Here is a 243,793-nt window from a genome sequence, read left to right on the forward strand (position 1 = left end):
ACACATTTGGCCAGCAAAGAGAAATGGCCCATATAGCCAGCAAAGAGACATGGCCCATCTATCAATCAAAAAGACACGGCCCATATAGCCAACAAAGAGACATGGCCCATATAGCCAACAAAGAGACATGGCCCATATATCCAGCAAGGAAACATGGCCCATAAATGCAGCAAGGAGACAGGGCCATATATCCAGCAAGGAGACATGGCCCATATATCCAACAAAGAGACATGGCACATATATCCAACAAAGAGACATGGCCCATATAGCTAACAAAGAGACATGGCCCATGTATCCAGCTAAGAGACAATCCCAGCAAAGAGACATTTCAATCCAGCTAAAGCTGTATACACACAATACAACTTTTGTTGTTTGATTTCCTTTATATTTACCTTCAACTATGTAGTATAATGGCCTTCCTGATTGCATACTAATTGAAAGTGTTTGAGTTTGACCTCATATTATATGGTTTTGGTAAATCTAAAGGAAAAAACCTGAAGAAAATTGTATGGTGTGTATCCAGCTTAAGAGACAGCCCTAGCTAAGAAACACAGTTAGTCACAGTATACATTCTATTCAGTCTCATCATGACATTGTATAAAAGACTTTCCCCTGATCGACTCTGCATCCCCAGGGCTATACAATCTGATTAGAGTGCAATGTATAGACTCCCGTTCCTTCAATCTTTCCATCGTTTAGGGTGCTGACAGACTAGACTAGTATTCGGAGCCTGTTCCCCTCCCCCAGCGTTGTGCCCGGAATGGAAATGAGTGTCTACCCCCATGTACCCAGGGACTCTAGGATACTGCCCATACACCTACTGATCAAGGACACCAGTCATCAGCCGATCAAATCTCAACAATGCAACACTTCATAGCAGGATCTATCAGAAACCATCCAATAAGAAATCAGTCATTACCATCAGCTGTCTCACACACACAGATGTTTATTCACTTCATCATAAGCGATCGATCACATTTTAACACAGCCGAAGCAGTTCCAAGCATTGAAAAAAATCAAGAGCTCACAAAATTGATTGGGTGGAGGACTGGGTCAAACCACAATTTCTGTGTACCAGATACGTTTCTCCATGCATGTTTTTATTGGATTCTAGTGCATTTTCCCTTTTTTGCAACATGTTTTACTTTTTGTGACTGGACTGGATCGCACTGCACTGGGGTGAACTAGATGTGACGGAAGTCACTTTGGTTGGGGGGCTTGTGGAACCCAGATTGCTTTAGGGAGGTTGGGAAGCTCCTTGTCCAGCTTCCCCAGCCCCTCTTATGTGTAAGTCACCCTGTGTCTATTAGGGGCACAGGGTGAGCAAGAACCCCAGTCTGGTCTACACTAATCAGACTCGCTGTACAACAACACCGGACTCAGCATTTGGTGTTACCACGGTTATCCTGGGTTCTATATGTGTGGTTCGTGTTGAAAGAGTGAGGGGCTCTTTCACTTGGGACAATAATATTTCTGAACAATATCCCTCAGGAAATATATGAAGATGAACAGTTTGACTTTTCAGATTGCTAGAATATTGCAGGAGATCCTTGCTAGTGTGGTTGGGTTTGTTATTGTTAAGTACCTGCATTCTATTGTTCTTCTATTGCTGTTCTGTCTGCCTTAAGATAAACTTATTATGGGATGTATATGTGTATGTGTATGTGGATTGGCTGCTAAGGGGGAGGGCGGGTTGTCCCACAGTGTATATCTGTTTGTGCCTGTGTTTCAATATAGAGTTAGTTGTCTTTCAGACACATACAAGCTAAGTTCAGGCTAGTTTGTATGTAGGGCGGCTGGAATCTATATCTATGTTCAGACTGCAAGGAAGCCGTATACAGACGGAAGACCACAAGTACGGTGTGGGTCGGCGTGCCCGGTATACTAGGGAATACACTGTGCCTGAGTTTTTGTTGCAGAATAAAGCCACACTGAATTGCATCTGGTGTAAACCAGCCCTAAATGGTCATATCCACACATGCATTGCCAGTTTGCCACCTTTTAAAACAATTATTGAATTGGCCTGTAATAGGCCATTTTCACAAGTCTGTTTACATCTGATCAGGCCTGCTAAAAAAAAATGGAAGAAGACTGCACCCTCTTCATTTTGGGCTCCCACTGACCAGATCGGAGGAAGCCTGGTGTAAAAGGACAGGCTGACCAGATCAGAGGCAGCCTGGTGTAAATGGACAGCGGATTATGTTTACTGTAGGCCATCCACAGGGATCTGTCCATGTCTACTTTGAAGAAACTGAGTGGACATGGACCTGCCACCCCCTGCTCTTCTCCACTCAGCAGGGGATCTGTGATCAGATTCCCTGCTGATCGGAATGGATCCCCATGTGAAAGGGCCTTTACAGTTGGTTGTCTGGCACACATAGACAATTGTTCAATCAATCAGAAGTAATCAATAAAATTTGGCTATGTCTTGCCAGCAATAAAATCCATCAGATGCTCACTAAGGCTTTGCTAACACCTTTGCGTGTGGCTGCAGGTGCAGGAATCACAGCAATACCCGCAACCACCTGCAGTGAAAACATGCAGCTCTGTGAAATGTGCGGGGCATTCATTCTGAATGGTACCCCCACGCACTTAAAATGTCAGAGCATGTGCAGAAACCGCAGGGAAACCGCATGGTCGAAAAGACCATGCAACTTCCATGCGGCCACATTTTTGAAAAGGTGCATGCACCTTTTTTTTTCCAGAAACGCAGGTACAGCAGCCCATTCGTTTAAATGGGCTGCCGCGCCCACGCAAAAATGGCCCCCACTAAACACATAAGTGTGAACCTTAGGTTAAGGGCCAGTTCATGCCAGGATCACATGGGAACACGCGCTTTCCCGGAGGGAGCATTTCGACAGTCTGTTCATTTGAATGGGCTGCGAAAAGTAACAGACCATGGAAAAAGGTAGTGTTTGCACTACTTTGAAAAACACACTGCACCAAACCGCAAACTACTATGGTACCATGTGATTTTGTGCCTGTAAACACACTACATTTGCAATCTGAATTTGGGGTGCCATTAACAATTCATTGGCACCCACATGCAGATTGCAAGGGTAGTGTGTTCACTACTGCTGCTTGTAAAAAACACATACACAATGCACCTTAGCCTCCCTGGTTGATTGAGGGCCTGGTATGAACCGGCCATCAATCAACCAGGTATAATAGGGAGTCCCGCAGACCCTCACACATAAACAATCAATTTACAATCCCCCATACAGCCCAGCGATTGCACTCCATGGCAACATGCAGTCTCCCCCCAGGAAGGAGAGGACAGGGTGTCCAGGATTAACTTACAGGCAGTCCAGATCGGGTGATCGCTCCCTGTCTGGCTCTAATAACGTGGTGGCAGGTGTCCCTGTCTGTCCTGCAGTGGTGGTGGGTGATGATTAAGTTCCAGTGATGGTGGTGTGTTGACTGTGGCTCCACCTTCTTCCCTCACCTGCCCTCCCTGTGCCTGTCTGTAGCCAGCCCGTGCGTTAATCACAGCTGAGCGATGTTGTCCCTCGCCTGGCTGGGAGGAGTGAGGGTTCTCGGCTGGGTGAGTGAGATGGTCAATCTCCAGAGCCCAGAGGAGACTCTTCTATTAGACAAATTAGGCGGCCGCGAGGCCCCTGGTGGCCTAATTTGGTTAATTAAAGAGCCGCCTCTGTCTGCAGCCACAGGACATCACTTATCTCTCCCACTGCTCTGGTGTGATTTTGTTCCACTCTTCTTCCAGTCTCTTCCACAGTTCTGTGACTGTAGTGGGTTTCTTCTCCATAACTTTGTCACCAAGGATTTTCTAGAAGTTTTCTATTGGGTTTAAATCAGGACTTTGGGCTGGACATTTCAATATTTCAATGTTTTCAGCTTTAAGGAACTGCTTTACCTGTTTTGCTATGTGACAAGTGGCATTGTCATGCATGAAAATTGCTGGCTGATTGGGTGATGAATGCAGGGAAGGAACCGCATGTTCTGGAAGAAGGTTCTGATAAACATTTGCATTCACTCAGCCATGTAGCTTTATAAGAGGCCCAACTCCTGCTGCAGAAAACATCCCCCAAGCCATGACGCTTTTCATCGGATCCAAATAAATTAATCTTGCTTTCATCACTTTGGATCAGTTCTCCTCTGTCCACACAACATGCTCCTCAGCAAAGGTTAGTCTAGCCTTTTGATTCTTTCTGCTAATGAGAGGTTTGGTCACTGCAGAGTGGGCTTTCAGTCCAAATTCTCCTAAAAGGTGAGACACTGTATGACAGATCCTTGCTCTGTTCAGCGCTTAACTGGCGAGCATCTGCAGCTGCAGTTGAATTGACTGCCTGTTGAGATTCTCTACATTATCCTGCCCTGATTAGATTAAAGATTAAATATTCTAGAAATCACAGATTTGGAACTAAAGTAATCCCTTTGGCCTTCATCTGGACAACCTGCTGCCAGAGGGTTTCAGTCATTTTAAAATGGCTCACTATCTTGCAAAGTCAGTGAAAACTGGAAATTTAGGCTGCCAGTTAAAAAGGGCTTGTCAGATAATTAAAGAAATTAGCACAAGATGCCAGATTAACATCAATTTCTCAGAGGTGTCTGAAAGTGTTCTCTAATTTTGATCATTTGATCATTTTGATGTGATGTGCTTTTTCAAATCTAATTGAAGTTTTTTTTTTTTTTTGTTGTACTTCAAAATATAAAATAAAATGTGTGTAACTCATGAAATATGCTTAACAAAACTACTCTTTTACTTCTGTTTTAGATAATTTCAAATAGGACTAAGCAGTGACCTTGAAACTTAGGAAATTGTAGGTTGTTCTCAAATTTTGACCTCCAGTGTACATTGTATCAAAAAGCATCATGTTGTACATTACATACTATTATTTATTAAAAACTAGTAAAAGCAACCTAATATCTGTATGCAATGTGACTGGTTCATTTTTTTGACAGCTCCGGTCTCTGACGTGAAGTTAATAAGCAATATAACAGGACTGGTTTGGCCAGGATTAGATTCAGTGTCCCTGACCTGTTCAGCTCGTGGTACAGATGTCACTTACACCTGGAGCCTACAGGGAGCACCACTGCCCCAGGACTCCCGATATCACCTCCATGAGAACAACACAGTCCTCACAATCAACCCAGTCACTGCTAATGACACTGAAACCTTCACCTGTACAGCTTCCAACTGGATAAACAACAAGATCAGCAATGGAGTAATCTTCAATCTGGCCTGTGAGTATTGAATATCTACTTCCATAGAACTTATTATAACTATAATACATGTGTGTTTAAGGTGTGTCAATGGTGAGCTAAATGTAGGAGAAATTAGCACTGTGGTACCAACATCCCTGACTTGTATAAAAATAACTCTGAAAATGCAGAGTCCTCGTCTAGACGAGAAAAAGAGGGAGGGCTTGGTCAAACCAATTTGAATGGGATTTTACCGGTACCAATAAGAATATGAGCATGAAAAGTTAAAATATTTGAACTTTATTCATATAAGTAAAAAACTCATCTTGCTAAAGAGCTTAATGAGTGTTGTAACATACAGAAAACCAAAAATAACGTAATCAAAAAAGAAAAAACACACATAAATGTACATAGATAGTAGAATGAATCATGTAGATAGACATGCATAAGTATACAGGACCATATAGCAACAATAGGCAAATAGCTGCTCAAAGTGAATATGCCAATGTTCATCCACTGTGGCATTATTCAGCGCCCAACATGTTTCGCCAAAGGCTTCTTCAGGGGCATATAATGAGGTACAACAATGGTCGTGGTGCTTAATGGAAACTTATTGAATGAATATCTTCATCTGGGATACATTCTGATTATCGTCATACAATTGGAGGAAGAGATCGTGGGGGGGACAGCTACAGACCACCTGCCAGGCAGGCAGCAACTCTGCGAAAAATCACATAATCCAAGGGCTAAGATAGCAATGTAGCGGATCAGTGTCAGGCTATTAGCTGGATATAACTCCAAGGAGAAACGAAAAATGCAGTGTGTGCTGTCCGTCTCGAGTACCCCACGAACTGATTTTCTGAGTTCTGAGGATTGATCAAATTTCCATGAATATGCAGATCACAGCCTCATTACCTCCACCTATTAGCTTCTAGATCCGGGGGCGAGGTACCAGAGGCCTTACCTATAGAGCCCTCCAGCCTGACCTAAAGTAATGCTGACAATTTACCCAGACTCACACAGGCTACTGTGAGACAGAATACATTTTCCTCACAACTAAATTGTACTCTAGAGGGTGCTACACTTATTTCTTTCATATGCAAGAATCAAACTGGGGGAATGGATTGCATTGTCATTTGTTAAACTAACTTTTGAGGATAACACCACTTTCATGGGAAAAAAATATTGCAAGTAAAACAAATAATATGGCATATACAATTGCGACACACGCCATATTTTAATGTAATGTTACTAACAATTACTGTACTTTTCCTTTTTAATCTGCAGTGCTGTAATTTTCTGTAAAATGAAATGCAATATGGCCACCGGGAGGTATTCTGTACACAGATGGTGTAAGGAATGCCTCCCAAATACTTAATTTCCTGCTTGTGTAATTAGCTCACTCATTTCCCCAGAAGTCTACTCTACACTAAGATACGAAAGAGATTTTAGGCATCCTCTGCAGGAAACATTTCAGTTTTGGTGATATACTTTCAAAAGGTAACTCCAATCTAAAGGGATTCAGACCCTGACACTTTCCTCACTAGAACCCTGCAAGTGCAGCAGCTGTTCTGTAATAAAAAAGTCACTCCTATTCACATTCACTTTGCACATGCACACAGGCAAATAGCTATTTCTCCTAAAAAATAAAAAAAAACTAGAGTAGGAATCTGCAACAGAGTTTGTTCAAATCCTCGCAATGAACATTAGTCACCCACAGGGGAATGTTTTTTTTTTTTTTTCTCAACAAATGTGAAGTTACTCTTAAGAGCCGGTTCACATAGGCGCGACCCGATTTGCCGGGGCGACCTGTGAAGTCGTGGTGCGCAGCTCGCACCGCAACCTCGTAGCGGCATGCACGGACTTCATATCATTGAAGTCAATGCAGGTCACTCCAGGTCGCCCCAAAGTAGCACAGGACCCTTTTTCCAAGTCGGACCGACTTGTGTCTCTCCTATTAGAACGGGTCCTGTGCTAATCTATGGCAGGCGACCCACGGCGACTTGTCAGGCGACCAGTGTGAACCGGCTCTTAAGGATAAATGAAACACAACTTTGGATAGGTGGTTTGGTGCCATAAACTGAGCCACAAGACTAGACAGCCCTAAGGCTGGGTTCACACTTATGCGAACTGAATGCAGGTTTCCCCGCATCCAATTCTCATGACAGGATAGTGTGCCCAGCCCTCACAGCCAGTTCACACAATTCTGTGGCAGCTGCAGAGAGGATAGCACAAGGGTCCTGTGCGACTTTGGCTCTGTTTCAGGTCTGAATTCAGGCAAAAATTTGTGCCTGGTACATCCCTGAAATGGAGAACAGGGACATACCAGACCCCCTGCTGTGAGCCACATCCAAATTCAGTGTGAACCCACCCTAATACCTCACCAATAATTACTTTTTGCCATCATTCTGATTTGCTTTCTGGGCCACTGGGTCCTGCGCCTGTTCACCTTACTTGCCCAAATTTTATTTGCCATGTCTGCTCCTTCCTCTTTTCTTTTTTGTGAACCTTGGTGTGTAGCCTTGTGAATGCTCTTGTTGGTGCTATGTGTAACACCTTACAGGTTTTAGGTTTTGACAGTTTTTTTCCTTTTTTATGTAAAACTGGAAAACCTACTCTCAATAAATACAATATAAAACTAAAAAATCGAATTAAAAAAAAGTTTAACTAAAGATAAAACCTTACTTTTTTTTTTTTTAACTGAGTTTAGATGTTTGTTGTATTAGATTGCCTGTCAGGTTATTGCTGTCCCTGCCCCATTAGAGAAATTCACCCTCTCTGTCATTTTTAACTATATCACCAAAAGTGAAAGAAAATCCCACATTTTGGGTTGAATTTATGTACCTGGTGAAGACTGGAACATTGTGGAGGCTTCTTTTGCACATCCTGCCCAACACTCCTGAAGGTAGAGACAGAGAGTGTAATGGCAAGGTGTGGCCCAAGTGCCGTAGTAGCTGGATAGTGATATAGAATCCGTAGGTGGGTGCCGGTAGTTGCAGTCCTCAGAACAGGATGCTAGAGCAGCTTGGCACCAACGTAGGAGATGGAAGCCGGACCAGGAAACATGCAGCAGTCAGCAACAAGCGGGCAGCAAGGATCCGAATCAGCAGGCAAAGCAAGTCCAGAAGGCAGGACAAGATTAGTAACAGCTGGGTAAAGCAGTACAGAGACAGCAGGCTGGACAAGCCCAGTTAACAGGCCTCTATTAGAATAGTCAGGTAAACCGAGCTAAAGCAAGAGTAGATGCGAAGTCCAAAGGCAAGCCGGGTTATACACGGGTAAGGAGGTACAGTGGATCAGGTCTCAGAAAGAAGCCGACGATTATTCAACTGCTTATAGTGATAGCCCATTTTAAATAGGCCACTGGGCGCCAAGTGCTAATTGGTATGTGCACGTGTGCGAATATGCGCACAACGAACTGTCACAGTAGATCTAACATTGCCCTTTCTCAGAAAAATGAGCACGTGTGCAAGTCCGCACAGGCTTTCTGGTTCTAGCAATTCAGTTTATCTTTCAGTCGAGGAGTAAAAAATAAATCTTCCAATGGGGGGAAGATCCTGACTTTGGAGGGATTTCCTCTCATTTCCTGTTTTAGCTACGTCACAGGTGAGTGGAAACCTCTCCAATGGGACACAGAAGGCAAAAAAAAAAAGATGGGGGGGGGGGGGATATAACCCTCAATTACTCTATCCAAATAAAGAAAAAAAAAACTGTTTTGCTTTTAGTTCCACTTTTAATTGTGTTTAAAAATTATTTGAACATGTCAAGTGCTGGCCTTTCTAAAATGCTACTGCCCTGGCTATCATCCTTATAATCTTGGTTACCCTTTCCCGGAACAAAACATGCAAATAAAGAACTTCTTGTTCAAGGAGTTTTATTGAAAATTTAGAGTAACAAAACAGGAAGTATATCTGAAAACATTAACAAGGTAGATCCATGCAGAGAAACCAGCATAATAACTAGTACATTTAGTAGTCAGTATACCTTTACCATTTGGCATTATATATAGTAATGAAAATCATATAGCAGAGATGAATAATGCTAATCTGTCAGATTACAAACAAATTAGGCTTAGTGAGGTCACCACGATCTCGTAAGAAAAGGTGAGCAATAAAGACAGACTGAAACACTGTAGGACCTGTGGGGAATCTATTTTACAACCAGAGTTGGGTTAGAAGGCTTGATAACGAGAACTGTGCTTGTTATAAATATTGGTCTAATAAAGACTACTGAATAGGTGTGGTGCTCTAGACTAGTGGTTCTCCACTTAAGTCCTCAAGTACCCCCAACAGGCCATGTTTTCAGGTTTTCCTTTACTTTTAATCAATATCAATGACATGGTATTAATAAGAGCTATTTTATCTAAGGGAAGGTCCCAAAACATAGCCCATTGGGGGTACTTGAGGACTGAGGTTAAAAACCACTGCTCTAGGCTATTAGAGGTGTAAGAGGCATGGGCATGGCATGATATGACTGAAAGAGTGAAAGAAGGGAAAGATGGAAGGAGAGAAAAGAGAAAGGATCCCCAGAGGTGACCTGACTTCCAACTTCCAAGTCCACCATATATGCATGCCTTGTCCTGTTCTAAATAGTTGGGGATTCATTTGGCTATTCTGAATGGAACTAGGTACCAGTGTGTCAGTACGTTGTAGTTGGTTTCCACAGCGAGCACGTCGGAGACGAAGATGCTTTAGTCGCTGACCAGATCTCAGATCTGTATCCAGAAGGGGCTGTGGCCGAAATTCACAATCCAGATGCAGTTAGCCGGCTGCATGAGAGCCATTTTCCGGATGTCCTCCCTGGTACCCCTACCCAAATAGTATCCCAAAGAAGATGCCATGTCTGTAGATAATGCAGATAGAGGCGTGACACCCGCTATTTTTGTCCCTCCTGCCCTGGCCAACCTTGTCTCTGCTTCAGGGACTGTTTCCGTCACTACCACACACTAGTGGAGTATAAGTATAGGGTATGGCACGGCACAGTCTAGGACACACTTTTACACAGGGTCTCTAAAGATGTTAGATGGCGATCGCATTTTGAGAGACCTTAACCTGGAATGTTTTACAGTTACAAAAAAAGTTACAAAAAAAATGTAAAAATTAAAATAAATAAAAAATAAAAAAGCCAAAAATGGTTGTTGTTAATTTTCTGTTCTTACTCTACTTTTCTACTCCTTCTTTTACTGTACTTTAAAATACACTGTTATACTGTAATGTTTCATTGTTACTGTTTTTCATTGTTAACCATATTTTGCTTTTCAGATACCCCCATTCTACTGTACTGTATGCTATTATAATTTAATGTTTTATTGTTACTGTGTTTTATTAACCATTGTTTGTTTTGCAGGTACGCCCATCAGCTGCTGCCCTGATTTGTTTATTCTAACAGCAACAGCGTTTCCTCTCAGCATATACGTAAACCAATGATGGCAGCACTGTAGGAGGTGATTTCACCACCACAGTTAAAAAAAAGAGCATATATGATGAAGCATAGGGGATGGGGTGGACACAGAGGGAGGATCTCCCCTATTCTTCTCCATATATTTATTAACACTTTTCTTGGCAAAGATTTATTTATCCACATCGATCGATGCAAATCTGCTATGTTCTTTTTTGCCAGGATAGCAACCCCCTCCCCCCATGACCCCTTTTTGGAAAGTAGACACCCCACGGTTTTGCCAAGAGGCATGGTGAGTATTTTGCAGCTCTCATTTGTTTTGGAAAATGAAGAAAGTAAAGGAAAGTGTATTTTTTTTTTTTTTCAATTTTCAGAACTTTGTGACAAAAAGCGAGATCTGCAAAATACTCAACATGCCTCTAGGCATATAGCTTAGGTGTCTACTTTTTGAAAAGAGGTCATTTTGGGGGGGGGGGGGTTGTGCTGCCTTGGCATTTAATGGCCTCTGAAACTGAAACAAGTGTGTGTAAAAAAAAAGAATAATAATCTATAGTAATAAAATGCAACTGTCCCTGCGTCCACACTCTAGATTCCCTGTGTCCGTGATATTGCGCTACTGCGCATGTGCACCACGGACAGCCAATGGGATTGGGAATGGGGGCGGGTACTGACCTTTTTAGGCTGAGGGAGCTCCTCGGTGTCGGAGGCCGGGTATTGGGGGTCACCCCCGATGATGCTGCGGTGTGAGGGCCGTTGTACTGCCGGTGCTCACGGTGCTGCGGTGTGAGGGCCGATCGTTTCAGTAGCCACCGTCTGATCCGTATGTGCTGGGGAGGCGGAGTTCCGATCCGCTGCCTTAGATTTAAAAATGGCGCCACCCGGCGCCACACGTCATTGAGTATACGCCGCCCCTCGGGAAAACTCGGATACGTTTGGGTATTCCCGGAAATTACCGAGCAGCGGCGTATACTCAATGACGTGTGGCGCCATTTTTAAATCTAAGGCAGCGGATCGGAACTCCGCCTCCCCAGCACATACGGATCAGACGGTGGCTACTGAAACGATCGGCAGTACAACGGCCCTCACACCGCAGCATCATCGGGGGTGACCCCCAATACCCGGCCTCCGACACCGAGGAGCTCCCCCGCATTCCCCTGTACCATGCCCGCAGACCCCGCATTCCCCTGTACCATGCCCGCAGACCCCGCATTCCCCTGTACCATGCCTGCAGACCCCGCATTCCCCTGTACCATGCCTGCAGACCCCGCATTCCCCTGTACCGTGCCCGCAGCCCCACATTCTCCTGTACCGTGCCCGCAGCCCCGCATTCTCCTGTACCGTGCCCGCAGCCCCGCATTCTCCTGTACCGTGCCCGCAGCCCTGCATTCTCCTGTACCATGCCCGCAGCCCCCCGCATTCCCCTGTACCATGCCCGCAGCCCCCGCATTCCCCTGTACCATGCCCGCAGACCCCGCATTCTCCTGTACCATGCCTGCAGCCCCGCATTCCCCTGTACCATGCGCGCAGCCCCGCATTCCCCTGTACCATGCGCGCAGCCCCGCATTCTCCTGTACCATGCGCGCAGCCCCACATTCTCCTGTACCATGCGCGCAGCCCCGCATTCTCCTGTACCATGCGCGCAGCCCCGCATTCTCCTGTACCATGCGCGCAGCCCCGCATTCTCCTGTACCATGTGCGCAGCCCCGCATTCTCCTGTACCATGCGCGCAGCCCCGCATTCCCCTGTACCATGCGCGCAGCCCCCGCTCAGTCAGCCATATGTTCTAGCGCCCGTTAATTTAACGGGCTTAATGTCTAGTAATAATAATAATAATAATAATAAAAAAACCTAGATCACGGTTTGAAATAGGTCAGTGCTAGGGTTAGTGTCAAGGTCAGTGTCAAAGGTCAAGGGCAGTAGTTTTTGGGACAGGATTCTATTTTATTTTTTGAAAGTTAGTATCAGTGTCAGTGTGCTTTAAGACGGATAAAAAAAAAAAAAAAGAAAAATGCACACTATTGTTTCTAGGCTGTACTACAGGCACAAACAACAACTAATATATACATATTTGGCTGCAACATCAGGAGCAGGAGAATTTATTTTGATTTTTTCTTTGGTGGAAGGTGTTGGTAGTAGCATGAAATATACAGCTAAATTTAAAAAAAATGATTTTTTTTCTACTTTGGGCCAGTTTTCCTTTATTAACCACTTACCGCATATCGACGTAGGGCTACGTCAGTAAACTTTGCGGGCTTATACCGGGATGATGCCTCTAGCTAGAGACATCATCCCGGTACCGTGGTTTGAAGCCGACGGTCGGCTTTCTGTCGGTAATGACCGATGCGGCTCGGGAGCCGCTCGAACGTTACCCGGGGGGGCGGGAGGGGACGTCCCCCCCCCTCCCGCCGCCTTCCGTGGCTTTGCTCGGGGCTACCGTCCCACCGGGAGCCCCGAGCACCCAGCCGGCATGTCCGCCGGCTGGATGGAGTCCCGATGAATGCCGGAAACGGCATCGATCGGGTCTCCGATGACGTAACCCGGAGGCGGCGTCCATGACGTCACTTCCGGGTTACTGTGCTGCAAAAGGCGGCAGTTTTAAAAAACGGCTGTATGCAAAAATGCCGTTTTCGGCGTTTTGCATACAGGGAAGTGTAGTGGAGGGGTCTAGGGTCTTTTAGACCCTCGATCCCTCCATAAAGTGTACCTGTCACACATATTGCTGTCACAAGGGATGTTTACATTGCTTGTGACAGCAATAAAAGTGATCAGATTTTTATTTTTTTTTTAAAACCTGTAATAAAGTTGAAAAAAAAAAAAAAATAAATAGGAAAAAAAAAAAAAATTTAGCAGCCCCCGTCACCGTTAGCTCGCGCACAAAAAAAAACGTATATGCAAGTCGAGCCGCGAATGAAATCGCTGTTCAAACCCCACATGTGAGGTATCGCCGCGATCGCCAGAGCGTGGGCAATAATTTATAAAAAAGAGCTACACTCTACCTCTAAACTGGTAACCGTTAAATACATTTAAATTGTCGCAGATTGAGATCTCTATTGACCGTAGTTTGTCGCCATCCCACGGGGGGGGGGGGCGCAATTTTAAACCGTAACATGTTGGGTATCTATTTACTCGGCGTGACATCATATTTCCCAATATACAAAAAAAATGGGCTAACTTTACTGTTTAGTATTTTTTAAATGCAGTGAAATGTGATTTTTCAAATTTTTTCCAAAAAAATGGCGTTTTAAAGACCGCTGCGCAAATACCGCGTGACAAAAATTTTTGCAATGACTGACATTTTATTCTCCAGAGTCTTTGCTAAAAAAATATATACAATGTTTGGGGGTTCTAAGTAGTTTTCTAGGAAAAAATACTGGTTTTAACTTGTAAACAAAAAGTGTCCGAAATAGGGCTGGGGCTTAAGTGGTTAATAAAAAATAAAAATCAGGAGATATCTATTTCCATTTACCACAAAATAAAAAAAACAATTTGTCCTGAAAAAAATAATTCACCTGGAACCACAAAGTAGTTGTGGTGATATGTTCTGCTAACACATGTCAAAGTTGCAAAATTTCACTCAGGCATTAAGATTTGTTTTACCCTTAAGTGCAAAGGGGTTATTCACCACATTCTGAGGAAGTGGCCAGTATAGTGTCACGAAAAACACATTGACTGTGTTTTATACAATTCTGTGAGCAATAATCAATGAATGAATCAATGAAGAATCAATTTCTCAGCTTCTCTTTACAAATTTGGGCATCTCTGCTGACACCACTTTCCCATTTCTTGAGATTGCAGAGCATAGGATCATCCAGATCACCCCACCGAGCATCAAGGGTGACCCTATTCTGCACAGGGACAGTCATATTCCTTGCAGGCTTTCACTCAAAAGGAAAAGAAATTAGCTCCACACCATCGTCAGTCCAACAGCACTCTTGGCTCATAATACATTACCAATCATGTGAGATGCAAGAACATGGATAAATCTCAGAGGGAGCACTTAAATGAGAAAACCAAACTCTGTCCAGTGCAACACCAATATGGAAAAACTATTCAAATATAGAGTGCACTAGGGACAGTCTAGTGATAATAATGGTTCACATCCCACTCGAAATTAAGCCTGGAGGGAATGCCTGTCTGGAGCTGAAAGATCCAGAATACTTTCCTTCAGCATAAGAGTTGGAAGATGTCATCACCTCTTTTAGGAGCCCATATTTTCTTAATGACCTATACCTTAATTGCAGAAGTGTCTCCAGCATGACAACTCCCAAAATGTTTGGCTATGTTGTTGCTTTGTTTTTCTGTATACTCTAATATAATATATTATATGTGCTCATAAAAATGATCCCTTAATTGCCTTGTAGTCCTGCCCACATATTGCATGTGGCACAGGCTACAGGTGATCAGGCTTTCACTCCAGGTTGTCTAATCCCTCAGTAGAGAGCACAACAAGCTCACAGATTTTCATCCAATTATCTGTCAAACTACTACACCATAAGGAACTCTCCCACGGCCTCTGTCCTTATCCTGATCTTTGGAGGCACCCCAGGTATGGATGTATCAGATGTTCAAAAGGTGAAAATATCCTTTAAGTTTACTTGTATCATACAGTATATATAATACTACTTTAGAGTTTTTCCACCTTAGGAGAAATAACTGACCATTCAATGTTCTGACTTGCAGCTATAGTCTCGGCGGTGACACTGACCGGTAACACATCAGCACCCTATCTCTGGGTTGGAGAGGATTCTGTGTCTTTAATTTGTTCAGCTGATGGATCAGAGGTCACCTTCCTCTGGAAACTGAATGGAGAGCCATTACCCCCAGCTTCTCAGTATCATTTTTCACAAGGAGATTCTCCTCCACACTCCAATCTCCTTATCAGTCCTGTCTCTAAAACTGATGCTGGACCTTTTACCTGTGAAGCATCTAATCGGCTCGGCAGTAAGAACAGCAGTGCCCTGATCCTCAGTGTGGCCTGTGAGTAATTATCTTTCATATGTATTTATTTTATTAGCAAAAGCAGTGCTGGCCACAGCTAAGACACCTAAAGGGGACATTTTTGTAAATATTTTTTTTTATCTTTTCATGTGACAACACTGAAGAAATTACACTTTGCTACAATGTAAAGTAGTGAGTAGTGTTGAGCGAACACGGACTGTATTATTCGTGTTCGTACCGAATAATTGGATTTTTTGTACCCGAACACGGACACGGACACTTTACTGTATGTTCGGGTAAAAATCCGTGTTCGGTCGTTTTATTTCCGGGTTTTGCATGCTTTGGCGCTCTTTTCATGGCGGGCTTTCAACAGCCAATCAACAATCGTTTAACTGGTGTGCCTTAAGCCATCCCAGCCATGCCTGCAAATGTCTCAGTAGCTGTGATTGGCCGTCTGAAGCATGTGACCAAGTCTTTATAAGTTCGAGGCAGCCGCAGCGGCGTCATTATGCTGCTTAGATTCAGGGACAGAGCACACATCAACGTGCTGGCTGCTGATTAGGGAAAGATAGGCAGGAAAAAACCATTTGTGTCCGGATAGAATTGAGGGACAGGTCGGAGTGTTTAGGCAGGGCGAGTTGTAGGCATTTTAGGGATAGAGTCTGCTGAATTATATAGGGTCAGTGTCTTCTACAAACTACAATCGATATTGCTGTGTGGGGGGTGGGGTGAATCTGCACTCAATCCTGATCTACGATCTCTTCTCAATCCTGTTAGGGACAGAGTCTGCTGAATTTTAGGGAAACTGTGTTCTACAAACTACAATCGATATTGCTGTGTGGGGGGTGGGGTGAATCTGCACTCAATCCTGATCTACGATCTCTTCTCAATCCTGTTAGGGACAGAGTCTGCTGAATTTTAGGGAAACTGTGTTCTACAAACTACAATCGATATTGCTGTGTGGGGGGTGGGGTGAATCTGCACTCAATCCTGATCTACGATCTCTTCTCAATCCTGTTAGGGACAGAGTCTGCTGAATTTTAGGGAAACTGTGTTCTACAAACTACAATCGATATTGCTGTGTGGTGTGGGATTGGAGATAGGCAGGTGTCAGTGATCCACATCCATTTTTCTGTGTGTGAGCTGCAGTGAACACAATCTTTTTGGGCTGCAGTGAACACAATCTTTTTGGGCTGCAGTGAACACAATCTTTTTGGGCTGCAGTGAACACAATCTTTTTGGGGTGCAGTGAACACAATCCTTTTTGGTGTGCAGTGAACACAATCTTTGTGGGGTGCAGTGAACAAAATCCTTTGTGGGGTGCAGTGAACACAATCTTTTTGGGGTGCAGTGAACACAATCTTTTTGGGGTGCAGTGAACAAAATCCTTTTTGGGGTGCAGTGAACAACATCCTTTTTGGGGTGCAGTGAACACAATCTTTTTGGGGTGCAGTGAACAAAATCCTTTGTGGGGTGCAGTGAACACAATCTTTTTGGGGTGCAGTGAACACAATCTTTTTGGGGTGGAGTGAACAACATCCTTTTTGGGGTGCAGTGAACAAAATCCTTTTTGGGGTGCAGTGAACAAAATCATTTTTGGGGTGCAGTGAACACAATCTTTTTGGGGTGCAGTGAACACAATCTTTGTGGGGTGCAGTGAACACAATCTTTTTGGGGTGGAGTGAACAACATCCTTTTTGGGGTGCAGTGAACAACATCCTTTTTGGGGTGCAGTGAACAACATCCTTTTGGGGTGCAGTGAACACAATCTTTGTGGGGTACAGTGAACAGAATCTTTGTGGGGTGCAGTGAACACAATCTTTGGGGGGTACAGTGAACACAATCTTTGTGAGGTGCAGTGAACACAATCTTTGTGGGGTGCAGTGAACACAATCATTGTGGGGTGCAGTGAACTCAATCTTTGTGGGGTACAGTGAACACAATCTCATACTGAAGGTTTGAGGGTGCTGCCTGTTCCATACTCCCCCTACTCCTCATCTAGCCTTTTAGGGGTACAAACAATAGTAATTGGGGCCTAGTGTGGTTGTGTACGTGTGATATACATACACTTTTTTGGGATCATATTTTCTATTCCGCTATTTAATCAAAAACCTTTGGGGATCAGTTAAATTGGGGGATAGTCTGTGTTGGTACGTGTGAGAGAGATCCACCTTTCCAAGTTGTTGGGGTTCATCTCATACTTCTGAAGGTTTGAGGGTGCTGCCTGTTCCATACTCCCCCCTACTCCTAGCCTTTTAGGGGTACAAACAATAGTAATTGGGGCCTAGTGTGGTTGTGTACGTGTGATATACATACACTTTTTTGGGATCATATTTTCTATTCCGCTATTTAATCAAAAACCTCTGGGGATCAGTTAAATTGGGGGATAGTCTGTGTTGGTACGTGTGAGAGAGATCCACCTTTCCAAGTTGTTGGGGTTCATCTCATACTTCTGAAGGTTTGAGGGTGCTGCCTGTTCCATACTCCCCCTACTCCTAGCCTTTTAGGGGTACAAACAATAGTAATTGGGGCCTAGTGTGGTTGTGTACGTGTGATATACATACACTTTTTTGGGATCATATTTTCTATTCCGCTATTTAATCAAAAACCTCTGGGGATCAGTTAAATTGGGGGATAGTCTGTGTTGGTACGTGTGAGAGAGATCCACCTTTCCAAGTTGTTGGGGTTCATCTCATACTTCTGAAGGTTTGAGGGTGCTGCCTGTTCCATACTCCCCCTACTCCTAGCCTTTTAGGGGTACAAACAATAGTAATTGGGGCCTAGTGTGGTTGTGTACGTGTGATATACATACACTTTTTTGGGATCATATTTTCTATTCCGCTATTTAATCAAAAACCTCTGGGGATCAGTTAAATTGGGGGATAGTCTGTGTTGGTACGTGTGAGAGAGATCCACCTTTCCAAGTTGTTGGGGTTCATCTCATACTTCTGAAGGTTTGAGGGTGCTGCCTGTTCCATACTCCCCCTACTCCTAGCCTTTTAGGGGTACAAACAATAGTAATTGGGGCCTAGTGTGGTTGTGTACGTGTGATATACATACACTTTTTTGGGATCATATTTTCTATTCCGCTATTTAATCAAAAACCTCTGGGGATCAGTTAAATTGGGGGATAGTCTGTGTTGGTACGTGTGAGAGAGATCCACCTTTCCAAGTTGTTGGGGTTCATCTCATACTTCTGAAGGTTTGAGGGTGCTGCCTGTTCCATACTCCCCCTACTCCTAGCCTTTTAGGGGTACAAACAATAGTAATTGGGGCCTAGTGTGGTTGTGTACGTGTGATATACATACACTTTTTTGGGATCATATTTTCTATTCCGCTATTTAATCAAAAACCTCTGGGGATCAGTTAAATTGGGGGATAGTCTGTGTTGGTACGTGTGAGAGAGATCCACCTTTCCAAGTTGTTGGGGTTCATCTCATACTTCTGAAGGTTTGAGGGTGCTGCCTGTTCCATACTCCCCCCTACTCCTAGCCTTTTAGGGGTACAAACAATAGTAATTGGGGCCTAGTGTGGTTGTGTACGTGTGATATACATACACTTTTTTGGGATCATATTTTCTATTCCGCTATTTAATCAAAAACCTCTGGGGATCAGTTAAATTGGGGGATAGTCTGTGTTGGTACGTGTGAGAGAGATCCACCTTTCCAAGTTGTTGGGGTTCATCTCATACTTCTGAAGGTTTGAGGGTGCTGCCTGTTCCATACTCCCCCCTACTCCTAGCCTTTTAGGGGTACAAACAATAGTAATTGGGGCCTAGTGTGGTTGTGTACGTGTGATATACATACACTTTTTTGGGATCATATTTTCTATTCCGCTATTTAATCAAAAACCTCTGGGGATCAGTTAAATTGGGGGATAGTCTGTGTTGGTACGTGTGAGAGAGATCCACCTTTCCAAGTTGTTGGGGTTCATCTCATACTTCTGAAGGTTTGAGGGTGCTGCCTGTTCCATACTCCCCCTACTCCTAGCCTTTTAGGGGTACAAACAATAGTAATTGGGGCCTAGTGTGGTTGTGTACGTGTGATATACATACACTTTTTTGGGATCATATTTTCTATTCCGCTATTTAATCAAAAACCTCTGGGGATCAGTTAAATTGGGGGATAGTCTGTGTTGGTACGTGTGAGAGAGATCCACCTTTCCAAGTTGTTGGGGTTCATCTCATACTTCTGAAGGTTTGAGGGTGCTGCCTGTTCCATACTCCCCCTACTCCTAGCCTTTTAGGGGTACAAACAATAGTAATTGGGGCCTAGTGTGGTTGTGTACGTGTGATATACATACACTTTTTTGGGATCATATTTTCTATTCCGCTATTTAATCAAAAACCTCTGGGGATCAGTTAAATTGGGGGATAGTCTGTGTTGGTACGTGTGAGAGAGATCCACCTTTCCAAGTTGTTGGGGTTCATCTCATACTTCTGAAGGTTTGAGGGTGCTGCCTGTTCCATACTCCCCCCTACTCCTAGCCTTTTAGGGGTACAAACAATAGTAATTGTGGCCTAGTGTGGTTGTGTACGTGTGATATACATACACTTTTTTGGGATCATATTTTCTATTCCGCTATTTAATCAAAAACCTCTGGGGATCAGTTAAATTGGGGGATAGTCTGTGTTGGTACGTGTGAGAGAGATCCACCTTTCCAAGTTGTTGGGGTTCATCTCATACTTCTGAAGGTTTGAGGGTGCTGCCTGTTCCATACTCCCCCTACTCCTAGCCTTTTAGGGGTACAAACAATAGTAATTGGGGCCTAGTGTGGTTGTGTACGTGTGATATACATACACTTTTTTGGGATCATATTTTCTATTCCGCTATTTAATCAAAAACCTTTGGGGATCAGTTAAATTGGGGGATAGTCTGTGTTGGTACGTGTGAGAGAGATCCACCTTTCCAAGTTGTTGGGGTTCATCTCATACTTCTGAAGGTTTGAGGGTGCTGCCTGTTCCATACTCCCCCTACTCCTAGCCTTTTAGGGGTACAAACAATAGTAATTGGGGCCTAGTGTGGTTGTGTACGTGTGATATACATACACTTTTTTGGGATCATATTTTCTATTCCGCTATTTAATCAAATACCTCTGGGGATCAGTTAAATTGGGGGATAGTCTGTGTTGGTACGTGTGAGAGAGATCCACCTTTCCAAGTTGTTGGGGTTCATCTCATACTTCTGAAGGTTTGAGGGTGCTGCCTGTTCCATACTCCCCCCTACTCCTAGCCTTTTAGGGGTACAAACAATAGTAATTGGGGCCTAGTGTGGTTGTGTACGTGTGATATACATACACTTTTTTGGGATCATATTTTCTATTCCGCTATTTAATCAAAAACCTTTGGGGATCAGTTAAATTGGGGGATAGTCTGTGTTGGTACGTGTGAGAGAGATCCACCTTTCCAAGTTGTTGGGGTTCATCTCATACTTCTGAAGGTTTGAGGGTGCTGCCTGTTCCATACTCCCCCTACTCCTCATCTAGCCTTTTAGGGGTACAAACAATAGTAATTGGGGCCTAGTGTGGTTGTGTACGTGCGAGATACATACACTTTTTTTGATCATATTTCCTATTCCGCTATTCAATAAAAACCTTTGAGGATCAATTGAATTGCGGGATAGTCTGTGTCGGTACGTGTGAGAGAGATCCACCTTTCCAAGTTGTTGGGGTTCATCTCATACTTCTGAAGGTTTGAGGGTGCTGCCTGTTCCATACCCCCCCTACTCCTCATCTAGCCTTTTAGGGGTACAAACAATAGTAATTGGGGCCTAGTGTGGTTGTGTACGTGCGAGATACATACACATTTTTTGATCATATTTCCTATTCCGCTATTCAATAAAAACCTTTGAGGATCAATTGAATTGCGGGATAGTCTGTGTCGGTACGTGTGAGAGAGATCCACCTTTCCAAGTTGTTGGGGTTCATCTCATACTTCTGAAGGTTTGAGGGTGCTGCCTGTTCCATACTCCCCCTACTCCTCATCTAGCCTTTTAGGGGTACAAACAATAGTAATTGGGGCCTAGTGTGGTTGTGTACGTGCGAGATACATACACTTTTTTTGATCATATTTCCTATTCCGCTATTCAATAAAAACCTTTGAGGATCAATTGAATTGCGGGATAGTCTGTGTCGGTACGTGTGAGAGAGATCCACCTTTCCAAGTTGTTGGGGTTCATCTCATACTTCTGAAGGTTTGAGGGTGCTGCCTGTTCCATACCCCCCCTACTCCTCATCTAGCCTTTTAGGGGTACAAACAATAGTAATTGGGGCCTAGTGTGGTTGTGTACGTGCGAGATACATACACTTTTTTTGATCATATTTCCTATTCCGCTATTCAATAAAAACCTTTGGGGATCAATTAAATTGCGGGATAGTCTGTGTCGGTACGTGTGAGATCCACCTTTCCAAGTTTTTGGGGTTCATCTCATACTTCTGAAGCTTTGAAGGTGCTGCCTGTTCCATACTCCTCCTCCTCCTCATCCATCCTTTTAGGTGTACAAACAATAGTAATTGGGGCCTAGTGTGCTTCTGTACGTGTGAGATACATACACATTTTTTGATCATATTTCCTATTCCGCTATTCAATAAAAACCTTTGGGGATCAATTAAATTGCGGGATAGTCTGTGTCGGTACGTGTGAGATCCACCTTTCCAAGTTTTTGGGGTTCATCTCATACTTCTGAAGCTTTGAGGGTGCTGCCTGTTCCATACTCCTCCTCCTCCTCATCCATCCTTTTAGGTGTACAAACAATAGTAATTGGGGCCTAGTGTGCTTCTGTACGTGTGAGATACATACACATTTTTTGATCATATTTCCTATTCCGCTATTCAATAAAAACCTTTGGGGATCAATTAAATTGCGGGATAGTCTGTGTCGGTACGTGTGAGATCCACCTTTCCAAGTTTTTGGGGTTCATCTCATACTTCTGAAGCTTTGAGGGTGCTGCCTGTTCCATACTCCTCCTCCTCCTCATCCATCCTTTTAGGTGTACAAACAATAGTAATTGGGGCCTAGTGTGCTTCTGTACGTGTGAGATACATACACATTTTTTGATCATATTTCCTATTCCGCTATTCAATAAAAACCTTTGGGGATCAATTAAATTGCGGAATAGTCTGTGTCGGTACGTGTGAGAGAGATCCACCTTTCCAAGTTTTTGGGGTTCATCTCATACTTCTGAAGGTTTGAGGGTGCTGCCTGTTCCATACCCCCCCTACTCCTCATCTAGCCTTTTAGGGGTACAAACAATAGTAATTGGGGCCTAGTGTGGTTGTGTACGTGCGAGATACATACACTTTTTTTGATCATATTTCCTATTCCGCTATTCAATAAAAACCTTTGAGGATCAATTGAATTGCGGGATAGTCTGTGTCGGTACGTGTGAGAGAGATCCACCTTTCCAAGTTGTTGGGGTTCATCTCATACTTCTGAAGGTTTGAGGGTGCTGCCTGTTCCATACCCCCCCTACTCCTCATCTAGCCTTTTAGGGGTACAAACAATAGTAATTGGGGCCTAGTGTGGTTGTGTACGTGCGAGATACATACACTTTTTTTGATCATATTTCCTATTCCGCTATTCAATAAAAACCTTTGAGGATCAATTGAATTGCGGGATAGTCTGTGTCGGTACGTGTGAGAGAGATCCACCTTTCCAAGTTGTTGGGGTTCATCTCATACTTCTGAAGGTTTGAGGGTGCTGCCTGTTCCATACTCCCCCTACTCCTCATCTAGCCTTTTAGGGGTACAAACAATAGTAATTGGGGCCTAGTGTGGTTGTGTACGTGTGATATACATACACTTTTTTTGGATCATATTTTCTATTCCGCTATTCAATAAAAACCTTTCTAGGGCAAGATCTTAAATTACAGAAATATGAGGAGACCGTCAAATAAGGGCCGTGGCCTGGGTCGTGGTGCTGCTGGTAGAGCTCCTGTTGCAAGGAGAGGACATGGTCGTTCTGTGCCAGCTACACGCACAAGTGAAACACCTTCCTCAAGTGTGAGTAGGCGACAGAACCTGCATCAGTATTTGGTAGGGCATCAAACGCCCCTAGAAGTGATGAGGCCAGAACAAGTTGAGGCGATAGTAGATTGGTTTGCTGCTGACAGTGCCTCCAGTTCCTTCACATTGTCTCCCACCCAGTCTACTGCAGAAAGGTCAGAGTTGGCACCTGCAGCCAATGTCCAACCGTCTTTCACCTCACCCCCTTGCAAATCAGGCCAGCAGTCTGAGCCCCAAGCCATACAGCAGTCTCTTATTCTTTTTGAGGACTCTGTCAGCAGGGTTTCCCAGGGCCATCCACCTAGCCCTGCCCCAGAAGTGGAAGAGATTGAGTGCAGCGATGCCCAACCACTTATTCCTCAAGATGAGTACATGCAAGGATCATCGCAGCACGTCTCCGATGATGACGAAACGCAGGTGCCAACTGCTGCGGCGTTCAGCATTGTGGAGACCGACAAGGAGGGCAGGGGTGAAGACTGGGTGGAAGATGATGTGGAGGACGATGAGGTCCTCGACCCCACATGGAATGAACGTCATGCAGGTGAACTGAGTAGTTTGGAGGAAGAGGCGGTGGTCGCACAGAGCCACCAGCACAGCAGAAGAGGGAGCAGGGTGCAGAAGCGGAGCGGCCGTGCCCTAGACACTACGCCCGCTACTGCCCAACGCAGCAAGGGAACGAGCGCACCAAAGTCAGCTCAAAGGAGTTCTCTAGCGTGGAAGTTCTTTAGAAAATGTGCTGATGACAGGACACGAGTGGTTTGCACCCTGTGCAATCAGAGCTTGAAGCGAGGCATGAACCTTCTCAACCTGAGCACAACCTGCATGATCAGGCATCTAAGTGCAAAGCACGAGCTGCAGTGGAGTACACACCTTCAAAACCAAGAAACGTCTCTGGCTCATCCTGCTTCCTCTTCTGCTGCAGTCTCGGCCGCTCCAGCCACATCTGTAGTGATACCGGCACCTGCCACCCCGCAAACAGACGATCTGTCAGCAACACCACCACCTGGGTCACCAACAACCATCTCCACAATGTCCCGTGGAAGCGTTCAGCTTTCCATCTCCCAAACACTTGAGAGGAAGAGGAAGTACCCCCCTACCCACCCGCGATCCCTGGCCCTGAATGCCAGCATTTCAAAATTATTGGCCTTTGAAATGCTGTCATTCCGTCTGGTGGAGACGCACAGTTTTAAAAACCTTATGTCGGTGGCTGTCCCACAGTACGTCGTGCCCAGCCGCCACTACTTTTCCAGGCAAGCCATCCCTTCCCTGCACAACCAAGTGGGGGAAAAAATCAGGTGTGCACTGCGCAACGGCATCTGTGCCAAGGTCCACCTAACTACGGATACGTGGACCAGTAAGCACGGTCAGGGGCGTTATATCTCCCTAACGGCACACTGGGTAAATGCAGTGGCGGATGGGCCTGAGGAGGATAGCAATTTGGCGCATGTCCTTCCACCACCGAGGATTGCAGGGCGCTTCAGTTTGCCTCCTGTTCCTAACTCCTCCTACTCCGCTTCCTCATCCTCTACCGCCTCCTCATCCGGACAGCGTAACACCTTCACCACCAACTTCAGCACGGCCAGGGGTAAACGACAGCAGGCAGTTTTACAACTTGCCTGTTTGGGGGACAAACCACACACCGCGCAGGAGTTGTGGAGGAGCATGGAACAGCAGACAAATGAGTGGTTGCTGCCAGCGAGCCTCAAGCCCGGCCTGGTGGTGTGCGATAACGGGCGAAATCTCATAGCAGCTCTGGGCCTAGCCGGTTTGACGCACATCCCTTGCCTGGCGCATGTGCTGAATTTGGTGGTGCAGAGGTTCCTTAAAAACTACCCCGATATGTCAGAGCTGCTGCAGAAAGTGCGGGCCGTTTGTGCGCACTTTCGGCGTTCTCACCCTGCTGCTGCTCGCCTGGCAGCGCTGCAGCGTAACTTCGGCCTTCCCGCTCACCGCCTCATATGTGACGTGCCCACAAGGTGGAACTCCACCTTGCACATGCTGGAAAGACTGTGCGAGCAGCAGCAGGCCATAGTGGAGTTTCAGCTGCAGCACGCACGCGTGAGTCGCTCTGCGGAACAGCACCACTTCACCACCAATAACTGGGCCTCCATGCGAGACCTGTGTGCCTTGTTGCGCTGTTTTGAGTACTCCACCAACATGGCCAGTGGCAATGACGCCGTTCTCAGCTTAACTATCCCACTTCTATGCCTCCTTGAAAAAACAATTCGGGCGATGATGGAAGAGGATGTGGCACAGGATGAGGAGGAGGAGGAGGATGAAGAGGTAACATTTCCAAGGCTTTCAGGGCAGTCATTCGCAAGGGGCTCCGAGGGTGGGTTCCTGCACACGCAAACGCCAGGGACGCAATTGTCCAGCAGGGGCACAGTTCTGGAGGATGAGGAGGATGAGGAGGAGGAGGAGCTGGAGGAGGAGATGGAACCATGTTCACAGCAGGGTGGCACCCAGGCCAGCTCATGGCCATCACTGGTGCGTGGCTGGGGGGATACAGAGGACACGGACCATACACCTCCCACAGAGGACAGCCTTTCGTTGCCTCTGGGCAGCCTGGCACACATGAGCGATTACATGCTGCAGTGTCTCCACAACGACCGCCGAGTTGCCCACATTCTAACTTGTGCTGATTACTGGGTGGCCACGCTGCTGGATCCCCGTTACAAGGACAACGTACCGTCCTTAATTCACTCACTGGAGCGCGATCGCAAGATGCGCGAGTACAAGCGCACGCTGGTAGACGCCATGCTGCTGGCATTCCCATCTGACAGCGGGGCCACAGTGGAAGCACAAGGCAGAGGAGGAGGAGGAGGAGGTCGCCAACGCAACCAGGGCACCGCCAGCACCTCAGAAGGCAGGGTTAGCATGGCCGAAATGTGGAAAAGCTTTGTCAGCACGCCACAACAAACAGCAGCACCAGCAGCTCAGATGGAACGTCTTAGCAGGAGGCAGCATTTTACCAACATGGTGGAGCAGTATGTGTGCACACGCCTACATGTAGTGAATGACGGGTCTGCCCCCTTCAACTTCTGGGTCTCCAAATTGGGCACATGGCCTGAGCTTGCCCTTTACGCCTTGGAGGTGCTGGCGTGCCCTGCAGCCAGTGTATTATCTGAACGGGTATTTAGCACGGCTGGGGGCGTTATAACAGACAAGCGCAGCCGCCTGTCCAGAGACAATGTGGACAAGCTCACGTTCATTAAAATGAACCAGGCATGGATCCCACGGGACTTTTCCGTACCTTATGCAGAATAGCAATGGATACCGACCTTACCCACCCATTGTTCCATTTTTGCTCTTTCTCACTCTTTTGGGGTGTACCCTCATTTAAAATTTGTGAAAAGAAGCAGTGTTGGCTACCTCGTCCTCCTCCTCAGGGCCAGATTAATGTAGGGTCTATTGGAGCTGCAGCTCCAGGCCCCTACCTTTTTATATAGGCCCCGGGTTGGCCATATTCACTGTTACCGCTCTTCTGTCACTTGTAAACACAGAAGTCTGGCTTCTATGCTCGCTTCCCCAGGCAGCACCCTCAGAACCTCCCCACACAGCGTGAAGGCCGGACAAGGAGGGACAGTTGGCGATGCATGGATGTGTTTATGGGCTTCAGAGACAGCATCCCATGTTGAATTAGGCATGCATGGCTGCACCCTTCCTCCTCTGGGTGCATGGCAAGGCACAGCCCTAAGGCCCTTCAAAATCCTCAGCACCAAGCCCATGATGCTGTTAATCCGGCCCTGGTCCTCCTCCACCGCCGCTTCCACCTACACCGCCCATAGGTGTGCGCAGCCTATTGCATTAAGGTGTGCACCCCAAAGTTGAAATACACATGCATGTGTTTGCCAGCAGGGAGAGTAATGTATCGGGGCCATGTACCTGTAGGCAAGGAGAAATAGAGCAGAGCAGGTCCCAGGGAGATCTTTCCCATCTCCTCACTGGCAATGCTATGTGCCCTAGGTGATTAGGGTGTGCCCAGGCACACCCAGCACACCCTGTGCGCACGCCTATGTCACCGCCACATCCACCACCACCTCAACCTCCCTCCTACTCCATATGGGCCTCGTCCTTCAGAGATGAAGAAGAACATTGTTTTATTTTTCTGTTTTTTTTTGTTGTTTTAAGTTATTTCCCTATCCACATTTGTTTGCAGAGCACTTGCCATGCTCTTAATTACGTTTTGCTGCCATTTGCAGCACTCTAGCCCTTTCCTTTGGTGTTTTAGAGCCATTTTAGTGCCTTAAAGTTCGGGTCCCCATTGACTTCAATGGGGTTCGGTGTCCGGGAAAAGTTCGGTAAAAGTCCGGGACATGGACCCGGACTTTTTTTTAAAGTTCGGCCGAACCCGTCGAACACGGACATCTAGGTGTCCGCTCAACCCTAGTAGTGAGTGTACAGCTTGTATAACAGTGTAAATTTGCTGTCCCCTCAAAATAACTCAACACACAGCCATTAATGTCTACATCGCTGGCAACAAAAGCGAGTACACCTCTAACTGAAAATGTCCAAATTGGGCTCAAAGTGTCAATATTTTGTGTGACCACTATTATTTTCCAGCACTGCCTTAACCCTCTTGGTCATGGACTTCACCAGAGCTTCACAGGTTGCCACTGGAGTCCTCTTCCACTCCTCCATGACGACATCACAAAGCTGGTGGATGTTAGAGACCTTGCGCTCCTCCACCTTCTGTTTGAGGATGCCTCACAGAAGCTCAATAGGGTTTAGGTCTGGAGACATACTAGGCCAGTCCATCACCTTTACCCTCAGCTTCTTTAGCAAGGCAGTGGTTATCTTGGAGGTGTGTTTGGGGTCATTATCATGTTGGAATGCTGCCCTGTGGCCCAGTCTCCAAAGGGAGGGGATCATGATCTGCTTCAGTATGTCACAGTACATGTTGGCATTCATGGTTCTCTGAATGAACTGTAGCTCCCCAGTTACCTAGTTACATAGTTTGTAAGGTTGAAAAAATACATCAGTCCATCCAGTTCAACCTATAATGTGTGTGTGTTTGCTGTTAACCGTACATTGTATACCCCTGTATGTTGTGGTCTTTAAGGTGCCCATCGAAAAGTTTTTTGAAACTATCGATGCTCCATGCTGATACGACTGTTTGTGGAAGCGAATTCCACATCCTTACTGCTCTGACAGTGAAGAACCCCTTACAACCTGTGGCCTTTTGAAGATTTGTAATGTTATAATGTTACATATTTGTTGCATGTTCTTGTTTAAATCCAATAAAAACCTTTAAATTAAAAAAAAAAACTTTTGTGAGATACTGTGTGTATATATATATATATATATATATATATATATATATATATATACACTGCTCAAAAAAACTAAAGGAACACTTTGAAAACACATCAAAGCTCGATTGGTAAAAAAATGTCCTGCATGATATCTATACTTATATGGTAATGTGTTAGGAACAAAAGGATGCAACATCGTTTGTTGGAAATGAAAATTATCAACCTACAGAGAGCTGATTCCAAAGACACCCTGAAAATCAAAGTGAAAAAAATGATGCAGCAGGATAGTCCATTTTGCTGAAATGTCATTACAGCACCCCAAAATGGTAGTAGTTTGTATGGCCCCTATGTGCTTGTATGTATGCCTGACAATGTCGGAGCATGCTCCTAATGAGGCAATAGATGGTGTCCTGAGGTATTTTCTCCCAGATCTGGACCAGGGCATCACTGAGCTCCTGAACAGACTGAGGTGCAACCTGGTGGTGTCGGATGGACCGGAACATAATGTCCCAGAGGTGTTCTATTCGATTTTAGGTCAGGCAAGGGTGAGGGTCATTTAATGGTATTAATTCCTTCATCCTCCAGGAACTGGCTGCATACTCTGGCCACATGAGGCCGGGCAATGTCATGCACCAGGAGGAACCCAGGACCCATGGAACCAGCGTAGGGTCTGACAATGGGTCCAAGGATCTCATCCTGATACCTAATGACAGTCAGGGTGCCATTGTCTAGCCTGTAGAGGTCTGTGCGTCCCTCCATGGATATACCTCCTCAGACCATCACTGACCCACCACCAAACCGTTAATGCTGAATGATGTTACAGACAGCATAACGTTTTCCAGGGCTTCTCCAGACCCTTTCATGTCTGTCACATGTGCTCAGGCTGAACCTGCTCTCAAGAAAAGCACAGGGCACCAGTGGTGGACCTGCCAATTCTGGTGTTTAATGGCAAATGCCAATCGAGCTCCACAGTCACGGACAGTGAGCACAGGGCCCACTAGAGGATGTCTGGCCCTCAGGCTACCATCATGAAGTCTGTTACTGATTGTTTGGTCAGAGACATTCTCACCGGTGGCCTGCTGGAGGTCATTTTGTAGGGCTCTGGCAGATCTCATCCTGTTTCTCTTTGCACAAAGGAGCAGATACCTGTCTTGCTGATGCATTAAGGACCCTATATAGCCCTCTCCAGCTCTCCTAGAGTAACTGCCTGTCTTCTGGAATCTCCTTCATGCTCTTGAGACTGTGCTGGGAGACACAGCAAACCTTCTAGCAATGACACGTATTGATGTGCCATCCTGGAGGAGTTGGACTGCCTGTGCAATCTCTATAGGGTCCAGGTTTTGCCTCATGCTACCAGTAGTGACACTGGCCCTAGCCAAATGCAAAACTAGTAAAAAACAGTCAGAAAAGATGTGTAGGGAAATACATGTTAGTGGTCTCCACCTGTAAAACGATTCCTGTTTTGGAGGTCCTCTCATTGTTTTCCATCTAGTGCACCTGTTGTTTTTTGTCATTAACACCAAAGCAGCTGCAACTGATTAACAACCCCCTCTGCTACTTAACTGAACAGATCAATAGCCCAGGTGTTTAATTGACTTGATGCTAAACTCTGATTAAAAAAGTGTTTCTTTAATTTTTTTAGAGCAGTGTGTGTGTATATATATATATATATATATATATATATTAGAGTTTAAAAAATATAAACATAATCCAGAATAATGTCCTCCACCGTCTCAATTTGCTATATGTCAAACATAGGTTGTGCTTCTTCTCAAATTAGCCAGAGTGAATCCTGCACAAAAGTTTATACCTGCCAAATTATAAGCAGCAACAACGCTAAGACACACCACCCAAAATTGCGATGAGATCCACCACCAAGAAGAGTGAATGCGCACTCACCAGAACTCTAACTGTTATAAGCAGCATAACACAAATGAAACTGCACTAAAAATGGTTCCTTGCGCCTACTTTTTTCCACTGGGGACAGGGGTCTTCAGAACTTATAGTGTAGTATTTTATTACACGCTTATGTCATCTCACATATCTCAGAGGGTTTACAAGGTAATCTCAATTAAAATATAATAACTGCAGAAACTGCACCCAATTAAATGACTTTTTTCAACAGGCTAACACCCTTAAAATGAAATTTATAGAGAAAGGGTACAACGTTTCCCAATTAGACACTACCATTAGAGACGTAGCGGCTGTCGACAGATCCTCGTTGCTACGTCCAAGTCTAAAGGGTAATAACAACCAAAGTTTTAAAAATTCTTTTATTACTTCATATTCTACCCAGCATTTTTTAATTAAAAATATTATTAAAAAACACTGGCCGGTCCTTAAAAATGACCGGGTTCTGGGCCCTGTTTTATCTGAACATCCCAAAGTTATTTTCAGGGGAGTCCCATCTTTGAGACATAAAATAGCTCAAAACGTTGTTGAAAGGCCTATTCAGCCCACTTTCTTTGGAGATTTTAGAGGTTTCTACCCCTGTCACAGATGCCAGATCTGCTCCCTCAATTCATTCAAAGGGAGAAAAATTGAAAAATTTGTATCCTCCACGACTGGACGAGAATACAAGATAGATTCTTTCATCACTTGCTCGTCCACCAACGTCGTTTATATGTTGCAATGTAAATGTGGTCAACAATACATTGGACGCACAACGAGGAAATTACAGATCAGGCTAGGAGAGCATGTGGGCAACATTAGGAAAGGCTTCCCTGGTCATAGTGTCTCCAAACACTATGACCAATGCCACCACAAGAACCCAAAAAACACACTCTTTATAGGGATAGATAGGTTTAAAGCTCACTGGCGAGGATCCAACGTAAGGCGAGAAATTTCCAGGATGGAAACTCGCTGGATCTATTGCCTAAAATCCTATATTCCCTATGGGTTAAATGTGGAATGGGATGTAAATTGTTTTATTAATAATAGCTGATTTCAACCTTTTTAATCCTTTTAATCTTTTCTCATAAGTTGATGTATATCTTGATTTATACAGGCTGGTTCTAAATTGTGAGGCTATGTGTGATACACATTCCATTTATTAATATTTAGCATTTTTCACATATTTTTCATTTTATACATATTTATCACTATTTTTATTCACTCACTAAAAAAAAAAAAAAAATACAGGGAGAGTAAGTAAGGGTTAATTATTTCACAAAATAATATGTGTTCATTCACATGTTAATTTATATTATTCGATTAAATATCACTTATTTTAACCCACTCCCATTTTCACTGTTTTCACCAACAGTGTTTTTTCACATAATTAATTTTTATCCTTTTTGATTTTTATCTCCTTCAGTGGTGTCACACTTATTTGGCCACTAGATGGCGTTTTATATCAATGGAATGAAGTATCACAATGGCCAATTATTAAATATGTAAAAGAAATTTTTCATTACATAGAAGGAATTGGACATCAACTCCTTTGCCTGTTTCAACGATTATCCAGCATTCCACCTCATCCTTAATTTTTAATTCCGTTATAGACCTTGGTATATATGTATTTTGGTTTTAACCATATTATGTTGTTGGAGGTTGCACTCTGTACACAGGGGCACCTGAATACCGACGGTGTTGTTTGACAAACTCTGCTGACACCATTTTTGAACAGTGAGGATCTTCACTTCCTGTTTCAAGGGTTTGACATACTCTGCTGACACCATTCTTGAACAGTGAGGATCATCACTTCCTGTTACAAGGGTTTGACACACTCTGCTGACACCATTCTTGAACAGTGAGGATCGTCACTTCCTGTTTCAAGGGTTTGACATACTCTGCTGACACCACTCTTGAACAGTGAGGATCATCACTTCCTGTTTCAAGGGTTTGACATACTCTGCTGACACCATTCTTGAACAGTGAGGATCATCACTTCCTGTTACAAGGGTTTGACACACTCTGCTGACACCATTCTTGAACAGTGAGGATCGTCACTTCCTGTTTCAAGGGTTTGACATACTCTGCTGACACCACTCTTGAACAGTGAGGATCATCACTTCCTGTTTCAAGGGTTTGACATACTCTGCTGACACCACTCTTGAACAGTGAGGATCATCACTTCCTGTTACAGGGGATGTGTCTGGAGTGACGACCGCACCTCCGCCTCCGCCCTCTTACCCTGTCAGCTATGGGCGTGAGCGTGTCACTTCCGCCCGGATGATGATGAGTCATCGGAGGATACTGATCATCACTTCCTGTTCATCATGTGATGTGCATCACGTGACGACCGTCTCCCTGCCCCTTTGCCTTTTGAACGAATGGGCATTAAGGAAGACGGATCATCACTTCCTATTAGCGTTTTGTACCACCTATCTCCAGACGGTTTCCTTTGGTCTTTTAACCTATTGGAATCGAGTTATTGACATATTACTCCCGCCCCCCTGGGATTGAACACCCATTGGCAGAGGTGTCCATCATGTGACATAGGTGTGGGGGTACATAGGCGTGTGTGTTGCGTCTGGGGTCACGCCCAGAAGAAGTCTTTCTTATGACGAAACGTTGGCGATCCCAGACATAAACGTCCACACGCCCCCCAACGAAGCCGGCTGTTTATCCATACGCTGATCTGGAGACTTGCGGGACGCCGCGGTTAGATCCATGACCGGCACATACTACATGCCTGTTTTTGTCTTTTAAATTGTAAGTAGTTTTTTTAATAAATTTACATATTGGTTTACGGGATTACGCTATGGGCCTCTGTTTCTTTCTACATATGGCTTTACGTTCAATGGAGTATATGAGAAGTTCCAAGTGTGCCACATATTAATGTGATCGGTTTAACAACACACCGGAAACGGCTTTCGGCTTTTGGAGTCTTTCGATGCACCTGAGCTTGATATCGGTTGACCTACTGGTTTACTACTAGCTGGGAGAGGCTGTCTCATTAAACTGAGCAGCCACGGAATTTCGGTAAGCTGCTTGTTATACCTGAGCACAAGGGTGTCCCCTTCCTACACTTTTCCCTGGTGTCACTGGAAGAAAGTTATTTTGCACGTGGATTCACATCTCTGCACTTAATATTGGGACTATTCATTTGGACATTATCCCCTCTCCTTTTTTGTTTTCTTTATATGAGCTTTTCAGCTATATAATTGTATACTGATTTCAGCGCTGCACTTTTTAGTTTTTATTGTATTTTTTGAATCACTGTTAGTTGATTTTGTGCCAGCTGCTCACTATTGTTCTTAATCATTTGGTTTTCTGTCACATCTAGCGCGGAAATTTCTCTTCTATTTATATTACATTGGTTTTTACTAACACCATTTCTGCAGCATATCACTTATAACTTTGTGTCTATCATGGCAACCAATATAGACATTTTTGATTATAGAAGTAACTATATTCTAGATGTAGGGGACGTTTTTGATGGCAGCGGAGTCGTTTCAGATGACATCGCTGGCCGTTTTCTACGCCTTAAAAATTTGATGACATCTGAAACCCATACAAATTGGGATATTGCATTTTTAGAAAAATACGTAGTTGATAAAATGGTCCCCCGCAGCCTCAGGTGGGAAGTCAACCCCCAAAGCGATGAACCAGATATAGAAGGCTGGTTTCAATACTTTAATGAGGCAGGTGTCAGGTTTATCCAATTCCTTATCAGTAGGAAAAAAAGTAAACTGGTTAAGATCAATGAGGAAATTGAGACTCTCAAGACGTCCCTTGCTGATCTTAAAGATGATGAGGAATACAAAAAGAGATCTGACACACTCAAGAAACATTTGGAAAAAGAAATAATTGAACAAAAAAATAAAAAGAAATGGAAATACAATAGGGATTTACAGGACTATAAGAATGATACTGTTTTTAAATGGCAAATGGTAAGGAATTCTGAAGGTTCTGCGACCTCTAACCCTCGTGATGAGGAAATGGAGATCCAGACACAGTCCTACACACCTCTTCCTCCCCCCCCCCTTCCCCCTAGACCACAACAGGTGGGAAGGAGGGGAAAAGGACGAAAACCCCCCCCCAAACAAACAGGGACCCCAGACCTTGAGAAATAACAACTCAAATAATTCCCTATTGCCTTATAGAAATCCACCCTACAATAGGGGAAATAATAATGGCAATCAACAAGGGTCTAACCCTAATTTTATAACACCAAGACGGTCTGAGGTTCCCCTTTATAATAGGTTCACCCCCCTAGAAAATGGGGGATGGGATTCCCCCCTGGACACTGGAGACCGAGTAATCACCCGTCATCCGGGTGATATCTCTAATAATGGATGGTCAGCCACCAGGAGACCCCAAAATGAATACTATCCACCCAGGAATACCCCCCGTTCAAATTATCCTTCCTACGAGTATTCACGTGAAGATAATTATCAACAAGGGGATTTTCACAGGGGAGGAGGAAACAAACGCTATATAGAACACAGAGAGGGACCAGAGGGGGGAGGCGGACAAGGAAGGAAAAGAAGAAGAGTGTAAAAGATCCTGGCATCTTCAATTTGTTAAAGGCTCAGTTTTCTGACGATGAAAAAGCCGTTCTTGATCGTGGATTAAAATTTGCACCACCTAAGGCGCTGAATAAATTCAGCGCCTTTATAGACGTGCAAAAGTACGTCAGGAAACTGAACGTTCAGAGATATATTATCTCTAATCCCACTCGCACTTTGGCTAATACCGATCATAGGTATGTACACACATCCCTGGCTAACGCTTCCTTGTTCAACCCCCCTGGAAAAATTGCCCCCTCAGTCCAGGTTTTCAAAGATCTGGTCTTGAAAGACATAGAAAACATCAGAATCAAAAAACCTCCTACTAAGGATAAATTCCATACAGGGCTTCAAAAACTCTGTGATAATAAGGACATAGTGATCCGCCCCGCTGACAAGGTGGGCGGCATAGTAGTTCTGGATAAAACTGACTACGTTTCTGAAATGAATAGTATCTTAAACGATAGAGAGACATATAAAGTTTTAGCCTCCAATCCTACTCCTAAGTATAAAAAGGAGCTACAATCCTTAGTTGATAAGGCACATGAAGAGGGGATTTTAAGCAAAAAAGAAAAATTGTTTTTAATACCTTCCGCACCTCGTTTGCCTATTATTTATTTTTTACCTAAAGTCCACAAGAATCCCGTTAAACCTCCGGGACACCCCATAATCAGCGGGATAGATTCCCTTTGCTCCCGGATAGGCAAATATGCTGATGAATTTTTACAACCCCTTGTTAAATAAATTCCGTCGTACCTCAAAGACACGACCCATGTCCTAAATATCCTCCAAGATATTTCCTGGAAAGAAGGGTATATTATGGCTACAGCGGACGTAGCGTCCCTGTACACCATAATTGACCATGAGCAGGCATTAGAGGCTGTACAGTATTATCTAGATCTGTGGAGCTCTTTATCCAGCGAACAGAAGAGGTTTATAGTAGACATTATCAAATTTGCAATGTCTCATAACCTCTTCTGGTTTAAAAACACTCATTACCTGCAGAACAGGGGGGTCGCGATGGGGGCAAAATTTGCACCCAGCTTGGCCAACTTATTTATGGCCAAGTGGGAGGAGAATGTCGTCTTTGCGAATCGACCGCCGCAGTTGATCCTGTGGCGGCGTTACATTGACGACATCCTCCTCCTATGGGATGGCAATGCCCCCTCACTTGACTCCTTTATCTCGAACTTAAACATCAACAATAGAGGTATTAAACTAGATCACACTAGTAGCTCTACACAAATCACGTTTCTTGATCTGAATCTGGTGGTACAGGAGGATAAAATCATTACCACCACTCATTTTAAGAAAACGGACCGGAACAGCTTCATTCCACATGATAGTTGTCATCACCAATCATGGCTCAATGCTGTCCCAAAGGGACAGTTCCTGCGATTACGCAGAAACTGCACCCAATTAAATGACTTTTTTCAACAGGCTAACACCCTTAAAATGAAATTTATAGAGAAAGGGTACAACGTTTCCCAATTAGACACTACCATTAGAGACGTAGCGGCTGTCGACAGATCCTCGTTGCTACGTCCAAGTCTAAAGGGTAATAACAACCAAAGTTTTAAAAATTCTTTTATTACTTCATATTCTACCCAGCATTTTTTAATTAAAAATATTATTAAAAAACACTGGCCGGTCCTTAAAAATGACCGGGTTCTGGGCCCTGTTTTATCTGAACATCCCAAAGTTATTTTCAGGGGAGTCCCATCTTTGAGACATAAAATAGCTCAAAACGTTGTTGAAAGGCCTATTCAGCCCACTTTCTTTGGAGATTTTAGAGGTTTCTACCCCTGTCACAGATGCCAGATCTGCTCCCTCAATTCATTCAAAGGGAGAAAAATCGAAAAATTTGTATCCTTCACGACTGGACGAGAATACAAGATAGATTCTTTCATCACTTGCTCGTCCACCAACGTCGTTTATATGTTGCAATGTAAATGTGGTCAACAATACATTGGACGCACAACGAGGAAATTACAGATCAGGCTAGGAGAGCATGTGGGCAACATTAGGAAAGGCTTCCCTGGTCATAGTGTCTCCAAACACTATGACCAATGCCACCACAAGAACCCAAAAAACACACTCTTTATAGGGATAGATAGGTTTAAAGCTCACTGGCGAGGATCCAACGTAAGGCGAGAAATTTCCAGGATGGAAACTCGCTGGATCTATTGCCTAAAATCCTATATTCCCTATGGGTTAAATGTGGAATGGGATGTAAATTGTTTTATTAATAATAGCTGATTTCAACCTTTTTAATCTTTTTAATCTTTTCTCATAAGTTGATGTATATCTTGATTTATACAGGCTGGTTCTAAATTGTGAGGCTATGTGTGATACACATTCCATTTATTAATATTTTGCATTTTTCACATATTTTTCATTTTATACATATTTATCACTATTTTTATTCACTCACTAAAAAAAAAAAAAAAATACAGGGAGAGTAAGTAAGGGTTAATTATTTCACAAAATAATATGTGTTCATTCACATGTTAATTTATATTATTCGATTAAATATCACTTATTTTAACCCACTCCCATTTTCACTGTTTTCACCAACAGTGTTTTTTCACATAATTAATTTTTATCCTTTTTGATTTTTATCTCCTTCAGTGGTGTCACACTTATTTGGCCACTAGATGGCGTTTTATATCAATGGAATGAAGTATCACAATGGCCAATTATTAAATATGTAAAAGAAATTTTTCATTACATAGAAGGAATTGGACATCAACTCCTTTGCCTGTTTCAACGATTATCCAGCATTCCACCTCATCCTTAATTTTTAATTCCGTTATAGACCTTGGTATATATGTATTTTGGTTTTAACCATATTATGTTGTTGGAGGTTGCACTCTGTACACAGGGGCACCTGAATACCGACGGTGTTGTTTGACAAACTCTGCTGACACCATTTTTGAACAGTGAGGATCTTCACTTCCTGTTTCAAGGGTTTGACATACTCTGCTGACACCATTCTTGAACAGTGAGGATCATCACTTCCTGTTACAAGGGTTTGACACACTCTGCTGACACCATTCTTGAACAGTGAGGATCGTCACTTCCTGTTTCAAGGGTTTGACATACTCTGCTGACACCACTCTTGAACAGTGAGGATCGTCACTTCCTGTTTCAAGGGTTTGACATACTCTGCTGACACCACTCTTGAACAGTGAGGATCATCACTTCCTGTTACAGGGGATGTGTCTGGAGTGACGACCGCACCTCCGCCTCCGCCCTCTTACCCTGTCAGCTATGGGCGTGAGCGTGTCACTTCCGCCCGGATGATGATGAGTCATCGGAGGATACTGATCATCACTTCCTGTTCATCATGTGATGTGCATCACGTGACGACCGTCTCCCTGCCCCTTTGCCTTTTGAACGAATGGGCATTAAGGAAGACGGATCATCACTTCCTATTAGCGTTTTGTACCACCTATCTCCAGACGGTTTCCTTTGGTCTTTTAACCTATTGGAATCGAGTTATTGACATATTACTCCCGCCCCCCTGGGATTGAACACCCATTGGCAGAGGTGACCGTCATGTGACATAGGTGTGGGGGTACATAGGCGTGTGTGTTGCTTCTGGGGTCACGCCCAGAAGAAGTCTTTCTTATGACGAAACGTTGGCGATCCCAGACATAAACGTCCACACGCCCCCCAACGAAGCCGGCTGTTTATCCATACGCTGATCTGGAGACTTGCGGGACACCGCGGTTAGATCCATGACCGGCACATACTACATGCCTGTTTTTGTCTTTTTAAATTGTAAGTAGTTTTTTTAATAAATTTACCTATTGGTTTACGGGATTACGCTATGGGCCTCTGTTTCTTTCTACATATGGCTTTACGTTCAATGGAGTATATGAGAAGTTCCAAGTGTGCCACATATTAATGTGATCGGTTTAACAACACACCGGAAACGGCTTTCGGCTTTTGGAGTCTTTCGATGCACCTGAGCTTGATATCGGTTGACCTACTGGTTTACTACTAGCTGGGAGAGGCTGTCTCATTAAACTGAGCAGCCACGGAATTTTGGTAAGCTGCTTGTTATACCTGAGCACAAGGGTGTCCCCTTCCTACACTTTTCCCTGGTGTCACTGGAAGAAAGTTATTTTGCACGTGGATTCACATCTCTGCACTTAATATTGGGACTATTCATTTGGACATTATCCCCTCTCCTTTTTTGTTTTCTTTATATGAGCTTTTCAGCTATATAATTGTATACTGATTTCAGCGCTGCACTTTTTAGTTTTTATTGTATTTTTTGAATCACTGTTAGTTGATTTTGTGCCAGCTGCTCACTATTGTTCTTAATCATTTGGTTTTCTGTCACATCTAGCGCGGAAATTTCTCTTCTATTTATATTACATTAATCTCAATTAAAAACCTGCAATAGTTATAAAAACATCTGCAGTAAAATGCAAATCAATAGCCACTTACATCAGTGGCTGGCACAGTACTGGGTTATCATGGTGGTATGATGTCACACATCCAAGTGCTGCCCAAATTTTTTGTAAAATATAAAAGATGTTACACCGAGTAAATAGATACCTAACATGTCACACTTTAAATTGCATATACCCATTGAATGGTGTCAAACTACGTTAACCCCTAAAAATCCCATAGGTGATATTTGAAAAGCCTTTACAAGTTACCAGTTTAGAGTTACACAGAAGGTCTGGAGCTAAAATGATTGCTCTTGCTCTGACTCCCACAGTTTCATAGACAGAGATAACGTAATTTTTAATACAGTAGGGGAAGGCAATTTTTATTGGGGTGTCGCTTTTGGAGACTTAGGCTGTGTTCACACTGGTGTGATCATCACAGACATTGCATGTGATTTGCATTGCATTGCTGTGCAGATCACATGCGATCTCTGTGCGATGCAAATTCAGCCATACAGTTTGTATGGCTGCATTCGGACTATAATGGTGCAAGACCCTTTTTTTGGTCCATACTGGAATCAGATCCAATTGCTGTCTGATTTTACAGTTCACATTTTGATCTGCGAACTGATCTGGAGGTGTCATTAACTTTAATTTGACACCCTCAGCGGTTCGCAGAGAGTAGTGTGAACTGTCTGCGAGGGAGATGCGATGCGGGAATCACGCTGGTTCCCGCATCGTACAAGTGTAATCCCAGCCTTAGCCTATTTTTTTATTTTTTTTGTCTTCTAAAACGAACTGACTTTATATCATTTCACATTTCACAGGGAATCCAGAAGCACCCATGAGTTGCACTGCAGTACCCATCGGTCAGAATGTTGAGATTGGCTGTTCCTGGCCAGGAGGACGCCCAGCAGCCAATGTGTTTATGACCTTTAATAAAATATTTGATATTGGACAGAACAATGTAACCCAGGTGGTATCCAAAAGTGGAAATTTCCAAGGATCAACTCTAGCCTGTTTGGGAAACCAACCGAGAAAATCATCTCAATGTACAGTGACATTTGGTGAGATTCAGAGCATGTATAACATAGAACTATCTCCTGCTGTGTTGCTTCAGGTCATGGGTGTATCGGTCTGATCCTGGACTCCAGAGAAAACTGCTTTGTTAAATTGTATCTACGGTCAAAATGTTGCATCACATATTCATTTCTACATTGTATTTAAATTATTTCCAGCCTTCTCCTATTAAACAGGAGCTCCAGGCTCATTCCCAAGAAATTAAAAGTCCGCAGCTACAAATAGTGTAGCTTCTGACTTTTAATATAAGGACACTTACCTGTCCAGGGATCCCACAATGTCCTCACCCGAGCTGATTCTTCAATCCCGCAGTGTTCTGTGACCTGTGATGTGTTCCAGAACACTGCAGGGGAAGGGGGGGGGGGAACTTTCAGCTCAGATCACCATAGCGGGCAGTGGGAGCAGGCACCTGTCAAAACTTATATGAACTTCTTTGTCCTCTGCCCCATTCTAAAACCAGACAGCCATAATCTTCTGGGGGGTTCAAGAGTACCAACTCTGCCCGTTCTTTCTGCCCCTCCTTTTCTATTCATGGAAGTGGTAGTATAGGTTCCAAAAAATAAAAAGTGTTCTATGAATGAAGGAGATGAATCCTTCATGTATCCACCCGTCCTCTATTCATAGATTGCATAGGGTTTAAAGAAGGGTTTAAGAAGGGCATACATTTCACCAGAGATATCGGCTAGTGTGTATTCAAAATCAATAACACAATCTGCTTGATATGAAAGTGACAATTTTATTGTTTACTGCTGAAACACATTGCTTTGTTATATATATATATATATATATATATATATATATATATATATATATATATATATATATATATATAAAGTCCTCTTACACCACCCATAGCGCAACAAAAAAATACGTTTACAAGTACTTATGCCCAATACCTTGGGTTATTGAGAAATCAACACTTTGATTTGGTGACTGTTGTGACCTGGACAGTAATGCCCCATACACACGTGCAGATTATCTGCAGACTTTTGTCTGCAGACTTACCTTTTCTATGTAGTGCAAGGGCCTGCCGGATTGCATACAAATTGAAAGTGTTTAGGTTTGACCTCATATTATATGGTTTTGGTAAGTCTGCAGACAAAAGTCTGCAGATAATCTGCACATGTGTATGGGGCATAAGAGATAGGCAATCCCCAAATTTGTAGTTATCATTGAAAAAGGAGTTGAGTGAAAACCTTCAAATGGGGACACCTGTTTCAGTTACAACCAAGGGCACATTCATAAATGTGGCTTGTTGCTCTTCTGCAAAGATGGTGATTTGCTTTTCAGCGGAATTTAAAAGGCGGTGAGGAGGTGATATGTTGCCTCCTCACCACCTGCTTTAACTCTCAAAATGGCAACCCACCACACTGCAACACATACATTGCACGTAGCTTTAGGGTGGTTATGGCATAGCCCCATTTACTTGAACAGGTCAGGTTTGGCGGCAGTTCCACCACCATTTTTGCCATGGCAGGGCTACAGCTGCATGCCCTTGTTTAGGTGGGCAGTTGGGGGGGTAAACTGTGGATTAATCTCCTGATTTTGCCACCCCTCGGTAGCCTGTTTGAACAAGCCCTAAGTGGGTATTTCCCCTCAGTTTGGAGACATCTTACTTCCTTTTATTTTATGTCTCCATGACTGGAAGTAACGGGAAATCTTCCCAACAGCAGCAATTAACTAAGCAGGGGTTCTGTTTTTTTTTTCCAATGCAGGGGTTCTTTATACAGGGTTAGAAAAAAAATGTCTGGCCAGTATTGGTTCAGCTACAGACTTGTTCTCCAACACAGTCCAACCATTTGGCATATTCGCAGCTACTGACAATGCTATTTCACATATGGAGGATCATATATGAGGATCCCTGCCAATCTCCAGAGGACTCCAATAAACTAAAATAAAAAATAAAAATATTGCACATTTTAGTTCATAATTCCAAGTTGTGCGTCTCACTTAGACCTTGCAGTGCTTTTTCCGTAGGTATGGAACAAACACAGACACATTTAAGGCCCGTACACACGTACCGATCGTCGGCATACAAACGTCGGCGGACGAAAGATCTGCCGATTGTACGCTTGTTAGTATGGTGCCTCCGACAGCTGTCTGCGCACATTCTGCGGACAAGAGTCTTTCTTGCAAACATTAAAATTTTTGTACGCCGACACCATAACGGACGATTGTTCGCCAGTCAGTACACAATTCGGCCGACAGACAGCAGATTTGCAAGACTGGGCATGCTCAGAAAATAAAAAACACAGGGAAAGTTAACCATTACATGACATCACTTCTGCAGTCGGCTGTAATCGGCGGACAAAATTCTTGGGCAGTCTTTGCACTTTTCAACAGACACCGACATCCCGGGGAGAAAAGACGAACGTTTGTATGACGACGATCGTTACGTGTGTACGGGGCTTGAGTCATGCTATCTGACATCTTCAGGGAAGAAGGGTAGAAGTCAACGCACTGTTTTGGTGAAATGTGTTAGTGGTTGGCTTGGACACAAGCACTACATGGTGCTTGGCTTTTGTTAGAGGGGCCAAATGTTGAAAATATGATATAAGGATAGCTGGAAGACATGTGCTTCCTAAATATTGGCCCAGAGCTAAGAAAACATGAAACGTTTGAGTAGTTTTCAAACACTCTGTGGAATTTGAATCTTTAACAAAAAAATTAAACTGTTAATCTGGCTTTGGCAATCTTAACACTTATACTATATATATTCTTTTATTATTCTTTGTCTCATTTCTATATTATTTTTTTTTTGTCTTGCTTGGTCCTGCTTATACAAGCATTTTAAATACAAAGTGCCAGCGCTTAGGATATAATAAGTTGCTTAAAAAAATCTATTATAATGGCTGCTGCTGATAATAAAAGGGGGTGCCTTTAGGAATAATAGAAAAATTGGTATATCAGCGCTGCTCAATGTGCTACATATAAAAACAGATGTTGTAATCATGTAAAAAACTATGTGCTTAAAAAACTAATACATCTGTGTAAAATGAATCCCATGCATACAAATTAGTGCAATACAGTAACTAAATGCAATAATAATAAAGTGTCAATAATATCATAAATATCATAAATTAAACTAATATTCTTTAACAAAAGTTAAGAAGAATACGGAGAAGAGCGGAACGCTGGAGGGGAGAAGGGGAAGGCGGGTGGAAGTATCGAGTTTGGATATTGATCCTGGATGGTGCTGGTTGGAGTTTGCTCCGATATATGATCCGATGCTCGATGGTGTCTGCTGTTCTTATTCAGTGAGGAGTAATCCTTAAGGCACATATGACATTATTGTCTGGTGAGTAGGGGACCGAGAGGGGAGCACCTACTCACAAATTTGAGAGCACCGGCACGTTGGATGTTTTGTCTTCACGAAGCAAGCACTGAGCACTTTTGTGTGGATATAAATAATTTTTTGCACAGAGACTAGCACTTAGCACTTTGAAATACCATATGAACTTTTGTTAAAGAATATTAGTTTAATTTATGATATTTATGATATTATCACTGAAGAATTGACACTTTATTATTATTGCATTTAGTTACTGTATTGCACTAATTTGTATGTATGGGATTCATTTTACACAGATGTATTAGTTTTTTGAGCACATCGTTTCTTACATGATTACAACATCTGTTTTATATGTAGCAGATTGAGCAGCACTGATATACCAATTTTTCTATTACACAAGCATTGATTGCTTATTAGTTGCAGAAATATGAGCAACGTTCACGTGCGGTAGACCTCTAGAAATATTATTTTCGTTCGAACTTACAGTATTACAGGTTACAGATGCACTTCCTATTCACTGATATGCCAATCTACATTGTATTGATTATCTGTCCACGATGAGCTATGTGAATTTTTGTGCTCATTAACATGTTCTTGTTACAAAGCTTATAAATGTACAATTGTTATTATCTTTTCATTACTCGAAAAACTTAATGTAAAAAAAAAAATAAAAAAATGGCCCGGAACTGTCATATGTAGGCATAGAGAGAGTCTTCAACCTGTGTGAACTTTGAGAATTCAGTAGTGAACTTACCTACTGCTTTTTTTTTAAACCTTCTAAAAGCTAAAGATAGTGATAGATTGCATGCCTTGTCCGGGCCACACCTGACCTTCAATTACTATCTACAACCAGCTTTGGACAAAGAATGATAACAATGCTCTTGCATCTTAATGGGATGTCTTGTTTTCTTTTATGCTTCTTTCATCAGTTCTTCCAGAGGCCGCAATTAATAACAATGATACCATCACTAATTTAAAAGTTGGAGAGACCCTAAACCTGACAGTGATCCTGATACCTGGATTGCCAGTAGAGTTCAACTGGTACCGCCTTAATCCAAACCCCATCCCTATTCAAACTAACAGGAACGTCTTAGTGAATTCCACCACTTCTAGCTCCAGTCTCCTGATCCCAAATATGACTGAGGAAGATGTTGGAAAATATGAATGCAGAGTCCAAAATTTGATCGGGAGTCAGAGCTTCCTCTTCGATGTCACTATGGCTAAAAATGGTAAGTTGGATTAAATCTCACCTTCAGGCAGATTTGAAAACCCAATTTATTGCAGCTATGTATTCCTTATACAAAAAACTTGAAACTGTTTTTGCTATCAACTTCCTTCCTCCTTTAACCATTTGCCGACCTCCTAACGTACATTTACTGCGGCAGGTTGGCTCTATTGTGAGAAATCAAGTACCTGTAAGTCATTTCGTACAATAGCCACTAGGGGGAGTGATTGCATGCTGATCAGACAGAGGGGAAGCCAATCAGTGGATCCAACGGACGCGATGTCCACCGCCCACCCACAATCGTTCCCGAGAAAGGGCAGAAAGGCGGTCTGCCTATGTAAACAAGGCGGATCACCATTCTGACAATGGAGAAGATAGAGATCTTGTGTTCCTGCTAGGCAGGAACACCAATTTCTGTCCTCCCCCAGTCAGAGCATTCCCCCACCCAGTTAGCAAGCACCCCCTAGGGACACATTTACCATTTGATTGCCCCTGATGTTAACCCCTTCCCTGCCCGTGTCATTAGTACAGTAACAGTGCATATTTTTAGCACTGATCACTGTAATAATGTCACTGGTCCCCAAAAAAGTATCAAAAGTTTCATGAATTAATGGATTTCTACTTGGCACAATATATCAAATTAACTAGGACTTAATTATATTCATACCGAGTGAATGTTGCATGTATGGTTCAGGGTAATGCATGTGCAACTGCTGTTCTCCCCCCCCCCCCCCCCCCCCGATTACACAACGTTTCTGTTTTTGATTGTTTGGGTTGTAATTGCAGCTTTTGGTGGTCTGTTTCTAATTTTTATTATTGTTACAATAAAGCTACTTTTTATATTCTCCATGTGTCCACACTCAACCTTCTTTCTGGTGACTCTGTATTATACAGATCTCACCTTCCCCCCCCCCCCTTTTTTTTTAAATCATTTTTTGGTTGGTGACTGCTCAGCTTCTGGCTGCGATAGGAGAGAGAGTAGCAAAAGTCACTAGACCTTCCCTGTTAATTCACGGTGCTCTATTATTGGTGATTCCTTTCCCTTTCTTTTTTCTGTTATATGACATCTAGTCAGAAATGTAAAGCCAGCGCCTGGCTGTCATTCTGCTTTTGGCCGGGCGGGAAGGTGCTAACAGCGCTGTGTTTTGTCTTTTTTGTAAGTACAATTTTATTCTTTATGACATTTTATAACCTGGTTTGCACTATGTGGAGCGTGGATCTCTTTTCTGCTTTTTTTTTTTTTTGGAAGTTTGGCATCCAAGATTTATCCAGCAGCTTTAGGGGACCCCTTAATTTCCATTAGGAGGTTCATCAGACATCTGTGGGCTTGTATGTGATCTGCTATCAAGTGATGTGTCTTATCAAGTGCCAAATAGTTCCCTAACACGATTCATATGACCTTTCTATTAGGTTAAGAGGTCATGGATTTCTGGTAATCCTCCGTGTATCTATTTCCAGTGATGGTTTACCCTAATGGTGGTGGATACACTTATTCATGATGTTTCACAGTGGAGAAGCAAGTTCATCATAAGGACTTTCAAACACAGAAGGACATTTCTGTTTTTTTTCTTCATAAGTTTTATTCTGCTTTTTTTTTAAATTATATTTATACACTTTAATTTGTTTTAGCGCAGCACAGTTTGGTTTAATTGTCTTTTGCTAAGGTTGATACCACTTGGTGTGCTTACAGCATTTTTTCACTGGTTTTCTTTTCATGGATTTGACTACTTGCATAGTTCACTAATTTAATTTTTTTTAACAACATGCTCCAAGCTTATGTTTGTGTTCTTTATTCCACAGGACTTAGTGGAGGAGCGATAGCTGGAATTGTGATTGGAGTATTAGTTGGGGCGACCCTTATTGCAATCATGGCTGGATTGTTCTTACTTAGAAGAAAAGGTATGTTGTATTGGTCTCTTGTCTTGAAGTCAAAAGCTAGGCACACATATTGCAATCCGATTTTACAAAGTCTGTAAAGACCTCCTTAAGATTTACCAACACATATAGGTCTGTAGGTAGGCCTTAGCACTATGTAGTTGCTGGTAGGTGTAAAGGGGATTGTATAATCAGATCGTAACCTGTGTGACCAATTTAGAGCTGGGATTTTTTTATTCCCTAAGCCTATACCCCCTTTACATATATCACATTTTCTCATCCACCCTGATACTATTGCGTAGATCCATATTGTTTGTATGTAAAGCACTCCAATAGCATTCAGCAACCACGAAGAATGCTCCATTTTTTTACATTTGGAATTTTGTAAATTGGTAAACTAATATTATGAAATAAATAGCCAGGGTACAGTAGGTTAATGTGTTTCTACCTGTTGTGTAAGGATTTCAGCTCAGGTATTACTGCCAGAGTTATTGGTGGACCTTGGTGTCCTGTAGTTGAGGTCAAGTATCTGTGTACATTTAGGCATCAGGATCACATATCTACTGGAAAAGCTACTTTTAAGAAGTAACATACTGTATGCAGATTGGTATGGGTTGCCAGGCCCGTGGTCATTTATTTATATTTGACTGCTGATTTCCAAGGTGGGATACAGTATTTAAAATGAAAGTGTGGCCAAAAACTTTATTGGGGTAAAATTTCTTTGCAAAGTGAACAGCCTATTTGCCTTCCGTAAATCAACTTCATCAGGGCTGGCCCAAGACACTGTGCTGCCTGGGTCCAAGAATGAAATGCTGTGCCCCCCCCCCCCAAAAAAAACAAAAACAAAAAAAAAGCACTCCCACCAAAAAGCCCCCCCCCATCCATTATTTTATATCATGGTAATTAAAATTAAAATTAAATTTATCAGGAAGTCAGATTTCCATGCAACAGCACCTTGTCTATATGCAAAATTATACGACATACCACCATGTTACCGTTCCCCCATCCTGTCACCCTAGGGCATCCATGGGTGCAGTGTCAGCACAGTGGGCCCCCCACCCCTCAGGGCCTGTGTGCAGTGAATATGTTGCACCCATGGATGATATGCCACTGGGATAGGGCTCTATAGGGGTGGGTTAGGACAGTATAGGGACAGGCTAGGGTCCATCTGTGCCACCTCATCAGTGCCCATCAGTGCCCACCAGTACAGCATATCAGTGTACATCAGTACCCATCAGTGTAGCCTATCAGTGCCCACCAATGCCCACCAGTGCAGCCCATCAGTGTCCATCAGTGTCCCCTCATCAATGCCCACCAGTGCAGCCTATTAGTACCTATCAGTGCCATCTCATCAGTGCCCATCAGTGCAGCTTATCAGTGCCCATAAGTGCTGCCTCATCAGTGCATACCAGTGCAGCCTCATCAGTGTCCATCAGTACCCACCAGTGCAGTCTATCTCCAAGCCGCCAGAGACAGACTCAGGGTCCAGATCTCTTGAACTGCAAGGCAGTGCAGTAGGCTGAATCCCCAGTCGGGGTCTGGATCCTGACTGACTCCCCTGCTCTCGAGCAGCCAGACTAAGTTGAATCCCCCACCAGGGTCCGGATGCCAGCTCCCCCCTGCCATTAGCAGCAGTGCAGACTCATACTGAGCAGGCTGTGGTGTGTAAGTTCGGCTTCTGTGAATGCAGCTCAGCTCATGTCAGTCAGTGACGGTACAGCCCGATCCAACCAGCTAGTAATCAGCACTGCCTGCAGATATCTGTTCCTCTTAATTTGGCTCCAAGGACTGGCAGGACCCCTCTCAAGTTGGCGCATGGGGCACATGGCCCTCCTAGTTTTGGCCCTTATTTTCCACCCCTCCCAAAGTTCCGCCTGGGTCCAGTAGGGCCAGCCCTGAATCTCATTGACTGTATTTTGGCATTTGAATGCCAAGATTTCAGACTGACTCTACAACCAAATCATATGGAGACACATCCTATAGTTTACTTATGATTAAATGAATGTTTATGTAGCATCGTCTAGTGTGTGCTACTAGTGTGAGAGTGGTAAAAAAAAACATATTCTGGCCAGGAATAACCTGATTCATTGAATTGGGTAAGAGTTACTAGAGGCCAGGACTGGGTGACTCATCCTGGTAGCTCTCTGGTGCCTTCCCCTGGTGTCTGGATGGTTGGAGAACCTTCTACAACTAGAGGGCAGGGGTTAGGAGGAGCTGCCATGAATATTTATAGAGTCTCAGCCAATCCCCAGAGGTGAGTTGGCAGGGGGCTGAGACAACTCCAAAAATACATATGGGCCATTCCAGCAGGGGAGTCGGGTGGATGATGGAGATGGAAGATAGGAGTGCTGAGAAGAAAGGCTGTTTGTGGCCCTTGAGGCAACTTCTTCCAGGAAGGGGTGGTAACTTGGGCCGGGTGCTCAGTAAAGCTGGTCTGCAAGGATTCTGACAAAGAAGGAGGTGAGAGGATTCGCCATAGTGGGAGGGTGAAACGCGTCAACGCATTTCCGGTGCAGCAGAGCCAGCTGACGTCACTTCCTAGAGCCGTGGAACGCACGCGCGAGCATTCCTGGAAGTTACCGCTGTGATACGGCGTCCAGCTTTGTTTTCCCTTAATGCATTCCATCAATTACTTTTTGTAAGTAGGATTCATCATTTTTAATAAAACCTCTTAACCTACTGGCTTCACTATGTGGTCTATTCCTTCCGTTTGAGTTTAACAGCTTAAAGGGGCCATTATAATAGAATTGTACCCTGGAGGAATCAGACTTCCAGTGAAGGAATTGTGGTCCCTGCAGACTCGAGCAACCAGGAACAAGTGGTTATAAGAGGATAGAGATAGCCTGGAGGTGGTCCCTTGGCTTTGTTTCACTTTTAAAGCTTTTTTGACCCCAGTGAGTGTCCATCAATTCTGGTGAGTGCGGTTCTTGGAGGGGTTCTTCTGAGACACCTTGCACTGGATTTTGGAGCACTTCAGCAACTTGTTGCATTATTACCAGCATCTTATCACTTATAATTGACTGTTTGCTTGCACATTAATTGGACTCTTTTTTACCTAAAAAAAAAAATATATTTTTGATTTCACATTTTATCAGCACTGGAGCACTTTCATACACTGATGAATTGTTTACCACATATTTAATGGTATTTATTGACACTGCGCACTTTATTTATGGTTTGATTGTATATTATACATTAGTTTATTAGTTTTTTATGAGATATTAATATTTTTGCAAGCGCTGTTTTTCTCGACTATATTATATATCCAAAGCTTTTACTTGGTGAACAGCTGCTGCAATATTTAATTTCACATTTAATATTTTCACTTAGAGTGGGTTTAATTACACTTTTCATTTCAATACACTACTCAAAAAAATTAACACTTTTAGTATAGCATCAAGTCAGTTAAACTCCCGGGATATTGATCTGGTCAGTTAAGTAGCAGAGGGGGTTGTTAATCAGTTTCAGCTGCTTTGGTGTTAATGAAAAACAAAGGGAGGAAAAGAAGCATCTCAAATGCATAAAAAATGCATAAAAAATGCACCAGAATGCGTCCAGAACGGATCTGGTGGATGTTTTTTGTGGTGTGAACTAGCCCTATGGCAAATTCTCAGCTACAAGCAACATATTCATTTTGATTGAAACAGGATGGAGATCCAAGCTTAAAAGTACAGCAATTAATAAAGATCAGTACCCATGAATTGATACCAGAAAGTAAAACTTCAGCTGTTATTTGGATACTCAGAATCAGATGGAAGTGGGAATCACAACATTTCAGAGTAAAAACCCAATTTCTCAAGTCAGATCCACCTGATCCTACCTTAAGTGCACACTTTTCTCCAATCTTATATTGGCCAAATGTTAAACCTTTGGTAATCTTTATAAAAGACAGTCAGGCAAATTGTATATGTTTGAAATGTAAAATATGATTTCTTTTCACAGAACCTCCCGTGAGAAGTACAGGTGTAATACCTCCGGACATCTATGAAAAGACCATGCCTGCGATGGCAGTAAGTTCTCCCAGAATACACTTGAGATTACAGAGTAATAGTAGAATACTTGACTATGGTAAACCAGATGTAAACCCCCACCAAATTACTATACCATCGTTTCGACCACCACCCCTTTTACCAACTGTTCTAGAAGAACTAGACGACACCATTTGGAGTGAAAATTGGCCGTAGCTGCCATTTATTAACATAACCAATAAAACAATTTCCTTTAAACAGAAACATAATAATATCAATGATAAACAATAATCCAGGTTGCCAATCTCTGAAGGCACTGAAGAACCAATATTAGTTTTGTATCCCTGTAACCACATATAGGGCCCAAGCTGCAACACCCTCAGGGATGATCTTAACTCTCCACATTCTACGCAGATACAGTACCTCCATGTCCCAAATGCCCAGTTAATCCTCCCTTGATTGGAAATTTACAGAAAACCCCATACCATAGATCAGGGATCTCCAAAATATGGCCCTCCAGCTGTTACAGGACTACATGTCCCATGAGGCATTGTAAAGCTCTAACATTCACAGACATGACTTGGCATGGTGGGAATTGTAGTTCCTGAACAACTGGAGGGCCATAGTTTGGAGACCCATGCTATAGATGGTTCTCCTCTATGCAATATCACTGTTACTGTAGAAGGCCTCCAAAGATCCCAACCACCAGGCCACTACAGCAGCCACAGAACCTAATCCGAGCATTTGGGCAGAAGGGTGGGATGTTTCCTCTTCATCCAATGAGTTCCAACTGCCTGGAATAATCCTGATCCCACCTATACCGCACGGAAGTCCCTCCTAACTTTTTAAGCCCACCAATCCTGGCATGTAACTTCCTGTCACTTAATAATCTGTTAACCCTCTATCTGCCTGTTTCCACTGTTTACCTAGTCATGCCAGCCCTTCACTTTTATTTTTTTGTTGCTTCAGGCCTATCTTGATTTCTCTTCCACCTCACTCTACGTTTTTTTTTTAAATGGACCATAATGTGAGGGTGTTACCTCCACATGTCGCCCTCTCATCCCTTCCACAGGCAGTAGTTGCTTCTCCTGTTCCTGTTACACACCCTACAACTGCCACTGAAAGTCAGTCCTAGGCTCTAGTCAAGTTTTCAGTTTAAACTACTAAAGATGTAGCTTTAGCATACTGTATACTCTAGTTTATTTAATGTGATCCTGCCACTGCCAGCAATACGCCTATCAAAATGGAGATCTGGGATTTAAATCTCAACCATTTCACTGCCCTCCAGCCATCGCAAATAATTTTTTTTTTTTTTTTTAATAACCTAAGCAACGTATGCTAAGAAAATAACATTACATCTTTTATGTCCTCTCACAGATGAAAAATGTAGCAACACCATAATCACAATATGAGGTAGGTAAATGTACCTTATTTAGTTGCGAAAACTGTTGGCGCTATATAAATCCTGTATAATAATAATAATAATAATAATAATACACAGATAGTATGTACTTATAAGTAGTACATATAGTATGAAAAACTCAATAAAAAATATACCAAACATGAACAGGGCTTATAGTGTATGAATAATAAAATAACATACAGTATCTCACAAAAGTGAGTACACCCCTCACGTTTTTGTAAATATTTTATTCTATCTTTTCATGTGATAGCACTGAAGAAATGACACTTTGCTACAATGTAAAGTAGTGAGTGTACAGCTTGTATAACAGTGTACATTTGCTGTCCCCTCAAAATTACTCCACACACAGCCATTGATGTCTAAACTGCTGGCAACAAAAGTGAGTACACCCCTAAGTGAAAAATGTCTAAATTGGGCACAAAGTGTCAATATTTTGTGTGGCCATCATTATTTTCCAGCACTGCTTTAACCCTCTTGGGCATTGAGTTCACCAGAGCTTCACAGGCTGCCATTGGAGTCCTCTTCCACTTCTCCATGATGATATCATGGAGCTGGTGGATGTTATAGAGACCTTGCCCTACAGATTCTCAATAGGGTTTCGGTCTGGAGACATGCTTGGCCAGTCCATCACCTTTACCCAAGGTAGTGGTCATCTTGGGGGTGTGTTTGGGGTTGTTATTATTTTGGAATACTGCCCTGCTGCCCAGTCTCCAGAGGGAGGGGATCATGCTCTGCTTCAGTATGTCACAGTACATGTTGAAATTCATGGTTCCCTCAATGAACTGTAGCTCCCTAGTCCTGGCAGCACTAATTCGGCCCCAGACCATGACACTTCCACTACAGTGCTTGACTGTAGGCAAGACAAACTTATCTTTTTTTTTTTTTCCAAAGACAAACTTATCTTTGTACTCCTCACCTGGTTGCCACCATACACACTTGACACCATCTGAACCAAATACGTTTATCTTGGTCTCATCAGACCACAGGACATGGTTCCAGTAATCCAGTTCCTTAGTCTGCTTGTCTTCAGCCAACTGTTTGTGCATCATCTTTAGAAGAGGCTTTCTTCTGGGACGACAGCCATGCAGACCAATTTGATGCAGTGTGCGGCGTATCGTCTGAGCACTGACAGGCTGACCCTGCATTTCCTCAACCTCTGCAGCAATGATGGCAGTACTCATACGTCTATTTCCAAAAGACAACCTCTGGACTTAAGGCTAAGCATGTGCACTCAACTTCTTTGGTCGACCATGGCGAGGACTGTTCTGAGTGGAACCTGTCCTGTTAAACCGCTGTATGGTCTTGGCCACCGTGCTGCAGCTCAGTTTCAGGGTCTTGGCAATCTTCTTATAGCCTAGGCCATCTTTATGTAGAGCAACAATTATTTTTCTCAGATCCTCAAAGAGTTCTTTGCCATGAGGTGCCATGTTGAACTCCCAGTGACCAGTATGAGAGAGTGAGAGCGATAATGCCAAATTTTACACACCTGCTCCCCATTCACACCTGAGACCTTGTAACACTAACAAGTCACATGACAACAGGGAGGGAAAATGGCTAATTGGGCTTAATTTGGACATTTTCACTTAAGGGTGTACTCACTGTTGTTGCCAGCGGTTTAGACATGAATGGCTGAGTTTAGTTATTTTGAGAGGACAGCAAATTTACACTGTTATACAAGCTGTACACTCAATACTTTACATTTTAGCAAAGTGCCATTTCTTCAGTGTTGTCACTTGAAAACATATAATAAAATATTTACAAAAATGTGAGGGGTGTACTCACTTTTGGGAGACACTATATATAATAATAAAATAAAAAGTTCTTACAAATCAGTTTAACTTGAAACTGGGATTGGGTGTCTCAGCCACATTAAAGCAGGCAGAACCGGTTATAACTGCATGCGTGGTGACTTTGAACATGTTTGAACTTGCATGACAAGCCATTCAGTTGATTGTGAGTCAACCTTTAGTTTTGTTGTGTCTTCTGTAGTGTGCCGAAAAAATGCTAAGTTTGGTTGGAAAACTCTGTCATCACCAAGAATAAAAAAAGCTTGTCAAAGCAAGTCAAAATTCAAAGCCATGCTTATTGCGTTTTTCGATATCAAGGGTGTCATTTTGAAAGAATGGGTTCCAGAAGGCACAACAGTTAACCAGCAATATTATAAGGAAGTTTTGATAAAGCTGAGAAAGAGTCCGAAAAAAACTGTGGGAAAATGGTTTCATTCTTCACCAGGACAATGCGCCGGCTCACACAGCACTTTCTGTGAAGCAGTTTTTGACCGACAAGCACATTACTACACTTGAACAACCTTCATATTCACCCGATTTAGCGCCATGCGACTTTTATCTTTTCCTAAAAGTTAAATCAGTGCTTAAAGGGACACGTTTTGAGTCAGTTGATTCTGTAAAGAAGAAAACAGTGGATGTGTTGAAACAGCTGACAGAAATTGATTTTCTCCATGCCTTCCACCAGTGGAAAACAAGACTGCAATGTATTGGTGGAAATGGGGAATATATTGAAGGGGACAAGCTTAAAATTTGTAATACATATAAATAAAGATGAGTTATTAAATAAAACTCGTTATTTAATAGACACACCTTGTTCATATACAGTAACTAACAAAAGACAAAATCTGTCTTGATAACAGCCATCTGTTATCCCCTGCACAGGAGGTAGTAGCTGACTGGTAGTAGCAGCTCTCATTACCAATCAAACTCTGCTCATTCTGCTCTCCTCCTGTCTGCGTGTTCCCTGTCAGCACATGTGCAGAGTTGATGACTTGTGTGCTGCTATTTCTTCTTAGCCCAATCAGCAGACTGCAGGCTGGGAGGGGGGTGACAACAATGTATTCCTGAACAGTTTAGAGGATGTGGTGTCACCCTCATGGCTGGGCTGTCTAAAAGACAAATATGAATTACAAAAAATGGTTGGACCAAACTATGAATCCTTAAGCCTAGTACACACGCAACGATTATCGGCCGACCGGTCGTCCGTCTTTTGTCCAGAGTGGTGTCTGTTGGTTGGAATGTGCCTAGACTGCACACGAATTTTCTCGCCCAACAAAATTCTACTTCAGAAGTGATGTCATGTGTTGGTTTGCTTTCTTTGTGTTCTTTCTTCTCTGAGCATGCCCAGTCTTGCTCATAAGATTTTTCCCTGTCAAAATCTGTACTGACTGCATGAAAATCGGCCGTGTTTTGACGGCGGACAAAAATTTATAGCCTGCACACCAGATTTTTTTCGCCGAAAAGTCGGTTGTCGGAAGCATCATACTAACAAGCCGAAAATCGGCAGATCGGTCGTCGGACGAAAATTCCGTGCCGATTTTCGACGTGTGTGTACGAGGTTTAAGGCAGGTAGTGTCTATGTATTTGTTTTTCAACTGTATATTAAGCTTTTTGCCAAAGTTTAGATGTATAGAATTGGGTTTTAACGGAAGTTTAAAGGGACACCAAACATTAGCCCAGCTTTAAATCATTAACCCTTTGTTAGGACTGGTAGTGTTCAAATCTATTTCACATCTAATAATGGGATCTGCTCCCCAGACCCCTCATAAACTAAGAATGAAGTAGGTTTTTTTAGTGCTGGGGTTCTCAGAAAAGAATATGTGAAAGGGTAAACTGCAATTTTTTAGTTTACTAATGTTACCAATATAACGCAGGTGTTATCCCAATTGGGCTGCAAAAATGGAAATATATTTTAGGAATTAGGTTAGGTGGTGGAGATCAGAAGAGGGGAAAGTTACATGGTAAACTCATCCTAAGAGTCAAGTTAAGGTTTTGGGTCAAGGATTGTGGGGGGACATTTTTAAACTTTGTTTTTGGCAGCAGCATCTCAGAGTACTACCTGTCACTGAGCCCTCTATGCCAAAAACAATATATCCAGTGTTCCCAGGGATTGAGTCCTAACTTATGGTAAAAACCTCCCCCAAAACATGCTATTATGTTAACCTTTCACCTGAACTAGCCTTGTTGTATGTATATATGTAGGACTTCAGGGACCTTATTCTGTAGATTTCTACAGGGCATGGACTAATAATGAATTATGCTACATACTCTGTAAACCATGTGTGATACTTAATTGCAATAGTAACAGGTAATTGTAAGAAATGCATATGTATATATGTGCTAATATGTAGCAATTCATTATCCTCTAAACTAATCATGTTTTTTTATTTATTTATTTATTTTTTTATCACAATTGGCATTCCAGAATAAATCTGTATACAGTACAGTGATGCCTGGCCAAAGGAACTAAACATGGTAATAATGCGTGTTTAAATTGTTTTGTTACTGGAATGCTGGGGATTCCTACAAAAAAAAGTTACCTGCTGTATTGCATGAAGAAAAATACTCAGAACAAATCCTGTGGACTTTTCGTCTTTAATCTTACCGTCAACTACACGGCACAGAAACAATCGCGGAGCTCTTCTCACACTAACCTGCTATAAGGCACTTTAAGAGTGGTCCATGGTCTGATACTGACCCAAAGGGAATGATGGTTTAAAGAAGAACCCCATCCGAAATAAATACTTTTCTATTGCACAATCTAGTTGCAGGTTGTTTTTGTTTTAGTTTTCAATGTGAAAGTTCCAATTCAGGATCCATGCTAATATATAAAAGGAACTTTCTAGTCATTTTATAAGAGCAGATACCTCTTGCTTGCTATTATCTTGGCTATCGGCTAGAGAAGCCTCTTCTGTGTTTAGGCGGTTGCCTACCCAAAATAATTAATACTGAAGTGTTGGTTGGTGTCAGTGTTTCTCACTGTGACATGTCTTCCACTATATGTGAAGAGAAAGTGGCCGCACACCAAAATGATGACTTGAAAGTCGCAAAGATTTATTTGTACAAATCTGGATACAAGGTGCAACAGAATGGAAATTGTACCATTTACCATTTTCATTCTGTTGTATCTTTCTCTTCATGTTCTTGTTAACCGGTGGTGATCCGAGGTCCAGCACCCACGGCTGATTGTGGCTCTAGATCCATCTGATCAGTGTACATCTTCTTTTCGGTATTTCCAATATATGTGACTCGCTCCACCTTGTGAGGTGATATATACAGGGGGGGGGGGGGGGGGGATTGACCTCATGGTTAAGTCCAGGCATGTAGGCGCAGTAGTGAGGACTGTCTACATTATGTGACCTGTTTTAGTGGCAGCATCAATTTTTAATGAGATCTGGTCACAGGTTCCCACAATAATGGACTTGGAATATTATTAAAGGAGAGAGATTTCTCCTAATATCAGATATATGCAGCACCATGAGGGAATAGCACAGCCATAATGTAATATGATGCACCTTATGAAAAAAGACAATTCTCTAACCAAAACTGTCATGAAACCTTCTGTATATCTCAAGATGTATTTTACAACTTAATTAAGTAAATACCATTATAGTCAATGAAGAGTTGCCTGGTCTCAGTTATTTGGAAAGTGGAAATGAGTGTGCAACTAATAATTGTAATCATAAGTTACGTATCTAAAGAACTGGAGAATAGAGAGTAACAGCCATGATTAACCCTCCAGGTTATACAGTATACAGAATGCATAAAGTTAACCCATTTACTAATACAAGCTGCCAAATATCTAAATTTATAGAAATCCCAAGATTTAAGTTTGACCCTGAAAATGTCCCCCATGAACACGGTACTCTTACATATTTGGTGGCACTGCCCCAAAGCTAAACACTTCTGGATTTGGGTATACAATATGGAGCAGATTGTTTTGCACAATGACCTAACAAAAAAACATTGGAAAGCCTTCCTGCATAGACCAATACCTCACTTATCTAAGAAAGAACAAAAGTGTTCATTGCAGCCGGGCAAATATTAGTAAAAGAATGGAAAAGACCAAATACTTCTGTGAATTTAAACAGCGACTTTTGGGAACTATGGTACATGAAAAAAAAACATATGTAAATATTCACTGATACATGCTAATCTGGTTGAAAAAAGAAAAAAGTCCATCCAGTGCAACCAAAAGAGAGAAAAATAAAACACATACACGCACCTCCAAATTTCTCAAAGTTTGAACACCCCGACTTGGACTACAACAGCCATATGGATATTGACCGCTCACTCCTTTCAGTCTAATTTACGAGTGAGAGTGCTGGAAAATATGTGCCTCCAGCCAGTACCCATGATTCAACGCATTCTATTCCTTTTTCCTCTTCCCCACCCAAACCTTTTAACCCATTCTGCATCACTTTCCCTTATACTTTTCGACATTTCAAACTCTAATCTCATCTGACGATGAAGATCCACTCATCTTTCCCTCTAAAGTAACCCAAACTCAGATTTCTCAACAGCCTCACGAAATCCCTTTTTCTGTCTTCTCCACACCATTTATAGTGAAACCCTGCACTATAGAGATAATGAAGGAACTTATATTAACCATAGAATTTGAGCATACCCAGTCAAAAATATTCAACAGATTATGTTGACATTTCAAAAAACATCAATTCATTTTTTTTCCATTATACAACTTACCTGCTTTGTGCAATTGTTTTGAGCAGTATTCATCCTCCTCTTCTCTCGTCCCCTGCTGGTGCTCTCAGCTCCTCCTACCTCTCCGTGTGCCCCCATAGGAAGCCACTACCTGTGGTGGCACACAAGTGGGCTTGATCCTGAGCTGAACTGTGTGCGTCAATTGACACATGCTGGATAGGTGCATGGTGTGGTTGGCAGTAAACAGAGTCCTGATTTGAAAAGAACAATATATTGAAATAGCAGGTTACCACTACAAACAGATCTGGCGGGGAGGCTCACCCATCCGGTGCCACTTACAACTGTGAAAAGACTCAAGGCTGCCGATAGCTTCTGCCGGGGGAGTGAAGTGCGGCCTGGCCGGCCCAACCCAAACAGGGAAGCTTCCTGAAAAAGTAGACCTAGTTCCTGATCTCTCCCTGCTCCACCAGAACCTCTCCCTATTGCTGGCACTATCCCTGTCCCAACCAAACCCAGAGGTCAGAGTCTCATATAGACTTTGTTTGACCAAAGATGGCCGCACTGGTAACATGGGACATGTGCATCCAACTGGATCACTGCCTGGGAGACCAAGGAAATCATAGAGAAACACAGCTTCTCTTAAAATCCTCTCCCTCCTGCATTGCAGCTCTGCAGTCAAATGCTCCCTGCAGTGGAGAATATTAACTGCACCAACCTACACACTGACAGTGCGGTTCGGCCTCGTCCAGCTTCCACTCCCTCCTCACTGCATTTGACTGACAGCAGCAGGAGCCAATGCCCCCCTCCCCCATTACATTTTTTTTTTCTTCTCCCCTGCTTACCTGATGCTGAGAGGGCCAGATTTGAGATCCTGACCCACACAGAGGATCCGGCATTGTTCTGCAGAGATCCTCTTCTCTGCAGCCACCACCAGGTCCCCTACCACCATGTTCCTTTATGATATCATAGAAGGCTTCACCGGGTCTTCTGGGTTCTGGAGCAGTCTACCGATGACACGCCACTAGGCACGACCCCTCCTCAAGTTAGTTAGTGAATGGGGTAATGTGTGGATTAAAAAAACAAATACATGTGCAGTGGAGGGTGGATGGAATGCAGAGGAGCCAAGTCAAATAAATTAGTACATTTCCTTTTAAGCTACAATTTCAACAAACATTTTATTTGAAAATTCTGTATGGAGCATGGAATGGTTACAGATAGGAAGTTTTATTTATAAGTTAAAATCCTCCTGTGTCCTTATTTGAGAGGTTTTCCTTTGTGAAAGGAAAGTTCTCCAACAGGCATCTAAAACGTATAATGTATGTTCCCCTAGGAGCAACATAATTGCTCCTAGGCAGCAAAGATCATCCACCTCAGTAACTGTGAGGTCAGCCTCACCTGAAGACCTTTCTTGGCACACCCCAGGACATTGCCACATATAAATATTTTGCACGCAAGCCAAAACTGAAGTTTGTTATTCACTGCTGTAAGCAGGTAAACAGATATAAAGTTGCTGCACACTTTTCTTTTGGTCACGCAGTCATCACTGAAGTCAGTGGATCAATATGACAGCCAAGCAACTGGCGTCCTCAGAAGCAAGTCAGCAATGGCAGGTTTGATCAGTGTTTCTAATTTGCTGCATGTGGCAACCCTACTGACTAATCCGCGTCCCGCCGAGAAGGATTTAAAAAATATATATGTAAGGACGAAGTGGTACTGCAGACATAGCTTGATTGACTGTGCCTCGTCCCTAATGATATTGTATTTGTAAATGCGAAAGGAAACTGGACTTTCATGGCACTACAAAGTTAGATATCATTAAAGTTGTAATTATTTTATTAGAATTTGCAAAATTGGTACCATCACACAATTTCTAAGTGAACAATAACGTGCATTACTGGTATCAGCATCAGCCCTCATAAATGGGTTAGGGCCCCCAAGGCCACGTCAATAAGAAATATGAAAAACATGTCCCTGTTTCCCAAAATACCCAATGACAGCTGTTTAGAGGGGTGATGATGTCCAGTTCAAAGTCCTGCTTGACATGTTTCACGACAGACGCGGTTCTTCAGGAGCATAAGGATTAAAATCGATTTTCTCTAAACAAGGTAAGAACAATATAGTCAAAAACATAGAAATATATAAACAACAAGAAGAAAGCATTACATAGGTCTACCAAACAAATGGCTAAACTTACAACATATATGATACATTAATAGAGCATGTGAGGAGGAGGCAGTTAGATGGGAGGAACAGGCTGGGTCCCCCTGAAGATAAATATGGGGACGTACCTAAAAGGTGACAACACAGGTCGGTGTATGGAGGGTTTGGTAGAAATTGAAACTACTGTAGAGTGTACAAAATTGTAGGGCTCACAAGGAATCTAGTATATCTTAAGGTGTATCAGCCACTTTTCTGCAAGGTCTGGATATAGTATCCTAGGACAATAATGAAAAATAAAGAGTAAACCTTATAAAAAGGAATACATTCAGCTTGTAAACATTTGCAATATAAGTGGTAAGCATATTTAGGCAGAACATGGACAATTCATATCCTTACCTTGTAGTTAGCAGAATAGCTTGTATTGTAACACAGAGTGTGTTTATGTAAGTATTAATCCTATGGGTAGTATCCAGGAAGCCTTGGTCTGTGTCTGAAAAGAGGGTATCCCTCCAGGTAAGCCGCTATATTGTGCTGTAATAGCCCAGAAAAGGACCTTTGCTTTGTAGACATCTAGAAAATATATGTGCAAAGGTATTAGGTTTCGAGAAATAAAGAGTCGCCAGAGTATAAAGCATATAGATAGCTGTTTCAAATGTAAGGGTGCTTACCCAACAAACTGTCCATATAGTACAGTAATGGTGAACCCTGGCACCCCAGATGTTCTGGAACTAAATTTCCCATGATTATCAACTACACTGCAGAGTACATGAGTATCATGGGAAATGTAGTTCCAAAACATCTGGGGTGCCAAGGTTCTCCATCCCTGATATAGTATATGTCTCCTCCTCCCTAGCAAGGCCTGTTGTACACCAGTAGAGCAGCCTTACAGGTCTCCTGAGTTCCAGCTGGCTGTTCGTCTATTTAAGCGCATCCCAACTGCGAGGTTCACTAGAGATCTGTGCTGTCCACTGACGCTCCCCATCCAGCCTGATGGAGCTTGAGAGGTCCTGCAAAAAAGAATGGGAGAAACTGTCCAGAAAATAGGTGTGCCAAGCTTGTGGCATCATACTCAAAAAAAAAATAATGAGGCTATAAATGGTGCCAAAGGAGCTTCAACAAAGTATTACGCAAAGGCTGTGAATACTTATGTACATGGGATTTTTTCATTTTTTTTTTTATAAATTTGTAAACATTTTGATATAATCTTCTTTCACTTTGTCATTAGGGGGTATTGTTTGTAGAATTTTGGGGAAAATAATGAATTTAATCATTTTTGTAATAAGACTGTAACATAACAAAATGTGTAAAAAGTGAAGCGCTGTAAATACTTTCCAGATGCACTGTAAAATCATATTTGCTGCGATTCTACTTTAAATAAATTTTTCTAAAAAATAAAAAATAAATTACATTTATCCATATACAGTAATATGCATGTTGTACAATGACATTTATCTTTTCTGATATCTGATTGACTTTATTATGTGAAACAGATTTATATGTATAGTTTGATTAATGTAAAAATGTTTTTTTGCGTTTTATTAATACTTCTTCTATACATTTTCCTAAATGTTTTATTTTTTTGTGCATGTGTGAATGTTGTCAGGAGTCTGTGGTAGTGAGCCCTTGTAGATGGCTTAGGTTTCCCCAGGGTGCTGAGTCTAAGCCCCAGCCTGATTCTTCACCAGAGCCCCTGATGGTGGGGATGGACTTGCAGCAAGCTAGAACCAGGTTGTGGCCCCCAGGTATGCCTAGCAGATGTACAGAAAGCAGATGAAAGAAAATCCAGGAGACAAGCCGAGGTCAGGGCAGGTAGCGAACAAGCACAGGCAGTAAACGAAGCCGGGGTCGGTACACAGGTAGTCAGACACAGAATACACAAGTGGTACGCAAGCGGGAGCTCAGAGAACCGTGAAGCTGCTCAGGCAATGTGGGTTACACTGAGCATGTCTTATATAGACAAGCCAAGTAGGAAGCGGGCCAGGAAGTGATGGAAGGGAAGGAAATAAAAACCCACAGAATAGCAGAGGATGCCCATTGGTGCGCACAGCCAAACCACACATGTGAAATGAAACAGGGTAGAAAAAAAGGAGGTAAGAGTACACAAGCAGGAAACTGCAGGCTAATGTGTGACAAATGTACTATGTACCATTTTTTTTTTTTTTAAATAGTCATTGCCAAATTTTACACACATTATACCATTGTTAGCACCTGGGGTAATTATGTTAAAAGAAAACATTTTCACAAAAAAAAAAAAAAAACCTAAATAAAACAAGCAATAAATTAATATAACAGATAGTTAGTTATACAATTAAATTGTTAAAAATATGTGATAGATGATAGATCAAAGAGCCTGAGGGCAGTTTGTAGGGTCAGATCTCTTCTTACGCTATGAAAGGGTGGTAGGGGGGTCAGCCTAAAGGACATTACAGTCCAAGTTTGACTAAAAATGAAAAAAAAAAATGAAATCAGCACAGGGGACATAACTTATAACAGTTAGTATGATGTGTTCCTTGTGTTGATTCTTCTCCTTTCCGTAGAAATGATCCTCTGTCCTACCCCCTGCCCCTGTATTCTTCTGGTGTGTCAGGGTTACTACAACTAAAGTGAAAGCAAAAAACATACCACAGCTCAACCGCTTGTGTCTGAAGTAAAAGTGCTGAAGATTGGTGCACAGGCCATGACACACATGTAATAGCACAACACACCAATAAACATCAGAACACTTCCTAGTGAAAAGCACTAATAGATAGTCCACAGTAGCGCAATGTGATGAACAAATCTGTGTTTTGTTAAATCAAATTCATGTGACAAAAAATAATCAAACACAAAAATATAATGAGGTGTATAAAAATAAGCCCATAGACACAGTGTTACACATCCATGTGAAGTCCTGTTTAAAATAAACAATGCACCGCAAATCCACCACAAGTGTGCTGCACGTGGGCCCTTCTTCCCTTAAAGTCAACACTCACCAAAATGATATCCCTCGCATTCTCCTGAGAGGCACCAGCGTATTATTTTGTTGCTCACTGCCTGGTAGGACGCTAGCTCCCTCTGCTTCCACCTCCAGGACTCACTCCATGGTGTATGATGGAAAGAGATAAATAAGGGACCTCCAATTGTACATTACCTCCAAAAATCACTCACTTTATTAAAATTACATTCTACTCACAATAAAAAGACTTGCGTCACACATTTAAACTGCATAGGCTGTTGGCGGTAAAGTGCAGCATTCTCACCACCTCCTGCACTGGTAAATCCACTGCTCCTTTGAACTCCCCGCTCATACAGCCTAACGTCACACACTTCTCGGTCACCGCATAGCATCACTCTGATGCGTTTCGTCACTTCTGACTTCATCACAGGGGGTGGCTACACGGTGCGGTCGACCATCTTATTTATCCTCCTCCTTCTTAGCATTAATCCCTTATGTATTTTGAATCCAATCCACATCAGCAGTCCCGAGTAAACAGCCATCCAATTGGACATTTAACCCATTATAATCCAGACCGCATACCATCCGCCCATACTGTTAACCCCCTAAAGTGCATACCGCAGGATGCCACAAATGCCACAAATTCAAACAACATTGGGTTGATATATTGAATTTGGTGGGTACATAACCAACAATACTTGGTACCCAGTGAAATCTCCCAAACACTACATAGTCACAGAGATCAATTTAGTGGTGTCTTTACTAACAAATTCCAAGGACTGCTGCCACCTTTCAGCTGTGAAACACTCAATATATTTTCTTGAACTTTCAAATACCCACTGATGTTTACTTGCTGGCCGTTGAGGTTCTTTTTTTGTTTTGGGACCATCTGTAAAGAGAGTGTAAGTACACTCAGAATATTTGATAGGACTTATAAACTATACTAGTCAATTATTTTTACGTTCTCATAGTATATTGTCATTAATAGGTTTGACCAGTTAGAAACTCAGCTCCATCTATCCCCCTCTGCGGGAGACCCAACGCGGCGAGGCTGCCACACCTTACATGTGATTAGTGATTTCCAGGTGTAGGCTCATACATCCTCACTTCACAGCCTATGCTCCATGCTACAGGTATGGACACCATTTGTGTATCTGCATTTTGTTGACTAGATAGATAGATAAGATAAATGAATTCATTAGATGATATAGATTAATTAATTAAATAAGATAGATAAGATATATTAATTAACCACCTCAATACTGGGCACTTAAACTCCCTTCCTTCCCAGACCAATTTTCAGCTTTTAGCGCTGTTGCATTTTGAATGACAATTGCGCGGTCATGCAACATTGTACCTAAACCAAATTTATGTCATTTTTTCCCCACAAATAGAGCTTTCTTTTGGTGGTATTTGATCACCGCCAGGTTTTTTTTTTTTGGTGCACAAATAAAAAAAGAAGGAAAAGTATGAAAAAAAAAAAAGTTTTTTTGTTTAGGTTATAAAATTTTGTAAATAGATACGTTTTTTCCTGCACTGATGAGCACTGATGACGCCGCACTGACAGGCACTGATGAGGAGACACTGATGGGGTGGCACTGATGGGGTGGCACTGATGGGGTGGCACTGATATGCAGCACTGATGGGCACTGATAGGTAGCACTGATATGCAGCACTGATGGGCACTGATATGTGGCACTGATAGATAGCACTGATATGCAGCACTGGTGGGCACTGATAGGCAGCACTGATGGGCACTGATAGGCAGCACTGATGGGCACTGATCGGCGGCACTGATGGGCACTGATGGGCACTGATAGGCGGCACTGATGGGCACTGATGGGTGGCACTGATGGGCGGCACTGATCGGCACTGATGGGGGGCACTGATGGGCACTGATAGGCAGCACTGGTGGGCAATAATGGGCACTGGTGGGCGGCACTGATAGATGGCAATAACGGGCACTGGTGGGCAGCACTGATAGATGGCATTGGTGGGCAGCACTGATAGGGGGGCACCACTGGCAGGCTCTCTGAGCCCTGTTTGCCATCCCTGGTGGCCATGGTGGGCATCCCTGGTGGTCATGGGTGGGCATCCCTGGTGGCTCTAGTGGCATCCCCTCCCCCCAGGGCTGCACTGGTAATCAATCATCTGATTACCAGCACAGACCCCCCCTGTGATCAGTGAGTAATTAGAAATACTCACTGATCACCCCGGCTGCAGAAACGATCCTCTGATCTTCTCCTCACTGACAGGATCTGTCAGGAGGAGAAGAGATCGAAGCCGTTACAACGGCTGTATTGACATTACATGACGGCTGTGATTGGTCACAGCCGTCATGTGATCAGGAGGGCCAATCACAGGGCCCTCCTGCCGAGTCTCGTTGCTCTGTGTCCTAGGGACACAGGCACATCGAGATCGCGCCGCTGCGCGTGCCCGCGGCGGCGCGATCTCTCTCCTTCTGAAGGACGTTCCGGAACGTCCATTCAGAAGGAGGAAGCTCCCACCCGGCCGTATATGTACTATGGCCCGGGTGGGAGGTAGTTAATTAGATAAGATAGATAAGATATCTAAGATAGATAAGATAGATTAATAAATTAGATAAGATCGACAAGTTAGATTAATTAATTAGATAAGATAAACAAGATAGATAAGATAGATTATTAATTAGATGTGATAGATAAGATAGATTAATTAATTAGATGCGATAGATAAGATAGATTAATTAATTAGATAATATAGATAAGATATCTAGGATAGATAATATAGATTAATTAATTAGATAAGATAGACAAGTTAGATTAATTAATTAGATAAGATAGATAAGATAGATTAATTAATTAGATAAGATAGATAAGATGTATTCGATAGATAGATAGATAGATAGATAGATAGATAGATAGATAGATAGATAGATAGATAGATAGATAGATAGATAGATAGATAGATAGATAGATAGATAGATAGATAGATAGATAGATAGATAGATAGATAGATAGATAGATAGATAGATAGATAGATAGATAGATAGATAGATAGATAGATAGATAGATAGATAGATAGATAGATAGATAGATAGATAGATAGATAGATAGATAGATAGATAGATAGATAGATAGATAGATAGATAGATAGATAGATAGATAGATAGATAGATAGATAGATAGATAGATAGATAGATAGATAGATAGATAGATAGATAGATAGATAGATAGATAGATAGATAGATAGATAGATAGATAGATAGATAGATAGATAGATAGATAGATAGATAGATAGATAGATAGATAGATAGATAGATAGATAGATAGATAGATAGATAGATAGATAGATAGATAGATAGATAGATAGATAGATAGATAGATAGATAGATAGATAGATAGATAGATAGATAGATAGATAGATAGATAGATAGATAGATAGATAGATAGATAGATAGATAGATATAGATAGATAGATAGATAGATAGATAGATTGATTCTTATATTGATTAATATTCCATTTGTTCATCAATTAGACTGACATCTACGCTTTCTCTGAAGAAGCCATTTTCGGCGAAACCGGTCAGCTAATTAAAGCGTAACAGAACATCAGAGTGTAACAATCATTACATTACATTACATAGCACAGTGTACAATGTTTTAATGAATCTGTTTTTAAATTTTTGTCAAAAAATAAATTATATATATTTAAATGAACAAGTATACAGTGTGTACCTGGTACATTCATTCAAGCACCTTAAAAGTCCCACAATTCAGGTTTGTTTGTCATTCTAATTTATTATCATGAGGCAACAGTTCAAACTGTGCTCTAGAAATTTTGGAAGATAATAATAGTATTGCGGTGTTCTGAAATGTTAAAGTAAAAATCCAACCAGTTTCGGATAGTCTACAAGGGTTAGAACATCTATAATGGTTGTGTTGCATTTTTTGGCATGTGGTGTTTAGAGGTTTACAACATTATTTTAAGTAAAATATAGAGTGATGGTCAAACTCTCAGTTATTTGTGTTTCACATAAGTTATGTCACTATGTGTATCTAAGGTAGTAAAGTTTAAAGGCAAACTCAAATTTCACAAAAAAAAAAAAAAATTAATTATATATTAAAATCTCCAATTTTTCGTTAGAGCTGTACACCTAGGATTTTTTATTTTGTATAGAGGCCATCTTGGCCCAGTGCAAGTATGCATATTATATGTGATCGGAGTCTGAGAATGCCTTGCAATTTTTCTCAGTAAATGCAAAAGTTCTCTGATTGGATGAGGGTTGGAAAAGAGGAGCAGTGATGTCCCATCCAATCAGACCTCATCCAATCAGAGACGGAAAAAAAATAAAATAAATACATTTTATATAATCACCTATTTATTGTTGATTGTATTGGCACGTTATGCACTTTACATTTGATGATTGATTGTCACTATAAATATTGAATGCACTTTATATATTTATCTGTTGTCACTACATTAATATTGAGTACACTTTATTTATGCAATAATTTATTAATTTTATACTCAGTGTTTATATTTTGCACATATATATGTTTTTGGAGCACTTTATATTGCGTGGCATTATTTAAATTTATTCCAATCGGAGACTGCTTTGAAGTAATTGAGAAAAAAAATTCAAGTTGTTCTCTGAGCCAAGCAAGTGACTTTTCCCTGTAAAAGATAAAGTGACTGCAATGCAAAATGTTTAGTAGGTTGTAATATCTAGTTTCACCACTAGATGAAGAGAATTACACATCATGATAAGGAAGAACATATATTGTGCAGCTTTATGGCACACAACTGATAAATGACGAGGACAAATAATTACCTAGTTCAGGGTGTCAGGAATTGCAAAGCACTGAGACCGTCACATGATGGGATGGATTACACTCGGTTTTTGCTCTCCTGCTTTTTCTTACTGAAGATCATAGGTGAGATTTACCAAATATGTTACTATATGATATGTTTGGGGATTTTTTGGGAGACTTGGCAGGTTGACAATGACTGGTGGAATGGAGCTGCTGAAACTTAGAATAATGCACTAAAACCACAGTAGAAAGAGTAACACTATCTTTGTGCATTTTATTTTAAACTTTATTAAATAACTTTGTATTTACATCAACTATTATGTTATGGTTGTGAAATAACTTCCAAAAGTAGTTACACAGATGTACTCTATATAAAAGTTCTCAAACCTGTACATAGGAATTATATTTGTTATGTAACTTAAGAATGCAGCCTTCTGGTCTAAGTCAGTTTAGATGTAAGTGATTGTATTTTCTTCCATCAGAGCAGATACATTTGGTAAATATGGCTCCACATTATAGCATATCCATTTCATTTAGTTTGATTAATGTCTAAACATTTCTTTTCTTGAAATCTGAAATTAAATTTTGTAAAACTTGTGAATAACCTTTCAGTTAATTTTATTCATGGCTGAAAATTGACCTTTTCTTCAGGATCATGTAATTTTCCCAATAATGACCTACACAATGTTATATTTTTAATACAGACTGAACCTGGCAGGTTGAGCCGGCTCCTGGCTTCTTGTATGCCATAGACACTGCCAACAGAGAACTCTCCAATTATTCTACAATCGTTCTTGTCAACCTGGGCATATCGGTTGTTCCTTAACCCTCTTACATTCTGTAATATATAAATGTAGCAGGATTCCCAGCCGTTTTGCAGGATATCGGTCCCCCTGGGCCACCGGGTGCAACAAAAGTACCTTTGTGCATGTTTCTCCAAGTGTGAGCACTGAGACAATGACCAGTCCAGTATCTTTGGGTTTTTGTAATTATTTTGTAACTTGGATAGGAGAAGGGATGATTGGGATACTCCTTCAGCTCAACTATGTACAACTTAGCGGAGACACTTGAAAAATACTGATTGGCCATGACTTGACGCTGGCAGGATGCCGGTCAACGCCGGTTAACGCTGGTTAACGCTGACCTGATGCCTGTTAATGCTGACTTGACTTGAGCCTGCTTTTCTACATGAAGAAGTCCTCTTTAAGCTCCCTTAAGTGCTCCTTGCTGAGGTAGTTACTTGTATACACTGCTGCCCTGCTGAACACTTCAGGGCCCGCATCGGCGCCCTCTCTCTTACTTGCTTATCCTCAGGGCTTAGACACTGGCACCCCCTTTCTAAGCCTTCTCTACTGGTTAGCTGGGTCCTGGATCCCTCTGACCTTCTGGAGTGGTCCCCTCTCCTAGGCAGACCCCTGGGCGGTTTCAAGTACTCACACTGGTTTTCCCCAAAACCTCTTCCCAGCAGCTCCACTCGGTCCACAACACTCTGGATCCCTCTCTACAGCCCAGCTCAACCTTCATCCTCTTCGCCGACTGCCCAGGACAACTTCACTACCGCTGACAGGAGAAGAGACAGCCATCACCCTCCTCCTGGGACTCTGCTTCCCACCAAAGACGCTCTATCATGTGCTCCCCTCAGACTTATACCCCACCTCAGGGTGCTTTGCGGCAAACTCTGCCCTCTGTGGTAGATACAAGCCCTGGTGTGCTATTTGCTAGGTTTACTCCACTGTCCAATAAGAGCCCTCATTGGACACAGTGGGGAGACTCCCCGGACTCAACAGAGACACCTGGAAACACATGACAGCCTAGCTGAATGATCAGGCCCCCCTGATAAGCAAGCAGACAGGGCCACTATATCATTATAATAATATTGACTCTAGCAGGTTTCAGACCCACTAACTACAGTGCAAAGATTCCACTAATTAGTTATTTTTTTATTATTTAGTTATTATTAGATATGTCCTGCAACTAATAGAGTCCCTAAGACACATAAAAAATGTCAATTGGTTTAACTTTTCAGTATCTATCAAAGTTTAATTCACCTTTGGGTGGACTGACCCTTAAATAAAGGTAGGGGAAGGGGTGTCTTGCAAAAAGCCTTCATTCCATCATGCCAGTTTGTGATGGGCTGAAAAAGTGCAACATGATGAAACGCAATACCCCACTTTACACCACAAAGCTGGCACTATAACTGAATAAAATGTAATTTGTGACATTTCAATAAACGTCTAACAAATAGGAAAAAAGTGAACAGCGCTGTGCTCCAGCATTGCCACATTGCCCCTGTTTCCTCCCAGTACACCTGCATTCAGGTTGGTTTGCTGGTGTGAATGACACCTTAGGATGTTCTAGAATGTATGTACACAACAAAAGCACACATCACTGTCGCTGTTCTAAATTTTTTTTATAAAACATATTTGGCTTTTATATTAATATTTTTAAATGCAAACATGCCATCCTGCTACACAGTGTACAGAGAAAGTGTCTTTGTACACTGTGTAGCAGGACCAGGGCTAGCCTACTAGCTGGAAATTTCCCTGTAGGCCGCCTGCCCTGGGGCCACTTTGGTCTGTTGCTGCATCCTGGGTGGGTGCACAGTGGGTGCACCACGAGTTGATGCAGAGGGGAGGGGCGCCAAAGTCCTGCCCTCCCTCCTCCTCTCCTTGTGTACGTCACACACAATGGCTTGAGTCTGAAATATTCAGCGGCCACTGTAACAAAGTCCTGCCTCCTAAACCGGCTCTCGTGATAAACGGAACACTGACCCAATGCTGTGCATTGAATTAATGTGACATGTATCATAGGGGCTTGTCTAGGAGGTGGAACTTTGTTACAGTGGCCTTTCCGGGCAATTCAAATCCAAGCTCTCTGACACCTCAGGAAATTGCAGATGTGTGTAATCCAGGCACTGGTAAGCTGCATTTGGTGGGCACTGATAAGACTGTATATGGTGGGCACTGAAAAGCAGCATTTGGTAGACACTGGTAGGCTGCATTTGGTGGGCACTGATAAGGCTGAATTTGGTGGGCACTGGTAGGCTGCATTTGGTGGGCACTGATAAGGCTTCATTTGGTGGGCACTGATATGCTGCATTTGGTGGGCACTGATAAGGCTGCATTTGGTGGGCACTGATAAGGCTGCATTTGGTAGGCACTGGTAGGCTGCATTTGGTGGGCACTGGTAGACTGAATTTGGTGGGCACTGATAAGGCTACATTTGGTGGGCACTGGTAGGCTGCTTTTGGTGGACACTGGTAGGCTGCATTTGATGGGCACTGGAGAGGCTGCATTGATCTCTTGTATCATGTCTGCAGTCTCTGACCATCTCTTGTATCATGTCTGCAGTCTCTGACCATCTCTTCTATCATATCCTCAGTCTCTAACCATCTCTTGTATTTATGTCCGCAGTCTCTCACCATCTCTTGTATCATGCCCTCAGTCTCTAAACGTCCCCTGTTTTATGTCTTCAGTCTCTGACCATCTCTTGTATCATGTCTGCAGTCTCTGACCATCTCTTGTAGGTATGTCCGCAGTCTCTGACCATCTCTTGTATTTATGTCTGCAGTCTCCGACCATCTCTTATATCATGTCTGCAGTCTCTGACTATCCCGTGTATCATGTCTGCAGTCTCTGACCATCTCGTGTATAATGTACTCAGTCTCTAAACATCTCCTGTATCATGTCTGCAGTCTCTGACCATCTCTTGTATCATGTCTGCAGTCTCTGACCATCTCTTCTATCATATCCTCAGTCTCTAACCATCTCTTGTATTTATGTCCGCAGTCTCTGACCATCTCTTGTATCATGTCCTCAGTCTCTAAACGTCTCCTGTTTTATGTCTTCAGTCTCTGACCATCTCTTGTATCATGTCTGCAGTCTCTGACCATCTCTTGTAGTTATGTCCGCAGTCTCTGACCATCTCTTGTATTTATGTCTGCAGTCTCTGACCATCTCTTATATCATGTCTGCAGTCTCTGACTATCCCTTGTATCATGTCTGCAGTCTCTGACCATCTCTTGTATTTATGTCAGGAGTCTCTGACCATCTCTTGTATCATGTCTGCAGTCTCTGACCATCTCGTGTATCATGTACTCAGTCTCTAAACATCTCCTGTATCATGTCTGCAGTCTCTGACCATCTCTTGTATCATGTCTGCAGTTTATGCCATCTCTTGTATCATGTCCTCAGTCTCTAAACATATCCTGTATCATGTCTTCAGTCTCTGACCATCTCTTGTATTTATGTCCGCAGTCTCTGACCATCTCCTGTATGATGTTTGCAGTCTCTGATCATCTCCTGTATTATGTCTGCAGTCTCTAACCATCTCTTTTATCATGCCTGCAGTCTCTGACCATCTCTTGTGTCATGTCTGCGTCTACGACCATCTCCTGTATCATGTTCTCAGTCTCTAACCATCTTTTGTACCATGTCCGCAGCCTCTGACTATCTCTTGTCTTTTATAATGCCTGCAATCTCTGAGGGGGAGTCTGGAGAGGAGTCAAGAGTTGGAGTGCTGCCGGCATGGGGGTCATAGGAGAAGTCAGACGTATGTGGACTATGGAGAGGAGACTATAGGATAAAACCAGAGCCACCAAGCTGGAACCGACAAACTGAGCCCTGGATGGTGTAGCTGAGAGGAGGCCAGGGACAGCGCCACCAGGCCAATCTGAGGGGGGGTCAGTGATGTAAGGGGGGGATGAATACAATAATGTAAGAGGGCATTGAAATAAAGGCCCCCCTTATATCAGTAACCCCCCACACACACACACACACACACAAACACACATTCCCAGAGTCCCTGGGGTCCCCCTTGATGATTACTCCACTTTTACCACTTTTAAAGGGAATTTTCTCTTGTATATAGCCATATGTGCTTTCATATCTGTCTTATCTTTATATAATACATTCTTAAAATATGCTTTAAAATGCATGGTTTTCCCTTTTATGAACACAAATAATAATGACGTTATGCTGTTGTGATGGTATAAAAATGCTATGGGGCTGGTATGAAGCACTTTTGAGAAGATATACTGTTCATCACTTTTGGTGTCATCAGTTTGCACATCTTGATTGGACTTTTTCTTTTATTGCTTTATTTTTAGACCTTAAAGGGTAACACCACTTTTGTGGGGGGAAAAATCAGCAAATAAAGAAAAAACAATGTAGTGTATACAATTGCGACACAAATCATATTGTAATTGAATGTTATTAAAAATGACCTTTCCTTTTCAATCTGCAGCTGTTGCAATTTTCTGAAAATGCAATAAATATGGCTGTCTGGAGCTGTTCTGTACACAGAATGTGTACTGACCACACCCCAGAAACATAATGTTCTGCTTGTGTGATTGGCTCACCAATTTTCCCAGAAGTCTGCCTAAGATATTCAGATTTCTGGCATCCCCTGCAACAAAAATGTAATTTTTGGTGAGATACTCCAAATAGGCACACGTCTAAAGGGATGCAGGCCCAGCAACTTTCCTCATTAGAGCCCTACAGCTGCCACAGCTGATAGATAATTATGAAACCACTCCCATTTGACCCACTCAGCACAGAAGAACAAACAATGATTTCTTCAGGATTACCAAAAGGTAGGAATCTGCAACAAAGTTTGTTAAAATCCTTGCAATGTACAGAGACCACCCAGAGGGGAATGTTTTTTTTTTTTCAACAAAAGTGGAGTTAAGCTTTAATAGTACACATATGTTATTTGTTTTAAGGCACTGCGCTTTACACTTTTTTGTATATAAATAAACAGGTATGAATCATTTCTGTTAATGTTTCCTATTAAGAATGATAATAATTTAGTACAACTTTTATAGAAGTCAGTTTATACATTATTTCAGCTCTTCCTTCAATCCCAGCTATTTTTTTTACAGGTACTGGATTTGCCTACCAGCTTGAGGATGGAATCCTTGGAGGATCTGTTTCTTTTTATGAATCTCTGATGAATTATGAAATGCAATGGACTTTTAAAAATGCTATAATCGCACAACGCTTTCTTGGTGGCACTCCTGTGTGTGTTGGTCAGTATGTTGGAAGATGTGCCCTGTATGAGAATGGAACTCTGAGACTGAACAGTCTGATGTTTGCAGATGAGGGGAGGTATACCATGACTGCCCTATATCCAGATGGTACACTTCTAAAAGAATCTACCTATGAGCTCAGAGTCTATAGTAAGTAATAACTGGACATCTTGATTTAAAGCTGCTTGTCACTTGGCTCTCAGAATCATTAAAGTGGTTGTAAAGTCAGAAGGTTTTTTTTTATCTTAATGCATTATATGCATTAAGATAAAAAAAAAAAAAAAAATCTTCTGTGTGCAGCAGCCCCCTGATACTTACATAGTTACATAGTAGTTGAGGTTGAATAAAGACAATAGTCCATCCAGTTCAACCTGTTGTTACCCTTAAGATATGAGATTTAATTTACCTCAGACAATATTTGGGTTAAAAATGAGAGTTCTTTGACTTTGAATGAAAGCTTTTATTTATTGGTATATAGTTTGAAAAGCCTAATTAATTTACAACAATCTAACTATTGTACATACTACAAAATGTAAAATATTCCTAGTTTAACTGAACAAGTATAGAGTTTATACTCATATAAAAACACACTACGACCGACACAAAGAGAACAAACAATGTAAACCTTACTCCTTCATAGTTACCCTTAGTGCTTCCTCCTGCTCTCCCATGCCAAACAGGAAGTCCCTCTATTTCCACCTTTGCTAATATAGACCCATATCCCATAGCCTTGTATAGGGCTATTCTCATTGGTTCAGCTATCTTGCCCTGTTCCTTCCTCTGAGAGTATCTCGTTCAGGATTGGACAACTTCCCCCTCCCTGTTGGAGGGAGAATTTACTCCTACCTGTGGTGCCTTGGCTCCAGGAAGTCTGGCTCTCCGTAAATTAAATTACAGGGTGTTACTATCAGTATGTGTTTACATGTAAATAGCAGTTTCCCCCTGGTAGCTCATGCATGCATTTTAAATGGACTTGTTAGTCAAGTTCCTAGTACTGACTGCAGACTGAAGACACACAACTCCATATAATTGATAATCATATCTCAACTAAATGTAAAATCAAAACTCAATATCTCGCACATATATATATTTACATTAATATATATTACAATTACTGATGGAGATTTATACATAACTCCTCATCATCACAACACGGTAAGGGAGATTACGCCTAAACTCATAAGGCAACACTGTCTAGGTGTGTTTGGCTGTATTCATTTCTCATACCCGTGAATGTTTTGATCCTTGAGATGTACGTCCATGAGTCTTTTAAAAGTAGCCATACTGCCCGCAGTTACCACCATTTGTGGTAGAGAATTCCACAGTCTTGTAGCCCTTACTGTGTAGCCTGAGGCTAAAATGCTTCTCCTCTAAACGCATTGTATGGCCTCATGTCCTCATGCATTCTTTGTGACTGAAGTAGAGGTATTTGTAAATCGCTATCATGTCATGAAGGTAAGTATAACATGTTTGTTATTTTTATTGAAAAAAAAAAAAAAACCTTAAAATTGCTAATGCAATTGCTTTTAAGCTGAATTCCAGGTAAACCGCTAAATACATAAGTGAAATCCATATGAGGGTTGTTTTAATAGCCAAATGATTCATATTTCTGTCCATCCAGTTCTGAAACTTTTGCCTCACAACCATTGACCGGACAGTGAGATGAGGATCACCAGACTCCTGAGGACATACATTTGTCAGACTGTGCTCTTATTGCTGTGCTCCTTGCACTAAAACACACCTGCCTGGCTTCTTGTGTGGCTTCTCCCTCACCCTCTTTGAGCTCTACTATACAGGGAATGCACAAGACTGATACCAAGTTAAAGGGGAGCTTTATTCTCCCAATCAACATTGATTATTTTTAATCCTTATGCTGCTAGCATTAGTAAATAGATAGGAAAGTATATTATATTTACTTGTTTTAAACCTTTTTTTTATATTTTATTCGTTACTTTCTGGTTTCCTGTCTAGGCAAATGATGTCATACATCCCAGGAGTCTTCAGGTGGGGAGGAGAGGAGGCATTGTTTTCTCACCTAAGCAAACCCTCCTGCATGGGTACTTGAACTAAGGGCAGGAAGTAAATGCTACATGAATCATCTGCCCTTACTCAAGATGGCCACAGCCAGAAATGGTAGGGGGTTGTTTTTCAAAGTGATCTCTCACCAAAATATAGCATGGAGACATGAATGGATGGGGGAAGTTTGCTTTGAATATTAAAAATGAATTAAATAGTGCTTTTGGTTTTTTGATGCTCAGATGCAGTGACTATCCACTTTAAAGTAATTCTAGAGTTCATTTTAATTTAATGTCATTTATTTATTTATTTATTTTTACTTAACCACTTAAGCCCCGGAAGATTTTACCCTCATTCCGACCAGGGGGGTTTTTGCGATTCGGCACTGCGTGAATTTAACGGACAATTGCGCGGTCGTGAGACTCTGTACCTAAATAAATTTGACGTTCTTTTTTTCCCATAAACAGAGCTTTCTTTTGGTGGTATTTGATCACCTGTGCGATTTTTACTTTTTGCACTATAAACAAAAAAAGAGAGTCAATTTTGCAAAAATAACAATATTTTTCACATTTTTTATATGAAATTCCCCCAAAAAAATGTAAAAATCAAAATTTTTTAACATTTTCGGCCAATTTGTTTTATGCTACATATGTCTGGTAAAAAAAAATCGCAAAAAACGTATTTTGATTGGTTTGCGCAAAAGTTATCGCGTTTACTAACAAAGGGAAAGATTTTTGTCATTTTTGTTGTTTTTTTTTTTTAACGCGTAATGGCGGCGATCTGCAATTCTTTTTGCGGTACTGCGACATTGCGGCGGACAGATTGGACCCTTGACTGACATTTTTGACACTTTTGGGGTTACCAGTGACATTTCTACAGTAATCAGTGCTATACATATGCCTTGTTACTGTAAAATTACACTGGCAGTGAAGGAGTTAACTTTTTTTAGAGGGAGGGGTTATGTGTGTCCCTAGGGGCGTGCTTCTAACTGTGATTGGCTGTGTAGAACCGTATGATCACCATTCATACACAGGGGAGAATGACAGGCGGCTTGTTTACATTAGCCGCCTGCCTTTCTCCCTCTGCACCGATGATCGTGGGGGCCTCCGATGGCGCGCACTCGCTCCCGAGACCCTCACAGGCTAGCGATGTAGTACTACATCGCTCTGCCTGTGAGTGGGCTGACCGCCGCAGTAATTAGTCGTGCGGCGGTCGGCAAGCGGTTAAAGTAATTAGCATTTTATACTTGCCTGCTCTGCCATAGTATTTCACAGAGTGATCCCTTCTCTTCTGAGGTCCCCTTGCTTCCTTTTTCCTGCGTGTGCCCTCATTGCAAGCTGTGTGCTATGGGGCACACATACGGCTCGCTTCTAAGTGGGCTGTGTGTGTCTCGGCCCTGACCCCCCAATTATCTGCTAAGAAGATTTGATTGAAACAGCAGGAGCCAATGGCTCCCACTGTGCAAGCTGTGTGCTATGGTGGCACACATACGGGCTTTCTTCTAAGCAGGCTTTGTGCATCTCGGCCCTGACCCCCCGACTATCAGCTAAGAGGATTTGATTGAAACAGCAGGAGCCAATGGCTCCCACTGCTGCCTCTGTGCCCTATGAGAGCAGGGAGAGAGTCACTACAGATGGGCACAGTGCTGGATTGAGGGTTATGGTGAGTATTTAGGGAGTTGAGGGGTGCCCTAACAATGGGAGGGTTTCAGATGGGCATCAAATACCAGGGGTGCATCATGTACAGAGTGCAGAGTTCGGCAGGGTTACACACAGAGTGCAGAGTTTAGGGGTGTGCTGCGTGAAGAGTGCAGAGTTCAGGGGTGTGCTGCGTACAGAGTTCAGGGGTGGGCAACACACAGAGTTCAGAGTTCATCCTTCTTCCACAGCTGCTTAGTTCTGCATCCCCCATCCACATCTCACTTTTATCCCTCTTCTTCTCTAGTACCTCCCCTCACACTGTAGATGGCGTCACCTCTCTCACTTGCAGGGAGATAATCCAGTTGGGGTGTCAGCATTCCCACTGCACCCCAGGCACCAGCATCTCCTTTGTCCCCATACTGCACTTGGAAAAAAACAGGAAGCCAGACCTCTGTGTTAATGAGTGATATTCGTGAGCAGGGAGCCGAGGGCCTAAGCCAAAGGTGGTGGAACTTAGTTCCACCAAGTTCCAGCTGAAAATAAAGCCCTGGCCCTGACAATAAAAAAACCCCTACGCAGCTTAAGGTTAAACTGCTTCTCTTCCAATCTCATTGTGTGACCCCGTGTCTTCTTACACCCCCTGGGACTAACAAGTTTTATACTTATGCTGGGATTACCATTGAGATATTTGAATATCACTAGCATGTCTCCTCTTAAGCGTCTCATCTCCATACAGAATAATTTTAGTGCTTGTAGTCGTTCCTCATAATTGAGGTCCCCCAGTCCCCATATTAATTTTGTTGCCCTTCTTTTGGCTCTGCTGCTGTGTCTGAGCTAATGAGGAGGGAGAAAGCCCGCTGCTGCTCTCATGTACATCGCTGTAGTAAGATAGGGTTTGAGAAAGTATTAGGGGGACCGGGGTGGAAGCTGCACACTGAGGGTTTTTTACCTTCAAGCATCAGCCTTTACAACCACTTAAAACCCTTCACGCCGACATAACACATATATGCAGTCTCACAGAAGTGGGCTTTTTTTCCATGGGGGCGCATATATATACTATATTACCAAAAGTATTGGGACACATGAACTTTAATGGCATCCCAGTCTTAGTCCGTAGGGTTCAATATTGAGTTGGCCCACCCTTTGCAGCCATAACAACTTCAACTCTTCTGGGAAGGCTTCCTACAAGATTTGGGAGTGTGTCTATGGGAATGTTTGACCATTCTTCCAGAAGCACATTTATGAGGTCAGGCACTGGTGTTGGACGAGAAGGCCTGGCTCACAGTCTCCACTCTAATTCATCCCAAAGGTGTTCTATCGGGTTGAGGTCAGGAGGTCAGGCAGGAAGGCAGGTCAAGTTCCTTCACCCCAAACTCATTCATCCATGTCTTTATGGACCTTGCTTCATGCACTGGTCCAAATCATTTGGTGGAGGGGGGATTGTGTGAATATTTTGTGGGGTTGTTTTTCAGGGGTTGGGCTTGGCCCCTTAGTTCCAATGAAGGGAACTCTTAAGGCGTCATCATGCCGAGACATTTTGGGCAATTTTATGCTCCCAACTGTGTAGGAAAGGTTTGGGGATGGCCCCTTCCGGTTCCAACATGACCGCGCACCAGTGCACAAAGCAAGGTCCATAAAGACGAGAATGAGCGACTAGCCTGCACAGAGTCCTGACCTCAACCCCATAGAACACCTTTGGGATAAATTAGAGTGCAGACGTATTTGTAAAAAAAAATAATAACATTTTTTTTAAAAAATATATAGATAAATTAGCATCAGTGTTAGTTATGCTGGCCTTACACTATATGAAAAATCATTCAAACTCATTTTAGAAAAATTCTCCATGAGAGCAAACGATAGTGCCATCATGTAATAACCGATAAATTGTTCAATGGACATAAATTAATCAGTTTTTTGTTTGTTTTTTTCACATATACCTAGAGCAAACAGTTTGGATAAGAAACACATTAACCTTTCAATTTATCATTCGTTAGGCAGAAAATTTCCAAACCTGTAATTCGCTTTTTTGGCTAAAAAACATCACAACCGATTACCGATTTGTACCAATTAACTGGCCGATAAACCAATGAACTGGCCAAATGACTGAATTTTGCCCGTTTTTTCCATTTAGTGCATAGCCAGCATTAGTGTCTGTGTGTTTTAGGAAGGACAAAAAAAATAAAAAAGCAAAATGCGCACCATTGATTCTGGGCTGTACATTGGGTACAAATAACAAATAACACACATATGTGGTATTGTTGCAGTTGTCAGGAGTAGGGATGATCGAACTTTTGAAAAGTTTGGTTCAGCCAGAACACCCAAACTTCCCAAAATTTTGGGTCCGGATTCCAGAACCCCATTTAAATCAATGGGACCCGAACTTCGGTAATCAAAAAACACAATTTTGAAGCCCTAAAACCCAATAAATGCCCCTAAAAAGTGCCTAGGGTTCTGGGTCATGCCCCAGGGACTATTAATCACACAAAAAAAAAGTTCTTAAAAATTGTCGTTTTTGATAGAGAGCCAATTATTGAAAAAATTATTGAAAAAAAATGAGATTTCTTTGGATTTAGTGTCTGGGGGGTCTAAAAAGTGTACCTGTGAAGTTTCAGCTCTGTAGCATGTCCAGAACCAGAAAAAAAAAGATAATTTTTCTTAGAATTTTTATTAGCGCAGGGATGGGGTTCCGCTCCTTTCACACCTGGGCGTTTTTGTTTCAGGCGTTTATTGGGCATTTTTTGGGCGTCTTTGGAGGCAGGCATGACATCTGAACTTCTGTATAGGGGTATATACACACACACACACATATATATATACACACACATATAGGTGTGAAAGGAGCGGAACCCTATCCCTGCACTACTGAAATTACATTGCACAGAGCAGGTAAGTATAAACATGTTTGTTATTTATTTATTTTTTAAATTTACCTTTACAATCACTTTAAGTTCCAGGGGGAGGGGGGGGGGGCATGTGTTCAAGCGTGGCCTGGTGGGAGCCCAGGTTGAGGTTGCCATTCTTTCTAATACCAGTGGGTCTGCGGCTTCATGGGATCCATTCTTTGTTCAATACAATAATATGCAATAGACTTGCTACAGAAGTGTTTTAGGTAGTCAGAAAAGAGTGTTGGTTTTCCTGGCCTCAATGTGTGTCTTGGAGGAGGAAGGAAGTAAAACAGAAGACCACACACAGGAATAGGAAATTACCCTACAATAAAGTGTATGGAAATACAGAAATTAATAGAATACAAACAAATTTTACAATTTGGCAGAATAACAAAAACAATCAACCTGAGAACATCACAGACTGTATACACAAATATTCAAAATACAATAGTGCAGCGCAAAAATAGCTAAAAATAAATTATATATTTAAAAGTCCATATCTCCAAAGTTCGTATACATTCATCAATAGAGGAATCGAGGAACAGGTCACTGTGCATCCAATTTAGCATGCAACTGCCAGAATAAGTGTAACACCTCCACCAAGGACATTATTAGCCGCTCACCTCATTTATATAAAATCAGGATGGTCAATAAGTGCTTTCCCCAATGGGGGAATAAGGATGATCCAGTGGTCAATCAATGGCAAAGATGACAATTCCTCTGCAGTATATATGAAAATATGCAGAACAACATATAGTGCTCTCTGCTAGATAATTAATTTATTAAGAAAAGTTAAAAAACGTACAAATCCAGCACTTGTAACAAGTGCATATATTGAGTACTCCAAGATAGTACATCAAACCAGAAAAATGGCTGCAGGTGATGTAATGCGTGGCTTCTCCCTCTTACGGGTTACGTACTGGTTGGGACTTCATCAGGAAAGTCCCACCTAGAACAAATACATCCACATTTTCCATGTACTGCAGAGGCAGCACACCTTGTATTTGGGAGTCCAAAAGGGTGACCTGGTTACCCAACAACGGTCTTGCCTTTCTTACCCCAAAATCCAGGGTCCTTATGCTGGTAGCTCAGCATAAGAGCCCATTTGCCACAAGTTTTCTGCAGTAGAGGACCCCACGTTTTGTTGAGGACAACAGTGTCCTCCAAGATCTCACACCACTAGAGTAAAGCTACTGTGGTTTGGTAAGTGTGACACGTTCCCCTGAAGCCTACTCTTTTTTCCTTCTCTTTTCCAGCACCCGAGTCTACCTCCTCAGGCTCCTTCAGAGATGGAGGTGGTAAGGAAAGGATTCTGCAGGTCTGAAACAGGAGGAAGTTCTACTAGTCCTCCAGGAGGAATGATTCCGCCGGAGAGGGCAATGTGGGTGTAGAAAAATTCTGCAGACACAAAGCTTTCACTTAAACCCTCAGTCAGCATGGCCCCATGTTGTCCCTATTCCTTGTTTTATGTACTGTAGCATAAGCCTCTGAAACCCTTTTGAGACCTTCTTCCCTATCACTAGAGGCTGCAGGTGTTGCAATAGATGAACCTGGAGAATGTAGTGGAGGGGGCAAAAAAAAGTGAGAAACTGGAATGAGCCTTTTGCTGCCAACTGGAATAGGATGGCTACTCCCTCCAGTCCTCTGCAAGCTGTACTTGCCCTGCTCCTTTCAAATCTTGGCATCTTTTTGCATATTTCTTTAAGATTTGTGCAATTCTATTATGAAACCTTGCCTTTGTGAAGACCTACCTGTAACAAGGACTAGGGTTAAGCTCAGGCATGTTCAGACACAATCCGCCTGAGCTATCCCAGCAGGGAGCTTTCACTGCAGACAGCCAATCCTATGGCAATCCCCACCACGTATAGCAGGAGCGTTTATAGAAAAGCTAGACCTGGACTTTTCTTCCACTTTAAGAATTAAAAGTAAATGGCAGAAGAGAAACCGTAAAGCATGCAGGGAATCCAGGAAGTTGTGGTAATAGATGGCTAGCAGACATGCAGCGCTCACAGCACAAAAGGAGATGTTTCCAGTAAGTTTATATTAAATTGTCAATGATGATTATTTAAAAAGAAAGTGTATGCTGTTATCATAGACCTCTTTTTAAAGAGTAACTTTAACTTTGCTTAAAAAATAATAATTATCTATCTGTAACTATCTGCCTCAGTGGAAAATGGGACTTGTAGTTTCTGCATCCAGAAATCGCTACGAATGAATGACCCGGCTGTGCAGGTGGAGCACTGCAGAGCAGTGCTGATTTTTTTTTTCTAAGATACTTTTTTTTATTGTTAGATTCAATACATACAAAGTAGGAACATACAGTGCATTCAATGGAACATAGTAATACTATGTTTGTACATAAAGAGCATATATAACATTATGCATTACAAACAAATATAAGTATAATGTGGGTGGAGAGAGGAGAGGGAGGTAAGGGGGGTGTACAAGGTTGATAGACTTGCATGGTACATGGGGAGATTATCAACCTGATATGGATGACTCTAAACTGGTCAATACAAAACTACTGTAACTAAGTCTATAGAAAAATCTGCGAACATTTATTGTAGTGAACTTAGCCTTCCATGTGGGCATCAAGAAGCAGTACTCGAAGGGTGAGTGGATTGGGTTGTCAGTCCCAAAGGGGGGGGGGGGAGCAGTGCTGCTTTTAACGTGACAGCGGCTGCAAGGGCGAGAACCCCATCCATTGTCACATGGGCAAGGGGGGTGAGGGGGGATTCATGGCAACATGTTATGTAACACCCTAAATACTAGTGTAACATGCTGCTATAAGTGAACTTTGCTTTGAAGTGTAAGTGTTTTTTTCAGATCTGAAGCATAAAGCCTTAACAGCTTCCATTTAAAAAAGGTATTTCCTATGTTTGTAGTCTACATATAACTTCCTTTTTTTCTATCTCCAGGTATTCTTAGTGCTCCTGTCCTTAGCAGTAATGGCACATCTAATAGTCTCATCAGTGGTACCTATGTGTATCTTCATTGTGATGCCAGTAGTCTGAATGTCACTACTTATACCTTCTACCGTGATGGGATGTACATCTGCTTTGAGAACCATGTGACCTGCTGGGATTCCGACCTCTACTTCCATCCAATCACAGAGAGTGACAGCGGAAACTACATCTGTACTATCCAGAACCCTTTCAGCTCCAAAACCAGCAACACCCTGCAGCTAAAGATATCAGGTAAGTGAGTCCTTCAAATATTTATCACAATATAGGCAGCATATGATAATAGAATAAGAATTACAAAGTTAGCGGTTTCCTGCCCTCATAATTAATTGAATTTATTTCAGTAAATACATATATCCAAAAAAAAGAAAAAAATCTGCTACTATATAATTTAATCAAAGGGCCGCATTACAAATGATACCTTTTATAGTGTGTTCTTGTTTTGCCATGGCAAGCTGGTACTGTTCTTGATGCAGGGCTCTAGGAAACTGAAAGCTTATTAAAACAGTAAAATGTACGGTTAGTTGCAGGTTTATAGACAATAAACACAACCCCTCTCCACACGTACACAAATCAAAAGCATAAAACCACCTAAAAAAACAATAAAACCCCCTAATATTTTTCATTTTCTTTGTAGCCTTTTTTATTATTTCATTTTTAAGGAGTGTCCTGTTGATCTTGCCAATCATTGGACCTTTCTCCTTTTTGGTGGCAACCCTCTGCTGACTCATACAATCTCTGCAGCATTGCCACCACAGTGTAAATGCTCTACTTGTCCTAACAAACAAACCACAACCACTCATGGCTTAATATAGGGGCATTAATCCTCCTAGCTGCCCACATCAAAGGCAGGTTACATGTGGATTAGCCTAGCTTCTGACCTCTGGCAACGCAGAGCGGAGAACAAGAAAGAAATCATGTAACCCGCAAGATAAAGATAAAAACAGGTGCTTATGACATTGTGTGTTAGCTATGTAGATTATTATTTGTGGTTTTGGGGAAATATATGGATTTACAACCACAATAACCCTTTCCCTGTTCAAATTCTTAACACTTTGTAGCGCTACTCCTGTAGGAGCTGCAGGATTGCTGTCCAGGTCTTCCCCATAGGGTTTGCCCCACAGCTAGGCACACAGGTCCATTCAAGTTTCTCTAATAACCAGTCTAGAGGATGTTGTTTAGTGGTTTTTATTTTTGGAGAACTTGGATAAGGTTGAGGGCAGTGGTGGGATACTCCAAAAACAAGAACTATGTACAACAGTGGACTAAGGTATTCTTCAGAGCAAGCTATAATGAAGTCTGGGCTTAAAACAAACTGTAGACTTCAGCTTAGTACTAGTAGTTAGAGCCACTAGAACAGAGTCCCTTTAGGTAGGAGATTAGGTAGTCAAAGCTCTTCAGGAAACCAACCGGTGTCCCCTTTAAATAGACCTACCACTGACTATATAGTACCAGAGGGGTAGAAAAATGGTCCACCAGGATCTCTCAAACATCTGCACGCACAAGGCCGAAGGATAGCTAGTATACTCCATTCAACTTCCAAGCGAAACCTTCTCATGATACCAGACCAGATCTTCAGCAGACAGCTCCCCTCAGTCAGCACCCTTTAGCTCCCGGGTCTCAGCATTCAAGCCCATTAGGTCACCCACCTGAGACATCACCAACAGCAGCTTCTGCCTCAGAGGGCAGTGTGCCCCCCTAGACTGGACTAATGCACTCTGGGAAATAAATCTGAGCTCAATGTGTTTACAGAATATATACAGTCTCCCAGCACGCCATCAGAGGCTGCTTCTCTGGGATAGGCCAGAACTGTAACAATATTCATGATGGATAGCTAGCTCCACACCTACAGTATCATCCAAAACTTCTCCAGTTCCCTGGATACAGAGGAATCTATAGACCAGACTGGCAGCAGCTGAATACACTGAACAGACCTGACTAGCAGATTGAAGCTTTACTGAATACAGTGAGCAGAATATGCTTTTAAATAAAGTAAATCAATTCCGTGCTAGGATGTGTGCAAGAAGACTGCAGCCTACCTCACATATTCCAACGTATGGGATATGAAATTGAATAAAAGAAAGAGGGATAGGTGGCATTGCCTAAAACATGTGTGTAAAGAACGTGTCAATATATAAATCAGTAAAATAATAAAGGTGCTTTTTCCTTAAAACGATGCCTACATAAAGGCATAAGTGATATATTACATATGTAATGCAATAATAATCAAATACAACCAACTCCAACACACTGTGTAGTATGACATGATACAAAAAGTGCTCTCAGTATAAAAAAAGTGCAAAAAAAAAAAAAAATGCAATACACAGATTATCATGTGTGTGTGTGTGTGTGTGTGTGTGTATATATATATATATATATATATATATATACAGTATCTCACAAAAGTGAGTACACCCCTCAGATTTTTGTAAATATTTTATTATACCTTTTCATGTGACAACACTGAAGAAATGACACTTTGCTACAATGTAAAGTAGTGAGTGGACAGCTTGTATGACAGTGTAAATTTACTGTCCCCTCAAAATAACTCAACACACAGCCTTTAATGTCTAAACCACTGGCAAGAAAAGTGAGTTCACCCCTAAGCAAAAATGTCCAAATTGGGCCCAAAGTGTCAATATTTTGTGTGGCCGCCATTTTTTTCCAGCACTGCCTTAACCCTCTTGGGCATGGAGTTCACCAGAGCTTCACAGGCTGCCACTGGAGTCCTCTTCCACTCCTCCATGATGAGATTGCAGAGCTGGTGAATGTTAGAGACCTTGTGCTCCTCCACCTTTCATTTGAGGATGCCCCACAGATTCTCAATAGGGTTTAGATCTGGAGACATGCTTGGCCAGTCCACCACCTTTACCCTCAGCTTCTTTAGCAAGGCAGTGGTTGTCATGGATGTGTGTTTGGGGTCATTATCATGTTGGAATACTGCCCTGTGGCATAGTCTCCGAAGGGAGAGGACCATGCTCTGCTTCAGTATGTCACAGTACGGGTTGGCATTCATGGTTCCCTCAATGAACTGTAGCTCCCCAGTGCCGGCAGCACTCATGCAGCCCCAGACAGGCAAGACACACTTGTCTTTGTACTCCTCGCCTGGTTGTCGCCACACACGATTGACACCAGCTGAACCAAATAATTTTATCTTGGTCTCATCAGACCACAGGACATGGTTCCAGTAATCCATGTCCTTAGTCTGCTTGTCTTCAGCAAACTGTTTGTGGGCTTTCTTGTTCATCATCTTTAGAAGAGGCTTCCTTCTGGGAGCACAGCCATGCAGACCAATTTGATGCAGTGTGCAGTGTATGGTCTGAGCACTGACAGGCTGACCCCCCCCCCCCCACCCTTCAACCTCTGCAGCAATGCTGGCAGCACTCATACGTCTATTTTCCAAAGACAACCTCTGGATATGAAACTGAGCATCTGCACTCAACTCCTTTGGTCAACCATGGCGAGGCCTGTTCTGAGTGGAACCTGTCCTGTTAAACCGCTGTATGGTCTTGGCCACCATGCTGCAGCTCAGTTTCAGGGTCTTGGCAATCTTCCTATAGCCCAGGCCATCTTTATGTAGAGCAACAATTCTTTCTTCAGATCCTCAGAGAGTTGTTTGCCATGAGGTGCCATTTTGAACTTCCAGTGACCAGTATGAGAGAGTGAGAGCGATAACACCGGAGACCTTGTAACACTAATGAGTCAACTGACACCGGGGAGAAAAAATGGCTTATTGGGCCCAATTTCGAGATTTTCACTTTGGGGGGGGGGGGGGGGACTCACTTTTGTTGCCAGCAGTTTAGACATTAATGGCTGTGTGTTGAGTTATTTTGAGGGAACATTCAATTTACACTGTTATACAAGCTGTACACTCACTACTTTGCATTGTAGCAAAGTGTCATTTCTACAGTGTTGTCACATGAAAATATATAATAAAATATTTACTAAAATTTGAGGGGTGTACTCACTTTTGTGAGATACTGTGTATATATATATATATATATATATATATATATATATATATATATATATATATATATATATATATGCAAATAATAATCCAAAAATGCATTAGTCCATATAAGATGATAAAGTGATAAGTGCAAAAACAGTCTCCGGTAGTGAAATGCAGAGATGAATCCACTTGGCTCTTCCCTCTCAGGTCCACACTCACCAGAGGATTAAACCCCTGCAGAGGTCACAGACACCAACAGATAACCGAAAAAACGTTATGTCTCCTTCTTTACCTCAACATGCCAGGTGACTGGGGGCTATAGCAACTGCCCTCCTCCTTTTCTTTCTGAGTAGACCTTCCGTAGTGGCTTATATATATATGTGTGTGTGTGTGATAATCAGTGTATTGAATTTTTTCGCACTGAGAGCACTTTTTGCATCATTCATACTACATATTGTGTCGGAGTTGGTTATATTTGATATTATTGCATTACGTATGTAATATATCACTTATGCCTTTATGTATAGATAGTTTTAAGGAAATAGCACCTTTTTTTTTACTGATTTATGTATTGACACATTTTTTATACACAAGTTTTAGGCAGTGCCACCTATCGCTCCCCTAATTTCTTATACAGAATGTGCTTTTACCTACCAAACTACAGTGTGGCCACTAAATGTACCCATCAAAAACACAACTAACTCTAACTTATCTAATTCCTAATACCTATCTATGAGGGTTCTACAGCAGATGTCAGGTGCAAAGTAAAAAAAAAAATATAGTACATTTCTCCAATATACACACATTACTACGTTTTATCCTTTTAAGACCTTTCAAGTGCAGCAAAAAAACGTTTTGATCTGCCAGAAAAGCATTACAGATTTCTGTTATGGACTGACACCACGTGCCTTTTCCCAAACTGGAATCAGAAGGTGTAGCATCAGCCCTGACCAGTCATCTGCCATTTAGACTGCCTAATGCCTACCATAAACTCTGCATCTCTCTACCCACCATACAATAAGTTATATTTTATACTTGTTTATATTATACAGTATGTGCAATCTGGCACAAAGTAATCTGAGTAGCATGCCAAAGCTCACCCAGGTGTACATTAAAATTGAAGGAAAAGATGTAGCTGAAGGAAAGCACTTATAACTTCAGGTACTAGCTTTTTTTGGGGGTGGAAAAAGTAATAAGTCAAGGTTATTAAACCTGTCAGAATAATATTTTTTTCTTTAAATGGCCAGCTGAGGGTCTATGGCAAGCATTGGATCATTGGGCAGATCTGGGTCCTCTTCTACAGGAAGAACAAACTGTAATACGTAACAAGGCAAATTAAAACTTAAATGCATCATTTAAGTCCACAGCTCTGCTCAAGACTCGCTCCTCCTGCACATGGACAATCTGAGTGCCAGCCAGCCCAGTGTAGTCTGTCTCCACTCCCTATCAGAATTAGGAAAAAATGTATCAGTTCCACTCCACTTTTAGCTCCTCTTGCTGTATTTATTAGTTAGTAGGGATAATCGAACTTTTGAAAAGTTCGGTTTGACCAGAACACCCGAATTTCCCGAAAGTCCGGTTCGGATTCCAGAACCCCATTGAAATCAATGGGACCCGAACTTCTGGAATCAAAAAACAGCATTTTGAAGCCATAAAACCCAATAAATGCCCCTAAATAGTGCCTAGGGTTCTCGGTCATGCCCCAGGGACTATGAATCAGGCAAAAAAAAGTTGTTAAAAATTGTCGTTTTTGATAGAGAGCCAATTATTGAAAAAATTATTGAAAAGAAATAATGAGATTTCTTTGGATTCAGTGTCTGGGGGGGTCTAAAAAGTGTATATGTGAAGTTTCAGCTCTGTAGCATGTCCAGATTATTTTTCTTAGAATTTCAGTAGCGCAGGAATGGTGTTACCCTCCTTTCACACCTGGGCGTTTTGGTTTCAGGCGTTTTTTTTTGAACGTCTGTATAGGGGTATATATATATATATATATATATATATATATATATATATATATATGTGTGTGTATATATATATATATATATATATATATATATGTATATATATATGTATACCCCTAACCCAGAATCTGCATAGTGGGGTCACCCTGACATGGCAGAGTCAGTTCACCCTAAACTACATTACGGTCACCCTGACATGGCAGAGTCAGTTCACCCTAAACTACACTACAGTCACCCTGACATGGCAGAGTCAGGTCACCCTAAACTACACTACAGTCACCCTGACACTTAAAGCTATTCCTACAAAAACTAGATTTTTGAATCTAACTATAGTGGTATATAGTACCCTAACTACACTGCATATCCCTTTCCTCACACTAATAATTGCAAAATGACACTTGAGCTTTACAAGCAGCAGGAGAAACACAAATGCTTCCACTCTTTTCCACAGCCTCTGTATTACAGTGCTAGAGGTTTGGCGGGGCTATGTTATATACTGGGGGGCGTATGGGGGGGCGTATTCACTCCTGATTGGCCTCTGGATCCCGTAGTCACTCATATTACATTCCTAGCAGACTCCTGCCCCCTCAATTGGCTTTTACTGATGTTTCTGGGCCAATCATGGGCTTTTAAAGCCCAGTTACTGTCCCATTGCATTTTGGGCGGTTCTGGTGGCCGAATTCCGAACTTTTACTGCAAAAAGTTCGGAATTCGGCCGAATTTCGAACACCCAATGTTTGGGTCGAACCAGTGGTCGACCCGAACCGTTCGATCGTCCCTATTAATTACCAATAGAATGACTGCATACAGCAATGTCTCCATCTGGGAACCAAATTTCTTTGAAGCATTTCACCACTCCTAGCTTGCTCACAAGGATAGGGGAAGTCTTCCTCTATCCTTTTAAGCAAGCCAGGAACAGTGAAGTACATTAAGGAAGGTTGGATCCCAGGTGGAGACAATGCTGTATGCAGTCATTCTATTGATAACTAATAAATACAGCAGGAGAAGCTAAGAGTGGAATGCAGCTGATACCATTTTTCTTAAAGCACATCATTGATCGACCATAGGTTATATATGCTAACCATAGTCAATCTTTAACATTTTATTTATCTAATCACTTATTTTTACGCGCACAAATGTTTCTGTGCTAATATAGTAACAGCCCAATGTCACTGAAACGTAGTTCAAACCTCCGAATCCCATAGCTGCTTTATGTTTCTTGTGGGAAAGATTGTAAATGGACTTTAGAAGGAACCCTTCAGAGCTATTTTTCCAGCACACCAGCCCTGTTTATCTTTATTGTAATTCACAGCTATCTGGTTGAATAGATCATGATTGCGTGAGATTGATATTATATGGGGTAGGGCAGGGCTGTTGTAAAACTGCTCCTTTCTGTCTAAGATTATAAAGAGGATAGGAGAAGGGATTCAAACAACCATGACTCATCATATGTCAGCTGGCTTCCCCGCTGACAGATGAATGTAAAGAAAAGAATGCCAGCATTGCCCGGCAATAGAAAAATTAAAAAAAAAAACGTGCCAAAATTAAAAAAAAAAAAAAAAAAAAAAAACGATGTTGGGCCCCCCAAAATCCATAACAGACCCTTATCTGAGCATGCAGCCCAGCAGGTCAGGAAAGGGGGGATGAGAGAGCACCCCTCCTGAACCATACCAGACAACATGCCCTCAACATGGGGGGTGGGTGCTTTGGGGCAGGGGGCTCTGGCCCCCCCACCCCATAGCACGTTGTCCCCATGTTGATGGGGACAAGAGCCTCATCCCCACAACCATGGCCGGCAGTTGTGGGGCTCTGTGGGCGTGGGGCTTATCAGAATCTGGAAGCCCCCCTTTAACAAGGGAGCCCCCAGATCACACTCCCCCATGTAAATGAGTATGGAGTGCATGGTACACATAGCCATTTACCAAAAAAGTGTACATAATGTAATAAATACAAGAGACAAGTTTTTAAAAAATCTTTTATTAAAAAATTAAAAACGTACCTACCCCTGAATGCCTCCTCTGCGCTTTGACATTTCTTATATAGGTAAGGGACGGGGCCAACTGGCAATGACACCTGGTGGACCCCCCCACCCCCCTCTTGTGACAGAAGGCAAAGCGTTTTTGTTTTTTTTATTTTTTCGATGGGCAACATGATTGACGATGGATTTACATCGAGGGACTTGTCAAAAACTTGACTCTTGTTTTTATTACTTTTTGACACTCTTTTGGTGAATATACCCAATATTCCCATAGGGGGGAGCCGAGATCTGAAGCCCCCCTTGTTAAACAGGGCATCCAGATTCTGATAAGCCCCCTGCCCACAGACCCCCACAACCACCAGTCACTGTTGTGGGGCAGAGCCCCCCTGCCCCAAAGCACCCACCCCCCCATGTTGAGGGCATGTGGCCTGGTATGGTTCAGGAGGAATTTTTTTTAAATAAATAAAAATAAAAATGAAAAGGAAATTAAGTATAAATATAGTAAAATAAAAATAAAGATAAATTTATATAAGAATAATCAAAAATAAAAAATATATTAACAAAAATAAAAATAAAGAAATAATACTGATAAAAAGAAAATAAAGAAAAAAGGAAAGAGAAAGGAAAATAAAGAGAAAAAAGGAAAAAAATAAGAAAAATAATGAGAAAAAGTAAGAGGCAACAAGGGTATGCTGAATGTAAAGCAGGAGACTGAAGAGACACATTAATATCCCAGGAGAGGTAAAGCAAAAGGTAGGTGTGAGAAGTGATGTGTAGAAAAAGGAAGGGAAGGAAATGAGCAAAAGGAAGAAAACAAAGGTGGGTCACCAAGAACCTATTATTAGGGTAATTATTAGCCTACCAAAAAAAGGGGCACTACGGACAAAAAATCCTTCTACAAGGCAGAGAGACCTCAGGGCATGTGCCCCTTAATACCTAGGGGTCAACAAATCACAGTGGTGATCATACTAAAAAAGGTAGTGTCTCTCCTGTGCCTATGCTCCTCAGCAGTAGGCCCCATACCTCAGAATGACATGGAAAGGGAAAAAGGGATAAAAATAAAAGACAAAAGACGCATTGTCTTATGCCCATGGACATGACGGATTGAGTGTACCTCAGAAAGAGGTTTTAAATCACCCTGCAAAATTTGGTTATGCAAATCAAAGATAGGGGGATTTTCTGTCACCAAGAAAACATGTAAGGGATGGTGATTGAGCATGTTAAGCAACCTGCCAGATGCTCAATAGAATTTAGGTCTAGAGACATGCTTGGCCAGTCCATCACTTTTACCCTCAGCTTCTTTAGCAAGACAGTGGTCGTCTTGGAGGTGTGTTTGGGGTCGTTATGTTGGAATAATGCCCTGCGGCCCAGTCTACGAAGGGATGGGATCATACTCTTCTTTAGTATGTCACAGTACATGTTGGGATTCATGGTTCCCTCAATGAACTGTAGCTCCCCAGTGTCAGCAGAACTCATGCAGCCCCAGACCATGACACTCCCACCACAATGCTTGACTGTAGGCAAAACACACTTGTCTTTGTACTCCTCACTTGGTTGCAGGCTCACACGCTTGACACCAACTGAACCAAAATCATTTTATCTTGTTCTCATCAGACCACAGGACATTGTTTCAGTAATCTGTCCTTAGTCTGCTTGTCTTCAGAAAACTGTTTGTGGTCTTTCGTGTGCATCATCTTTAGAAGAGGCTTCCTTCTGGGGCCAATTTGATGCAGTGTGTGGCGTATGGTCTGAGCACTGACAGGCTGACCCCCCACCCCTTCAACCTCTGCAGCAATGCTGGCTGCACTCATACGTCTATTTCCCAAAGACAACCTCTGGATATGGCACAGAGCACGTGCACTCAACTTCTTTTGTCGACCATGGCGAGGCCTGTTCTGAGTGAAACCTGTCCTGTTAAACCGCTGTATGGTCTTGGCCACCGTGCTGCTGCTCAGTGTCAGGGTCTTGGCAATCTTCTTTTAGCCTAGGCCATCTTTATGTAGTGCAACAATTCTTTTTTTTCAGATCCTCAGAGAGTTCTTTGACATGAGATGCCATGTTGAACTTCTAGTGACCAGTGAGAGTTAGAACGATAACACCAAATTTAACACACCTGCTCCCCATTCACACCTGTGAACTTGTAACACTAACGAGTCACATGACACCGGGGAGGGAAAATGGGTAATTGGGCCCAATTTGGACATTTTCACTTAGGGGTGTACTCACTTTTGTTGCCAGCGGTTTAGACATTAATGGCTGTGTGTTGAGTTATTTTGAGGGGACAGCACTGTTATACAAGCTTTACACTTACACAGCAAAGTGTAATTACTCCATCCAGGGATAACCTTTGATAACGCCCCATGGAAGGGATAAAACACGTCAGTTGATCGCGGGTGGTGATGTAATTTTCTGTGAGAAGCATGTCGCCGTGCACTTCCAGTTTTATGCTTGTTTAATTTTTTAGGATGTGATTGGATATATTTTGATTTTAAAAGGAAATAAACGGAATTACGCTATATACATTTTTTTCTGCCATTTACTACCATATATGAGCACACTATACCAACAACCAAGCAACCACGTAGAAGGACTACAAAGCCCAGCAACTTGAGATATTCACACAAGTGCAAATGACTCCTGTCATGGGGGTCCATGGCAGCTAATGAGTGAGTGAGATCACAGCTGGGGAGCACGGACTGCGCCAAATTAATGCACTTGGCAATTTTTGTATTCATGATGGAAGCTTAACATAGAATTAAGAAGACTGCTAAAGATGGATTTCATATGAAAATTTGATGCATTTGATATATTATTTTGCTAATTCTACAGTCTGTTTTATGCATTAAGTTTACTTATATTGAGTTCAGCACCAGGATGGTACACTGCTCAAAAAAATTAAAGAAACACTTTTTAATCAGAGTATAGCATCAAGTAAATTAAACTTCTGAGATATTGATCTTATCAGTTAAATAGCAGAGGGGGTTGGTAATCAGTTTCAGCTACTTTGGTGTTAATGAAATGAACCACAGGTGCACTAGATGGGCAACAATGTTACATCCTCCAAAACAGGATTGACTTTACTGGTAGAGGGCAATGGCATTTTTTTTTCCTACATTTTTTTTCCCTACATATGACAGTGTGAACTGCCTGCATCGCACCCGACTCGCAGGCAGTTCACACTGTCATATGCAAACTGCTGGGAGTGTCAATAGAAAGTTAATGACACCTCCAGATCAGTTTCACATATCGCAGTGCAAACTGTCAATTTGGACAGGAATCTGATCACATGTGTGTGAACAAAAAAATGGCCCTGCATGGGTTTGGTCCGAATGTGATGTGAATTCAGCCATACAATCTGCATGACTGAATTTGTATTACACAGACATCGCACGTGGTTTCCACAGCAGTGCGGTGCAAATCACATGCAATTTCTGACATCTCTACAGTGTGAACCAGCCCTTAAGGGGAAATCAATATGTGAACCAAAGGTGAATCTGTATAAAGTTGAAAGAAAGATAGGTAGGGGAGTATCATAGTTAACCACTAGATGGTGATACAAAAATGAGCCGGTATATAATAATGTGTTTTTTTTTTTCCTTTTAATGATTTTTTTATGCACAATGATATTAATACAGTAGAAAGTCTAGTATACATTTGATTTAGGGATAGATAATAATTTCAGCCAGAGATCCCATCCCATGTAGTGCAAAATACCATGAGAAAAACTTTTCTGACTGTTTTTCACTAGTTTTTCATTTCGCTAGGGTCAGTGTCACCACAGGTAGCATTAGACAATACCTGGACCCTATAGAGGTTGCACAGGCTGTCTAACTCCTCCAGGATGGCACATCAATACATGCCATTGCCAGAAGGTTTGCTGTGTCTCCCAGCCAATTCTCAAGAGAATGGAGGAGTTTCCAGGAGACAGGCAGTTACTCTAGGAGAGCTGGAAGGGCCATAGAAGGTCCTTAACCTATCATCAGGACTGGTATCTGCTACTTTGTGCAAGGATGAACAGAATGAGCACTGTCAGAGCCCTGCAAAATGACATCCAGCAGGCCACAGGTGTGAATGTCTCTGGCCAAACAATCAGAAACAGACTTCATGAAGGTGACCTGAGGGCCCAAAGTCCTCTAGTGGGCTCTGTGCTCACTGGCTGGCACCGTGGAGCTTGATTGGCAATTGCCACTGAACACCAGAATTGGCAGGTCTGCCATTGGGGCCCTGTGCTTTTCACAGATGAGAGCAGGTTCACCCTGAGTACATGTGACAGATGTGAAAGCGTCTTGAGAAGCCGCGGAGAACTTTATGCTGCCTGTAACATCGTTCAGCATGACCGGTTTGGTGGTGGGTCAGTGATGGTCTGGGGAGGCATAATTATACAGGGATGCATAGACCTCTACAGGCTAGACAATGGCACGCTGACTGCCATTAGGTATCAGTTTGAATTCCTCTGACCCATTGTCAGACTCTATGCTGGTGCAGTGGGTCCTGGGTTCCTCCTGGTGCGCGACAATGCCTGGCCTCCTGTGGCGAGAGTCTGCAGCCAGTTCCTGGAGGGTGAAGGAATTGATGCCATTGAATGGCCCCCACGCTCGCCTGACCTAAATCAAATAGAACACATCTGGGACATTATGTTTCAGGCCATCTGATGCTTCCAGGTTGCACCTCAGTTTGCTCAGGAGCTCAGTGATGCCTTGGTCCAGATCTGGGAGGAAATACCCCAGGACACCACCCGTCGTCTCATTAGGAGCATGCCCCAACCTTGTCAGGCATGCATACAAGCTTGTGGGGGCCATATAAACTACTAAGTATCATTTTGAGTTGCTGCAATGAAATTTCAGAAAAAATGGACTAGCCTGGTGCATCATTTTTTCACTTTGATTTTCGGGGTGTCTTTGAATTCAGCCCTCTGTAGGTTGATCATTTTAATTCCCATCAAACGTTGTGGCATCCTTTGATTCCTAACACATTGCCCAGTCCATATCAGTATAGATATGCAGCATGATTTCTTTTTCCCAGTCAGATCTGATGTGTTTTCAAAGTGTTCCTTTAATTTTTTTGAGCAGTGTATATTGGGTAGCGCTCTTTTCGCACACGTTTCATTCTGCATATGTTGGTTGTAACAAGTGGTTTTTTGAATTACTGTTGCCTTTTTATCTTTTCAAACCAGTGTGCCCATTCTCCTCTGACCTCTGACATCAACAAGGCATTTTCGTCCTCACAACTGCCACTCACTGAATAGTTTATTTTTTTCAGAACATTCTCTGTAAACCCTAGAGATGGTTGTGCGTGAAGATCTCAGTAGATAAGCAGTTTTTTAAATACTTAGACCAGCCCATCAGGCACCAACAACCATGCCATGTTCAAAGTAACTTAAATCCCCTTTCTTCTCCATTCTGATGCTTGGTTTGAACTTCAGCAATTTTTCTTCACCACGTTTAGATGCCTTAATGCATTGAGTTGCTGTCATGTGATTGGCTGATTAGCAATCTGTGTTACCGAGCAATTAAACAGGTGTACCAAATAAAGTGGCCAGTGTGTGTGTGTGTGTGTGTTTGTGTATACATGTAGCACCTTCCAGTGCTAGAAGTGTAGATAGGTTTTGTTGGTGGAGCTGGAGCTGGAGATGGAGTGTTAGGCTGTCAGTGGCCTTTGAAGAAGCTCCCCAGTCTGGGTAGGTGTCCTGGCCAGGAGGCATGGGAGCAAGGAGAGGACAGCAGGAGAACACTGCCAGGCAAGTCTCCAGGAGAAGCAAGGAACAGCCAAGAAGGCTGGTGAGTGACACACAGTCAGGAGGACTGGGAGGCTTGCTTGAGAGGACTGGGATGGAGCAGTCTGGAATGGGTGCAAAGCCAATCAGGAAGACTGTGGTGGCATGGGCAGTGGAAAGGAGCGGCTGCAGCCAGGAGGGCTGGCAGTGCCAGAAGAGGTGGTGCTGGGAGAAGTAGCCACAAATAGAACAGCTATCACTAAAGACTTCCATTTTTTCTACACCATAGGGGGCCCACAGTCCCTGCCTGCAAAGGGCATTCTACTGAGATCCAACTGAGTTTGTGCTGGATCTAAAACCTGTGCTAGCTGGTCCTGGAAGTAATAGTCTGCAAGCAAGTGTGTGCTGGAGGTAGAAGAGGAGAGAATTGATATACGAGAGTGTATAAAGTTAAAGGCCCTACAGAGTTTAATTGATCGATTGGGCATCCCATATGTACCCTTCCCCATCCAGGTTCCATTCCCCCTAAATAAAAAACAAAAACAAACAAAGCTGCAAGGACTGTTTCTTGTCTCTGAGTGAATGGAAATTTGTGTGGCTGGCTGTGCAGGGTGGGAGATGACCACATTCACCAGCGCCCCCTATGGCTGTAGCACTACACACATATATGTATATATATATATATATATATATATATATATATATATATATATATATATATATACAGTATCTCACAGAAGTGAGTACACCCCTCACATTTTTGTAAATATTTTATTATATCTTTCAATGTGACAACACTGAAGAAATGACACTTTGCTACAATGTGAAGTAGTGAGTGTACAGCTTGTATAACAGTGTCAATTTTCTGCCCCCTTTAAAATAACTCAATACACAAACATTAATGTCTAAACCGCTGGCAACAAAAGTGAGTACAACCCTAAGTGAAAATGTCCAAATTGGTCCCAATTACCCATTTTCCCTCCCTGTCCTGTGACTTGTTAGTGTTACAAGGTCTCAGGTGTGAATGGGGATCAGGTGTGTTAAATTTTGTGTTTTCGGGCTATAAGAAGATTGGCAAGACCCTGAAACTGAGCTGCAGCATGGTGGCCAAAACCATACAGTGGTTTACCGGACAGGTTCCACTCAGAACAGGCCTCACCATGGTCGACCAAAGCAGTTGAGTGCACGTGCTCAGTAACCAGAGGTTGTCCTTGGGAAATAGATGTATAAGTGCTGCCAGCATTGCTGCAGAGGTTGAAGGGGTGGGGGGTCAGCCTGTCAGTGCTCAGACCATACGATGCACTCTGCATCAAATTGGTCTGCATGGCTGTCTTCCTAGAAGGAAGCCTCTTCTAAAGATGATGCACAAGAAAGCCCGCAAACAGTTTGCTGAAGACAAGCAGACTAAGGGCATGGATTACTGGAACCATGCCCTGTGGCCTGATGAGACCAAGATGAACTTATTTGGTTCAGATGGTATCAAGTGTGTGTGGTGGCAACCAGGTGAGGAGTACAAAGACTAGTGTGTCTTGCCTACAGTCAAGAATGGTGGTGGGAGTGTCATGGTCTGGGGCTGCATGAGTGCTGCTGGCACTGGGGAGCTACAGTTCATTGAGGGAACTATGAATGCCAACATGTACTGTGACATACTGAAGCAGAGCATGATCCCCTCCCTTCATAAACTGGGTATTCCAACATGGTAATGACCCCAAACACACCTCCAAGACAACCACTGCCTTTCTAATGATGCTGAGGGAAAAGGTGCTTGACTGGCCAAGCATGTCTCCAGACCTAAACCCTATTGAGCATCTGTGGGGCATCCTCAAATCGAAGGTGGAAAAGTGCAAGGTCTCTAACATCCACCAGCTCCGTGATGTCATCATGGAGGAATGGAAGAGGACTCCAGTGGCAACCTGTGAAGCTCTGTTGAACTCCATGCCCAAGAGGGTTAAGGCAGTGCTAGAAAATAATAGTGGCCACACAAAATATTGACACTTTGGGTCCAATTCTGACATTTTGACTCAGGGGTGTAGTCACTTTTGTTGCCAGCGGTTTAGACATTAATGGCTGTGTGTTGAGTTATTTTGAGGGGAAAGCAAATATACACTGTTATACAAGCTGTGCACTGTACTTTACATTGTAGCAAAGTGTAATTTTTCAGTGTTTTCACATGAAAAGGTATAATAAAATATTTACATAAATGTGAGGGGTGAACTTACTTTTGTGAGATACTGTATATATATCTATATCTATATATATATATATACGGTATGAAAAAGGCCCCATTCCACCTGCGCAGAAACAGACTTTTTTGTGCATTCAGGAATAGCACCATTAATTGCTACTGGCATCAAAAACACATCTTTTATCGCTTGGCATTCAAACAGGTTCGGGAGCTACTTTGGTGCGTTCCTTACACTGAAACGCGAGAATACACACAAAAAAAAAAAATTGATAAAAAGGACTACTGCACTTGTAAATTACAGCAGAGCTGTTAGCACCACAATTGACAAATATTGTGTACACCTTGAGGCAATCATTACAATAGGGGCACCTAAATATATGCATATGTCACCAACTAAGTAGAAAAGAAATACAAAAGTCTCCAAACTAAGTGTAAAAAAAAAAATAATGAAAGAAATGTCCACAACAGGCCGCCAATGATGTACCCATGCAAAATTAAAATACACGAAAGTGCTTGAAGTGATGATCCATAAATAGAGACAGCCACCAGCGTGACAATCCCACCACCTTAAATAATGGGGGTACACTTACAAGAAAGTATGGACCCAAATACCATATGGTAGTGGGTCACACAGGCAGGGGTAAGTAGATATCACATAAAAAAGCTAAATCATTCAGATGGCTCATATGGATGGATCGCACAAGTCCCCTTAGTTCTGGTATTGACTCCAACTTAGACACAGTGTCCCTCTCAGATCAGACATGTACAGTATGTGGAAAACACACCAAACAATCGCACATAGTGTAAAACCATCAACAACAGATTTATTTAAAAGTACAGAATACAGATCACTTATAGAAAGAATATGTATACAATGCTTGCTAAAATATATTCCCAAATAGTATGCAATGACCTTGGCAGGAGCTGGACTGACGAGTTACTTAAAAAATGGCATCCCCATAGGAGTACACACAAAACAATATCTGCAGGAACGCACCCTGCCAATACACCTAGTTCATATGCATCATTTTGTATGCTAAAAATTATTATTTATTAAAAGATAGTAAGAAGCAAATTAATATCTATATAATTTAATGTGACTGCTTCATTCTTTTACAGCTCCAGTCTCTGACGTGACGTTATCCAGTAATGTAACAGAACTGGTCTGGCCAGGATTCGATGTGGTGTCTCTGACCTGTTCAGCTGGTGGTACAGATGTAATTTACTCCTGGCTCCTGCAGGGGACATCACTGACCCAGGACTTCCGATACCAATTCACCGAGAACAATGCAGTGCTCACAATCATCCCCATCACTGCTAAAGACAATGGAATCTTCACCTGTACAGCCTCCAACTGGATAAACATCCAGACCAGCAATGGAGTGACCATCAATCTGGCCTGTGGGTACTGAATAATATACTCCTTATACTATAGTTATTATAAGTTTTATCTATTAGTTATTTTTTTTTATTTTTTTACCTGCGGGAATCATACGGAGGGAATAAATTCCTAAACATGGAGTATTACTTTACAACTAGAACTAATGACAAAACGTTTGTTGTTAAGATAGTAGAGAGGGATTTGAGCCCCTGTCAGGTTTTATTGTTTTTTTAACCGTCTATGTCCCTGTTAAGAGAAATTCACACTCTCTATTTACATCAGTGGTGGCTGGTGCTCCATGAGCCGGGGGGTAGGGGGGGCTGGTGACAAATGGACCACACCATACCCCCCCTAGGACCACATCGGCCTGCACACCAGTTGCTGGCTTACTCACCCTGGACATGTGGACATGTGGAGGGCAGTCAGCAGTGGCGGCTTCCCCCTCGCTCGGTCTCCTGCGCCTCCTCCTCCTCGGCCAATGGCATGGCTTCTCCTTTCAGCCAATCAGGAAACAGCTCTCAGGACCCAATTCCTGATTGGCCAGGAGGAAAATCAGTGTGATAATTAGGCATGCAATGTGCAATGTGCAATTAGGCATGCAATGTGACATGTCAAATCGCGCCAATGTGAACGAGAGCTAAATGCCTCCAAAAGAAAAAGCTCTATCTGTTGTAAAAAAAAACCCCACCCTTGTTAGATTTACAAGTATCGATTATTTCTAGAAACCTTTTAGAACAGCACCTGGAGAGAGCGTAGCTCCACCCAATTTCCAAGGAAACACTGCAACCAAGACTTTAAATCCAGCCTGTTCCACCATGCCTTCAGTTGTAGCTGATTAGCCCAAGACATGCTGGAAAACAAAACACAGGATAACAACAACAACTATAAAAGACCACATAAAAACTAAACAATGATTCAGGGAGAGTAGTTGCTGCTCTCCTAAAAGGCTCCTATAAAATATCGTTACCAGTAAGTTTAACTAAGGTTTTCCCAAATCGCCTTTTAGGACAACACCTGAAGATGATAACCAAGAAACTTACCCTAGGGTGGAACTACCGCCTGCAGGAGCTTCCTGCCAAAAGACTAATCAGCGTCGGACAACAGGTCCAACCTATAATGTTGGATAAATCTAGAGATAGTAGACCGGGTGGCGCTTTGCATATCTGTTTTGGTGAAGCACCAGCTCTTTCAGCCCAGTACGCCACACTGTATTTGTAGAGTGAGCCGCTATTCCTTCTGGAGGTTCTTTGTCTACCGCAACTTAACTGAGAAGAGGATGAACAAGGAGTTTGATGTCCTGAAATCTTTAGTTGCTTACAAATAGTGTAAGACACATCTCTTTACACTCAACATACCTAAAGCTGTGTCCTCTGGATTAGACAAAGCTGGAAAAAAAGGTGGGCAGAACCATCTCTTGTGTGCAATGAAAGGAGTAAGAGATTTTTTGGGAGGAATCCTGGGTCCATCCTGAGGATCATCCAATCCAGAAACATAACTAAAAATGGCTCTGAAATAGACAGGGCCAGAATTTCACATATTCTTTGGGCTAAAGTAACTACTACTAAAATAATTGTCTTAAAGGATAGATTCCTTAATAAGACTATCTTCAAGGGCTCAAACAGCCTTTTAGTGAGTCCCTGTAAAACAAATACTAGATCACATCTGGGGAAAAAAATTAAGGGACACAGGCTTGGCCCTGACCAATACCCTAAAAAATCTAGTGAATAATGGTTCTTGAGATAACGTTCTCCCAAAGAAAACTGAAAACGTTGCAATTTGAACCTTGAGGGTACTTGTTGCTAAGCCCTTCTCCATCCCTTCATGGAGAAACTCCAAAACTGAAACTATTTTCTTCAACTCAAAACGTTTGGATGAACACCATCAATTATATTTCCACACTTTAAAATACACTTAATCAGAGTATAGCATCAGGTCAAGTAAACTCCTGAGATATTGATCTTGTCAGTTAAGTAGCAGAGGGGTTGTTTATCAGTTTCAGCTGCTTTGGCATTAATGAAATTAACAAGGGGTACACTAGATGGGCAACAATAAGACAACCTCCAAAACAGGAATGGTTTTACAGGTGGAGGCCAGTGACATTTTTTTTACTCTACTCACCTTTTCTGATTGTTTTTCACTGATAGCATGAGGCGATACCTGGACCCCTATAGAGGTTGCACATGCAGCCCAACTCCTCCAGGATGGCACATCAATACATGCCATTTCCAGAAGGTTGGCTGTGTCCCCCAGCACAGTCTCAAGGGCATGGGGGAGATTCCAGGAGGCAGGCATTTACTCTAGGAGAACTGGACAGGGCTTTATTAGGTCCTTAACCCATCAGCAGGACCGGTATCTGCTCCTTTGTACAAGGAGGAAAAGTATGAGCACTGCCAGAACCCTACAAAATGACCTCCAGCAGGCCACTGGTGTGAATGTCTCTGACCAAACAATCAGAAACAGACTTCATGAGGGTGGCCTGAGGGCCTGATGTACTCTAGTGGGCCCTGTGCTCACTGCCCGGCACCATGGAGCTCAATTGGCATTTGCCAAATAACACCAAAATTGGCAGGTCCTGCCACTGGTGCTCTGTGATTTACACAGATGAGAGCAGGTTCACCCTGAGCACATGTGACAGACATAAAGGGGCTGGAGAAGCCATAGAGAATGTTATGCTGTCTGTAACATTGTTCATCATGACTGGTTTGGTGGTAGGTTAGTGATGGTCTGGGGAGACATATCTATGGAGATACACACTCGCCTGACCGAAATTCAATAGAACACCTCTGGGACATTATGTTTCGGTTCATCCAAAACCTGCCAGGTTGCACCTCTGTTCAGGAGCTCAGTGATGCCCTGGTTCAAATCTGAGAGGAAATACCCTAAGACACCATCCGTCATCTCTTTGGGAGCATGCCCCAATGTTGTCAGGCATGCATACAAGCACGTGGAGGCCATGCAAACTACTGAGTACCATTTTGATTTGCTACAGTAATATTTCAGCAAAATGGACTAGCCTGCTGCATCATTTTTTCACTTTGACCTTCAGGGTGTCTTTATACTCCTTTATAGTCCTCTGTAGGTTGATAATTTTAATTTCCATCAAACGATGTGGCCTTTCATTCCTAACATATTACCCAGTCCATATCAGTACAGATATCCAGCATGATATTTTTCCCTATTGAGATCTGATGTGTTTTCAAAGTGTTCCTTTAATTGTTTTAAGCAGTGAATATCGCTCTGGTTACTTTTTTCCAGCTTGAAAGGAGGGTAGCGATGAGCTTGTCAGGGACAGCCCTTTTTCTCTTAAAAGATATTTTTTAGAAAGCAAGCTGTTAATTTGAGGCACTCTATCTTTGGATAGCACAGGGGACCCTGAACCAGCAAATCCTTCCTGACCAGTAGCCTCCAAATGGGTTTCGTGGACAAGTTTAGGAACGTTGAGAACCAAGGCCTCTTTGGCAAGAAGGAGACAATCAGAATTAGATTAGTGTATTTGTCCCTGAACTTCATGAGCATCAGTGGTATCAGTTGAAACAGAGGAAATGTGCAGGAGCAATCCCAAAGATGAACCGAGTCTAGCCTCAACATTTGGCCCTCCCTGTGCAGGGAAAAGAATGGTGGCCTTTTTGCATTTTCCTGACTGCCAGGCTTCTATGATCATCCAAAAAATTCCCTTGTTTAGGAGATTTCATCTTGGATTCTGATATCTATTTCCTGCTTAAAAAATCAGCCAACTAAGTGCTCTTTAGGTGGACAGCAGGCAGCTCTGCCCAATCTAGGATTTTCAGTGCCAGCTCTAGAAGACTCTTGCTTCTCATTCCACCTGCTGTCATATTGTGTGATAGAACCTAAACATGATGACCTCTGACCGAGTGCTGGAAGAGTAGGAGTCCCAGCTGAATCGCCTTTAATTCTCTACTATTGGATGATTTCCTGGCCTCTGCTTTTGAGCACGAGCACTGTGCCACCTGATCTAAATGGGCTCCCCATCCCCAAGCACTTGCATCTGTAGTTTGGCACCTGACCATATGGGAAAGGACCATAGTAGCACTGTACTTCTGTTTGGGGGAGCGATCAGGAATTCGAATTTAGCCTGTCTGTTATGCCCCTTGTTACCACAAAAGTACAATTGAAGTAATAATGTGATACCTACGTAATCATGATTCATGTGTATAAAAAACTTCAATAGCACCGAATTAACCACTTAAGCCCCGGAAGATTTTACCCCCTTCCTGACCAGGCCCTATTTTGCGATTCGGCACTGCGTGACTTTAACGGACAATTGCGCGGTCATGCGACGCTGTACCTAAACTAATTTGACGTCCTTTTTTCCCACAAACAGAGCTTTCTTTTGGTGGTATTTGATCACCTGTGTGATTTTTTGATCATGCGCTATAAACAAAAACAGAGCGACAATTTTGCAAAAATAACAATATTTTTCACATTTTTTTATATGAAATTCCCCCAAAAAAATGTAAAAATCAAATTTTTTTAACATTTTAAGCCAATTTGTTTTCTGCTACATATGTTTGGTATTTGTATTTGATTGGTTTGCGCAAAAGTTATTGCGTTTACTAACTAAGGGAAAGATTTTTGTCATTTTTATAGTTTTTTTTTTTTTACGAGTAATGGCGGTGATCTGCGATTTTTTTTTGCGGGACCGCGACATTGTGGCGGACAGATCGGACCCTTGACTGACATTTTTGACACTTTTGGGGGTACCAGTGACATTACTACAGTAATCAGTGCTATACATATGCACTGTTACTGTAAAAATGACACTGGCAGGGAAGGGGTTAACGTTATTGGAGATGCAGGGGTTAAATGTGTCCCTAGGGGCGTGCTTATAACTGTTATGGGATGTGGCTGTTTGTGTAACTACAGAGATATACGACCCTGCATAGCAGGACCGTATGATCTCTGCGCTTACACAAGGGAGAATGACAGGCGGCTTTGTTTACATTAGCCGTCTGCCTTTCTCCCTCTGTTCCGGACGATCGATGTCCGCCGGTTACACGAGCAGGGATCACAGTGAACGAGCGGGGGTTGGAGCGCGGCTCCGGCGGCGCGCGCTCGCCCCCTATTGGCTCGCAGGCGAGTGACGTACCCATACGTCACTTTGCCTGCACGGGGCTGACCGCCGCAGTATATGTACTTCCGGCGGTCAGCAAGTGGTTAACAGAACAGTTATTTGGAAAGATGCTGAGTGTATCTTTTGTGTCTGTTCCCTACTGCCATAGTTATTATTAATTTGGAACCACTAATCAATATGAGGATAGGAGTTGCCTATCTATAACATTTGCATAACAATAATATATTAGAATTCTAATTTACTTAATTAACTTCATTGTTACATACTTAATATTTTATATTACAGCAGTTCCACAGCTTACAAATTGTGTAATTTAGAGTGTAACTAAATACAAAACTTTTTTTTTTTCATTTTTAAAAGAAGAGTTATAATTGCATCAGTTTTTTTTTTTTGCCTTCTGTGTCCGATTGGGAAGAGATCCATTCACTTTCTGTCCACTAGCAAAACAGGAAGTGAGAAGAAATCTCTCCAAAGAGAAGGAATCCCTGTTTTTCACTAGACATGTACAGAACAAATACATTTGTTTTGTTTTGGATGGATTTCTTAAGTTAAAAATGTTGTTTAGTTACATTTGATATATTGGAATGATTCATTTTGGAATTCATCTTGTTTTGGTTTTGTTTTTTCATATTTAATTTGAATTATTTTGACCGTATTTAAACCAAGATCGAATCAAAACAAATATCCAAAATTGAGTTAGGCTCCTTTCACACGGCCGCTCCGTGTGAAAGGTCCGCTGCGGGACTTTTTTTTTTTTTTTCCACGGAGCGGATGACATTTCTGTCATCCGCTCCGTGTGCCCGCATATCATCCCATCCGTTTGCGGATGATATGCGGACCTAATGTAAGTATATGGCACTGCCGATGTCAGCGGATGACACCGCTGACATCCGATTTTCCTTCCTTTCCGTTTTTTACACGGATGGAAAAATGGGGTTCTGTTCCGTTCCAAAAAACGGAACAGAACTGAAAGGAGGAAAATCGGATGTCAGCGGATGGTACTCCGCTGACATCCGCAGTGCCATTCACTTACATTCATGTCCGCAAATCATCCGCAAAAAAATAGGATGATTTGCGGACACACGGAAAGCAGCGGAGCGGCCGTGTGAAAGGACCCTAAGATACTCCTTGCTCATAGACTGTTTAAATACTGTATTTGTGATATCAGATCAAATAAACAAAAGTTTTCACAACATGAAAGCCTATATTATGGGCTTAACAGAATATGTAACATGAAATTATAGGTAAGTTATCATCATAATAATATTTAAAAATTGTTGATCTACAAGAGTATGAACATGTGCTGGACCCCAAGTCATGTCAGTTAATATTGTCCCCTCCCCTTTGGTGAAAAACGTTTTATTTTTGAATAAAAGGATTACAACAGAAATATATTAAAACATTATTCATTCAGCAGAAAAATTGACAGTTTGATTTTTGACACATTATTCTTTTTGCATTAATAAGGTTTACTCAGAATATGTGAAGTGTTGTAAGTTATAAAATAAATATCTGACTTCACCATTTTCCTGTCCCTATGTACGGTACTGTGCAAATGTTTTAGACAGGTGTGAAGAAATAATGTAAAATAAGAATTCTTTAAAAATGATATATTTTACTTGTTTATTTTTATAAATAAAAAAACTAAATTAAATCAATATTTTAATACCTTTTGGCTTCAAACAGTATCAATTCTTTACACTTGCTTACAGTTTTTAAAGGAAATCAGCAATAATCGGCAATAAGTTTATATTTCAAATTTGTTATCAAATTCATTTTCAAAATCAAATTTGTTTTGATTTCTAATTGGATTTGAATTTAATTTAAATTCAGATAGATCGTTATTTCGGTTGAAATTTTGTATCGTTAAACTTTATTTTGGATTCTTTTAAATTTGTTTCTATTGAGATACGGAAATTTTATTATATTTCAATTTCCGAATATTGAAAATTTTGTCTGAATTTCAATTAGAAAAAAAACAAACTGCGCATGTCTAGTTTTCGCCATGGTCACCAAAACTAGTGGAAAATTTCCCCTCGAGTGTTCTAATATCAACCAAAAATTTGGGATTTTCTTTTACTAACGTTTTTGATGATACTGGTAAACAGATGGCAAAAAAATAAAAATAATGACAGGTGGCCTTATTCCTCTCCACTCTATCAAAATTTAAAAAAAAGTTTTGCATAAAGCTGGAAACACACTATGCAATTTTCTTTTGATTTTTTTTCCTTTAGATTTACCAAAACCATATAATATATTAGGGCAAACCTAAACACTTACAATTTGTATGTAATCAGGCAGGACTTTGCACTACATAGTTGAAGGTAAATTTAAAGGAATTTGAACAACAAAAGTTGTGAAGTGTGTATTCAGCTTTAGTTACACTTTAAGTAGCTTGTTCATGTAAAGCCTCAAACATTAAAATATCAATACAAAAACGAAATAGTAAAGAAACTTGTTGCTTCAATAACAAAATAGTTGAAAAAACTATAATTGCAGAATGAATAGTACAACTTCATTAGGCAGGCTAAAAGAAGAACGCATATTAGCTTGGAATATCCTTTTGGTTTTTAGGTGTGACTTTTTTTTTCTAAAAAACGCTCTCCCTTTCAATCCTTTTGTACTTTCTCGACAGTTTAAAATAAAGTATCTTTTATACTAAAATGATATACTTTAATTTATATTATTATTAGGACATTGCTCATAAGAACCAGCATTTAAATGGTTCTTAAGTCCCATTACAATATAATATTATACAAACATTTTCCTAACTCCTAGTTTTTGGTTTCCTTGTTGTACGGCCCTCATACCATTTGTTAATATGCTAATTTGTATGAGACTATGGTCAAAAAAATATAGCAAATCAAATATCAAATGTTCGGTTAAAGAGAATTCTTGATTTACTTGTATTATAATGAATTATAGAATACTAACTTAGAGGTTTTTCCACCTTATTAGTAGGTGAAATAGCTGCCCACTCACTGTTCTGAATTTCAGCTGGGATCTCGACAGTGACACTGACTGGTAACACATCAGGGTCATACATCTGGGCTGGAGAGGACTCCGTGTCTTTACATTGCTCAGCTGATGGATCGGATGTAGAATTCCTCTGGAAACTCTATGGAATGCCATTACCCCCAGGTTTTCAGTATCACATATCAGAAGGTGATTCTCCTCCACACTCCAATCTCCTCATCAGCCCCGTCTCTAAAACTGATGCTGGACCTTTCACCTGTGAAGCATCTAATCGACTCGGCAGTAGGAACAGCAATGCCCTGGGCCTCAACTTAGCCTGTGAGTAATTGTTTTTAATATGTATTTATCTTATTAGGAAAAGCAGTGCTGGCCATGTGTAAAGACACACACTGTGGATATGATAGGTATTGTTGTAATTCTGGTGAAATCAAAAAATTTATTAAAAAAATTACTTTAATGTATTTTGTTATTGCAGTGTTTACCTTGAAGTAATTTTTCTATCAATAGATATTTATTGAGTTATCAAAAGTAACAAACGCACATAAGGTATTACAGCAAATAAGTGTAACAGTCAGCAAAAAAAGAAAAGCAGACAGTGCAAATATAGACTCGGCATTATCACAAACGTTCAAACTATAGAATGTAGAGAGCCAGAAAACCTGAGAAATACAAAATACAACCACTAAATTGGAGGAATGAGAACCTTAGAAAAGCATCTATTAGGCCATATACTCTATTGGTGGAAAAATTTGTTAAGGTTAAGAGTACTGTTCGCTAGTAGGCATTTAAAGGTGTAATTGGAGTGTACCATATTCACAACATCGAATATCTACAGGGATAAATTTGATTTCCAATTCCTAAGAATAGTGAGACGGGCTGCCACTGGGATATGAGTTACTACTGATCTTTGGGAGATTGGGTACTGGTCAATTCCAATATTAGGCAAGGCTAGGGCAGGCTGAAGCTTAAGTAATTTTCCCCACACAGGTGCAAAGAGATGAAATACCCAGGACTAGAAGCTGGTAAGACTGGGGCATGACCATAGAGTATGTAGGAGGTTGCCTACTTTGCCACACTCTTGCCAACATAGGGAGGAGGCATTGGGGAAAATTTTGCTAATCGGAGAGTAGTACCATCTATTTGTGATCTTAATTGTCATTTCCTGGTGGCTGGTGGAGTGAGAAGCTTTGAGTATGGAACTGAGAGTGGCACGCCATTGGGAGGGGGAGAAAGTTGTGCCCAAGTCTTTTTCCAAAGGGGTGGACTTAGCAAAGGTGCATTTGTCCTGTAAAGTGTTTTAGAAGAGGGAAATCCCTTTCTTTTTTAGTATAGGTTGGTTAAAGAAATCCTATATGGCAGGTGGAAGGGATAACGAGGGGATGGGGTGCTTAGCTAAGAAATGTAGGAATCTCAAGCCAGTAAAGTAATGGCACTTAGGAATTCAAAGCTTCTTAATTAAATCTTCTAGAGTGAGAGGAACTATTCCATTAAGGAGGGAGCTGATTTCCCAGATACCAAGGCAAGTAGAGGTTGGACCGTAATAGATGGAATTAAGGCTTCAAAAGTTTGCAAAGGAAAGGTGACATGGATAGGGGACCTGGGGTTCGATGAAGCAGAGATGAGGCGTCTCCAAGCTAGTAGAGATGCTTGTATGGGTGCAGAGAAGGGTTTAAGGTCCCAAGTTTTCCAGGTGTCACTAAGAAGGAATAGTTTGAGGTTAGTGGTGGGAGCCATGTTATGCTCAATATCCACCTGGGGGGGGGGGGGGGTGTTGTCAGGAGGAACCAATGACCTAGTCGAACAGCCCAGTAGTAGTCCTTGATATCAGGGAAGCCCACCCCACCGAGAGATTTGTGTTAGATTAAACAGGAGTGAGAGCATTTGGAATTACGACCATTACAGATATAGTCTTTGAGGGATCTTGACAGGGTTATTAAGTACCTCGAGGGTAAAGGAGCACATAAAAAATTTTGGGGAGAATCAGTGTTAGAGTTAGGATCTGACAGGCCCTGGCAGAGAAGATTCAGGATTTGTCAACATCAAAATAATATCATTGGCAAAAAGATTTATTTTGTGTGAGGAATCGCGGAGCTGAAAGCCAGTAATTCCGAGGTTTGAGCGAATCCCCAGAGCTTCAATCATTAAGTTAAAGATAGAGGGGGATAAGGGGTAGGCCTGTCTAGTTCCGTTAGTGATTAAAAATGTTTTGGATAATAGGCCAGAGGCATTCACTTGTGCTGAGGGTGTGGAGTAAAGGGCCATGATAGCTGTGAATATGGTCCCCTGAAACCCCCATTTCTCTAGAACTTTTGACAAGTAAAGCCAGTGGACACTGTCAAATGCCTTCTCTGCCTCCATTGAGAGAGGCAGAGAAGGCGTTTGAGTTTTGCTAGCATGATGAATAATGTCAATAAGACATCTCGTTGAATTTGATGTTTGTCTCCCCGAGACAAACCCCATGTGGTCATTCCATATTAAAGAGGGCAAGATACTCAGACATTTTGCTTATAGTTTGGCATAGATTTTTACGCCAGTGTTTAACAACGAAATGGGACAAAAGTTGGCAGGTGTAGTGGGTTCCTTGCCTGGTTCAGGCAGGGTAACCACCTGTACCTTCAGCATCTTCGAGGCAAAGTGGGATAAATGTGCAGCCTTGGTAAACACAGAGTTTAGATGAGGGATAAGGGTATGGGCAAATAATTTGTAGTATTCATTTGGCAGGCCATCAGGGTCAGGGGATTTGCCAGTTGGAAGAGTGTATAGACAGATACATTTCTACATCTGTGCAGGGGGCATTTAGCAAGGAAATCTATAAGTGACGGAAGTTGCAATTTAGGAATTCTGAATGTCAGGTAGAGAGGGTTGGGGAGTGGTAGAATCCTCATGTAAATTATAAAAAGCACTATAATACTTAGCAAAATCATCAGCAATAGCCTGGGGTCATTAATTTTGCATTTGGAGGCAGGATGTATCAGGTAGTGAATTCTGGATTTGGCTTGGGCGGTTTTTAACCTGTTGGCCAAGAGCTTCCCATCCTTGTTAACATTAGCAAAATAATTGAGTTTTGGTGAGCGGAGGTGTCTATTGTATTGTTCCGTAGGGAGATCTCTCAATTTCCCTCGGAGATTGGTTAGAGAGGCTGAAGTGGCCGAATTGGGCAGCCGTTTGTTCTGAGATTCAAGGGAGTGAATCTCCGAGTGTAGGGTATATAGCTTTAAGGCGTACTGTTTCTTGGCTCTGGCACCCTGCTGAATACAGATTCCTCTAACTAAAGCCTCATGGGCATTCCAGAGAGTGTAGGGGTCATAGACGGAGTAGGTGTTATGTAAGAAATAATCCTGGAAATGCTGGGACACAACCCAAGAAACCTTGTTATCTTGTTGCAGTTTGACATTGCAGCGCCACAGAGGTGGCCTAGAAAGGGAATCCCGCTCCTCAATCATGATGGAAATAGCAGCATGGTCCGACCACGTAATATCTTGTATGGAGGAGGAGGATACCCTTTGGAGAAGCAATTTGACATTGACAAAAAAATCAATGTGGGAATACAAGTGATGTCTTTGGGAGAAGAACGTATAGTCCCTTTCGCAAGCGTGCTTGCACCGCCATACATCATGCACTCCTTCCCTGTGGAAAAGGTTACAAGGAAAAAGGCGTCCTACTTTTAATGAAGAGCTAGATTCAAGGTAAGGGTCCATGATCATATTGAAGTCCACACAAATCAATAGCTGGCCATACCTGACGGATGAGATGAATTGAAGATCTTGCGCAAGAACCTCAATTGATGGGAGTTGGGCATAAACCGTAAGAATGGTATATGGTGATGAGTTAAAATCCCCGGTAATGATAATGTATCAGCCCTTTACCGTCCAAAAAGGAAGTTTTGAGTTGGAAAGATACAGACTTGTTTATAGCCAAGAGGACCCCCCGTTTTTTCTTGGATGTACTTGCTGGAAAGATGTGCAGATAATCTCTGTGTGAACATTTGGGAGTTGCGCCTTTGTGGAAATGGGTTTCCTGAGCACAAAGAATGTCTGCCTTTGCTGTGGATGCTTCTTTCCAGATGGGATATTCCAGATAGAGAACTCCTTAGCTGGGTGGTTGAGGCTCTTGAAATTAAGCGATAGACATTTTAGCGGCATTGGAAGGACATAGTAGATGGGAGGCGATGATCCAAAAACTGCGGAGGATGAAACCAGTGGAGATAGCGAAAGTACATATGGCTTAGCCAGAGGGGACCAGTTTTGCAGATTAGTAAGGACAAGCTTACACTGGAGAACCAAGTAAAAACTACTCTGGAGAAAAAAATGAAAAACATAAACAACATGAACAGACTAAAAAGGTAGCCCATAATGCGGGCTGTGCATAGAGGTACACGAACTGCGATGGAATTATGTGGGGGGAAGGAGTGAAAATTCCTGTTCTGAGCCAGGGAGCACTTTCTTGAGACCGTTTGCCAGTCAGGTTGCACTTAAACTGGGTGCTCGCGATGCCAGTGGGAAGGTGGTGGATCTGGTATGATGCCCCATTGCCTCAGGGTATACTTGCCCTCCTTCAAGGTAAAGAGACGAGAGGGCACATCGTTGTGTGTTACCAGCAGGGTAGCCGAATATTTCCACTTGTGTGGAATTTTGTGGTTGCGCAGGGCTTTGGTCACCATTGCTAGGTTTTTGCGGCGTTGTAAGGTATGTTGCAATAGATCAGGGAGCAGCTACACAGAGGAGTAGGGTTCAGGGAGGCAGTTTAATTGGCGGGTAGCTGAGAGGATTTTCTCTTTTGTGTGGAAAAAGTGGATTCTCAGATGGATATCCTGTGGGACCTTGGAGGGTAGGAAGGAAGGTTTGGGTAGCCGGTGTATCCTATCAATGAGGAGGTCTGTGGGAGTCAGAGAGGGTACAATAGAGGAAAAGAGGGTATGAGCATATTGTATCAGTTGGTCCGGTGGGACTGATTCTGGGACTCCTACTATTTTGATGTTATTCCTCCTGGACTTGTCTTCCAGGTTAGCTACTTTATTCTTTTTTTTTTTTTAAATCAAGAAAATAATTTTATTGAGAAATCGCAGGCAAATACAAACAGTGCAACAGAAGAAACAAGTAAAAACAGCCACAAGATAAGGCACATAATGTGTTACAGATCTCAGCCACAGAACCAGTATACATCAGAAATCAGAGAGCAGCCTGAACCAAAAAAATCGTAGCAAAGAAGAACATTCATGCATCAAAATCACAGCAGCTCTCTCAACACATACCACCAGAGGCCCACCCCCCCCCCCCAATCACCTAAAGCAGCAGACGGTCGAGGACCAGGTCGGTAGGAGCCATCCCCGGAGAACTCAGCCAGACTCCCCAAATTTTCTGGAACTTAGCCGGGGCACCTCTATGCAGGTAAATAAACTTTTCCATGTGAAGGGTGGCGCCCAGCCGCTCCAGCCATATCCGATATGTAAGAGGATCCCGATCAACCCAATGTCGGAGAATAAGCAGTCGAGCCTGAAACAGAGCTCGCGCAGCCGCCTCTCGCAAATATCTATCATCTATAATGTGATCCAATATACCCAAGAGGCAGTGCTTGGGATCCACAGGGATCGCCAAGCCCAGAACTCTGTTAATAGTGGAGGTCACAGAGGTCCAGTACCGATGCAGTTTTGGGCATCTCCATAACAGGTGTATTAGGTCCCCCACCTCTCTCTCACATCTATTGCACATATTGTCCGATCGGATACCCATAGCAAACAGCTTCGCCGGGGTATGATGTACCCGTAGAAGGATATACAGCGGGGACACCTGATGGGAAACATTAAGCGAGAACTTTTTAACTGACTCCAAGGCCTCCTCTCATTGCTCAGCAGGTATCTCCCCCACATCCCCGCCCCACTGGTCACACGCCTTACAGGGATATCTGTCCAGATATAAACCCAATAAGGCTGCATAGCAGGCTGATATAAAACCCTTAGTAGAAGTATACTGCTCCATAAGGAAATATACCGGTGTGGAGGACAAGCTGGAGTGGGACAAGGAAGGCTGTGCCCAGAATGCATGCTGAAGTTGCAGGTAATAGAACTATTATTTGGCAAGGAGAACCGAAGTTGCAGTTGCTCAAAGGGTATGAGCGCCCCATTGAGCAGAATGTGTTTAATGTGGGAAACCCCAAATGGCAGCCACCTTCCAGCCTGATCCAGCTTGTCCAACTCAGGGTATGTGCGATTATGCCATATGGGACTATAAGAAGTGTAGCCGGTAACCTGTTGTAACTGTCTGGCCTTATCCCAGACTTTCTGAAGAAGTCTATAGGTAGGGTGGAGTTTGTTAGATTTAGCAAAGAGTTGAGCCTCCAACCCCTCAGGAATGCCATGGGCACCTGTGAAATGCCCCATCAGTGTCAGAGCAGGGCCACCCCCTGTTCCAGCCACAGCCCCAACCAAGTGCTGCAGCTGAGAGGCTAGATAATAAATCCAAGGATTGGGGAGAGAAAGGCCCCCACTTTCCCTGGGTTTCAGCAATTGCTCAATCCGGATCCGGGCCGCCTGCCCTTGCCAGATAAGAGACCTAAACAACGTATTGACTACCTGGAAGATTTTCAGTGTAATGACTATGGGGGAGTTGTGTAGGAAGTACAGGAGTTGTGGCATTAGAACCATCTTAATCAGGTTCACCCTGCCGGCAACCGATAACCACAGCTTGTTCCAGACCTTAATTGTGTCGCGAAACCGAGCCAGGAGTGGGTGGACATTTAGATGACAATATTGAAGCAGATCTGCGGAAACCACTATCCCCAAGTATTTAAAACTAGTTACCACAGGTACTGGACAGAGCGTTCCCAGGAGAGGATCCCCAGGTTTATCCAGCGGCAACAAGGCCGACTTGGACCAATTGATAGTGAGGCCAGAGTATCGGCCAAAATCCTGTATGGTGGCCATAGTGGCTTGTAAAGAGGCACCAGTGTCCCCAAGCATCAGGAGCATATCATCCGCATATAGCAGAATCTTCTCCTGAAGGGGGCCGTAGTGAAACCCAACTATGGAGTCCTGATTTCTAATGGTAGCCGCCAGCGGCTCGATAGCCAGTGCGAATAGAAGCGGGGATAGTGGGCATCCCTGCCTAGTGCCTCTCCCCAGACAGAAGTGCTCCGATATCCTACCACCCTCCCTAATGGAAGCCTGCGGATGATAGTAAAGCAATCTCACCCAGGAGATAAATATAGGACCAAACCCAAACTTTTCCAACACTGCCCATAAGTAGTCCCATTCTACGCTGTCGAACGCTTTGTTGGCATCCAGCAATAACAACACTCTATCCCCCTCATTATCCGCCGGTGTCTGTATGGCTACATACAGATGGCGAAGATTAATTGCAGTGGACCTATTGGGAATAAAGCCCGCCTGATCCTCATGGACAACATGTGCAATAATAGTATTAACCCTCCTAGCTAAAACCTTTGCCAGTATTTTCACATCAGTCTGGAGTAGAGAAATGGGCCTATAGGAGCCCGGGTCTGATGCAGGTTTAACCGGCTTGAGCAGTAAGACAATACTAGCCCTGGTCATGGAGTCTGGCAGAGCACCCGCCGCCCTAGCCGCATTGAAGACCTTCAGCAGCTCAGGAGCAAGCACCTCAGAATATTGCTGATAGATTTAGACCGGGAGGCCATCATCACCGGGAGCCTTAGAACTCGGGAAGAGAGCAGCCGCCTCTCTCAGCTCATCCACAGTGATGGGAGCCTCCAGATCTGCGCACTGACGCTCCGTCAGCCGCGGGAGGGAGATTGCATCCAAATACCGCCGAAGGTCTGCCGGTGCATAAGACACCCTAGAGGAATACAAATCAGAATAAAAGCGCACCAGTTCAGACATAATGGTTTCAGGTGTGTTGGCTATCCGACCACCCAACAACTTGAGGGCACCATTGGGGGGGGCTGAGGGGCGCACTCCCACAATGCGTGACAGCAGGCGGCCCGTCCGCTCCCCCTCCTCATAGAAGGTAGTTTTAGCAAAGAAACGTTTCTTATCTGCCTTAGACTGCACCTCTCCCACCCACACCTTCTGTGCAGACAACCATGCATCTCTCGTTACATCCGAAGGGTTGACAATATATTCCTCCTCCAAATCTTGGGTTCGCTGAGCCAATTGCTCTTCAAAATCTTTGGAGGCATTTTGCACTTTTTTAATATTGGTAATCAGGATACCCCGGAGGAAACATTTAAATGCATCCCACCGTACAAGGGCGTCAGGGAACCGGTCATTATGCAGAAAAAAACGAGTGACCTCAGCGGAAATATCAGCATCTGTGGGAAAAAGCTTCAGCCAGAAAGCATTCAGGTGCCAAAGGGGCCCTACGCAGACCGGTCTGGGGCTGCACTGTTATCCAGACCACCAACGGGGAGTGGTCCAAAATCCCCCTCAGAGCGTACTTCACCCGTTCCACAAGCGCGAGCGCAGCGCCAGTGCCCACGCACAGGTCGATACGGGATAAAGAGGAATGGGTCTTAGAGAAGCAGGAAAATTGGACCACGCCAGGATGCCGGGAGAACTTTATTCTTTAGCCACATGATATGCTCAGAGTGGGCCTCATGAGTGTCTACTATAGTAGTAAAAGAGACAGACACCTCAGACATTGAGGTTTCGATCCTATCCACTCTCTCCCCCAGATCCTGGATTTCAGCTTTGAATTGATTAACACAAGAGAGCAGATCAGAATGGAGGGATGAGCGCAAGGAAAGAAGCATATCCTTCAGTACTGTATCAGAGATTGGCTGGGTGTCTGGGTGAACTGCAGAGACAGAGGCCTGGGCAAGGCTTACCTCCATATTGCAGGCTGGATTACTTCTGCTGGGTGACTCTCTGCGGGGTTTGGATTTGGCTGGACTCCATGCAGATGGGGTTGGGGACCAAGAATAGCTCATACTGCGGGGGTGTGAAGAATTTATTATTAGACCTTTCCCAGCCTGTTTGCAGGGAAACATAAGCAGGAGGAGCTTCTATTGCTTTGCTACTGGTTACATGTTCAAAAAAAAAAAAAGCATTTGGGATACAGTGTAAAAATAATTAATATAAAAAAAAACTGTTTTAAATTGCCATACAAATATGTATAACAGGGGGGAGTACCGCGCTTAAAAGGTGCTTAGTGCATGTTATTCATACATTTAATAATTTACTTTCAGTGCTTTCAAATATTTAAAATAGAATGTAAATATTCTCCAGTGTATAAAATTATATAAATATTCTTCAGTGCATAAAAATTAAAAAAATCTCATTAATAAATAAAATATTTCTTACAAGTGATGTAAATATGTGCTATAAACAATCCTTAAATATATCAAAATTTATAAAAATTGAAACATAAAATAAAATGCCAGTGATAAATTATGTGCTTATAGTTTCCAATAATTAGTTCAAAAGTGCAAAAGTGCCAAAGTGTCCTTGTATATATAAATAAAATGGTGTATATTCAAACGCCTTTTCTTTCCCAAAATTCATGCAGGTGCTCTTCCATGCAGTGGCCACTAGGTGTCCTAAGCGCTCACCTCAATTGGCTTTATAACCAGCTTTGTATGGTATAATGTATAATCCTCCTTTTCTATGGTTAATGGGTTCGGTCTCTGATTCTCACACTTATCCCTTTTCCCGCGATATTCCAGGGGGTGTGTATGGAGCCTTTGAATCTCCAAAATAAATGGGGCCACAATAGTGAGGTACCGTTTGGTAATTTTATTTAAAAGAGATAAAATTCACAGACTCACATTTTCCTTCGTCTTTGCCAATGCATAACAATTGTGCTGTCGCTACGTCACTTCCGGTTTGGCGTCCTACGCGTTACGCTGCGTGCCCACACAGCTTCTTCCAGGGATACCTTGCCTACCATTGTGACGTTCTATTTATATCACTGAAGCCGGAAATAGGTTTTCCGCCATATTTGTTGTTTAATACGATCTAATAAGGACCGGAAGTTATGCTATGGCCATTTTCTTGGAGTCTATTACGACATCGTTCCCCTTACTCTCTTTTTCTCCACATCTATAAATAATATATTCATATTGCATATTCCCCTTACCTTTAAAATCCTTTTTATTCATTGTAAAAACTTTAAAATCCATATCTAAACCCAAATTAATCTAAAATAAAAACCGGAAGTGATGTATCGGCAAATTCATATACTCAATGATATAATATTGTATACAATCACTGTATAATTATGTGGATCATTATACATTACATTTGATGTATTATTGTTCTTATATATCTTAAATCTACCCTTACCTTTATAATGGCCTATTATTATTATATTATATTTCATCTTTACCTACTATTACTATGCTCCATATATATTATTATTATATCCAACTTTTTTCCTTATTTCTTATTTTTGTCTGACTTAAATACACTTTTATTTCTTTTTTTATATCTATTAGGACTTTTTTTGGGACTTTTTTTTTGGGGTATATTTTCTCTACGTTCTTCGTCCACTATTTAATAAAACCTAAAATTTTAAAAGATTAAAAACTACCTCAAAATTAATTTTCTAAAAATTACTTATAAAACAATTCACATCAAATTCAATATTTAACCCATTTGGTGTTAAACAATCCAGTGTGTGAATCCAGTAAGATTCCCTTTGACTTAACGTACGGATTTTATGACTTCCTCGCCAATGCCTCTTATATGGTTCAATTGCCCAAAATTTCAAATGTGTGGGGTCCCTTCGATGGTATTTATCAAAATGCCTGGATACACTGTGTTTATCATAACCATTTTCAATGTTTTTCACGTGTTCCTTTATCCTGATTCTTAGTAATCTCTTAGTGCGGCCTACATACTGTAGACCGCAACTGCACTCTAGACAATAGACTACTCCTTCTGTATTGCATCCGATGAAATCTCTTATTTTGTATATTGTATTCGTTCTTGTGGATTTAAATTCATCTATTTTTCCTTTTGGTTTTCTTGTGTGAAGGCATGCATAACATCTTTTGCATGGATAAAATCCCTTTCCTGTAAAAAATGTAAATTGTGCTTTAGGTGGATCCATAACTGTTTTTACTATCATGTTTCTGATGGTTGGTGCCCGTTTGTATACAAATGCTGGATGTTCCGGTAATGTGTTCTTCAAATGTTTGTCTCTCTTTAAGATGTGCCAGTGTTTTTTTATAATTTTCTCCACTTTCTTGTGTTGCATACTGTACTCCATTACTATAGGTAATTTTTCCATAAACTTACTCTGAGTTTTGTTTTTATCTTCTAATAGATTTTTTCTTTCAATACTTCTGACTTCATTGATCTTTTCTGTTATAAATGTTGTTTCATAGCCCTTTTCTATAAATCTTTTGCCTATGATGTCTGCCTGTTGTTCAAAATCTTGGTTCTTTGTGCAATTTCTTTTTATTCTTAGGAGTTGTCCTTTTGGGATGTTGAATAGCCAGTTATTGTGATGACAGCTGTTTATTGGCAGGTAACTGTTTTTATCTACTTCTTTAAAATGTGTTTTTGTGTTGATCTTTCCATTTTCTTGTGTGATAACTAGATCTAGATATTTTACTTCCAGATTGCTTATGTCCCATGTCAATCTAATGTTCTTATCATTTTCATTTAATTTATTTAAAAATTCAATCAAAGTTTTTTTACTCCCTTGCCATAAAATCAGTCCGTCATCTATAAATCTCTTGTATAAAATCATCTCCTCTGGGTTATTATTAAAAATATTTTCTTCTTCCCACTGTGACATAAAAATGTTGGCGACGCTTGGAGCAAATTTCGAACCCATGGCTACTCCTACTTTTTGGTAATAATAAGTTTTCTTGTACCAGAAATAATTTTTCTTCAGGCAGAAATCTAGGCTTTTAATTATGAATTTTCTTTGTTTACATACCAAATTGGTATATTTTCTTAATGCCCATTTCACTGCTTCACATGCTTCAGTGTGATTTATAATGGTGTACAATGCTGCGACATCTATGGTTGCCATATATACTTTCCTATCAAAATGAGGTAGATTTTCAATTATTTGAAGAATGTGTTTCGTATCTCTCACATACGCTGTTGTGGCTGGTATTATCGGTTGTAAAAACGTGTCAATATATTGGCCTAATCTTGCTGTTAAGGACTCTATTCCATTGACTATCGGTCTTGGGGGTGGGTTTTCTCTGTTCTTATGTAATTTTGGGATTGTATATATGATTGGGGTTCTGCATGCCTCTGGTGATAAATATTTAGCTTCTTTCTTCGTTAACACTTCTTTTTTTAAACCAAGATGAATTAATTTTTCCAATTCTTTTTTATATCTTCCAAGAGGATTACTCGATAGTTTTTCATATGTATTTTCATCTCTTAACATTTCCATCATTTGTTCTTCATATTGTTCTTTCGTTACAATCACAATTCCTCCTCCCTTGTCCGCCGGTCTTATAACTATGTCTTTTCTCTTTTTCAATTTATTGAGGCCTGTTTTCATTGCTCTGGATTCATCATATTTGTTTATTTTCAAATTTTTCACATCTTCTAAAACCAAATCCTTAAAAACACTAATAAATTTATTGTCTGTATTCTGTGGGTTAAAAACTGATTTATTGCGTAAAGTGCTGTGTTGGATATCATCTTTATTTGAGGTAGTAGTTGTTTGTCTTGCTGATTGTCTGGTTGTGGTGATCGTTGTATGTCTCACCGGATTGCTTAAAATATACTTTTTTACATTCAGTTGTCTCACATATTTCTGAATGCCTATATATGTACCGAATCTATCTAAGTTTTTCTTTGGGGCATATTTCAAACCCCTATCTAAAACAGTTAATTCTTCTTGTGTTAAAATTTTCTCACTCAAATTGAATACCCCTTGTCCTATTTGTTTCTTTTCCTTTTGTTTTCTCTTTCTTCCTCTACTTCCTCTCTTTTTTCCGTGTTGTTTTTTTGATTCTTTGGTTCTTCTTTCTTTTTTGGTGTGTGAGTGTTCTGGCCCTTCTCTAAAAAAGGCTTGCTTTGTTCTTTTTCTTTTTTTTGTGATTGTTCTTTACTTCTCTCTTCTTCTCTATATTGATTTTGGGGTACTCTTCTATCTTCTTCCTGAAGATCTCTTAATGGAGCATAGTAATTGTGTACTGGTATAGGGCTTCTTTCTTGTTCGTGATAATATTGTTCTGGTGGTCCTCTTCTTTGTCCATTATAATATGTCTGATCTTGTGGTGGTCCCCATCTGGGTCCATTATTGTAGTATGATTGATCTTGTGGTGGTCCTCTTCTTGGGCCATTATAATAAGGTCTTCTATTGTTCCTCCAATAAGGTGGTCTTCTCCACCCATTATTTGGGGTATGTTGACCCCTAGGTGCTCCATATTCCATATGTCTTGGCGGGTGATTGTAGTAACCTCCATTGTTATTTTGGTTATAATAACCTTGTTGATAATGTGGTTCATCATATCTTCTCTGTTGGTCTCTTGGTTCATATGGTGATCTTCTTTGTTCATATTGATTCGGACGTGGTGATCTTCTTTGTTCATGTCCACTTTTCCTTCTTTCTTTTTGTTTAGGGGTTCTTGGACTATTTTCAGTTGTATTTTGATATAGTGTGTAATTGCTATCTTCTTCCGAAGTACTAGGGCTTCTTTGATGGGATCTGGGTGTTTCTAATATACTGACTGGTCTTATCGGTGTTAGATCCAGTCTGACTGTTTTTTCTGGAGTTGAATATGTGGAGATTGGGTCTAATTCTTCCAATTTATTTTGCCATTTGAATACCTTATCTTCCTTGTAATCATTTATGTCCCTCATATATTTTTTAGTTTTCCTCTGTTGTACTTCTTTGTCTTTGGACATAAGATCTTTGTTTAATTGTGTTGTTAATCTTCCAAATTCTGCTGTTTCCTTAAATGGCTCCAGTGTCTCTTTTAGTTCAGTTATGCAATTTTCTATTCTTTTCAACTTTCTTTGTTTCCTTTTAAGTAGGAACTGTATTAATTCTAGGCCCTTATCGTTAAAGAAATGATACCATTCCTCAATTGCTTCTTTATCTGCTAAACCATCATTTATTGGCACTTCCCATCTTAATCTTCTTGGGACTATTTTATCTTTTATATATTTATCGAATGTATTGATGTCCCACCATAGACTAATTTTCTTCTCCATATTGTGTCTAAGTTTCCTAATTAAATTATTTACATCACCTTCCTTATTACCACTTTTAGAATTCTCATTGAATATCTCATCCAAATCAATCTTTCTTTCTTCTACAAAGTTAAAGATTTCCATGACTGCTGCAAGAATTAATTGTTTGGTTTACAACTTAAAAGATATTGGATTGGTGAAATTCTCGCGCTGTCACTATATATGAATCCTAAATCCTTTAAAGCTGCAGGTACTGTTATTGGTAACCTACACAATTCAGAAATGTATAACAGGGGGGAGTACCGCGCTTAAAAGGTGCTTAGTGCATGTTATTCATACATTTAATAATTTACTTTCAGTGCTTTCAAATATTTAAAATAGAATGTAAATATTCTCCAGTGTATAAAATTATATAAATATTCTTCAGTGCATAAAAATTAAAAAAATCTCATTAATAAATAAAATATTTCTTACAAGTGATGTAAATATGTGCTATAAACAATCCTTAAATATATCAAAATTTATAAAAATTGAAACATAAAATAAAATGCCAGTGATAAATTATGTGCTTATAGTTTCCAATAATTAGTTCAAAAGTGCAAAAGTGCCAAAGTGTCCTTGTATATATAAATAAAATGGTGTATATTCAAACGCCTTTTCTTTCCCAAAATTCATGCAGGTGCTCTTCCATGCAGTGGCCACTAGGTGTCCTAAGCGCTCACCTCAATTGGCTTTATAACCAGCTTTGTATGGTATAATGTATAATCCTCCTTTTCTATGGTTAATGGGTTCGGTCTCTGATTCTCACACTTATCCCTTTTCCCGCGATATTCCAGGGGGTGTGTATGGAGCCTTTGAATCTCCAAAATAAATGGGGCCACAATAGTGAGGTACCGTTTGGTAATTTTATTTAAAAGAGATAAAATTCACAGACTCACATTTTCCTTCGTCTTTGCCAATGCATAACAATTGTGCTGTCGCTACGTCACTTCCGGTTTGGCGTCCTACGCGTTACGCTGCGTGCCCACACAGCTTCTTCCAGGGATACCTTGCCTACCATTGTGACGTTCTATTTATATCACTGAAGCCGGAAATAGGTTTTCCGCCATATTTGTTGTTTAATACGATCTAATAAGGACCGGAAGTTATGCTATGGCCATTTTCTTGGAGTCTATTACGACATCGTTCCCCTTACTCTCTTTTTCTCCACATCTATAAATAATATATTCATATTGCATATTCCCCTTACCTTTAAAATCCTTTTTATTCATTGTAAAAACTTTAAAAAAAGTCCTAATAGATATAAAAAAAGAAATAAAAGTGTATTTAAGTCAGACAAAAATAAGAAATAAGGAAAAAAGTTGGATATAATAATAATATATATGGAGCATAGTAATAGTAGGTAAAGATGAAATATAATATAATAATAATAGGCCATTATAAAGGTAAGGGTAGATTTAAGATATATAAGAACAATAATACATCAAATGTAATGTATAATGATCCACATAATTATACAGTGATTGTATACAATATTATATCATTGAGTATATGAATTTGCCGATACATCACTTCCGGTTTTTATTTTAGATTAATTTGGGTTTAGATATGGATTTTAAAGTTTTTACAATGAATAAAAAGGATTTTAAAGGTAAGGGGAATATGCAATATGAATATATTATTTATAGATGTGGAGAAAAAGAGAGTAAGGGGAACGATGTCGTAATAGACTCCAAGAAAATGGCCATAGCATAACTTCCGGTCCTTATTAGATCGTATTAAACAACAAATATGGCGGAAAACCTATTTCCGGCTTCAGTGATATAAATAGAACGTCACAATGGTAGGCAAGGTATCCCTGGAAGAAGCTGTGTGGGCACGCAGCGTAACGCGTAGGACGCCAAACCGGAAGTGACGTAGCGACAGCACAATTGTTATGCATTGGCAAAGACGAAGGAAAATGTGAGTCTGTGAATTTTATCTCTTTTAAATAAAATTACCAAACGGTACCTCACTATTGTGGCCCCATTTATTTTGGAGATTCAAAGGCTCCATACACACCCCCTGGAATATCGCGGGAAAAGGGATAAGTGTGAGAATCAGAGACCGAACCCATTAACCATAGAAAAGGAGGATTATACATTATACCATACAAAGCTGGTTATAAAGCCAATTGAGGTGAGCGCTTAGGACACCTAGTGGCCACTGCATGGAAGAGCACCTGCATGAATTTTGGGAAAGAAAAGGCGTTTGAATATACACCATTTTATTTATATATACAAGGACACTTTGGCACTTTTGCACTTTTGAACTAATTATTGGAAACTATAAGCACATAATTTATCACTGGCATTTTATTTTATGTTTCAATTTTTATAAATTTTGATATATTTAAGGATTGTTTATAGCACATATTTACATCACTTGTAAGAAATATTTTATTTATTAATGAGATTTTTTTAATTTTTATGCACTGAAGAATATTTATATAATTTTATACACTGGAGAATATTTACATTCTATTTTAAATATTTGAAAGCACTGAAAGTAAATTATTAAATGTATGAATAACATGCACTAAGCACCTTTTAAGCGCGGTACTCCCCCCTGTTATACATTTCTGAATTGTGTAGGTTACCAATAACAGTACCTGCAGCTTTAAAGGATTTAGGATTCATATATAGTGACAGCGCGAGAATTTCACCAATCCAATGCCATACAAATATATATTTTAAATAAAATCTTTAGTATTTTGTGGCAATACCACAGTGTGGGCAGACTTCTGCCAGACACAGGCTGTGTCACGCTCCTCCAGACTGTGCCCTAGAATAACAGTGAGGTGAAGCCACCATCAATCTACATATAATATCCCTGGCCCCATTGTATTTAGCTGGTTAGTGGGCATTGGGAAGAAGGAAAAGAGTGGGCTGTCATTTACCACTGTGTATACGCCCACATGTGGGATTCTATAGTCAGATGGGCTGCTCAGATGTGATAGGGAGGAAATGATCCACATAGAAATTAACTGAAAAATGTGCATGTGCCGAAACTGCCACCACAGCTCTGCAGAATCTCAAACTACATAGGGTACATGATCAAAAGGAGGAGATAAAGAACAGAAGGATCAACCAGGATTCTGTGCAGAATACAGAAAACTAATCACGTAGTGAGTATGGACAGCATGTAATACACCATTTATTGATAGTTTTTCAAGTTGTGGGTTAGTAACACTAACTGTATGCCCTGCCAATTTTTTTCCCCCAAGTTTCTAATAGTTAGGAAAGGTTGGAACTCTGGTTTTTACTGCTATTCAGTGCTTTGTTAGAAGGATTTACCCTCATTTTCTGTACTGCTGAGAAACGTTTTGCCAGGAAATGGGGTTAACTCATTTTTAATAGCATAAGGGAAGGCAATTTTTCATTGTAGTGTCCCTTTTGGAGACTTACCTTCATTTCTTGTCTGGAAAAATTAACTAACTTAATATCCTTTCCCATTTCACAGGGAGTCCAGAATCACCCATGAAATGCACTGCAGTACCCTTCGGTCAGAATGTTCAGCTTGGCTGTTCCTGGCCAGGAGGACAACCAGCAGCTGACGTGTATCTGACTTTCAAAGAAGTAACATTTGTTGCACTGAACACTATAACCAGGGTGGTGTCCACAGGTGATAATTTCCAAGGATCAAATCTAACCTGTTCTGGAAATCAACTGGGAAGAACATCTGGTTGTACAGTGAGATTTGGTGAGATTCAGAGCATGCATGACATATAACTATCTCCTAATAGTTTGTTTCTGGTCGTTTGTGTACGGGTCTTTTCCTTTATTAAAGACGTTGTAAAGTCAGAAGATTGTTATCTTAATGTATTCTATGCATTAAGATAAAATGCCTTCTGTGTGCAGCAGCCTCCCCAGCACCCCCTAATACTTACCTGAGCCCCATCTCTATCCAGCGATGTCCGGCTGATTGGCCCCCGCGGTTGTCCATCAAAGTCACACAGAGCTGCAGGTCGACTCGGGTGCCCCCATAGCAAGCTGCTTGTTGTGGGGGAACTCAAGAGGATGGAGGGACCAGAAGCACAGAAGAGGAACTCGACATGAATCGACATGAACTCGACATGAACTCGACAGGATCCGGGCTGCTCTGTGCAAAATCAACTGTACAGAGGAGGTATGTATAACATGCTAATTATTTAAAATAAAAATGAATTAAAAAATGAAACATTTCATTTAAAGTGCATCTACGGTTAAATTGTAAAATGATATATTCATTTCTATATTGTATTCAATTATTTATAGCCTACTCCTATTATTCTAAACAATCTCCAGGTTTGGAAACTTTCTTTGTGAAGAAACGTTCCTAGAATTCTGTGACACATCCCGTCACTATGCCCTGTGATTGGACACTACTGTGTCACAGAACTCACAGAGCCTGCCTTGTGAACTATAGAGGTACTGAGAGGAGGAGTTTCAGGAGGTGGAGTCAGTACAGAATTATCTGCTTACAAGCAAGGTACCATGGGATATGTAGTTCTCGAAAATGGAAAAGTAAGCTGCAAAGCATGCAGAGAATCCGGGAAGTTGCAGACAGAGATAATCAGCAGCCAAGCAGAACTCACAAGAGTATTATAAAAAAAAAATGTAACGCTACAAAAAAAAAGTGTCCACAAAAATGTGACTATAAACTGAAGTTTGTCAAAACAACAAAAATAAAGTTCATATCATTAGGGGTGTAAAACATATAAAAGTTCTCCACTTAAGTCTTCACCCAATGCTTGGAAAAAGCCGTAGTGCCAATCCTTCACCAATGGTAAAAATACATACTCACCAGTAGTTCACTTTACTATTCGTGTAGGATTAGCACTACCTAGTGCTTTCTTTTATACCTTCTTACAGTTGAAGTTAGTGATGGGTTGCATGCCTTGTCTGGGCCACACCTGATCTTCATTTACTATTTAAAACCATCTTTTGGCAAGCAATGTTAACAATGCTATTGCATCTTAATGGGATGTATTGTTTGCTTTTATTTTTCTTTCATCAGTTCCTCCAGAGTCGGAAGTACATAACAATAATACCATCACTAAATTAAAAGTTGGAGAGACTCTAATCCTGACAGTGATCCTGGTACCTGGCTTGCCAGCGGAGTTCACCTGGTACCGTCTTGATCCAAACCCCACCCCTATCCAAAATAACAGGACAGCCTTAGTGAATTCCACCAGTTCAAGCTCGAGTCTCCAGATCCCAGATGTGACTAAGGAAGATGCTGGAAAATATGAATGCAGAGCTGAAAATATGATTGGGAATCAGACCTTTCTCTTCACTCTCACTTTGGCAAAAAAAGGTAGGTTGGATTAAATCTTACAGCCAGGCAAATTTAAAAACCCAATGTATTGCAGCTACTATATGTATTTCTTATACAAGTAACTTGAAAGTTTTTTTTTTTTTTATCGACTTCCTCCATCCTTTAAAGAAAAGCTGTACTGAGAGAAATAAGTCGGCTGCCATAGGTGACCTGATTAAATAGTTTCCTAGCTGTACCTGTACTTCAAGAAAACCTGTGTTCAGTCATCCATAGAGTGAAAACCTCAGCATTATCTATTCTTCACCCCATTCAACTCCTTCCTGTCTTTTATGTTTGTACCTTCTGGTCTCCAGGGCTATTGGCCACATACATAAGAAATTATAGCACACGTTACCAACTTTGCTTCTCATCTTCTGCTTGATTTCATGTCCATGATATTATCCAAGAATAGTTCCATAACCTGCTCTGTACTCCATAGCAAAAGCAGAGTTCATTGAGCTTTTCATTCTCGTGGGATTATATATGAGTTAATACAATGTTGGGTGTGTTGCATGTATAGAAGAAGTAAGTGTACATTCTACAGTCAACAGTTGATCTTACCATCGGAATAGCAGATTTTTAGAGTACATTGCATGAGCTGGCTATATGTGTACTTAAGTCACTAACCTGGAAAAAAGCAGGCAGCAAGGAAAATCTTGCTACCCTGTTTCCCCGAAAATAAGACAGTGTCTTATATAAATTTTTGCTCCCAAAGATGCGCTAGGTCTTATTTTCAGGGGATGTCTTATTTTTCCATGAAGAAGAATACGCAAGTACACATTTATTGTTGAACAAAAAAAAAAAAAAAAGGAAATGTATTACCTGTATATGGTACGGTAGTAGTTGTCATCACAAACTAGCAAATTACACCCTCCTGTGTCATTTTGATCCCCCCCCCCTTCTGATCCTCCTGTGTCATTTTGATTTCCCCCTCTCATTTTAAGTGATCCCACTCCCCCCACTTCTGTGCCAGTGGACACCTTCAACAGACATCCACTCCACCCCTTTATCAGACATTTCCCCCTACCTCAGTCACCCCTGTGTGTCCACACAATGTGCCCGACTCCTGCCCCACGTGACTCACTGTCTAATTGTGAGTCAGCCAAACTTCGTCAGGGCAGAGTGAGCAGCAGGCAGCAGCTTGTCCTGGCGGTGGCGCGGGCTCTCTGATTAAAAGAGACCTCGCACTTCCTGTCTGCTCCAGCTGCACTGCGGCCAACAGTGAGCTGCACGGCGGCGCCCGCCACTACGTTCCAGAGTCACTGTAGCTTCGGGGGGCCTTATTATTGGGGAGACCTTATGTTCGGGGGAGGCCTTATTATCGGGGAGGTCTTATTTTGGGGGGGGGGTGCCTTATATTTCAGCGAGAGGCAAAACTGTAAGTAGGTCTTACCTTCGGGGGATGTCTTACTTTCGGGGAAACAGGGTACTTCACCCAATGACCCTGAGAGAGTAAATTCAATTGGAGCACTGACTGATGTACCAAGATTTTACTTACCTTTCAGGTCATGGCAATCCCTAATAAGCCAATACCTTATTTCTGCCCTCTTACTATCCTTCATATTAAAAACTGATATTCCTATGGTCACTGCGTTTGTAGAGACAGAGGTCAGCAATGACAGCCTACATGTTTCTCAACACACTCCAAGCTTATGTTTGTTTTCTTCAATCCACAGGACTTGGTGGTGGAGCGATAGCTGGAATTGTCATTGGAGTATTAATTGGAGTGATCCTTATTGGAATGACAGTTGGATTCTACTTCCTTAGAAGAAAAGGTATGTTGTATTGGTCTCTGGTCTTGAAGTGAAAAGCTAGGCACACATATTGCATAGAATGCATTAAGATAAAAAAAAACTTCTGACTTTACAACTCCTTTAAAGTGGTAGTAAAGCTACATTTTGAAAACTTGCTGACAGGCAGGATGTTTATGATAGAAGAGACCCTGCCGGTCTCTTCTGTCATAAAAGTTTCCTCTTGCCTGTCAGCCATCATGTCATGTACACTGAGCCACACATGCACTGCTCAGTGTACATTTACGGGCCCCGATCTGTGCCACGGCTTTGACTCCCTTGTGCATGTGCGGAAATGACATTTTACGGTCTAGCCATTCAACTGAATGAAGACAGGGAACATGGAAGGAAGGCCGAGTGAAGATAGAAGCACATGGGATCCGCCGGATAAATCACACCGTAGCGATGGATGGCTTCTTTGACAGGTAATTCTGCCATAATGTGCTAAATATGATGTGCTTACTAGTACATTAGGGCATATTCCTACAGGGGACCCCTAAAAGTAGAAATGGACTGGGCTTTACTATTGGTTTAAATGCACTCTAAATGATAGGGTAACTCTCCTTTTGTGGGGAAAAAAATAGCAAATAAAGAAAAAATAATATAGTGTATACAATTGCGACACAAATCATATTGTAATTGAATGTTATTAAAAATTACCTTTCCTTTTCAATCTACAGCTCTGTCATTTTCTGAAAATGCAATGCAATATGGCTACCTGGAGCTGTTTTGTACACAGAATGTGTATAGAGCGTCCCCCAGAAACATAATTTCCTGCTTGTGTGATTGGCTCACCAATTTTCCCAGAAGTCTGCACTAAGATACAAGTCAGATTTCTGGCATCACCTGCAACAAAAATGTCATTTTTGGTGAGATACTCCCAATAGGAACACGTCTAAAGGGATGCTGGCCCAGCATATTTCCTCATTAGTGCTATGCAGCTGCACAGCTGATTGATAATTATGAAACCACTTCCATTAGACCCACTCAGCACAGAGGAACAAATGGTGATTTCTTCAGAATAACAAAAGGTAGGAATCTGCAACAAAGGTTGTCATAATCCTTGCAATGTACATAGATCACCCAGAGGGGAATGTTTTTTCTCTCAATAAAAGTGGAGTTACGCTTTAAAGGAATTGTAAAGTCAGAAGGCTTTTTTTTCTATCTTAATGCGTTATTTGCATTAAGATAAAAAACCTTCTGTGTGTAACAGCCTCCCCAGCACCCCTAATACTTACCTAATACTTACCTGAGGTCCTTCTCTGTCCAGCGATGTCCACGAGTCCCTCGGCTGTCTGGGACTCTCCCTCCTGATTGGCTGGGACACAGCTGCAGCACCATTGGCTCCCCCAGCTGTCAATTGAAGTCAGTTAGCCAATCGGGAGAGAGAGAGGGAGGGTCGAACAGCAGCTCAGTGCCTGAATGGACACAGGGAGCTGCAGCTCAGCTCAGGTGCCCCCATAGCAAGTTGCTTGCTGCGGGGGGGGGGGGGGGCTAGGAGTAGCAAAGAGGAACCCGAGAAGTGGAGGATCCAGGTTGCTCTGTGCAAAACCAACTGCACAGAGCAGGTAAGTATAACATGCTTGTTATTTTTTTTTTTTATAAAAAACAAGACTTTACAAACACTTTAAGTGCACACCATTGTACAAGCTTATATTGGCCAAATGTTAAATCTTTGGTCATGTTTAGAAAAGACAGTCAGGCAAATTGTACATGTTGAAACATGAGATATGATTTATTTTCACAGAGTCTCCCACGGGAAGTGAATCTGAGAATACAGATGTAATACCTTCGAACATCTATGAAACTATCATGCCTGCAATGGCAGTAAGTTCTCCCAGAATGCACTTGTGATTAGAGAGTAATAGTAGAATACATTATTTCTTTTCTGCATCATTCTGCATTTTTTTAAATGGACCGTATTGTGAGGGTGTTACCTTCACATGTCTCCCTCTTCCACAAACAACTACCACTGAAAGTCAGCTGTACGCTGTAGTCACATTTATTCGGCTTACACTTCTGAACATGGAGCTTCAGTATACATCATACTGTATTTAATTTTTTCATTTATTTAACCACTAGCCGACTGGCCGCATATATACTGCGGCAAAGTGGCGCTGTTTCGCGAAACGACGTACCTGTACGTTGTTTCGTTCAACAGCCACTAGATGGTGTCATGATTGCCTGGCGGGGATGTCAATCAACAGGTCCGGTGGACTCGATGTCAGTCGGCCACCCGCGATCATCCCCGGGAGAGGCAGAATGGCGATCTGCCTATGTAACAAGGCAGATCCCCGTTCTGCAAGGGGACAAGGTGGAGATCTTGTGTTCCAGGAACCAGGATCTCTGTCTTTCCCCAATCAGTGTAACCCCCCCCCCCCCCACAATTTGTAAGCACCCCCTAGGGACACACTTAACCCTTTGATCACTCTTAATGTTAACCCCTTCCCTGCCAGTGTCATTAGTGCAGTGACAGTGCATTTTCTTTTTAGCACTGATCACTGTATTAGTGTCACTGGTCCCCAAAAAGGGTCAAAAGTGTCAGTTAGATGTTCGATTTGTCTGCCACAATGTCGCAGTCGCGGCAAAAATTGCTGATTGCCGGCATTACTAAAAAAAAATACATAAATAAAAATTCCGTAAAAATATTGCATCGTTTGTAGATGCTATAACATTTGCACAAACCAATCAATATACACTTGTTGGGATTTTATTTTACCAGAAATATGTAGCAGAATACATATTGGCCTAAATTGATGAAAAAATTTGATTTTTTTTATTGGCCGTGTTTTATAGAAGAAAATAAACTATATATATATATATATATATTTTTTTTTTTAAATTGTCACTATTTTTTTTTTTTATAGTGTAAAAAAAAAAAACAACGCAAAAGTGATCAAATACCACCAAAATAAAGCTCTATTTGTGGGGAAAAAAGTACATCAATTTTATTTGGGTAAATTGTCGCACGACTGCGCAATTGTTAATTGAAATAACACCTTGCCGTAACGCAAAACATGGCCTGGTCATTAAAGCGGAGTTCCACCCTGAAATTGGATAATTATATTTTTTTATATTCACTTACCTCGTTTTTAAAGAAAATATACTTACCTTACTTCCTCCCTCTGCGGACACGGCCGCCGCTGTCACTTCCTTCTTGCGTTGACTCCTGGGAGCTGAACGTTATTGCTCTCAGTAATCAATGCGCCTGCACCGGCCCCGCTTGTCAGTTCCGGTGCTGGCGCGTCATTCCCTGCTAAACAGCTTCAGGGCATGCCCAGAAGCTGTGCAGGGATGAGGCGCCTGTGCCTGAACTGACGAACGGGGCCGGTGCAGGGCATTCTGGGACCGAAAAGGACGCAGAAGAGGACGCGCTGGCTTCAGCTGCCCACACCTGAGATGGCAGCGCTGGACAATAAATTTTCAAGGTAAGTATTTCTTCTAAAAGGTAACTGAATCTGGGGACAGTTCAGAGGCTACTATTGCTGAAATGCACCAGCCCTGACTGTCCCGGGGGGGGAATTTTTATCCAAATTTTATTTTTCAGGTCGGAACTCCGCTTTAAGGGGGTAAAACCTTCCGGTCAAGAAGTGGTTAATGTGACCCTGGCACCGCCAGCCCTGCAAAAGAGGCAATAAGTCATCTTGAATCACTGCCGTTTCACTGCTTTCCAGCAGAAAGTTCTGTTTTTCTTTTTTTATTATAACCCCAGCAACAAATGCTAACAAAATAACAATACACATGTTATGTCCTCTCACAGATGAAAGAAAATGCAGAAACACCAGAATCACAATATGAAGTAAGTAAATGCTCCTATACTAAGAAGTTGATAGTTTTCACATATAGTATAAAAAACTCAATTAAAAATATACCAAACATGAACAGAGCTTATAGTGTGTGTTTCTGTGTGTATAATAAAAAAAATAATATATAATAATAATAATAATAATAATAATAATAATAAAAAAAAATTCTTACAATTCAATTTTAACTTGAAGCTGGGATTTGGGGTTTCAGCATTATTTAATGTGCTGATATTTTTGACACCTACAAGGTGAGCAAAGATTAGAAGGGGTTAATGTACTGTTAGGGCTTTGGTTAGGGGTTAAAGCTCCGCTTTTTAACTTTTACCTACAGGTAAGCCTATAATAAGGCCTATAATAAGGCTTACCTGTAGGTAAAATTAATATCTCCTAAACCTGCACGGTTTAGGAGATATTCACCCTGCATGCAGCCGCTGACACCAGCCGCTGACCTTCAGAGCTCCTTGCCGGAAAGTGAACTCCTGCACGCATGCATGGGAGTGACGTCATCGCAGCTCCGGCCACTCACGGCGTCAGAGCCGCCGAATCCGGAAGAGATGCCGAGGGAAGATGTCAGCTCCCTCAGCTGTGTCTGGGCAAAAGCGTTGGGGCTTTGTTATAAGGTAAGTAGGTAGTAAGGTAATTAAGGTTGTAAGGTAGTATGCGATGCATACTAGCACATTTTTCCATTGTCCTGTAGGGTTTGTTTTTTTGTTGTTTTTTTTTTTTTTTTTTGGGGGGGGGGGGCAACAATGAAATCTATCAGAGCATGTGGTAGCACCCTCATGGCTGGGCTGTCTAAAAGAGGGATATGAATCACAAAAGTGGTTGGACCAAATTATAAATCTTTAGTCAGGTAACCTACATAATTGTTTTTCAACTGTATATTAAAAATGGAAACTTTAAATGACACTAAACAAACATTAGCCAAGCCATGCCTAAATTGTTAAACCTTTGTTAAGACAGGTTAAGACAGGTGTTCAAATCTATTTTGCAACTGATAATGGGATCTGCCAGCACAGTACAGACAGAATTATTTATGGCAATCACAGCTCCCCAGCCCCCTCATAAACTAAGAGAACAAAGTAGTTTTTGCAGCGCTGGAGTTAGCAGAAAAGAACATCAGAAAAAGTAAACTGCAATTTTTAAATTATACGAATGGGAACATGTTACTAATACAAAGTAGGTGTAATCCCAATTGGGCTGCAAAAGTTGAAACACTTGAAAGTGTTACTAAACCCACAACAGTAAAATCAGTCTGTATATGCAGTAAAGCATGCGTGTTATACTTACTGTGGAATCTAAGGGGTTAATCCTCTTAAATGTGTAAAAAGGCTGTTTGATCCTGTCTTCTCTGATCCTCCCCTTCTTCCACAGTCCCCAACCCATCTCCTGATAGAACAGAGCCTTGGGGACAAGCTGCACATGCTCAGTTTGGTGTGTATTGCTAGAGTTTTTTCTTTTTTTTCTTGGAAGAGTGCATGTTATCAGCACAGGGCCAATCAGCACTGTCCAGCCAGAGGATCAGGGGTCCTGCAGCCTCACAGGACAATCAAGGGAGAATGAAAACTCCTCCTACAAGCTTTAACCAGTGCTTTGCTGGACACTGATAGAAGTCATGAGACTGCAATATACTGCTGATGAGAAAAGGTATTTAACAGTTTATTTTTACTAAAATAATTGCATTTCCATGTTCTGTGTTCTGTAGGAGACCAGATATAGTGAATGCAGAGTGCTGGGTTTAGTAACACTTTAACAATTAGGTTAGGTGTTGGAGATCGGGCAAGGTGAGAGTTACATAGTACTGATCAACTGATATCAGTTTTTCGTTGCAGATACCGATATTTTGGCCAATGCACATTGGTATCCGCCGATATTGGCCGATATATTTGTACATTTAAAAAAAAAATTTTTTTTTTTTGACAGGTACTTTTCTGGAAGGATCTGGGGGTCTATAAGACCCCAAGCCCCTCCTCTACACTTAAAAGCATTCAAAACACCAAGTTTGGCTGTTTTGAATGTTGTCATTTTTTTTTAATCTGACGCCTGACATTCCCCCGAAGTGATGTCACTCATGACATCACTTCCGGGTTTTTGCATGGAGACCCTAACAGAGCCAAATGCGGCTTTGATTGGGTCTTCGGTGGCCATGCAGGCTGGTTGCCCGGATCTCCAGGTGGGACAGGAGACCCAGGCGAGCCGCAGAAGGTGGCGGGAGGGGGGACGTCACCTCCCGCTCCTTGTAATGATAGCCGAGCGGCTTCTCAGCAGCATCTGTTGTCATTACAAGACAGCCGACCGTCGGCTATGGACGCCGTTACCGGGGTGATGCCTCTAGCTGCAGGCATCACTCCGGTACAACACTTTCCCGAAATATCGGCAAGATCGGTAACCTTCGGGGACCGATTCCGATATAAATCGGGGAAAGTGCATAACGGCCCCCAATGTATCGGCTTTGCCGATATATCAGTTGATCCCTAATACATAGTAAGGTCCTCCTAAGGGTGAAGTTAAGGTTTTGGGTCAGGGATTTTAGGGGGACATTTTCAAGCTTTGTTTTTGGCAGCAGCATCTCAGAGTACTACCTGTCACTGAGCCCTCTATGCCAAAAACGAATACACCAATATATCCAGTGTTCCCAGGGATTGAATCCTGATTATGGTAAAAACAGCCCCAAAAACGTGCTACTATGATAACCTTTCACCTGAACGAACCATCATGTATGGGTATGTGTAGGACTTCAGGGACCATAGTCTGTAGACTTCTACGGGCATGAACTGATAATGTACTATTATATATACACTGTACTGTAGACCATGTGTGAAACTCAATTGCAATAGGAACAGGGAATGGTAATAAATGCACACATGCATATGTGCTAATATGTAGCTATTGATTATCCTCTAATCTATTTGTGATTTTTTTTTTTTATCAGCAATTGGCATTCCAGAATAAATCTGTATACAGTACAGTGATGCCCGTCCAAAGGAGCTAAATATGGTAATAATGTGTGTTTAAATTGTTTTGTTACTGGAGTTCTGGAGGTTTATACAAACTGTTACCCATTATATTGCATGAAGAAAACTACTGTTGGCTTGTCGTCTCAAATCTTACCATCACCTACACAGCACAGAAATGGCTCAGATCGCCAAGCTCTTTTGAAACTAACAGGCTACAAAGCACTTTAAGGATGGTCCTTGAAGAATGGTCTGATACTGACCCAAAGGGAAAGATGTCTTAAAGAGGAACCCCATCCCAAATAAATACTTTTCTGTTCCACAATCTAATTTCAGTTTATTTTGTTTTATTTTTGAATTTGAAGGTTAAAATTCAGGATCCATGTTAATATTTAAAAATAACCCTTTAGTCATTGTAGACATTTAAACTAAGCCTTGCTGAAGATCAAACACCTCCTTCTATTATTTTGGCTATCGGCTAGAGAAGTCTCTTCTGTGTGTAGGTAATATTGTTCCTGTTAGTGAACTGTTGATGGTACCACAGTGTTTCTCACCGTGACGCGTCTTCCCCGATATGTGACTCACTCCCCCCTGTGAGGTGAAGTATACAGGAGGGATCAACCTCGTGGTGAAGTCCAGACATGGGAATGTAGTAGTGAGGACTGTCTACATTAGGTGACCTGTTTTAGTGGCAACGTAACCTTTTATTGAGATCTGGTTGCAGGTTCCTGCAATTACCGTATGTACCGTATTTGGAATATTATTACTGGAGAGAGATTTTTTCCTAATATCAGATATGGCAACATGAGGGAATAGCACAGCCAGTTGTGCAGCACAGCCATAATGTAATATGATGTACCTTATGGGAAAGGACAGTTCTCTGACCAAAATTGTCATATGAAACCTTCTGTATACCTCAAGATGTATTTTATAACTAAATAAATACCCTTATTGTTAATAAAGAAGAGTTGCCTGGTCTCAGTTATTTGGAAGGTGGAAACAAGTGTGCAAATAAAAATTGTATTCATAATACATCTGAAGAACTGGAAAATGAAGAGTAACAGCCATGATTACCCCTTCAGGTTATACAGTATAGAGAATGCACAAAGGTAACTCTTTTACTAGTACAAGCTGCCAAAAATCTCCATTTATAGAAATTGCAAGATTTTCGAGTTTGTCCCTGAAGGTGTCCCCCATGAACACGGTACTCTTACATGTTTGGTGGCACTGCCCAAAAGCGAAACACTTTTGGATTTGGGCATACTATATGGAGCAGACTGTTTTGCACCGTGACTTAACACAAAACCCTTGGAAGCCTTTCTGAAAGACCAAAAGTGTGTGGGATTTTTGTTCATTGCAGCCAGGCAAATGTTAGCAAAAAATGGAAAGGACCAAATACTTCCGTGAAGTTAAACAACAACTATTGGGAACTATGGTACATGAAAAACGTATGTAAATATTTACTGGGATTGATTTAATATAACTAGAGAGTGCAAAATCCAGTGCAGCTATGTATGGTAGCAAATCAGCTGCTAACTTCAGCTTGTTCAATTAAGCTTTGACAAAAAAAAAAAAAAGAAAGTTGATTGGTTTCTATGTTGATCTTCACCAGATTTCACACTCTCAACTTTTAGTAAATCAACCCCAGTGATACATAGTTAAGTTGGCCATGCCTTTAGATTTATCTTTAGCTATGTAGTGCAAGGGCCTGTCTAACTGAATACAAATTGAGAGTGTTTAGGTTTGACCTCATATTATATGATTTTGGTAAATCTAAAGGAAAATTATACAAGAAGATTGTATAATTTATGGCCAACCTTACATAGTTAATCTGGTTCAACCAACACCTATTCCAAATTTCTCAAAATTTGGATATCCTGGCTGGACTACAACAACCATATGGACATCACTCGATCACTCCTTTCACTCTTCCTTTTTCCTCTTCCCCACCCCAACATTTTAACCAATTCTGCATCACTTTCCTTTCTACTTTTTCAACATTTCAAACTCTAATCTCATCTGACGATTAAGATTTACTAATTTTCCCTCAAAATTTTTCTTTTCTCTCCTTATCCCTCTTACTCTTTGAGATAAAGTGGTTGTAAACCCTTACAGATACCCAGTAAAGTGACTGGCCTCAGGTGATAAACAGAGATAAAAAAAATCCTCCTACATAATTTGTACCTGTTTATTTGCCATTGTCTCATCTCTATGTCCATTCAAAGTGCCAAATTTAAAAAGCTAGTATGAGCAGTTCCAAAAAAGGGGCAGAGAGCTGAGGTTATACTCTGCATAGCTCAGTGAAGAGAGATAAAAGGCCTGGCTAACAGGAATCAACTCGCAGAGGTCACATGAACCGCATTGCCATGTACCCCTTGGATGGGACACAGTGGGAGTTGTGGAAATTGACTAGATGTAACATGATCCCTCAAAGGATTTTGCTCTCCTAAAAGTTATCTCCAGAGAATATTTAAGGTACTTACATAAAATAGTGTCATTTTTAAGTAAGTACCAATGTTTTTGAAGAATTTGGTGGACAACTGAGAGTTGACAATTGTACGTAGTAATGAGTCAAACAGAATCTGAATGCGCTCTTGTTTTTGGTTTAAACAAAAGGTCCTTCCTAGATTGTTTGTATACCCTATTGAATATATATTGAAAAGGGTGCGAGAATAGCCTCTGGCCAACAGTCTTTCCCGAAGAGCATCAGCCTCCAATTTAAAATGAGCATCATTTGAACAGATTCGTCTCAGACGTAGGTACTGGCTATAGGGTATGCTCCTAATAAGCATTTTGGGATGATTACAATTATCAGGTACCTGAAGAGATGTCTAGCTATGGGATCCCCACCCAAAACAGATGCCAACCCCTACTTTATGCTGATGAACCCTATAGAGTCAGTGAATACTATGGGGGTTTTCAGTGGAGGGGACATGGGGGTATCCCAGTTCCACGAGGGAGAGGGACCTGGAAATCAGCACAGAGGGCATCGGGCCACCGTGGGGGAAGAGGATGACAAAACTGGAACCAGGGTGGGGCCCCCCAGGGTCAGGGAAGAGACCACCACCACTCCCCAACCATGGGGGTTAGGGGGTTGCACCCCAATGGCAACAATGGGGAACACCCCAAAGGACACCAAAAGGGTCCCAAAACAACGCACTAGAGGATGCAGAGGGGGAGAAAGAACATAGAGAAAAAGAGAACAATAGGCTTGGGTATTTTTAATTTAAGTGATGCTACTTTTATCATGAATGAATTAAAGGTTTAGGAATTGGGTCTTAAATATGCCCCTGATATAGGTTTTGATAAGCTTAATGCATTTATTGATACAGAAAAATGCATTAGGAAAATAAAGAATAAAAATCATTTTTTAGAAAAACCAGCTCAGGCAATGTCACGCCATGTCCAGGATTTGATTCTGAGACCTGGTGTTCTTTGGACGGTTCCCTATCGCCTGAGCCACTGGGGAACTTTTTATTGAGTGTACCCTTGTTTTTCTGCTCCTTGAGTTTGGATGCTGGCCCCACCCAGTGTCCAGCTGTAGGCTGTCACCTGATCTAGAGATCCTAAAAACCTTCACTTCCCCTTCCTGTCTTCGCCCTAGTATAGGTCCTGTTCCCTGGGCGTTGGTGGTAAACTTATTGTATTTCTGGTTACTGACTCTGCTTGTTTACGACTACTCTTTTGGATATTGTTGATCGTTAATGCTGACTCTGCCTGTTCCCAACCTTGCCTCTTGGACTACTCCTTTGGATATTGCTGATCGTTGTTGCCGAATCTGCCTGTTCCCGACCTCGCCTCTTGGACTACTCCTTTGGATATCGTTGATCGAGGTTGCTGACTGTGCCTGTTCCTGATGCCTCTTCCTGGTATACCCCGTGGACTGCTGCCTTGGTTCGCTGACTTCTCTCTCCACTAACTGTGAGTGCTTGTTTTTGTTCCTTGATATAGCCTGTTTGCACTTTCTATTGTGGTCCCATATTTCTGGCTGTAGGATCTCTACTGTTCTTCCACCTCATACTGGGATAAGAAGACTACTGGTCAGGAAACTGGAGGGATGGTTAGAGTTTCTTGGAAGACCTGACAGGCGACAACTGCTGATAGGATGTATACAGATAGTGGTTTGAGAAATCCTTCCCCATTCAACCCGAAGCAATCCTCTAACCAGTTTTTAGAGTTATTCAAGTCTACGATGGAATAGGATATCAGAATGTTGCCAGGGTAAAAAGTTTAGAAAGAAGGGCAATCTACAAAAAAGGTCTAAAAATGTTGGAAGAGAGGAAAGATGTAGTAATAAAGATGGCTGACAAGGGAGGGAGGTATTGTGGTTTTAAACAAAGTGGACTATAACAAGGAATTGAATAGGCTAGTAAGTGATCATCGCAACCCCCTGCACCCTGGTGGGAGCCGTCATACGAAAACACATTCTTAGTAAGTATGTGTTTGAATAGTGTCAGAATAAATTTGCGATAAGGCCACTGATCTTGGGGTCTTTCCTTGAGAAAGCTCTCTAAGGTTTGTATAGCTGCCAGTTGTGCCATTCTTCCAGTTTTTTCTGGGTCATCAGATTTTTGTGTAGGGAAGGATAATTGTGATGTAAATACGGACAATGGAAATTCGTTCTCATCAAGAAGGTTCATAAGGTCTCTAAGTGCCCGGAAATCTGACACAGTGAAGTCTTTCCACATATCCTGCAGAGATTTGTCTTTTAATTTCTTTTTGCAATCTTTGTCAAATTAAAACTTGTATGTCAGTTTCCTTGCAAATAGGTGGACATCTTTGAAGGTATCGAAGTGCTGCAATTCTTGGTTAGGGCAGAATGAGAGTCCCAGACTCAGGGCCTGTTCTTCAGTAGGTGATAATTCAAAGGAAGAAAGATTTATGATGTTGAAGTTTGTGTTTGAGGGGTGACTTTCACCACAAAATTGTCCAAATTGCCACTCGCCCCTTTCAGGGTCATGTATGTGTCTGTGATAGATAGTTTGTCTACAAAAATAACAGTGTCTGTTTGTGATAAGACAGTCCCTGAGCTGAGTGGTAGAGATTACGTGCTATTAGTGACCTGTGTAAAATTAATGTTAATTTGTGATGTGTTGCCTCTGGGGGTAGAAGGACCCCCCAGTCATGGAGTGCCCACACCTTGTGCACCTACATCCTGTGTGCTGTTAGAAGGATGGAAAGTGACAGGTTCCACCATACGTTTCTTACCCTTAGCACCCAGTGATTGTTTACCACCACCAAATTTAGGATGTTTGCATGGAAGACGATATCTCCAATGTGGATAATGAGAAAACATAGAAGCATTAGAAGAATCAGATACAACTTCATCAGCAATGTCATTAGATGCATTGTGGACCTGTACTGGAAGAGTGGAGGGTGGTTTTCTAGGTGACCATGTGCGTCTGGAATTGCCTTGGGGCCACCTATATGCTGAATTGCTGGAGAATGCAACTTTTCTCCTCTTACATTTTTGCTCCTTATGCTGAATGAGGTCATGTTAAATGCTTCAAGATGTTCCTGCAATTCTCTATTCCAAATCTGGGTGGGATAAAACCAGTTGATTCTGGCTGTGCAATAACTGTATTTACTTATCCACTTCACCTATCTCATTCTTATATTGTTGTTGTAAGAGTTCCGTCATTTTTTTAGAACAAGTCTTAAGGTTATTCAAAAAAACACTGGAACTGTGTAAGACCCGGGTGTATGGGTCCGGCACAGAAGCCGTGTTTATAGCATAGAGAAAGAAAGAGTTAGGAAAGGAGAGTTGAGAAACAGACAAAGGAAAATGTGGGGACTAGAAAGTGGGAAAAGGAGAGAACCAGAGAGGAGGGAAAAAACAAAAGGGAAGGAGAAGAAGGAGAGATGGAAAAACGCAGGAAAGAAAGCAAAAGGGGAAAAAAGAAGAAGGGGAAAGGAAAAGAAAGGAAAGAAAAAGGGAAGGAGGGAAAAAGAAAAGGAATAGTAAAGGGCTATTGGGATTTTTTCGGTACTGTAACTAGCGATTGAAAACCACCATGTATAAAAATATATACATTTTTATTAATGTATTATATTAAAAATATTTACAGACAAAGACAAAAAAAGAGAGATTATGAGATAAAAAGTATACAGAGCAAGTTACCATAATAAATTGTCAATCACATACAGTTGTAATAATTTCAGGCAATAATAATAAGTTATACAAGCTCCGGTGACCCCAGAACAAGGCACCGGGCATTAACCCAACATGTTTCGCGGGTTCAAAGATCCGCTTCTTCAGGGGTATTGGATTATATAGTATGTAGATTTGCCTTGGAGTTCCTGTATGATAGAAATATGCAGTAAGGACAATATAATCAGCATTGTTGTACAAAGGAGTTATTAGCATTGTTGTACAAAGGAGTTATTAGCATGCACATCCACTCAAATGTCCGAAACTCCCACCACCTTGTGACATGCAGAGGTGGCCACCCAGTGAACGCCTCACCAACGGATGTGGAGGGGGTCAGTCAGGTAGCGTGACTGACCCCCTCCACATCCGTTGGTGAGGCGTTCACTGGGTGGCCACCTCTGCATGTCACATGGTGGTGGGAGTTTCGGACATTTGAGTGGATGTGCATGCTAATTACTCCTTTGTACAACAATGCTGATTATATTGTCCTTACTGCATATTTCTATCATACAGGAACTCCAAGGCAAATCTACGTACTATATAATCCAATACCCCTGAAGAAGCGGATCTTTGAACCCGCGAAACATGTTGGGTTAATGCCCGGTGTATTGTTCTGGGGTCACCGAAGCTTGTATAACTTATTATTATTGCCTGAAATTATTACAACTGTATGTAATTGACAATTTATTATGGTAACTTGCTCTGTATACTTTTTATCTCATAATCTCTCTTTTTTTGTCTTTGTCTGTAAATATTTTTAATATAATACATTAATAAAAATGTATATATTTTTATACATGGTGGTTTTCCATCACTAGTTACAGTACCGAAAAAATCCCAATAGCCCTTTACTATTCCTTTTCTTTTTCCCTCCTTCCCTTTTTCTTTCCTTTCTTTTTCTTTCCTCTTCTTATTTTTTCCCCTTTTGCTTTCTTTCCTGCGTTTTTCCATCTCTCCTTCTTCTCCTTCCCTTTTGTTTTTTCCCTCCTCTCTGGTTCTCTCCTTTTCCCACTTTCTAGTCCCCACATTTTCCTTTGTCTGTTTCTAAACTCTCCTTTCCTAACTCTTTCTTTCTCTATGCTATAAACACGGCTTCTGTGCCGGACCCATACACCTGGGTCTTACACAGTTCCAGTGTTTTTTTGAATTATCATTAGGGATGTTGGTACATTATTACAGTTATACAACAAACATCCAATTGTGTAAGTCTTAAGGTTAGATTCCCATGTTGCTCTGAATTCAGAAGACATGTTTCTAACATTGGGAAAGTTCTGAATCCTCAGTCCCCTGGGGTTCAGGTCATTTCCCAAGTAACGTTTAAAGAAGTTGTTATGCCAATACTGGCTAGCTTTTCTCTCTAGAGCTTTACACAATTTCTGTATGAACATTTTCATCTCCAGAGCCCTTCTCATAAGAGCCTTTTTGGCGAACCCTACTGACTAATCCACCTCCCGCAGAGAAGGGGCACTTTTAATACCTTTTTGTGCACAGTAATCCTGATTTTTGTGGCTTCCAGAAAATAAATAAAAGTTTCCTGAGCCCCATCATTTTACCAGTAGTGGCCAGGGACAGAGAAGGGATGATTTATTAATTTTCAGGAGCAGGCAGAGTAATTCCTGACAATTAAAGTTTCAGCCTGTCTTTGCAGACTGATCTAGAAAAAGAGGCCAGAACTCTAATTTAATTGTCAGGAGCTAGCTATGGCATGGAGAATTATTCTGCCTGCTCCCAAAAATGAGTAAATGTTCTCACTGTTGAACTGAAGGGGCCCAGGACCTTTTATATAATTGCTAGGAGCCATGACCCATGGGATTATAGCATGTGAACCTAAAGGTATGTAAAGAGTTTCCTCCCTGCCACTGGACCCCCTGCTGGGGCTTGGGCTTGGTACATGAGTGCTTGAGTGCTTGATTTACCTCTTATTGGTGGATCTGGTTTGTGTTGATATATATTATCGTATATAGTATCTAAATAACAAGCCTGACATTTGATTATAGAAGTAAAAAAAATCTTATTTATTACAGGTACTTCCATAGCACCAACAATTTACGCAGTGCTTCACATCAGTCCTTGCCCTTAACGAGCTTACAATCTAAGGTGGCACCCGACCAGCGATATTCCCAGGAAACAGAAATGGGTAGCATCAGTAGGTCTCAAGTGTGCCAACAACATTTGTCTCTAGGGTGGACTGTGGCCTGGCGGTCCAGACCCAAGTGGGGAGGCTTCTAAGAAAGATGACGTATCAATGCACTTTCCCTATGCTATGCGCTGTCCCTGACAGATGAGTGACCTGTTCCTATTCTAGTTGCATGCAAAATGCACCCAAGCCCGGGAGCCAGGATCTTAAATAAATTCTGCCAGACCCATGATGGCTGCCAGAGTAACATAGGCTGCCATTATCCAATTGGATAGCTGCCCCAGTGACCCAGGAAACAATAGAGGTACCATGTTCCTCTTGACTTCCTCTCCCTCTGCAATGCCACAGTTGAAAGCCACCTGCAGTGGAGAAAGCAGACTGCATATGCCTACTTCGGCACATTGCGGATCGGGTGGACAGATTACTGGGTGGGGCTGGGGAAGACCCAGCTGTCATGGTACACGTGGGTACCAATGACATAGGAAGAGGAAGATGGAGAGTCCTAAACGATTTCAGGGACTTAGGCGCTAAGTTGAGGACTAGGACCTCCAAGGTAGTGTTTTCCTAAATACTACCTGTACCTCGAGCCACACCAGAGAGGCAGCGGGAGATTAGGGAAGTTAACAAGTGGCTGAGGAGCTGGTGTAGTAAGGAGGGTTTCGGGTTCCTGGAGAACTGGGCCAACTTCTCAGTCGGCCACCGGCTCTTTGGTAGGGACGGATTGCACCTAAATGGGGAGGGTGCAGCCGTACTGGGTGAGAAGATGGCCAAAAAGTTAGAGGGGCTTTTAAACTAGGTGATGGGGGGGAGGGTACAGATGTAGAATTAGCCAGTGGAAAGCAAGTTTCAGAGGGCAGAAATGGGGGCATTAGCGGTAGGGTGTTCGGAGCTCCTATACCCAGGGTGGGTATGGGGAAAAATCAAGAGAGCAGCCTAAAAACATCAAATGAGGATATATGTAACCGGTCAAAATTAAGAGGTTTGTATACCAATGCCAGAAGCCTGGCCAACAAGATGGGAGAGATGGAGCTGCTGATGTTTGAGGAGGACTTTGATTTTGTGGGGATAACAGAGACTTGGTTTGACAGCTCTCATGACTGGATGGCGACCATTCAGGGGTATTCCCTTTATCGCAGAGATAGAGAAGGTAAAAAAGGGGGAGGGGTATGTCTGTATATTAAGAACAGTGTACAGGTAAATATGAGGGATGATATTAATAATGGAGCCAAGGACGAGGCAGAATCCCTATGGGTAGAGCTTCAAAGGGAAGGCACGGTGGGGAAGGTAATATTGGGCGTATGCTATAGGCCCCCCAACCAGAAGGAGGAGGGGGAGGCGGACCTCTTTTTACAGATAGGATTGGCAGCAAGGATGGGAAATGTCATTATAATGGGGGACTTTAATTATCCTGATATAGACTGGGCAGAAGGAACCGCACACTCAGCCAAGGCTAGGCAGTTCCTAAATGTTTTGCAGGACAATTTAATGGGTCAGATGGTGAATGCACCGACAAGAAACAATGCGGTACTTGACCTACTGATTACCAACAATACAGACCTGCTCATGGATATAGAAATACGGGGCAACTTAGGAAACAGTGACCATAGGTCAATACGTTTCAGTATTAATTACAGTTATAGGAAGCAGAGGGGTAATATAAGGACGCTGAATTTCAAAAGAGCCAATTTCCCAAAACTGCGCTCGCTGCTAGAAAATATCAATTGGGAAAGAACCCTTGGAACAAAGAACACGGAAGAAAAATGGGAGTGCTTCAAGAGCATACTTAACAAGGGGATTGACCAGTGCATTCCAAAGGGAAATAAATTTAAAAGAGCAAAACTAAACCCTGGGTGGCTAAACTCCAACATAAAAATGCATATTAGTGCTAAAGAAAAGGCCTTCAAAAAATACAAGACTGAGGGGTCATTGGCAGAATTTAAGCATTACAAAGAGTGTAATAAGAAATGTAAAAACGAAATCAGGGCGGCTAAAATAGAACACGAGAGACATATAGCGGAGGAGAGTAAAAAGTACCCCAAAAAGTTCTTTAAGTATATAAACAGTAAGAAAGCGAGGCCAGAACACATTGGCCCCATAAAAGATGACAAAGGAAATATGGCCACTGAGGACAGAGAAAAGGCGGAAGTGTTAAATAATTTCTTCTCTTCAGTCTTCACAAAAGAATCGGGGGGCTACACGAACCTAGCTTGTAAGGCCGAACTAAACAACACACCTCAGGAAATACCGCCATGACAAACAGAAGATAGACTTAAAACTAAACTAGAGAAACTAAACATAAATAAATCACCGGGACCGGATGGCTTGCACCCGAGGGTTCTTAAAGAGCTCAGCCAGGTGATTGCCAGACCATTATTCTTGATCTTTAAGGATAGTTTACAGACGGGTATGGTGCCAGCTGATTGGAAAAAAGCCAACGTGGTACCAATATTTAAAAAGGGGCCGAGATGTATCCCGGGTAACTATAGGCCTAACATCTGTAGTCTGTAAGATCTTGGAGGGGATGTTAAGGGACCACATACAAGACTTTAGTAATGAAAACTGTATTATTAGTAGTAATCAGCATGGATTCATGAAAAATCGTTCTTGCCAAACCAATCTATTAACCTTCTACGATGAAGTGAGCTGCCACCTAGATAAAGGAAAGCCTGTGGATGTGGTGTATCTGGACTTTGCAAAGGCCTTTGACACCGTTCCCCACAAACGCTTACTGTACAAACTAAGGAAGGTAGGTATGGACCATAAGGTGAGTACCTGGATAGAGAACTGGATCCAGGGGAGAGTCCAGATGGTGATGATTAATGGGGAGTACTCGGATTGGGCGGGTGTGGAAAGTAGGGTCCCCCAGGGTTCTGTCCTGGGACCAATCCTGTTTAACTTATTCATAAATGATCTAGAGGAGGGGATATCTAGTACAATCTCAGTATTTGCGGATGATACTAAACTAAGCAGGCCAATATCTTCTATGCAGGATGTGGAAACCTTGCAAGTGGACCTGAACAAAATAACGGGGTGGGCAACTACATGGCAGATGAGGTTTAATGTTGAAAAATGTAAAGTAATGCACTTGGGGGCCAGAAACCAGAAAGCAAGCTACTCACTAGGGGGGGAACCTCTGGGTGAGTCTAGGATGGAAAAAGACTTGGGGGTACTGGTAGACAACAGGCTTGGCAGTGGCATGCAATGCCAAGCCGCTGCAAGCAAAGCCAACAGAATACTGGGATGTATAAAAAAGGGGATTCACTCCAGAAATAAAGAGATTATTCTCCCGCTCTACAAGACTCTGGTCCGGCCACATCTGGAGTATGCTGTCCAGTTCTGGGCACCGGTCCTCAGGAAGAATGTGCTGGAATTGGAAAGAGTCCAGAGAAGGGCAACAAAAATAATTAGGGGAATGGAAGACATCAGCTATGAGGAAAGACTACAAGCAGTGAACTTATTCTCTCTGGAGAAGAGACGATTGAGGGGGGATATGATATCAATGTACAAATACTGTACTGGCGACCCTAGCATAAGGAACAAACTATTCAGAGAAAGGAGATACAATAAGACACGTGGCCACTCACTAAAACTAGAGGAAAGGCGGTTTAACCTTAAAATGCGTAAGGGGTTTTTCACTGTAACAGCGGTAAGGATGTGGAATTCTCTTCCACAAGCAGTGGTATCAGCAGGGAGCATTGATAGTTTCAAAAAACTATTAGATAGGCACCTTAGAGACCACAACATACAGGGGTATACAATGTATGGTTAAAAGCAAACACACACACACATCATAGGTTGAACTGGATGGACTGATGTCTTTTTTCAGCCTCACTAACTATGTAACTATGTAACTATGTAACTATGTCTTTGGAGTGTGGAAGGAGACCGCGCAGGTACAGGGGGAACATGTAAACTACAGGTAGGGAGTGCCATGGCTGGGATTCAAATCCACAACCCTAGTGGTGCCAGACAAAAGTGCTAATCACTTAGTCACCTCCTTTTTCTTTTTAACCAATAAGTACTGTATTCAAGCTATGCATTTTTTTGCCAGCTATGAGGCAACACCATGTTATAGTGTGATTAAAAAAAGTATAAAATGAGAATGTAGAGTTTGATTGAAGAATATAATTAGATGATATTTAATAGTAAAGTTTATAAGCACTGCCATAAAGGATGTTCACAGAAAAACATATATGTTAAAAATCAAACATCAACATTAATATTACTGATCAGAAGCATATAAAGTAATCTTTTTTATAAATGTTTCCTCACAATTTTTACCCAGGACTACATTTTTTCCAATTAAATTTATTAGATAAATGCGGATATTTAGTGTGAGTACATTTATAAATAGACCCCTAAATGTTTTAACCTGTTGACTCATTTTCTTAAGATGCAGGGTTCAGGAAATGGGGAGCAAGAAAATAATATTTTTATTGAGAGAAATTAATGTAAAATTTGATTAATTTGTAAAAGATTAAATTGGTTTGCAACAGCCTAAAATGCTCAAGAACTTCTTTACATTCTTAGTTGTATTTGCCTCCTAATTTCATACAGTATATAGAAAAAAAGTGGGGAAGTTGTCAGTAAAATGAAAACGACAAACCTCAAATAATAAAACAATCCAGGCCTTGACTGAGAGATTCCTCTGAGTATAGGAAAAAACATATACTGTATAAAACACATCAAGATGAGCAAACATATCCATTTTAAATCACTTAACAAAAAAAAAAAAAACCACTAAAAGTAGTTAAAATTTCCTGGCCAAGAAACAAATATTTTAATTATTTCTATTGTTGTTGTATTTTTGTTTTTTATAGGGGTTGGCCAATAAAAGATGGATTTTTACATACAGCGGGTAAAATACAGTGGGGAAACTAATTATTGATTCCCTGCAGATTTTGTATGTTTGCCCATTTACAAAGAAATGAAGGGTCTATCATTTTTATCATAGGTGTGTTTTAAATGATAGAGACAGAATATTAACCAAAAATCCAGAAAAAACACAACATACAAATGTTATAAATTGAGTTGCAGTTCAGTGAGTAAAATAAGTATTTGATCCTCCACCAACCAACAATAATTCTGGCTCCCACAGACTAAAGTATGTGCTTATGTGGTACACAGATTTGTCCTGTCAATTTAAGAAAGTGCTCCTAACGACAACTCATTGTGTGTATAAAAGACACCTGTCCACAGAATTTCTTCCTTACATTCAAACCCCACCATCATGTACAAGAACAAAGAGCTGTCAGAGGACGTCAGGGACAAGGTTATAGACTTGCGTAAGGCTGGAATGGGCTACAAAACCATCAGCAAGAAGCTTGGTGAGAAGGAGACAACTGTTGGAGCAATTATTTGCAAATGGAAGAAATACAAAATATTCATCAATCGCTCTTGGTCTGAAGCTCCATACAAGATTTTGCCTCATGGGGGTAAGGATGATCATGAGAAAAGTGAGGGATCGGGACAGAACTACTTGTGAAGAGGTTGTGAATGATCTCAAGGCAGTTTGGACCACAGTCTCCAAAGTATTGGTAACACAATATACCACCATGGATTGAAATCCTGAAGCACCCACAAGATCCCCCTTCTCAAGAAGGCACATGTACAGGCCTATCTGAAGTTTGCCAATGAACATATAAATGATTCAGGGAATGATTGGGAGAAAGTGCTGTGGTCAGATGAGATCAAAATTTAGCTTTTTGGCATTAACTCGACTTGCCGTGTTTGGAGGAAGAAAAATGCTGACTATGACCCTAAGAACATCATCCTACAGTCAAGCACGGAGATGGAAACATTATGCTTTGGGGCTGTTTCTCTGCTAAAGTACAGGCCGACTTTGCCGCATTGAGGGGCCAATGGACAGGGCCATGTCTTGCAAAATCATGGATGAGAACCTTCTTCCCTCAGCCAGAACACTGAAGATGGGTCGTGGAGGGATCTTCTAGCATGACAATGACCCAAAACATACCACTAAGGCAACAAAGTAGTGGTTAAAGAAGAAGCACATTAAGCTCGTGGAGTGGCCTAGCCAGTCAAGCTGAAACTTCGAGTTGCCAAGCGACAGCCAAGAAACCCTTAGGATTTAGAGAAGATCTGTAAAGAAGAGTGGATCAAAATCCCTCCTGAGATGTGTGCAAACCAGGTAACCAACTACAAGAAGCGTCTTACCTCTGTACTAGCCAACAAGGGTTTCTCCACCAAGTACTAAGTCATGTTTTGCTTGAGAATCAAATACTTATTTTACACACTGAACTGCAACTCAATATATATTATTTGTACAATGTGTTTTTTCTGGATTTTTGGTTGATATTCTGTCTCTACCATTTAAGATACACCTATGATAAAAATTATAGACCCTTCATTTCTTTGTAAGTCGGCAAATTTGCAAAACCTGCAAGGGATCAACTAATTATTTTCTCCATTGTAATGGACTGAACATGTCACCATTTTTCTAGGTAAATATATTTCTAAAGATGCTATTGACTTGAAACTGTCACCACATCTCAGGAACAACCTGGGCAATCCATACATACAAAGAAAATGAATACGTTCAGAAATCAAGTTATGTGTAATAAAATAGAATGACACAGGGAAAAAGTATTGAACACATGAAGAAGAGGAGATGCAAAAAGGTATGGAAAGCCGAGACACCAGCTGAAATCTATCAGTAATTAGAAAGCAATCCTGCCCCTTGTCAGTGCAAATTAATATCAGCTGGTTCGGTCTCAACTGATAATAAGGTGTCTTATTACCAAGGTGTCACACAAGAAACATCTCATGATGGGTAAAAGCAAAGAGCTCTCTCAAGACCTTCATAAACTTATTTTTGAAAAACATACTGATGACATTGGTTATAGAAGGATTTTTAAACTTTTGAATGTTCCAGTGAGCACTGTTGGGGCCATAATCCGGAAGTGGAACAAACATAATTTTACCATAAACCTGCCATGACCAGGTGCTCCTCCCAAGATTTCTGACAGAGGAGTGAAAAGAATTATCTGAAGAGTTGTCCAGGAGCTAAGGAGCACTTGTGGAGAGCTTCAGAAAGATCTGGATTTAGCAGGTACAATTGTTTCAAAGAAAACAATTAGTCATTCACTCAATTGCCATGGCTTGTATGCAAGCTCACCATGTAAGATGCCATTGCTGAAGAAAAAGCATGTTGAAGCTTGTTTAAAGTTTGCTGCACAACATTTAGACAGGCTTGTGAAATACTGGGAGAATATAGTCTGGTCAGATAAGACCAAAATTGAACTCTTTGGATGCCATAATACACACTATGTTTGGAGGTCAAATGGCACTGCACATCACCCCAAAAACACTCCCATACCAACAGTGAAGTTTGGAGGTTGGAACATCATGGGGCTGTTTTTTCAGCATACGGTACTGGAAAACTTTGTCATTGAAGTAAGGATTAATGGAAAAATGTACCAAGACATTCTCAATAAAAATCTGCTGTCATCTACCAGGATGATGAAGATGAAACAAGGGTGGACATTTCAGAAAGACAATGATCCCAAACACAAAGCAAAGCAAACTCTAAATTGGTTTTGAAGAAGGAAAATAAAGCGGCTAGAATGGCCTAGTGAATCACCTGACTTGAATCCAATAGAAAATCTATGAAAAGAACTAAAGATCAGAGTTCATAGATGAGGCCCATGGAACTGTCAAGATTTGAAGATTTGTGTAGAGGAATGGGCCAAAATCACACCTGAGCAACGAATGCAACTAGTTTCTCTATACAGGAGGCATCTTGAAACTGTCATCACCAGCAAAGGATTTTGTAAGAAGTAATAAATACATTTCAGTTAGCGTATTGAATACTTTTTCCATTTTGTCATTCCATTTTATTACACATGACTTAATTTCTCAACTTATTTGTAGGGGAAAGGCCTGTTCGCTGATGCTATGCCACCGCATTCTGGCTGATTATGTAAGTTCTTGGCCTTATTTGTTTTATAGTAGCAGATGACAAGCTTCAGATGACGCCCAGTAGAAGGGGTAAAACGCGTCAAGCAGGAATCTAGCGTCAGACATCACTTCTGATCGGTGGAACGCACCAACGTCATTTCTGATCTCCCAATATACGGCTAAGCGCATTACTATCATCAGATGTAAGTGTATTACTTTTGCTTTTTATCCTTAATAAACGGTTTTACGCTATGGTACCATATGGTATGGTACGTGGGTACCGAGAGTCCAGGAATTACAGGAGATAAAGCCATTCCCCACTGTCTGAGTCCACTGGGAGAGCCTGGGAGAAATTCTTGTTCCAGCATCCGCCAAGTGGCAAAGCAAAGTCACTGAATATACGTTTGATCTCCTCATTGTTTGGTGAGTGGGGACACAAGAGGGGAGCACGGAGTGGTCTGCACTATTAAGTATTCAAGCACAAGCACTTTTACAAGGATCATCTATTTTCAGCTGTTTAAGAGCACAAGCACTTTATGCATAAGGACTTTGTCTGATCAAATTCAAAATACTTTTTTCCGTTGCTTCATGTATTTGCACTTCAGTTCAGTGATATAGCACCTGCACTTTAATTTATTATGTATAATTATATAGTAATGTTTTGTTAATGCACATTGAAGATTTTTCGTTTACATATATATATATATATATATATATATATATATATTATTTGGTCACTAGAGCAGCGCTGATAGCTTCACCATTTTTTCTTATTTGTTTTATGCTTCAGCTTTTTGTACGTGATTTTAAGTTTAATCAACTACTGCGCTATATGAGCATTATTTGGGCTCCCACTGAGTTTTTTTGCACAGTGCCTGATCCTATCGGGGACCACCATCCTACCAATATACCAGGGTGAGATTACTCTTGACTTCAGAGTAATGACCTAAAGCTTCTTATCATTTATTATCTGGTGAGTGTACAGATTGGTGGAGGTGCATGTGTGTGACAAATTTTTCCAACGCACATTGGGTTATGTTTATCTCATGCTGGATTTTTTTCCAGTTTCTGATGAGTGGTTGGACTTGTCATGCACTTTATTGGAATTATTCCAAGTTAAACTGAAGATTTGGTGAAATCAAGTTAGGGATTCATATATCAGAACTTTATTTACATTATATGATTGTTAGTTACTGATTTACAATATCTCAGGAAGCACTGCACATCTTTTGTTGTTTTATGATTATTTGAAGGTTGTGTGTTCAACTTTTTTTGTGCCAGCTGCTAAACATATACACAGCTCTCATTTTATTTATTTATTTATTTATATTTTGCTGGCATCCCAATACTTTTGACAAAATTTTGTAGTTAATACCCAAAATGGAGGTGGTCTCAAGACCGGGGAATGATCTTATCAAATATACAAATAATGTATCATAAAATAGTATCCTAGATAGAGAGTGCATTCTACGGGAAGTACCTGGACAGGAAGTGAGGAAGAATCTCAGTAACGGGTGCACAGGCAGAGCTAAAGATGTGGTAGATTTTCTTACCTTTTCCAACGCTTTTTAAAATAATAAAAATAATATTTGCTGCAATTCTACTTTGAATACAAGTTTTCTAAAAAAAAAAATTAAAAAAATTTAATTTACCCATATAATATGCATATTGTACAATGCTTCAGATATTTATCTTTTCTGATATCTGATTGACTTTATTACGTGAAACAGATTGATATTGTATTTATAGTTTGAATAATGTAAAAATGTTGTTTTGCATTGTTTTAATACTTCTATGTGTTTTCATTCTTTTTTTTTGGCATGTTTCTACTGTGTAGAAGTTTATTTTCATGAAAATAATGATTTCTGAAGTTTCCATGCATTATACCATTGTGAGGGTGGTAATGTTAAAGGAAAACCCTTTTCCCAAAATAAAAAAAAAATAATAATAAATATAACATATAGTTATATAACTATATTGATCAAAATATTTGATAGATCAAAGATTCTGGGGGCAATTTATAGAGTCAGGTTTCCCCTTATCCTTGGAAGGGTTGCAGGGGAGACTTAGTTTAGCTAAAGATAATAATAATAATAATAATAATAATAATAATAATAATAATAATAATAAAATCAGCACAGGGGACATAACTTACAGTTAACATGATGTGTCCCTTTGTTGATTTTTCTCCTTTCAGTAGAAATTATCCTCTGTCCCACCCCCTACAACTAAAGGGCTGCCAAGAATTACCATCAAGAGAATTCAACTATTCCTGCCTCTTTTTGCCAGATCCACCATTCCTTGAAGCTGTACTACAGCTTATATGAATGTCACATATTCTCTGAATGGAGAGGGCAGAGCTATGAATCATTAGCCCAGTCCTAGTCCAGTCTAGTTCTCTTGATGGCACCTATCATTCCCATCCCCCGACAGCCGATTAGCTATAATACACTTGTGTTAAATCCCTACCTTTTAGTAGAAATCTTTCTCTGCCTGCCCCCCCTAATTTTCTAGTGCTGCATCAGGGGTGAGGGCAGAGGAAGATTTGGACTAAAAGGAAATGATTTAACACAAGGGACACATCATAACCCTGTGCCTATGTTTTTATTGTTCTCTAAACTTGGACTTTAACCCATTTTGTCCATAGAATAAAAACTTGCACAACTATTATAGATGGATAGAGATAAAGAGTGTATATGTGTGTGTGCATGTGTCCACGTTCCGTTTGAAGATGCCCCACAGATGCTCAATAGGGTTTGGGTCTGGAGACATGCTTGGCCAGTCCATCACCTTTAAAGTCAGCTTCTTTATCAAGGCAGTGGTCATCTTGGAGGTGTGTTTGGGGTCATTATCATTTTAGAATACTGCCCTACGGCCCAGTCTCCGAGTGGAGGGGATCATGCTCTGCTTCAGTATGTCACAGCACATGTTGCCATTCATGGTTTCCTCAATGAACTGTAGCTCCTCAGTGCTGACAGCACTCATGCAGCCCCAGACCATGGATTCCAGTAATCCATGTCCTTAGTCTGCTTGTCTTCAGCAAACTGTTTGCAGGCTTTCTTGGGCATCATCTTTAGAAGAGGCTTCCTTCTGGGAGGACAGCCATGCAGACCAATTTGATGCAGTGTACGGCGTATGGTTCTGACAGGCTGGCCCCCCACCCCTTCAACCTTTGCAGCAATGCTGGCAGCACTCATACGTCTATTTTCCAAAGACAAGCTCTGGATATGACGCTTACCAACTTCTTTGGTTGAACATGGGGAGGCTTGTTCTGTGTGGAACCTGTTCTGGTAAACCACTGTATGGCCTTGGCCACCATGCTGCAGCTCAGTTTCAGGGTTCTTGGCAAACTTCTTATAGCCTAGGCCATCTTTATGTAGAGCAACAATTCTTTTTTTCAGATCCTCAGAGAGTTCTTTGCCATGAGGTGCCATGTTGAACTTCCATTGATCAGTGTGAGTGAGTGAGAGCGATAAGAACCAATTTAACACACCTGCTCCCCATTTACACCTGAAACCTTGTAACACTAATGAGTGACATGACACCGGGGAGGGAAAATGGCTAATTGGGCCCAATTTGGAAATTTTTACTTAGGGGTGTACTCACTTTTGTTGCCAGCAGTTTAGACATCAATTGGTGTGTGTTGAGTTGTTTTGAAGGGACAGCAAATTCACACTGTTATACAAGCTGTACACTGACTACTTTACATTGTAGCAAAGTGTCATTCAGAGTTGTCACATGAAAAGATATAATAAAATACTTACAAAAATGGGAGGGGTGTACTCACTTTTGTGAGATACTGTACAGTATCTCACAAAAGTGAGTACACCCCTCACATTTTTGTAAATATTTTACATTTACCAAAATAAACTTAGATTTGCCACTAAAACTAGAGGAACTTCAAGCTGCAACTGCTAGTGTACAAAATAATAAGTCCCATGTACTGATGACCTAGAGGGTATAAAACATAAGGTGAGGTACTGTTACTGGAACTGTTAGAAGTGTTTAATGCAGCATTTGAGGCAGGTTTATCCTAGTCTTGCTTAAGCCAAATTAAAACCCTTCTAATCTGGAATCTTCTTGGCCAATATATTTACTAAGCTCCTGGTAAAAATTCAGGCTAATTGGTTATCAAAATGTATTGCTAAGATTGTTCACCCCCATCAGTCTGGTTTCATTCCAAATAGGTCAACTGCAATAAATATCAGACGTGTGTATCTTATTTACAAATTCCCACTGATAACACTGGCAATAAAGCTGTTTTATCAATACTGTAGATACGACTAAAGCGTTTGGCAGCATAGAGTGCCATTTCTTATGGCATGTCTTACAGAAGTTTGGGCTTGGACCCCGGTTTTTAAAATGGGTACAACTTCTTTATTCTGCCCCAATGGCAAGGGTTTAAGTCAATGGTCATACATTCAACACCTGTTCACTTCATCAAGAAACTAGGCAGGGGTGCTTGTTGTCACACCTCCTTTTTACCTTAGCTCTAGAACCATTAGTTGTAGCTGTCAGATAATCCCCGGACCTAGTTGGATTTCGTAAATCGACAGGGAAAGACAAAATAGCATTTAATGCTGAGAACACCCTGCCATTGCTGGGAAATACCACGTCCTCGTTGGTAGCTGTTTGGTCCCTTGTATCTATTTACAGTTTCTTCTCAGGTTTCCTCAATAACTGGGACAAACTGGTTCAATTGGACCCATTGCCTGCAGACTTACCTTCTACTGCTGCACAAATATCTGTAGTCTCCTTGTTTAAATACTGGGGAGTTATTGTAACACTGCGGGTGACAGATTATCTTGAAAGAAACCTGGAGCTTCTACTTACTAAGTTGAGACTACTACTACTAAATTGAGACTTACAACTATGGAGCAAGTTGGCCTTGATGCTTGTTGGCATAGCCAACTTAGTTAAAATGGTCTGGATGCCGCAGCTGCTATATCTACTACATAATTGACCCATATGGCTTCCGCAGTGCACCTTTTGGAAAAATAAGGCCTTTTTAGGGACCTTTTATGTAAGTATAGACTCCCTAGAATAACACTTTCCATGCCTTAACTCCCCAAGGACAGAGGAGGCATAGAGGTACTCAATGCTAGGCTGTATTGTTTGGCCTCCCAGTTGCAGCACCTCTATGGCTGTTATTGTGTTGACCCTCATGAACCCATACAACTTATCATACTGTCTCAATTTTCCGAAGCTGCACCGATAACACTAGTGGTGGCAAACCACTTTCATCTTAAGCGTCAATTTATTTTTTCCTACATTTTTTCATTCAGAAATTATGGGAAGCTATTGGGGATCTCAAATCTCATGCTGGTTATAGATACAGTACACAGTTCATGCCTAACTGAAACAATTCTTGACTCCTGAAACTTGCAAAACTTGAATAGTTTGATTATTGGAAACACGCTAGTATATTATATCCTTATCAGTTACAGTATAAGTTGAGGATGTCTTACTTCCCTTTAGTGCATTGGCAGGGCGATATCAAGTCCCTAGCAGGTTATTTTTTCAATATCTTCAAATACGTCACGCCCTGCTCGATTCTTACAATGGCTGTATCTACGTCTTGTTTCAAAAGAGGGTTGATAGGGGATTTATATTCTGCATTCAAAACAATTGCTAGTGCACAATTACAGGTAAAAAGTGGTCAACTCTGGCGACAGGACTTAGGTTCTACAGATGATGATCAGTAGGCTCTAGAAGTTGTTACTCAGGTCTCCCTGTTCCCCTTGCAAAGACTGACCCAATTGTTCCTAGTCTACAGGGTACATTATACACTGCAGAAGCTACATTCCTGGGGGTGAGAGCCATCTCCCAACTGTCCTAGATGTACTAACGCCACAGGTACTCCTATTCACATGCTGTGGCGATGCCCTAAACTTCACCGCTATTAGGCATTCATTTTTCACTTACATATATAGTGTCTATTTCACGCGGGTGCCTCCAGACCCAAAATCAGCTATCCTTGGAATTACCCCAGAGAATATACTTCCAACCAAAGTTAGTTTACTATGGACTAAGACCTTATTTTTAGCCCGTAAGTTAATTCTGCAAAAATGACTCTTGTCTACGCCCCCGTCTCTCTCTCACTTAAATCTGCAAAGGAAAGATCTTACCTATAAACATAGGGGTTGCCCCAAGAAATTTCAAAAGACCTGGTCCATATGATTATCCTCTACTTAGTCAACCCATGCTTCTTTGCCCATAAATGTTGATTAAGTGGGGTGGGTAATTGCTCTGCCAATAGCACAAGATATGCTGTATTTGTATTTTGGTAATCAGAAGCCGGTGTGTGGCCTGGTTTCTTAGTGGGGGGCCTTGAGATTGTTTTGTCTTAATGTGGTTCTCTGGTTTTCTGTTTTGTTCCACTCTGGATTACAAAATGTCTTCTTCTTTGGATGTCTTTTATTTCTTGTTTATCTCAATTGTTACTCTTTGATTTTTCTTTGATTTTGAGATAAATGGTGTTTTGTCTGTATTTAAACTATGGAAAACGTTCAATAACAATTACCCGATTTAAAAAAGAAAATTAGAACAGAGTCCTGGAAGTGAAAGTTTGGCCCCTATATAGCTCTGATCTCACCATTATGGAGTCTCTCTGGGATTATATGAAGAGACAGAAGGATTTGAAGCCTCCTACATCCACAGAATATCTGTAGTTAGTTCCACAAAATGTTTGGAACACTCTACCAGCCGAGTTCCTTCAAAGTGAGGACAAAGGCAAAGGGTGGTCACACCAAATATTGATTTGATTTGGATTTCTCTTCTGTTCATTTACTTTTCATTTTGTTAACTGATAAAAACAAACTATTAACACTTCAATTTCTGAAAGCATTCTTAATTTATAGCATTTTTCACACCTTCCTAAAACGTTTGCACAGTACTGTATATATTAATACACAGACACTACAATTGTGTTAAACCTGAACTCCAGGGATTTTTTGAGGCAATAAGCCAGTTATTTTATTCACAAGTATTTTATCATCACGCCCTAATAAAATGTGAAATACTGTATATAGAATGACTGATGATCTTGCCTTATGTTAACATCAATTGACTTCCATTGACTTCCTGCCTAAATAATCCTTGCTTGAGAGGGCAGCAAAGAAACAATTGTTCCCACAGAAAACAGTCATGGTGGATGCACATTTTCTTCTGCAGGTGTGAGCGGACAGGGACCAGATATTAGTTGTCCCTAATCTGATGGGTCAGCTATAAAACCCAAATCTCCCATCACTAGTCCTGGCTCATTTCATTTGGTCTTAACTCCAGGGAGTTTATGACCCAGTATACAGTATATGCAAAATGCTACTGTACATTCTCGGCTCTTAGAAATACTTGCATTTTTCTCAATGAATGCAAAGTGTTCTCTGATTGGACAAGGTGGACAGGTGACATTGAATTCTCCATCTTGTCCAAAAAGAGACTGCCTTGCATTCACTGAAAAAAATGCAAGACATTGTCTGAAGGGTGTCTGGCATAGTAACCACAGGAGGGGGGTCACTTGCTTGGCACAAAGGGCAAGTGTGCTGCACAGGACCAGGAAGATTGTGGCTATCATTGTAGTAACTCGGGCCCAGGTATAATATACACACTTAAATGAATCCAAGCTGGCTCAATGTAAGTATGCAAAATATACATTCAGGGAGTGCAGCTTTAAATATAAAACATTTATATTCAACACTTTCATTTAAGTGTTACATAGTTACATAGTTACATAGTAGGTGACGTTGAATAAAGACAATAGTCCATCCAGTTCAACCTGTGTAGGTGTGTGTGGTTGTAATCATCTCACATACCCCTGAATGTTCTGATCCTTGAGATGTAAGTCTAAGAGTCTTTTGAAAGCCACCATACTACCCGCAGAAACCACCTCTTGTGGTAGAGAATTCCACAATCTTGTAGCCCTAACAGTAAAGAACCCCCCACGTTGCCTGAGGTTAAAACGCTTCTCCTCTAATCGCATTGTATGCCCTCGAGTCCTCATGCAATCCCTTCGAATGAACAGCTTTTTTTCTAAGCTGGGATCCCCATTAAGATATTTATAAATTGCTATCATGTCCCCCCTCAGACGTCTCTTCTCCAGGGAGAATAAATCGAGCGATTGTAGACGCTCTTCATAGTCAAGGTCCTCCAATCCCCTAATTAGTTTAGTTGCCCTTCTCTGGACTCTCTCCAGCTCCAACACATCCCTCCTGAGGACTGGCGACCAGAACTGGACAGAATACTCCAGATGCGGTCGGACCAGAGTTTTATAAAGTGGAAGGATTATAGTCTTATCTCTGGAATACATCCCTTTCTTTATGCATGCCAATATTCTGCTGGCTTTGGCAGCTGCCGCTTGACATTGCATGCTGTTGCCTAATCTATCATCAACCAAGACTCCCAGATCCTTCTCCATTTTTGATTCCCCCAAGGGTTCCCCTCCTAACGTGTATTGTGCTTTTATGTTTTTAGTCCCCAAGTGCAAAACCTTACACTTCTCCACGTTAATCCTCATTTGCCATGTCATTGCCCACTCTGTAATTTTGTCCAGGTCATTCTGTAGGATATCTGCTTCATGCTGTGCAGTTATTGCTCTGGCCAATTTTGTGTCATCTGCAAAAACTGATATCGAACTACTGATCCCGACCTCAATGTTGTTTATGAATAAATTGAACAAGGTTGGTCCCAGGACTGAGCCCTGGGGCACCCCGCTTACTACCTCAGACCAGTCTGAGTATGCGCTGTTTATTACCACTCTTTGGACACGCCCTTTAAGCCAATTCCGTATCCAAGAGCAAACCCTGCTGTCGATACCTGCAGATCTTATTTTATAAATTAAGCGCTTGTGGGGAACTGTATCAAACGCCTTAGCGAAATCCAAGTACACCACATCCACTGGTCTCCCCCTATCTAGCTCACAGCTCACCTCCTCGTAAAATGTTAATAGATTGGTTTGACAAGAACGCCCATTTGTAAACCCGTGCTGATTACTGCTGATGATGTTGTTGTCTTTAGCAAACTCTACGATATAGTCCCTTATCATCCCCTCCAGAAGTTTACATACTATTGATGTCAAACTGACAGGCCTATAATTTCCCGGGATATGCCTCTGGCCCTTTTTGAATATCGGAATCACGTTAGCTTTCTTCCAATCCCCTGGTACATCTCCTGTCCTAATACTGTCAGCAAAGATCAGGAACAGTGGTCTGGATATAACCTTACTGAGTTCCTTGAGTACTCTCGGATGTACGCCATCCGGTCCTGGTGATTTGTTTGTGTTGAGTTTATCCAGCCTTTCCCTGATTTCACCCTCTGTTAGCCATAGTGGCAAGTCCTGTGTATTACTACTAACCAAACAGTCATGGTCAGTATACCCCTCCGTTTCCTGTGTAAAGACTGACGAGAAAAAAGCATTCAGCACGGTTGCTTTTTCAGTGTCCTCTGTAACCATCCTCCCATCATTGTTAATTATGTGTGCAATATGCTCTGCCCTAGTTTTTTTGCTGTTGATATATTTAAAGAATTTCTTTGGGTTTTTTTTACTATCCTCCGCTATTTGTCTCTCAAAGTTGATTTTAGCCATCTTGATTTCTTGTTTACTTTTCTTATTTGCCTCCTTGTATTGCTCGAAAGCCGATACTGTGCCCTCTGATTTATACTTCTTGAAGGCCAATTTTTTTCCCCTAATAAGTTTTTTGACGCTACGGTTTAGCCAGCCAGGTTTGGCTTTGTCTCTTCTAAATTTATTTCCCATAGGAATGCACTGCAAGATGCCTTTGCCTAATATGTTCCTAAAGCATTCCCATTTTTCCTCTGTGGTCAGGGATCCCAGGGTTTGGTCCCAGTTTACCCTTTCCATCAATGAGTACAATTTTGGAAAGTTTGCCCTTCTGAAGTTTAGGGTTCTTATGTTCCCCACTTGCCTTGTTATATTGTTATTTATACTAAATGTGATCATCCTGTGATCGCTAGAACCCAGATTGTCCTGGACTCCTACCTGCGAGATTAGGTCTGGGTCATTAGTGATCAATAGATCCAGGACTGCATTTTCTCTAGTCGGAGAATCCACCAACTGTGACATGTAATTATCCTGTAAGGTTTCCGTGAATAGGCGGGCCTTCTGTGAGTGTGCAGTCCCCTCGTCCCAGTCAATGTCGGGATAATTGAAGTCCCCCAATATGACGACTGATCCCAATTTTGCCACTTTACTCATTAGTGCTAAGAATTCCAGCTCTACCTCCTCCCCTTGGTTAGGTGGCCTATAGCAAACCCCCACAATTACTTTCCCCTTTTCTCCTTCCCTATGGAGTTCAACCCACACAGATTCTAAATCCATGCTCATCCCATCCGTAATGTCACTCCTTTCTATCACCTTTATATTGTTCTTGACATAGAGACATACCCCTCCCCCCCTTTTTCCTACCCTGTCCTTCCGGTACACCGAATACCCTTGGATATTGGCCAGCCAGTCATGTGAGGGGTCGAACCAAGTCTCTGTTATTCCCACAAGGTCTATGTCCTCCTCATGTACCAATATTTCCAACTCATCCATTTTATTAGCTAGGCTCCTGGCATTAGCATATACCCCTCTTAGTTTTACGGAAGTTAAGCGCAATTGGCGGTTATGTTTATTCCTGTTTGGTCTGAGATTTTCCCGCACAGACCTGCCAATTGACATTGTGGACCTACTGTCGCTGCTGACCCTACAGCTGCCTTCAGTCCTCTGCTCCCTCCTGACTGACTCTACTTCTGAGCCCTCCCCCCCGTCTCCTAGTTTAAAAGCTCCTCCAACTTGGTGGCCATCTTTCTCCCCAAAAGAGCTGTACCGTCCCCATTAAGGTGCAGCCCATCCTTACTAAAGAGCCGGTAGCCGACTGAGAAGTCAGCCCAGTTCTCCAGGAACCCAAACCCCTCCTTCCTACACCAATTCCTTAGCCACTTGTTAAGTTCCCTAATCTCCTTCTGCCTCTCCTGTGTGGCTCGAGGTACAGGCAGTATTTCAGAGAAAACCACCTTGGTTTTCATTAGTCCACTAGGGGGATTAGCTCAAGTGGTAGAGTGCTCACCACTTGAAAGGTAGCGGGATCAATGTCCACATCCTCCAAACAAAGCCGTGCTTCCTGGTTTCATGGGACACAGTTTTTGTCATCACAGAGGACAAGGGGGCACTCTTTACGTCTAGAGGAAAATAAATGTATTCCCTAAATACGGAAAGGTTTCTTCACCGTAAGAGTTGTAAAAATGTGAAATAGACTCCCTCAAGAACTGGTTCTGGCTAGCTCAGTAAATTGCTTTAACCACTTCTGGACCAGAAGATTTTCCCCTTAATGACCAGGCCATATTTTGCGATTTGGCACTGCGTTACTTTAACGGACAATTGCGCGGTCATGCGACGTTGTACCCAAATAAAATTGATGTCCTTTTTTTTCCCACAAATAGAGCGCTCCTTTGGTGGTATTTGATCACCTGTGCGATTTTTTTTTTCCCCACAAATAGAGCTTTCAATTGGTGGTATTTGATCACCTGTGCGATTTTAAATTTTTGTGCAATAAACGAAAATAGTGACAATTCTGAAAAAAAACAATATTTTTTCACATTCTGCTATATAACATTCCCAAAAAAAAAAAAAAATTAAAAATCAAAATTTTTTAACATTTTAGGCCAATTTGTTTTCTGCTACATATTTTTGGGTATAATAGATTAAAAGTGTAGCGCTAATCTGAGATATGCAAGTCCATTAATAAGGAAAGTCCACAATGTGTTAACGAACATCTCCACAACAGCGTGTATAAAGGTTGTAAGAATCCAGATTCCAAGACCACCACCAAGTTGAAAGACACACTGCCTCTTACCGGATAACATGGACCCTCATTACAAAGGTCATTTTCAGCCTTCACATAAGTACACAATCAGCACATCTCCGGACCCTCAGAAACCATTGCCTCCAAATGTGTCCCGGTAAGATAAAGCACACATATGCTCATAGTGTAACATGTACAAAGGGTGTTTATTTTGCAAATAAATAAAAGCAGCTTACAGGATGGTGGTAGTGCTGGAGCAGAGTGGAAATTCCCCTTGTCTGGCGATTCGCGTCCTTGTCCCGCCAACCAAATGGCCGAGCGTCTCCTCGTGTGGGCTAGCGTCGCCGTGGGCTCCTCCCATATTATTGAGTGTCAGGTAGCAATCAGAGCCACCTGCCCCACGCATGGGAGTCCCCGCTGATGAGTGGGGGCGGAAGCGCGCCGCGCGCTCGCCCCCTAGCTGCAGGCGCACGACCGACGTATACCTACGTCGGTGCGCGCAGGAGGGCGGTCGGGAAGCGGTTAAAAAAAGAACTTCCTAAATATAACTGGATACTAACATTTATAAGTAAAGTTGATCCAGGGAAAATCCGATTGTCTCTTGGGGGATCAGAAAGGAAATGTTTTCTCTTGCTGGAGAAAATTGGATCTTGCTTTGCTGGGTTTTTTCGCCTTCTTCTGTATCAAATGTGGGTATAGGATTGTGTATATGGGATTGTATGATTCCCCCCCCCCCCTTTATTGGTTTAACTAGATTCACTTGTGTCTTTTTTCAACTTGACTAGCTATGCAACGCCAAAGATACCTACTGTATATATAAAAAAAAAAAAATATATATATATATATATATATATATATATTTATATATATACACACACACACACACAGTATGTGTGCTATTCTGGCCAAGCAGGGAAACACATCTGTGCTGGCATAGTAAGTTTGTGTATCTGTTGCTCCTACTTGTCAAGCAGGCGCACAGCTCGCCTGTACCTCTGTAGTCAGTTTGTCTGCCAAGCCCTTTGCCCAGCCCTGCTATGTTAATCTACAGCAGTTTCCAGCAAGGAGGCTAGCTGTCAAAGCTGAAAGCACACACAGATGGGGAACATCCCCACCATAAGTAATGTCACTCTGCCTAACCACTACAGAAAATTGCCCCCCACTTTGAAGAGATGAATGGAAAAGGAAACTGAGCAATCACATAACCACAAATAAAATGGTTTAAAAAGGGTATACCTTTTTTTTTTTTTTTTATGAATGTAAATGTGACTTTATCTAAACAATACTATATGCTACATTACCATTTTTTATTATTTTTTTTTTTTAGTGCAGAGATTACAAATACTTTAAGTATATACCCTCCACGCTGCTTTCCAGTACATACTACCCACGATCATCCAACACAGCCAAACAACTATTATTTTTAAAAAGGTAGTCATCAATGGCAGCCTACATATTTTTCCCAGTACAGGTGTACTGCAAAGAGACTGCAATATAAGAGTCTTATTAGTTTGTTATAATGCAAACTCACAGGGCAGCTCACACTTCACCAATTTGAGTGCCTGGTCTAGGGGATTATTTTTTATGTGGCCTTATATATCCCCTCGTTGGATATGAACTGGGGCCCTATGCTTGTTTTTCAATATTATGAAAAATCCCCTCTTCCATCTGGACTATCCAACCTTTGCCTTGATTCTTTAAGAATATATTTATTTTATTGGTCCCACAAGGATATTCATGTCTTTGTGGTTGAACTACTAATCCCAGTGGCCAAGCACCCTATACTGACCATCTTTACCTTATTCTATAGAGTGACCTGCACTTTGGTTCCATTTGGCCCCTGTGTCCGCCCCAAGCCAATTTTTTGCCTGTTTTTGTCTCGAGGAGAATGTAACTGTCTGTATACGGTCCTGACAATGCTTATTGCGAAACGCGTTGACCTTTTGAAACAGATGCAATTTTGATATGTATTGTATTCCTACTATATATTTATTCTAGACTCAGTAGTTATGTCTCTTCTCTATCTCTATGTTTGATGAGATAGACCTTGTTTTGGTCAGCTTTATCATTTTAGCTTGTCATTGATTTTCATCTTGAATCAATAAATGTCGATTTTATTATTTTGTTTACAATTACCTGTCTCATGATGTGCCCATAAAGTTCACATATAGGTACAGTTGTTCCCTACAACTGTTTTCTGTTATAATGCGTAGTTTCATCATGATATGAACAGCAGAGCACATTATGTTCGGATATATGATTTAGCTTTATTGCACACGATCAATAAATAACCGGAAAAAAGATTACTTAGATCAGAGTGCAGAGAGCTACACAGCACTGAGACTGTTGGATAACGGGATGAAGTACACTCTGTTTTTGCTCCCCTGCTTCCTGTTACTGCAGATAATAGGTAAGGTATACCAAATGTGTTACTATATTTTATGTTGGAGATTTTATGAGGACCTGTTAGCGTGACAAGCATTGTTATAGTTGTACTTCTAATACCCATTACACACATGTATATATTGATTAGTCATAACATTTTGATCACCCACCATCATGGTTTCTTTCAGTGGGATTTTATTACGGTGTCTATTGATGTTGGCTGCTGGGGGATGTATTGTTGCTGGAGGGGATATATTTTTGCAGGGGGTTTATTCTTGCTGGGGTGGTCTACTTTTGCTGCTGGGGGACCTATTTGTCTCTGAAAGAGATCTTTTTACAGAGGAGGTTTATTGTTGCTGGGGAGGTTTGCTGTTGTGGGGAGGTCTATTGTTGCTGGGGGGGATATATTTTTTTCTGGGGTTGGTCTTAAGTTGCTAGGGGGTCAGTTGTTGCTGGGAGGGATCTATTGTTGAGGGAGCAGTCTATTGTAGCTGGCTGCTGGAGGGTCTATTGATGCCGTCTGTGGAGATATCTATTATTGCTGCTGAGGGTTTATTGCTGCTGAGGGGTATTTTGTTGGGGGCGGTCCATTGTTGCTGGTGGGATCTACTGTTGCTGGTGGGGGGTCTGTTGTTGTTGGCTGCAGGGGACCTTTTTTTACTGCTTTTCTTGTTATCATTAATAAATTCCATACAAATTACTTAGTACCACAAATGTTACTTGGTTCTGTATTCTCTAAAAGGGGCAGTAGTGGAAGGTGGGTAGGAGGCGGAACCAGGGAATGGTGCTTGAGGGTGGTAGGGGACAACACTGAAAGGGGGAGTTACTGCACCTATTCTTTGGGGAAAAAAAGCCCTACCCACCATAATCTGTTGAGGCATCGGCTCCCCTAGACCTCTAAAGGTATGCTGTGGTATCTGGCATTGAGCCATAAAGTTTTGTAGGTTGATGTGGGGCCTCCATGGTTCAGACATGTTTTTTCCAGCACACCCCACAGATGCTTGATTGGAATCTCGAAAATCTAGAGGCAAAGTCAACACCTCTAATTCGTTGTGTTCCTCAAACCATTCTTGAATAAATCAAAGCAGGCCTCCTTCTTCCATTTCTCTGTGGTCCAGTTCTGATGCTCGCATGTCCATTGTAGGCTCATTTGGCTGTGGACATGGGTCAGCACGGGGACCCTGACCAAGCTGTGACTGGGCAGCCCCATTTGCAACTGCACTGTGTGTTCTGACACCTTTCAATGGGAATCAGCATTAACTTTTCCAGCAATTTGAGCTACAGTAGCTCTTCTATTGGATTGGACTTCACGGGCCAGCCTTCCCACCCCATGTGAATCAGTGATCCTTGACTGACAATGATCCTGTCGCTGGATCACTGGTTTTCCTTCCTTGGACCACTTTTGGTAGGTCCTGACCACTGCATACCAGGAACATCCCACTAGAGCTGTAGAGTTGCTCTGACCCAGTCATCTAGCCATTACAATTTGGATCTTGTCAAAGTCACTTAATTCCTTAAACTTTCTAATTTTTCCTGCTTTCAACACATCAGCTTGGAATAACAGGTTCCCTTTCGGTCTAATATATCCCACCAACTTTCAGATGCCCACTAAATGACATAATCAATGTTATTTACTTTACCTATCAGTGGTCATAATGTTACAAAAAACAACAATATCTCTCCTGCGCTCGAGTGGTATGCGGGAAGGTGAATCTTCTAGGCGGTTTTATGACACAAATGAAGTGGTCTTGCTGCCCCCCTCAGGACCAAGGGTATCCAAAAGGCACTACAAGAAAACAACAACACTCAAAGAGTGGCGATTTTGGCTCTGAGGAAGAGGATCCTCCCTTGAAACGCGTAAGCCACATCAGGTTTTGAGGACGCCATCACGCTATCCAGCAGTAGAGAAGTGTCCTGGAAGCGAGCGGTGCCCATTTCCTATATGCTTGTTCATATGCTACGTTTGTGAGTATATTGTACGCTACCCTTCTTTGATTTTAATAAACTTTTAAGTGGTAATGCACAAGGTCGGTGCGCCCTTCTCTTGTTGTTTTCTTGTAGTGGTCATAATGTTACGGCTGATTGGTGTATAAAACTTCTCACACCTGTGCACATGAAAGGTATTTGTTATTAAACTTGGGAATGCAGCTTACTGTTTCATGTCAATTTAGACAAAAGTAATTGTATTTTTCCTCCATCAGAGCAGATATATTTGGTAAATATGGTTCCACATTATTGCATATCCATTTTAAATGTATTTAATTCTGATATGTTTTTGAAAGCATTATACATTTTCCTAAAATATGAAAATTAAAATCAAGTTACTTTTTAACCACTTGGCGGCGACCCACCACGGCGGCAGGACTGCTAGTGGGGGCACGCACACACCCAAGTTGGCCACAGGAGAAGCCAATCAGTAGGTCCGGCAGCCACAATGTCCACCAGGCACCCACGATTGCTCCCCATGGAACGGCGGTCTGACGTTGTAAACATGGCAGACCGATGTTCTATAAGTAACAAACAAAGGCATCCTCTGTTACTCGTATTTAGGAACACAGGTCTCTGTGTTCATCCAGCAAGCCCACCCCCCACACGGTTAGAAAGCACCCCCTAGGGACACATTTAACCCTTTGATCGCCCCTGGTGTTAAACCCATCCCTGCCAGTGTCATTATTGCAGTAACAGTGCATATTTTTATCACTGATTACTGTAGTAATGTCACTGGTCCCCCCAAAAGTGTCAAAAATGTCAGTTAGAGGTCCGATCTGTCCACCGAAATGTCGCAGTCGTGCTAAAAATCGCAGATCGCCGCTTTTACTAGTAAAAAAATAAATAGATAAATAAAAATGACATAAATCTTCTCCTAGTTTGAAGACGCAAAAAAAGTTTACGCAAACCAATCAATATACACTTATTGGTATTTTTTTTTTTTTTACCAAAAATATGTAACAGAATACATATTGGCCTGAAATTAAGAAAAAAATTGATTTTTAATTTTTTTTTATTGGGAATGTTAATTTGCAGAAAGTAAAAAAAAAATATATATATATATTATTTTTTTTTTGGAAGTTTCGCATTTATTTTGTTTTTAGTGCAAAAAAGAAAAAAAATTGCAGAGGTGATCAAATACCACCAAAAGAAAGCTCTATTTGTGGGGAAAAAAGGACATCAATTTTATTTGGGTATAGCATCGCACGACCGTGCTATTTTCAGTTAAAATAATGCAGTGCCAAATCGCAAAAAATGGCCTGGTCATTAAGGGGGTAAAATCTTCTGGTCCAGAAGTGGTTAATGGTTGAATAGAGTGGACCTGTTCCTGGAGATCACGTCATTTTCCTGCACTATTTAGCCTAACCACTTAAAGACTGAGCCTATTTCTGACACTTGTTGTTTACAAATTAAAATCAGTATCTTTTGCTAGAAAATTTCTTAGAACCCCCAAACATTATACAGTATATATGTTTTAGCAAAGACTCTGGAGAATAAAATGGCGGTCATTACAATATTGTTGTCCGGCGGTATTTACGCAGTAGTCTTTTGGGAAAAAATACATTTCACTGCATTTAAAAAACCTAAACAGTAAAGTTAGCCCAATTTGTTTATATATTTTGAAAGATGAAGTCACGCCAAGTAAATAGATACCTAACATGTTACGGTTTAAAATTGGAATGGCTACAAACTACGGTACTTAAAAATCTCCATAGGCGATGCTTTAAAAAGTTTTAACGTTTACCAGTTTAAAGTTACAGAGGAGGTCTTTTTCTAGAATATATGCTCTCGCTCTGCCGATCGCAGAGATACCTCACATATGTGATTTGAACACCATTTTCATTTGCAGGTGCGACTTACGTATGCGTTTTCTTTCGTTCGCAAGCTCATGGGGACGGGGGCGCTTTAAATTATTATTTTTTTTTCCTATTTATTTTTTTAATTTTTTATTTTTAACAAATTTAAAAAAAAATAAAAAATCTGATCACTTTTTTTGCTGTCACAAGGAATGTAAACATCCCTTGTGACAGTAATAGGCAGTGACAGGTACTCTTTATGGAGGGATCGGGGGTCAAAAAGAGCCCAGACCCCTCCGCTGCATTTCAAAGCATTCAAAATGTTGAAATCTGCATTTTTGAATATTGACATTTTTTTTAAAATCGGCGCCTTTGGCAGCCGAGTAAACCGGAAGTTACGTTGTGACGTCGCTTCCGGGTTACATGATCGGAGGCCCGATCAAAGCCAAATCTGGCTTTGTTCGGGACTCCAACCAGCTGGCGGATGTGCTAGCCGTTTGCTCAGGTCTCCCGGTGGGGTGGGAGACCCGGCAGAGCCACAGAAGGGGGTGGATATCCCCTCCCACTCGCTGGGATAACGGCCAAGTGGCTGCTGAGCCGCATCAGCTGTTATCTCCTGAAAGCCGACCACTGGCTCTAAAAAGGGTACTGGGTTGATGCCTGCAGCTGCAGGCATTATTCCAGTACAACCACTTCTGCAAGCCAACGTACAAGTATGTTGGTTTGCGGGAAGTTGTTAATTATACTGTATCTCCCTGTCAGTTGTTTAAAGGATCAGCCTGTAAGCAGGTGCAGTCTATTTTCTCCACTGTAGGTAGCTCCTGACCAACGTGGCATAGCAGAGGGGAGAGGAAGTCAAGAGGAACTTAGTTACCCTATGGTTTCCTGGGTCACAGGAAGGCAGCTATCTGATTAGAAAGGTTTTAGAGAAGTAGGGAAAGTGCAGGGGCTACACCAACCTTTCAGGAAGCCTCCCAATTTGGGTATGGAGCGGCCAGGCAGAATTCCGATCCTTTTGGTAGACACTCTCAGCACCCCTGGGTGTCCAGACATCTGTCACATCACTATTCATGCTGTAAGTTGCTCTGAGTGGGTTACCTCCCTGCCGGGCCTGTGTCTGTGTATTGCTGAACTTCTTCAATATACAAAATTGGTTGAACTTGGACTCTGTGTGGTCACTGCCTGCTGCACCCAGCTGATAGGAGTCAGATACTGGTTTTTTATATGTCATGGATGGATTTTCTATACCAGGGATGTGCAGTCAGGGGTGACAGGGAAAGCAGAGCCTCGCCTGCCATGAACATAAAAATAAATTGAGCTTTGAGGGTCATAGCTCAGTGACCTGGGGTCACAGAGACCCCAAATTTAGGTACCTGAAGTCCTACCCCACTGGTCAAAATTTGGGGCTTCTAGTACCTATGGTTCCTGGAGATACGGGGCTCACAGTGCCTCTGATTTCTTGGCAGGGGCACTGAGCTCAATGGACAGCTTGGAGCTTTGGACCAATAGTAAAGAACCATTGGTCTAAGCTGTCCACCAAAAATGCTGCAGTGGAGGCTGTCCTCTCACTGCAGTGTAATAGAAGGGGGCATGTGTCTAAAAGACAAATGCTCCCTTCCAGCCCAGCCCTCTTACCTACAAGGAACTACAAGGAAATCTCAGCATTTACAGGGCTGTTACAAAATGCTGAAATAAAAAAAAAAAAATCTGCTGTCCAATAGATTCCTTTTACCAGACTCTTATTTCTTTGGGGAAATCTGATTAACTGTCTGCGTCCTGACGCATGGGTTTTTAACCTCCCTGGCGGTATGATTATGTCAGGAATTTTGTACCAAAAGCGGTACAATTTTTTGCATGGAAATTTGGTGTTATGTATTGTAGGCCTACAATTCTTAGTAATTACTGACTTAAACCTGACCAAACAAGACTCTAGTAGACATCCCAGACGTGATAAAGTTTGAGACACAAAATCATGAATTATAATCTAATAAATAATATAATTTTATTCAATAATGTAATAAATAATTACAAAAGGAAATCCAATAAACATCCTGAGTGTGATACATTTTGAAACATGGGACTGCACAAAGTCCGACGTCACAATCAGGACAATGGAACCTGGTTTCTTTTCGGACATTCTTTCCATTGCCATCTCTCTTTGAGCAGCAAACTATGCACATCCTGGTAGGTGCTGCCTTTTTTTACGGTTGGCGGGATATAGTCCACAAAGTGACGGCCAGCCAGGCGTTCTGGGTTGACAACGTCAACAGCACGATGTCCAGATCTGTTGTTCACAACTACTGATGGCGTCTGGTGGTTGACAAAAATCCGCTCAGCCACCTTTCAGATAAACTCAGAATGAAAAATAGGCTTGTCACTCTTTGCTCTGTGCAGGATATATGCATTCCAAAGGCATTGTTCCAGAAGATGTCTGGATATCTTCTTATAATATTTTTTTTGCTGTTTGCGCATAGCCAGATAAAATGTCATTGCCTGATCGGCTCTGTCGACACCTCCCACGGTTTTATTATAATATAAGAGATTTGCTGCGCATAATGAGAATGATACACTTAATTACATAGAAGCAATTAGTACAGCTGCCAACACCTGATCCTGAATCAGAGAAACCAGATCTGAAAAAAAAGCAATGGTAAATGGTGTAGCGCTATAAGTTATCAATAAAAGTGAACAAAACAGTCCATCAGTCCATGAAGTGTTCACGCACAACCAAATATTGATAATAATGGTATTGAAAAGATTCCACCAAAACTATGCTGTGTAGTCCCAAATGCAAACATGCAAATATTTCCAAAATCCAAAGCCGAGTGTGAAGACAGCCACCACCAAAGGAAATGAATTGGCCTCTTACCAAGACACCATGACCCTCATTACAGGGATCATGGTCAGCGGGGAATCAAATCTGGAACTGCAATATGAAAGGTCTCACACCGGCTCTCTCATCGGTCGTACCCGCTCCTCTTAGTAAAATTATACATAGAGAGAAGAGACAGCTCCCATAGTGTAATACCGTCAAATGCCTTTTATTTGTATCAAAATATCAAATGGCAACTCATATTTTGGCTGGAAAAGGTAAGCATGTAGTTTGGAGTATCCTCAACCCGGTATCCTACCAGGAAAATGGCCGCCGCGTCGGTAGCAGCGTGACGTGCCACAGGCTCCTCCTACACGTTTCGTCACAATTCTGACGTCATCAGGGGGTGTGGCCTGTGGCTATTACTCGCATTATATACGCTGCTGGGCGGACGGACAGAGCTCGGTGGTCACATTCCGGAAACCAGGAAATGAACCACTTGCGTGCCAACATCCGGAACCGGACACCATCGAGACACAGGAAATAGACATCTCTTACTCAAAATAATAAATTCCGTAATAGTATCCAGGTATATACATTAAATTAAAAATATTGGCTCAAAAGTGACAACATCAAGTTTTTTCCAATTGAAACCAAACCTGGATATTTGGAGAATAGTGTATTAAAACACCAATTAAGTAGCACGATGCCAGATATTCCTGCAGCTTTTTTAATGTTTCTGTAGGCCTCTTTGAAGCGTCCCTGACCAGTTTTCTTCTCATCTTTTTATCAATTTTGGAGGGATGTCCAGTTCTTAGTAATATCACTGTTGTGCCATATTTTCTCCACTTGATGATGACTGTCTTCACTGTGTTCCATGGTATATTTAATGCCTTTGAAATTATTTTGTGCCCTTCTCCTGACAGTTGCATTTTAATATTGAGATCCCTTTGATGCTTTGAAAGCTCTCTGCGGACCATGGCTTTTGTGGTAGGATGCAACTAAGAAAATATAGACCTACTAGAACAGCTGAACTTTATTTGTGGTTAATCAGAGGCACTTTAAATTATGACAGGTGTGTACTGACTCCTATTTAATGAGTTTAAATGGGATTTCCTAATTCTGAACACAGCTACATCCCCTGTTATAAGATGGTGTGCACACTGATACAACCACATTTTTTTTTTTTTCGTTTTTTTATTTTACTGATTTTACTTTCCCCTCTAAAAGATTTCATTTTTTTTTTTTTAATTGAGTTGTACAGTTTATAGGTCACATTAAAAATGGAAAAAGATCTGAAATGATTTATCTTTGTCTCATTTTTTTACATCACAGAAACCTGACATTTTAACAGGGATGTGTAGACTTTTTATATCCACTGTACACCATACTCTGCCTTACTGACGTGTCCACTGATCTACTGACACCATCTACTACCCTACTAACACTGTTCACACAACGTCTGCTGCCCTACTGACACTGTGGGATAAGTTTATATCTTTACAGAGACATTTTTTCTTATATTCTTCAAAGTTTTCTATATTATTTAGTTAGGCCTTGCTAGTTAATTTCTTTAAAAAAAAAATGGCACCAAACTCTGGTGATCTTTTATTATTTTCATGTTGTTCTCAAAGGTTGCCTACCTCTGGCTTAGAAAATGGCAGTTGCTGTTTTTTTTTTTTTTTACATTTGGCTCCCACAAAATAAAATAGAAATTTGACTGGGCGCTATAATCAAATTCTCCACTTCAATATCTGGAAAGTAGGATCTCATCTTTTCATTTGCTGTGTCTGGCAAGCAGGCAATAATCCTTAATCCACTAAATTCAGGTGCCCCTCTTTACTCCCTGGTTCAAGTGGTTTATTTGTTCAAAATCTTTGAGGATTTAGGATCACGCACCCGCTCCTTATCCCAGGGTTTTCTTTATACCTTAAAGGAAACCTTCATTGACATTATGGGGTTGATCTACTACAACTGGAGAGTGTCATATCGTGTGTCACACTGCATAGAAACCAATCAGCTTCCAGTTTTTTGTTTTTATCAAAACTTAATTGAAAAAGCCGAAGTTAGAAGCTAATTGACTTACATGCACAGCTGCACCAGATTCTGCACTCTCCCATTTTAGTAAATCAACTCCAATATGTAGGTTTCTATTGGGGAACTTGCCTGTTGAAAATGCTTGTGTAACGGAACCGCGACCCACACTGTGTTTGTGGGCTTCCGTCAGAATACCGCTTCCTCCAGTCTGAACATAGACATCAGATATTACAGCGCCCCCATACAAAACTAGCCTGAACTTAGTTTGTATAGATCTGGAAACAACAACCTTTTGTTGAACAAGAAACAGACTTTTTATACACTTGAGATGTATGTCAGTCACTACATGAACAATGACCCAAATATTTACCCAAAATATCACACAATGGTTAGATAACGAGGTACAGCTGACTCCTGGTTAATCCCATCTAGACAATGTTATCATTAACGTGCTAGTTAACTCAGCGCACTTAAAACAGCCTGGATGAACTGACTGCTGACAACAAGGCTAAAACAAAATACAATACACATTATTATAAGTGTAAACACAGAACCCACAGTAAAAAATAGGTGAGTAAATAAGCATAATTAACAATGTGTGGAAGACAGGTGGTTGAGCTGATGATATTAGCATCTGCTAGGAGTCTGACTGTGTGAAGCCATCTCTTATTGGCAATAGGCAGCTAGGCCTAGAGTCCCAGAGTCTTCATATATTCCTTGAGATATATTGTTGACAAATATTACTGTCCCGTTTGAGTAATCCAAACCATATTCTCAGTTTCTATTAAGTAGCTGTCCATCATTTCCTTGGTCACCCTGTGTCCCTAAGGGACACAGGATGACTTACACATAAGAGGGGACTAGGGGCTGAGAGAGGGATTTCTCAACCTCTAAAAGGTAAGCTGGGTTCCATGGGCCCCCCAACCAAAGGGATTACAACAGCTGGTTTTCTAGCTGTTATGCTAATCCAGAGAATTTAATGCTTTATAAATTGCTAACCTAGAACAGCTATGCAGATTAGCAGTTCTGACTATTCTTTGACACAGTTCAATGACTCAAAGTATTGAGCAATGGCAGCCTATATTTCCCAATACACAGCTATAACAGGGCAATATGATTCTTAGGAAACTCTCCACACCCATACTAGAAAAGTGTAGCTTCCAATACTTTGTGGAGCTGCTATATGTTGTGCTGATGAGTGAGATATAAATACTTTGTATTTGTATCTAAAATTCACACAACATTCACCCAAGATTCATGCATTTTCCATTTGGATTCAGTTGGAAAAATGTGTAAACCTTTGGTAAAAGCATTTAAAAAAGACCCATTAGCTCTTAACAAACCTTTTTTAATATGGTTCGCATTATGGTCAAGATGGGATTTGTGGGTCTGTTGATGAGACTAGTAGACAATGATGATACACTGACATGGAGTGTGAGAAAAGAGGAAAAACTCTTCCATCCATGCTTTACAGCTCAGCCACCACCAGTAGTTCTCAGGAGAAAGTAAAATCAACAACAGGGATGAACCCGCAGTTCAGTCAACAATTTTCCACCTGGTTATTTTGATTTTTGAAGAAAAAATTTGGTGTATACCAAAGGAACTGCGCAAAATGAATAAACACACTATTAGGTGAAAACCACTGTGGTTTCAAGAAAAAATTGTAAAAAGGTGAACATTTAAATGTGAAAATTAAAATTGAATATATGGGTGAAATTACTTCCACACTGTGAGCTGCAAACAATCAACGTGAATAAAGTGGCAAGTGTAATATTGGTAAAAAATATTGCGCTCATTGCTTTGAGCGCAATATTTTTTACCAATATTACATTTTGTTTTTTTAACTGAAGGATGTCAGGCGGGAGGGGGAACTATAGGGCCAAATTTGAACTATGTATAGCCAGCTTTAGTAAGCAGGGGAAAGACTAATAAGGCATGGAGATGGAGGGCGCTTTGGATAACAGATTCTGGCCAGAGGAGTTGTCTGCAATGAGATGGATGCAGATTAGGCAAACGTGTGTCTCAGCAGCACTTGGGCAGCAACTCCAAGAGGGAAGCAAGCTCTGGTACAAAGAAAGCCAACAAAATTTGCAAACAGCAAAGCAAACAGAATTTGGCATGAAGAAGGAGCCAATAGATGCTCTGAAACGCGTCCCGCCCCTCATACGCCACTTCCTGGCACTTGTGTTCCACGCTGGCCCTAGGCACCTCCCATTGAGGTCACATCCGGGTCTTGCGTTCTACGCTGGCCCCCGCAGCGCGACTGTCCTTCCTGATCCTCTCTCCTGCGGCCCCCCTCTGCTGGTCGGCTGGGTCTTTCACCATTGAGCTGCACACTGGACCATCCCTGGGACCACCTGCTATTGGATTCCCTGTCACACTCCATGATGAGCCCTGTTGTTATTTGATGCCAGTAAGTGCATTTTTATCTTTTGGAAATTAAAGTATTTTATTTCTGCACTTGGAGATGTCTTCTGCTCACTTTCTTAATGAGGCAAATAGGCTTACCATGGCCATTGTCTGTTTTGTCCCCCACATCTGTCCATTCTGTTCATAGCCAAAAGATGATGTTAATTGCCCACTGTCTCCTGCAAACTTTTGTGGAATTCAGACAACACAACTTGTCCTATGGTGGAAAAATGGAGATGTTTATTACCACCTATGTGTGACCATTCACCTTTATAAGGAGATTGCTGAATATACATATTTTAGCAGGAGTATTTCTACCCCACTACAACAGTACATTATTAGTTAACAGAAATTACAATTGTTAGTTAGGTTCATTTATTCAGAGAAATTTGTTAAGGCAAGGATTGCCCCCTAAATCTAAACAGTAGTGTTGGGTACAAGGTAACCTTTGACCTCTTCCATTATCTTCCCATATATTAAATATTGCCATAAAACACTCACCATCCCTCCCCAAAAGAAACAGTTTTATTGCACAGAACTATAACCAGTTAGTCATGCTATAAATATGCACCTTTATTATAGTTAGGTTTAATTCTTAATCCGTTGACTGCATCAATTGAATAAATAGTGTTTTCGTTAAAAGTTTTTTGTAGTGCTGCCTAACTAGTATATATGAAATGTTGAGTTCAGGAGATGTTAGTTTGGGAGCAGATATATATATATTTTTTTTATTTCTACATAAAGCCAATGCGATTATATGGGAAACATGCAGTATTTGCATTCAAGGTAAATGTATGTCAAATGTCCCTGTATTAAAAAAAGGGACTATTTACTACAGATTGATATTGGTATGGAGAATATAGTCTACAAGAGCTCTAAACCCAATTTATCACAGAGACAGCTCAAAGAAGCTCCTAGCCTGGGAAAGGTTAGCTTTGAATTCAAAACAATGCATTTGTGAAGATATATTTTTATATAGAGTATTATATTTAAATCTGCACTTTAAGAGTCATTTTGATTGCTTACTTACAGTATTTTGGTCCAGCTTGGCACAATAAACGTATGGATATCTCATACCTGATGGGCAGCTAGGGTCACTGGAAACCACTCTAAAAGTTGACGCCACTACAGTGATGGCTGCAATCTCCTGGGTCCCACTCAGATTCTGTGTGAGTGGCTGCCCCATTGCACAATGACAACAGGGGGTTGCTTGCTTGGCTATGCCTTTATACATAGAAAACCATTTTTTTCCCCAGTAAAACAAGACATCCTCTGATTGAACGAGGTTACGAGGAGGGTTGGTGACATCAAAATTTCCACCTTTTTGAAAAAATACAAGGCATTCTATGAATGAATGCTGAGTGAGTGACACCATGTGCTCAGTGTGCAGTGGGGCAGCTTCTTGCATAAATCCCCAGCATGACACAGGAAAATTGTGGCTATCATTGTAGTAGCACTGACTACTATTCCCCTATGGTCCATATGCATACCAACATTGTACCAATCTGGACCAATGTAACCACGTAATACAAATAATTCCTGGATTGTAGCTTTATTAAAATAGCTCTTCAATTTCATTGGAGAAATTTGTGCCGTCTCAGTTAATCCCAATGGAATCTTCACACAGATAGCTGTTCTGGCAAAAAAGCATACAATTGGAGTGAACTTTAAAACTTTATAGTCAACTATGCTCCTCCATCATAAATTTCGCCAGCACCTTTAATCACGTTTTTATATTGCTTGTAAAAAAAAACATTTAGCTCCTATAGCTAATAGATGATAATTCTTGAAATATGTATATCAAGGGTTCCCTACTTTTAGAACTCCAATTGTTGTAATTGTGACTATCTCTTCTTGAGACCTCCATGCCTGGCCTGAATATAGCAGAGACAATTTTGTCTCTGCTATATTCAAAGTGTTTTTCAGCTAGCCAAACTCACCAACCACTTAGAATCCACAAATGTCTGTATTTCATGCAGAATGTTGGGTCAATACAATAAGATGCAGCAGACTTGATACAGAAGTGTCTAGGGAAGTCAAAAGGATAATTCGCTTTTCCTAACCTCCATGCGTGCCTTGAATGGGAGGATGCAGAATCTCACATAAGAGGAAGAGGATATTACACTGCATTGTCCTATACTGCTGGAGGCAGTACACTTAAACTAATTTACCACAGAGGTACTGTAGTTTTTAGTTATGTCTCTGTCTGAGATTTTACAGTTAGAGGAATGGCCAAATGGCATCAGAACTGATCTCGAGACCATAGACTAAGCTTGCTGTTTTTATTATATATACATACCATATTTGTACAGTATAATAATCATGTGTTTTTTCTTGCAGGTGGTGTATCTACCACTCAGGTGGTAAATGGAACACTTGGGAGAACTATTTTTTTTTATCAGTCTATCTCAGATAAGCTTTCGTTACACTGGAGTTTTAACAATAACCGAATTGTATCCCGTACTTATGAGTTCTTTGTTGATTATACTCCCCAGTATAAAGGAAGGTGTCAGCTGTATAGCGATGGAACTCTGAGACTGGATAATCTGAAATCAACAGATGAGGGGCAATACACTTTTACTACAGAGAACCATGCCCCTTCACTAGTCTATCTTAGAGTCTTCCGTAAGTATTAACCCTGAGGAAATGAATCAGGATATCCCCAAAACATAGATGGGGCTAAGTATCTCACTTCTAATAAGTCTCTCTGTATCTTCCGAACACCGACTATGCTGGCTGGTATCCAACGGGTTTTAACTCCTTGAAGACTAAGGTTCTAGTGGTATCCTGGTATTTAATTTCAATAGTTTATATTACAATTTTGACACATAACACAATGAAGATGCATGTACAAACATTGCATTACAAAAGTTCACAACAAGGCTTGGGTTGTGGCCTACTGGCGCATCTTTCCTGGCATATATATCTTCGTATAGCATCTCTGACCATAAATGATCATGGAATGCTGCTTAACCACAGAGAAAATTGTAACAATAAAGTAAAATAGCATAACAGAAAGAAAAAAAGAAAAATTAAACTGAAAGCAAAAATAACCAGAATATCTCATCAGAGAAATATACATTACTGACCTAGTAGCCGTAAATACACCGAACAAAACTAAAAAAGCAACACTTTTGTTTTTGCCCCCATTTTTCATGAGCTGAACTCAAAGATCTAAGACTTTTTCTATGTACACAAGAGACCTATTTCTCTCAAATATAGTTCACAAATCTGTCTAAATCTGTGTTAGTGAGCACTTCTCCTTTGCCGAGATAATCCATCCACCTCACAGGTGTAACATACCAAGATGCTGATTAAACAGCATGATTATTGCACAGGTGTGCCTTAGGCTGGACACAATAAAGGCCACTCTAAAATGTGCATTTTTCCTGTTTTGAGGGGGGGGGGGGGGGTTGGTGCGAAAACCAGTCAGTATCTGGTGTGACCACCATTTGCCTCACGCAGTGCAACACATCTCCTTCACATAGGTTGTTGATTGTGGCCTGTGGAATGTTGGTCCACTTCTTTTCAAGGACTGTGGGAGGTTGCTGGATATTGGCAGGACCTGGAACACGCTTTCGTATACGCCGATCCAGAGCATCCCAAACATGCTCAATGGGTGACATGTCCGGTGATTATGCTGGCCATGCAAGAATTGGGATGTTTTCAGCTTTTAGGAACTTTTTAGAGATCCTTGTAACATGGGGCCGTGCATTATCATGCTACAACATGAGGTGATGGAGGTGGATGAATGGCACAACAATGGGCCTCAGGATCTCGTCACAGGATCTCTGTGCATTCAAAATGCCATCAATAAAATGTACCTGTGTTCGTTGTCCATAACAAACGTCTGCCCATACCATAACCCCACCTCCACCATGAGCCACTCAATCCACAACATTGACATCAGCAAACCACTCACCCACATAATGCCATACATGCTGTCTGTACAGTGAAAACCGGGATTCATCCATAAAGAGAACACCTCTCCAAAGTTCCAGACGCCATCGAATATGAGCATTTATAAAAAAAAAAGAGGGATCTGGCACCTAGGTTATCAAATGGTTGTTAAAGCCAAAGGGAATTAAAAATTATAGGGCTGCTGCTAACCATCTGTGGGTGTATCCCACATCAATTTAATAAAAAAATGTGTATTGAGTTAGCACAGATCCACGTACCCTTGATTAATGAGGTAGGGATTGTAAGGTGAACTATCTCCTATCTACCAAAGAACATATTATGGTTGCTATCCTAAAGTGTTAGTGCAATGTCAATAAATACCAAAAAGCAAATATTTGTTGTTACATCATAAAGTGCTAGTGCAAAGTAATGTGACCAACTACCCATGATAAATCAGTGTCAAAAATTTTAAAGAAATTACACATTCCTAAAGTGCAGGGCAAAACATAAAGTAAACAATTTACTTTCTCTACTATATTTGAGTCCTCATTTATTTTAAACAATTGGATGACTATGTGCCATGCTATATTAGGCTGTTCTTCATATGTTCTATGAAATACTTTTATTAGTCAAGATATGTAACTTTTTCGAAGATCCTTTATTTGGGGAGAGTTCCCATTACCTGTTCTCCTTCTGGGTCACAGCTTGAACCCATTAGGGGTGACCCATAGGGAGGACACGGACACGCTATTCCTATTATTGCAACCCCATTGACTTCCACTTCTACATTATTTATTATGAATCAAAAAGCCAGGGGGAATCCGTGCTTAGGATAAGAAATTAAAGCTTGGCTGCAGCCCACTTCAAAATATAGCCCTGAGAAGGGTTATATGATAAATGTATAGAAAAGAAGGGAAGTGATTGGCGCTGCCAGTAAGGGGTGTATCAAAAAATTTGTGAAATAAAGTGTCAGAGGTTACTACACAATGCTCTGTAACCAGTCTGGTGTGCAGACTGAACTCACACTGATGTGGGGTAAAGAGAGAGATAGGTGGCCTGTGCAATATATATATATATATAAATAGGTATCACGTCACTTAAAATTGATGTCCTATAAATAGGGTTGAGCGGACACCTAGATGTCCGTGTTCGACGGGTTCGGCCGAACTTTAAAAAAAAGTCCGGGTCCGTGTCCCGGACTTTTACCGAACTTTTCCCGGACACCGAACCCCATTGAAGTCAATGGGGACCCGAACTTTAAGGCACTAAAATGGCTCTAAAACACCAAAGGAAAGGGCTAGAGTGCTGCAAATGGCAGCAAAACGTAATTAAGAGCATGGCAAGTGCTCTGCAAACAAATGTGGATAGGGAAATAACTTAAAACAACAAAAAAAAACAGAAAAATAAAACAATGTTCTTCTTCATCTCTGAAGGACGAGGCCCATATGGAGTAGGAGGGAGGTTGAGGTGGTGGTGGATGTGGCGGTGACATAGGCGTGCGCACAGGGTGTGCTGGGTGTGCCTGGGCACACCCTAATCACCTAGGGCACATAGCATTGCCAGTGAGGAGATGGGAAAGATCTCCCTGGGACCTGCTCTGCTCTATTTCTCCTTGCCTACAGGTACATGGCCCCGATACATTACTCTCCCTGCTGGCAAACACATGCATGTGTATTTCAACTTTGGGGTGCACACCTTAATGCAATAGGCTGCGCACACCTATGGGCGGTGTAGGTGGAAGCGGCGGTGGAGGAGGACCAGGGCCGGATTAACAGCATCATGGGCTTGGTGCTGAGGATTTTGAAGGGCCTTAGGGCCGTGCCTTGCCATGCACCCAGAGGAGGAAGGGTGCAGCCATGCATGCCTAATTCAACATGGGATGCTGTCTCTGAAGCCCATAAACACATCCATGCATCGCCAACTGTCCCTCCTTGTCCGGCCTTCACGCTGTGTGGGGAGGTTCTGAGGGTGCTGCCTGGGGAAGCGAGCATAGAAGCCAGACTTCTGTGTTTACAAGTGACAGAAGAGCGGTAACAGTGAATATGGCCAACCCGGGGCCTATATAAAAGGTAGGGGCCTGGAGCTGCAGCTCCAATAGACCCTACATTAATCTGGCCCTGAGGAGGAGGACGAGGTAGCCAACACTGCTTCTTTTCACAAATTTTAAATGAGGGTACACCCCAAAAGAGTGAGAAAGAGCAAAAATGGAACAATGGGTGGGTAAGGTCGGTATCCATTGCTATTCTGCATAAGGTACGGAAAAGTCCCGTGGGATCCATGCCTGGTTCATTTTAATGAACGTGAGCTTGTCCACATTGTCTCTGGACAGGCGGCTGCGCTTGTCTGTTATAACGCCCCCAGCCGTGCTAAATACCCGTTCAGATAATACACTGGCTGCAGGGCACGCCAGCACCTCCAAGGCGTAAAGGGCAAGCTCAGGCCATGTGCCCAATTTGGAGACCCAGAAGTTGAAGGGGGCAGACCCGTCATTCACTACATGTAGGCGTGTGCACACATACTGCTCCACCATGTTGGTAAAATGCTGCCTCCTGCTAAGACGTTCCATCTGAGCTGCTGGTGCTGCTGTTTGTTGTGGCGTGCTGACAAAGCTTTTCCACATTTCGGCCATGCTAACCCTGCCTTCTGAGGTGCTGGCGGTGCCCTGGTTGCGTTGGCGACCTCCTCCTCCTCCTCCTCTGCCTTGTGCTTCCACTGTGGCCCCGCTGTCAGATGGGAATGCCAGCAGCATGGCGTCTACCAGCGTGCGCTTGTACTCGCGCATCTTGCGATCGCGCTCCAGTGAGTGAATTAAGGACGGTACGTTGTCCTTGTAACGGGGATCCAGCAGCGTGGCCACCCAGTAATCAGCACAAGTTAGAATGTGGGCAACTCGGCGGTCGTTGTGGAGACACTGCAGCATGTAATCGCTCATGTGTGCCAGGCTGCCCAGAGGCAACGAAAGGCTGTCCTCTGTGGGAGGTGTATGGTCCGTGTCCTCTGTATCCCCCAGCCACGCACCAGTGATGGCCATGAGCTGGCCTGGGTGCCACCCTGCTGTGAACATGGTTCCATCTCCTCCTCCAGCTCCTCCTCCTCCTCATCCTCCTCATCCTCCAGAACTGTGCCCCTGCTGGACAATTGCGTCCCTGGCGTTTGCGTGTGCAGGAACCCACCCTCGGAGCCCCTTGCGAATGACTGCCCTGAAAGCCTTGGAAATGTTACCTCTTCATCCTCCTCCTCCTCCTCATCCTGTGCCACATCCTCTTCCATCATCGCCCGAATTGTTTTTTCAAGGAGGCATAGAAGTGGGATAGTTAAGCTGAGAACGGCGTCATTGCCACTGGCCATGTTGGTGGAGTACTCAAACCAGCGCAACAAGGCACACAGGTCTCGCATGGAGGCCCAGTTATTGGTGGTGAAGTGGTGCTGTTCCGCAGAGCGACTCACGCGTGCGTGCTGCAGCTGAAACTCCACTATGGCCTGCTGCTGCTCGCACAGTCTTTCCAGCATGTGCAAGGTGGAGTTCCACCTTGTGGGCACGTCACATATGAGGCGGTGAGCGGGAAGGCCGAAGTTACGCTGCAGCGCTGCCAGGCGAGCAGCAGCAGGGTGAGAACGCCGAAAGTGCGCACAAACGGCCCGCACTTTCTGCAGCAGCTCTGACATATCGGGGTAGTTTTTAAGGAACCTCTGCACCACCAAATTCAGCACATGCGCCAGGCAAGGGATGTGCGTCAAACCGGCTAGGCCCAGAGCTGCTATGAGATTTCGCCCGTTATCGCACACCACCAGGCCGGGCTTGAGGCTCGCTGGCAGCAACCACTCATTTGTCTGCTGTTCCATGCTCCTCCACAACTCCTGCGCGGTGTGTGGTTTGTCCCCCAAACAGGCAAGTTGTAAAACTGCCTGCTGTCGTTTACCCCTGGCCGTGCTGAAGTTGGTGGTGAAGGTGTTACGCTGTCCGGATGAGGAGGCGGTAGAGGATGAGGAAGCGGAGTAGGAGGAGTTAGGAACAGGAGGCAAACTGAAGCGCCCTGCAATCCTCGGTGGTGGAAGGACATGCGCCAAATTGCTATCCGCCTCAGGCCCATCCGCCACTGCATTTACCCAGTGTGCCGTTAGGGAGATATAACGCCCCTGACCGTGCTTACTGGTCCACGTATCCGTAGTTAGGTGGACCTTGGCACAGATGGCGTTGCGCAGTGCACACCTGATTTTTTCCCCCACTTGGTTGTGCAGGGAAGGGATGGCTTGCCTGGAAAAGTAGTGGCGGCTGGGCACGACGTACTGTGGGACAGCCACCGACATAAGGTTTTTAAAACTGTGCGTCTCCACCAGACGGAATGACAGCATTTCAAAGGCCAATAATTTTGAAATGCTGGCATTCAGGGCCAGGGATCGCGGGTGGGTAGGGGGGTACTTCCTCTTCCTCTCAAGTGTTTGGGAGATGGAAAGCTGAACGCTTCCACGGGACATTGTGGAGATGGTTGTTGGTGACCCAGGTGGTGGTGTTGCTGACAGATCGTCTGTTTGCGGGGTGGCAGGTGCCGGTATCACTACAGATGTGGCTGGAGCGGCCGAGACTGCAGCAGAAGAGGAAGCAGGATGAGCCAGAGACGTTTCTTGGTTTTGAAGGTGTGTACTCCACTGCAGCTCGTGCTTTGCACTTAGATGCCTGATCATGCAGGTTGTGCTCAGGTTGAGAAGGTTCATGCCTCGCTTCAAGCTCTGATTGCACAGGGTGCAAACCACTCGTGTCCTGTCATCAGCACATTTTCTAAAGAACTTCCACGCTAGAGAACTCCTTTGAGCTGACTTTGGTGCGCTCGTTCCCTTGCTGCGTTGGGCAGTAGCGGGCGTAGTGTCTAGGGCACGGCCGCTCCGCTTCTGCACCCTGCTCCCTCTTCTGCTGTGCTGGTGGCTCTGTGCGACCACCGCCTCTTCCTCCAAACTACTCAGTTCACCTGCATGACGTTCATTCCATGTGGGGTCGAGGACCTCATCGTCCTCCACATCATCTTCCACCCAGTCTTCACCCCTGCCCTCCTTGTCGGTCTCCACAATGCTGAACGCCGCAGCAGTTGGCACCTGCGTTTCGTCATCATCGGAGACGTGCTGCGATGATCCTTGCATGTACTCATCTTGAGGAATAAGTGGTTGGGCATCGCTGCACTCAATCTCTTCCACTTCTGGGGCAGGGCTAGGTGGATGGCCCTGGGAAACCCTGCTGACAGAGTCCTCAAAAAGAATAAGAGACTGCTGTATGGCTTGGGGCTCAGACTGCTGGCCTGATTTGCAAGGGGGTGAGGTGAAAGACGGTTGGACATTGGCTGCAGGTGCCAACTCTGACCTTTCTGCAGTAGACTGGGTGGGAGACAATGTGAAGGAACTGGAGGCACTGTCAGCAGCAAACCAATCTACTATCGCCTCAACTTGTTCTGGCCTCATCACTTCTAGGGGCGTTTGATGCCCTACCAAATACTGATGCAGGTTCTGTCGCCTACTCACACTTGAGGAAGGTGTTTCACTTGTGCGTGTAGCTGGCACAGATCGACCATGTCCTCTCCTTGCAACAGGAGCTCTACCAGCAGCACCACGACCCAGGCCACGGCCCTTATTTGACGGTCTCCTCATATTTCTGTAATTTAAGATCTTGCCCTAGAAAGGTTTTTATTGAATAGCGGAATAGAAAATATGATCCAAAAAAAGTGTATGTATATCACACGTACACAACCACACTAGGCCCCAATTACTATTGTTTGTACCCCTAAAAGGCTAGATGAGGAGTAGGGGGAGTATGGAACAGGCAGCACCCTCAAACCTTCAGAAGTATGAGATGAACCCCAACAACTTGGAAAGGTGGATCTCTCTCACACGTACCGACACAGACTATCCCGCAATTCAATTGATCCTCAAAGGTTTTTATTGAATAGCGGAATAGGAAATATGATCAAAAAAAGTGTATGTATCTCGCACGTACACAACCACACTAGGCCCCAATTACTATTGTTTGTACCCCTAAAAGGCTAGATGAGGAGTAGGGGGGGTATGGAACAGGCAGCACCCTCAAACCTTCAGAAGTATGAGATGAACCCCAACAACTTGGAAAGGTGGATCTCTCTCACACGTACCGACACAGACTATCCCGCAATTCAATTGATCCTCAAAGGTTTTTATTGAATAGCGGAATAGGAAATATGATCAAAAAAAGTGTATGTATCTCGCACGTACACAACCACACTAGGCCCCAATTACTATTGTTTGTACCCCTAAAAGGCTAGATGAGGAGTAGGGGGAGTATGGAACAGGCAGCACCCTCAAACCTTCAGAAGTATGAGATGAACCCCAACAACTTGGAAAGGTGGATCTCTCTCACACGTACCGACACAGACTATCCCGCAATTCAATTGATCCTCAAAGGTTTTTATTGAATAGCGGAATAGGAAATATGATCAAAAAAAGTGTATGTATCTCGCACGTACACAACCACACTAGGCCCCAATTACTATTGTTTGTACCCCTAAAAGGCTAGATGAGGAGTAGGGGGGGTATGGAACAGGCAGCACCCTCAAACCTTCAGAAGTATGAGATGAACCCCAACAACTTGGAAAGGTGGATCTCTCTCACACGTACCGACACAGACTATCCCGCAATTCAATTGATCCTCAAAGGTTTTTATTGAATAGCGGAATAGGAAATATGATCAAAAAAAGTGTATGTATCTCGCACGTACACAACCACACTAGGCCCCAATTACTATTGTTTGTACCCCTAAAAGGCTAGATGAGGAGTAGGGGGGGTATGGAACAGGCAGCACCCTCAAACCTTCAGAAGTATGAGATGAACCCCAACAACTTGGAAAGGTGGATCTCTCTCACACGTACCGACACAGACTATCCCGCAATTCAATTGATCCTCAAAGGTTTTTATTGAATAGCGGAATAGGAAATATGATCAAAAAAAGTGTATGTATCTCGCACGTACACAACCACACTAGGCCCCAATTACTATTGTTTGTACCCCTAAAAGGCTAGATGAGGAGTAGGGGGAGTATGGAACAGGCAGCACCCTCAAACCTTCAGAAGTATGAGATGAACCCCAACAACTTGGAAAGGTGGATCTCTCTCACACGTACCAACACAGACTATCCCCCAATTTAACTGATCCCCAAAGGTTTTTGATTAAATAGCGGAATAGAAAATATGATCCCAAAAAAGTGTATGTATATCACACGTACACAACCACACTAGGCCCCAATTACTATTGTTTGTACCCCTAAAAGGCTAGATGAGGAGTAGGGGGGGTATGGAACAGGCAGCACCCTCAAACCTTCAGAAGTATGAGATGAACCCCAACAACTTGGAAAGGTGGATCTCTCTCACACGTACCGACACAGACTATCCCGCAATTCAATTGATCCTCAAAGGTTTTTATTGAATAGCGGAATAGGAAATATGATCAAAAAAAGTGTATGTATCTCGCACGTACACAACCACACTAGGCCCCAATTACTATTGTTTGTACCCCTAAAAGGCTAGATGAGGAGTAGGGGGGGTATGGAACAGGCAGCACCCTCAAACCTTCAGAAGTATGAGATGAACCCCAACAACTTGGAAAGGTGGATCTCTCTCACACGTACCGACACAGACTATCCCGCAATTCAATTGATCCTCAAAGGTTTTTATTGAATAGCGGAATAGGAAATATGATCAAAAAAAGTGTATGTATCTCGCACGTACACAACCACACTAGGCCCCAATTGCTATTGTTTGTACCCCTAAAAGGCTAGATGAGGAGTAGGGGGGGTATGGAACAGGCAGCACCCTCAAACCTTCAGAAGTATGAGATGAACCCCAACAACTTGGAAAGGTGGATCTCTCTCACACGTACCGACACAGACTATCCCGCAATTCAATTGATCCTCAAAGGTTTTTATTGAATAGCGGAATAGGAAATATGATCAAAAAAAGTGTATGTATCTCGCACGTACACAACCACACTAGGCCCCAATTACTATTGTTTGTACCCCTAAAAGGCTAGATGAGGAGTAGGGGGGGTATGGAACAGGCAGCACCCTCAAACCTTCAGAAGTATGAGATGAACCCCAACAACTTGGAAAGGTGGATCTCTCTCACACGTACCGACACAGACTATCCCGCAATTCAATTGATCCTCAAAGGTTTTTATTGAATAGCGGAATAGGAAATATGATCAAAAAAAGTGTATGTATCTCGCACGTACACAACCACACTAGGCCCCAATTACTATTGTTTGTACCCCTAAAAGGCTAGATGAGGAGTAGGGGGAGTATGGAACAGGCAGCACCCTCAAACCTTCAGAAGTATGAGATGAACCCCAACAACTTGGAAAGGTGGATCTCTCTCACACGTACCGACACAGACTATCCCGCAATTCAATTGATCCTCAAAGGTTTTTATTGAATAGCGGAATAGGAAATATGATCAAAAAAAGTGTATGTATCTCGCACGTACACAACCACACTAGGCCCCAATTACTATTGTTTGTACCCCTAAAAGGCTAGATGAGGAGTAGGGGGGGTATGGAACAGGCAGCACCCTCAAACCTTCAGAAGTATGAGATGAACCCCAACAACTTGGAAAGGTGGATCTCTCTCACACGTACCGACACAGACTATCCCGCAATTCAATTGATCCTCAAAGGTTTTTATTGAATAGCGGAATAGGAAATATGATCAAAAAAAGTGTATGTATCTCGCACGTACACAACCACACTAGGCCCCAATTACTATTGTTTGTACCCCTAAAAGGCTAGATGAGGAGTAGGGGGAGTATGGAACAGGCAGCACCCTCAAACCTTCAGAAGTATGAGATGAACCCCAACAACTTGGAAAGGTGGATCTCTCTCACACGTACCAACACAGACTATCCCCCAATTTAACTGATCCCCAAAGGTTTTTGATTAAATAGCGGAATAGAAAATATGATCCCAAAAAAGTGTATGTATATCACACGTACACAACCACACTAGGCCCCAATTACTATTGTTTGTACCCCTAAAAGGCTAGGAGTAGGGGGGAGTATGGAACAGGCAGCACCCTCAAACCTTCAGAAGTATGAGATGAACCCCAACAACTTGGAAAGGTGGATCTCTCTCACACGTACCAACACAGACTATCCCCCAATTTAACTGATCCCCAGAGGTTTTTGATTAAATAGCGGAATAGAAAATATGATCCCAAAAAAGTGTATGTATATCACACGTACACAACCACACTAGGCCCCAATTACTATTGTTTGTACCCCTAAAAGGCTAGGAGTAGGGGGAGTATGGAACAGGCAGCACCCTCAAACCTTCAGAAGTATGAGATGAACCCCAACAACTTGGAAAGGTGGATCTCTCTCACACGTACCAACACAGACTATCCCCCAATTTAACTGATCCCCAAAGGTTTTTGATTAAATAGCGGAATAGAAAATATGATCCCAAAAAAGTGTATGTATATCACACGTACACAACCACACTAGGCCCCAATTACTATTGTTTGTACCCCTAAAAGGCTAGGAGTAGGGGGGAGTATGGAACAGGCAGCACCCTCAAACCTTCAGAAGTATGAGATGAACCCCAACAACTTGGAAAGGTGGATCTCTCTCACACGTACCAACACAGACTATCCCCCAATTTAACTGATCCCCAGAGGTTTTTGATTAAATAGCGGAATAGAAAATATGATCCCAAAAAAGTGTATGTATATCACACGTACACAACCACACTAGGCCCCAATTACTATTGTTTGTACCCCTAAAAGGCTAGGAGTAGGGGGAGTATGGAACAGGCAGCACCCTCAAACCTTCAGAAGTATGAGATGAACCCCAACAACTTGGAAAGGTGGATCTCTCTCACACGTACCAACACAGACTATCCCCCAATTTAACTGATCCCCAAAGGTTTTTGATTAAATAGCGGAATAGAAAATATGATCCCAAAAAAGTGTATGTATATCACACGTACACAACCACACTAGGCCCCAATTACTATTGTTTGTACCCCTAAAAGGCTAGATGAGGAGTAGGGGGGGTATGGAACAGGCAGCACCCTCAAACCTTCAGAAGTATGAGATGAACCCCAACAACTTGGAAAGGTGGATCTCTCTCACACGTACCGACACAGACTATCCCGCAATTCAATTGATCCTCAAAGGTTTTTATTGAATAGCGGAATAGGAAATATGATCAAAAAAAGTGTATGTATCTCGCACGTACACAACCACACTAGGCCCCAATTACTATTGTTTGTACCCCTAAAAGGCTAGATGAGGAGTAGGGGGAGTATGGAACAGGCAGCACCCTCAAACCTTCAGAAGTATGAGATGAACCCCAACAACTTGGAAAGGTGGATCTCTCTCACACGTACCGACACAGACTATCCCGCAATTCAATTGATCCTCAAAGGTTTTTATTGAATAGCGGAATAGGAAATATGATCAAAAAAAGTGTATGTATCTCGCACGTACACAACCACACTAGGCCCCAATTACTATTGTTTGTACCCCTAAAAGGCTAGATGAGGAGTAGGGGGGGTATGGAACAGGCAGCACCCTCAAACCTTCAGAAGTATGAGATGAACCCCAACAACTTGGAAAGGTGGATCTCTCTCACACGTACCGACACAGACTATCCCGCAATTCAATTGATCCTCAAAGGTTTTTATTGAATAGCGGAATAGGAAATATGATCAAAAAAAGTGTATGTATCTCGCACGTACACAACCACACTAGGCCCCAATTACTATTGTTTGTACCCCTAAAAGGCTAGATGAGGAGTAGGGGGAGTATGGAACAGGCAGCACCCTCAAACCTTCAGAAGTATGAGATGAACCCCAACAACTTGGAAAGGTGGATCTCTCTCACACGTACCAACACAGACTATCCCCCAATTTAACTGATCCCCAAAGGTTTTTGATTAAATAGCGGAATAGAAAATATGATCCCAAAAAAGTGTATGTATATCACACGTACACAACCACACTAGGCCCCAATTACTATTGTTTGTACCCCTAAAAGGCTAGGAGTAGGGGGGAGTATGGAACAGGCAGCACCCTCAAACCTTCAGAAGTATGAGATGAACCCCAACAACTTGGAAAGGTGGATCTCTCTCACACGTACCAACACAGACTATCCCCCAATTTAACTGATCCCCAGAGGTTTTTGATTAAATAGCGGAATAGAAAATATGATCCCAAAAAAGTGTATGTATATCACACGTACACAACCACACTAGGCCCCAATTACTATTGTTTGTACCCCTAAAAGGCTAGGAGTAGGGGGAGTATGGAACAGGCAGCACCCTCAAACCTTCAGAAGTATGAGATGAACCCCAACAACTTGGAAAGGTGGATCTCTCTCACACGTACCAACACAGACTATCCCCCAATTTAACTGATCCCCAGAGGTTTTTGATTAAATAGCGGAATAGAAAATATGATCCCAAAAAAGTGTATGTATATCACACGTACACAACCACACTAGGCCCCAATTACTATTGTTTGTACCCCTAAAAGGCTAGGAGTAGGGGGAGTATGGAACAGGCAGCACCCTCAAACCTTCAGAAGTATGAGATGAACCCCAACAACTTGGAAAGGTGGATCTCTCTCACACGTACCAACACAGACTATCCCCCAATTTAACTGATCCCCAGAGGTTTTTGATGAAATAGCGGAATAGAAAATATGATCCCAAAAAAGTGTATGTATATCACACGTACACAACCACACTAGGCCCCAATTACTATTGTTTGTACCCCTAAAAGGCTAGGAGTAGGGGGAGTATGGAACAGGCAGCACCCTCAAACCTTCAGAAGTATGAGATGAACCCCAACAACTTGGAAAGGTGGATCTCTCTCACACGTACCAACACAGACTATCCCCCAATTTAACTGATCCCCAAAGGTTTTTGATTAAATAGCGGAATAGAAAATATGATCCCAAAAAAGTGTATGTATATCACACGTACACAACCACACTAGGCCCCAATTACTATTGTTTGTACCCCTAAAAGGCTAGGAGTAGGGGGGAGTATGGAACAGGCAGCACCCTCAAACCTTCAGAAGTATGAGATGAACCCCAACAACTTGGAAAGGTGGATCTCTCTCACACGTACCAACACAGACTATCCCCCAATTTAACTGATCCCCAGAGGTTTTTGATTAAATAGCGGAATAGAAAATATGATCCCAAAAAAGTGTATGTATATCACACGTACACAACCACACTAGGCCCCAATTACTATTGTTTGTACCCCTAAAAGGCTAGGAGTAGGGGGAGTATGGAACAGGCAGCACCCTCAAACCTTCAGAAGTATGAGATGAACCCCAACAACTTGGAAAGGTGGATCTCTCTCACACGTACCAACACAGACTATCCCCCAATTTAACTGATCCCCAAAGGTTTTTGATTAAATAGCGGAATAGAAAATATGATCCCAAAAAAGTGTATGTATATCACACGTACACAACCACACTAGGCCCCAATTACTATTGTTTGTACCCCTAAAAGGCTAGGAGTAGGGGGAGTATGGAACAGGCAGCACCCTCAAACCTTCAGAAGTATGAGATGAACCCCAACAACTTGGAAAGGTGGATCTCTCTCACACGTACCAACACAGACTATCCCCCAATTTAACTGATCCCCAGAGGTTTTTGATTAAATAGCGGAATAGAAAATATGATCCCAAAAAAGTGTATGTATATCACACGTACACAACCACACTAGGCCCCAATTACTATTGTTTGTACCCCTAAAAGGCTAGGAGTAGGGGGAGTATGGAACAGGCAGCACCCTCAAACCTTCAGAAGTATGAGATGAACCCCAACAACTTGGAAAGGTGGATCTCTCTCACACGTACCAACACAGACTATCCCCCAATTTAACTGATCCCCAGAGGTTTTTGATTAAATAGCGGAATAGAAAATATGATCCCAAAAAAGTGTATGTATATCACACGTACACAACCACACTAGGCCCCAATTACTATTGTTTGTACCCCTAAAAGGCTAGGAGTAGGGGGAGTATGGAACAGGCAGCACCCTCAAACCTTCAGAAGTATGAGATGAACCCCAACAACTTGGAAAGGTGGATCTCTCTCACACGTACCAACACAGACTATCCCCCAATTTAACTGATCCCCAGAGGTTTTTGATTAAATAGCGGAATAGAAAATATGATCCCAAAAAAGTGTATGTATATCACACGTACACAACCACACTAGGCCCCAATTACTATTGTTTGTACCCCTAAAAGGCTAGGAGTAGGGGGAGTATGGAACAGGCAGCACCCTCAAACCTTCAGAAGTATGAGATGAACCCCAACAACTTGGAAAGGTGGATCTCTCTCACACGTACCAACACAGACTATCCCCCAATTTAACTGATCCCCAAAGGTTTTTGATTAAATAGCGGAATAGAAAATATGATCCCAAAAAAGTGTATGTATATCACACGTACACAACCACACTAGGCCCCAATTACTATTGTTTGTACCCCTAAAAGGCTAGGAGTAGGGGGAGTATGGAACAGGCAGCACCCTCAAACCTTCAGAAGTATGAGATGAACCCCAACAACTTGGAAAGGTGGATCTCTCTCACACGTACCAACACAGACTATCCCCCAATTTAACTGATCCCCAAAGGTTTTTGATTAAATAGCGGAATAGAAAATATGATCCCAAAAAAGTGTATGTATATCACACGTACACAACCACACTAGGCCCCAATTACTATTGTTTGTACCCCTAAAAGGCTAGATGAGGAGTAGGGGGAGTATGGAACAGGCAGCACCCTCAAACCTTCAGTATGAGATTGTGTTCACTGTACCCCACAAAGATTGAGTTCACTGCACCCCACAATGATTGTGTTCACTGCACCCCACAAAGATTGTGTTCACTGCACCTCACAAAGATTGTGTTCACTGTACCCCCCAAAGATTGTGTTCACTGCACCCCACAAAGATTCTGTTCACTGTACCCCACAAAGATTGTGTTCACTGCACCCCAAAAAGATTGTGTTCACTGCACCCCAAAAAGGATGTTGTTCACTGCACCCCAAAAAGGATGTTGTTCACTCCACCCCAAAAAGATTGTGTTCACTGCACCCCACAAAGATTGTGTTCACTGCACCCCAAAAAGATTGTGTTCACTGCACCCCAAAAATGATTTTGTTCACTGCACCCCAAAAAGGATTTTGTTCACTGCACCCCAAAAAGGATGTTGTTCACTCCACCCCAAAAAGATTGTGTTCACTGCACCCCAAAAAGATTGTGTTCACTGCACCCCACAAAGGATTTTGTTCACTGCACCCCAAAAAGATTGTGTTCACTGCACCCCAAAAAGGATGTTGTTCACTGCACCCCAAAAAGGATTTTGTTCACTGCACCCCAAAAAGATTGTGTTCACTGCACCCCACAAAGGATTTTGTTCACTGCACCCCACAAAGATTGTGTTCACTGCACACCAAAAAGGATTGTGTTCACTGCACCCCAAAAAGATTTTGTTCACTGCACCCCAAAAAGATTGTGTTCACTGCAGCCCAAAAAGATTGTGTTCACTGCAGCCCAAAAAGATTGTGTTCACTGCAGCCCAAAAAGATTGTGTTCACTGCAGCCCAAAAAGATTGTGTTCACTGCAGCCCAAAAAGATTGTGTTCACTGCAGCTCACACACAGAAAAATGGATGTGGATCACTGACACCTGCCTATCTCCAATCCCACACCACACAGCAATATCGATTGTAGTTTGTAGAACACAGTTTCCCTAAAATTCAGCAGACTCTGTCCCTAACAGGATTGAGAAGAGATCGTAGATCAGGATTGAGTGCAGATTCACCCCACCCCCCACACAGCAATATCGATTGTAGTTTGTAGAAGACACTGACCCTATATAATTCAGCAGACTCTATCCCTAAAATGCCTACAACTCGCCCTGCCTAAACACTCCGACCTGTCCCTCAATTTTATCCGGACACAAATGGTTTTTTCCTGCCTATCTTTCCCTAATCAGCAGCCAGCACGTTGATGTGTGCTCTGTCCCTGAATCTAAGCAGCATAATGACGCCGCTGCGGCTGCCTCGAACTTATAAAGACTTGGTCACATGCTTCAGACGGCCAATCACAGCTACTGAGACATTTGCAGGCATGGCTGGGATGGCTTAAGGCACACCAGTTAAACGATTGTTGATTGGCTGTTGAAAGCCCGCCATGAAAAGAGCGCCAAAGCATGCAAAACCCGGAAATAAAACGACCGAACACGGATTTTTACCCGAACATACAGTTAAGTGTCCGTGTCCGTGTTCGGGTACAAAAAATCCAATTATTCGGTACGAACACGAATAATACAGTCCGTGTTCGCTCAACACTACCTATAAAACATAAATCAGCAATAGATATCATATACATTAAAAACTAAATTCATGTGCAATATGAGCAATAAAGTGCCAAGTGATAAATATATGAATAGATATGTGAAATGCTAGAAAAAATATTGGGGTTGATCTGAAAAATATTAATAATCGCTAGCGGAGGGGTAAAGACAGCGCCAGGGATCATATAGGGCTTCTTGATGCAACAGGGATTATAGCGTTTGAGGAATTGAAGCATGAGAGGAGGAAGTATCCAAAATGAGATTCTTGCACACAAAGTATATCCCCATAATGCTTTTTAGCATTTTCCCAGAGGGCTTTTCACTTATATGGGCTTTTGAGCCCATGAGCATCGAGAGTCCTAAATTTCAGAGCCATAGCAACCATATATAGGAAGCCAATGAAAATCTATTTATAAAATGTGCAGCGCTGATAAATATAAATAATTAGGCTATAAAGTGCAACAGTGTTCTATAAATGTATGTTTAGCAAATTAATGTGTAAACTCATGTAATTAAAGTGCTAATGTATGCCACATCTAGAAATATGCATACCCATATCTCTATAACCAGAGAAAAGTGTGCAAACTCTCGCAAATTAAGGTGCTAAAGTGTATAACATATGAAAACGTGTATATTGCTGTAGTTCAATAACAAAACACAGATTTTTCCTAAAAACCACATAATCTGTGCAGTATAAACCAACATAATACTTAACTATAAAGTGCATAAACAATTTAGAGCTGATGCTGTTAAGGACACTGTTGATCAAAGCGATAGTCTATAGAATCCACCATGAGTGTATACATGTGTTGATATATCTTCTACTATGATCTCAGGTGCATAACCATCACCACTAAGACAACCAAAGTGAAGGCTTACCAGATGTAGTAGACCCAATAAAGTCTACACTTTTTAGGTCATTTAGGCTTGTAAAGAGTAGTTAAACTGTATGGCAGTATATCTTTCCAAGATCAGATGGTTCTATCCTTCATCCACATCCTTTGAAAATCAATAGCCAGGCTATAGAGTATGTGCACAATATAAAATGAATGTGTTTTTCCTTTTAGGTGCTGTATCTACCACTCAGGGGGTGAATGGAACACTTTCGAGATCGATTTATTTTTATGAGTCTTTCCCAGATCAGACACTATTGTTAGAATGGAGTTTTAAAAATAATCTGATTGCATCCCGTATTCCTGGTTACCCTTCTGAATGTGCTCCTCAGTATAAAGGAAGATGTCAGATGTATGATGATGGAACTCTAAGACTGGATAATCTGAGACTTGCAGATGAGGGGACTTACTTCTTGAGCGCACAGCAGTCACTCTCTATAGTTATAAAGGAGGCTATCTATGAGCTCAGAGTCCATAGTAAGTATTAACTTTGTTAATACATTATACATTATTACAATAATCTTATAGCACTATTGTTACTGATCTTTCATAGATACTGATTTTAGTTACATAGTTGGTAAGCTTGAATAAAGACACCAGTCCATCCAGTTCAAACTATGATGAACCATTTTCAGATGGCAGATGACATTGCGGATGTCGCAAGCACTTTTTCATGACAATAAGAGCCTAGGCACATTCAATCTCAGACATGGCTCTTTTGTTAGCTTGTACAAAGGATGAGCAACAATTACTTTAATAAGCTCAAAACAGAACTACTTTATTGCAGGCTGCAATATGGGAAGGGGGTGAGGTATGAATCAGGATGTCTCCAAAATGCAGTATAGATGGTGTTAAACACCTGAGTAGGCTCTAATCCTTTCTAAGGGGTCAATTCACTAAGAGTTAAATATGGTAAAATAACGCATGTGATAAATCAGTTGTGAAAGTTCAATTCACTAAGAATTTAGCGTTAAATAACAAATGCCACATTTTCTACAGTATAACAGAAATAACATTTTTTACAGTAATCTGTATTTAAAGGCAGAACTACCTTCCTAAACCTCTCCTGATGTTTGGTAATCCAAGCTCCTTTACTAAATCCATCATGCATAGTAGAGGTCTAATCAGCAGAGTGTGGTCATGGACTGATGAGCTGTGTTTAACCAGGTCCCATATTGAGCAGTAGACCTGAGTGGCTTCCCCTCTGGAAATTTGCTCTGTTAATTACCTTATATACTAAACCCAATCCTACTATCTACCGAGTACACTACCATTTACAGACGGGTGGAGGTCTCTCATTTATGCCCCTCGTGGACGCTGGGGGGGGGTTGGATCCTGGTCTGCGGCCCACTCTTGCACTGACCTTTTTGAGCCTTGCACGAAACATCTTGGGCTTGATTCTTTTAATTATACGGTTTACTCTACAGCAGCCTTTTTCAACCAGGGTGCCGTGGCACCCTGGTGTGCTGTGGCACCCTGGTGTGCCTCCTGGGTTCTTCAGGAGTGCCTTGGCAAAATGCCTAAAAATTGTAACAAATTGAAATAGGTTTTTACATTGCAGCATTACAATCCTTGGTACCATGCGGGTCAAGCCACTGGCATCCTGACAACCAATGACATCACTGGTTGATAAGATGAATGACAGGTGCTTGCATAGAATGCTTGTTTACTCCTCCTCTTCCCCTCTCCATCAGCACTGGGGTCACATTAGCAAGCAGAAGAAGAGAAACTAAGGGAGAAAAGAAATGCTAGAATACTAGTCAGTACCAGTTTGCAATATTTTCTAAACGCGTTGGGTCTCAGCTGCCTATGTCTTTGTATATTGTCTTCTCCACTGTCAGGTGTTGTGCATGTCAATGGTCAACCGCAAGGAATTGTTTTAATCCAGAGTTTGTTCTCTTGTTATATGTATTTTTATATGTTTCAGGAAATAAACTTTGGATTGTTTTGAGAATTTTTTCCCTTTTTTTTTTCTCTTTGTACTTTCTTTATACTCAATTAAATTTTCTTATATTTTTTGTCTTTTATTAACCTTAAAAGTCCCGTTCTAGAGGGGTTCTTTGTTGTATTCTGCGATTTTGGGATGTGGGCACGTTAACCTCTAATTGGCCCTGGTTGAAGGCAATTACTGGGAGCACACACTCAAGCCATGAGCACACGCCCTCAGCAATCTTTGTGGTAACAGACCATTTAAGCTTGAGTAAAATGTCTTCAGTTGGTGCCATCTCAGTTTAATCGCAATGGAATCTTCACAGGGGTATCTGTATAGGCACAAGATAAACAATTACTGTGAACTTGAACTCGTAATCAACTATGCTTGTAAAATGTTTAGCTCCTATAGCTAATAGATGATAATAATTCTGGAAATATGTACATTGGGGGTTCCTTATATATATTTGCCACAGAGGTCCTGTGGTTTTTAGTTATGTCTCTGTCTGAGATTTTACAGGTCAAGGCATGACCAAAAAAGGCCTAGCCACAGCAGCTCCGTGCGGTTTGCCGCACGCCGTCCAGCATTACGCAGTGCCTGGCTAGCTTGGAGACGTCTTTACTGATTTATTGACTTGTTGATATGTGTGTACTTTAAAACCATGTTTGTGATTTTATTTTATGCATTTTACTATTTTAATGAATATTTTTAGTGGTAATGCACTAGGTCGGTGCGCCCCTCTTTTTATTATCTTTCTCCAAAAAAGGCATCAGACCTCAGTGTAAAATCTGATCTGGAGACCCTTGTACTTGACTTTCATTTTCTACTTTAAAGTATATATACAGTATGAGCACAGTATAAACTGTTGCCGGGTGTGATCACTGGCTGCAGAGGAGTCCATTCAGATCAGACATTGTGGAGTAAACAGGAACTGGCTTCTTTATTGGAGCATATCACAGAAATCAAAGATGTCACCTCATTGTAATAAGAACAACAGACAGGAAGAGATAACAAACAAGTTCAGTACAGTGTACAGGATATTACAACACATCATAGAAATGCATAGCATATCACTGAGCATTAGCGACATCTAGTGTCCTATTTGTGAACTGCAGTTAATCTGCTAAGCTGAAAGCTGTTGTATCTCCAACATAAACATTATGTGTTTTTCCTTCAGGTGCTTTATCTGCCACTTATTGGATGAATGGAATACTTGGGAGATCGGTTTATTTTTATGAGTCTTTCTCAGATCAGGCGCTTTTCTTACAATGGAGCTTTAAAAATATAATAATTGCATCCCTTATTCCTGGTTATCTTCCTAGCTGTATTCCCCAGTATACAGGAAGATGTCATATGTATGATAATGGAACTCTCAGACTGGATTATCTGACACTTGCAGATGATGGGGCTTACAGCTTGACTGCACAGCAGCCATCCTCTACTGTTATAAGGGAGGCTGTCTATGATCTCAGAGTCTATAGTAAGTATTACCTTTGTGCTTATTATTATATACAGTACATTATTACAATATTCTTGTAGCACTATTTGTACTGATCTTCAATAAATACTGGTTTTCAGATGGCAAACGGCTACATTGTGAATGTCCCAAGCATCCTTATATGTAAAAAATGCCTACGCAAATTTCATCTCAGGCATGGCTCTTTTCTCAGGGACACTGGGCATTTGCTCAGCTCACTTGAACACGTTATCTCCTGGCAGAAGAAAAGTTGATTAAAAAAATGCAGTAAAGGCTTCAAACAGCACATAGCACATATATGCATTCTATTTGATGGAATAATTTAAAATAATAATAATTTATAATTAATTTATTAATTTAACGCATAAGCTCCCCTAAATGCCTTTTTTCTCTGCCCAAATGCTCCTCTCCTGAACACCCTGGTGTTTTTTATGCCTACAAATGCCTACAGTATGTGTGCATGGGTACATAAACGAACATGGTTGAGGTGTATTTACAGGCAGAAAAAAATGTTAAATGCCTGCAAAAGTGGCGTTTTTTTGAGCCCAGTATGCATGAGCCCTTAGCTCAAAAAAAAAAAAACAATTTTTTTGCAGGTTGCCATAATGGAAGGAGAATGAGATATGAATTAGGGTGGACTTCTACTTTAAAGCCTAAGTTTAGTTTTGTTTTAGTTTTTTTTCATATAAATTCAAATTTGCCTATGAATGAATGAAGGGTTAAGGAATGAAAAGTCCACCTGCACTTTTCATTCATGGAAGTTATAGTATAGCTTCTATGAATGGAGGTAGTGTGGGGAGCAGAGGGCAAAAGATTTCAGCTAACACAGCAGTCACCTGCACAAGGGATACTTCTCATTAAACCCAAGTACCTTACCTGATGGGCTGCCGCCAAAGCTGGAAATCACTGTAGAAGTCTGCACCACTTTGATGATGGCCATATTTTCCTGGGTCTCACTCAGATTCTTCCAAGTGAATATCCCATTGGGCACTGACCACAGGGGGTTGCTCATTCGGCATTATATTGAACGCTCTTTAATTTCTAGCAAAAACAAGTAATTCTCTGATTGAACGAGGTGGTGAGCAGGGCTGGTGACATTACAATCTCCACCTTGCCCAATTAGAGAACACATTATTTGTAATAAAAAATACAAGGTGTTCTATAAATGATTCTGGAATTAGATTCATCATGGGTTCCTTGAAGTCTGACATGTTGAGCCCACTTCCTGTCCAGGCCATTTTTTAATTTTCAGCACTGTCACACTTTGAATGACAATTACTCAGCCATGCAACACTGTACCAAAATTTTATATCTGAGAATTTTATGATATATATATACATATACACAGTGCCTTGCAAAAGTATTCGGCCCCCTTGAACTTTGCGACCTTTTGCCACATTTCAGGCTTCAAACATAAAGATATAAAACTGTAATTTTTTGTGAAGAATCAACAAGTGGGACACAATCATGAAGTGGAACAAAATTTATTGGATATTTCAAACTTTTTTAACAAATAAAAACTGAAAATTTATTCAGCCCCCTTAAGTTAATACTTTGTAGCGCCACCTTTTGCTGCGATTACAGCTGTAATTCGCTTGGGGTATGTCTCTATCAGTTTTGCACATCGAGAGACTGAAATTTTTGCCCATTCCTCCTTGCAAAACAAGCTCAGTGAGGTTGGATGGAGAGCGTTTGTGAACAGCAGTTTCCAGTTCTTTCAACAGATTCTCGATTGGATTCAGGTCTGGACTTTGACTTGGCCATTCTAACACCTGGATATGTTTATTTGTGAACCATTCCATTGTAGATTTTGCTTTATGTTTTGGATCATTGTCTTGTTGGAAGACAAATCTCCGTCCCAGTCTAAGGTCTTTTGCAGACTCCATCAGGTTTTCTTCCAGAATGGTACTGTATTTGGCTTCATCCATCTTCTCATCAATTTTAACCATCTTCCCTGTCCCTGCTGAAGAAAAGCAGGCCCAAATGCTGCCACCACCATGTTTGACAGTGGGGATGGTGTGTTCAGGGTGATGAGCTGTGTTGCTTTTACGCCAAACATAACGTTTTGCATTGTTGCCAAAAAGTTTGATTTTGGTTTCATCTGACCAGAGCACCTTCTTCCACATGTTTGGTGTCTCCCAGGTGGCTTGTGGCAAACTTTAAACAACACTTTTTATGGATATCTTTAAGAAATGGCTTTCTTCCTGCCACTCTTCCCACCTCAGTCTCCCACCTCAGCTCTAGATCTCTGCAGTTCATTCAGAGTGATCATGGGCCTCTTGGCTGCATCTCTGATCAGTCTTCTCCTTGTATGAGCTGAAAGTTTAGAGGGACGGCCAGGTCTTCGTAGATTTGCAGTGGTCTGATACTCCTTCCATTTCAATATTATCGCTTGCACAGTGCTCCTTGGGATGTTTAAAGCTTGGGAAATCTTTTTGTATCCAAATCCAGCTTTAAACTTCTCCACAACAGTATCTCGGACCTGCCTGGTGTGTTCCTTGTTCTTCATGATGCTCTCTGCGCTTTAACCACTTAAGCCCCGGAAGATTTTACCCCCATTCCGACCAGGGTGTATTTTGCGATTCGGCACTGTGCGACTTTAACGGACAATTGCGCGGTTGTGCGACGCTGTACCTAAACAAATTTGGCGTCCTTTTTTTCCCACAAACAGAGCTTTCTTTTGGTGGTATTTGATCACCTGTGCGTTTTTTTGATCACGCGCTATAAACAAAAAAAGAGCGTCAATTTTGCAAAAATAGCAATATTTTTCACATTTTTTTATATGAAATTCCCCAAAAAAAATGTAAAAATCAAAATTTTTTAACTTTTTCGGCCAATTTGTTTTGTGCTACCTATGTTTGGTAAAAAAAATCGCAAAAAGCGTATTTTGATTGGTTTGCGCAAAAGTTATCGCGTTTACTAACAAAGAGAAAGATTATTGTCATTTTTGTTGTTTTTTTTTAACGCGTAATGGCGGCGATCTGCGATTTTTTTTGCGGTACTGCGACATTGCGGCGGACAGATCGGACCCTTGACTGACATTTATGACACTTTTGGGGTTACCAGTGACATTTCTACAGTAATCAGTGCTATATATATGCACTGTTACTGTAAAAATACACTGGTAGTGAAGGGGTTAACTTTATTTGGGAGGGAGGGGCTGTGTGTATCCCTAGGGGCGAGCTTTCTACTGTGATTGGCTGTGGCTTGAGCTGTAAGGACACTGATCAACAGATCTACATACTAGATCCGTGTGATCAGTGTCTTTACAGCGAGGAGATTGACAGGTGGCTTGTTTACACAAGCTGCTTGACATTCTCCCTCTCCCCCGCCGATCGCCGAGTGACCGGCAGACATCGGGTCCGCTGGTCACACGCGCGGGGGGGTCCGTGACCACGCGGGAGCGCGCCTCCGGCGGCGCGCGCTCGCTCCCTAGACCCTCACAAGCTAGTGACGTAGCCCTACGTCACTTTGCCTGTGAGGGGCTGACTGCCGACGTAGATCGGCGTTAGGCAGTCGGCAAGTGGTTAAACGGACCTCTGAGACTATCCTAGTGCAGGTGCATTTATACGGAGACTTGATTACACACAGGTGGATTCTATTTATCATCATTAGTCATTTAGGTCAACATTGGATCATTCAGAGATCCTCACTGAACTTCTGGAGAGAGTTTGCTGCACTGAAAGTAAAGGGGCTGAATAATTTTGCACGCCCAATTTTTCAGTTTTTTATTTGTTAACAAAGTTTGAAATATCCAATAAATTTCGTTCCACTTGTTGTTGATTCTTCACAAAAAAAATTACAGTTTTATATATTTATGTTTGAAGCCTGAAATGTGGCAAAAGGCCGCAAAGTTCAAGGGGGCTACATTTTTGGGGAAAATTAAGAAAATATTTCAACAAGTTAATCATTTTAACAAGTTTTCTCACACACAGCAATGGCAAACTTACAGTTACACCTTTAAACACATTCTTCTACTCCTCCCCAGTAATGGGAGATCTCACTGCCAAGCTGCAAAGAAGGCACCAAAATCCAAAGAGCACATTCAGATGTTCAAGGGGCATAAACAACGCATCTGATTTCCTGACTACCTTTCACATTTCTTGATACCCTGAAGTGCTGGAACAGGATAATCAACCACAAAATGACCCTATTTTGTAAAGTAAGAAGAGAGGTTTGCTCGTGGTAGGTGGACCAAAAAAGTGTGCCACATCCCTAAATACAATAACAAAGGAATATTCCCCTAGGTTTGGGATTTTTTAGGCACAAGTTTATAAATGATTCAAAGATCAATGCAGAAAATTATAACATTTATTAAAGTGATAAATAAAGTGGTGTAAACATTAAAAAGAAGAACATTACAGGCAATGTGTGATCATCAAGAATACAACCATATCCGTGAGATGACTCTAACCAGTACCCAATATATTTCGGGAAATTAGTTCCCTTCTTCAGGGGTGGTTTCAAAACGGAGCAGTGTTCTAATAAACAAAAACAACAGTATTATAATTATGCCATTGAACATAATAGAGGTATTCTATTAACATATACATCATTCATATACATATAATGTCTCGTAATCCACATATTATTAAAAAATAGGTTACATAGTTGTTGATGTAGTTGGAAAAACAAACACTTACATGGTTAGTCTTGTGATAAAACATGAAGCCTGTAGGGTGATTAAAAACAAGCTGGTCTTCCACATATGTAAGTCCACCGTCCTAGATATTTGTGTATCCCATGGGTCAAAAAATGACCAGTATAATGGACTGTATCATGGAAAGGATCTTATTATAGGTCTTCTGTCTCCTAGTAGGTGTGGGAACCTGAAGTCCCAAAGCAAAAGGCCGAGACACCAAGAAGTAGACAATATGGACCAACTAAGGGGAGAAATATAGCATATAGGGAATATGTTAGTTAGTTTAGGAGTCACTAGAGATCTCCAAAGGATTTGCAGGGCATCTGGGTCATCGTAGATGAAATCCAGTGTGTCCTGTCATAATATATAAAAAAATAGCCAATTACCTGTATGGTCTTGGGCAGCAGGTAACACATATGAGGATCGACCAGCGTGGTCAGAAAGATGTGAGGATTGCAAGGGAGGTGTATGGATTTAAATATTACCTTAATTAGGTCCCATTGTCCACAGCTGGTGCTCTGCCTAACGGGGCCTTTTTAGTTTAGGAGTCACTAGAGATCCTTTGGAGATCTCTAGTGACTCCTAAACTAACTAACATATTCCCTATATGCTATATTTCTCCCCTTAGTTGGTCCATATTGTCTACTTCTTGGTGTCTCGGCCTTTTGCTTTGGGACTTCAGGTTCCCACACCTACTAGGAGACAGAAGACCTATAATAAGATCCTTTCCATGATACAGTCCATTATACTGGTCATTTTTTGACCCATGGGATACACAAATATCTAGGACGGTGGACTTACATATGTGGAAGACCAGCTTGTTTTTAATCACCCTACAGGCTTCATGTTTTATCACAAGACTAACCATGTAAGTGTTTGTTTTTCCAACTACATCAACAACTATGTAACCTATTTTTTAATAATATGTGGATTACGAGACATTATATGTATATGAATGATGTATATGTTAATAGAATACCTCTATTATGTTCAATGGCATAATTATAATACTGTTGTTTTTGTTTATTAGAACACTGCTCCGTTTTGAAACCACCCCTGAAGAAGGGAACTAATTTCCCGAAATATATTGGGTACTGGTTAGAGTCATCTCACGGATATGGTTGTATTCTTGATGATCACACATTGCCTGTAATGTTCTTCTTTTTAATGTTTACACCACTTTATTTATCACTTTAATAAATGTTATAATTTTCTGCATTGATCTTTGAATCATTTATAAACTTGTGCCTAAAAAATCCCAAACCTAGGGGAATATTCCTTTGTTATTGTATTTAGGGATGTGGCACACTTTTTTGGTCCACCTACCACGAGCAAACCTCTCTTCTTGATTAACCAGGTAGCAAATACCTTTCCCCGAAGCTCGTGATAGGTGCTCCTTTCTAGTTGAAACCTATTGTCATTTTGTCTGGTAATAATTAGCACATACTAATATTATTTAATACTCATACCTTTTTGTGTAATCTAGACATTCGACACTCTCTTCACTGTTGCAGTATATTAGAAATGTCTGGTTTTATTGGGGATGACTGGAACACCTTAATGGCTGGCTACTTGGCCGAATATGAACACAAAGAGTTCATTGAAACTGAACTAGCCTCTCTGTTGTTCCAACTATCCAAACTGCTTGAGAAAAAATCAACATTTTTCTGGCATTGTAAATCCTTTCAGGATCATATCATAGAGGGTGTCAGCCCATTTGGCCTAAGGATCCAGGTGTTCCCCTCGTTAGAGGATATAACGCCTGCTTTCAAGGCCAGGTGGGAGGACACCCTACAAACCTGTTCAGGAGCTCTAATGGGGCTCCTCATTGAGGAATACTCATCAAGAGCCAAAAAATTGGACACGGACATTGCTCAAACCTGTGAAAAAATAAAAAAATTTAAAACTCACAAAACTTACATCGAACGTGAGAAAAAACTGAAGGATCACCTAGATACCTTTAACAAAAACATCTTAATGAAAAAACAAAAAATTCTTAACAGAAGCAAAACCATTTCCCAACAAGGTAGAGCATATCTATGGGCACAAAATAGAAACACAAATTTCAGTTTCAAAAAGGATGACCTCTCTATGCCTACTCAAAAAGACATATCTACTAGCAAAACGGTCAAAACAAGTGACCGCACCAAGCGTCCATATCAGGACGAGCTAGCTTTTCAACAGCAAACAAAAAAGTCAAACTTACCTTCCAATAAAAAAGAGAATATTTCCCTATTTCCTGCACACACTAAATCACGAGAAGTCTTACCTCCGACACTACAGCAATCTCAGGATCCAACTATCCCACCTCCCCCAATCAACACTTCCACTAATATTGATTTACAGGATTTTGCTTTTTTAGACCTGGTTCACCAGCGAGCACTTCATCTTACACCCACCACGAATGTCACACCCCCATCCCAAAATCCAACACCATCACTTTAGATCACACCCCTTCCTTGGTGCAGGACTTTTCTATTATTAATTTATCTCACCATACCCTCACTCAAGCAGAAACAGAGATCCTTCAAATGGGTCTCAGCTTCTGCCCCACATCAAATACAAATAAATTTGAGGTCATAAAAGACCTACATCTGTTTGCACGAAAATTAAATCTCAAACTATTATTTCATAAAGAAAACACCAAAAATATATCAAAAGACCCTGCCCTGGATATTCTAATCTCCCTGCTAGAGGAAAATGAAAACCTAATTGACCGTGTCGATATTGACTCATTATTGTCAGGCGTAACTTCTGATACAATAAAGGACAACAAAAGTTCCACAAGTTTAAAAAAGAAATCAGATATTTATCCCCCCATCCAAAACCAAAACATTAATACATTTCTGAAGATTGTCACCAGTGAAATTGAGAAAATGAAAATTGACTGCACCCCCCATGCCAATATTTCCCCCTCACATCGGGAAGCTATTAATAAACTCTCTGACAATAAAAAAATAGTTATTAAACAGGCTGACAAGGGGGGCAATATTGTCATAATGGATGATACACAGTATGTTCAGATGTGTACCCAGATCCTCAATAACATCAACTGGTACAGACGCATCACCCCCACCATTGTGGCTAAATTCTATCAGGAGTTCTACCTCTTAACAGACCAAGCTTATTTAAATAACATCATTACCAAGCATACGTGGGACTTTATTCGTACTAAATTCCCTAAAATACCAACGTTCTATGGACTTCCCAAAGTCCATAAGAACCCCACTAACCCCCCTGGTAGACCCATCATATCAGGGAGAGGGTCTATATCTGAAAATGCCAGTCGCTTGGTGGATAATTATTTACAACCTTTCGTACAGGATTTACCATCCTTCACGAAGGACACGATTCATTTTTTGAGCAAGGTTGAGGGCTTTCCTGTTTCTTCCATGGCAACACTTGTCACCATTGACGTTGAAGCTTTATATAGCTCCATACCCCATGCAAAAGGTATGGCCGCTATCCAACACATTATTTCGCAGAAGGTACAGAGTGATGCTTATAGTGAATTTATACTTAGCCTCTTACGGTTTATTCTTACACATAATATCTTTATGTTCAATGGCTCCCACTACCTCCAGGTGCAGGGCGTAGCGATGGGCACTTGTTGTGCCCCATCCTACGCCAATCTGTACCTGGGGGAGTGGGAGACTTCCTTCCTAGACGATGAGGCCATGTCAATATATACGGACCACATTCTTATGTGGACCCGTTATATAGATGACGTGTTCCTCATCTGGGAGGGTCCCCTTGAACTATTATATACTTGCCTGGAAAGAATGAACAGGAACGAGTTCAACCTGCTCTTCACAATGAATCTGGACCCTAACCGCGTGACGTTTTTGGACGTTGAGATTTTTAGAGGAGAAGATGGTACCCTGCACAGTGGACTCTATCGTAAGCCCACGGCAGGGAATACCATCCTCCATGGCTCTAGCTTCCACCCTGAGCCACTAATCCGATCGATACCAACAAGCCAATATCTTCGCTTAAGGCGTAATTGCAGTGACCTGCAAACTTTCCAACTCGCTGCAAACGATCTACGTGAAAGATTGACACGAAGAGGGTACTCAAATATGTCTCTCAAAAAGGCATATAAGAGGGCCCTCTTAAGTGATAGACGGGAACTTCTTAATCCTTCCAAGGATAAGAAAACCAATGATAGTAATAACATCAGGATAATCACCCCTTATATGTACCAACATAATAAGATCAAAAAAATAGTGACCAAACACTGGCACTTATTAACTTCCGATCCTATTCTAGGACAATACCTTTCCAACACACCAGGTTTTATCTACAAAAGAGCTCCGGCCCTCCGTGACAAGCTTGTCCGGAGTGAATTTAACAGTAGTGATATGACATGTTGCAAATATAAGGGTACCTATATATGTGGTTCATGCCACTACTGTGGCTTTATGTTGACACAAAAATTTCCCAATCTACCGAATGGTCAAATTTTTAAAGCGCGACACTTTGCAAATTGTCGCACGATCGGTGTCATTTATATACTCCTATGTACATGCGGATGCTTCTACATAGGAAAAACAAAACAGGAGTTCTGGCGATGCGCGTACCGTCACATTCTTAGCATGCGCAAGCCAGACCCTGAACTCCCTCTTGGACGCCACGTGAGTCTGGTCCATGGAGGCAAATTCCCTAGGATTAAATTCCTAATATTGGATCGTGTCCACCCTAGCCCCAGGGGAGGAGACTGGAACAAAAGTCTCCTCCAGCTGGAGTTGAGGTGGATACATTCCTTAAAAGCCACTGAACCCCCAGGTTTGAATGGAACCCTGTCATTCAAGCCATTTCTGGAGGGTTTCACTTCAGGTGGAATGGAAAAGTAAAAACAAAAATAGATGCATTATACATCTGTCTGTATTTTATATGATGCATATCTTTCCATATATATGCACCTCCCCTCTAATATTCAATGTCGATTATGTCTACTATTATACCATCTTGTTCACACAGATTTGTAAAGGAGTAATTAATCATAGGCTGTGTCCCCCTATATGTTAAATGTCCACCGCACATAATCCTTACATAGATTTTATTTTCAAGTCTATGATAAATTCCCATTCGAAATAATCATCCTTTTCCTTTTAACATCATTTGGGCTTTATTTGGCGAGATAATCACCATAATGCCTTAATAGCTTTACAATTTTTATGTATTACTCAATATACTCGTTCTCTCTGTCTTCCTGGTTTCTATGGTAACCCTGGCACGGGTGAGACAGACCGCCGTATTGGCGCTCGCTGTCTCTGGTCGGCCCTGCCCATTGCAGCTCTCTGCAGACATGGGCGGGCCCGGCCACTCGTAAACCGGATGTGGTTATCCACTTCCGGTTACGTGACCCGTGCCGGTGGAACGCGGACGCCATTTCCGTTTCCGCCGGCGCGATGACGCATGTTATGCGCATTCTCGGCGGCGGGGCTGTTCCTGGCGTCCGCTGTCCAGGAAGCCCCGTTAGGCAGAGCACCAGCTGTGGACAATGGGACCTAATTAAGGTAATATTTAAATCCATACACCTCCCTTGCAATCCTCACATCTTTCTGACCACGCTGGTCGATCCTCATATGTGTTACCTGCTGCCCAAGACCATACAGGTAATTGGCTATTTTTTTATATATTATGACAGGACACACTGGATTTCATCTACGATGACCCAGATGCCCTGCAAATCCTTTGGAGATCTCTAGTGACTCCTAAACTAACTAACATATTCCCTATATGCTATATTTCTCCCCTTAGTTGGTCCATATTGTCTACTTCTTGGTGTCTCGGCCTTTTGCTTTGGGACTTCAGGTTCCCACACCTACTAGGAGACAGAAGACCTATAATAAGATCCTTTCCATGATACAGTCCATTATACTGGTCATTTTTTGACCCATGGGATACACAAATATCTAGGACGGTGGACTTACATATGTGGAAGACCAGCTTGTTTTTAATCACCCTACAGGCTTCATGTTTTATCACAAGACTAACCATGTAAGTGTTTGTTTTTCCAACTACATCAACAACTATGTAACCTATTTTTTAATAATATGTGGATTACGAGACATTATATGTATATGAATGATGTATATGTTAATAGAATACCTCTATTATGTTCAATGGCATAATTATAATACTGTTGTTTTTGTTTATTAGAACACTGCTCCGTTTTGAAACCACCCCTGAAGAAGGGAACTAATTTCCCGAAATATATTGGGTACTGGTTAGAGTCATCTCACGGATATGGTTGTATTCTTGATGATCACACATTGCCTGTAATGTTCTTCTTTTTAATGTTTACACCACTTTATTTATCACTTTAATAAATGTTATAATTTTCTGCATTGATCTTTGAATCATTTATAAACTTGTGCCTAAAAAATCCCAAACCTAGGGGAATATTCCTTTGTTATTTTGTAAAGTAGACCCTCCAACACATTTAGTTAGAGGCAGAGTGAGTTTTTTGAAGATACAATTTTTGACACAAGTTTTTAAAAAATTATGAAAAGATGACATTGTATTTTGTTTCCACACACCACTATAAATATTTTTCGCACACAGCATTGGCATACTTAGACTTACACCCCAGAACACATTCTGCTATTCCTCCTGATTATGGGGATACCACATATATGAGACTCTTTTGCAGTCTAGCCAAATACTGGGACCCAAAATACAAGGAGCAAATTCAAGCTTTCAAGGGAAAGAAATTAGGCATCTGATTTTCATGACTTTGTATCACATGTTTTTATTGTCCTGTCACTCCAGGGCCTCCAAACACCCACAAAATTACCACATTTATGAGGGGAAACACCCCAAGGCATTTTTTTAGGAGAGTCCAGTGAGTCCTTTGAAGATTACATTAATTACCACACATTTTTTTTTTTTTTTACAATAATCTTTATTAGAATTTTTCATAACAAACATATAAATAAAGAACAATAATAACCCCACACAAAACCCAGAGAAGAAAAAAAAAAATGTAATAGTACTCCATTCCCTCCCCCTCCTTGGTCAGTATAAGCACATTGTATATAATGACATTATTTTCATCTTCCATTAGCAAAAATCTCAATTAGCCCTATCGAACTGATAAAAGGAAAAAGATGGGATCATATCAGGGTAATTTACCCAGGGCTCCCACATTTTCAAATAATTCTTAAAATTATTTCTATTCTTATAGATTTGTTGTTCTCTAAGTAAAGCATCATTTACTTGAAATCTCCAATCCTCCTTAGAGGGCGGGATAGGGGATAACCATTTAGCCGCTATATTCTTTCGTGCAATAAATAACAACCTATTAGGTAATGTTTCAATCATAGGTGATAATGAGTCGTCTCATTCACCAAATCACTCCAATATCTAAATGATTTAGGACATCTCCACAACATATGTAGAAGATCAGCAGATGTTTGTCAGAAGATTTTTTTTCCATAAGTTTGTCAATTATTAAAATACTCCTAACCTTCAGTATGGGCATACCTAGCATTAAACCCCAAAACACACTCTAATATGAAGATACCATATATGTGAGACTAGCAACACAGAGGGGCCCAACATGTAAGGAACACGTTCAGGTTTTCAACAGGCAGAAATTATGCATCTAACTTCCTGACCACCTATCATATTTTTGTAGGCTCTAGAGCGCTAGGACAATAGAAAAGCCCACACAACAATCACATTTTGGAAAGTAAGCCCCCCCCCCCCCCCCAAGGTATTTGTTAGAGATGTGGTGAATATTTTGAAGGCTCCATTTTTTTGCCACAGGTTTTTGGAAAATGCTAAAATATATATTTTTTTTACACCAAGTTGGTAATTTAATAAAATATTTTTCACATACAGCATGGACATACTTATATTTCAAACAGCAAAACACACTCTGCTGCTCCTCCTGAGTATGATAATACACATCATACTGTCTTACACTACATGTGTAAGAGTTTTTCAATATTTGGATTGAATATGCATTGGACATTGTAATTGCCCCTGGGAATGCCCTGTTTACTGGTCAGGAAGTGCACAAGGTTTAAGAAAAGAAGGACAAAAGAGTGACTGTGGTTCCAGGAGTGCAGTTGTCCACAGGGGATAGCTGGGACTGGTGTCTCACAGGAACATAGTTAGTGGGATGTGCAGATGAGAAGAGAAAGAGGGGGGTGACAGAGAAAGAGGGGGCGACAGAGAGAGAAGGGGGGTGACAATGAGAGGGGGGTGACAGAGAGAGGGGGGGTGACAGAGAAAGAGGGGGGTGACAGAGAGAGGGGGCGGTGACAGAAAAAGAGGGGGTGACAGAGAGAGGGGGGAGACAGAGAGAGAGAGAGAGAGAGCGGGCGGTGACCGAGAGAGAGGGGGTGACAGAGAGAGAGAGAGAGGGGGGTGACAGAGAGAAAGAGGGGGGTGACAGAGAGAAAGGGGGGTGACAGAGAGAGAGAGGGGAGTGACAGAGAGAGAGAGGGGGGTGACAGAGAAAGAGGGGGGTGACAATGAGAGGGGGGTGACAGAGAGAGGGGGGTGACAGAGAAAGAGGTGGGTGACAGAGAAAGAGGGGGTGAAAGAGAAAGAGGGGGTGACAGAGAAAGAGGGGGAGTGACAGAAAAAGAGGGGGAGTGACAGAGAGGGGTGACAGAGAGGGAGGTGGGTGACAGAGAAAGAGGGGGGTGAAAGAGAAAGAGGGGGGTGACAGAGAAAGTGGGTGTTGACAGAGAAAGGGGGGGTGACAGAGAGAGAGGGGGGTGACAGAGAGAGAGGGGGTTGACAGAGAGAGAAGGGGGTGACAGAGAAAGAGGAGGGTGACAGAGAAAGGGGGGGTAACAGAGAGAGAGAGAGGGGGTAACAGAGAGAGAGGGGTGACAGAGAAAGGGGGGTGACAGAGAAAGGGGGTGACAGAGAAAGGGGGTTTGACAGAGAACGAGGGGGATGACAGAGAACGAGGGGGTGACAGAGAGAGAGGGGGTGACAGAGAAAGGGGGGAGGGTGACAGAGAAAGAGGGGGGTGACAAAGAAAGGGGGGGTGACAGAGAAAGAGGGTGGTGACAGAGAGAGGGGCCTGAACTCCCAGAGGGCTTGATGTAGGGCACTGAGGGGGAATTGGTGCAGGGAAAGAGGAATGAGGGAGCTACCTGCCTTGCTGACCCGAAGCGAGGATGGATGTCATGTGCAGGAGCTGCTCTTTTTTTGAGAGTAAGGGAGGAAAAAAATCGATAGAGCCGGAGGAGTGCTGAGGCTGCAGCAGTGTGAGTAAGAGCAGAGGAGGGCTGGGGATGCTGTGAGAGGCAGTCTCAGTCTCCTGGTCTGCCCGCTCAGCCGCTCTCAATGTTTCAGACCTGGATGGAGCCGCATGCTGCCTGGGGGCGCCGGGGAGCGCAGGCTGAGCGGAGGGCGCAGAAATCACTAACACTGCCAAATGATTTGTGCGCCCCCCCTCGGCCTGCGCCCCTGGCGGGGGCGCCAGTCTCGCCAGCCACTTGGTACACCCCTGATTGTGGCCTACTCTATGTAGGTTGCACCGTACGGACCTTGCGCAAGCGATTTGGTGAGCACCAAGGCGTTGTGGGAAAAAGCTCAGAAAAAACACATCGTCCCCAGACATTTTGCATAACACCACTCTCAGAGTTCCAATGGTCACAAGCAGGGTCGGACTGGGAATAAAATTCAGCCCTGGAAATAATTTCATACCAGCCCCATAGCATTATTATACCCGCCCAACAGCATAACACCAATATTTTTTTGTTCATAAAAGGGAAAACCATGCATTTTAAAGCACATTTGAAGAGTGAATTATACAGTATCTCACATAAGTGAGTACACCCCTCACATTTTTGTAAATATTTTATTATATCCTTTCATATGGCAACACTGTAGAAATTACACTTTGCTACAATGTAAAGTAGTGGGTGTATAGCTTTTATAACAGTGTTAATTTTCTGTACTCTCAAAATAACTCAACACACAGCCATTAATGTCTAAACTGCTGGCAACAAAAGTGAGTACACCCCTTAGTGAAATTGTCCAAATTGGGCCTAATTAGCCAATTTCCCTCTCCGGTGTCATCTGACCTGTTAGTGTTACAAGGTCTCAGGTGTGAATGGGGAGCAGGTGTGTTAAACTTGGTGTTATCATTCTCACTGGTCACTGGAAGTTCAACATGGCACCTTATGGAAAAGAACTCTCTGAGGATCTGAATAAAAATAGATGTTGCTCTACATAAAGATCGCCTAGGCTATAAGAAGATTGCCAATAACCTGAAACTGAGCTGCAGCACGATGGCCAAGACCATACAGCAGTTTACCAGGACAGGTTCGACTCAGAACAGATGGTCGACATGGTTGACCAAAGAAGTTGAGTGCACCTGCTCAGCGTCATGTACAAAGTAGGGATGATCGAACTTTTGAAAAGTTTGGTTCGACCAGAACACCCGAACTTCCCAAAAGTTCAGCCCGGATTTCAGAACCCCATTGAAATCAATGGGACCCGAACTTTGGTAATCAAAAAACACAATTTTGAAGCCCTAAAACCCAATAAATGCCCATAAAAAGTGCCTAGGGTTCTGGGTCATGCCCCAGGGACTATTAATCACACAAAAAAAGTTCTTAAAAATTGTCATTTTTGATAGAGAGCCAATTATTGAAAAAATTAAAAAAAAATGAGATTTTTTTATTTTGACTTTGGATTTAGTGTCTGGGGGGTCTAAAAAGTGTACCTGTGAAGTTTCAGCTCTGTAGCATGTCCAGAACCAGAAAATAAAAGATTGTTTGTTTTAGGTCACTTATAGAACAGGGATATGGCTCCGCTATTTTCACACCTTGCCGGTTTAGTAGCAGGCGTTTTTTTTGGGCATTTTTTGGGGGCTATTGGAGGCAGGCATAACATCAGAACTTCTGTGTAGGGGTATATATACACACACACTTATATGTATATATACCCATACACATATATAGGTGTGAAGGTAGCAGAACATTATACTTGCGCTAATTAAATAATTAACACCAATATGACTCCGCTCCTATCACACCTATATATGTGTATGTGTAAAATACATATAAGTGTGTGTGTATATATACCCCTATACAGAAGTTCAGATGTTTTGCCTGCCTCCAAAGAACCCAAAAAAATGCCCAAAAAAACACCTGCGCCAAAAAAAAAAAAAAAAATACATTATATGTATTTTACACTTACACATATATATAGGTGTGATAGGAGCGGAGCCATATTGGTGTTAATTATCTCATTAGTGCAAGTATAGTGTTCTGCTACTTTCACACCTATATATGTGTATGGGTATATATACATATAAGTGTGTGTGTATATATACCCCTATACAGAAGTTCAGATGTTTTGCCTGCCTCCAAAAAAATGCCCAAAAAAACACCTGCGCCAAAAAAAAAAAAAAAATACATTATATGTATTTTACACTTACACATATATATAGGTGTGATAGGAGCGGAGCCATATTGGTGTTGATTATTTCATTAGTGCAAGTATAGTGTTCTGCTACTTTCACACCTATATATGTGTATGGGTATATATACATATAAGTGTGTGTGTATATATACCCCTATACAGAAGTTCAGATGTTTTGCCTGCCTCCAAAAAAATGCCCAAAAAAACACCTGCGCCAAAAAAAAAAAACGCCCAGGTGTGTTACAGCAGGCGTTTTTTTTGGGCATTTTTTTGGGGTCTTTGGAGGCAGGCATGACATCTGGACTTCTGTATAGGGGTATATATACACACCTACACATATATAGGTGTGAAAGTAGCAGAACACTATACTTGCGCTAATGAAATAATTAACACCAATATGTCTCCGCTCCTATCACACCTATATATGTGTATGTGTAAAATACATATACGTGTGTTTGTGTATATACCCCTATACAGAAGTTCAGATGTTTTGCATGCCTCCAAAGACCCCCAAAAAATGCCCAAAAAAAACCCTGCAATAACACACCTGGGCGTTTTTTTTATCGCGGGCGTTTTTTTGGGCATTTGTTTGGGGTCTTTGGAGGCAGGCAAAACATCTGAACTTCTGTATAGGGGTATATATACACACACACTTATATGTATTTTACACATACACATATATAGGTGTGATAGGAGCGGAGACATATTGGTGTTAATTATTTCATTAGCGCAAGTATAGTGTTCTGCTACTTTCACACCTATATATGTGTAGGTGTATATATACATACATGTGTGTGTATATATACTCCTATACAGAAGTCCAGATGTCATGCCTGCCTCCAAAGACCCCAAAAAAATGCCCCAAAAAAACGACTGCAATAACACACCTGGGTGTTTTTTTTGGCGCAGGCGTTTTTTTGGGCATTTTTTTTGGACGCAGGCAAAACATCTGAACTTCTGTATAGGGGTATATATACACACACACTTATATGTATATATACCCATACACATATATAGGTGTGAAAGTAGCAGAACACTATACTTGCGCTAATGAAATAATTAACACCAATATGTCTCCGCTCCTATCACACCTATATATGTGTAAGTGTAAAATACATATAAGTGTGTGTGTATATATATACCCCTATACAGAAGTTCAGATGTTTTGCCTGCCTCCAAGACCCCAAAAAATGCCCAAAAAAACGCCTGCTGCAAAAACACACCTGGACGTTTTTTTTTTGGCGCAGGCGTTTTTTTTTTTGGCGCAGGCATTTTTTTGGGCATTTTTTTGGGGTTCTTTGGAGGCAGGCAAAACATCTGAACTTCTGTATAGGAGTATATATACACACACATTTATATGTATTTTACACTTACACATATATAGGTGTGATAGGAGCGGAGACATATTGGTGTTAATTATTTCATTAGCGAAAGTATAGTGTTCTGCTACTTTCACACCTATATATGTGCAGGTGTATATATACAGACATGTGTGTGTATATATACCCCTATACACAAGTTCAGATGTCATGCCTGACTCCAAACTTGTCCTCAAAAAATCCCTATAAACGCCTGCAGCAAAAAGCAGGCTGACCGGTGAGAAGCCATATCGCTGCTCTGTAAGTGACCTAAGAGAAACAATGTTTTCTCTGTAGCGGTCACCCTGACATGGAAGGGTTTGGTCACCCTGCCATAGCAGTCAGAGTCAGTTCACCCTACACTACACTACGGTCACCCTGGCACTTAACACTTTCCCTACAGAAACTAAATTTTTGCATCTAACTAAAGTAGAAAATAGCACCCTAACTACAATAGATATCCCTTTCCTCACACTAATAAATGCTAAATGACACCTTTGAAGCAGAAGTAACAGAACTGCTTCCACTCTCTTCCATGTCCCTGTATTACAATGCTAGGAATTTGGCGGGGCTATCTTATATACTGGGGGGCGTATTCACTAATGATTGGCCTATGGACCCCCTAGTCACTCCAATCACATTCCTAGCATTCTCCTGCCCCCTAAATTGGCTTTTACTAATGGTTCTGGTCCAATCAATTATAAAGCCCATTTCCTGTCCCATTGCATTTTGGTCAGTTCTGGTTGCCGAATTCCGAACTTTTTCAGCAAAACCTCAAACAGCCAATGTTCCAGTCGAACCGATGGTCGACCCGAACCGTTCGATCATCCCTAGTACAGAGATTGTCTTTGGGACAGTGGCAGCCGGTCTATAGGGGGCGCAGGGGGCGCCCCCCCCCCCAATCTGTGGCCAAAGAAAAAAAAGGGAAAAAAATTCCCATTTTCAGCCCACTAGGGGCGTCGGACCTACTGGTGGCTATGGGGAGGGGGGGTTTGCACCCCACGTGCGGCAGGCAGAGGCGCCAATTGACGGCCTTCTGGGGGTCATCGGGGCGCAGAGCAATGCGCCCACGACACTCCTCACTTTAGTGATGTCCTGGCTGTGATTGGTCCATACTCCAGCCTGGACCAATCACACAGGAGGACATCCCGGGTGACGTGACGCGTGGGGGCAGTGTGTGCGTCAGTCACTCACCGTCCCGGCATCACGTCATCACCTTCTCGCCACCGGCGCCGTCAGTCCAGAGAGAAGAGCCGGCGCGTGAGGAAGAAGACAAAAGAGGGATTTGTTCATCTCGTGTTCTTCTCGTCTGCGTCTCAGTAGTGTCTGTGAGTAGTCCCGGGCCAACTCAGCAGCAGCACGCGGTGACGGCACCAGTGTGAGTGAGGTAAGTGAAGTGATGCCTCAGGGAGGGGGCCTGGCCCACACACTGCTTTGAAGGGGGCAAGCACGCATGCTGGTCTCTGCATTGATGGGGGGGCACAGCAGACAAGCTGGTCACTGCATTGATGGGGCATGGGGGCACGGCAAGCTGGTCACTGCATTGATGATGGGGGCATGGCAAGCTGGTCACTGCATTGATGATGGGGGCATGGCAAGCTGGTCTCTGCATTGATGATGGGGGCACGGCAAGCTGGTCACTGCATTGATGATGAGGGCATGGCAAGCTGGTCACTGCATTGATGATGGGGGCACGGCAAGCTGGTCACTGCATTGATGATGGGGGCACGGCAAGCTGGTCACTGCATTGATGATGGGGGCACGGCAAGCTGGTCACTGCATTGATGATGGGGGCACGGCACGCTGGTCATGTCTAAGGCCTACATACAGCCTGTGTACAGTATATATCTGTGTTGGAGTTACTTCATGTGCAGACCTTTACTAATTTATGAGAATTCAGTGTGCAGGCTCTAAATTATTTTACTTTTTAAATGGCATTGCTTTTCATAGGACAATTACTCTTCTTCAGAATATTAACTTTCTGTGTTAATAATTTTACTGAGTTTTATACCATCTTATACCAGGCCGCTGTGTGCCATTTACAATTAATAAATATATAGTGCCAGGCCAGCAGCCTGCTTAGCAGTGAGTGTATACAATATAAGACAGTGCAGGCCAGGCCAATTACATTGTACATCAGGTAAAGTGCTATGCTAACTTGGCATAGCACTTTACCAGTGTACAATGTAATTGGCCTGGCCTGCACTGTCTTATATTGTGTACACTCACTGCTAAGCAGGCTCCTGGCCTGGCACTATATATTTATTAATAGTAAATGGCACACAGCGGCGTATAAGATGAAATACATTTACATTTTTGGTGGTAAATAACATGACAAAATGTGGATTATTTCAAGGGGTAACTATGAATACTTTTTCAAGGCAATGTTCCTTGATTACTGAAGGCCCCTTTAACACTTGTGTGACGTCAAAGTCACTCAATTTTTTACTGCGTTTTTTGCCACAAATTTTTCTTTTTGCGCCCCCCAAAAATTTTGAGTACCAGCCGCCACTGCTTTGGGATATAGACACATGAGTGCTGCCAGCATTGCTGCAGAGGTTGAAGGGGTGGGGGCTCAGCCTGTCAGTGCTCTGACCATACGCCACATACTGCATCAAATTGGTCTGCAGAAGGAAGCCTGTTCTAAAGATGATGCACAAGAAAGCCTGCAAACAGTTTGCTGAAGATAAGCAGACTAAGGACATGGATTACTGGAACCATGTCCTGTGGTCTGATGAGACCATGATAAATGTATTTGGTTCAGATGGTGTCAAGCATGTGTGGCGGCAACCAGATGAGGAGTACAAAGACAAGTGTGTCTTGCCTACAGTCAAGCATGGTGATGGGAGTGTCATGGTCTGGGGCTGCATGAGTGCTGCTGGCACTGGGGAGCTACAGTTCATTGAGGTAACCATGAATGCCAACATGTACTGTGACATACTGAAGCAGAGCATGATCCCCTCCTTTCGGACACTGGGTCGCAGGGCAGTATTCCAACATGATAACGACCCCAAACACACCTCCAAGACGACCACTGCCTTGCTAAACTAGCTGAGGGTAAAGGTGATGCACTGGCCAAGCATGTCTCCAGACCTAAACCCTATTGAGCATTTGTGGGGCATCCTCAAATGGAAGGTGGAGGAGCGCAAGGTCTCTAACATCCACCAGCTCCGTGATGTCATCCTGGAAGAGTGGAAGAGGACTCCAGTGGCAACCTGTGAGACTCTGGTGAACTCCATGCCCAAGAGGGTTAAGGCAGTGCTGGAAAATAATGGTGGCCACGCTAAATATTGACACTTTTGGCCCGATTTGGACATTTTAACTTAGGGGTGTACTCGCTTTTGTTGCCAGAGGTTGGCTGTGTATTGAGTTAATTAGAGGGGACAGCAAATTTACACTGTTATACAAGCTGTACACTCATTACTTTACATTGTAGCAAAGTGTCATTTCTTCAGTGTTGTCACATGAAAAAATATAATAAAATATTTACAAAAATGTGAGGGGTGTACTCACTTTTGTGAGATACTGTATATAGATAAGATAGATATGAAAGCATATAGGGCTTTATATATATATATATAAAATATATATTAAAAGTGGTAAAAGTGCGGACATGGTACAGGAGGTGGTCATAGGCTGTGTGGGCAGGGTACAGGAGATTCAGAGGCTGTGGACATGGTACAGGAGGACATGTCAGAGGCTGCGGGCATGGTGCAGGAGATGCAGGGGCTGCAGACATGGTACAGGAGATGCAGGGCTGTGGACATGGTACAGGAGATGCAGGGGCTCTGGGCATGGTACAGGAGATGCAGGAGCTCTGGGCATGGTACAGGAGATGTAGGAGCTCTGGACATGGTACAGGAGATGCAGGGGCTTTGGACATGGTACAGGAGATGCAGGGGCTCTGGACATGGTACAGGAGATGCAGGAGCTGCGGGCATGGTGCAGGAGATGCAGGGGCTGTGGGCATGGTTCACGAGATGCAGGGGCTGCGGACATAGTACAGGAGATGTCAGAGGCTGCGGACATGGTGCAGGAGGACATGTCAGAGGTTGCGGGCATGGTGCAGGAGATGCAGGGGCTGCGGGCATGGTACAGGAGATGCAGGGGCTGCGGACTTAGTACATGAGATGTCAGAGGCTGCGGACATGGTGCAGGAGGACATGTCAGAGGTTGCGGGCATGGTACAGGAGATGCAGGGGCTGCGGGCATGGTACAAAAGATGCAGGGGCTGCAGTCATGGTACCGGAGATACAGAGGCTGCGGACATGGTACAGGAGATGCAGGGACTGTGGACATGGTGCAGGAGATGCAGGGGCTGCGGACATGGTGTAGGAGATGCAGGGGCTGTGGACATGGTACAGGAGATGCAGGGGCTACGGACATGGTGCAGGAGATGCAGGGGCTGCGGACATGGTGCAGGAGATGCAGAGGATGAGGGCCTGGTGCAGGAGATGCAGGGGCTGCGGACATGGTGCAGCAGAAGCAGGGGCTGCGGACATGGTGCAGCAGAGGCAGGGGCTGCAGACATGGAGCAGGAGATGCAGGGGCTCCAGGCATGGTGCAGGAGATGCAGGCCTGTGGGAATAGTACAGGAGATGCAGGGTTGCCGGCATGGTGCAGGAGATGCAGGGGCTCCCGGCATGGTGCATGTCGGGCTGGCCACAGCCATTTTTTTATAGGTATTAGCAGCCCCAGAGCAGGGGGACTTGCTGGCCTAACGGGAAATTTCCCGGTATCCTGGTAGGCCAGTCTGGCCCTGGTCTCAAGGTATGGGTGCTTGAGGCTATTCCTTAACATCTCCCTCCCGCTGAACGATACAGGCGACTCTGTGCTAGAGAGAATTACTGAATTTTTACCCTGGACACTTTATTGCCTGGAGGCCTGAATGAGGGGCTGGAAATGAATATCTTACTTTGAATGGCCCTACATTCCTACTATTCAGTTCCTCCTCATTTCATTATTCCATATCATCCATTTATCATGTATACACATTTCCTTGTGAATTTTCTTCTAGTACTCTTCATATTATTAGTTTCATCACCCCATTACTCAAATGCCCCAGTATCAATATATATACTATTTCCAGTATTAACATTATACTAATTACCCCATCTTACTGCTATATGTCTACCCCTATCTACAGATACTTACATCTCCAGTTCATTTTTTCTCATATAACCATTGGTCCATACTCATATATGTGTAGTTTCATATATGCATACATGCCACTGTATATACATCTCTTGTATATCCACGTGTCAAGCATTTGTGAGCATGCATTGGGATGATCCATCCCATCTTCTTATATTTTTCTATAATTGTAATTGTTGTATTTTTCTATAATTGTAATTGTTGTTTTTCTTACCAATCTCATTCTGTCACACTCAACTTCTTACCTTTATATCCTTAATTTACATATGTCTCCTCTTAACTTTTTACCCATGTTTTATTTTTTACCTAAAAGACTGATGCTATTGTAGTTTTTATCATATAAATGTATTTTGGCCTGTCACCTGGGTCCCTCCCCATCCCCCCCATTGTTCATACAACAGGGTATATATTCCCTGCTCCAAGATGGCCCCTGCACAGCCTGACGAAGGAGCATGGATGTTCCGAACATGTGCACTTCCTGCTCTACCTCCTAACCGGATGTGACGTCATTGGCTTGGAAGCCGAAACATAGCTGTGAGTCACACACCGCCACCGGACTGTGGGATACAGCTGTTCACCACCAGCCTTCCCACAGGACTGCTTCCACCCGCGTTGCACCCCATAGGACAGAAGCAAATGAACTGTCATCCTTTACCATGCTGATAGACCCTTACTATGAGTGAGTCTTTATGTTACTTTTATCCAATAAATAATCTGTTACACTAAGTTGGCGCCGCTCTTTTCTGTTGTTGTTCTCCAGAGCTCCTCCTCGCTCCAGTAGGCAGCCGCTGAATATTGCCTCTCCACCACAGAGCTGAACTGGACCCTCCTTATTCCCCCCATATCATCCTCTATAATTGTTTCTATCAGGGCTTTTTTTCTCAGAGAGTAGGTGCAGGAACTCCCCCTTTCTAAGTCGACCCTTGTCTCCTCCCCTACCCACCCCCAAGCACATTCTTTGGTCCCCTACCCACCTCCCAGTACTGCCCTTTTAGAGAACACAGAACCAAGTATCATTCTGTGGTGCTAAGTAATTTGTATGGAACGTGTTAATTATAACAAGAAAAGCAGCAAAATAGATCCCCTGCAGCCAGCAACAATAGACCCCCCCCCCCCCAGAAACAAGAGATCACCCACACAACTACGCCCCCCACAACAAAATACCACCACGGCAACAATAGATCCACCCCAGTGACAATAGATCTCCAGCAGCAACATTAGATTCTCCACCATCCAGCAACCATAGACCTCTCTCTCAACAGTAGATCCCTCCTAGTAAAAAATGACTCCCCAGAAATATAAGATCCCTCCCAGCAACAACAATTCCTCCTCCAGCAACAACAGACCCCCATGCAAAAAAACTTTCCCCACTAGCGACAATAGATCCCTCAGCGGCCATCATCAATAGACCATCCAGCACACCCCAGCACCTCTTGCACCTAAATACATTCAGTGTTGGAGGTGCCGGAACTGCGGTCCCCCGCGTTCCCCCTGAAAAAAAGCCCTGGTTTCTATTAACCACCTATTTACATTAGTAGAGCGCCATGACACACTGTTTGTTTTGTTAAAATCTGACCTGACAGCCCTCGTAATTGCCTTTTCTACTTTATATACATACAGTATACCAGTCATGTGTTTTTCTTTAAGGTGCTGTATCTGCCACTCAAGTGGTGAATGGAACACAAGAGGGATCTATTTATTTATATGAGTCTTTCTCAGATCAGACGCTTTTGTTGCAATGGAGTTTTAACAAAAGACTGATTGCATCCCGTATCCCTGGGTATCCTCCTGAATGTACAGGAAGATGTAAGCTGTATGCTGATGGAACTTTGAGACTGGATAATCTGAAACCTGCAGATGAGGGGGTTTACAGCTTTACTGCACAGCAGCAATCTTCTACAGTTATAAGGGAGGCCGTCTATGAGCTCCGGGTCCATCGTAAGTAGTAACTTTGTATCATTACATAATACAATATTACAATAATTTTGCAGGACTATTGGTACTGATTTACAAAAAACACAAATTTTCAGATAACTATTGGCTAGATTGTGAATGCCCCATGCACTCTTACATGGAAATAAGAACCCAGATACATTTATTATTAGACATTGGAATTTTTTTTAAGGTTGTAAAATGATGGGCAACAGCCACCTTAATAAGCTCAAAACAGAACTAGTTTATTGAAGGTGGCCATATGGGAAGGAGAAAAGCAAAAATATTGCGCTAACCATAAAAAAGCTGCTACACCAAACAACTGACAAGAAAATTGTGAATAGCAAAATGTGGAAAAAAGTGCAGCGCTAATAAATACTAGCAATATAAACGTGTGTATATATATATATATATATATATATATATATATATATATATATATATATATAAACCAAGAAAGGTAAATACAAATAAATTGCAAAATGAATAAAAGTGAACATAAAATCAACAGTCCCATATGTGAAGTGAAAAAAACAGTCCACAACGGTGATAATTGAAGTGCCACTATCTTTTGAAAAAAGCATTTTATGCTGAAACGCGTCAAGGCCACGCTGCTGACAGCCTACCTTTGCATCTGTATGCGCTCTTTACCACGAGATGTTTGTAAGTGCAATTTGGTGTATTTTTATTTAATAAAAATTTTAGCAGTGTTACACTATTTTGTGCTCCCTTGTTTTTTGGTTCCTTTCTGGCCATTTGACGGAGTGAGAGCCTCTCTGGTGTGACGGTTCATATCTGCTATTACCTCTTCACTTCAACATCAGTGACCTCTGTCATCCCTTCGGATTATCCATCCATTGTACAACAAGCTGATTTGACTCATATGCTACATGGAATTTTGAGTCATATCGTTCTGGTGAGCACATTATATCTTTATATCTTGTTGGTGTTGGGATCCAGTGAGCACTTCAATTATCACCGTTGTGGACTGTTTTTTTTCACTTCACATATAGGACTGTTGATTTGATGTTCACTTTTATTCATTTTGCAATTTATTTGTATTTACCTTTCTTGGTTTATATATATATATATATACACGTTTATATTGCTAGTATTTATTAGCGCTGAACTTTTTTCCACATATGGGAAGGAGGGTGGGGTATGAATCGGGATGTCCTCACAACATAGATGTATCAAACACCAGACTAGGTTCTAACCTTTTCAAAATATCTCACTTCTAATAAAGTCTTTCTGTACCTTTTGAACACAGACTGTGTTGGCTGGTGCCCACAGGGCTTTGGCTTAAAAAGGTCTTGTGGTGTCCTGGTATTTCAAGGAAGGAGAAAGTTTATGTAATGCTTTTCCTTCTGCCAGTCACTGGCCACCTCTCTTGTGGACTGTTGTGGTTGCTTTTTCTAGGTCAGCACTCTGTAGTCTCCAGCAGCCATGAATACCTCTTTGGAGCTTCCTTTCAGCACCTTGCCCAAAGGTTTGGGGATAGAGACAGACTGTGCGCAGGCTCAGGAAAACATTTGGAAGGATAGCCCTGGATCCATTGTGATTATCTCAATGTTATATGGGGCACATGGGTATTTTACTATGATGTCAGGATTCTTAGGGCTGGTAGCTTCTCCAAGCCAAAGATCTTCCGATGCCTTCTTTTTTTTTTTAAATTTAACTGAGGTAATTTTAGATAGAGAATCTCTTTATTAAATCCTAAATTTAGGTTAAATCTATATTAAATCCACACAAGGGACAGCACTAACCTGAAATGTCCATTATGCTGGTGCTAGCTGTCATAGTTAAGAATCTCTACCCTCTGGCCCTCCCCCATTTCCTGCAGGGTAACCTTTTTTTGCTGCAGGGGTTATTAGAACAGAGGGACAGGTACTCATTAACCACTTAAGCCCCGGAAGATTTTACCCCCTTCCTGACCAGGGTTTTTTTTTTTAGATTTTTTACTGTGTGATTTTAACGGACAATTGCGCGGTGGTGCGATGCTGTACCTAAACCAATTTGACGTCCTTTTTTTCCCACAAACAGAGCTTTCTTTTGGTGGTATTTGATCACCTGTGCGATTTTTACTTTTTGCGCTATAAACAAAAAAATAGAGTACATTTTGCAAAAATAACAATATTTTTCACATTTTTTCATATGAAATTCCCCCCCCAAAAAAAATGTAAAAATCAAAATTTTTTAACATTTTTGGCCAATTTGTTTTCTGCTACATATGTTTGGTAAAAAAAAAAAAAACGCAAAAAGCGTATTTTGATTGGTTTGCGCAAAAGTTTTCGCGTTTACTAACAAAGGGAAAGATTTCTGTCATTTTTGGTGTTTTTTTTTTTTAACGCGTAATGGCGGCGATCTGCAATTTTTTTTGCGGTACTGCGACATTGCGGCGGACAGATCGGACCCTTGACTGACATTTTTGACACTTTTGGGGTTACCAGTGACATTACTGCAGTAATCAGTGCTATACATATGCACTGTTACTGCAAAATGACACTGGCAGGGAAGGGGTTAACTTTATTGGGGAAGGAGGGGTTAAGTGTGTCCCTAGGGGCGTGCTTTTTACTGTGATTGGTATATATACGTCACTTTGCCTGGCCGGGGCTGACCGCCGCCGTATATAGTCGTGCGGCGGTCGGCAACCAATTAAGAGGGCTGTCTATGCCCGCCCCTTCTCTATTCATAGAAGCCGTACTATAACCTATATGAATAAAAAGCTATATATGAATGAATGGAGGATGGGTGGATCAATGAAAGGTCCATCTCCTCTATTAATAGAGCGCTTTTAATTCATGGAAGTTACAGTACATGTTCTATAAATGGAGGCAGTGGGATGGGAGCAGAGGGCAAAAACGGGTTGTGATATCTTTTTGAGTTAAGAATTCAACAGATATACATACAGTCCCAGATATTGTTGTAGTGTCACCCCTGTAGGAGCCACTGTAATTTAACCAGTTCTCCTTCAGAGTTAGTGAAGAGACAGCCAGACACACAGAGGGCCATGGATAAGGGGGTACCACTGGTCCTCCTGTACGGGACCTGGGCCATCATTGGGGCCCATGCAGCTGGGTGAATCTGATGTGGACAGGGAGGGTGACTGGCACAGCAGGGGGACAATTACTGGAACCAATCCCCTGTTTGGCTCACTCTGCATCAGCTGAAAGCTGGCTTTTTTCCCTCTCCCTCCAGCCAGCTTTCAGTAGCAGCGCGGAAAGAATCATACAGGGGAAACAAGAAACAGGGGGAAACAAGATAGCTGCTGCAGATAGGGGTACCCACTGCCCACCCAGACGGGTGGGTTCCCTCCAACTTCTGCTCTAAATCTCAGACTGTTTGTATGCCTCTCTAGCCTGAGGTCTCTCTATCCACCCCTCATTCTGAGGTCTCTCTGTGCACCCCCCTATCCCATTCCATCCCATCCTGAGGTCTCTTTGTACACCCCCATCCTGAGGTCTCTCTGTCCACCGCCCATTCTAAGATCTCTCTGTGAACCCCCCTATCCCATCCCATCCCATCCTAAGGTCTCTCTGTGCACCCCCATCCCATATCATCCCGTTGTCTCTCTGTGCACCCCCCATCCCATCCCATCCTGATGTCTCTCTGTGTACTGTGTACCCCCCAATCCCATCCCATCTTGAGGTCTCTCTGTGCACCCCCCATCCCATCTTATTCCATCCCATCCTGAGGTATCTCTATGCACCCCCATCCAATCCTGGGGTCTCTCTGTGCATACCCATCCCATCCCATCCCACCCTTTCTCAGTGCGCCCCTCATCCCATCCCATCACATCCTGAGGTCTCTCAGTGCGCCCCCATGCCATCTCATCCTGAGGTCTCTCTTTGCACCCCCACTCCATCCTATCCTGAGGTCTCTCTGTACACCCCCCCCCCCCATCCCATCTCATCCTGAGGTCTCTCTTTGCACCCCCCCCCCTTCCCATCCAATCCTGAGGTCTGTATGTGCACATCTCATCCTATCCAACCCTGAGGTCTCTCTGTGCATCCCCCCCATCCCCTCCTATCCTATTCCATCCTGAGGTCTCTCCATGCACTACCTTTCCCATCCCATGCTGAGGTCTCTCTATGCACCCCCCCAATCCCATCCCATCCCATCCTGAGGTCTCTCTTTCCACCCCTTATCCTGAGGTCTCTCTGTCCATCCCCCTATCCCATCCCATCCAAACCCATCCTGAGGTCTCTCTGTGCACCCCCCATCCCATATCATCCCGATGTCTCTCTGTGCACCCCCCATCCCATCCTGAGGTCTCTCTGTGCACCCCCCATCCCATTCCATCCTCATGTCTCTCTGTGCACCATCCTGATGTCTCTATGTGCACATCCCTTCCTATCCCATCCTGAGGTCTCTCTGTGCACTAAGGATGATCGAACTTTTGAAAAGTTCGGTTCGACCAGAACACCCGAATTTCAGGAAAGTTTGGTTCGGATTCCAGAACCCAATTGAAATCAATGGGACCCGAACTTCTGGAATCAAAAAACACCATTTTGAAGCCCTAAAACCCAATAAATTTCCCTAAAAAGTGCCTAGGGTTCTGGGTCATGCCCCATTAACTATTAATCACACAAAAAAAAGTTCTTAAAAATTGTCATTTTTGATAAAAAAGCCAATTATTGAAAAAAAAAAAAAAAGAAAAAGAGAGATTTTTTTATTTTGACTTTGGATTTAGTATCTGGGGGTCTAAAAGGTGTGCATGTGAAGTTTCAGCTCTGTAGCATGTCCAGAACCATGGAAAAAAAAAAGATAATTTATTAGTAGAACAGGGATGTGGGACCCTCCTTTTACACCTATATGATCTTTTTTTCCTGGTTCTGGACATGCTACAGAGCTGAAACTTCACAGGTACACCTTTTAGACCCACCAAACACAAAATCACACAAAAAAAGTTCTTAAAAATTGTCATTTTTGATAAAAAAGCCAATTATTGAAAAAATAAAAAAAATAAAAAAAGAGATTTTTTGATTTTTACTTTGGATTTCGTATCTGGGGGTCTAAAAAGTGTACATGTGAAGTTTCAGCTCTGTAGCATGTCCAGAACCATAAAAAAAAAGATTGTTTGTATTAGAAATCTTTCAGCACAGGAATATGGCTTCGCTGCTGTAAGTAACACCTTGCCGGTTTAAAAGCAGGCATTTTTTGGGTTCTTTGCAGTCAGGAAAAACATCTGAACTTGTGTATAGTGGTACTGTGCACAAGTTCTGATGTTTTGCCTGCCTCCAAAAACCCCAAAAAATGGCAGCAAAAACACACCTGGGCATTTTTTTTTTTTTGACGCTAGCGTTTATTTTGGCATTTTTTTGGGTTCTTTGCAGTCAGGAAAAACATCTGAACTTGTGTATAGTGGTACTGTGCACAAGTTCTGATGTTTTGCCTGCCTCCAAAAGGACTGCAAAGAACCCAAAAAAATGCCAAAAAAAACGCTAGCGTCAAAAAAAAAAATGCGTACGTGATTCAGCACTTCCGGGTAGGGCATGTACTGCAATGAGTCACGGCACAAGCCGTTCAGTGGGTGCTGGCCAATGGATGACCACCAGCACTCTCTATGTAAACCATACAGAGCTCTGTCCTGTCAGCAGGGATGTGCTGGATCTCGTTTCCCTGTGTATAGCCCCGTAGACACGCACAGATTGTTGGCCAACCGATCGGCTGTCTTTTGTCCAGTGTTGTTTGTTGGTTGAAATGTGCTCTAGACTTGCACTGGACTTTTGTTGGCCAACAAAAACCAACTTCAGAAGTGATGTCATGTGATGGTTGACTTTCCCTGTGTTTTCTCTTCTCTGAGCATGCCCAGTCTTGCTCATCTGATTTTTGTCTGCCGAAATCTGTACTGACTGAGGAACAATTGTCCGTTCTTTGTTGGCCAATAAAAATTTCATAGCATGCACACCAGATTTTTTTCGGCCGAAAATTCACAGTTGGTTGTCAGAAGCATCATACTAAAGCTGGATACACACTATCCATCTTTTGTGGTTAGATTTCCTTTTCTATGTAGTGAAGGGCCTGCCAGATTGCATACAAAGTGAAAGTGTTTAGGTTTGACCTCATATTATATGGTTTTGGTAAGTCTAAAGGAAAAAGTCTTCAGAAAATCTTATAGTGTGTATGGCCCTTAACAAGCCTACAATCGGCAGATCGGACGTTGGCCGACAATTTACGGCCAACAATCTGTGCGTGTGTATGGGGCTTTAGGCACACGTTTAACCCTTTGATTGCCCTAGATGTTTAACCCCTTGCCAGCCAGTGTCATTAGTACAATGACAGTGCATATTTTTAACATTGATCACTGGTTCTTACAAAGTGTTAGTTAGTGTCAGATTGTCCACCCCAATATCGCAGTCCTGCTATAAGTCGCTAATCGCCACCATTACTAGTATAAAAAATCCAGTATACATACCATAGCTTGTAAATGCTATAACTTTTGTACAAACCAATCAACATACGCTTATTGAGATTTTTTTTTTTTTTTACCAGAAATATGTAGCAGAATACATATTGGCCTAAATTCATGAAGATATTTGATATTTTATAGAACATTTTTTTATTGGATGTGTTTTATAGCAGAAAGTAAAAGTATTATTTTTTTTTTTTTGTGTGTGTGTATTTTTTTCGTTTTTTTTTTCCTAAATTGTCAAATATTTTTGTTTATAACGCAAACAATAAAAACCCAGTAGTGATCAAATGCTACCAAAAGAGAGCTCTATTTATGGGGAAACAATTACATGCATGAATGTCAGTTAAATTAACGCAGGGCCTGTATAGCAAAAAATGGCCTGGTCATGAACGGGGGTAAATCTTTTGGAGGTCAAGTTTTTCATATTGCTTGTAAAATGTTTAGCTTCTATAGCTTACAGATGTTGATGATTCTGGAAATACTGTACATACATGAAGGGTTCCTTATTAATATTTACCACAGAGGCCCTGTGATTTTTAAAGTGGCACTAAACCCACAACAGTAAAATCAGTCTGTATATGCAGTAAAGCATGCATGTTATACTCACTGTAGAACCTAAGGGGTTAATCCTCTGCATTGTGTAAAAAGGCTGTTTGATCCTGTATGCACAGATCCCCCTCTTCTTTCAATGACTCCAAAACATGTCCAGGTAAGTTCCTGGAGTCAGGCAGCACATGCTCAGTTTTTTTTGTAAGGCTAGAGAGTTTTTCTTGGGAGAGTGCATGTGATCAGCACAGGACCAATCAGCACTGTCCAGACAGAGGGTCAGGGGTCCTAGATCCTCATAGGACAGCCAGTGCAGTAAGACCACTCCTCCTACAAGCTTAACCAGAAACTGATAGAAGTCAAAAGACTGCTATATACTGCTGATTGTAAAAGGTATTTAGCAGTTTATATTTGCATTTCCATGTTCTGTGTACAGTAGGAGGCCAGGTATTGTGAATGCAGGGTCCTGGGTTTAGTAACACTTTAAGTCTCTCTCTGAGATTTTACGGTTAGAGGCATGGCCAAATGACACCAGACCTCAGTGTAAAGTCTGATCTGGTGACCCTTATACATGGCTTTTCGTTCTACTTTATATACGTATAGTACAGTATGTGTACAGCATAAAAATCATGTGTTTTTCCTTCAGGTATTTCATCTAGCTTTAGCAGGAGGAATGAAATAGTTGGGAAAGAAATTACTTTTTATGAGTTTAACTCAGATCAGACCCTTTTGTTACAATGGAGTTTTAAAAATAATCTGATTGCATCCCGTATTCCTGGATACCTTCCTGAATGTATTCCCCAGTATGCAGGAAGATGTCAGATGTATGATGGTGGATCTCTGACACTGAAAAATCTGACACTTGCAGATGAGGGGATCTACATGTTGACTGAACATCAGCCACCCTCTACTGTTAAAATAAAGTCCATCACTGAGCTCAAAGTCTATGGTAAGTATTACCTTTGCACTTATTACATTATACACTATGACAATAACTTAAAAAAAAAAAAGAACAGAAACCGGGGAGTTCACAGGCAGTTGAGGCACAAGAGTAATTCCCCAGGGAAAGTTGGAAGAGCCCATTACCCCCTGATTTAAACTTACTACCTTGTCAGGCCAGGGGCCGGGAGGGCAGAAGGTCCGCGGTGTCTGTGCCCCCTGGGAGTGGTTGCCCTAGGGGTGCTCTTAATAACACTTGGATGTGGGACCCCACGGTGTGAAAAGGCACATGGTCACAGCCACAAAATGCTTTTCTTGCTGCACTGCTCTTTTGGCTAAGTCCGGGGGCAATTTTCGTCTACCAGGCCTCAAGGCCTAGGTCAATGCACATTCGGCACGGCCACTTTTTTATGTTCTATTTATTTTTCTCCCACGTTTTGTCACTCACATTTGTGTGTGTTTTTCTCACGGATGAAGGATGTGAGTCTGCGAGCTTACTCCGACGCCTATGGGGAAGATGTGTGGCCCTCAGGTTCCCTCCTCCCCTGCCTCTGGGGGGGTCTCTCTTCGGGAGAGCCACTTGAGCAAATATTCGGGGTTGGCTTTGGCTGGCCTAGAGGAACGGGGTCTGCCAGGCCTTCTGACAAGGCAGACCATGTAAACCCTTTGTCCCTGTCAGGAGCCTTGCGCCCTTGGTGATCAGGGTAGAGGTCCTACCCCTTCAGGGATGGACTAAAAGCACACCCTTAAGTGCCCTTTTTAATCTCCTAGGAAGGGGGGAGATTCCTGCTTCCTTTCAGAAGGAATGGAGATTTCAATCAAAACATCAGCCACTGGCAAAAGGGACACTTGTCATTGAACCCACGTACTGTGCTGATTGAAAAAAATGTTAATTACCCTATTTATTGGCTTATAACACGCACCGGCGTATAACACGCACCTAAATTTTAGGGGAGAAATTTCAGGAAAAAGCTGAAATTTTAAATAAACAGCTTTGAACTCAGAACATTTTTTTTTTTAATCAAATGTAGTCTCACCAGTGCCCACGAATGCAGCCTCATCAGCGCAGTGCCCAAGAATGCAGCCTCGCCAGCGCAGTGTCCTTAACCACTTTACCACTAGAGCATTTTGCTGTCTTACGTCTGGGCCACTTTTTTGCGATTCGGCGCTGTGCGACTTTAACTGACAATTGCGCGGTCGTGCGACGTCGTACCCAAACAAAATTGACGTCCCACAAACAGAGCTTTCTTTTGGTGGCATTTGATCACCTGTGCGATTTTTACTTTTTGCGCTATAAACAAAAAAAGAGCGTTTATTTTGAAAAAATAACAATATTGTTAACATTTTTTTATATGAAATTCCCCCCAAAAAAGATGTAAAAACCAATTTTTTTAAAAATTTTTGGCCAATTTGTTTTCTGCTACCCATGTTTGGTAAAAAAAAATCGCAATAAGCGTATTTTGATTGGTTTGCGCAAAAGTTATTGCGTTTACTAACAAAGGGAAAGATTTATGTCATTTTGGTGTTTTTTTTTAACGCGTAATGCCGGCGATCTGCGATTTTTTTTGCGGGACTGCGACATTGCGGCGGACAGATCGGACCCTTGACTGACATTTTTGACACTTTTGGGGGTACCAGTGACATTACTGCAGTAATCAGTGCTATAAATATGCACTGTTACTGTAAAAATGACACTGGCAGGGAAGGGGTTAATTTTATTGGAGAGGGAGGGGTTAATGTATGCCTGGTGCTTACTGACGTGTGTGGGGGGGAGGTGACTGTGTGAGACAGGGACAGATCGGATGTCCAGCTATGCTGAACACTCCGATCTGTGACTCCCTGTCACTATAGAGATCCGCCCGCTTGTGTTTACACAGGCGGGCGGATCTCCACACTAGATCCCCGACGATCGGGGCAGAGCAGCGGCGATCGCCGCTGCTCCTCCCCTGGCCCGACTCCCGCTGTGAATGAAAACAGTGGGAGCGCACCTCCGGCGGCGCGCGAGCGCCGCCTACAGGGGAGGAGTCTGGCGACGTAGGTCTACGTCGTCAGACGGGAACGAGCCACTTTGCCGCAGTACTATTCCAATACTCAGCGGTAAAGTGGTTAAATGCAGCCTCGCCAGTGCAGTGCCCATACATGCAGCCTCGCCAGCACAGTGCCCATAATTTCAGCCTTGCCAGCGCCAGTGACACTATCCGAATCACTTTTAAAAATGTCCAGGAAGCAGCGCGAAGAGGTAGAAGGGGGCGGGCGGCACGGAGGAAAAGAAAGGACGTGCTGTCATCGGAAGTGACGGCGCCTATGATAGACGTCGGCATAGGAGGCAGGAGGCGGGACATCCGATGACAGCGCGTCCTTCCTTCCCCTTCGGCTCCGCCCGCCCCCTTCTACCTCTCGGGGCTGCTTCCTGGACTTTTTTTTTTTTATATCAGCGTATAACATGCACTGTTACTTTTTCCTCCATTTTTAGGAGGAAAAAGTGCATGTTATACGCCGATAAATACAGGAAATTTAATTTTTAATCATAAATACATTTGTCCATATAACAGAGCCATAGGTGTGAAAAAAAATCAAACTTTTTTTTTAACCCACATGGAAGCTATAGTACTGCTTCTATGAATGAAGGAGGGGGCATAAAGGGGGGGGGGCATAGTTGGCCTATGACAGATCTCTCCATTCTTTTAACTGCTGCAGAAATTTGGAGGGGGCCACACAACAGAGAATTCTAATTATGAGAGTTTTGCTTGCGTCTTTTAAAGGCTCTTGCGGTAAAAGCCAAGGTGTGTATCTATGCTTTATTACAAATAAAAGCTGCACGTACAACTGCACAAAAAACAATTCATAGTTACAAAATATGCCTACATCATGCACAAGCCAATTATCCTATCTAGCAAAATAGGCATGTACAATATTTATGCAATAAGTAAACTAAACATTTACTCAACTTAGAGATGGAATCAAGCACACATCCTCATCCTTAGTGTTCCAAACCAACTCTGTCCTTTGTCTCGCCACATGCTTATTTCAAAATCTAAACTCCCCCCCTTAACTTCCTGTATATCATATTCTGTCCTCTGCCTAGCTCATGAACCAATCCGACTGGTTCATTTGCATTAACGTCTTAAAACAGCGTCTAACTAATAAATAAATATGCTGCTTGCTGTGAGGGCACTCGACAGGAGGGAGGGGCTAGGAGCAGCAACGAGGGACCCAAGAAGAGGAGGGTCTGGGGGTACCCTGTGCAAAACCAACTGCACGTAGCAGGTAAGTATAACATGTTTGTTATTTTTATTTTTTTTTTAAAACAAAACTTTACAATCACTTTAATATATTGAGCAAGGCACAACGTAGTGTGGTGGACAGTAAACACACAGAGTCTAAAGCCCCGTACACACATACTGATCGTCAGCCGAACGATCGGCCGTCTTTTGTCCAGGGCTGTCGTGTCTGTTGAAAACTGCAAAAGACTGCACATGAATTTTGTCGGCCAACAACAGCCGACTGCAGAAGTGATGTCATGTGATGGTTGACTTTCCTTGTCTTTTTTTCTTTTCTGAGCATGCCCAGTCTTGCTAATCTGCTGTCTGTCGGCCGAAATCTGTACTGACTGACGAACAATCAGCCGTTCTGGTGTTGGCCAACAAAAATTTTAATGCCTGCACACCCGATTCTGTTCGGCTGAAAATGCGCTGTCGGTTGTCGGAAGCATCATACTAACAAGCCGACAATCGAATATTTACGGCCTACAATCGGTACGTGTGTACGGGGCTTAAGTCAGGCAATAAAGTTATATTGTAGAAAGGTTTCAACAAAATGTATTCAGATCCAGCAGGTAGGCACACTCATCTGGAGCCACTTACAAACTGGAACAGCTATCTGAAGACTTGAAGATGACAACAGCGTCTGCAACAAGGAACAGAATGCAGCCTGGACTTTCCCTACTCCTCTGCAACTTTTTCCTACCTCCTTGACAGACAAGGATCCTGCCCCTATGCTAGCCACTCACATAAAGTGCACCAAACTCAAAACTGCTGGAGTCACATGGGGTCCAATCGAACAGCTGCCTCCTTCTGACCACAAGAAGTCAGAGGAACCAAGTTTCTCACAACTTCCTTCTATTTCCTTCAGTTGAGCGCCACCTGCAGTGGTACAGATTGCACCAGTCTACATAGTTGACACTTTTTTCTCTTACAGGGCAGTCACATTGTACCCCCCCCCCCCCCCAATTCCTAAATGAACATACTCACACTTTATTTGTTCCTCTAAATCATTGGGTATGAAGATAAATATCTTATACTTCCAGGCATGTGTTTCACTCCTTTTTTTCCTTTTTGACAGTGTTGGTGCCTGGTGATTGGCCCAAAGCTGTCATATTGAGGCATAGAGAGAATCCATGATCCGTATAAGCTCTAAAAAGTCAGTTGTGAGCTCACCTAGTGCTTTATTTATAACTTCTAACAGCTTAACAAATGATGGGGAGCAAAGGAAAGGTGAATATCTACTGGGAAGGAGGAAGTTAGGAGACCTTGTTACACTTAACTAATGCAAACAGGTTTGCTAGCATAGCAGTTCAGCAAAAATAAAATACTGGTATTTGCATGCCTTATCTTGGCTACACCTGACCTTCATTAACAATCTACAACTAACTTTGGACCAAGAATGTTAAAAATGCTATTACATCTTAATGGGATGTTTTGTTTGCTTTTGTATCTTTTAGAAGCTCCTCCAAAGAACGCAGGACATAAGAACAACACCATCACTAAATTAAAAGTTGGAGAGACACTAATCCTGTCAGTGATCATGGTACCTGAACTGAGAACAAATTTCGACTGGTACCACCATAATCCGAACCCCATCTCTATCAAACCTAACTGGAAAGTGTCAGTGAAATCCAACATTTCTAGCTCCAGTCTCCAGATCAAAAATTTGACTCGGGAGGATGCTGGAAAATATGAATGCAGAGTCCAACATGGTCTTGGAAGTCAGAGGCTCCTCTTCACTGTCATTGTGGCTAAGAGTAAGTTGGATTAAATCTCACCTCCAGGCAATTTCTAAAACTTCATTTATTGCATCTATGTATACCTTATACCAGTGTTTCTCAACCTTTTTTCAGTCGGGCGCCCTTGAAAAGTATTTTCAGTCTTGAGGCACCCCTGCCCAAGGTTTGATTCATGTTACTGTGTATCGCAGAACACGCGCAGAATCGTGCTCGTTCCTGACACACAGACAAATGCTCTGCTCTTTAGGGGTGCCATTAATTCTTAATGGCACCCCACACTTTGGCAAACATGGGGTGCTTTCGGTGCGGCACAAGTTTAAAAAAGGGTCAGGGACTTCTTTCCCTGCATTTCTGCTGGTAGGGAAGCCCAATGAAGCCCTACATGCAGCACACATCCACACAGGGCTTGCTCACATGTCAGGTTGAAGGGGCAGTAAAACCACATGGTTGAGCTGTCTTTACTACCCTCAGCTGCCCCCCTTTAGCTGCAGAGGCAGCATCTGGGGATGTACACATGTGGTGGCTGCAGCTGGAGGTATACCCAGGGTGAATGGGGCTGCACTGCAACCACCCTGCAACTGTGTGCATGGTTGCGGTGTGGTGGTGCTGCATTTCCGGGCTTAAAACAGGTGGTGAGAAGCAACATATTGCCTCTTTACTGCCTGCCAAATGCCTCTGAAAAGTGATCTAAGCAAGAATTGATTTTCAAAGGAGCAGCAGCCCTTGCTGCTATCAGAAATAAGCCCTAAAAAGCAGCTCTGACAGTACAGGAATGGGGGGGGGGGTCAGGATTAAAAGTAACATACATACATACATACATACATACACACACACACATATGTACAAACACACATACACGTACACACATACATACAAAAAAAATTACAAACACACATGCATACACATGTATACATGCACACATACAGACACATGCACAAACACACACATACAAATGCACACACATATAGACACATACAAACATATACACACGCACACACACACACATACAAACACACAAACACACACATACAAATGTACACACATGCATACACATGTGTACATGCACACATACACACGCATGCGCACACACACATACAAACACATGTACAAACACATGCATACACATGTATACATGCACACATATAGACACATAAAAACACACATACACAAACACATGTACAAATGCAGACACATGTACACACACACACACACATACAAACACATGTACAAATACAGACAAATGTACACACACACATACAAACACATGTACAAACACACACTCATGTACACACACCCACACATACAAACACATGTACAAACACACAGACACACACACCCATATATATATATACACACACACACACACAAACTTTAAAAGTTCTAGTACAATACCTTTCCTCACACAGCCGGGTACTGCACTGTAAGGGAAAGCAGAGATCACAGCACACTCCCCCCTCCCTTTACTTTCACTTTCCTGAGGCTGAAGGAGCTCCCTCGCATTGCTGATGTACAGTTTGGCAGGGGATCGGGAGATGGGGCTCATCTAGCAGCTCTTCTCTACCATGATCCAGCGGCACACCTGAGGACCTCTGGCGGCACCCTAGTGTGCCGGGGCACACCGGTTGAGAAAAGCTGCCTTATACAATAACCCAGAAACGATTTTTACTATTGGTTTCCTGTTTCCTCTTTCAAAGAAAACGTACTGAGAGAAAAAAGTGGGCTGCCATTGTTGACCTGATTACTTTGCTGGTTTCCTGGCTGTAGCTGAACTCTGTACTTCAAGAAAATATCTGCTCAATTATTCATAGAGAGAAAAGGTGAACACTGGCTTTCCTGCACCCTTTAACCAACGCATTTCTACCTTTATGTGTGTAATCTACTGTCCTATGGGCTATTAGCCACATCCATAAAAAATGGGTGGAAAATGCTACTATCCTGTATGTGGAAAATATATTAATGCTAATATCCTTGCTTCTCACCTTCTTCTTGATGTCATGGCCATGATCACTCAAGAAAAGTTCCATGTCTTGCCCGTGCCCTGTACTCCTGAGCAGAACCAGAGTTGATGGAGCCTGCCATCTTGGTGGGCCATATGAGAGGTAATACAATGCAACATGTCACTTGTATAGAAACAGTAAAGCTGGCCATGGATGGATTTGAATTAAAAATCTTAGAAAAAGTCTTAGAGAAATTAATATAAATATTCTCAGTACAATTGATTTTCATTCATTTAGACTAAGATTCAAGATTTCGTTTGCTTTTCACATTTGATTTTAGAATGAATTCAGTTTACCAAACCAAAATCACATACACTGTTGGAAATGTGCTTGTTTGGAAAAAAAAATGTCCACCCTGCATCTTTGAATTTTCTTATCACTGCGGTAAAAACAAACGTTGACTTAACCCCACTATTGATTGGAAGAATTAACTAACTTCCTTAGAACATCTTTTCTTCCCATGGACGGCCAGATTTAGGGATTTAGAGAGGTAAAGCTGTCCATACAAGAGGTATTTTTTTTCGTTCATAGTTAAAAGTTGTAAGAAGACACAAGTCCATCTAGTTCAACCAATAAAGAAAAAAAAAAAATTCATACAACCCTTTATACACAATCCTATACCCAGTTGATCCAGAGGAAGGCAAAAATTTCCAGCAAACCATGATCCATTTTGCTTTAGCAGGGGGGAAAAAAGTTCTTCCCGATCCCCCTGAGAGGCAGTCGGATATTCCCTGGATCAGCTTTACCTGTAAATGTTAGTACCCAGTTATAATATGTACAGTTAGGAAAGAATTCATGTCTTTTTTAAAGCAGTCTACTGAGCTAACGAGAACCAGCTCTGGATAGAGTCTATTCCAGATTTTCACAGCTCTTACTGTGACAAAACCTTTCCATATTTGGAGAGGAAATCTCTTTTCCTCTAGATGTAAAGAGTGCCCCCTTGTCCTCTGTGATGACCTTTGACTGAATACCTCAACACCAAGTTCATTATATGTACCAATTATGTATTTATACATGTTGATCATATCCCCCTTAATCTCCTCTTCTCAAGAGAGAATCAATTCATTTCCTCTAATATTTCCTCATAGCTGAGCTTCTACATGCCTCATATCAGTTTGGTTGCCCTTCTCTGCGCTTTCTCCAGTTCCCTGATATCCTTCTTGAGGACTGTTGCCCAAAACTGAACTGCATATTCCAGATGAGGTCTCCCTTAATACAAGAAAGGATTTTTTGCTTTGGAAACTGCAACTTGGCATTGCATGGTATTATTAAACTTATGATCTACCAAATCCCCCAAATCCTTCTCCACCATTAATTCCCACAAATATACTCCCCCTAGTATGTATGAAACAAAATTTGGCCGACCCCTGCTGAACCACAGAATTTTGAGCTATGAATGGCCAGCTTAAGTCTACAGGAGGGACACAATAAAGACTGGGGGAATGGTGGAGGCTTGTGATGAGTCACTGACTGTCAACATACCAATTGATTGTACCCTAGGAATAGCAGATGTTTACTGAGAATAGTATGTGGGCAGAAATAAGGTAATGGTTTCTTGGTGATCACTTTGCTTGACTAATGCAAATATACATTTAGAGTGTCTTGCATGAGCTGACCATGTGTGTACTTATCAAGTCAATGATCTGGAAAAAAGCATGCAGCAAATAGAATCTTCATACATCAGTATGCTCTTCTTTTTTTTTTTTTTTAGATAGGCTTACTAAGTAGATGTATGGCCAGCTCATGTAGGGCACTCTAAATGTATATATGCATAAGCCAAACACGGCGATCCCAAATATACCAATGCCTTATTTTTGCCTGCTT

General features: G+C 42.0%; 1 protein-coding gene across 1 annotated transcript; it reads left to right on the forward strand.

Moving 5' to 3' along the window:
* Positions 1–125,282: 125,282 nt before the first annotated feature.
* LOC309568956 (cell adhesion molecule CEACAM3-like) lies at positions 125,283–240,004 on the forward strand (the record flags this gene model as incomplete). Its single annotated transcript, XM_082274721.1, has 12 exons — positions 125,283–125,325; positions 127,176–127,415; positions 128,712–129,011; positions 130,688–130,786; positions 132,549–132,628; positions 134,562–134,604; positions 181,333–181,617; positions 199,346–199,648; positions 202,279–202,581; positions 226,786–227,083; positions 234,691–234,980; positions 239,694–240,004. The coding sequence occupies 12 exons, from the start codon at positions 125,283–125,285 to the stop codon at positions 240,002–240,004; spliced, it is 2,595 nt and encodes an 864-aa protein (XP_082130847.1).
* Between the last annotated feature and the right edge of the window lie 3,789 nt (positions 240,005–243,793).

The sequence above is a fragment of the Pelophylax lessonae genome (genome assembly GCF_965119305.1).
Source record: "Pelophylax lessonae genome assembly, chromosome: 12".
In the NCBI taxonomy this organism is placed as follows: Eukaryota; Metazoa; Chordata; class Amphibia; order Anura; family Ranidae; genus Pelophylax; species Pelophylax lessonae.